General features: G+C 41.0%; 4 protein-coding genes, 1 long non-coding RNA gene and 1 other non-coding gene across 9 annotated transcripts; 5 read left to right on the plus strand and 1 right to left on the minus strand.

Annotated features, from left to right (window-relative positions):
- Window positions 1–34,271: 34,271 nt before the first annotated feature.
- On the minus strand, window positions 34,272–48,387 carry SUB1 (SUB1 regulator of transcription). 3 transcript variants are annotated; one of them, XM_020807112.3, is made up of 7 exons: window positions 48,232–48,347; window positions 47,124–47,162; window positions 45,383–45,455; window positions 44,110–44,130; window positions 42,381–42,500; window positions 37,577–37,685; window positions 34,272–34,610 (listed from the first exon to the last, which is right to left on the minus strand). In XM_020807112.3, exons 3-7 carry the CDS (start codon window positions 45,452–45,454, stop codon window positions 34,531–34,533), a joined length of 402 nt encoding a protein of 133 aa, XP_020662771.1. In that variant the 5' UTR covers window position 45,455; window positions 47,124–47,162; window positions 48,232–48,347; the 3' UTR covers window positions 34,272–34,530. The 3 variants fall into 3 exon arrangements, with proteins under 3 accessions (XP_020662771.1, XP_020662770.1, XP_078241308.1); XM_020807111.3 differs by lacking the exon at window positions 47,124–47,162 and having other exon boundaries at window positions 48,232–48,387; XM_078385182.1 differs by lacking the exons at window positions 47,124–47,162; window positions 48,232–48,347 and adding an exon at window positions 45,806–45,898.
- Window positions 48,388–62,254: 13,867 nt separating this feature from the next.
- Window positions 62,255–130,406, plus strand: ZFR (zinc finger RNA binding protein). 2 transcript variants are annotated; one of them, XM_020807101.3, is made up of 20 exons: window positions 62,255–62,456; window positions 62,653–62,737; window positions 79,348–79,630; window positions 81,190–81,334; window positions 84,095–84,313; window positions 93,886–94,133; window positions 95,134–95,325; window positions 95,739–96,021; window positions 98,909–99,105; window positions 102,635–102,754; window positions 103,582–103,727; window positions 105,147–105,309; window positions 109,773–109,978; window positions 113,874–114,024; window positions 115,572–115,713; window positions 120,437–120,534; window positions 121,367–121,462; window positions 127,670–127,781; window positions 128,036–128,133; window positions 129,008–130,406. In XM_020807101.3, exons 1-20 carry the CDS (start codon window positions 62,420–62,422, stop codon window positions 129,185–129,187), a joined length of 3,201 nt encoding a protein of 1,066 aa, XP_020662760.1. In that variant the 5' UTR covers window positions 62,255–62,419; the 3' UTR covers window positions 129,188–130,406. The 2 variants fall into 2 exon arrangements, 1 of the variants encoding a protein (XP_020662760.1); XR_013541573.1 differs by lacking the exon at window positions 120,437–120,534.
- LOC140705271 (small nucleolar RNA SNORA66) lies at window positions 75,777–75,913 on the plus strand. Its single transcript, XR_012084699.1, has one exon. It is a non-coding gene; the product is annotated as a small nucleolar RNA SNORA66 (small nucleolar RNA).
- Window positions 130,407–143,419: 13,013 nt separating the features above from the next.
- Window positions 143,420–191,491, plus strand: MTMR12 (myotubularin related protein 12). Its single transcript, XM_072992867.2, has 16 exons — window positions 143,420–143,755; window positions 156,034–156,088; window positions 157,610–157,746; window positions 158,676–158,748; window positions 160,655–160,785; window positions 161,739–161,832; window positions 163,439–163,562; window positions 169,274–169,349; window positions 171,592–171,698; window positions 173,388–173,512; window positions 173,920–173,998; window positions 174,146–174,216; window positions 179,900–180,072; window positions 182,168–182,335; window positions 183,585–183,746; window positions 188,260–191,491. Exons 1-16 carry the CDS (start codon window positions 143,492–143,494, stop codon window positions 188,833–188,835), a joined length of 2,415 nt encoding a protein of 804 aa, XP_072848968.2. The 5' UTR covers window positions 143,420–143,491; the 3' UTR covers window positions 188,836–191,491.
- An 18,192-nt stretch (window positions 191,492–209,683) lies between these two features.
- On the plus strand, window positions 209,684–250,153 carry GOLPH3 (golgi phosphoprotein 3). Its single transcript, XM_020807104.3, has 4 exons — window positions 209,684–210,063; window positions 232,566–232,697; window positions 236,286–236,400; window positions 248,118–250,153. Exons 1-4 carry the CDS (start codon window positions 209,824–209,826, stop codon window positions 248,540–248,542), a joined length of 912 nt encoding a protein of 303 aa, XP_020662763.3. The 5' UTR covers window positions 209,684–209,823; the 3' UTR covers window positions 248,543–250,153.
- A 29,756-nt stretch (window positions 250,154–279,909) lies between these two features.
- LOC144586645 (uncharacterized) lies at window positions 279,910–284,073 on the plus strand. Its single transcript, XR_013541574.1, has 2 exons — window positions 279,910–279,993; window positions 282,655–284,073. It is a non-coding gene; the product is annotated as an uncharacterized LOC144586645 (long non-coding RNA).
- Window positions 284,074–288,358: the final 4,285 nt, after the last annotated feature.

Raw genomic sequence — 288,358 nt, forward strand, 5'->3', positions numbered from 1 at the left:
CTAAATATAAATGTTTGTTTCTATATCTCTGTTTTAGAAATATTTTGGAAGAAACACATTTTCAAAAAGATAAGATTACTATACCTAGTTTGAAGTCAAAGAGAAAAAGATCTAATTGAATATGTTGTATGCTTTACCAAAGAGCCCAGAAAATATTTCATAACAAGTATTCAAGATTATTTTAATGGATTGGAGAAGTGGGCCAAACTAAATGAGTTACAGAATGGACAAATGTAGAGTTCTTCACTTAGACAAAATCAGATGCACAAATATAGAATGAGTGACACCTAGCTTAACAATCATACATATAAAAGGAACTAGGGATCTTAGGAGACCACATGCTAAACATAAGTTAACAATGTGAAATCACAGCAAAACAGAAAAAAAGACTGTGTCAACAGAAATAAAGTGTCCAGATCAAGGGAAGTAAGAATGTCACTTCATTTTTCTTTTGGTCAGACCTCCCTGGAATACTATATCCAGTTCTGAAACCACAGTTTATAAACTGTATCAGCAAGCTGGAATGCATCCAGAGAACAATAGTCAAGATGGTAAAGGGCCTGCAAACAAAGACCTACAAGGATGAGTTGAGGATGTTGGCTATATTTAGTCTGGGGAAGAAAAGATGATCTCATAGCCATCTTCAGAAAGTTGTAGGACTCCCAGATGGAATAACTGGTATGTGTGTGTCCATGTGTGTGTGTGTTTGGTGCTCCAGAAGGTAGGACCTGAACCACCAGATTGAAATGACAAAAAATTCCAATTAAACATTAGGAAGAACTTATTGACAGTAAGAGTGTTTGCCTCCTGTTGTCAATTCAGAATGGGCTACCTCAGATGGTTGGTGGACTCTCCTTTATCAGACATTTTAAAACAGGGGTTAGAAGCATTTCACCCATTAGGAATCCTTTGAATGTGGATTTCCTGCATTGGCACAGAGTTAGAATAGATGATCCTGGAAACCCTTCCAGTTCTACAATCATGGATTCTATGGTTAGCAAATTCTGGGAATATAGTTTTCCATACAAAAAAAGCAATGGTGGCCTGTGGTTACAATGAAAAAGAAAAGGACATGGTCACTGTCATGAATCAAATGAAGAACATCTGGAGGGAAGTTGCATTCCTTCCTTCAGCAGCACCGTTGTTGTTGTTGTTTAACACTACACTGGGGGGGGGAGACCATGGGGGGGGGTTAGAATGTTTTATGTTAAATATTTCTGTTCAGAATCTCTGCAATGGAACTGAACAGAAAGGAAATTTAATAAGTAATAAAAAGTATGTATATTGAACCCACAGTGAAATGGATGGAGGAAATACCTGAGTACGTGGCAGAAGAGATAAAATATCAAAGTCTCCAACACCAAAGGACCATGCTTAATAAGAAAGCCGTGTGGCAACCTTATTTGTTCAGTAGAAATAGCTATGGAGAAGCAATAAACAGCTTTACTTCCTTCCTTGTGGCAGTGTCAGAAACGGATTTCAAAGCTTTGTAAGGAAAAAAACACAAAAAAGTCAAAGCACAGGAAGTGAGAGAAAGCAAGTTATAACAAATTGCACCGCAGTCTGGACTCTGGGCTCACTTTAGGTATTCAGAGCCCTGATGCTTCTCCAAAACTGACTTAAAGTAGCCAAGCTTCCTGGATTTATAAAACTGGGCGGAATGTTTTATGGGAGCAGGATTCCACATTTCTAGCATTTCCTTTCCTTATTACCAGACAACCACAAGGCAATCCTGTCTTATTTGCCACCGCATCTGAAACCTGGGCAGAGGAAACATATCATTACAGCAGACACAGGTAGTGTTTGAATCATTGAGGCTTTGATCCAAAGCACATTTGGGTTGGCAGCCATTCTAGTGCCATTAAAATCAATAAGAGATACTTCCAAGTCCATGTGTTTATTATGGAGTTGTATAGTTCCGGTGGGACTATAATATCTCAGTACAGCTGTGTATATCTCCAAAACATTGTAGGGCATTAGTTCAGGTTTATGGATTACTTTATAAAGGATTTATGATTTATAGCATTCAAGTATTACTTTATGTATTATATGTACACCCCACTTTCCTTCTCTGGATCGAAGCATTGCATCCTTAAGGCATTCTAGGCATGATGACACCTACTTATTGAGCAGGTATCTTCAGCTTTAGAAAAAACTAGTAGAAATTGAACAATTGGTGATGTGTGGGGAAACTGCTTATCTCTTGAATATGATAGGTCCTGTCAGTTTGGGGTTGTATGGTGTGTGATATACCGAATCTGAGTAAAACTGACTTAAACCTCAGTAAACAATTAACTTTAAAAATACCTGGTAAGCAATTTTACATCACTGGTGGCAGGCTGAATTCAATGTTTATTCAGTCAATGATTTACAGTTGTTAATCCATAGGGATAGTTTAAATCAGATTTGGAGAGTCTGGTCCTCTAAATGTTTCTGACTTCAGTTCTCAGAAGGTCCAGCCAGAATGGTCAATGGTGAGAGATTTATATATTTATTATATAGTTCAAAATATCTGCAAGGTCAAAGATTCCCCTACCTAAAATCATAAACTGAGAACTAGGCAATTAACTGTAGTGAGAAAGATTAATTCCTTTATCCCCACTTCCCTGGAACTGTCTTAGAAGCAAAGCTTGGAAAACTCACTTTTGGGGACTACAGAGTCCAGAACCCCCCCAGTTAGCATAACAACTGATCATGCTGTTTAACACACACTGGGTTATGGTTCAAAAAGTAATTTTTCTATGCTGGACAGGAGGAATTTGTTGCTGTTGGAGGTTATGAGATTGCTGAATGAAAGCTTATATTATTTTAGAAGTGCCGTATCCCCAAACACTTATTTGATACTTATTTTACTGCCGAGAGAAAATAATTCATCACCCAAATAGAAATGAAAGGAAAACACAGATTTGCATCTGTTAATTTTTAGGCAGATATGTAAATTTTAAAATACTGACTATAAATACAATGTCATAATGGGAAAGCTATGACAAATGTGACCTGTATGCCTGCTCATTCCATAGTCATCTTGGTGCTAACTATTAATGGGTAGCTTCAAAGCTCATGTTCATATTTCTCAAGTTTAAACTGGACTTGGAATAGACACTGGCAGCTCTGTACACCAGGGGTCCCCAACCTTTTTCACCCCGCAGAGCGGATGGGGAAGGCGGGGCACCCCCACACTCCCCACGCTCGTACAAATGTTCAAATGGAAGTGCAGCACTTGTCTGGGCATGCTTGCACTCATGTGCATGTGCAAACGGCAGTGCGGTGCTCGCATGGGCAGCTGGAGCTCACGCGCATGCGCGAATCAGCTGTGCAGGGGTGAGTGTGGGCGGGGCGGGAGGTCTGTCTCCGCAGCCTGGACCGGCTCAGGTCACAGACCAGCACCAGGCCGTGGACCGGGGGTTGGGGACCTCTGCTGTAGGGGACTGTCTTCTACAAATTCAGACACATGAATTTCACAAGGCCTGGGCTGGTAGGTTATGTTGAAAATGTCTTCTCTTTTTTTCCTTTCTTTCCTTTTTTTTTTAACAAGGGGGTGACAAAAAGGAAAAGGGGAATTGAGGTTAATGGGGAAGAGGAGAAACAATAACATACTAACGTCCATTCTATACCTATTGCCATGTCAAGATTCCAAGTTATTCTATTTACTCATTTCTGCCTTCCAGGTTTAAGTTCTCATTTCAATATATGCTGTTCATGCGCTGCCTGTTGATTCAGTCCACTTGTAGAATAAATCCCATCTTTCTGTTGCCTTTTGTAAAGGACAGTCCTTCATCACTTCTGATAAAATGTCCATTTCTGCTGTTTCCCGTATCTTCTCTATGAAATCTTCTTGTTTCGGTACCGTCGGACTTTTCCGATTTTTGGCATAGAGTATTCTGACTGCAGTAACTATGTATATAACTATATATTCCTTTGACTTATCTATGTTATCAGGTATCATACTCAATAAAAACAGTTCTGGGGTTAATGGCACCTTACAGAGCAATATTTGTTGCAGCATAGCATGTACTCTTTTCCAATACTGTTTCGCTACTCTACATGACCACTTTTCTTTCCTTTTTTTAATGGAAAAATAACCTTTTGCGAAGGAAAGCAATGGGTTGGGTGAGGCATCCCCTGTCCTTGCTAGATTATGAGCCACCATGGCTTTCTCTATGTGTTTATTTATTTGTTTGTTTAAAACATTTTTACCCTGTCTTTTTTCCTTAAAAAGGACCCAAGGCAGCTTACATCATTCAAAAGCCAATATTTAAATGCTAAAATCATAAGTATAAAAATATTTTAAAGAACTGAACAAAAGTTAAATTGAAAATGTTAAATAAAATCTATGTAAAAGGTAAACAATGGTAAGTAAAAACATATTTAAAATCAACAAGGCACAACAATCCATTTGAAAGAACCCTCTCAGGCAGCCTGTCACTAAGGGGAAGACTTTCTGAACTTAAAGGTCTTCATTTGCTTGTGGAAGGACAGCAAAAATGGGGCCAGCCTAGCCTCCTTTGGGAGGGAGATCCTGTGTCTGGGAAGAGTGAGAGAGAAGGCCTTCTTTTGTGTCCTCACGAAATGTGGACCAAGAGAAAGGCCTTCCCTGATGACCTTACTACCCAAAGCAGGCTCATAATGCGAGATGCGGTCCTTGAGCTATGCTGGATGTAAGCCATTTAGGGCTTTATAGATTAAAACCAATACTTTGAATCATGCATAAAAATGGATCATCAGCCTGCATACAGCCAGATTCATGATGACAGCCTGCATGGCATAGTGGATAGTGTTTGACTATGATTCAGGAGAAGTTCAAATACTCGCCCAGTCATTGAAACTCATTAGGTGTGTGTGTGTATGTGTGTGTGAGAGAGAGAGAATGCTAAACCACTCCTTAAACATTTTGCATATTTTGAAAATCCTCTTAACGGCATTCTGTGTCTAGTCGCGCTGGCCATGTGACTACGGAACCTGTCTTCGGACAAACGCTGGCACTATAGCTTGGAAACGGGGATGAGCACCGCACCCTAGAGTCAAACAGGACTGGACTAAATGTCAAGGGGAAGCTTTATTTTGAAAATCCATAAATCAGAAGTGACTGGATTACATAGAGCAAAAACAGAAGCTTGATGCTCCAAAGCTTGGTGGCTATTCCAAGCTTCTGGAATACCTGGGTGGAAACAGTTGGTACTGAGGAAAACATAAGACAAAGACAGGGTTTTGGAGCTGATGTGAGAAGTTTGGAAAGGTAAGCAAAAGACATTTAGATTCTTAGGATGACGGGCAGATGCTGCTTTGGAGTCAATACTGCCTGTATATTTGAGTAATTCTGTTATGCCCACTTGCCTTGTATGTTTGTGAATAATTAGTTATTAATAAAATATTTCTGAAGTGTACTCCATCCTAAAAAAAAAACTGGCTATGAAGGGGAGCCCTGATGGCATTGGAAGCAATAATTTTCTGAAAGAAACCCATCATAATTTGAAATCTATTTTGGTACTGCCTGATGAATAAGATATTTTTGATGAGTTAAAACAGCTCACAGAAGGAACCACTGTGGCATAATGAACAACAGCATGTTGCACTTGGACCATAGACATCTACCGTGTTTTCCCGAAAATAGGACCTAACCTGAAAATGAGCCCTAGTATGATTTTTCAGGATGCTTGTAATATAAGCCTTACCCCAAAAATAAGCCCTAGTTAAGTGAAGCCCTGCCCTCCACCCTTGTGCAGCATTGTGCAGCAACCAGAAGATGACATGACTGTATTTGTATAAATGTAGATTGTTGTACATGAAAAAAATAAAATAAAACATCCCGTGCAAATAAGCCCTACTGCATTTTGGAGCAAAAATTAATATAAGACCCTGTCTTATTTTGGGGGAAACATGGTATCTTCAGATCCCCACTTAAGGATGGAGCTTACCGGGTGATCTTGCGTTACCATCTCTTGGAAGAATAAGGTGTTTCACATTTAAGAATAAGTTACCTGTCAAACTCAATCTTGCCATATACTTCTGGAGTTTAGGTTTTGGATTTTAAGTTCTTCATGCTCCTACAAACCTGATGAAGAGGTGTTTTAATCCACAAAAGCTTGTGTATTGTATGGTGGTTTTTTAGTGGTTTATAAAGGTATTGCCTCTTTTTGCACTTGGATTTCATGTTTCACTCTGTTATTATGAGGCAGAAAGGAGGAAAAATCAACATACACTGCTCTGTCACCTCCTTACAAGAAGGATAGGATACAAATAAGATTAATAATAATTGCGTTTCTCACTGTTAGTATGTGCCATCATTAAAAAATATTTCCTTTCTGGCACAGCTACTCATGGTACAAATGCATAGGTATACTTGTGTGTAGGTTTATTGTGCCTGTGGTGAAAGTCCTACATTAATCATGTAGCTGTGAATGCATGTTACTAGCTCTTCTCATCTTCATTAGCTCAGTGACATAGTGCATGCTTTGTATGCAGGAGATTGCACATTGAGTTTCTATGTCCTCCATTGAAAAGGGGCTGGTAGCAGATGACAGAAAGACTAAGACCATTGCCTGAAATCTTGAGCAGTCACTGCTAGTCACCACATCCCATGGTGAGCTAGAGGAACAAACAGTCCTAGTATTAGGAAGCTTTCTTGTTAACCCTGTGCAGAGCAGCTTTTCAACAGTTTTCCCCACAGCCAGTATGGTTACTCTCATCAAGTGACTTCTGTATGGGTTCAAAGAGAAAAAGAGAGAGAAACAGCTTGAACGGAGAGAGGGGCACAAAGGCAAGTTCTGCCAGGCCTAGGACATCATTCCAAGCCAGTCACCCCTGGTTTCAAAGGATAGTCTTTCTTTGTGAAGTGGCAGATATGCAATCAGCTATCTTGTCTAGTTCCATGTTAAATGGTTTTTCTGTAACGAAGTGATTGTCTAGGTTTGCCCTTTGGAAACGCTCAGATCAGCCTAACATGTTTTTCATTGGCTTGTGTTACCCAGAGCCTGCTTCACATCAGTACTGTTTAAAATTGCACTGGCATTTTCATTTCAGCCTCTTAATCACATTGCTGTCAACAAAGCTGAAGGTGCTTAACTACTGTGCCATGAAGCAGCTATTAAACTTGTTGAGAGAGACAACACCAGTCAGCTAAAGAATGAAACTATCAGACAAATAGGATTGCTTTCTTCCTTGATTGCTTCACATAACAACAGAGCCCTCAAGAGAACATCACAACACATGGTGCCTACAAATTCTTTGAAACACAATCAAAGGAATACTGCATTTTTCCTCTCCGCAAGCTCTATCCTCATACACAGAAACACACACACAAATGGAGGAATGATTAATAACAACTACACCATCAGATTAAATTAGAACTTGTATCTAGCCCGATATTACTCCAACAAGGCTACATGGGGCTGGATATCCCTGGGTTTAATTTTTTTTTTACCAATAAAGTACTTTATCAACCAAGTTTTCCATGCTAATTTAGAAATTGCTTCTGATCAACCTACAATCAATTTTTGCTTTTATAAATTTATAATAGACTGCTATGCATTTTATATATAGGTTTTCTGTGATAAGTTGTTGGGAATTATCCAGGCACATGTTGGGGAAAGTACTGGCAAATATAAAAACTCTTCACTGCTTTGTGACATTTAATTCTCATTATTTTGCAGAATAAACTTTATAACAGGATCTGACAGTGTTTCCTCTTTTGCCTTTGCAACAAGCACTGTTCACGTCCTGGCTGAAAGCTTAACATAAACCCATTTTGACAGCTCTTGGGTGCCTCTCTAAAAGGAAACATTTTGTCCAGCACCTGACAGTTGTACAGATTTGAAATAGCTGAATTTTAAAGAGCATTTGAAGGCCTTCAGGGAGAAAAAGATTGCCTAAGGCTTGTTAACTGTTACAATTTATTTTCCTAACACAGCAAAGACAACTAGCTAGTGAGTAATATATAACCTAAACTTGAAGGTTCAAACTAGATGTGGCATGTGTTCTGGCATCACTTGAATGTTGCTTGCTTTAAATAAATAGCTAGCATGATGGATGTAGTCCAGCAAGAACCACAACGTGAGAAGTGGGTATTTTATCAACCCTTTGCCTTTGCCGTGGGCCCAGTCAGAACTGGACTCCCTATACTCCAGATGCATCCAATGAAGCAGGATACGGTCCACAAAAGCCTAGGTGAAATAAAATGTATACCTCATGACACTTTGTACTTCTTGCTTCAAAAGACCACAAACTAAAACCATTACCCCCAATTTTTTTTAGAAATCAGTATGTAGCCAAGAGTGAGCTGGAGAGAGCTACTTTGAACTATACTAAGGGTCACATGCAGCAAGTTGGCCCAGCACGGTAGAGCCACCATTACCTCTTGCTCTCACTCTTTGCATTTTTTTACAACTCCACATTAATCACACCATGATTCCCTTTCTAATCTGAAACCTGTTTCACCACAAACAATTAATGGGGCTAAAGATATTTGTATGTTCCATGCCAGAACTACTGGAAGCAACTAGCTCCTTTAAATATCCTGAGAACTGACTGTTTTCAGCCGAACATACCTCCATCCTGCTGCTGGGCTTTGTGGAAGTGCAAGAGGATAAATATTTGCTTGCTCTCATATCTGTGCATATCTGTCTCTCAGGTCCTCCAAATGCAGATGCTTGGCCTCCTTTTCAAACTATAAGAAAGCTTTGTTCATGGCATTTCAGAGCCCCATGATTTTGGTTGGGTGGCCTGCTCCTTTTCTATATGGCCCTCAGGTGGCGAAAGGAAGCTTATTTCAGTCTTGTATTCTCCCGTCCTATAAGAAGAATTTATGGAAACAGTAACAAATGCATGAATCTCACAGAGAAGCTTCAGAGATTTCATCACTGAGAATTCTGAGGTGAATTCTGAGATGCAAATCTACACCTATTTCACTATGTGGATTAAAAAGTAATATATAGGTATAATGAGGTTTTTTAAAAAAATGATTCTCAGTTTTTCCACAGTTCCCTGTGTTCAAGCTAGTCAGGTGGGAAATAACATTGGTGACAAAATAAATGCTGCCCCATAATCCTGTGGTGCAGCCCCCTTTAGGATATCTGAAGGACAGTTCTCTCTGAGGATTTTCTGAGGGAATTCAAGGAGAGAGACTACTGTCTACTTTTTGCCTTAAGAACTACATGAATTGACCTTCTGGATAATTGATACTAAAGTATGTGCTCTTAAGGTCACCTAATGTGGAATAAAGTAAGTCTTGTACTTTGAACGGCAACTGAGTTGGGTAGTTAAAAAGGATGTTTTCTCCCACTGTTTCCCACATTTTTCTGTAAAGCATAGTCTCCTATGGGCTACATTACATGTAACCGTCACTCACTTTTGGCACTGGGAAACTCCTCTATAGGAAAAAAGGTATTTATCTTTGTTCTCTTCTGGTTTGGTTTGGTTTGGTTTTGAGAAGAGTTTGGTGAAGAGTTTCCAGCTGGTGAAGATCTCCATACACTAGCAATTTTGTTGTTTAGTCGTTAAGTCATGTCCGCCTCTTTGTGACCCCATGGAGCAGAGCACGCCAGGCCCTCCTGTCTTCCACTGCCTCCCTCATGTTGGTAGCTTCAGTGACACTGTCCAACCATCTCATCACTACCAATTAGAAGGAACTATGTAGCTATTCTGTCTTTTTCTTAATGGATTTTCCATGTTAAGAAAAAAAGGGGGAAGGAATAAGCAGTAGAAGACCAAGGAACAATTGGAGAAGCAGGGAACAACAACATTTAAAGCCCTCATAATTTTCAATAAATGAAGAAGGGTGATAGTGTGTCAAAAAGCCTTGTCTGGAACCACCCTCTTTCAGGGGTGAAGAGACAATCGAAATTTTAAGATGAGGAAAGACTCAGAAAGGATGATGAATACAGAAATATCCAGATAAGACATAGAGAAGAGATAAGGGGTTCAGCTTGCCAGAATGACCCTGTTCATTTCTGCACAGAGCTCGGGGGTCAGGGAAGAGCCACAGTGAGTGGCTCATCTTCCCTCCACTTTCCAAGCTGCTCAGCAACCTCCATACAGCAATCATCACAAGCAATCCTCCAGGATATCCTCCAACTGGCCAGCATGAATGCTGAGGAAGGACATTAGTAGCTGACCTGAAGAGACAATTTTTATTCATTTACACCATGTGTGGATTTTAAAAGAGAGGCCAGTCAGGCCTACTGGAATCACTCCGTTGTCTATCTTGCCATCCCTCCCTCCCTGTAACACTGATGGGCTGGGTTTGTCTTCTGGGCGAGAGTTTAAACAGGAAGCTTTGGGGCCCCGGACAGGATCCATTTCTGGGACGGAGTGAGTGAACACAGCTCCCCAGTTTCTCTGGGATTTGGGGGTGAAGGCAAGGCCAGTCCTAGCTCACTCCACGGATGCTTCCCAGCAGGCTGCTAGGTCTGATTGGCCCAACAAGTCAGCACAAGGGTCACCTAGAGTCTTGCTCTCAAGGTACTACTGCATGGCCTGACTTCACCCAACATCTAGTGCATATGTCAGCTCCTCCTCCTTCATGGCTGGCCTTGGGCAGTGCTAGGAGCACAACAGCTCTCACGTAGTGCTCAACTTGCAATGGCTCCATTGCCAGGGATTGAAAGAGACTGAGGAGGACAAAGGGCAAAGTAGATGTAATACCAGTGGCAAGCATAACGAGTTTTGTAACAGGCAGTATGGTGGACAGGGTCTTTGTAGTTCAGATGTTTCCTATCACTGTGTGCCTAGCTTTCTAAATCCACAGTAGTTTTGGACTAGGAAACCTTTAATTAGTGCAGTGCAGAAAAGGTCTTGCCACTTAATCCTGCTATGTAAACTGATGTCTCTTGAAATAACCTGTTAGGACGGGGCTTAAAAATGTATTTTAAAGAAGAGTCCACAATGAACTATGGCTGCTACTGCACGATGTTAAATGCATCATTAGTAGTCATGTACTGTAAGTCTGAGGAGGCCCTGGGTAGCATGCCAGTAACATGGAGGCAATCTGCCCCATGTGCCACCTTGGTTATTCTCAGGAGTTTTACAGCTTTCTCTCCCCATTCCCCAGAGGTCTGTTGTAGCACCTCCTCCCTCATGTGCATGTTCTGATTTCCCTCCTCTTGGCTCTGCTCACTCTGTTCTCCTCCCTTCCCTGTCAGATGGCCACATGGTGGAAAATAGTAGCCCCCTTTTTTCAAACATATGTATGGTCAGATGGTACTCCAGTCATATCAAACTTGTTAATTTCCCCAGAATGCCTCTGAAGTGGCAGGGGCAGCTGAAGCCTCATCAACAGACATTTCACAACAGAACACACCTGTCCCAACTGTTGCAAAAGAAAGGAGGAGAATATCACATAGATTTGCCTGGTTAGCAGCACCCGATTCTCCAAGATTTCAGGGTCAAAACCTCAGGCTGTGACTTCATGGGAATGACCCTTGTACTAACAGAAAGGCAGAGCAAACGAGGACTGGGAGGGAAGAAAGCACAGCATATGTTGTTGTTTGTTGTTTAGTCATTAAGTCATGTCCGAATCTTCATGACCCCATGGACCAGAGCACACCAGGCCCTCCTGTCTTCCACTGCCCCCCAGAGTTGGGTCAAATTCATGTTGGTAGCTTCGCTGACATTGGCCAACCATCGATGACATTGGTCCTCTGTCATCCCCTTCTCCTCTTGCCTTCCCACTTTCCCAACATCAGGGTCTTTTCCAGGGAGTCTTCTCTTCTCATGAGATGGCCAACATATTGGAGCCTCAGCTTCAGGATCTGTCCTTCCAGTGAGCACTCAGGGTTGATTTCCTTCAAAATGGATAGGTTTATTCTCTTTGCAGTCCAGGGGACTCTCAAGAGTCTCCTCCAGCACCACAGCATATGTACAAATGCTTTAACGCTGAGCCAATAACCCTGTGCCAGCTGGGAATGGGTAGAGATTAGTGCCTGGGTGTTAAAGACACCTGACACAGAAAAAAAACCCAACACTGTTGACCCTGATGTACACAACATGCACATGCATGCACACATTGTACCTTCCACTATATTTTTCAAGATTAGAGGAAATTTCCAATGACATGTTTTGCATCATTTCCTGTCCCATCCTAATTAATTCTTCTCTACCCCCTCCTAATAGTAGTTTAGACTGCATTTTTCAAGAATAACTATCCACAGGATAAATTACTAGGTGCAGCAGTGCATAGCTCTGTGGTCTATTTGATTCAGCCAAGTAGCTTGAAATGTCCTTAGGAAAGGGCTATTCTGTTACAATATCATCACCTTGAGATAAGTGACAGAAGTTCAATACGTGTTTGCAGAAGAAGCAATGGAAGGGTAAATCCATGTCATGGAGATATGTATTTTCACCTATCCCTGTATTTTGTTTAAGATATTTACTTCCAAAAGTACATTCTTTCAGTGTTGGGTCCTTGTACAAGAGGTAGACTTTGAAAGACAGAGCTATGTTGAGGTATGGCTCCAAACACATTTTGATTAGACACTAGTTTAGGGCTTTATTTTTTGTGAGTAAATCCTGCTCATAGGGGCAAAATGTCTTCTTTATTTTTTAGATCATATCCCATTTGGACGGGATATATATTATTGTTGCTGTTTCCATTACCTGATTAAAAATTTAAAACTTAAAAATTTTTCAAATCTTTTTGTGTTTTCAATACTTATTTAGAAAGCAGGTCCACAGAAGCAAAAGAATGGTATAAAAGCAGCTGTCATTTCTTTAATGGGTGGCTTCACTCATTGCCTTTTTTAATTATTTAGCCTTATTGAATTGGATTCCCTTCTACATGCATTGATAAGGCCCTGAACGAAGCTCTTTACCATATGATGGATAGAAATAAGCGGAATTGTTGTAATACATTTTGCTTGTGCCTGGGTTCCAGGATTATTCGGAGGTCTTCCCCTTTCCTTATGCAATTTACTACAGTACACCTATTGTTTAATAGAGGGTAAAGTGATCTCTGACCTTGCATCCATTATAACTATAAATCACTTCTACATATCCTACCCAGATTGAATTGTTAGAGACCTCCTGAGAAATCTGAGAACTCAAGCAGAGCAGGAAATGTTTTTTCAGATAAGAGATCAAGAACAGAGGAGGAGGCTAGGACATGATCCATGTGGGGTTTCAATCCCTCTGATAACAAACAGGATAACAAATATATAATCAAAAGAAGAAAGATATGGCTCATTGTTGCCTGATCTCATGCCTTAGTTTATTCTGCACAAAACAATTTTAATTTTGGTGGGATTGTGTACTCGTAATAAATAAATTATATAAAGTTAAACAGCAGACAATTTGGGTTTTTTTATCTCTCCCTTGGACAATCTCCTTCCTCCATCCGAGAATAGGTGTAACCCTTAATATGCCCTGACCGTAAATGATTCTATTTGTGGTAGATCGCATATTTGCTGGTTGCCTTTTGTACAATACAGTGGGAGGGGAGACTATTATTCTTCCAGTGACAAACAACCTATAAACAGCTATCTTTGTCACATTTCTAGCCTCTCTCTCCTTCAAGAAACTGAGGTTAACTTAACAACAAGCTTATGAGGGAAATAAAACTGGAGGATTATACCCTTATTCAGCTGTTCAAAATTAATTCATGCATAGGAAGAGCAACTCAAGACTCACCTCTTCCACCTTCAGTTTCATCACCTTCTTATACATGAGGTGGCAAGAATGAAGAGGGAGAGCTGTGCTATCTGTGGGGTCTCTCCATCTGAGTCTGTACCCTCCCAGGTACTGGAGGCTCTTTATTTTCAGACTTATTGCCCTCTACAGATTGGACGGTGATGGAAAGGATGGGGAGGAGGGTTAAGTTAGAGCACCGCTGATTAGACATGGGTATTTTACCCAGTTTTGGTCCAAGGTTGAACTTTAAAGCTGAGTGGAATTTGAACCAGGATCTCTCTAGTCCCCATCCCTTCCATGAAGAGGATGTCATGTTTATGCCAGTTGCTTTATTTTTACACACTATGGCCCAGTGCCAGCCACTGTATTTGAGGACAGCAGGCTTAGTCAGGAGCGCAATCAAGCCACGTGGTACCCACAGCTCATTCCATCAATCTCCTGCCATTGATCCCTCGAATGGCACGGCTGGCCCTCACAAATCTGATCCACAAACACATGAAACATGATCTTCTACCTAAATTCTAAATAGTTCCAAGATTATCAGATGGTATCTTCACTTTAGCGTCTCTGCAAATTCATTTAATATCACTGTCACCTGTAACGTGACTCTCCACTGACCTGTTTCAAACTTAAGCTAATTTTAAAAAGAGAGAGAGATCTGTCTTAAACATAGGACCAGAGGTGTCTTTAAAATCTGATAAATTTTGTCACCTATTGGATAGTGTGTTCTCAGAGGATGTCACACATTTATATGCTTGTTTATACGAGGTCACTGCAGTTTACCCAGGGAGGTTAAAAAAAAGTGCTTTGTCAATAATGCCTGCGCTGATTTGCCAACTGATTGGAAAAATCCTGCTTGGAATCCTGAGCTTTTCATAGATAATTGACGTGGTGTAAGAGATGCCTCCCATTGCAAGTAGAGCTAAACATTGGTACAGGACAAACTTCTGTAAAGGAACAGCACAAAGACCAGTTCCAAAGCTGACAGCCCTTGTCGAGAGAGAGGAAGTCCAAGAAACCAGACTTCAAATTGAAAGGATATTGCTACAATAAGTAGCACATGAATCATAGCAAAGACCTCAGTCTCTGATTTCTCCGATGAAATAGTCAGTGAACAGAGCAGAGTTCCAAGTTTTCAATTTAGACTCAGTAAGATTTTAGTAAAGCTGCAGTCAGACTTGGAAGGATTTAGAGCATATAAATATGCAGACTCAGTAGCAGGTAACAAATGTAGTCCAGAACATTCAACTTGGGGACTATAAGTCTAGAAGTAAAGATCCACCAGGGAGAAGAGAGTGCTTGAAGTGCAGGTGCTACATATACCAGACTGGAGACACATCATGAGTGATTATTGGGAGGAAAAGTTTTCCGTTCCAGCCACAGCTGCAAATATAGTTCACACTTCTTTGCACGTATAACTAGAAAGGAAGAGCATTTAACATAACTGATGATTTTGAAATTTGTCTCAAGGGAAACCTGACTGTTTTACTCCCTTATACAGTCGTAAAAGAGTTCAGTCCAGTTGTTTGCTGATAATATTATGATAGCTCTGATCAAATTAGTGAGTGCAGAACAGAATACATTGTATGCAATGAAGCAAATAGTAATTAGTAGTGGCTGTCATAGCTCAGCGTTGGAATGTGTCATTTGCTGTCTTTAATCATACAGAATTTAGGAATTTCTGAAATTAATAGTTCAGTCCTATTGGTCAGAAATGGCTGCTGGGAGTTGACAGGAAATATTAAAATTTCACTGTTCGCTTCAGAGATTAGGTTCCTTTTTTTAATAATTGTTTTAAATATTTTTTAAATCTTATATACATGCGTATTAAAAATATCAGGAAAAAATCAAATTCCTATCCTCATTCATAACAAAACTATGGAAATTGATGAAGTAACATTATTTGGTGTCTGTTGATTTCAAAATATCAGAAAAGAGACCTATGCTATTTAGAATTTATTAATCATATTGACTCTTCCGTCCTCTTCCAACTTCAGTTTATGCATCAACATAGTGTACCAACAGCTATTTAACCATAATTCCATAGCAGACACATTATGCATTCCCCAATATTTAGCGATCAAGATTGTTGTAGTAACAATTAAATGAAGTATCACTATTTGGCTGAAATCCATAAACCAAACTGAAACTTCCCATCCATTCCTTGCTGATATACAAAAACATCAAAAGTTGATGTATTTGATGAACAATAGAGTCTAAAGGACTCTATAAGAAACTGTGTGGTTCCAAAGGAATGTCATAAAGCCGTTTCTCTTCTATCGTACTTGTGTTTGCCTCCAAAACTCTTTTCTGATACAGTGGACCCTCGACTTACAGACGTCTTGACTTACAGACTTTTCGAGTTACAGACTTCTCTGGCTGCAAAATTTAGATTCGACCTGCAGCCAGAGAATCGACGTGCAGACCAGAAAAAAACCAAAATGGAATAAAAATAGAATAAAAACCACTGGTTATGGGATTAATCAGTTTTCAGTGCATTGTAGGTCAATGGAGATTCGACTTACAGACTTTTCGACTTGCAGCCACCATTCCAATACGGATTAATTCCTTAAGTAGAGGGTCCACTGTACAGCATTCCCATCATATGTATCTAAAGGTACTACCCTATTTCTACAGCACCATCATATTACATTCGCTCTTGGGAACATTTTGTTCAGTCAGGCTGAAGTATAATACTACTTGTACATTATTTTTAATTTCTTTTGATCTAATGTACAAAGATAGTCTATTAACAGTCTGACCGATCTTATTCCATAATTGTGCGAATGTTATCTGATACCTTACGTTCCTCTCCCAGTTGTCTTTAGAATTCACATCTAAAGTCACCATCAAACAATGTTAAAGTAACCCTTTCCTTTTATTAATTTCCATTTATTAATTTTGTTAACATAGCGAGTTTCTTGAATATGTCTGAACTTTTTTTTCTGACCCTGTAAAAATTCAAATCTGTAAGTACTGGGGAAAAGGTGGAATAGTCTTGTGGACTGTAGTGTGTTATGATCTTATTTCCATCTGAATTTCTTCATATGATTTAACAGTATCATTTTTATAAATTCATCTACCTGGTTATTTTGCATCGTTCCCAATGGCCAGAAGATATTTGATGCCTTACTACATCCAGAATCTGTACCAATTACTGGTGCTTTGAATGCAGTGCTAATTCTATATTTATCTCATATTCTTAAACTGGTACTCCTTATCTCATTTCTTCTCTCTGGATACAGACTTTGCCCCTTTTCTTGCCCCAATATTGCCTTCAATAGTACATCAAATGTTAACTGTCTGGTTTTCCAAATTTGTATATTTCCCAGCCATTTCGCAGCCATTGCTGCGTAGCCTGAAATGTCACTGCATGGTACTCTTTGCCTATACAGAGAACCTCAAACCCACTATCTTTCTCTGAAGCTTGTAGCACTTTTTGAAATTTCTACCTTTTCTCTTTTCGTATTCTCATATGAAACACAAAATGCATTTTCCCCCAAGAAAATAAATTCAGGTGAGATCAAAATCTTCATTGCTGCTCTACAACGTAACCATGACATAAGAACGCTGGTAAGGCCGCACCTGGAGTATTGCGTACAGTTCTGGTCACCAAACCTCAAAAAAGTCATGGTGAAACTTGAAAAGGTGCAGAAGAGAGTGACTAAAATGATAATTGGGCTGGGGCACCTCCCTTATGAGGAAAAGCTACAGCACTTGGGGCTCTTTAGTCTGGAGAAAAGGCACCTGAGGGGGAACATGATTCAGACGTATAAAATTATGCAGCGGGTGAAGTGGATAGAGGGAAGCTCTTTTCCCTCTCACGCAATATGAGAACCAGGGAACATCCACTCACATTGAGTCTTGGGAGAGTGAGAAAATACTTATTTACCCAGCGTGTTGTTAGTCTGTGGAACTCCTTGCCATAGGAAGTGGTGATGGCATCTGGCCTAGATGCCTTTAAAAGGGGATTGGACAGATTCCTGGAGGAAAAGTCCATCACAGGTTGCAAGCCATGATAGGGATGTATAATCTCCAGGCTTAAAAGGAAGGTACCTCCAAATGCCAGATGCAGGGAAAGGACATCAGGAGACAGGTCTCTAGTTGTCTCATGTGCTCCCAGAGGCATCTGGTGGGGCCACTGCGAGATACAGGAAGCTGGACTACATGGGCCCTTGGCCTGATCCAGCAGGGCTCTTCTTATGTTCCTATGTTGACATAGGATTCTGTAGCCACAGATGAACATCTGAACTTGGAAGCCTCCCTCTCCACCTTAGAAATGCCTGCAAACATAGGAAGCACCTCTAGGTTCTGAATGAAAGCGTCTGAGAAGGTGTCCAGGTGGAGCTGCCCCTCTGAACTCAATTGTCCCACAGTCCCATCAGCTCATGCACACAACCCAAACAAGGTACCATCGGAGGGCACGTTGTGAGCTCACGGGATTTGGCTCATGGGGCATGAGACAGGTTTTCTCTCCCATCCTCACTCGGGGTTTACAATTGCACTATAAGACTGAAATTGTTTCCCCAGTTACCAGGAAATAAACCCTTTGACTTCACTTACTTGACTCTACTAACTTTTGCGTGAAGACATATGAGATTGCACTACGTGTGTTTCCAGGTGTCCAGTTTCAGGAATTGCAGCAGAGGTGGATCAGGTGCTACAGATAATAACAAACTGAGATCAATGTAATTGGATGACAGTAGAACTATGCATGTGATGCTAAACGTTCCCTATCCCTGATCTAGGATGCTTCCAGATAAGACTTTGCATTGTTTTCAGGAGATGTGTCATTGTCTTCCATTTGTAATCACCTTTGCTTTCCTGCTTCTTCTTCCACCTTCTTTGTATTTCCAGAGAAAATTTATTAAGGAGAAACACAAAGTGTAATGTCTTCCAGTTGGTCACAGTATGAGATGTCTCTCTGGAGGCGTGCTTAAAGTACTTCCTATGGCAATATATTAATATGAATAACATTCATGGTATTAGTGCCAAAGGGTGTCCATTTTCTGCTTCTTTTCATGCCGAAGATTTCAAGTGGAGAAACACCATTCTGAGATATACTGGGAAGTTACAGTCCAACAGCATGGGATCTTAGTGGTTCATCAAGTTGCTCATTTCATGGATTGTTTCTTCGTTTGTTTGGGCAAGCTTTGCAAAGATGATAAATAGCAGCAAGTTTAATGTGGTGAAATGGAAACAATCTAATCTAATAATCTTAGAACTGCAGAGCTGGAAGGGACCCTATGGATCATCAAGGCCATCTCAAGGAGGCAGAGTGGGGAATCAAACTCCCAACCTCTGGCTCCTTAGCCTGAAACCTAAACCACTGAGTAATCCTGTGATTGGGTTCGGTTCTCTCTTTGGGCAACTCCTCCTCTTGCAGGAAAAATAAAAGTGGAGATGTTTTAATTATGCTCATATCTTGATTTTTATTTGTACCATCATTCTCTTCACTATTAACCATTGGGTCGAAACGTTAAAAGGCCATAACTGGGTGACGTGAACCCTCTCCCAAAGTCCAGCGAACTTATTGGAGTGCTCAGCCAAACCGCTCCTGATCTGTGGGTCTCTGTAGTGAGGCGCTCCGTACTGCACAAATGGTGCCACAGCATGGATATCGTGCCCAGTCGCCTTCCTTTGGTGGAGTGTTATACCTCACTTCGGGCTGGATCACCTGTTTCCTGCATCCCTGGCCCCTGGGAAATACGATCACCATCCACTCTTGGGATTCATGGATGATTTCTCCCTCTGGTTAGGGGTCGGGACCAGCAACAGTCCGCCCTTCTTCAAGTTAGGGAAGTCCTTCAGCAACTCTTGTGAACTCTTAAATTCCCTTTCTTTACACTTCTCCTCTTCCCATTGTTTCATCCTGCTTTCCCACTCTGCCCCGAACCAATGTTCTCCTCGCTTATTTATACTTTCCTCCCACATTGACATTTGTTGCTCCTCCCCTCTCTCCTTCCCACTCTCTTCCACCAAACAAATCTCTATCTTCCCCATTTTCTCCTTTGATTCTGATTCATATCTTCCCGCCTTTTCTACCGCCTCCTCTATTTGCTCACTATTTCCCGCCTCTAATGTCATTTTTCTTGTAACTTCACTTTCAATACTCTTTCCTGTCTCTTCTATTCCTGTTTCAATCACCACAGAGAGCACACTCTCGCTCATCTCTTCTTCACAAATCCACCCTCTGATTTGTGCATATATTTGTTTCTCTCTGATGCAATCTCCACTCAAACAGATTTTTTTTTAAATTACAAAAGCCCAGAGATCCTTTTGACCATGTATGTGGGACTGAAAACAGAAGCATCTAGTGCTTCCTTCTGCTGCTGTTTTGAAAGTTCCTCTTAGAATGTTCCAGCTGATTCCCCTTTGCATCTTCTCTGTGCCTTCTCCTCAGCAGCTCAGGAGAGTTCAATTTTGTACAGCTGATTTTGAAGGGACATCAGGACCACAGTGGAAGTTAATGAAAATTGCCTCTCGCCCCATTCTACTTGCAGAGATGCTTGACTCGATAAGATGCTTTCTACAGCTGGACAAAACTTGTCTATGTGTGGGGAGTAAACCTTAGATCCAGCCCCATATGCTAATGGGTCAAAACATATCAAGTCTTTGGGAAACTGTTATCTGTACGTAATTTTTTACATTTACTGGATTAAATCTATATTAACCAGCACCATCATTACCCAAGCTGGAAGTATAAGGAAGAAGAGTTTTTGCAAGCTCCTGCCACAGTATCTGTTGTTCCCTCTTGTAACCACAGTTGCATCTTGTGGATTTCCTGTACAAGAGAAACATAGAAGCATCGTGCCTTCTGCATGAACTGGAAATGATCATCACAACATGGATTCCCATCCATGTTTCCCTTCTGTTCCTCTTCCTCACAGTCTGGAACAATCTGATATGTGATCATGCTGCTATTACTTTTTGTTGGGTATACAAAAAAATGTGTCGTGTCTGATGTGTGAACCCAGCAAACCTTAGAGCCAAAAAAGAATTCATTCTGCAAATCCTGGTGGAGCATGCCTCCAGCCTCTACCACTAACACTCGCCTTCCCTTCACCCCCACCCCCCATAAATGAATGTGTTCCTTGGCATGGCTGCCTGTTTATTTAGGTGCGTGACAGGGTTCCGTTGTTATTTGGACCAAAAATGCCTCAATCTATCCATTCCAAGGGCTATTTGCATGCTGTTTTGTAGACATCTCCTAGACATCTTGGGCACCAGGGGGATTAATAACATTCATCCAAATGTTTTCTCAGAGGCTGGTGAGAATGAGAGAGAGAGAGAGAAGTATTTGTATTATGTGACTTGAGACAAATATGAGTTGATGAGTTGCACTGGAAATGTGGAAGGAGTTAGGGTTCACTGCAAACAAGAAAGGCTTGCTACACTGGACAAGAGTTTAAATGTATTTCCTTCTCTTTCCTCTCCGGCCCAAACAATTCCTTCTCTTGTTAAAAAAAAAAGGCGGGTCACAAAAGAATACAATGCAATGCTATTAACATATCTGTTTTGGGTCCTGAGGTTCAGAAAAAGGGACATCAGGCTATCTCTGTGCCCTGCAAGTCAAGGTCTTAATTTTACAGTTCACTTTCCTTTCCATGCAGAAACATGCAGATTACTGTACCTAAATCTGCTGACCTATATGTATTAGAAATGTAGGCATTTGCAACTGCACTTTCATAAATGACTGCATAATTCTAGGGGAAATATAGAGACAGGTAATTAGGGTTCCCTAGTATGTTTCCTCTTCTCTGTTCTGTTGCTTCCTCAGACATGACACACCTCTTGCGTCTCTGTGATTTAGCTAGCATTGCTATAACTTGTTATTTTTGCACCCAGGTCAAGTAGCATGCTCTCAGAGTCAATCTGCCCTTAGGCTTCTCTTCCTCTTTCTTATGGGAGAACATGGCTGCCCTACAATATAGCTCCCGCTGCTGCAATCTTCTCCTCTTTCTTGGGCATGTGAGATAGGATAGATGCACCAAAGCTGTTGAGAGTACTTGTGGTCATCTGGTAAAGCAGAGGATGACTGTAGTGCCATGATATACCCTTTCCTTTCTTGAAAGCATTGAACTTTCTCTTTCTTCTGACAGGATGCCCTAGTGGAGCAGTGTTGGAGGCTGACGCTATGCGTCCTACTTCAAGGGATTGAGAGCTTCCCTGAAAGTGAATAGAACTGGGAAGTATTTCTATTTATTCTTCTGACACTCGCCAGTCAACACACCTTTAAATTTGGAGTCCCCTAAATTTTGGCACTTAGGGGGAAAAGCCTTTCTCTGGGTATAGCTCTGATAGTTGCACATCACAGAGACCATCTCCTCTCTACCCAAGAGGTTTTAAATTGCTAGTAATGCATTCTCTTCAGCAAACATGGTGTTTTGCTGATGATTCAAAGACTGTCTCCATTCTGTACGTGCTAACATACATGGCCCTCCTCTACACTCCTCCACCATCTGGCAAAAAAAGAGAAGAGCTGCCTCGCCTGTGGAATTTTCTCACCAGAGAAGCCTGTCTGGCTTTGCCACTTTCCATCTTCTGTTACATGGTACCCCAAAATTGGTTGCTCTAGAAAGATCAAATTGTCTAGTATCTGGGAACTAAAACTATTGTTTACTACTAGAGATGGGTGCTTTGTATTTGTATTCAGGGGATACGAATATGAAATATTCCATAGCTGCCACTGTGGTCCATTCCTGCCCCCCCCCCGAACCAGCCCTGTCCACTTACCAGGTTCCATGTGAGGCACGCATCCATCAACATAGTCGTCACACCAATTGCATTATATTATACGTTATATTATTTTATGTTATTTTAATTACTATTATTCAAAATGTTGTTTTATCCTTATTTTGATTTTATACCAGTATAGGTATTGTTTTGAACTCTGCATGCTTAATATGTAAACCACCAGAGTGGCTTGGTAGCCAGATGGGCGATACAGAAGCCAAATGAATGAATGAACGAATGAACGAACGAACAAACAAACAAACAAACAAACAACAAAATCACAGGTGTTTCCTGGCATCTCCCTGTAGCTGCTCCTGAATAAGAATATGAAACACACATCTCTGTTTACTACACATTAATTTTACTACACATTACTGTATTTTTCCATGTATAAGATGATACGGTACTTTTGTCTAAGATCTTTAGACTAAAAATGGAGAGTCGTCTTATGTGTGTTTGTGTGTGTTTAATCATTTAGTCGTGTCCGACTCTTCGTGACCCCATGGACCAGAGCACGCCAGGCCCTCCTGTCTTCTACTGCCTCCCGGAGTTGTGTCAGGTTCATGTTGGTTGCTTCGCAGACACAGTCCAGCCATCTCATCCTCGGTCGTCCCGTTCTCCTCTTGCCATCACACTTTCCCAACATCAGGGTCTTTTCCAGGGAGTCTTTTCTTCTCATTAGATGGCCAAAGTACTGGAGCCTCAGCTTCAGGATCTGTCCTTCCAGTGAGCACTCAGGGTTGATTTCCTTTAGAACTGATAGGTTTGTTCTCCTTGCAGTCCAGGGGATTCTCAGGAGCCTCCTCCAGCACCACAATTCAAAGGCATCAATTCTTCGGCAGTCTGCTTTCTTTATGGTCCAGCTCTCACTTCCATACATCACGACAGGAAAAACCATAGCTTTGACTATTCGGACTTTTGTTGGCAAGGTGATGTCTCTGCTTTTCAAGATGCTGTCCAGATTTGTCATCGCTTTCCTCCCAAGAAGAAGGCGCCTTTTAATTTCAGGGCTGCTGTCTCCATCTGCAGTGATCATGGAGCCCAGGAAGATATAAGCTGAGGAGAGAACAAAATGGCCCATACCTTGCCTCTGCAAACAGGCTTCCTCCAATCACGAGGCTTAACTTCCTACAGTCAGGAAACTTAGCTTCCTCCAATCACAAGCCTTATGTAACTGACATCAGCTGATACTGAACAAACCAATTGGAACACACGTCATTGGAGGTGGAGCCTGTAGGCAGTGTTCACATGCAACAGGGACTCATAACGTCCAAGCATTCTGAGCCCAGAGGCTGAATAAAGTTAAAGTGTGATGCATAATATGACAGTAATGGTATGTAAATGTTACCTAATTACCAAATAAAAATATGTTCTGTTTTATGTTTAAAATATTGATTTCCTAATTTTGGGTTAGAAAAGTGGGGGGCATCTTATACATGGGGCGTCTTATACACAGAAAAAGATGGTGCTTTACTATTATATTCAGCCTGCTCAACATTTTTTCTTACAATTGCTATTTGTCTCCCAGGAGAGACAATACAAATATCCCATCTCTAGACACTATTCTGACCTCTGCAGTACACATCACTTTCATCCACATGAACCTGTCCTCTAAATGGCTGACAATGCTTGGAGAGCAGGTGCTTGATGTAAGAAGTGTTAAGAAGTGTTAACACTTGAAGTGCTTGAATAAGAATACATTCAGCCATAATAGTCCTTTCTGCTCTGTACGTGTGCTGAATGCTGCACCAGGGTCCCTTCTGGGCTGCCTTTGTCAAGGGAGGCAGCCCTGGAAGAGCACTGGTTACTCCCACTCTTCCAGGGCTGCCTCCCTTGAAAAAAGCAGCCCAGAAAGGATCATGGTGCAATGAAAAGTACTGTACTACAGTCAAGAGAAGTACCTAGTACTTCCAGATAGATGCCTTAAGAATCTACCCTGAGACTAAGAATGCAGTTGAACTTACGACCGAGGAATAGCTGCAGGAGGTAGATTACCTTTCAACTTTCAGTAAACTGTGATTCTGACTGTTAAATAATGTCTGTACTGTACTACTCTAGATTGTTGTTGTTGTTAACCATTGCAAGATGAAAAGAAGAAGATCAGAGAATTACTTTCCTGATAGATCCTTGTATCTAGAATGAGAGCTGACACTAGACTTGCAAAGCTCTAAGTGCAAGGGAGACAGTCACCAACATCTGGACAAAGACTAGGAGTTCTTACAGTTGTGTGTGTCAAATAGAGCAAGGGAGTCAAGCTTTACCCACACAAAGCAACTCCACTGGCAAAAAATATGTTTATGACCTAGTCTGTAAGTCGTTAAATATTGTTGGATTTTAATGTTTGGATAGGATCCCAGAAGAGGATAAGGAGCTGAAAGACTATTGAATGCACTAACAAAAGAACAGACGTTTTACCTGTGGATATTTCTTCAGATATACTGCAAAACAAAGATGTTTTGATGCTATAAAATAACTTCATGGTATGGAAAGAGGTGCTTCACTCCCCATCAGTTTGCATTTATTCCATGTTACAATCATTCACCCAATTAAAAGAATGAATTAACAACTGAAGATGAAAGACAGGCCTGTTCCAGAGTTTACTGCATGATATGGCTGATATAAATTGTGTTAAACAGATAACCATATTTTTTTCCCTCCAAAGGGGCTTTGGGGAAATGATTTTCATTCAGGCTGGTGGAAATGAAAAACCCATCCTCCAGATCCCCCTGCCCCTGATTTAATTGGTTGGAGAGATATTTTGGAGTTAAATGTTGCAAAATCTGACCATGGGTCTTCTGTATCTTGTCAGTTTTCCCAGTGGCTCCATCTTATCTAATGTGTGCTTTGGTCAAATGGCTGAGTGCCTGCTGAAATGTATGTTCAGATCACAAGTTAAATGGTGTAGCATCACAGAGCAATCAGATTTGAAATGACTTGGCATAGCTTGATTGGAGTGGTGAAGGAATCCTAGGGGTCCACACTACAACAGGAAACATAGATGAGCATCGCAAGCCAAGCTGTGCATAAATATGGGAAATCTGCTCTTGAAGCTCTTCATTGAATTAGAAGCTGTGTGTTCGTGCAAAGTCAAACATAGATCTATAAAACAAAAAAAAATTTTTTTGCCATCTTTAAAGCTAACACATTTCTCATGGATACCAGAAAAGTGCATCCAATAATTAAAGTTTTAAAAAGGCCCCACGACTCTTATTTTGCCACAACTGAGTAATGTCCCTGTGGAAACATGGGTCTTGTACATAGCTCAAGATCAACATTTGAGTCATTTGTGGATACGAAAGGGCTTGTAAAAGATACAAATTAATGTGAAAGGTAAAAACACAAGAAGCCACCCAAAGGCAAGGGTACCAAAGTTTGGCATATCCCCCAAGAAGAAGCTTAACTCATGCACACTGGCCCTGAATTTGCTTCTCCACCCTCTGCCACAAGGATTGCTACCAAGTTTAGCTGTTTCTCATCCCAAAGCAAATGTTAGTGGATCCACGTACTGCAAAACAATAGTAAAGCTCTTGAAACTCAGTAGTAAAGGCAAAAAGCATCCTGTCATGAAGTACTATTGTTGAGAAATGTTGTGAGAAGTAACAGTGCCAACATCTACAAACCAAGAGAAGATGATTCCACAAAAGGAGACAGAATAATGACCCACAACAAGTGGACTTGGAACAATTCAAAGTTCCGTCTTTAGCTATCCTTCCAGCGATCCTCTCCGAGGCCACATTGTCTGCAGTAGCCAGAGTTCAGCTTTCCATCTGTTTGGACTCTTTTTAATGCTGTAATAATAAACATGTTACATATCCTTTGCTCTCTGGCAAGTTTTATTTTATTTTAGTTCATTTTAAAAATCCAAACAGACAAAAAAATAAGGCTGGAGGAGAGGGAAAGAGATCAATGGGGCTGAAATCTATAGAAATGGTATTTTGGGCTGTGTGAGCCATTGCCTGCTTGGATTCAAGCAGCAAGCCTTACTGTAGAGCTGCTAGATACACCTGGGAAATTCCCCAAATTATATATCTCTATGAAGAGATGCAGGTAATCACTTAGTACTTAGGAACATCTACAACAGACATAAAGCTAGACATGCAGGTGCAGAATGAGAGTCGACAAGGCAGTCTTTTGAGCCATAACACATAAGGATGGGAGATGAGGAGAGAGAATACCACTGAAAAAGCAAATGCCTCTCCCTTCCACTGTTACTAAATCTACGGTCCAGTCTTCAGTCCCCAGATTCACCTTCCTAATCAATCTTGTCCTCAAGCAAGCATCTGCTTTTCCATTTTTCAGGGATGAAGTATCCCCAGTACATTCACTGGTGCAGTCAAAATAAAATGGCAGGAACAGAAAACAGCCTGGCAAAGAAATAAATCAAAAACTCATACATTGGGGTTTTGGACGTTGGGAGGAAACTTTTTTTTCTTTTCTTTTCTACAATCAAGAGTCACATTCCTTGCTCAGCTGTCTGAATAGTCTAATGCTGGGTGGGAGACGTCTGATTTGAAGGCTAATCTTCCAGCATTCATCCCATTGCGAAAAAGCAAAGTCAACAGAGCCCTTGGCACAGCTGGAACTTCCCTCTGACTTTGGGTAAAAATAGGAATCAAGCCATATGCAAACAGTATTCATCAGGCTTGCAATTTGCTGGGATGCCCAAAGGTACATGATTTACTGGACCCCAAACAAGACCGGAGTCCACTGGGAATTGATACTTAAGTCATCCAAGAGAGAAGTCATCTACTAATGATTGAAAAGATTTTGAAAATGCTTTCTCAGCCCTCAGAAGACCCCCAACACAGTCAGGAATTCTTGGTGGAATTATATATAATTAAATGCTGATGTGATGGAGGAAACAAGTTCATATGATTCATGCTCTTGGGTTTAAAAAAAAAAACCTGGCAACCTGAACTTTTCTGATTTTATTTTAACAATGATAGATAATTACAGCCATTTTCAAGGCATTCAGCACAACACCTGTTGCTGCCAAAAGATGAATAAACAAGGGATTTTGGCCACCATAGTAATAAGTCTAAAAAATGTATCCTTTGAATAATAGGATTGGAAAAGAATCAAGAAACCAAGCAGTAGGATTTCATTTTTAAAATATCAAAACAGCCCCAAGTGCAGGGTTTGTTGATTGTCGTGTTTATAACAGAGTTCATGATATTAACAACAACAGAAGGTCAAGGGCTGGAGGATTCACTCCATGATCATAGGGAATGCAGCTCTGATACCACCAGTTTTCTCAGTGTGAAAACTTTAAAGAAAATAAATGTATTTCTCAACAGAGCAGCCATAGCAGGGGTTAGCATTTGCAGCGGAACATCTCTGGTGATTGCTAGCAAAACAGCTGCCTGGGATTATCCCTATTCCATTTGCAAGAAAACAAGTTCCAACGTTTAGTGTATTACAGTCATTCCCAAACTGTGTGTCAAGACACAGGACAGCAGAGACCACGGCTAGGCTGCACAGCATCTGCTTTGACATGCAGAAGGTCACACATCCAGTCTTGGCATCTCCAACAGAAAAAGGGTCACGTAGTGGAAAACTGCCTGTGTCTGAAGTCCCCAAGTGCTGCTGCCGATCAGAGCAGACAATACTAAGGTAGATTGATAAATAGTTTAACCTGTTATAAGGCAGCTTCCCATGGGAAAAGTCTTGTCTGCTGAGTTAAAAGAATTAATAGAAGAAACTCTAAAGTGACCCATGCTCAGAATTTGCATAGTTTGCCCTTCTCAGCTTCTGCTGTAGTCAGCTAAATCATGCACTCTTTCCCTTCCAATAGAGATTTATCATAGTCACCCACTTCACTGACAAATGTACAAACATAGGAATCAGGTTCCTCTAAGGCAGAGGTCCTCATCCCCTGGTCCGAGGCCTGTTGCTGGTCCATGGCCTGAGCCAGAGTGGGCCGCAGAGAGATCTCCACCCCACACCCACTCCCCCCTGCACAGCCCATTTGCACCTGTGCACAAGCATGCACGTACATACTTGCACATGTGCACACATGAGCACTGCACCACCCTTTGGGCATGTGCATGAGAATGCTCCTTTGCACATGCGCACGAGTGCAAGGGCCGTCCCACCTTCCCCAGCTGGTCCGTGGGGATAAATCGGTTGAGGACCGTTGCTCTAAGGGAAAGTAATGTTTCAATTGTACACATTCTTAAGAAGATTCCTTTTCAGCTGCAAATCTTCAATTTTATTTTTAAAAAGCATACTCTTCGGTCAGAAGTTTTTGGAAACATATAACCTGAGTTTATTATACATCAGATAATCAATTCCTATGTTTATAGTGGAGTGACCTTTTTAGGAAAAGCACACAGTATTCCATCATGCTTACAAGTATGGCTTTGTATGATTCTTTGTTCAGTAATTATGCCTTGTACAAATTATTTTTTTCTTATTCATCTATACAATACAGCAGAAATGTTGAAGAGCAACAAATTAAAGGAATAAAAAAGAAAAACACAGCATGCAGCAAAGACTAGGAAGTCAAAGAAGCAGACTGCAGAAGGTGTGCATGTATGTTACAGTTTTCTTCGAAATTATAATATAAAAAAATCTGAGTGCCATCATTAAATACTAAACAATAAATCAATTAAAATTATTTTAGGGAAGCAACATTATTGTAATGTTCATTATTATTAAATGTACAGTACAACCTTCACATACAGCCAATCCACCTGTGTAGCTTGACATATACAACTAAGGATCAATCAGTAAAGTTGTTTTCAAAGGTTACACACTGTGGCTAAGCCTCACTTTGGAACCTTAAAAACTTCTGAAGAACACTTTAACAAAATCTAGGACATCTAGGACAGGAAAAGTAATTTATCTCAGTTTATTTTTACAAGCACTATCTCCTTAGTAACTGCAGGTGTGAGCATACATAGTGAACTGTGGCCAGTTTCTAACAGATCCAGATTCTTAAGGTATATGAACTACTTAACAGGGATCACTTATGGCACAATTGTTAAAAGAGATTCTGGATAATTATTTTTTCCTTTGCAAACAAATGTTAACAGACATAAGTGCCTGATGAGACTTTGTTTTTCACAAAATGGAGGTTGCACTTTTCTAGCAATAAGGCTATAGCAGATAAGGAGAGCAAAAGAACTAAACCTAGCTCTCTCTAGGAACAGGATTTTTGGGGCCATAGAGGTCTGCCAGGAAAACTGGGGGGAAAACTGACAATAGGTCCACTACAACATGAGATACAAGTAGAAATTACTGTTCCATGTATAGTAATATTCTTGTAGCTCACTATGCAGGAGATGCCGATGGCTGCCCACACCCACCCATTCATCCGACCATCCCATCATGCATCTACCTATGCATTCATTCAACTACATTTATACTCCATCTTTCCTTCAATAAGCTCAAACTGGCATATGCTGCTTTCCTCCTCCCCACTTGCTAGCCTTATAACACACCTGTGAATTAAATCAGGCTGTAAATGTGTGATTGACCCAAAGTCAACCAGTGAGTTTGACGAAGTTGGGATTTGAACCCAGGTATCCTAGAGGATTCCTGCCAACCTAGCAGTTAGAAAACATGCAAATGCAAGTAGACAAATAGGTACCACCACAGTGGGAAGGTAACTGTGTTCCGTGTCTAGTCACATTGGCCACGTGACCACAGAAACTGTCTTTGGACAAACGCTGGCCCTACGGCTTGGTGCTCATACCTATTTTGGTAACAGGGATGAGCACTGCGCCCTAGAGTCGGACACGACTGGACTAAATGTCAAGGGGAACCTTTACCTTATCTATCCTAGAGGATAAAGGTATCAAAGATAAAGGTATCAAAGTCACTGTGGCTACAGGTCATTTCTAGGATCTGAGGCAGTATTCTTTGAAGTATCAATGGTTGGGGAGCAGCAGCAACTAATGGTATTTCACCCATGCCTTCCAAGTGGGCTTCCCACAGGCATCTATGGGAAAAAGACTGCCTGTGCCATTGATCGGATGCAGCAGGACTCTTCTTAAGTTCTTATCCATATACAAACTAGTGTAATTTTAAACAAAAGCAAAACGTCGTGGTATTTACTAGGCAGTCCCTTGGTACTGTAATTTGGATCCTGATAATATTGCATCTGTATTTAATGGGGGGAAAGGTTGTTGTCCTCTTTCATCACTAACAGGCACAATATTTTTTTTTCTGTGCCCTCCAGCAAAGCTGCATACTTTAATATCAGACAAATGCATTCCATATGTTAAACAAGATGACCCCTATAATCTAGAGAATGCAAGAAAGTGAAAGGAAAAAAAGCTTTCTAATTATATATAATTTAAAATCATTCCTTAGCATTTTCAAAACATTGCCACAAAAGCATCATTAAGGGAACAAAAATAATTCTCCATCATGATGGGGAAGAGAAAGGGTCATGGACTTATTGATCTGGCATTGGTTGTGGGGAATAACTGGCTGAACTATTTTTTCTATTTTGGATGCAAATTCTGATTTATTTTTTAAGGAAGCTAAACAACATACCCACCTCCACATTTCTGTACATGTTTGCTTTACAAAACAGCCCAGGCCACTCATACATGTCACTTCTCGTATTACACGTAGCATAAACATATTAAAGCATGTCAGATTTTCTGTAGTAGGCTCGTGAGGGCCTCAGGCAGGATTTTACATTCCCAGGTCAGAAGAGGTCAAGTATTTACACACACACACACACACCGTATAGTGGGTCAATACAGACTCTAATTCTTATCGTACAAAGGACCCATAGAGGTTGAAAACAACAAGGATTCTCCCCCTACATGTCTTGCTTCTTTCAGATTGTTGTCTGAAGGCTCCATCATTCGCAAAATTCTGGAAAATTTACTCCTAATTTACTCCTAATGAAAAAAGGCAAAAGGAGCCCTGAGACATTTTCTTGTCTCTTCCCGCAGACATACTTTTCTTCTTCAACAATCACCATGTTTCCTGGTAGACTAGAAGTCACATTTCTAACAGAACACTATAAATCCTCTATCTTTACAAACCACCAGGTCTTTAAAAGAGAGAGACTAGACTTTTAAAATTGTCAGGAAGAGTTTCAGCTAAGGAACACAAAGCCTAGAAAAACAATTACAATCCACAGTGTTCTATAGCCTTATTGCTAGAAAAGACACTGTTGTTGCAATTAGACCAAAATGGAAAAGTCAAAAAAAAAAAAAAAAAACCCTTGGGAAACCCAAGTGAAGAGCAATGCTACCATCTACTGGTGTACCTTGAATCTCTAAAGCCAATATTCTTGTGATGAGTGAATTTAACAGAGCCTGTACAAAAGAGTATCTACACTGTTTGCTGAGGAATAATGGGAAATAGCAAAAAAGTTCTGAAAAATGCACACATAATGGAAATATAAATCTAGACTATTGATCTTATGTGCTGCCAAGTTGTTTCTTATGGTGACCCTAATAGGGTTTCAAGGTATGTAAGATATCCAAGGGATGTTTTACCGTTGCCAACTCCTGTGAGTTTCCATGACCAAGCAAGGATGTGAACCTAGGTTTAATGAGTCCAACACTTTACATGCATTATGAAACACTGGCTCCCACTGAACAAGTATTCAGTGGAATTTTCACATTTTGTGTACACTACACCCAAACATCAACATTCTGAATTACAAATCTGAACTCTTCAAGTTGTGCAAACCAAGCAAATTAAATATATAGGAAGATTGAACAGAACCTGCACCCCACTCACACGCATACAATTGTGAGTAGTTCTTGGTGAAGGTATTAGGCAATGCAACTGAGAATAGGATTTGTGTCCTACTGTGAACCATTGTTGGTCATGGAAAAATATTATATGCTACATACAAACTGAAACATATAAGATTCTTAATATACTGGATTTTGGGCTTGAGTGGTGACAATTGTAAACACTGACGATTGAAGAGAAGAAAATAGGAGTGTTTCAAACACACTGCTCCTTGTAATCTTGAAGCTCTCTTCCAAATGTCATGCAAGACAGAAACCATCATGTGAGTTATACAACTCCATGAATAGAGGATACAATTTGACCAACACTATAACAATCCACAGTGCAGCACTTCACTTTCCTCTAGGGAAGTGAGTATCAGCCATTTATTTCTACTGGAAAAAATTAAGATGCACATAGAAGACACTGGAGATGCAAAACAAATCCCATACTCCTGCCAGCATCTGCTTTCAAGTTTCAGACCTACAGTAGACATCATAGGCCTGTTGTGGTTGTTTCTTGGTCATTTGCAAGTGTAAGGGAATGCCAGCAGCTGTCTCCTTTGTCTTCAATTTACCTAGTTAGAATACACCTGGGACTCCAACCAACAACATGAAAATCATAGAATGAAGTCCATTAGGTACAGGGGTGCTGCTGAAACCTTCAGTGCCCTGTGAGTGCATGCAGAGTACTACACTTTGGCCTATGTCCAAGGTTTGTACCAGCAAAGAGTATAATTTTCTAGGGTGTAACAGTGACTGTTATCATGCATTTAGGACAGCTAACTTTTAGGCAAAAAGATAACTGCTGCACTTCCAGGGGTATGCTGCTATCCATTGCAAATATCTCCCCTTGCAATAAACCATGGTGAACTGTTTTGTAGAAGGGGAGAACATCCTCAAAAAAATGAAATAGTGAGAACACCAGAGTGATTACCCACCTTTGAATACCCACAATGAAGGTAACACAGCATTTTTATGTGAAGAGTTGTCCAATCACATAGCCCTTTTCTGTAGCCAGGACTGTTAGTATTACAGTGGTGCCTCGCTTGACGACGATAATCCGTTCCAGCAAAATTGCTGTAGAAAAAAATCGTTGTCAAGCGAAAGTAAAAAACCCATTGAAATGCATTGAAAACTGGTTCAATGTGTTCCAATGGGCAAAATACTTCAGCATCCAGTGAATATTCTCCATAGGGCGGCCATTTTCCAGTGCCTGTATAGCGAGCAATCTGTCCTAAAACACAGCAGGGAGCCATTTTGCACAGCGAGCGGCCATTTTGAAAACCCGACAATCAGCTGTTTTGATCGTAGTTAAGCGAAAAATCGGTTCCCGAAGCAGGGAACTGATCGTCGTTAAATGAAAAAAACCCATACATTGTTTTGTGATCGCTATAGTGATTGCAAAATACTCAGCGTTAAGCGATTTCGTCTAACGAGGTAATCATCAAGCGGGGCACCACTTTATATCACTGAAATAGTAGTGCCCCAGTTGATATAACTGTATCAGTTAAAAGAGGTTCACAAATGAGAACCAACAAAAGAAATCTATTTCTGGAAATATAGTCCTTACTTCTAAGATATAGTGTTAGCTGAACCCAATCAATATAAACTCATATATTGCATTTAACTGAATAACACTGTAATTGGTGGGATAAACAGTGCCGGTACTTTTTAAAAATGGGATCCTATTAACATAAAAATTTAAATTGAATGTGCAAGCTGAGAAATCCTATTTATAACCCACTTTCAGCTCAAATGTCCCAAGATAATTCGTAACAGTTTTCTTGGCTTCTTTCAGAATTCTGCCTGGGAGGGTATTTTTGGCAAGTCTGAAAGTTTCACCTAGTTGTGAAACTGGTCACACAACTAGTTAGGAAGAAACAGCCTGCTAGGGCAGAAAAAGTTTACAGGTTTGTCCATGTGCTCTGCATTTAGGCAATATACTGGCAAATTTGTATTTGTCCGCTAAAAACCTACTCTCAAGATTGTCAGAAATGTCATCAGTCATATACTTCTGTGAGCAGCAAGATTAGGGGTGGGCAAAGAACAAATTATAGCCTGCATACCACGGCCAATCCATTTTTACAGCAACATTTTTGCAGAAAACTTTACTTCTGAGGCTGAACACTGATTATTTTCCCATCGATCAAATCAGAATCTTCATGTTATAACACTTTTCACTCAAGAAGACTAGCAACAACTGTATCTTACTCAAGAGTAATAACTGGATGTGTTTTATTTTACACCATGATGTGAGAATATAACAACTGTTTAATAAAAGTATACACATTTGTAACTTCACTCAGAATACACTTTTAATGCACATTAAAAAAAGCGTCCATCTTACAAATTGTTTTGCAATCCAAATATACAATAGCTTGGAAAACAAATAGTTTAGAAAATGAATGCCAATGTAAAAAGACTACTTAAACCTATAACAGTAGATTTTCTGCATGGCTCAACTTTACAGTTTTCTTACTGCTTCATCAATATCAGAAATCTGTTCCTTCAGTTGGCTCCACTGTTCTGGATTTAGAGAGATACCTAGAATAAATCAAAACAAGCCATTAATGAGTACTATAAACTGACACATATACCCAACTTCGCAAGTGTTAGAACTGCTTACTCCCACTTCACCCACCCAACCTTTTTCCCACAACGGGCTTGGAATCAATCTCCACCAGATATGAGTGTCTTAATGTACTCTCTATCTAGAAAACCCTGAAAAGGGTTGCCATAAATCAGAATTGATTTGATGGATGAGTAACTGTAGAATATAAAACAGCACTTCAGCAACAATTCAAGAATTTGCTGACATGTTGTCATTTTGATTAAAAATAAGATTTTTCAGTTCTTTTGGAAATGTCTAGGCCTTATGTTTCATAGGAAGAGCAAATGAATATCTAAACTTTAAACACCTTAAAATAGAAAGGGTTTTGTAACATTGCTGTAACACGTAGGGAAATTATCGTACACCCTTGACCAAAACAACAAGACACTCCTATCTGGGATAGTTTGTCCTCTTTCCATCATGTGTACAGTTTCGGGAGACACAAATGGAGCATTGAGGGAGGAAGGAGACACCCACCTAGCCAGGCAGATCAACTGTGAAGCAGCTAGATTGCCCTCAAATCCCAAGAGTACAGCAATTATCAGCACCCAAAGGCTAACTCTATAATTAGCAGAGTCATTATAGATGGCACAGTCCAGACATACTGTTGCAGTTTCCATAAGCCTTTGTACTGTACCGAAGCACTCCTACTTCTACGGGAACTACCCAAGCACTGAAAGTGATGTGATTATCACCAAAATATATTACTGTCAGTGCAAGTGTTCCAGTCACTTTGTCTGACTGCACTGCATTCTACAGTAATCAACTGAAAACGTTTCTCTGACATACAGTTTAGACAAGTGAATGCAGAACAATGTACTCTTCTGTACCTCATCTGTTTTGGCTCTGTATTGACTGTGATTATTGCCGTCTGGTTTAAAATGAAACTGAATGTACTCTGGAACGCATTCAGAGAATGTGGGACATACTGTATGTAATGCCAAATCCAGTGGGGATAAGAGGAAATGTATGTACAAAGGAAGGAGCACAAGTGAGATATACACAGCTCTGCTTCTCGATTCTTCAACTGAAATCCTATAAGCCTGGATGGGACCCTAGAGCTGCTGGTGCCAAAAAATCAAGAGTCAATGATCTCTAAATAAACCCTAGTCAAAGTTTTCATATCAATTTTCCAAGCACATATTTCAAAAAGAAAGAAACAGGGCTCAGGCTGATCAATTCATATAAAAAGAATAGAATAACCAGATGTGAAGCACTACAGAATTCCTATGCCTACAACAATTGTGTAGAATAAGTAATTTTACTGGATAGGTAGAATACTTACTGTATTTTTCCATGTATAAAATGACACTTTTTCCTAAAATCATTACAGGAAAAACTGAAGGTCATCTTATACATGGAAGGAGGCGGAGGCGAAGGAGCAGCTGCGCTGGGCCGCCCCTCACAGTAGCCCCTTGACTGCTGCCACCACTGCCGAATTGTCTCCTTCAGCACCACTCACAGGCTTGCTTAGGGAAAGGAACAAGGCAGTGATGTGAGCTGGAGGAGAGCCTCAGCAATGGCGGTGAAGGAGGCGATCGGGTGGTGGCGGCATCAGTCAATGGGCCGCCTCTCACGGCGTGGCTGCTCCTTTGTCTCCTGCTGCCGCCCCTGCTCAATCACCTCCTCCAGCCCGACTGCTGGGGCTCACCTCCAGTTCATGCTGCCGCCTTGTCCCCTGCCCGAAGAGAGCCCACAAGTGGTGCTGGAGGTGATTGGGTGGTGGCAGCAGAAGGTGGGGTAGCCGTGCTGGACCACCCCTTGCAGCTGCCCATAGACTGCTGCCGCCACCCGATTGCTTCCTCCAGTGCCACTGCCAGGGCTGACCTCCAGCTCATGCTGCTGCTTTGTCCCCTGCCTGAAGGAGCCCACGAGTGGCGCTGGAGGAGGTGATTGTGTGGTGGTGGTGGCGGCAGCAGACAATGGGCAGCTGCGACGGTTGGCCAAGCACGGTTGCTCCTTCACCTCCAGCAAGAGTTAAAATTGGGGGTTATCTTATACATTGGGAGGGGGTCTTACACACAGAAAAGTACGGTATATTGTGGGATAAGGCACTACTTCACTCTGGATCAAATTTTTGAATGGGACCTTCTGTGAAATGGCCACCACAGGTAAAAAGCTAGCTTTTCAGGTAAAAGATTCACTTTCTTATATTAGTTTCTACTTCCATGGTGTATTGTTATACTACAATACATACCCCCACCCACCCTGGCAAAGTGCAGGTTTCAGAGGCTTCCCCAGTGCATTTCCACTGCCTGTTTACCTGCTGGGCAAGCCTGGGGAAGCTTCTAAGACCAGCGCCGATCAGTTGTGAGGCGGGGAGGGGGAGGGGCTGGAGCGGAGAAGATGGCTCCCGGCTCTTTTCTGGGATGGATTCCTCGCAAGAAGATAGCACACCCTGCCGATCAGCTGTGCGAAAATGGGGTGTTTGCGATTGCTTCCCCCCCTCATTGCAAACGCCCCATTTTCCAACAGCTGATCGGTGGGCCTTTGCGCCCTGCTGATCAGCTGTGCCATAGGGAACATTGCAATGCGATCGCAAAAGTGATCGCAAAATCTTCATCGCTATGCGGATTCGTCGTTAAACGGGGTGCCTGTTAAGCGAGGCACCACTGTAGTATTAATTCTCACCCAGAATCAGAAGTAGTACAATATATTCTACCACTGCAATTCATTCTGCTACTTATGCAGACCAGACTTAGTGCTATGGCTGGAGAAGAAAATACTTGCCATGATGCCCTCTATACAAGAACTAAAAAAAACAAAAAAAAAAAACAGGATTCCTAGCATTTAGTACTCTAGATAGAACACTCTATATTTAGCATATGTGCCTTATACCAAATATTAAGAATTAACAATCAACTAGAACTTCAGTCACCATGCAATAATGTAAAATTACCTTTTCTGCCAGGTTTCATTTCACCTTCTTGATCCATCCAGTATTCTCTAATATCAATTAGGACTTTGCCTTTAAAATCACGAACACTAACATATCTCATTTTACCAATCTGCCAAAAAATTGGAGAATTTGATTGTTAGTTCATTGAGTATATGTAATAATTCTTTTCAACCACTGACATGTTGTTATATTTAATCACTACTGCAGTGGCAAAAGAAAACAGTGCGGAATTGTGGGGTTTTTTTCCTACAGATCACAGAATCAGGTCTTCTCAGTAACATTCCTCACATATAACAACTCAAAGAGACAGGAAATTTCATATTTTAACTGGTTTGAAAGTTATTTTCTTTTGAAACATTTTTAATGTATTGTGATTTTCAGAAACAGTGGATATGTACAAGTTGGTAAAACGTGCTATCAAGTTACAATGAACAGAATACACCTGAACAACTATGCTGGCAGAAAACCACTAATGCAAATTTCAGCAATGCCACTAATCAAGAAGTTGGCACTGGCGTTTCTTGTTGCATGCCAAGTCATGGAACTAGTGCACAAGAGGAAAAACTTTTGTCCTAGCAGGAATTCACTGATGAGACTCTGACACTGATGTAGTTATACTTGCAGGTCTAAGTAATAAAATTATAGCAACTGGAACATAAATAATACAAAGAGAATATGAAGATTTAAATTGACTTGTAAGCAAAGGTTTGTTTACCAATGAAGCCAGTAAGTATGATCATGTGAATAAACACACCCTGGTTTCTGCCCTCAGCCAGGGGATTTAAAGCACCTGAGAGGCTACAGCCTTGCATCAAACAATAATATCAAGATAAAGGGGTGACCAGCCTCTTTCCTCCATTGCTCTTTATTTTGTTTTTGTAATATATGAAGGTAGGAGTGATTGGTCTGAGCAGTAACATGTGCATGCATAGACATACACACACGATACATACATGCACAAATACAGTTCCTCTTCATGTTAACACCTAGCAGGAACATAACATTTGCCAAAACATATCTAGCTATAAGTAGCTATTTTTTTAAAAAAAGCATACAGTACAAATATTCAGGGATACTAATAGTGTAATAATGTATAATGTAATAACAAGTGGCATGTGTATTTAAAAAGTCATGCTAAGTTTAAACTAGAGGCCTAATACATTTATTTAAAAGCACCAAATTAAGATACAAGTAGTTCCGAAGTTAGTGTTCAGAAAGTAGCAACAAGAGAGCAAACATCCTGAAACCATTGCTAGAAGAAACTGCAGCCTTCATGGAACGCTTATGTTAGAAAGAACAGCAGCTGGTAATTTAGTGCTGATCACGAAATGTGATTGGATGTTGGAATGGCTTTCTGGTCTTGAATTTGGAGACTACGTTGGCAATTGAGTTTGTAAGTCTAGCAATCATCTGACAAATTAAATGCATTTGATAAGAGTCTGAGAATACAATTTTTTAAAAAAACAAGAGGACCTTATCTCTTTATCAATGACTGACTCTACAAGTCATAAAAATATGATTAAGTGTAACCATGTAAGAGTTTGGGATGTTAGGTAATGCATTTTTTTGACTAAAACTTTAGAGTATCAGGATTTTTTCTTCTTCCTGGGTTTGGAATCTCAATAAAGATAGCTATACAAACATACAGATTCAATACAGTGGTGCCTCGCTTGACGAGGATAACCTATGCTGCTGAAATCGCTGTCAAGCGGAATTAAAAAGCCCATTAGAATGCATTAGAAACCGGCTAATGCGTTCTAATGGGTGAAATACCTCATTGTAAAGCGAAGATCCTCCATAGGGCAGCCATTTTCTGGTGCCTGTCTTGCGAAAAATGCCTCCAAAAAACAGTGGGAGGCCATTTTGAGAGCCGGCAGCCATTTTGAAAACCGCCTATCAGCTGTTGAAAAAACATTGTTTAGCGAAAAATCAGTTCCCGAAGCAGGGAACCGATCATCGCTAAGCGAAAAAAACCCATTCAAACATCATTTTGTGATGCAAAATCATTGTGAAGCAGATTCATCGTTAAACAGGGTAATCGTCAAGCGGAGCACGACTGTATATCTTATATATCTGAAAGGATCCCCAAGATTTCTACCAATGCAGATGCCTAAAGCAACACAGCCATAGCTATCAGCACTATAACTTTTAATACAGACTTTAGTGCAACTGATGTGTCTTAATTCCTTTGAAACAATAACTCATACATGCACTTTATGTTTTGCCTTGAAAACAAGTTTGCAAATTAGATTTTAGGAAGCTGTACCTTCTCTATTACTCACTCTTTTTTTTAATTCCTAGGTGTAGTGACCTTTCCTTAATCCATCAAAAATATCTTCCAAACATCCTGTGCATGCACATTAGGAAGACTTGTAATATCCAACAATAGTGTCTCTAATTTTGTTCTACCCACCCTCTTCTCATAGCATTTGTACAACCATCTTCACCTTTCTTAACACTTACCACTGAAGTGTTACAGCTGGAAACATTTTGTTAGAAATATTTTGGCCTCTATGTATTAATTCATTTTGACTTTTAGAATGCATATACAGTATGGAAGAAAATCTTATTGCAAGCTGTTGTTATGCAAGGAAAAGAAAGGGACACGAACACAAAGACAGCACCATCATAAAATAATAATAATAAAATTACTACTACTACTACTACTACTACTACTACTACTACTACTACTACTACCAATAATAATAATAACAACAACAACAATAATAACAATAATAACAATGGGGGAGCTCGTAAGGCAACAAGGCGATTGGATACTATTTCATTTTTCTTCAGCACTCTTCTGAAGTGCTACCAGCATTACAGTTTTTGAAATCTTTACAAGAACTGAATACAACAGGCAAGGACTGTACTGCAGATGGAAGTTGAAACTCATAGAAGTTGAAACTCATTAGGTCACCCCATGAGTACCCGAGCTGCAACCTGAAGCATGAACTTCATAACTCATAAACATTATGACATACATCTAGCTAGTGGTTCTAACCAGAGCAGACCCTTAGTAGTTAATTGATTAATTAACTCTTCTACAACTTCCCTGAAGTGAATTAGTCTATTTACTTTTTTTTACTAACACTGGATTTGTGTTTATACAACTTACCAATAAGCTATCTAAAGTAATGCAAGACATGATAATGAAATGGCTAATTCTAAATTCTAATTCTAAGTCTTCATAATCTCATAAGTATACGTTTACCAACCCTAACTCTTCATTCAAAAATCTGACCACACTACAAATAATCAGGCTATCAAACATAGACCCATAATAGAAAGGGCTCAAACAATCTTTATTCAATTGGGCAGCTACTAAGATTCTATCTGAGCATAATTTTTCAGGCACTTGAAGAACATTTAGTAACACTGACTTCTGGGCCATAGTTCATTATAAACCTCCTTTCTGGGAACATCACACAGACCAAGAATTTTTTACTGAAACAGAATTACTTAATGTGCTTCCCATTTATGACTCAATAATAAACTGAGCCAGCTGCATCCAATGCAGTTGCTCATTTTCCTGTTCAATATTTCTCAACATGCAATGCCACCAAACAGCTCAAAAAAAGTACCGTAGTTACCAGAAGAGGGTCAATGTTCTCGTTATCCTACGGGAAAAAAAACTAACATGCAGCCACAAGGGCTTTGCATGATCTGAGACAATACCCCCCCCAAGAAATAACTGAGAAGGAAAGCACTGGATACTATGGCATCTACAGCCCAGAAAAAAAAAACCAAGAAAATCAAAATCCAAAGTAGATTTCAAGTCATACCCTGTTTTATGTTTGGACACCTCTGGGGCTTGTGCAGCCTCAGGTGATGATGGTAAAAATGTTGCCACTATCATCACCAAATTTGACTAGCCTTGTGCTACAATGACTGCCCTGATTAGACATGCTGACAGTATTACTGCTCCCTACTAGTGCATTACAATGTCATGTTGTACAGTGGGGTCTCTACTTAAGAACGTCCCTACTTAAGAACAATTCCACTTAAGAACAGCTCCATTTGCTAAATTTTGCTTCTACTTGAGAACAAAAATCCAAGATAAGAACAGGAAAAAAAAACTTTCCTGCTCTTTTTTTAACCTTAGGTCATCTTAGGTTAAAAAAAAAAGTTCTCCCCCTAGTGGTAAAGTACGTATTAACCAGCTTTGCATTAGTTCCTATGGGAACTGATGCTTCAATGTACGAACGCACCTCTACATAACAAAAAAACAGCCAGAACAGATTAATTGGTTTTCAGTCCATTGCTTCAAAATTAGCTTCGTCAGAAGTGCTTTTAACACTGTTCCCTGACCTAAGGAGAAAAAAAAGAAAAAATATCCCCCTCTAGTGGTAGAAGGCGGAATAGCAGCTTCCCATTAGTTTCTATGGACGGAAAAGAGCAGATACAGATTAAATGGTTTTCAATGCATTCCTATGGGAAATGCAGATTCTACATAAGAACTTTTCCACTTGAGAACCACCTTCCAATACGGATTAAGTACTTAAGTAGAGACCCCACTGTAATCACTTTGTTACTGGTATGCAGTACTGGGGAGTAAGTAAAGGAGCTGTTTGTAAGGTCTAGTGGTATGAGATTTAACAAGTTTTTCTTCCTATTAACAGCCACAGTAAAGTTTAGAGAAGCTACAGCTAAGTTTCAGAACCAATGCTGTAGATACCATCTGACCATCTCCCATTTTTCAAGTTCAGAACAGACAGCTGCATTTATTTCACACTGTACTCCATCTTTACAACACCAAAATGCATTACCCGCAAATTCCAGTTATATAAGAGTCATCAGTTACCTGAAACATGTTTTCATCTCTGTTGCTACTTTGCTTGGAGGAGGCTGCACCTTTGGAACTCTCACCAGTCTTCTGTTTCTTTACTGGCTTTTCCTGTACAGCCTGTTTTTTCCTTTTTTCCTTGACATTTAAAAATCAGGATGCATCAAGAACTTACAGGAAAAGTGGGAATTACTTATTCATACCAATTAGTCTGTTCCCTTCCACTATAGTATTGATGTGTTCCAATGCACTGAGCATTATCTTTCCTGTTCCTATTTAAGGCTGTGCTAATTTATACGACAAAGCTTTTTTATTTGGCAGCAAAAAATCTTTGATAAATGCTGCTTTGAAAAATGAACACAGTAACATACCTCATTCTTCCAAAATCAGAGCACAGGAAGGCCCAGAAAACAACTTTCTAAATAATCAACTACATATACAAAAAAGACCATAGCCGTGGGATTCTTGGAATTCCTGGACTACAGCCCCCTTTAAGAAGCTCCTTGTGCTGAGCCTAATGGATGAACACCATCGCATCCATGATTCCCACAAAACAGTCATCCGAATTCATTTCCCCTACCATTTAAAACAGCCATTCTCAATGGGGCCCATATACTCCCCTGGGGGGCCCTGCCACATTTGAAGGGGGCACAGTCTGGTAACAATTCTTCACACACCTTATAAGGTCTGTTATGCAATTTATACAATCCGGATTTGGCCTATACTTCTTTCATATTGTCTTTATGGCCATGGCAAAAAAAAAGTTGAAAATGGCTAATCTAAAAGCTTAATAAACACTCCGGAGAATGTTCACAATCATAATTCAGGAGATCTAAATGTCTTGTACAAAGCAAAAATCCCGATCAGATGCCAAATACACTTCTCCCTGGAAATACAATAAACATTACTAATCCAAGACTTTTGAGAAATGAAGCACCAACATGTAGGATGGTCATGCTGCCTGCTAATAAAAAATTCTAACATGCCTCAAATGGCTTTTGTTAAAGAGGAACTCTTATCAATGCAATCAATACTTGGGTTCCTACTAACATTTGCATTTAATTTAACGATTACTATAAAATGTATGATCAAGAATTGAATTGTGAAGCTTCTTAAAGCTAAATACAATGCTAAGGGTAATTAAGGTAACATTCCTCTACCCATGTAGAAACATAAAACAATATGCATAGTACTGCAAAGCTTTCCAAAATACCACCTGTTTTATCATTTGATATAGCTACATGTAATACCTTTATTCATTAACCCTTTTTTTGTACTTACTACTCACAAGTACAATACTACATTCCCTAATACACCAGCTGTTTGTAAGTAATTGTTTGGTGAATTTCAATGAGAACTCCTGATTCTTTTCCTCTATCCCTCCCACCCCCAAGAACAAGCTAGAAATCTGCTGAAATGGGAATATGTTCTTGTTTCCTCCTCCTCCCACCTACACAGAAAAAGAGGGCAGGGGTTGCACTCAAGACTATCTGTCCACACTACATGAAATAATGTTTAAATGTTACAAGCAAAGTCTCCCAAAATTTACTAAAATGTGGCTTGTTTTGTGTATTTATTATATGAGAATACCTTTTCCATCTATTTGATGCACATCTTAACAGATAAATATTGGGTTTAAAGAAAACAAATAGCACTACTTTGCAACTATAACATCAGCACTGCCACAGATAAAGTCAGGGCAGCCTCTCTCTGTATTCAAGAACTTGAGCAAAGCTTATTTACTCACCGACAGTTGATGATTCAGATGCTGAAATTTAAGAAAGTATGGAACAATATGTCAGCATTTCAGAAATTGTACTTTAACATGTTTGTAAACATAGGAAAATAATTAGACTGCTAAAAACAACAAAAAATACACTATGGCACCTTAAAGACCAATATGTTTTATTTGTTGCAAGCTTTCATGAAATGAAGCCCACTTCTTCAAACACATGGAAGGCATAATCTTTCAGGTGTCACGAGACTCACCTTTGATTTCGCTGCAACACATATGAAAACAGCTACCTCCTCGGAAATTGCTGCAATAATACATGACCCCTGCACACTGCCTGAAATCAAGTTGTGTGGCTCTATGTGCAGAATGAGAATGATGTAATCATCAACCAATTGCTGCTGATTAAAAGCTTCCTTTGGTGCACATGACTTGTACACTATACAATGAAGAGATTTTTGAACCTCAAAATTGCTAACGGTGATTTTCTCCTACTGATGTTATTCTTGTAATATATGCAAAGTTGCATAACAGGATTATAGCTGCTGAAGGCTTTTTTAAACAGTCAGAGTACTAATTCTTGTATAGTTCATTGGGTATGCTTGTTGTGGGGGGTGGAACAGATCCAATCTTCTGTGACAAGCACCTTTGAATTAAGCTGCAGCTTTGTATGCACTTAACTAGGGCCTAAATGCCTGAAGACACTGGAGGTTGAACCAGGGACTTTCCACGTGCAGAGTAGATGCTCTGTCATTGGACTACAGTTCTTCTCTTACGCAAGCATGTGCCGGACCAAAGAAGCATTTCAATGTACAGTAATACTCTGCTTAACATTGCCCTTACCAGCACTGTTTCATTATAACACACTTTTCATCACCCCCTCTAGAGACTGACAATTATTCTTTGGATGGGGAAAACTGCCCCCCTCTTGCCCCCTGCAACTCCCTTTTACATGCATTCCCTCAGACACAAACACTATCCACACAAACGTACACATGAACAAGCAGGCAAGCAAGCAACCAGTTGGTCGGGAGTTTTCCTGCATCCCCTTCTCATTCACTAGCCCTCTTCATGCAGCAAAAACAACCAAGTGCCTTGGGCTCCTGCACCGGCTCTTCTCTTTTTTCTCTGTGAATTTTAGACACCTATGGTTCATCCATTTTAATATTTCAATAAGTGATTCAAGAAACTCCAAATTATATGCTGGATGGTTCGTGTCTGTTCTTTTACTGTTTATTAATTTCTAGTAGTTATGTAGAAAAGTTGGCCAAAAAATTTAAATACTCACCACTGTATCACTTTCACGGTCTGAATCACTGCCGGATGAGCTTGAAGACACAAGTTCTTTTGATTTAGGCATTCTAGGAAGAAAAAGACACAATTAAAAAAGGAAACACCTGATTCCTGCAATAAAAAACTCTCATAATTTTGCAAACATGTGCCCTTTTCAATCTACTTATTTCATTTTCAATTGGGGTCAATGGAAATTCAAAGTAATTTAAGAATTGTAGAACAAGGTATATTCTTGTACTAGGCCTACAGAAAAATGTGGCAGTAGAAATGTACAGTAAGAAAGAGATGAGGAGAGCACCACAGAATGCTTGGCCTTTACTGGCTCTCTTGTAGAAATTAATCTTTAGGTTCTTAACTGGCATCCTCTTCTTTTAGGAGCTCACTAACAAGACCTACCCAACTACAACTGATATTTTACCTCAATTCTGGAAGGTGTTCCACTCTTTAAGTAGCACAGATGCTCAAGGCTCACTATCATCTTGTATAAGCACAATGAGAGAGCTTCACTTGTTCAGGCTGCTAGAAAAAAAGCAGCAAGAACAGCTTAATCGACCCCGTGTCTTGAATTTGCTATTTTCAGCAGGCTATGTCTCACTCAAAGGGACTAGGTTCACAAGTATGGGAGATAAACCTTTTTTGCAGACAGTTAAGCTGCACCTTCAGTACTAAACTCCTTCTGAAGTGAAGTCAAGCTGCCTCAACCAAGGTGAAGTTTCAACCAAGCAGCTGAAACGGTATAGTTCCAATGGACCTTTTTATTACCAGGCCAGATTTAAAATTGTTCTTTACAGAGTATTTTGGGGCTGGTTTTCTAACAGATGTCAGAATCTTATTACATTTTTATGACAATGTGGCACAACTAACAAAGCTCCACAACAAACTGCCACAAGTGGAGAAGTCAGTGCAGTCTACACATTCCCCCCCCCCCCCAAAAAAAACCAAGCTTGGTACTCAATTTACGAATGTTGGAAGGCAGTGTGAACCTCTAGCTGGCTACCTGGAATTAAACCCAGGGGATCAGCCTGACCTTCCATGGGGGGGGGGGGGGGGTGTTCTACAGCTTGGGAGCAGTGACTCTCTCTTATGTCCTCACTAAAGGCACTTGTGAAAACTGCAGGATGGAGATAAAGATCTCTTCTAATTATTTTAAAACCTAGGCAGGTTCATAAAGATACATGCAATGTTTTAGGTGCTACGTGTTAACGGCTTCCTACCAGTGAACTTCACTATTATGCCAAAAAACCCAAAAACCTAGAGAAATTGTTTCAAGAAATTAAAAGGGAGCAAAGCAGGGGATAGGACTCTGTGCTCCAGGTGTTCGAATCTCAACTCTCATCTCAACCAACAAAGAATAGTGAACAGTTGAATCCAACATCTGGAGGGCTGCATATCTGCTAACCATAAAGTATGGAAGACAAGAGAAGAACTATAGAAAACCTGACATTGAAAAAAAATGAAGATATTGGAAGTCCCAAGAGCTTTAGAAGGGAGGTTTAATCAGAAGATGCACATGCCAAACTGAAGGAACAAACATGCCACCAAGTGGAAAACAGTAAATGTGCAGCTAGAATACGGTACTGAGAAGTAAGAAGACAGTAGAGAGCAGATATCCAGCCCAGTGTAGTGAATAGCGTTGCAGACGAGGGCTGAGGAGATCTGGATTACTATCCCTGCTGTGCCGTAGAAACTCAGGCTGGTGGTGTTGGGAAAATATTTAGTAAAAATATTTTTCTTACCTTTAAAGCCCCACAAGGGTTGCTATAAGTCAGTTCCCACTTGAAGGTACATAACACAGAGAGAAAAGATTAGGCTTAATGGACAGACTCTTACCCAACTGTGGGGCACAGGCAACAACACTGAATGGAAAAGGTAGACAAAACGTAGTTCTGACTCCCATATGACAATAAGTGTGCCATAAATAAGGCCTGTCTCCCATGTGACAACAAAATTGGGAATCCATTATGTAGAATAGGACAAGAACCTTCTTGCCCTTCAGGCCCTATCCTACACCACAATTGGCCAGGTTATAATGCAGCAAAGTTGCCCAGGCATTTAAGAGGAGATCTGGAGAGAAAGCTGAGTCTATCACCCCTAACACCCTGGCTAGAGTACTCAACCGTTGCCCAGGAAACGATTCAAACTGGAGAGACACCAAAGTGGACAAGGATGACCTGAAAGGGGAGGGAGAGAGCAGGTAGGCGGGCACCTCTGCGCCTAGCCATCATCCTAACCAAGGAGCAACCACACCAATGCAGAAAGACTTGAGAAAGCGAGGAAGTGAGAAGATGCTATGAAATATGCACAGCAAACGAAGGAAGGCACTGCATGTATAAAATGGCAGACGGTGGCGAAAAGCAAACAAACTGGATGGCGAAGAAAGATGGGGGAGGCCGGCGAAAGAAAGGCCATGGGAATCCCCCCCCAAGTCCCCGAGGGCGCAGAGGGGGCGGCTGGGCGAGGAGGGGGGCGGTGCCCAGCCGCCATTTTCTCCCTCCCTCGGCCGCATTCTCTGCCCCCTCCATTCCACAACATGGCAGCCTCTCTAGACTGAAACCCCTCCTCCTCTCCCTACTCGACCCCCACCCCTTTGAGAAGAGGGGAGTCGGGAGCCCGGCACCCGCGAAGGGAGAAACTCTTCCCCTCCAAACGGGACCCCCCTCCTCCTCCAGGGCGACAGGCACAGCCCGCCCTCCTCTCGGCCGCTTATTCCTGTGGGGCTTAGGACCGCAACATGGCGGTCCCAACCACCCCGCCGCGCGAGCCAAACGCACCCCCTCCTCTGCCCTCCTCCCTTAAAGAAACAGCCCCGCAGAGAAGGAAGGAGAGAGGAAAAGCCCGACTCACGTTCCACTCTGTGCTCACCGCTCTTCGCTACCTTCCCTTACGGTTGCCTCTTGCTTATTCCCTACGCCACTGGAGGAGCGGAAGTGACGTCCTCAACTGACCCCGCCTATTCGGAGGACCACGTGAGAGCTTCTCTCAGAACTGCGCGAGCGAGCCGGTGCCTGGAGGAGGTTGTTTTTTTATGGGGGTGTTGCTATGTCGTCTCCTCGTTCAAGGAGGCGGAGGTCTTTACCTGTTGCTCTGGAGAGCGACGAGGAGTCCTGAGGCACCTTTCGCGCCAACGAATTCTCTTGGGCGTGCAGCTGCAGGAGACGGTTGCCCAACACAGGAACGGGGAGCGTGTAAAGCAATGCAACAGGCTCAGCAATGGTGACGGTCGGTCAGTTGCCATTCAGGAGAATGGGCAACGCTTGGGAAAGACGAGAGATCACTGCAGGGACAAATAATTGGCTATTACGTGCCGTCAGGTTGCTACCGACGTAGAGTGGTCTTATGAATCAGTGACCTGATTCAAAATGCTCGTGTCATCAACATCTCTGCTGAGCTCTTGCAAACTCCCGGCTGTGCCTACTTTTGTCGAGTCATTTACCTTCCTTGTTTCCTCTTGCCTTCGACTTCTCCCAGCATTATTGTATTTTCCAGTAGGAGTTGCCTTCTTAGGATGCACCCAAAATATGTACTGTAGCAACTTCAGTTTAGTCACTTTTAGTGACAAATTCAGGGATAAACAGCTTAACACATCTAAGGTGGAAAAAGCCTAGAAATCCAGAAGAAGGTACAGTAGCTCCTGTTCTGGGACTGTACTACAGCATCTCTCATTTTGCCCTTTAGCTTGAGAGCAGAACCATTCTTCCAGCTTTGCTACCATTTGGCTAACAGGTTGCCTGCACATTCTGCCTCCTTTTGCTCCATTTTGAGAGCTTTATCTAAATAGAGATAAATTTCTTAATACTATATAATTGTGCATTTTCTTAAATACTATATAACTGAACCCTCCTCCCTCTCTTAGAAAAGTAACAGAGGGTCCTGTGCAAACTAGGCCTAGATCAAAACATTTCACTAGCATAGGCTGAGTAGCAAATGGTATGATTCAGTAGAGAACAATGCCCAAGATCAGTCAAGTTGTTTTTTCTCTTGCTGCAATGAATGTCAAAAGTGCTTTCCCCACAACTAAACATATTATTGTAATTATTATAATTGTTATTTTTATAATAACAACAACAACAACAATAATAAATGTACAATAACCAACAATTTGCTAGCCTTTCATAATAGCACCTAAAATCATCTCCTTAGAATGGTCATACCTAATAGTAGAACTGACCCTAGGTGCAAATTTGAGCTTTAGTATGTCACCTTTTGGAAATGTATTGCTACTAGCAACTCTGGTTAAGGTGTTCTGCTCTCAGCTGCACAGCAAAAGAAATTGCATCTGTTTCACTATAAAGGTGTAAGTTCTGAATAATAAATTCTGAAATTCAACCAATCTGTTAAAAGTTAATTATTTTGAAATCTCACACTGTGATCAATCAGCTTTATAGGCACTATAAGACTTTATTTTTCTTATACATATTGAAACAGACTAAAAATTGCAGTATGATGTCATTGTCATTTAGTCGTGTCTGACTCTTCGTGACCCCATGGACCAGAGCACGCCAGGCCCTCTTGTCTTCCACTGCCTCCCGTAGTTGTGTCAAATTCATGCTGGTTGCTTTGAAGACACTGTCCAACCATCTCATCCTCGGTCGTCCCCTTCTCCTCTTGCCTTCACACTTTCCTAACATCAAGGTCTTTTCCAAGGAGTCTTCTCTTCTCATGAGATGGCCAAAGTACTGGAGCCTCAGCTTCAGGATCTGTCCTTCCAGTGAGCACTCAGGGTTGATTTCCTTCAGAATGGATAGGTTTGTTCTCCTTGCAGTCCAGGGGACTCTCAAGAGCCTCCTCCAGCACCACAGTTCAAAGGCATCAATTCTTCGGTGGTCAGCTTTCTTTATGGTCCAGCTCTCACTTCCATACATCACTACAAGAAAAACCATAGCTTTGACTATTCGGACTTTTGTAGGCAAGGTGATGTCTCTGCTTTTTAAGATGCTGTCAAGGTTTGTCATCGCTTTCCTCCCAAGATGCAGGCGTCTTTTAATTTTGTTGCTGCTGTCTCCATCTGCAGTGATCATGGAGCACAAGAAAGTAAAATCTGTCACTGCCTCCATATCTTCCCCTTCTATTTGCCAGGAGGTGATGGGACCAGTGGCCATGATCTTGGTTTTTTTGATGTTGAGTTTTAGACCTTTTTTTGCACTCTCCTCTTTCACCCTCATTACAAGGTTCTTTAATTCTTCCTCACTTTCTGCTATCAGAGTGGTATCATCTGCATATCGGAGGTTGTTGATATTTCTTCCGGCAATCTTAATTATGGCTTGGGATTCCTCCAGTCCAGCCTTCCGCATGATGTATTCTGCATATAATTTGAATAAGCTGGGGGATAATATACAGCCTTGTCGTACTCCTTTCCCAATTTGAACCAACCAGTTGTTCCATATCCAATTCTAAATGTTGCTTCCTGTCCCACGTATAGGTTTGTCAGTAGATAGATAAGGTGGTCAGGCACTCCCATTTCTTTGAGGACTTGCCATAGTTTGCTGTGGTCCACACAGTCAAAGGCTTTTGTGTAGTCCATGAAGCAGAAGTAGATGTTTTTCTGGAATGCTCTGGCTTTCTCTATAATCCAGCGCATGTTTGCAATTTGGTCTCTAGTTCCTCTGCCCCTTCGAAATCCAGCTTGTACTTCTGGGACTTTTTGGTCCACATACTGCTGAAGCCTACCTTGTATGATTTTGAGCATAACCTTGCTAGCGTGTGAAATGAGTGCAATTGTACGGTAGTTGGAGCATTCTTTGGCACTGCCCTTCTTTGGGATTGGGGCAGTATGATGTAGATATATCTAAATCATTTCATTCTGACTTAAGGCCTAATTATGAAATAGATATTTTGCATTTCTTGATGGATGATTCGTAATGGGAAGGGGGAGTTTGTTGATGCTGATTGTTGTGGATGACTTGGAAATTTCTATTAATACCAGCCATGGTATATTTCTGAAGCAGCTGTCTGAGATAAAACTTGGAAGTGTTCTTTTGCTGTGATTATGATGCTTAGAGGGGTGACTGAACAATGTGGTGCTGAAACACTTACGAGGTTATAGTGTTCCTCAAGGTCCTATCTTGTACCCCATGCTCGGAGAAATCATTCACAATTCTGGGGTTTGCATTTAGGTTAACAACTGGAATTTTAATGTAGTGTTGTTTGCTGGTTCCAAGGCAGGCCATGGAATAGAAATTCAGTCTTATTGGATATGGTAATATTCCCTTTGACTCAAATTTGTTCATTTTTGAACGGTGGTCAGGAGTACATTTGCTAGTGCATCAAGTGCTCTCATTTCTGCAAGTCTCTTAATCTAGCCACAGTGCTGCATGACTCTGCATGTGGTCATGTGGGGGAAATAGATTGCAATTTGGCTTGCTTGTAGATACAATCTCTTTCCTGGTGATCACATGACACATAGGGAGATGCTCTCCAGCCTGACCCTGATCTGTGCGGGGAATGCTTATATTAGAAAGAACAGCAGCTGGTAAATTAGTGCTGATAACAAAATGTGACTGGATGTTGGAATGGCTTTCTTGTCTAGAATTTGGAGACTAAGTTGGCAACTGAGTTTATAAGTCTAGCAATCATCTGACAAATTAAATGCATTTGATAGAAGAGTCTGAGAATACAATTTTTAAAAAACCAAGAGGACCTTATCTCTTATCTCTTATTTTTTAAATACATTTTATTATTTTTTCACTCTATCTACATTTGATTTGTCAAACATCATGTTACGTGATTTGCTTAAAATTATCAATTATTTGTTTTTTACATCTCAGTGTCTTCCCAGTTGCCCCCCGAAATTCCAGACATCTTTCAAAATTCAAACCATTCATGTACGTATTTTAGTATATAATATTGGCTACTGTCATAATATTACTTTCATAGTGTACAATATTCTCAAGATCTTCTAATAACATTCTTAATAAAAGTAGTTCCAGATCCATGCCCCAACCTTATATCTAGTTTAATTTACCTAAAAAGAAAACCCACCATATTACATTTTTACCCTGGTTAGAGCTCCCTTATTTCAATTTAATTCTCCTTTTTAATATAAAGGATATGCTCCTTTACAATTCCCGAAGTTAGATATATACATGCTTTTCAACATTAAGGGCCCCCTTCCTATTTCTCCCTTTTTCATCTTTCTAAGTAATTCCCTCTCTTATTTCTCTTTTTTCACTTTTTGTTTCTGTCTCTCTAAGCATTCTGCCATCTTTCATGCCCTCTGAAACTATTTTGTGCATCTGATTTATCTCCACTAGATCTTTATGCACTTGGTCTATCTTCAATACTGTAGCTCTTCCAGGCTTTTTAAAATTAATTTTGCTGATTTTCTCCCCTCGTCTTCCCTTAATACTCTCCTCAGATCCAAGATTGAAGTTGTTTCTCTTAGGTTTTCCCCATTAATTTCCTCCAGCTCCTCTTTTGATTGGCATACATCATCTGGCACACACTCATTTCCTTCTTCGTTATTCCTTGTCTCTTGTTCCCTGTCTCTTGTCTAATTCTTCAGATGTTCATTGAATAATTTTGCCTCTTGGTAGTGGGATTTCACTATTTCTAGTATTGTGTGAAGGGTAGATTTTGTTTCATCCCAAAATTGTCCTTGTTGTGCCATTCTGTTCCAGGTGTCCAAGATCTTAAGCCAAGATTCGAAACCCCCAAGTCTCACAGTCCAGTTCGATGAGTGTATCTGTGGCCTAATTGAGCCCTGATAAATTGATGCTAGCCAAACAGATATTCCAAGTCTCCAGAGTCAATTCAAAGAATCCGCTTTGGCTAAATAGACCTGAACCAAAATGTAAACCCCCAAAGTACCAAAGTACAATGCAATGGTTGTATCCGTGGCCTGATGGCCTTATTCCCACAGGTTTATGCCAGCTAGTCAAACACAAACACTTCCAGCTCCCGGGGCAGCTTCAGAGGATCTACTTTGGCCAAATAGGCCTGAACTGAGGTTCAAAACCCCAAAGTATCACAGTCCAATTCAGTGTTTGTATCCATGGCCTGGTAGCCTCGTTCCCGCAATTATGCATCAGCCAAAACTGAAATTCCAAGTCCCTGGAGGTGGTTCCAAAAAGTTCACTTTGGCCCAATATCCTGATTCCCAAAGTACAGTTTAAAAAGATCCACTTTAGGGTTAATTTGTCTATGTTCCAGCCAGGCGTGAAAAAATCAAAAGGAAATAAAAAACAGGTTTCCACGCTTTAAACAGCAGTAGAGTGCCCAAGGTCACTGTTCTGGGCATTATGCCAAAAGACTTCAGGTAGCCAAAATATAAGATAACTCCAGACTTAACTAGTAATAGCTTACGAGAAAATTTCTTAAGATTTATAACTCCAAATTATAATATTCTTAAAATATATTTTAAATGTATTTAAATGAATAGTTAATGTCCCATTAATCTTTAAATTATTTTCTTTGCATCAACTATCCCTCTCTCCAGATTTTCTGCCACTCTATGAGTGATGAGATTGATAGAAGATTCTTTTTTCTGTACATATATAGGAATTGTCTTCTCCAGGGGAATCATAAACAATTAGTTGTAAACATATATCTCACCTGATAATAACACTGATGTTGAATAGCTGATTGTTGCTTCTCTTATTGCCAGCTGCCGACGACTTGCAAGCAAGCTTCCTAGCTACTTGTTTCTGCCCGTTCGCTGATTGGGGAGTTTCCTGGATCAAACGGGGATGACCGCCATCCCCCCCGTTATCAACAGACTTTCCCCCCAGTTCACCAACTCTTCTGAGTGGTTTTGATACCCTGGGGTGTCCCAAACAGGTCAGAATTCAGCCCAGGGGACAGAGCTCCGTCCTCCTCCTGCTGTCTTGTCGCAGCATCAAGCCGGTCTCCTCTTATTTATGACTCTGCAAGTCATAAAAATATGATTAAGTGTAACTATGTAAGAGTTTGGAATGATAGGTAATGCATTTATTTGACCAAGACTTTAGAGTATCAGGATTTTTTCTTCCTGGGTTTGGAATCTCAATAAAGATACCTATAAAAGCATATGGAATCAATATCTCTTATATATCCAAAAGGATCCCCAAGATTTCTACCAATGCAAATGTCTAAAACAACACAGCCATAGCTATCAGCACTATAACTTTTAATACAGACTTTAGTTCAACTGATGTGTCATAATTCCTTTGAAACAGTAACTCATACATGCCCTTTATGTTTTGGCTTGAAAACAAGTTTGCAAATTAGATTTTAGGAAGCTGTACCTTCTCTATTACTCACTCTTTGCTTTAATTCCTAGGTGTAGTGACCTTTCCTTAATCCATCAAAAATATCTTCCAAACATCCTCTGCCTACACATTAGGAAGACTTCTTATATCCAGCAATAATGTCTCCAATTTTGTTCTACCCGCCCTCCTCTCGTAGCATCTTTATAACCATCTTTACCTTTCTTAACGCTTACCACTCAAGTGTTACAGCTGGAAACATTTTCTTATACAAGGAAAACAAAGGGGCACGAACACAAAGACAGCACCATCATAAAATAATAAATAATAAAACTACTACTACTACTACTACTACTAATACTAATACTAATACTAATAATAATAATAATAATAATAATAATAATAATAATAATAATAATAATAATAATAATAATAATAATAATAATAATAATAATAATAATAATAATGATACTACTAATACTACTAATACTAATACTAATACTAATACTAATAATACTACTAATAATAATACTACTAATAATAATACTACTAATAATAATACTACTACTACTACTACTACTAATACTAATACTAATACTAATAATAATAATAATAATAATAATAATAATAATAATAATAATAATAATAATAATAATAATAATAATAATAATAATAATAATAATAATAATAATAATAAAGGGTAGCTCACAAGGCAACAAAGTGACTGGATACTTCTTCACATTTCTCCAGCACTCTTCTGAAGTGTTACCAGCATTACATAGTTTCTGAAATCTTTACACAAACTGAATACAACAGGCAAGGACTGTACTGCAGATGGAAGTTGAAACTCATAAGGTCACCCCATAAGTACCCGAGCTGCAAGCTGAAGGGTGAACTTCAGAACTCATAATTTTTAAACACTGCACTGATCTGTGCAGTAGAACCTTTACTTTGGAGGACAGGCCTGTCCCCCGAGATTCACCTGGCACCCTCGCTGTGAGTTTTTAAGAAGAAGCTAAAGACTTGGTTCTTCAGGCAGGCTTCCCCCCCCCCCCCCCGTCCATCACTTAGTTCCCTGTGTTTTCCCATCTTGGACTTTTCTTACTTTTTTTGTTTGTTTGGATATTGTCTGTTCTAATTCTTGTTTTATATTGCTCGGACTGTAAGCCGCCCAAAGTAGATTTGTTTGACTCTAGATGGGTGGGGTAAAAGCCAAATACAGTGGTGCCTCGCTTAACGAGCGCACCGTATAACGATGAAATCGCATAGCGATCCGTTTTTTTGGATCGCTAATGCGATCGCTCAACGTTTTTTTAATGGGGAAAAATTCGCTTTGCGAAGACCGGTAAGCGTTTCGCTTACCGATCTTCGCAAAACGAACCCCGCCGATCAGCTGTTCGGCGGCCAAAATGGCCGCCGGAAGCCGGGAAATGGCCCAAAATGGCCGCGCGCAGCGTTTTCGCGCCCTCGTTAAGCGAGGCGAGGGCGCAAAAATGGCTGCCGGCCATCCTGAAGCTTCGCTGAACGGTGAGTATTTGGCCTATTTGGAACGCATTAAACGATGGAAATCGCTGCCCCGGAACGGATTAACCTCGCTATGCGAGGCACCACTGTAAATAAATAAATAAATAAATAAATAAAACTTGGTGTTCCTATTTATACACATATTTTCCATTTATAAGACACCCCCTTTCTAACCCAAAATTAATAAATCTTAACTTAGCTTTGAGTATTCAGCCTCTGAGCTCAGAATGCTCAGACATTACAAGTCCCTGTTGCATCTGAGCTTACAGGCTCCACCTCCAACGAGATGTGTTCAGTTGGTTTGTTCAGCATCAGCTGACATCAGTTCCATAAGGCTTGTGATTGAAGGAAGCCTGTTTACAGAGGCAAGGCATGAGCAATTTTGTTCTCTCCTCAGCTTACTTCAGTGTATAAGATGTCCCTCCATTTTTAGTGTAATGATCTTATACAGTGATGCCTCGCAAGACAAATGCCTCGCAGGACAAAAAACTCACAAGACAAATGTTTTGACAATGGGGTTGGTGACTTGCAAGACAAATGTTCCTATGGCCGTGCTTCGCAAGACGAATGTTTTCCGTTTTTTTGTTCCTGCCTCATGTTTGCTGATTTTTAAATGTTTTTCTATGGTGTTTAAAAAGTTAAAGATTTTTGATTGAAATTTTTGAAATCATCTGCACAATATGTATGGCTTCAAAGAGCACTTAATAAACCCTTTGTAAACCAAATGTGACTTTGTTCTGACTTTTTTTGCCCATAGGAACGCATTAATTAGATTTCATTCCTATGGGAAAATGCGTTTCGCAAGATGAATTTTTCGCAAGACAACATTAACCACAGAACGAATTAAATTCGTTTTGCAAGGCACCACTGTACATGGAAAAATACAGTACTTGCTGTAAACTACAACAATTTGAATCCCTTCTCATTATACTATGGAGTTTGTGTAATTTTTTTTAATTATAGGCTTATCAGTGGGCTACTTTCCTAGTTGTCCAGAGCTACAGATTTTACACAAGAGGCAAACAGTTTTCCATTTTAAAAAGTGTTCAAGCCTTTCTGTGGCATACAGAAGATTAGAAAGTGGCAAGCAAGGAGAATACATTCTAATCCATGTGGTATAAAGAGCACCTAATCTCTGCTAAGAGTCCCTGGACTGCAAGGAGAACAAACCTATCAATTCTAAAGGAAATCAAACCTGAGTGCCCAATGGAAGGACAGATCCTGAAGCTGAGGCTCCAATACTTTGGCCATCTCATGAGAAGAGGGGACTCCCTGGAAAAGACCTTAATGTTGGGAAAGTGTGAAGGCAAGAGGAGAAGGGGACGACAGAATGAGATGGTTGGACAGTGTCATCGAAGCAACCAATATGAATTTGACACAACTCCGGGAGGCAGTGGAAGATAGGAGGGCCTGGCGTGCTCTGGTCCATGGGGTCATGAAGAGTCGGACACGACTGAACGACGACAAATCTCTGCTATCCCACTAACCCCCTTTCAAAAGTGCCAGCCTGATGTAGCAAAAAGCAGAATTCCCCCAGCATAGCTATTGGCTGCAGGATTCTGGGAACCGTAGCCCAGAACTACCTTTTCTGGCTTCTTCCCAATCTAGCATCAATAGCATACTAGGTGAAATTTACAGAATGATTGGAAGATGGGCTTATCAAGTGATATCTACACAAATGTTATTTCTTATTTCCATTTCAAGAGTACTATAGTAAGGAACTGGAGTACAGGAGCATAAGGTACTCAAATGATCTCAAAGAAGAGGCTGGGATAGCACAGTGACAAAGTTCTAAAATTATGGTGTGCATTATTAATTTACTAAAGGAATTATTTGGTTACAGAATATAACCAATAAAATACAGTTTTACAATCTTCATAAAATGCCAACAGAATTCTCATACTTGAATCCATGGCATCATGGGTATTACACTGCTACTCCTCAAAGCTTATGCTACCCATCTTACCAGCAACAACCAAGAGCTATCTCACATACTGAAACAGGCAGATTAATCCAAGGAACAAGATGCTACAAGATAAGGTACTGTATAGAGTTGCTCTGGTGGCCAGTTAGAAGAGCACATCAAGGACTCTTGATGTACAACTTTCAAGTTGAAGCATCTTACAGTGGGAAATCATGGAGTGTCTGGGAATTCACTGACTCCCCACAATATGTGGATGTATTAGTGTTGACAATGCAGTTCTCCTTGTGCAAGGAGATCACATCCAGCTCCAGCTCCCAGATAATCTTGAATCGAAAGCTGTGGGTGATGACATTTGTACAGAACACTAACTGTCACAATGGACTCATTAATGGGCATGTAGGGAGAAACTGCATGATTGTTTGAAAGCTAAATTTGAATTTATGTACTTTCAGAAGGACATCTGGTCTCTCACAGTAATGTAATAACAATGGCACAATTATTATGTGAAAAGGCATTCCTGGGAAAAGCCCAAAGAACACTCGGATTAGTTTAAATTGCTAGACAATATTATTGTAATGCAATTGTGTAATAGAATTATGTTATCTATCGTATATAACTTATTACTAAGAATTACTTTTCAAAATAAATAGGATGAAATTACAAATGATTCAGACTTAATGATGGATAATTTCTCTCCTTCTATGGTGTAACAATTTTTTTAGTTACATTATCGTGACTGGGTAGCCTAGTTAAACAGTCGTAATACTGACTTATACTGTTGAATGAAAAACTTTCAAAGGTATTTTCTAAAAAACAATCAAAGTAAGTTTTATTTACTTTTGAAAAACAGAAATGCTAAAGATTTACTTTTGAGCAATTAGCATAATTAGCTATGACTGTGACTAATTTTCTCCCTTGGAATGCTACTACAGTAGTTAATTTTTTGGAACTAAGCTTCCAAGATCTGAGTATGGCTAATACAAGATGAAATCCAATATTAGTTCCTACTAAAACAAAAATCGCTGGAACTTTCATTAGTAGTGAATTTCATTTAAATGGGTTTATTAATTTAAATGTTTTATTTAAGTTGAAACAAAATGTTAAAACCCAAGTAGATTCATTGTGCGTCTTTAATACTTATTTTGTATGTACTGTACAATTTTAGCAAATACCATATATACCATTTTAGACCAGTGTTTTTTCGACCATCATTAGAATTCAGTATAAAAATATGATACCTATGAACCCATGGAAATCAATTGGCTTAAGCAGTTATAATTCTGACCCTCTCATAAGGGCTCTCAGGTGAGTTACAGTGTTCACATTGTGAGTACTGTAGCAGAGACAAACAGTTCTCAAGTGTCTCAGCTTTACTTACGTTAGTCAGAAAGCGAGTACAGGTATTGGCATGCAAACACTATAATGTAGTAGTTTTCTATTCCTGAACGATCTTACAAAATACTTAACATTACAAATTTTTACTTTTATATGTACAGTATATATATTCTGCATTTTAAAAATTCAAGCAGAAAGTTCACAGTAAATTTAAAACTGAAACCTTCTGTTTGATTAAAATTGGATACCCGTAATAGAAATCTGAAGCTCTTGATAACAATCACAGAGACAGTCACGTAAATAATTTCAGACATAGCAAGGGCAGAATTAAACAGGTTGTATTACCTCCTGATAATGAGGACAAACAAAATAAAGATCTTGCAGTTCGTTTTCTAGAAAGCTGTACAGCATGTTAGTATTTTATTTCAAAAGCATTTTAAAATAATTCTTGCAGACTTTCAAAATCCTCCCACGGGAGGCCAGGCTGGCCTCTTTTTTGCTGTCCTTCCACAAGCTGGTGAAGCCCTTTCTCTTCAGGCAAGCTTTCCCTTCCTGCCTGAGTGGGCTTTTCAAACAGATTGTTATGCCTTACTGCTTTGAAAGTGTTTTTGGTGCTGCTTTTGTTTACCCTTTTTAGTCTATTTGTTTGATCCTTTTCAGTATTTGTATACTTACTGGTTTTGGCTTTAAATATTTTATTTGGCCCTTTTTAAGGAGAAAGGTGGAGCAAAAATATTTTAAATCAATCAATCAATTTTCATTTTCCACCACTGATTTATCAGGGCCATCTCTATCATTTGACAGAGGGACGGGGCAAGTATATTTGGTGGGGACACAGGAAGGGGCCTTATCTGTCACTGTACACAGACTCTGGAACTCCCTTCCCACAGGAGGCCAGGCTGGCCCCATCTTTGTTTTTCTTCCGCAAACGGATGATGACCTTTCTCTTCAGACAGCCTTTCTCTTAGTGACTGACTGTCTGGTAGTGGATTTTAAATGGAGTGTTGCATCTTCTTCCCTTGAATCTGTTTTCGGTGTTGATTTTGCATTCAATCTATTTTTCATGTTGATTTTTTCCCCCATTTTTAGTATGACATTTGGTTCTTTACCTGTATAACTGCTGTTTTCAGCTTTTAAATATTGTCTTTCAATGATGTAATCTGCCTTGGGTCCTTTTTAAGAAGAAAGGTGGGCTAAAATATTTTAAATACATCATAAATAGAATGTGGTGGGGGCAATAATTTAGTAATTTTAGGACAGAACTGTGCATGCTGTTTGGCCTGTCTTGTCCAGCTGCTGAATGGAAGTATGTGTCCTAACCTGGCAATCAAAGATTTGTTGTCATCCCCAACTTTTAACAGTTATATGAGAGACAAAGCCCTAGAGGTGCACCTTTCCCTTTGCATGAGGAGAAAACAGGATGATAATCTTCCTCAGAACTGCTGGATAGCTCAGTGGTTAGGCATCTTTGGCAGTTCAAATCCCCACTGTGCCTCCTCCACAGGGGCTGGACTTGATGATCCATAGAATCCCTTCAATCTCTGCTGTTCTAACATTATTATAATATTGTCATGTTGCAGAGAAATAAAGTGGGCCTGTTGAATTCCTACCTCTACAGTGGATATAAAGAGTTTACACACCCGTTAAAATGTCAAGTGCCTGTGATGTAAAAAAAGGAGACAATGATAAATCATTTCACCTTTGGTGTACTGTTTATTATAATAGAGATTTTTTGTTGTTTAGTTGTTAAGTTGTGTCTGACTCTTCACGACCCCATGGACCAGAGCACACCAGGCCCTACTTGTCTTCCACTGCCTCCTGGAGTTAGGTCAAATTCATGTTGGTAGCTTCAATGACACTGTCCAACCATCTCACCCTCTGTCGTCCCCTTCTTTTTAAGATGCTGTCTAGGTTTGTCATGGCTTTCCTCCCAAGAAGCAGGCGTCTTTTAATTTCATGGCTGCTGTCACCATCTGCAGTGATTATGGAGCCCCAGAAAGTAAAACCTGTCACTGCCTCCATATCTTCCCCTTCTATTTGCCAGGAGGTGATGGGACCAGTGACCATGATCTTAGTTTTTTTGATGTTGAGCTTCAGACCATTCTTGGCGCTCTCCTCTTTCACCCTCCTTAAGAGGTTCTTGAATTCCTCCTCACTTGCTGCCATCAGAGTGGGATTATCTACATATCAGAGGTTCTTGATATTTCTTCCCGCAATTAATTCCCGTTTGGGATTCCTCCAGTCCAACCTTTCGCATGATGTATTCTGCATCTAAGTTACTGTAAATAAGCAGGGATACAATATACAGCCTTGTCTTACTTCTTTCCCAATTTTGAACCAATCTGTTGTTCCATTTCCAATTCTAGCTGTTGCTTCCTGTCCCACATATAAATTGGTAGCGCTAGAGAAAAGAATTAGGGTGGGTTCTGCTAAGCCCCCCCCCTTTTTTTTTGGCCACTGCAGTGAGTGGAAATGTTTTGACCAGCCATCTATGGTCTTTGCCGTTTACAAGCGACTTTCAGCACAAAATCCTGTTTCGTTTTTCCTTATTTGTCCTTGCTGGATATATTTTATCTGTTAAGTTGTTGGGCAACGCAGTAAGCCCTAAACCCCAATATTTTTCTCAGTTCATCATCCCGGCGACAAAAAAAAAAGAAAAGAATAGGAGAAAACATGGAGGAAAAGCACTGCGCTTGAGGAAAACTACATTTCCCGGCGGCCTCTGCGCAACCGTCGCACGCCGTACTCAGCCGACTCGTGATGACAGCCGTCCCAAGTCGCTCCTGCAGAGGGAAAGCCGCGCTCGCCAAGATCTACATTTCCCAGTGGCCCGTCCCTCTCTTCCTCTCTTCCCCCCCCCCGCCCCAACTCCAAGCAGCGCCTGCGCAAAACCGCGGCCTGACTTCTCATTTCGCCGTTGGAACCTTGTCGGTGGGCGGTGTGGGAGGGAAAAGGGAGAGGCGGCTGATAGCAGGAGCGCGCGTGCAACGGCAGCGGCGGCCGCGAAGGGCAACGAAGGCACGACCCCAAGTGTTTCCACCGTCGCCATTTCTGTCAGCCCGGACCCATGATTCCCATATGCCCGGTAGTGTCTTTCACCTATGGTAAGCAGCAACCATTGCCGAGCTGGTCAAGGAAGCGGGGGGGGGGCGAGGGAGAGAGAGAGGAGGGAAGCTGAGGGGAAAGAGGGGCGACATCTTGCCTCAGGTGTTGGTTCTGACTGGGTCCCCCCCTCTTTTTTTTTTGTTTTTCTTTTCTCTCCTCTCTCGCTTTTCTCGTCACGCCATGGCGCTGCTGCAGTGCCCAGCCGGCTGGGGGAAGATGCCAAAATGGCCACCGGCAACTACTTCGGATTTACCCACACCGGAGCTGCTGCCCAGTATAGGTAAAGAGGGGCTCTTCGGAGGGTGCCACGTTGTGGAAATTTCCACCGGCTTATCCTTCGCTAGCGCGGTTCTGCGGGAGGGTTTGCAGAAAAGCAGCGTCTCTCTCTCCCCCCCCTTTACCCCGCCCTTGCGCACGCATCTGTGTTTATGCGTCCAGACGTCGCTGGCTGGGCGGCCGTGAGAAGGCGGAGCCCCGCGAGCGCCGGGCCTCCTGGAGACCTGAGCAAAGAGCTTGCATCGGGCCCTCCACGCTTCGCCTCCCACCTCCCTCCTTCGGCCGCTCATGCCTTGGAGCCAATCTTAAGGACTCAACCTCTCTCGTGTCAGCCCTGTAGGGTTGAGTGGAGCTTGCTTCCGATTAAAGATGCCTGGTATTGCGGCTTTCAGGGTTCGTTTTAGTGAAATCACATGGATCTTAGTCACAGTTTAAATCACTACTCAGAAAACCTTGGTTTAGTAAGGTGCCCTTTTGCTTTTTGTAACATCTATCTCTATTGTATTCACAGAGGCTTTCACCGTGGGGATCTAATGGTTGTTGTGGGTTTTTCCGGCTCTTTGGCCGTGTTTTGAAGGTTGTTCTTCCTAACGTTTCGCCAGTCTCTGTGGCCGGCATCTTCAGAGGACAGCGCAGAGAACCTCCAATATGCAGATGATACCACAGAATGCTGTCCTCTGAAGATGCTGGCCACAGAGACTGGCGAAACGTTAGGAAGAACAACCTTTAGAACACGGTCAAAGAGCCCGAAAAACCCACAACAACCATCTATCCCTGTTCTTTGTTTTTTCACAATCCCCTTGCTTAGATTGATTCCACCTCTAATAATCCACTCTTTGTTGATACTTCTAATATCTAAAAGTGTGTACTGCTGGGCAAGGTGATTGTGAAAAATATCTGTTGTGAAAGCAGGTGTACACTTTTTGAAAATTCTCAGATCACATCCAGATCCACTCAGTTCCCTGCCCTGAGTGTGCAGTTTCAGAAAAGAGATGTAAGAATGTCATTTGTTTACAAGGATTTGCAGATGGGCAGTTGCAAGGGTTTTGCACTGTAATGGAATCAGAATTGCTCAGGCTTAAAAGCAATCATGGAGATTTTAATTGGGCTTTAAAGTATTTCCATTTATAGCAACTTGGGAGGAAAAAGGCTCTGAAATAGCTTCAGCCAAAGCTGGAAAATGGGTGTGATTACTCTGTTACATTTTGTTTCGATATACTGCTCTTAAGCTGGATATACTGTATGTTTGGAGATGCAAAACCATTTTGAGAATCGCAGATTTTATATAGATATTTACTGGATTGAGTACGGGGTGCCAGTGAAAAGACAGCATAAACAATCTATACTGAAGCCTGTAAAATGGAGGCTCCAATTAAGGAAATAATGCATTCTATTTTTCAAACTTTAAAAAAACAGTAATAGTCTCTCATAGAATTAAGATTTATAATCTTTATTTCATAACAATATTTTAAAGCTATGGCCATGTAGTTATTTTTAACATGAATCATTTTTTGTAATAAGAAAATCATTGATCTCTTCATATTTTTCCCAGATCATGCAAAGCTCATTCCTCTAAAATCTATGCCTTTTCCCTTGTTTTTTAAAATAATTTCTGGAAACTTTTTTACAGATGTTTGCTAAATAGAGTGGAGCTTAGCAGTGTCACACTTCTTATGCTGAGTTCATTTTGGAGTCAGACCCTCCCAGATGGAATCTTTTAATTATTTTGTCTGTTGGCTTTAAAGAGACAAATACTCTGGATCATTTAATCTTTCCTCAAGAAATTATTTTTCAAAAGTTGTTTTTTGAAACCATATGATTTCTGGTGCTCTATAAAAACGAATATCAGCATATCCTGGTTCTCTACAACCAACTGTGCTCACTTACAGCAGTATATGTTGCTGTCTGAACAAGTCCTCAGTTAGAGCATTTTCACCAGTAAGGACTGCAGCCTTCACAACTTAATTTAGCATGATATAAGTATTGGTATATGGTGAATAAGGTCTGGTAGTTTATTGTAAGTCATGGTTTGGAACTAAAATAGGGAGGTGCACAGTGGAAATTTTCATATTTCTTTAGTTTTGGGTTATTTGGGGGGGATGCCTCTTCTGATTTGGTATTTTTTGTGAACTGATTCTTTCATTTTACGTGTAAAGGAAAGGGTTTTTCAGAGTTCCTATTTGTGTTTTCTGACTCTCCAAAATCCATAAAGAACTCTAAAAAACTGCTGCAGATGAACAAAAAGAAGCAAGGCTACAGCAACTCAGTCTGTTCCAAAATCAGCTAGTGCTAAATTTAAAAAAAATCAGATCTATGCAAGCACTAATTTATACTATCACGTTCCGAATAATAAGACATAAGACATAAGAAATTTATTTGTCATTGCGCTCACAAGTGGGTGCAACGAAATGAGGTGCTCTTCCCCAAGGTAAAACTGGACAACACTACAAAAAAAAGTTAAAATATACACAACTTTCATCATCCAAATATAGATACCCCGTTTTCTCTCAGCAATTAAAATCCACCAAAAACCTATGGCCCCACATTTAAACTCAATACTGCACTTGGGTAAAAACTGTTCTTGAATCTGCTTGTCCTTGCTTTCAATACCCTGAATCTCCTTCCTGATGGTAATAGTTTAAAGAGCTGATATCCCGGATGAGAGGAGTCTTTCAGTATGTTAGATATCTTCCTCTTACATCTGTTCTTATACAATTCTTCCAAAGAGGGGAGTGAACAGCCAATGATGTTTTGGGCCGTCTTAATCACCCTTTGAATTGCCTTTTTCTCTGCCACTGTGCAGCTCGTGAACCATACACAGAGACAGTAGGATAATATGCTCTCAATCGAACTCCGATAGAAGGTGATTAACAAACTCTCAGTCAATTGTTGCTTTCTAAGAATCCTTAGAAAATACAACCGTTGTTGTGCCTTCCTGATTAACGCAGCGGTGTTTGCACTCCAAGTCAGGTCATTTGTTATGATAGTCCCAAGAAACTTACATTCAACCACCTGTTCCACACAAACTCCATCTATATACAGTGGCTGAATGTCTGCTCTTTTTTTCCTATAGTCCACTATGAATTCCTTGGTTTTTTGGATGTTAAATAAAAGATTGTTTTTTTTGCACCAGCGGGATAGCTGTAATACCTCGTCCCGATACGCAGACTCATCATCCCCAGAGATAAGTCCTACTAGTGTAGTATCGTCTGCAAATTTGATAATCCTATTACTGGGATGGTTATTGGTGCAATCCGATGAATAAATGGAGAACAGTAGTGGACTAAGGACACAGCCTTGTGGAGTGCCAGTGCTGAGTATCTTGTCAGTAGAGATGTAGTCATTCAGTTTAACCCTTTGTGGACGATTTGTTAAAAAATCCAAAATCCACAGACAGATAGAATCTGGAAAATCAAGATCTTTAAGTTTGTCTATTAATCTGTGGGGTATAATGGTGTTAAAAGCAGAGCTAAAGTCCGCGAACAGCATTCTTACATAATTCCCTTGTGTTTCCAAGTGGGATAAAGCCATATAAAGCACAGTATTGATCGCATCCTCGGTTGATCTATTTTCTTTATAAGCAAACTGAAGCCCATCAAAGGGATGAGGAAGGCAGGAGATAATATATTTCCGAACTAACTGCTCAAAGCACTTCATTAAGATTGAAGTTAGTGCCACCGGCCTGTAGTCATTCGGACTGTTTGTAGGCAACGTTTTAGGCAGTGGAACGATGACGGAAGCCTTGAGACAGACGGGAACTGTGCATAGTGTCAGGGATCTATTAAAAATTACAGTCCATATCCCGGCTACCTGATCAGCACAGTCTTTTACCACCCGACCAGGAATTAAGTCAGGTCCAGCTGCTTTTCTGGAGTTAACCACTTTCATAGTCTGTCTCACATCCTGCTCATTCACAATGAAGGGGGGACTCTGCTGAGTAAATGATGGCAAACGAACAGTTTCAGTTTGATCGATCTCAAATCGAGCAAAAAAGTTGTTCAACTCCTCAGCCACCTCCACACCTCCGCCTGAGGAAACCTTTTTTGCTTTGTAGTTTGTTAGTTGTTGAACCCCCTGCCAAACTTGCCTCATGTTATTGCTGAGAAAGCAGTCTTCAATTCTCCTCTTGTATTCGGCCTTAGCTTGCTTAATGCCTCTCCTCAAATTCGTTCTTGCTGCACTGTAGTCTAGATCATCCCCAGACTTAAAAGCCTTATTTCTAGCATACAACAGGCGTCTAACCTTCCCGGTCATCCAAGGTTTTTGATTGGGATAAACCCGGATACGTTTATCCACTGTGACCGTGTCAATACAGTGTGCCATATACCCTAACACTGCAGCTGTATGTTCTTCCAGATCAGGATGGTCAAAAATTTCCCAATTTGTTTGTTCAAAACAGTCCTTTAACTGCTCCATTGCTCCCTCCGGCCAGCTTTTCACTGTCTTGACTACTGGCCCTGACTGTTTTCTCAGAGGAATATACTCCGGAGCTAAAAACAGGGACATATGGTCAGACTGGCCCAAGTGTGGCAATTGTAATATCCTGTATCCATTTGCAATATTCGTGTAGACCTTATCTAATAATAATATGAGTTTAGTGCCAAAATAAATCTCGACCTAGGCAAAACAATAGAAAAATGGCCAGCAGCACTGGCCACCTGGCACACAGAAGCCTACTTACCAAAGTACTAACAAGAATACAACACCATGAACAAGAAATTAGAGATACCCCAAGTTGTGCTGAACTAACAACAACCACTACCCACACAGCACAATGGCACAGTCACAAAGTCCACCCACCTGCCCCCCAAAGGAAACAAAACAATTCCCAATAAAACAACTGCAATATGGAATAAATACACAGTAAAATAAACACTTTTAAAAATCAGTAAGTTGGGGAAAGGAACTCCCCAGGTGGAAAAAAGAAAATAAAGTAAAAAAGTCACTCACAGAGACTGTTCCCAAAAACCAAGTAAAGGAAATGAGCAAATAAAGGGGAAAAAAGCAATCAGAGCCTCCCCACAAGCCAAAAGAACTAGAATATGTGGAGATTTCTGTCCCCTCTACCATTTTATGCCTTTGCATGTCTTCTTTGAATCTAGGAAATTTTGGGAGGGAATCCAAAATATGATCTCAAGGAAGTATGATGGCATGTGGAACTGCTGGGGAGCAGCAAAAATAATGCAATGAAGGAAGGAAAAGAAGCAGCAATCCCCAAATAGCAAAAGGGAATGACTCTTAAGGTACAACAGGAGAGTGACAGTCCAAGGTGAAGGATGCTAGGGTATAGCACACAGTAATCCAACCTACAAAGAATGACTAGATCAAAGAGCATTCCTTACTGAGTTCCAGGCAGTTTTACAGATTGAAATTTCCTGCATGCCCCACCCCAATTGACTGGCTGTTGATAGCCCCTGTGACACTGTTGAATGAAAAAAATCTGAGATGAGTTAATCGTCATTATAATCTTAGAACTGCAAAGCTGGAAAGGACCCTATAGATCCCTATGGATCATCAGATCCAGCCCCTGTCAGGGAGACATAGTGGGGAATCAAACTCCCAACCTTTGAGCTATCCAGACAAAGAATGAAAGGAGTACTGAAGAGTTCCTAAAAAAAACATAAGTTTTTTGGAAAATAAATCATTCCTGTTCTAGAGACGCTCTCTCAACAATAACTAAAAGAACACTAATTGCATGAAAAAGATATTTTGTGTTTTGGGTCTTTTATTTAAAGAAGGCCTAAAGATAACTGTGGAAAGCTAGCTCAGTAATAATTCTATAAAAGAAAATTGATCTGAAAATACTAGATAAGCTAGTATCTAGCATTGATAAGCCACTATGTATATCATCATACCTGTTTCAGGAACTGGGGGATAACACTTTCAACACTGTGACAGTGGTGGCTTTTATATGAGCTGTTGATGGATGTGCTGTGTTATCATAATAACCAACATGCTCACAGTTTGTAATTCTGGTGAGGGATTTTTGGCCTCTACTCCAGATGTGTTTGCCTTTATATCCCAGAAATCCTAGCTAGTGTAGCTGATAGAAAGGTATTATGGGGCTTAGACCTGACTGTCTGGAGGCCCAATATCTCCTATTCCCATAAATAATTCAGGCTGCTATATAGGGAAGTGTTTGTATTTTTATTTTTGGCAGTGTTGTTCCCTTTTACTGTACTCTAGATGGTGTTTATAGCTCCCTCTGTGTGAATGTTAAATAGAAGTTACTCTTATTCAGTGCACGTATTGAAAATCCTGAATTTTTCAAATGCAGTATTTAGCCTTATTAACTTGCACATGATCACAGGATATGAGTAGATAGATAGCTAAGACTTCATGAAGTGTGCTATTTATCTTTTTTACTGGTGATTGTGAACAGATTTGTCATTTATATTTTGACAGATTTTGATGAGCTAAGGGTGGTCTTTTTGAACAAGCAAAAGAGGAAAATAATTTCTTACTGCCCTTGCTTCAAATCTTGCCTCAAGAAGAAAGGAAGACAGTGCACAATATAGAAGAGATATATCTTGAAATAATATTTAACAACAAAACAACAAATTGTATAGGATGTTTCCATAACATCTTCCATGATTCAGTGAAATAATAATTTTAAATTCAAATAGAATATGTGTCATATTACAAATTGTGTATTGTACATATTGTTAGTAATCAGACCATATTTTATTTGAGAAAACTTACAATTAGATGTTAATTGTGTTAATCATGAACAATCTGATATATATGTTTTGAAAGGGGTAGCTGTGTTTAATCTGTTGTGCAAAATGAAGAAAGAATCCTTTACCTTAAAAACAAACAACAAAAAATCCTTAATGTGCCAAAGAACCTGATATGAATATTAAGTGCTTTGAATTGTTTCATTGCCATAATCCTATTGAGTTTGCACAATGTAAACCTAAATAGCATAACTAATGTGCATAATTTTTCCAGCTCACTGTTGCATGCTTGGACACACTCTGCTCATGCAGTCAGGTCATGCATCCAAGCAGAAAACAGCCCAAAAATTGTGGATAAAATTTTTTATATAATTTCCCTTATACATGTGCCATTTCAAAGTAGGATTCTGGCCATTATATACTGCACCCATTTATTTTGAATTCTAAATATAAATGCAAGAGTAGACACTACCTTTATATACCGCTTTAAAAAAATCATACAATCTATGAGCTTTCATGGATAAGGACAATGTAGCAGTGTGAAGAACTTAAAGTCCAAAAGTTGGCAAGATGGATTTCACTTTAAGTTCTTCATACTGGTACGTTCCTGATGAACCGGATGTCCCTCATCCCCAAAAGTTTATAGATTGTATGATGATCTTTTTAGTGCTCTATAAATGTATTGCTTGCTCTTGTATTTGTAATTTGAATTCAATTTCCCGCAAATGAGTGTTCACTTAAACTAATAGTTCAGTGTTCAATATTAAACAAACTTCCATTTTTTCCCATTACTTTATGAAGAGTCAATGCAAATGAAACTTACGTTGAAAGGCTTTTAATGTTGTAAGAAATTGCTACCTTTGGAAATAAGATTTGAAGAAAGTTATCCGGAACTGTCCACAGGGAAAGAAAGTATCTGTGAATATGTAATCAGGAGCATGGTCATTTCTCTTCTTAAGGAATCAACTGTAGTCAAGTTCTTGTCTGGCAGCAGCCTTAAAAAAACCCAGACCCTCTGCATTTTTATCAAGATCAGAATGTCATTATCTTAGCAATGACAAATAGAGTGACAAGTTCACAAATTAGTGTTACTTTAATTACAAATTGCACTGGATTAAAATCTTGACCATGGAGAGGGGTTGGACTTGATAGTCTCCAACTTCACTATTTTATAATTCATTGAAAACTGGTATTTCACAGAGATGAACCTTTATCTTGAAAATTGCTGTACATTAAAAAATCCAGCATTTTTCTTAGTTCAAATTAACATTTTAAGTACAATGCTCTTACTGTTTTTGCTTCACAGATGGTAAGTCACATGGAAATTGAAATGGTTGCGTGTGTAGGGTTTTAAGAATTGAAACAGCATTTTATTTAGAAAGCAGTTGCTTGTTCATATTAAATATTTGCATATTTCTTGGTATATTTAAATAAGTGTAGGCAAGGAGCAGATAAGTGCACATGCAGAGTGTTTCCGCTGAAACGGGTAGTTTGCATGTAATAATAATTGGTGACAGATTGGTAATTCTATTAGTTGTTTATAATGAGGAAGCATGCCAGTGTATGTTGCCTGAATGTTCTTGCCTGGCTTTTCACTTGAGTGACAATAGCTAAATTAACCTGAGTGTCATTAGCAAACAAAAGATTAGTGCTGGGATGAGGAACTTTATGGCCTGAGGGCTGAATTCTGATTATGGAAAGGTTGGAGCATACATTCCAGCAGTAGATAGTGGTAAAATCAGGATAGCTGAGGCTAAATATGATTGTTACTAAGTAAAGTATAACTCAGTTCTATGCATATATACTGAGATTTTGGACTACCCACTTCTTTAAAAAGCTAAAATGCTGCATTTAGTAAATTTAGAACGGCAGCTACATTTGCAGCTGCTCAAAATTTTTAATATCCCAGTCTCATCTAGACAACAGCTATCATCTTTGAACAATGGAAGAAATTTTGTGAATATGAAAAATATTTTATGAGTATAGAATATGTAATATTCTGTATATATTCTGTATCTCTGAAGTCTTTGATTTTGTTATCTGTTATCAAACATTCTGTCAAACATTCCATTCCTAACCTTCACCAAGTCTTCAATTCACTAATTATGATGAGAGCAGAAAATAGCCTCAAGTGAGATTGCCATATGACCACAGCATGTTTGGAAACCAATTGTAAAATGTCTGCAACCAAAAAGAAAAACGAAAATTGATGAACTCTTATGCATTGAAAAGGGACGTGGTGGCGCTGCAAGTTAAACGGCAGAAGCCTCTGTGCTGTAAGGTCTGTAGATATTCAGCTGTAAGATCAAATCCACATGACGGAGTGGGCACCCTCCCTTGTCCCAGCTCCCACCAACCTAGTGGTTCGAAAGCATGCAAATGCGAGTAGATAAATAGGGACCACCTTGGTGGGAAGATAACAGTGTTCCGTGTCTAAGTTGCACTGGCCATGTGACCATGGAAGATTGTCTTCGGACAAAACGCTGGCTCTATGGCTTGGAAACGGGGGTGAGCACCGCCCCCTAGAGTCGAACACGACTGGACAAAAATAGTCAAGGTTAACCGTTACCTTTACCTATGCATTGAAAACTATGTCAAAGGTGTTTTTCCCCTTCCAAATAGTTTAGCTGTGTGTTTGGAAATATGATTGAATGCTAACACCTTACTAGTACTAGTTTTGCAGTTTGCATGAGTACATTTACCTTGTACAAATAATTAAATGCTGTGAAATAATAAATTACTTTCTTAATACACTGCTCTAAGTTGATGGTATGAACCATGGAACATGCACTTCTCTTCAAAATCATAAATTTGCAGCTTTCTGTGAGGAATGTTGTGAAGTTTTCATGAATAATGCCATTCTTAGGATATTAATCAGAGAAGGATTTTTGAAAATTAATGTCATCTGTCTCCTTTTAATCAGTGTAGCCATGGCTAGCCCTCATGCAAAACTAGGACCGAACAGGGGAACTTCTCTTCTATCTATTCTCAGCAGTAAAGAAGTGACATTTGGGGCAACTGTAGCCTGTACTTGTGGAAGGAGTTTCAGTCTACCACAATCCAGTTACTAGCTCCAATGAATACATGACAGGTTAAGACTGTATCAGTGCTGTCCAGAGAAAATTGAAAATATATTGCTGTGCAACAGCCACCATAATTGCAGAAGGTGTTATAATGTTGAATTTTGATTATGGCTGGCCAGCTGTACTTCTTTATACAGTCAGAAGTTCTTCTCATTCAGGTTTTGCCCAGCTGCTGTCTTATACACGGCTGTATATACTGAAGTTGCTGAATGCTCTGAACACTTTGTTGTAATAATCTTCTTATCTAGGTAGGAGCAGACCTTATATAGTGTTATAGTATAATTATTTATTTGACTTGTGTCTTTGGACATTGTAGGTTGAGACCATCCAGGATAGTGCAATGCATAAATTGTGTCACCCAGGCAACAATATGTGTGTCATTCTTGCTATAGGTGTCAGAGATGGTTTGTACCTTTTCTCTCATTGATTTGTCATCAACAAGTGATATTAGCTTGTGTGCTAATTCATAGGCAGTTAACAATACTTTCTCGTTATTTTTAACTATGTAAATAATGCAGTAAAAGAGCCATTTAGCATTATCAATCATTATGTTTCTTCATTTACTTTGTCATAGATGAGAGGGAAACAATCTTCTTGCCTTTTTTCTACAGTTGATACAGGTTTCTCTGATTCAGGGGCAGATCTATTATGGAACTAATGAAGCTTATGCTTCAGGGCCCCTTATCCTGGAGGGGCCCCAGAAGCAACTTTCATCTACATTTTTTTTAAACTGAAGAATATAACAGTGGTTACCACGACCTCATTGCTGGTTGTGAAGGGCCCCCTATAATAGTTCAGGCTTCAGGGCACCAAAAATACAGTTCTGCCACCAGTCTGATTTATCATTTCATTATAGAAATGTCCTCCCAGGTGGGTGTAGATAACACAGTCATGATTATACAGTAGTGAAATTGAATTGACACTACTATCATTTTCCATAGTCATCAGCTGTTTCAACGTCTTCAACATGGTGGCTGTTGCTTAGGTTTTCTAGATTTTCTAAAGCCAGTATCCTATTGATGTCATTTATGCCATGTAAACTGGATGACGTCATCATCCATGACCAGGATATGTAATTTAAATTAATTGAAAGCTTCCATTGCCTTCTTCAAGGTTCCAAGGCTCCCTAGGGCTCTTGTTTGCTCTGAGGAAGCTTTTGGGAACCTAGGAACAGGAGAGGGAGGCCTTTAATAGCAAAGTATTGTCATTGGCATGACTGGCACTAGCAACTTGGTAGCAATTTTTTTCGCTATTAAAGGCCGCCGTCCACTGTCACTAGCTTCCCAAAGGCTTTGCAGGATAAAAAGGAGCTTGAGGGAGCCTTGGGACCTGAAAGGGGGGAAGCTTTTTATTTTATTTTATCTACAGTTAGTAACCTGGTCTACAGGTGATGATGATATCCTACCTGTACGGTCTTAGTTGCACAAGAGGATTTCAGCCATTTTGTTCTTTCAGTGTATAGTACTTTAAATATTACTCGGGATTGTTAGTGAGTGTTCTTTAGGACATCAAGTTGCAAATGTAGACCACTTTCACCTCATTGAAAATTTCTTTAGGCTCCACTGCATTTTGGGTTATATTATATATATGTGGTTATATTGTGTAATGGCAGGAGAGGAAGCTGAACACATTCCATATGTGTTGTCTCTGATGCATTTTTTGGTATCACCTGGCAGGACAAAGTTCCAAATAAAGTAGTCTTAGAATTAGCTGGAATTGTTAGCATGTATACATTACTGAAACAGTGATGTCTAAGTTGGCTTGAGCATGTCGTAAGAATAGCTGATGATATCTGCAAGCAGGATCTGAAGGCCTTAGGAATGGACCTCAACAAATGGGAAACCTTGACATCTGAGTGTTCAGCCTGGAGGCAGGTGTTGCATCACAACCTCTCCCAATTTGAAGAGACCCTTCTCCAGCAGGCCGAGGCAAAGAGGCAGTCACGAAACCAGCAAAATCAGGGAGCTGGACAGGACAGATTGTCTTCAATATGGAAGGGATTGTCACTGTCGAATTGGCCTTCTGAGCCACACTAGACGCTATTCCAATTCCTACATTCAGAGCATGTTACCATAGTCTCTCGAGACTGAGGGATGCCTAGTCTATACTGCGTTATATATTTGGAGATTTGTGTTCTATCTCCACAGCTGTAAGAAGTGCCTTCTTACAGCTGCAGAGAATATATCAACTTCACCCTTACCTGGATGAGCGGAGCCTGGCAACAGTCACACATATATTGGTAACAACCAGACTGCACTACTGCAATGTGCTATATTTGGGGCAGCCTTTGAAGATGGTCCATTGACCTCAACTGGCACAGAACTGGGCTGCGTGGCTGGTAAGTGGTGCCGCTATGCGGACTCATATCACGCCGGTTCTGAAAAATTTACACTGGCCTCCCTATAGAGCTCTGCCTGGCACCAACACTTGACTTTTTGACACCAGGCAAAGACCTTTCTGCTTAGCCAGCATTTTAATTAAATAGTATTCTTTAGTTGGCCACATGAGCAGTAAGATTTATTAATGTTTTAATGACTGTTTTTAATATAGGCTATTATAATATTGCCTGTTTTTAATGGTTTTAATGTTTTTAAAGTTTTAATATTATTGTATGCCGCTCAGAGACCATTGGTAATGGTGCAGCTAAAAAAATCTAATAAATAAATAAATAACCCTTAGTTGTTCTTTAGGGTGCATGAAGAAAATTCCCAGGGAGGTGCAGTTGGCCCCTTCCCTCCCTTTCTTTTGCTGGTAGCTGAAAACTAACTTCTTCGGAAGGGCTTTTGGGGAATCAGCAGATTTAAAATCTGAGTTTTTAAATAATGTTCTTAAAATTCATATACAGTGGTGCCCCGTTTAACAATTACCCAGTTTAATGATGAAATCGCTTCACTATGTGATATAGCGATCGCAAAACGATGATTGAATGGGTTTTTTTCGTTTCATGATGATCAGTTCCCTGCTTCGGGAACCGATTTTTCGCTTGGCGATGATCAGAAAACAGCTGATTGTTGGGTTTCAAAATGACCGCCCGCTGTTCAAAATGGCTCCCCGCTGTGCTTAGGACGGACTCCTCACATTACAGGCACCAGAAAATGGCCGCCCTATGGAGGATCTTCGCTGGACGCTGAGGTATTTCGCCCATTGGAACGCATTGAACCGGTTTTCAATGCATTTCAATGGGTTTTTTACTTTCGCTTGACGACAATTTCGTTCTACAGCAAAGTGATATGGTTCCTTCAGTCCCAGGTACAAATGTTCAAGGCCCACAATATGTGAAATTTTGCAAACTCGATCACTAGCTCTGCATGATGTGGCAGAAGCAAGGGGAACAGGTTTGCTAGAGTGAATATGGTAACAGAAACATAGTGACCTTAGAAATAATTGTACTAAAGGTTTTCATTCTGTGCCATAACAAAAGACATTTTTCTGAAATGAACACTTCATTTGGTCGTAAAGTGATGCTCCATTGATTTGTTTAATGTACTAATATTGTCTCATTTTCTTGAGCAAAATACAAACATGGTTGTTGTGGGTTTTTCGGGCTCTTTGGTCGTGTTCTGAAGGTTATTCTTCGTAACGTTTCACCAATTTCTGTGGCCGGCATCCTCAGAGGACAGCACTCTGTGCTCTGGTGCAGTTGGCTTGGGAGTGGAGTATTTATGGCTGTGAGGTGGGCTTTTGTCTTTTTCTGTAGATGGGTGATTAGTGTGTCTTGTTGTGGGTGTGTTGTGATAAGGAGAGATTATCTGTCACTGTGGTTGATGGGTGTCATTAGCTGGTCTTTTATGTGTAGTGATCCCCGGTCCTTGTGGCTGGGTAGAGTTCGTTGACCTTTTGCACACTGTATTTTTGAGAACTGGGAGCCAAGTTTTGTTGAGTTTCAAACTTTCCTCTTTTTTGTTGAAGTTCTGCTGGTGCTTGTGGATTTCAGTGGCTTCCCTGTGCAGTCTGATGTAATGATTGCTGGTGTTGTCCAGTATTTTCCCCATGTGGTCCGTGACCCCTTTGATGTATGGCAGAAATACTTTATTTGTGGGTGGCTATTTTCTTCTTCAGTTTGGTGTTTTCTTGGTTTAATGGCTCTTGTGATTTCATTTTTGGAGTAGCCATTTTGCCTGTAGGGCCCAATTCAGATGATTGAGTTCAGTGCTGAGAAACTGAACTTCACAGTTCCGATTTGCACAGTCTACCAGTGTTTTGATTATGCCTCTTTTTTGCTGTGGGTGGTGGTTAGAGTTTTTGTGTAGGTACCGGTCTGTGCTCCTCCCTCTTTTTTTAAAATCTTAAATGCAACATAGGCAGCATTTCAAAAGAACTCCCATACAGTAGTGCCTCACATTACAACATTAATTCATTCCAGTGAAATCGCTGTAGAATGAAAACGTCGTAATGCGATTTTTAAAAGCCCATAGAAACGCATTAGAACCAGATTAATGCGTTCCTAGGGGCTTGAAACTCACCGTCCAGCGAAGATCCTCCATAGCGCGGCCATTTTTGCTGCCTGTGCAGCGAGGAATCCGTGTGAAAACACAGTGGGCAGCCATTTTGTTTACCCGGCGGCCATTTTGAAACCGCCAATCAGCTGTTTAAAAATCATCGCTTTGCAATGATCGGTTCCCGAAGCAGGGAACCGATCATCGCAAAGTGAAATTCCCCCATAGGGAACATCGTTTTGCGATCGCAAAAACATCAACGTCAAGCAATTTCATCGTCAAACGGAGCGCCCGTCTTGCAGGGCACCACTGTATAGGGTTACAGTTATTCCATGGTATTTAGTTGCCATCAAAAGTTGCTAGAATTGTTTGGTGGGAATAAAAGAGAGAGAAAAAGTGCCTCTCCGTTTTTTTTTCAGTGAAGTTTAGCCACTCTGTTTTTCTTAATTGTATTGGTAATAATGCAGTATTGTCTTGTATCAGTAATAATAAATAATAATAAAACTAAAGTAGGCTCTTATCTCCAGATTTCCATTCTATAGCCTAATAATTACATTAACCAATTTGGAGCAATCTGGTACCAGACTTTTCTCTACAGGTTTGGTGATAGATGAAAACAGATTCCAGTGCACTTCTTGTAGAAAGTTCCAACTGCATCTTCAGATTCTTTTTCTTAAATGACCTTTAGTCTCCTAGGAGCATTCTAGTACAGTGGTGCCTCGCACAACGAGTGCCTCACACAACGATGAATTCACACAACGATGGCTTTTTCTGAAAAATTTGCCGCCTCACACAACGATGTTTCCTATGGGGAATTTTCGCACAACGATGTCCCTTTTTGCTCCTGTAAAAGTGCCTTAAACTGTTTGAAACCTGTTTTAAATGCTTGGCATCGATAGTCCAGCTTGTGAAACGTATGCAAACTTAATTTGGTGTTGTTCTGAGTCTTTGTTAATTTTTGGTGATTTTTTGTTTTCCAGTTCAATGAGAAAAAAAACAAAAAATCACCAAATATTAAGGACGCCTCAGAACAACACCAAATTAAGTTTGCATAGGTTTCAGGAGGTGGGCTAACGATAGCAAGCATTTAAAACACTTTTCAAACAGTTTAAGGCGCTTTTACAGGAGCGAAAAGGGACATCGGAAAGGGCTCTTTGATCTCTGTTTCCCTGCTTTTGAAGCTCTTTCCAATGTCCCTTTTCGCTCCTGTAAAAGTGCCTTAAACTGTTTGAAACCTGTTTTAAATGCTTGGCATCGATAGTCCAGCTTGTGAAATGTATGCAAACTTAATTTGGTATTGTTCTGAGGCGTCCTTAATTTTTGGTGATTTTTTGTTTTCTCCATTGAAAGCCATTGGACGGTCCGTCCAATGGCTTTCAATGGAGAAAACAAAAAATCACCAAAAATTAACGAAGACTCAGAACAACACCAAATTAAGTTTACATAGGTTTCAGGAGGTGGGCTAACGATAGCAAGCATTTAAAACACTTTTCAAACAGTTTAAGGCACTTTTACAGGAGCGAAAAGGGACTTCGCAAACCCATTCAAATGCATTGAGTCGGCTTCAATGTATTTCAATTGGGGAACCGTGTTTCCCTCAACGATGTTTCCTATGGGGATTTTCGCTTAAGGACGGCAATCCGTTCCAATTGGAACGGATTAACCGGTTTTCAATGCATTCCTATGGGAAATGGTGTTTCACAGAACGATGTTTCACAGAACGGGTTTTTTTTTTTTTGAACCAATTAACATCGTTGTGCGAGGCACCACTGTATTCCTCTTTTGGTCTGTCTTTGCTTCTTTCGTACTACAGAAAGCATTCACTTTGCAATATGTGAATGATGACATATAATATAGTAATCCCACAAGGCTACCATTCTTTATACTTCTCCAGAAGTATATGTCTTTTTGAGTTCAGTGGGATTTATGTCCAAGTAGGATTGTGCTGTCAGTGATTCTGCATATGAATGAAATTAGTTAATTGAATCCATGTCCAGATCTGGATGTACATAATCTCTATGAATAATTGGGCTTTTTTAGACCTATAGAACTAGACTTTATTCAAAGATGTTACTAAAATGTTACTTCTAAGGGATAAGTACAATATCTGTTGACACAACAGAACTTTCCTACCTTTTTGTTCTTTATGTCTTCTCCCCACCAATGTTCTCTGGAGGATCCCTAATCCTCTGCAACAGAATTTGGTGATTTGGAGAGCTGGGTTTGTTGATGGATGCCATTGTTAGCAAATGCTATGCAATACTTCCCTTATCATTTACTGTATGTAATAGATCAGTTGGATTGCATTTCTGATGCAGTTTAATCTTTGTCAGGTACATCTAAACATGGAAATTTTTGAAAGAGCCGATCATATGCCATTAACTCACATTATTGCTTCTTGTCTTCTTCCTGTTACAGCCAGCAGCCAGCTTCAGGTGTAGCTTATTCCCATCCAACTACAGTTGCAAGCTACACTGTCCATCAGGCTCCTGTAGCTGCACACACAGTTACTGCTGCCTATGCCCCAGCTGCAGCAACAGTTGCAGTAGCTAGGCCTGCTCCAGTGGCTGTTGCAGCTGCTGCAACAGCTGCAGCCTATGGAGGGTACCCTACAGCACATACAGCAACAGACTATGGTTACACCCAGAGACAGCAAGAAGCTCCTCCACCACCACCTCCAGTCACTACACAAAATTATCAGGTAAGTGTATTTAATAGAGAAAATACATTTCACTATCTACCTTTGGTGTTACACAATTCTTTTTTTCTTTTGAAAAGCTCTAGATCATTTTTGAGTTTCAGAGAGTACTTTTTCCAAAGTGAGTGAGTGAGGAGGGTTTAAGCCCCCAAATTCTTTTGAATTAATAAACAGGACCCTCAAAATTTATATACAGTGGTGCCTCGCTTAACGAGCGCACCATATAACGATGAAATCGCATAGCGATGCGGTTTCCGCGATCGCTGATGCAATCGCTTACCGATGGCCCCAATGGGCGAAACTCGCATAGCGAAGGTCGGTAAGCGTTTCGCTTACTGACCTTTGCTTTGCGACTCGCGGATCAGCTGTTTGGCGGGTCCAAAATGGCCGCCGGAACAGCCGAAATGGCCGCGCGCAGCGTTTTCGCGCCCTCTCCTCGCTTAGCGAGGGCGCGAAAATGGCTGCCAGCTATGGGAAGACTTCGCTAAACGGTGAGTTTTCAGCTGATTTGGAACGCATTAAACATCGATGTTTAATGCGTTCCAGTGGCTTTTTACTTTCCGTTTAACGAAGTTTTCACATAGCGAAGGTTAATCCGGAACGGATTAACCTCGCTATGCGAGGCACCACTGTACAATAATTGCTGCATTGAATACAGAGTCTTCAGTGCTGAAATGACAATGTGTAGAGATTTTTTAAAAAGTTCTATAGCAAAAAGGCAAAATTCTGTAATTAGTATAAATTGCACAATTTAAACAGTTTATTTCTTTATGTTCGTTGGGGCTAGAAACTACCTTTGAAAGAAAAAAATTACAATTCCTTGAATGCCGAATTCTTCAAAAAAATTGTAAAATATCTAGGAAGTAGACTTAATCTCTACCCCCAGATTAAAAAATCCTCCAGTTTCTCTCTAAAGTCTAGATCTTTTACTGGCTGAACAACTGTCATTGGCATACATGTTTAGTCTTGTGATTCACGGTCTGTGGTGGAAAAAATGTTGTATGGCATATTGTTGAAGGAGAAAATGCTTCTCTAAGGTACACTAACATATTTTTATTTGATGCAATGCTAGGTAGTGCAGCATTTTGTCCAGGATCTGTTTATTCATTTATTAATTGTAGAAATTTTTATTCTGTGGTTTTCAAAAGGTGGCTCATTAAGTGTTAAATCTTTCCCCTTTTTAAAGACTTGCATGTGTGGATCAATCAAAATAATTTATTACTAATTAGTAGCTGGAAACCTGAACTAACTTGAGGACATTTTTGCCAAAACATTTCATCCTGTCTTCAGCATTCCTGGGTTTTCGCATGGGAATGAAAAGCAGCCCAAATACAAGCTTGCATCATAAATTAAGAGAAGGAAATATCCCTGTTTCTACGCTATCCAGCATTGTCTAAGCCTTCCAATCTTCCAGAGATTAATTTCTCTGGGAATTCAGGTGTCTGAAATGGATGAGATACTTTCCTCCAGTTAACTTGCTTAGTTAATGTATGTTGGTTTCTAAATGTATATGTTCAAGTGGGAAAATAACATCCACAATTTCTTCTTTTGCACTTCTTCAGGATTCCTACTCTTATGTTAGGTCCACTGCCCCAGCTGTGGCTTACGACAGCAAGCAGTATTATCAGCAGCCGACAGCAACAGCAGCAGCAGTGGCAGCAGCTGCCCAGCCACAACCTTCCGTAGCTGAATCATACTACCAAACAGGTAAGTTTCACAAAGCTTTTATTTTAGATAATTTCAGCTTTCTTTTTGTAAAATTCAGAAATACGTTGCTGTTGATTTCCAAACTTTAGCAGAATTTAATAAATGGTGTATAGCAGTGGTCCTCAACCTTTTCCCAACTGCGGACCAGTTGGGGGTCATGGCAGAATTGTGGGGGGCGTGGCATGCTCATGGGGTGTGGCACGCCCGCAGGGAGGGTGCTTGCACGCATGCACACTCGCGGGAGGCAGAGTGCTGCCTGGGAGGGTCGCATTGGGGGGCAGGAGATCTGTGTGTGCAGCTTGGTCCTGCATAGGCTGTGGACCACTGCCGGGTTGCAGACTGGGGGTTGGGGACCCCTGGTGTATAGGAGCTACTATTTGAGTGATGAACCTAATGTGCAATATATAAGGCTCTTCAATATCACTGCTAAGATGGTTACACATAACTAAACACAGCAAAAGACAGAAAACATACTGTAAAAATTAACTCCTAGCAGGTGCCAATGTTACTGTTAAGTTTCCTCTCACCTTTTAAACCTAGGTTTCATGAGTTACGTTTCATAACCTAATTCATGCCCAGATGTAATGCTTTGCTCTTAGTCTACAAAGTCAAGTTGTATGAGAAAGCGGAAAGGGGAGCATTATGCTGTTACATTTTAAAGCAGTAGTAGGAAAAAGGCTGCTGCTCTGTTTTCATAAATGAAGGCTATGTGCCTTTATACATACAGCTCTACTGCTAAATCAAAGGATCCCAACTTCAATTTGACATATTAAGTAGATTTAGACATCTCAGTTGTGATTGGGAAACAGCCGTCTAGAGTGGTCGAAATGACTAGATAGGCAGGGTATAAATACAATAAATAAATAAAATAAGTTAACAATGACTGGGGGCTTTTGGAAGGAGGACACGCACACAGATGAAGAGAGCTCAAATTTGAGGAAGCTGGGCTTGTGCATATTTGCTGTTTAATTATGCATGCTATTTAAGCAGCCATCTTTATCGTTTCCAAGTGGATTACAATAATTACATCCAGTGTGGTTTAGTGCAGCATTCCCCAACCTTTTCCGGTCTGTGGACTGGCTGGGGAAGGCAGGGCACCCCCACGCGTGTGTGAACAAGCATGTGTGCGCTTTTGCCCTCACAGGTGCCACGCTGCCATTTGTGCATGCACGCGAGCACCAGTTTCAGCTGGTGTTCATAGGTGATAGCCATGTGATTTTCTGATGCCTAAAGAGTCCTCAATCATTGAGTCCTGTAATACAATACAGTGGTGCCTCGCTTAACGATTTTAATTGGTTCCAAAAAGTCATCGCTATGGGAAAACATCGCTAAGCGAAACGCGGTTTCCCATTGAAATGCATTGAAAACTGAATAATCCGTTCCAATGGGAACGGATTGCCGTCCTTAAGCGAAAATCGCCATAGGAAACATCGCTAAGCGAAACACGGTTCCCCAATTGAAATGCATTGAAACCTATTCAATGCATCTCAATGGGGGAAAAATGCAACAAATTTAAAAAGAGTCGGAACAAAGTCAGATTAGTTTAACAAAGGGTTTATTAAGTGCACTTATGATTTCAAGCATTCTAAACATTTTTAAACATTTTTAAACATATAAAAAACAGCCAACATGAGGCTGTCAAAACCATCGTTAAGCGAAACAGGGGGACCCAAACTGTCATCACTATGCGAAACATCGCTATGCGAAAATCACCCATAGGGAACATCGTTAAACGGAGCGCAAGATCGCTCAGAAAAAGTCATCGCTAAGCAAATTTGTCATTAAACGAAGCGCTCGTTAAGCGAGGCACCACTGTATATCAGTCACTAATTTCCTCAGAGGGAGGTTGATTGAAGAATTCCATATGGATATTCCTCTATGCAGTTACAGCAATTTAAGCATAAAACAGTGGTTTTAAATGATTATAAAAGCAGAAAATATTGCTTGATCAACAATTATGTAGAGATATCTTTTAAATAAATATCAGATACCTTCCCAGTATATGTAGAGATATCTTTTAAATAAACATCAGATACTTCCCTGGTATCTCTATCCTATAGAGGCCTTCCCAGACTCTATTCTACCTTGATCCAACTTACAGTTCAACCCACCATCTTTCCCTTTTTATGTTAATATTTATCAATATTAGTTTTAATTGTTTAAATTCTATTGATTAATTTATACATTATTTTGTTATTGTACTGTCTGTTTTACTGTGCCGTGTGAACCGTCCAGAGTGGCCTGGGTTGCCAGATGGGTAGTATAGAAATCAATCAATCAATCAATCAATCAATCAAGATACCCACTGAAAAGCCAAAAAAAAGTAGCTGTGAAATTGTACTTCTGATTTTCAGTGTGATCACAATCCCAACTTAAGTGAACATTTTCATATTTTAAATGTTTTTGGAATGCTGCAGAAATGACTTTGGGCCATATTATGCTCATTTGGACATTAGTCTGCTGAGATGTTGAGCAAAGCAGTTGGTTAGGCAGACCAGGTATGTACGCAGACCTGAGACTATGCTATAGGCAGATAGTTTAAGTTGTAACTTAGTTGTATTATTTCCTTTTTATATGTTTCTGATTACTTCAGTATAGTATTTGTAATAATTAAGATAAAAGGTGGCTTTAATGGCCTTATTTTCTGTTTTATGAAGTGAGAGTCTCAAGTAAAAAACTAAATAAAATAGATTTTATGTTGCAGTTGTTTGTGGATTTTTTAATATTTAATGTATAATTTGATTCTTTTCATTTAATTAGCTCCAAAAGCTGGTTATAGCCAAGGAGCAACTCAGTACACTCAAGCTCAACAAACTCGACAGGTGACAGCCATAAAACCAGCCACTCCAAGTCCAGCAACCACTACATTCTCCATATATCCTGTATCCTCCACGGTGCAACCAGTTGCAGCAGCAGCTACTGTTGTTCCTTCATATACCCAGAGTGCTACATACAGTACAACAGCAGTTACTTATTCTGGTGAGTAATATTTAAAAAGAATATTGCAGTCCTGAAACTGAAATGGTGGTTCAAAAGTCTGTGATGCTGAAGTGAGAGCTGCAAAATGGTGCTATTTTTGAAATGTTCCAAACATTTCTGCAATATTTGGGAAAGACAATTTTTGCTTTGACTTATAACTAGTTTATTTCTATGCATGCTAATTCAGGAGAAAATCCCACTTTGTACAGTAGTTCTTACTCTCCGCTAAGAACAAGATTGTACCTTTTAGTCCCTTCAGCCTAAATCCAGTAGTTATCCCAACTAGAGTAGACCCATCAAACAAACCCATTTCAAGCCTATTTACAGTTGTGTTCAAAATTATTCAGCCCCCACTGAAATTGAATGTTTTGGCCATTTTGACATTGATTTTGATCATTCAGTCATCTTGCTTACATTTACATGAAAGAGGCACTTGTAGGTCAGAGAAATATAACCTTAAGTTTATAATGAAATAACCACAAATGTCTTTTCTGTGCTCACATCATTATTAGTTTTGATTCAACCCCCAAGTGACATTCAATCTTAGTACTTAGTACAACATCCTTTTACAGTTATAACAGCTTTTAAACGTGAAGCATAGCTTGACACAAGTGTCTTGCAGCGATCTACGGGTATCTTCGCCCATTCTTCATGGGCAAAAGCCTCCAGTTCAGTCAAATTCTTAGGCTTGCGCACTGCAACTGCTTTCTTTAAGTCCCACCAGAGGTTCTCAATCGGATTTAAGTCTGGTGACTGCGATGGCCACTCCAAAATGTTCCAGCCTTTCCTCTGCAACCATGGTCTAGTGGACTTGGAGGTATGCTTGGGATCATTGTCCTGTTGAAAGGTCCAACGTCTCCCAAGCCTCAGGTGTGTGACGGACTGCATCACATTTTCATCCAATATCTCCTGGTACTGAAGAGAATTCATGGTACCTTGTACACGCTGAAGCTTCCCTGTACCTGCAGAAGCAAAACAGCCCCAAAGCATTATTGACCCTCCGCCATGCTTCACAGTAGGCAAGGTGTTCTTTTCGTCATATGCCTTGTTCTTCCTCCTCCAAACATAGCGTTGATCCATGGGCCCAAACAGTTCTAATTTTGTTTCATCAGTCCACAGAACACTATCCCACAACTTTTGTGGTTTGCCCACATGACTTTTGGCATACTGCAGTCGACTCTTCTTATTCTTGGGAGACAGCAAGGGGGGGCGCCTGGGGGTTCTGGCATGGAGACTGTGAGGCTCCCAAGGTGGAAGCCATGGTTGGAGTGCCGCTGCTCTCGAAGAATAGCAGCCAGACCCAGACTTCCCCCCCACCATCCCCACGGCGACGGGAGGAGAAAGGAGTGGAAACCCCTGATTGGGGGGCAGAGTGCGGCGGAACCCTCACCCTAAGCAAGGGGGTAGACACCCGGGACTTAGAAGAGGACCTGAAGGGGTTAAAAATCACCCGCGAAACGGGACGGTTTCAGGCGGGAAAGAGGGGGGAGGAGATAGAGGCTGGGATGGGAGATATAAGGGGAAGACCACAGGATATTCCAGGCGGTTGGGAGTGGGTGTGGATGGAGGACCCTTGGACCCACAAGTGGGAACAAGTCCGAGTACCCCATGAAGAGGCAGAGAGACGCCGTCAACTGGGGCTGAAGCCTCGTCCGTCTTACTGGGGCGAGACGGAGGCGAAAGAGTGGCGTAGGAAACTGCGGGAAGAGAGAGAGGCGGTAGCCAGAGAGCTGGAAAGGAAGCGTCAATGGCACATCGCCGAACTGAGGAAGCTGGGGGGTTACCCGGCCCCTGGGGCTTCACAGTAGAGGACGGATCCTCTTGGGACGGCTGGAGTGGAGACGAGGAGACCCTTCCCTTGATATCCTTGGACGAAGAAGTGAACCCTGGACCAGGGCCTGTGCCGCCTTCAACAGGTCCCTGGAACCCAGAGAACTCTAACCCTTTTGTACATAGTTTATGGACTCCTCCCAAGCCCAACTTTGGACTTCAAACGTCCCTGAACCCTTTCATGGGTATAGTTACTGATGATGTTAAAGTAGAAATAAATACGTTGCCGTTTGACTTTCCTCAAGAGTCTCGTCCGTTTATTGAAGAAAGGACAGCCCCCACACACGAACCCTCACATATTGGCGCCCAACGAGGGGGGCTGTCAGCCCCTCAAGAAATGGAGGGATGGATACGACAAATAACAGAAGGTCAAGAGGCACTGATGAAACAACTGGCGGATCAGCAGAAACTCATCATAGATCAACTAAGCAGAACACAAATAGGGTTAGCTGCCAAGACACCAGCAACAGAAGGAAGAGGGACAATCGCACACCGGCCACCGATCGAACTCCAAAAGATGGGTCCCCAAGATGACCCGGCGGCGTTCCTGAACATATTCGAACGGGTGGCGGTGTCGGCGCAATGGCCCAAGGACCAGTGGGCCCTGATCGTGACACCTTACCTGACGGGCTTACCTCAAGAAATAGTAGACACGTTAGACCCAGAAGACGCGGGGGATTATGAAAAGGTCAAGACAGCGATACTCAACACACTGAATCTGAATGAAGAAGCCTATCGCAGACGATTTAGGGAATTACGACTAAAGCCGGGCACACACCCACGAACGGTGGCGCAAAAGATGAGAGTGAACGCCACGAGATGGGTACAACCGAAGGGAAAAACGGCGGAACAGGTGCTGGAGTTAATGATACTGGAACAATTAGTATCAACGCTGAGCTCCGGTCCCAGGAACTGGGTAGTGAAGCACAAACCCACGTCAGTAGAGGGCGCTGTTACGCTACTGGAAGACTATCTAGGAGCAGAAGATCCATGGTTAAATCGCCCTGCGGCAGGGGGAGAGAAACCCCGGAGCAAGGACAAGATGGCGGAGGCGGCAATCCCAGGAGCTCCACGAGGAACCCCGATGGCGACTCCAAAAAAACAAGGCCCCGACCGTATCGAGTACGTGAATTCAACGGGGTCGCGAATCCCTCGCCCGACAATCACAACGGACCTGGCAAAAAGCAAGCTAGCACCCACCTGGAACCAGGGGAAGGAAAAGATGACCGCCTGCTTCGGCTGCGGCCAGTTCGGCCACATCCGGAAGTTCTGCCCGGCGGAAGAGTATGCGTGGGCCAACATTTATGCGAACGCCGCTAAGGTGGGTGAGAAGTTCCATCCCGGGTGGGTGGTGACTGCCGAGGTTAACGGCCAGAGAAAAAGGGCCCTAATAGACACTGGGTGCACCCGATCGCTGGTACGAGAACTAGAGGGACCGAGACTAGGGGAAACGGTGGTAGTAAGGTGCATCCATGGGGACGCCAAGGAGTATGATACGGCCAGGGCAAACGTGACTATCGGAACCCAGGAGGCAACCTTGGAGGTGGGAGTTGTTCCCGGCTTAACCCGCGAGATGCTGTTGGGCAGGGACTGGCCAGGCCTAGAGGATTTGGCGCGACGAGCAGAAGACGGACTGGTTGGTGAAAGAGGCGAGGGAGAAGGGGAAGGAGAAATAATGCAGTTGTCCAGAGATCAAGTAAGGGGCCTGCAACAAGACGATCCTTCCCTAAAGCCCTGTTTCCAAAAAGCCAACCCAGAGGGAGAGACCCCGGTGAATGGGGAAGGGTTTGAGGTACGACGAGGACTGCTGTATCAAATACGCCGAGGGGAACAGGGGGAGGAGTCAACCCTGGTAGTCCCCGACCACTTGAGGAGCTGGGTGATGCATTGGGCCCACGATTTGCCCGTGGCTGGTCATTTGGCCACACAGAAAACATTGGCCCGCATCCGCCAAAGGTTTTTCTGGCCAGACATGGTGAAGCACGTCGAAGAATATTGCAAATCATGCCCAGAATGCCAGCTAACACAACCTAAAACCGGCCCGGGGGCGGGCCTGGTACCTATGCCGTTGGTGGATAGGCCCTTTGATCGAATTGCCATGGACATTGTGGGGCCCTTGACCAAATCTGAAGGGGGGCATCAGTACGTGTTGGTGATAATTGACTATGCTACAAGATACCCGGAGGCCCTACCTTTGAGGTCAACCACGGCGAAAGTATTGGCCGAAGAGCTATTGGGGGTATTTTCGAGGGTGGGGTTTCCGAAGGAGGTACTAACGGATCAGGGGACCAATTTCATGAGTTTAACGTTTAAGCAAATGTGGGAACTGTTAGGGGTCAAGCCCCTCCGGACTTCCATTTACCATCCCCAGGCCAATGGCTTGGTGGAAAGGTTCAATCGGACTCTGAAGGGGATGTTGAGAAAAGTGGCGATGGAACACCCCAAGAAATGGCATATGTTTGTTAATCCTCTAATGTTTGCAGTGCGAGAAGCCCCTCAGTCCTCGACGGGTTTCTCGCCATTTGAATTGTTGTACGGGAGGAAACCTAGGGGGGTGCTAGACCTAATCCGTGAAAAATGGGAGGAGGGAGAAGATGCTTCACGGAATGCCCTGCAGCAAATAGTAGAGATGAGAAATAACTTGAAATTAGCCTGGGAGGTGGCTCAAGAAAATTTGACCCAAACGCAGGGGAAACAGAAAGAGCGCTATGATAGAAAGGTGAAGCCTAGGGAATTTGAGAAGGGGCAAAGAGTATTAGTGTTGTTGCCCACCGAGACTTCTAAATTTCTGGCAAAATGGCATGGGCCTTATGAAGTGGTAAGGCGGCTCAGCGAGGTGGATTATGAAGTAGAAACCCCGGATAGAAAGAGGAAAAGACAGATTTTTCATGTGAACCTACTAAAAGCATGGGTAGACCGTGAATGCTTCTTCGATGGGGAAACGGATGAGGAATTGGGACCAGAGGTCGGCCAAATGCAGGAGGAAGAAGACATCACTGTGGGCGAACTCCTGAACCCCGCCCAAAGGGGGCAAGCCCTCTCCCTGAAAGCTGAATTTCCCCAAGTGTTTTCTAAGGTCCCGGGTCAAACGAATCTGGTAGAACACAACATTGAAACCGACCCCGGGGTGGTGGTGAGAGAGAATGGTAGAACGTGGCCCCATCACGTAAAGGCTCTAATAGAAAAGGAAGTAGAAGACATGTTGAACATTGGGGTGATAGAACCCGCCAAGGGCCCGTGGCGCAGCTTCCCTGTCATTGTACCCAAACCGGACGGGTCCCTGAGGTTCTGTGTGGATTTTAGAAAAGTCAATGCGGTCTCCAAGTTTGTCGCGTATCCCATGCCCAAGGTGGGGGACCTGTTGGATAAATTGGGGAACGCCCGGTACCTGAGTTCGATCGATTTAACTAAAGGATATTGGCAAATTCCGGTGAGGGCCCAAGATAGGGAGAAAACAGCCTTCTGCACCCCCAAGGGGCTCTTCCAATTTGTTAAGATGCCATTCGGGCTACACGGGGCAGCCGCGACCTTCCAGAGGCTTATGGACCAGCTGTTGGAGTCTCAAAGGGAGTGGGCTGCGGCATATATAGATGACATCATTGTTTTCAGTGCCAGTTGGGAAGAGCACATGACCCACTTACGGAGAGTCCTCAAGGAGTTGAGGAAGGCCGGCCTAACCGTCAATCCCAAGAAATGCAAAATTGGTGTAGATAAAGTAGAGTACCTAGGCTTCAAAGTAGGGCAGGGTGAGGTACAACCGCAGGAGGAGAAGGTGACAAAGATTTCACGGTGGTATAAGCCTCGTACCAAAAAGGAGGTGCAGCAGTTCTTGGGCCTGATCGGCTATTACATACAGTTTATACCCCAGTTCGCTTCCATAGCTGCCCCCCTCACCGACCTCACCAGGAAAGGGGCTTCGGTTAAGGTAAAGTGGGGCCCCGCCCAGGAAAGGGCCTTCGAGACCTTGAAGGGGATAATATGCGAACTACCCATCAGGTTCTCCCCCGATTTCAACTACCCCTTTGTCCTATTCACCGATGCCTCGGATAGGGGTCTGGGGGCGGTATTGTCACAGGTGAGGGAGGGTAATGAATATCCTATTCTCTATTTGAGTCGAAAGTTGAAACCCCGAGAAGAAAGATATGCAGTTATAGAAAAAGAGGCGTTAGCCATAAGGTGGGCCACCCACGCCTTGAAGTATTACCTCCAGGGAGCCCCATTCACATTGGTGACAGACCATGCCCCTCTCCAATGGTTGAATCGCATGAAGGAGACTAACCCGAGGCTTACCCGCTGGTATCTAGCTTTGCAACCCTATTCATTCAAGGTCCAATACCGCAAGGGTAAAGAACACTCTAACGTAGATTATTTTTCCCGGCAGGGTCCGTGGGCGCGGAGCGAGGAAGAGCGAGCGGCACTCTCGGATGGGGGGGTATGTGAGGCTCCCAAGGTGGAAGCCATGGTTGGAGTGCCGCTGCTCTCGAAGAATAGCAGCCAGACCCAGACTTCCCCCCCACCATCCCCACCGCGACGGGAGGAGAAAGGAGTGGAAACCCCTGATTGGGGGGCAGAGTGCGGCGGAACCCTCACCCTAAGCAAGGGGGTAGACACCCGGGACTTAGAAGAGGACCTGAAGGGGTTAAAAATCGCCCGCGAAACGGGACGGTTTCAGGCGGGAAAGAGGGGGGAGGAGATAGAGGCTGGGATGGGAGATATAAGGGGAAGACCACAGGATATTCCAGGCGGTTGGGAGTGGGTGTGGATGGAGGACCCTTGGACCCACAAGTGGGAACAAGTCCGAGTACCCCATGAAGAGGCAGAGAGATGCCGTCAACTGGGGCTGAAGCCTCGTCCGTCTTACTGGGGCGAGACGGAGGCGAAAGAGTGGCGTAGGAAACTGCGGGAAGAGAGAGAGGCGGTAGCCAGAGAGCTGGAAAGGAAGCGTCAATGGCACATCGCCGAACTGAGGAAGCTGGGGGGTTACCCGGCCCCTGGGGCTTCACAGTAGAGGACGGATCCTCTTGGGACGGCTGGAGTGGAGACGAGGAGACCCTTCCCTTGATATCCTTGGACGAAGAAGTGAACCCTGGACCAGGGCCTGTGCCGCCTTCAACAGGTCCCTGGAACCCAGAGAACTCTAACCCTTTTGTACATAGTTTATGGACTCCTCCCAAGCTCAACCTTGGACTTCAAACGTCCCTGAACCCTTTCATGGGTATAGTTACTGATGATGTTAAAGTAGAAATAAATACGTTGCCGTTTGACTTTCCTCAAGAGTCTCGTCCGTTTATTGAAGAAAGGACAGCCCACACACACGAACCCTCACAGACCTTCATTACGCAGTGTGCGCCTTATTGTCTGAGCTGAAACTTCTATACCCACATCTGACAAATCTTTTTTCAGTTCCTCAGCAGTCACACGGGGACTTTTCACCACTCTACGCTTTAGGTAGCGCACAGCAGTCGAAGTCAGCATCTTCTTTCTTCCACGACCAGGTAGCATTTCAACAGTGCCCTTTGCCTTGAATTTGCGAATGATGCTTCCTATGGTGTCTCTTGGTATGTTTAACTTCTTTGCAATCTTCTTATAGCCATTGCCCTTCCTGTGAAGACAAATCACCTCTTCTCTTGTCTTCCTGGACCATTCTCTTGACTTCACCATGTTTGTAACCACACCAGTAAATGTCTAGAAGGAGCTGAGTATCACAGTCATTTTAAAGCTGCCTAATTGGTGCTTATTATGCTTGATTGGTGCTCGGTGACATCCACAGGTGTTTTCAATACCTGTTGGAGAACACCTGAATGAACCTCTCTTCTTCAGAGTGGTAGTCTTTAAGGGGTTGAATAATTGTGGCAATGAAGAAACCACAAAAGAAACATTTACTACTGTATTACATAAACAATTGATGTTATTTTAGTTGCATTTGGTTCTTTAAAACGTCCTTGTAGGATTTCATTCTGATTACAATTCCAAATGTACACTATAGTCCCTAAACCCCTTTACAGCATTGGGGGCTGAATAATTTTGAACACAACTGTACATAAGTATTGATTTGCTGTTCACCAGCTGAAGCAGAGGGTTCATTCTGCTTGGAGTGAATCAGATTTAGACTTATGGTATTAACAAAAATATTAGAAAAAAGATGGCCGCAAGTTGTAGGATGTGTTGGAGCAAGCTACATCTTGCACTCATTATGTCCTGTTCAGGTTTCTTATGTTTTAATCCTTTAATCACATGGTATATTTACACAAAAAGCATTCTAGTCATAATGGCTAGAACTGTTCTGTACAGCAGCTGGAGGCTATTTACACATTTGAGGTAGTTTTAAATACTTCTGACTCCATATGTGTATCAATACTAGATTGGAAATTTGCTGTATAGAACATGTTTATGCACTATTCCATAGTTGTAAAAGTAGCGTATATTATCAAAGTGATCCCATGCTGACTAGCCAGAGAAACAAGTTGTGTCTTTTGGCTAATGTCAACTTCACTTGCTTTGGGAGGTGGTCCCTGTCTTCCTTGCCAGTTTCAATGGGGCATAAAAACCCTCAAGAGTATTTATTTATTTATTTATTTATTTAATTTATACCCCGCCTGTCTGGCCCACCGGACCACTCTAGGCGGCTTCCAAATATAAAATCAAATAATAAAACATAGACAAATACATAATAATCAAACAAGAACAGCAATAAAGATAAAAAGGAAAAGTAAGAAAAAAAATCAAGAGTTGGCTGGAGGGAAGGCCTGAATAAACAGCCATGTTTTAAATTGGGTTTTAAAGATGCCCAGCGTGGGGGCCGCGTGAATCGCCGGAGGGAGATTGTTCCAGAGGCGAGGAGCCACCGCCGAGAAGGCCCGGTTTCGTGTCTTCTCCTTCCGGGCCTCTCTCGGCGTCAGGCTCCTCAGCCTCACCTCCTGACTCGCGTGGGTGATCCGGGTAGACCTTGGTGGGAGGAGGCGTTCCACCAAATATCGAGGTCCTAAACCGTTTAGGGCCTTATAAGTAAGCATTAAAACTTTGAAGTTGACGCGGAAACAGATGGGCAGCCAATGCAATGCAGCCAGCGTTGGAGAGATGTGTTGATATTTTCTCATTCCTGTAAGGAGCCTGGCCGCTGCATTCTGCACCACCTGAAGTTTCCGTGTCAGCCTCAAAGGCAGCCCCACGTAGAGCGCGTTACAGTGATCTAATCTTGAGATTACGAGCGCATGCACCAAGGTAGTGAGTGCCCCCATGTCGAGATAGGGTCGCAGTACTCATGTCTTGGTAGTCCCTCTGCCATATGAGCAAGGAATAGATAATCTGCAACACAGTATACTTCAAAGGTCCATGTCCAGCTGGACTTAGGGGTTTGCATGCATGTGAAGGCATCAACATGTTTTCTCCCCTGTATTGTACCATGCTGCATCTATGTCAGCCATTGAAATCACCTTTTGATCCAACATGTGATGATTATATATCTCTACTGTAGTTTTGTGAATGAGAGTGTTACTCCAATATAAAAAATATAATTTTTGTGGTCTGCAAGTAATGACTGTTTATTGGCATTGCTTGGCTGTATTGATTAAGATAAGTCTTTTTTTATATTTAGCACAAATTTTGTCTATGTTACAATAATTATGAAAGTCTCATGTGAAAGATAGGTTCTAAGAAATATCTGTCATAAGAATTGTGCACTTAATTAGAATATTTAAATCGTTTAGTTTTACACAGTTCAGCTCTTTTTCTATTATTCAAAGGTACATCTTATTCTGGCTATGAGGCTGCAGTATATTCAGCTGCATCATCTTATTATCAACAGCAGCAGCAGCAGCAAAAACAAGCGGCAGCTGCTGCTGCTGCCGCCGCTGCAACAGCCGCCTGGACAGGGACCACCTTTACTAAAAAGGCACCATTCCAAAATAAACAGTTGAAACCAAAACAACCTCCCAAACCACCCCAGATCCACTATTGTGATGTTTGTAAGATCAGCTGTGCTGGACCACAGGTACCATTGGTTTTTTTTCTGTGTGAGCCTGTTTTCTAAAATAGAACAGTTTGTGTACTGCAAGTATTCAAGAAACGTTCAATCTAGGCTACAGTTAGTGGCTAAAGTCCTATTGCTTTGTGTAGTAAATTGCGCTAGAGTATGAGAAGACCACTTGAATCAATGAAACTTACAGAGTAATTGACTCACAAAATCCTTGCTGATTCAGTGGCCTAAACTAGGTCAATTTACTGTGCCTAAGCTGCAGGATTTCAGCCTGTATTAAATCTGTAATGTATGAACAGTGCTTACAATTCAAGACATTGGTTGTGATCTGAAGGGGCGTGTTGGCTTTCCCAGAGACTTCTGTTTTGACTCTTGAAGAAGGAGAAAATACTGCAGAATACCTTCTCTTGACTCCAGATGTATTTTGGAGGGCAGGTAATTCAAGCAACACAATTTGAGAGCACATTGCGATTCATGGGACTAGTTATGTCAGTCTTTTAAGGCTGGTCACCCCCCCCCCGAAATGTTAATTGTTGTAGATGTTTTGTTTTTAAAATGAAATTAAATTGATTGTAATGCTCACTGTGTCTCCTTGGAAACTATTTGTGATCATTGTTTTTGTCTAGCTTGGAAAACGACGAATGTAATAGAAGTATTCTTAGAAAAGATATCTGTACTGTTAACAGAATTACATTTAAATTGAATAATTTTTTATTTTACTTAACCACCTGTGTATGACTTACATAATACCATACAAGTTACTATCTAGGTTACTAAGCCAGATTCTACCAATTGCAGCTCTGTGGATGATTAGGAAATACAGTTTTTATGGGACATTTTAGCAGACTTTTATTGCTGAAAAATTATAAGGGATGTAACAGTTTCTTTGATATAGCAAAATCAAGTTTTTTACTTTTTTACTTTTTTATTTATATGCTTTGTTTCTTTGGAATTATAAATAGTGTTGAAAGGTTCGAATGTATATTTTGTATACTTTTTGTAACAATTCAAACAGACTTACAAAGAACATTTGGAGGGACAGAAACATAAAAAGAAAGAAGCAGCATTGAAAGTAGCACAAAACACCACCAGCAACAGTTCATCTGCTCGGGGAACTCAGAACCAGCTGCGCTGTGAACTCTGTGATGTATCCTGTACAGGAGCTGATGCCTATGCTGCCCATATTCGTGGAGCCAAGCATCAAAAAGTAGGTTATCCCATCCTTTAGTTCTTTTTCCTAAACTTTGCCGATTTGGTGTGCTGTGAGGTTTTTGACTAGATTTGTAGAGCCAATAAATGAAAAGTAGTGTTAGAGTACTAACATAAAAAAGCAGTAATAGTACTGTTTCTGATTTAGTGTGGGATGCATTTTCAAAAAAATTAAGATGCAAGTTAGCTTCAGTGTTGTGGAAGAAAAGAAAAACCACTTCAGGACAACTTCCTACAGGACAACTTCCTACAGGACCCTAATGTTTACATCTCTTTTTAAATTAACGCTCACTACTAATGCTTCTCCTTAAGATTATATTTTTAGTTGAAGTTTCTAAACCAGATTTTGTACACATGTATTGAGCATTTTTGTCTGAGCTTTCTTTTAACTGTTTTAATTCGTGGTTCTAGGTGGTCAAGCTACATACTAAACTTGGGAAGCCAATCCCTTCAACTGAACCAAACGTTGTCACTCAGGCTACATCTGCAGCATCAGGTTCCAAACCAACAGCTGTCTCTTCAAATATTGTAACAAACAGTAACACTGTGAATTCTTCTGTTTCATCTCTGGCGGTGAAAATTCTTACTCCCTCTGCCAATGTACTCCTTAGCTCAGCATCAAACAACAAAACAACAATAGTTCCAACTAACATTGCAGTAAAGAAGATATCTACACCCAAAATTAATTTTATTGGCAAGTATTGACATATTTCTGATGAACATTAGCAAACAATAGTAGCAAACCATATGCTGTATAAAATTAAAATTGTACTCTGCTACATAGTCACTATGATTTTGAATGCCAGTTGACTGCACAATTTTAAGTCCTTTAAATTGAGGAGATGGGGTTCTAGCCGTGGGTGAGATGCACATTTGGTCTTATACGCAAATGATATGCTCATTACAAAGAATAGAACATTTATAAGAAATATTAGAGGAATATAGTCAATATACAGGTTTAAAAATTAATATCCAAAAATCTAAATTATTATGTTTAAATATCCCTATTAGAGAACAAAATGAAATTAGAAAAGCATCTCATTTAGAGTTATGTTATTCAAGTTTTAAATACTTAGGAATATGGGTAACAAAAAAATCTTAATTAATCTACAGAAATTATAAATCTATTTAAATTTGCAAAAGAAAAATGACAGAGTGGGTCAATTTGAACCTATCAGTGCTGGGGAGAGTCGCTTTGATTAAGTCTTATATATAACCAAAATTTCAATTTCTATTCCAAAATATTCCATTACAGCCAGATATAAAAAAAGTAAAACTATGGCAAGGAAAGCTAGAAAATTTTATTGCAGGAAAGGGAAAGAAGATAAGATTCATAAATAGTGTCAAATATAGACAGGGTCAAAAGGGGGGATTAGGAATACCACAGCTTCAAAAATATTATGAAGCTTTAGAAATAAACCAAATTATTAAACTTATTCAAATTGACGAGACTTGTAAAAATTCTGATTGGGTCAAAATGGAAAATGAAATGAAAACGGACATAGTAAACAGGTATATTTACACTACTAAAAAAACTGGAAAAGGAGAACAAATACAGAACCCATTCATTTCTGAAACATTAAGGATATGGAGAAAACATAGTAAAACATTGCCCTCCCCCAGTATCCCATTTATGTCCCCTCATGGGATCACCCAGATTTAAAGTCTAAAAAGAAATATGCACAATTTAAGGAATGGAAGCAAATTGGAATATATAGAATTAATGACTTACTCGATTCAGGGGAACCAATTACTATCAAGCAAATAGAAGAGAAAACAAAGCAAATAAAAACCAATTGGCTACAAATAAAACAAATAAGTTTTGCTACTCACAACAAAAAACTGGCTTTCTAAGAACATTAACTGAACAATATTATATACAAAAAGATAAAAATAAAAAGGACTAATCTTACTAATATATAAAAGCATTACTGAGAAAGAATATGGAAAAGGTGGAGGATCTAAAACAGTGTGGGAAACAAATTTAAATATTAATATACCTGAGGAAATTTGGACAGGAATCTGGAAAAAATACCCATATAAATCTATATCAGCAAGTGCAAAAGAAACGGTTCTAAAGGTAGTGCATCGGTGGCATCTATACCCTACAAAACTACATAGCATTAATAAAGATATATCTGATAAATGTTGGAGGAACTGTGGACAGAAAGGAACTCTGGAACATATGTGGATCTCTTGCCCCAAAATAGAAAATTTTTGGCAGGAGGTAGTTAGATGGATAGAAACACTGACTAATCAAAAAATAGATAATAACGAAACATTAATGTTATTTTCATTATTCACGGGGGGAAATGAGAAACTACAATATAAAAAATTAGTTGCAAATCTTATAGGCACCGCAAGATCTGAAATAGCTAAAAATTGGAAAAAAGCCCAAGATCTCTCATTGCAAGCATTCACAAGTAAAATATGGCACACATTGCTGATGGAAAAAATGACCAATGAAGTTAGATTACATAGATTACATAGAGGAGAAATAAGCCATAGTAAATTCACGGAAAATTGGAAGCCATTATTAAAATATGCCGACAAATAGACTTTGAGACATGCGGTTTGAAAAGAAATTTAGATTGTTGGTCAATATTTCTTTAAATGGTGACGGGGAATGGTATATATGTGAGTTGGAGAAATATGGGGAATAGCTTTGTATTTACTATTTGCAATATGGTCGATTGTCTCTTCATTCTTTAGAAATAAACCTAAATAAATTTTAAAAATATTTTTTTAAAAAGATGCACATTTGGTCTTACCTGGAGAAAACCCACAGAAATGAATGGAGCTTGTTAGTTACAACTAATGTAAATCCCATTGATTTCAGGGTGCTTGCTCTAGATAGTACTAATGTAGGATCTAGCCCACTATCAAATACCCCTCACCAAGTCTTTACAAGTTACAGCTTCCAGCATTTCTTAGACTAGAAGAATTGGAAAGTGCCCCTCAAATGTTGAAACATAAACAACTGCTGCATTCAAATAGAGGTATTAGAAGGAATGATAGTGCTGAGCTCAAGCTTTCTGTATAACTTGTCCCCTAAAAGTTTTTTCAACATTTTGAGTGCAACATTTGGCACAAACAGATTGTTGATTGGACCTTGTGTGGCCCCTGCTTAATATGCAAGTATCTTTTCTCAGTTATTTAGCCCTCTTGAATACTCTTTATAAAATAACCCAGCACCATGTATGCAGCTTGCAATCCAGAGAAGTTTTTACTATTGTGCTGCTTCTTGTCAAGCTGAAAACATAGTTTTAAGTTTTGTTTTATTTTAGCTATTGAAGATTTTTGACCAATGTAGTACTGATTTGTGTCTCAAAAAAATAGCAATGTGCTGTGTTTTACTTTATGTTTTATAATGGCTTTACAGAGCAGTCTTTTTTAACCTTCCACTTTTTAAAACTATTTAAAAAAATTTCTAGCTATACGCTGGTCATGGTTGCTTTTTAGCAGTAGGCAAGGCCATATCCCTCCTCTGTTCCCAAACATGTTAAGAAATGTTTATGAAGAATATCTTTAACTTGACAACCTAAAAAAATTAATATAAGCTTTATAATGTCGTATATTAGGTGGAAATAAGCTACAGACAACTGGAAGCAAAGTAGATGAATTAAAAGCGGTAGAAAATATCAAGACTCCTCCTTCAGTTGCTGCAGTGCAAACGCAGGAAGTTAAACCAGATACGTCTACTGAACCAGTAGCTCCTACAGCTCTTGCAGCTTTACAGAGTGATGTCCAGCCAGTGGGTCATGACTACGTGGAAGAGGTATTAGCCTGAAAATTTGTATTTATAAAATCCAGTTATGCAGAACAGCATGAATTAGGATTGTGACAGATTGTTCTTGTGGTCAGGAAATATAAAATCATTTAAAGAGAAGGTTTAAAGCAGGTTGAATATACCAGTGCCACTGGTCTTACCTCAGTTGATTTTCAGTTTATTTGCCCTTTTCCAATGTATTACCAGATTTAAAGCAAAAAGCGTGCTGCTTATATACCACCCCATAGCGCTTCAAGCACTCTCTGGGCGGTTTACAATTTAATTATGCAGGCTACACATTGCCCCCCCCCAAGCGAGCTGGGTACTCATTTTACCGACCTCGGAAGGATAGAACGCTGAGTCAACCTTGAGCTGACTACCTGGGATTTGAACCCCAGGTCGTGAGCACAGTTTTAGCTGCAGTATAGCGGTTTTAACCACTGCGTCACGAGGCTCATTGATTCATGATGTCCACAGTGTCACCATGGAACAAGGGGAAAAGAAAGCATCATGCAAATATGGCAGTGAAACCTCTGCTGAATCTCCAGATAACCAGTCACATCAGTTGCACGTAGATATTAAACAGGGATCTTGAGCATGGGGAAGGACTAGAATGGTGTCTTTGAGTCACAGTAAATAACTTTATAACTTAGCTTTAAATATTGTCTTTTAATTATGTAAACCACTACTGTATAATTGTTTTCAGCTTTAAATACCGTATTGTCTTTCAGTGCTGCCTTGGGTCCTTTTTAAGGAGAAAGGTGCAGTAAAAATATTTTAAGTAAATAATAAAACAGATAAATGCAACCCGTGAGTCCTCAAACACAAGTGGCAGAGGGTCCGTAATATTCTGCTTTCTGGAATAAACCTTCCAAGTGGCAGAACCACTGCAAACTGTGCCTCTAATAGAGAGAACATCTGGGTACCATGCTTAGTTATATTGTGATTTGCTACCTGTTGCATAATATCAGCAGGGTCCTACTCCCTCCACCCAGCTAAGATATTCAAGGTCTGTTTGCTGTTTATCAAAGGTTATTAAAGGCAACCAGGTACTTTGCCCTTGTGTTCTGGAAAGAAAAGCCTGAAGCTCCTAGAAATGCAGTTTCATGAAAAAGTGGCTGGGGTTCATCAGCTGCTGCTTTCCTAAGCCCATTGTCCGTTTATTTTAATGCTATATTGCATAGGAACATAGTTTGGAGTCCTTTATAGAGGTAGGTATTAAAGCATTGGGTAGAATATATGGGCAGTCTTGGAGGTGTGCGGGGCAGGGGTTGCAAATCTCTACAGATCACACTTGCCCATCCTTAGACCTTGGAGTTCTTTATATTCCACAACTTCCACTCCCCAGATCTTTTTCATACAAAAATCAGCTGAAAATTTCCTTGTGCCCTCTAGTGGTCATGAGATGTATTCTTTGAACTTCAAGATCTGTTAGGGGTTGCCAGTGCCCACTGTTAGATGAAGTGTGCACCAGCTAATAATCATATATTTAGTGGTGTTGCTTGCTTATTTATTAAAATATTTATTTATTACTTTTTATCTTATGAGGATAAGGGACGTGGTGGCGCTGTGGGCTAAACCGCAGAAGCCTGTGCTGCAGGGTCAGAAGACCAAGCAGTCGTAAGATCGAATCCACGCGACGGAGTGAGCGCCCGTCGCCTGTCCCAGCTCCCGCCAACCTAGCTGTTCGAAAGCATGCAAATGCGAGTAGATAAATAGGTACCATCTCGGTGGGAAGGTAAACAGCATTCCGTGTCTAAATCACACTGGCCATGTGGCCACGGAAAGATTGTCTTCGGACAAAACACTGGCTCTATGGCTTGAAGAGCGGGATGAGCGCCGCCCCCTAGAGTCGGACACGACTGGACAAAAATTGTCAAGGGGAACCTTTACCTTTACCTTTTTATCTTATGAGGATGCCCAAGCCACTTTAAAGATGGCCACATTGAAATGTGACAAAATAATCTTGTCTGATAGTTTTGAGAACATACAGTGGTGCCTCGCATAGCGATGTTAATTGGTTCCAAAAAAAACATCGCTATGTGAAACCATCGCTATGCGAAACACCATTTCCCATAGGAATGCATTGGAAACCGGTTAATCCGTTCCAATTGGAATGGATTGCCGTCGTTAAGCGAAAAAACCCATAGGAAACATCGCTAAGCGAAACAATGTATCCTCCATTGGAATGTATTGAAGCTGACTCAATACATTTTAATGGCTTTGCGAAGTCAATTTTTGCAATTTTAAATGTGTCATAAAAGGGTCAAAAATGGTTTTAAATGCTTGGATTAGCTTCTGCACCCTCTAAAACGGATGCTAAAGTTAATTTGGCTTTGATCTGACTTTTCGTTAATTTATGGTGAATTTTTCCCCCCAACTTTTGACAGCTGTCAAAATCTGACAGCTCCATTATTTCCTATGGGGGAAGAAAAAATTCACAAAAAATTAATGAAGACTCAGCAACTGTTCTAAATTCTTGGGTTCGTTAGAGGACCCCCTAAGTTGTGTGCAAACCTGATTTGGCTTTGATCCGAACTTTCGTTAATTTTTTGTAAATTGTTTTCTCCCCCATAGGAAAGCATGGAGCTGTCAGATTTTGACAGGTCCATTGGTTCCTATGGGCCAAAAAAAAAATTCACAAAAAATTAACGAAAAGTCAGATCAAAGCCAAATCAGGTTTGCACATGACTTAAGGGGTCCTCTAACGAATCCAAGCATTTAGAACCGTTTTTGACCCTTCTAAGACACTTTTTTAATTGGAAAAAAAAACATTGTTAAGTGAAGCAGGGGACCTAAAATCGCATTCGTTATGCGAAGCATGGTCCCAAACTTCGCTAAGCGAAAATCGCCCATAGGAAACATCGTTATGCGATGCATATTATTTTCTTAAAAAACACATCGTTATGCGAATTCATCGCTAAACGAGGCAATCGTTAAGCGAGGCACCACTGTACTATTACCATGCTGAGGAAGCATTCCAGCTGTGAAAGATTAATTACAGCATTCCCATAAGCAAGAAGAAAACTTTTGATGGCGTCCTCCCTTAAAAGGGCTGGTCAGTAAAAGATCGAATCAGAAGGGTGTGTTTCAGATCAGAAGTAAAGAATAAGTGTACCAGCTTTGTCATCCTGAAGAAAAAAGTATCCAAATAAAGTGCAATGGCAAACTTAATCTACTAAAAATCCTTATATGCATTTTAAAGAAGCAAGATTTTTCATATAGGCCTGAATCCAACTGATACTTCTAAATGGGGTAAAACTGGTTGAAACTGGGATTTGCATAAGAGCTGATTCAGTAACTAATTCAATGAGTCTTGTTTGGTTGAGGCAAGCAGTTAAATTAATGCCATAAAGTGGTATGGCTGTTCATTATGTTTTCTATTGCCAGTACTGCTGACCTATTATCCCAGCATAAATGTTTGTGTGGAATTAAAAGACAAATGAGTTTTGATTACAGTGATAATAAGAAGTGCATTGTATATTGTGACAAGGTAATATTGTAACATTAAACATTTACATTATATTCCCTTTTAAAGGTACGGAATGATGAAGGGAAGGTAATTCGCTTCCATTGCAAACTTTGTGAGTGCAGCTTTAATGATCCGAATGCCAAGGAAATGCATCTAAAAGGAAGACGGCATAGATTACAATATAAGGTGAGCAGTTGTAGGAACATAAGTAATATGGTTTAAATGCCTGTACTGGCAAATATTATAAAAATTGAGTGTTTTATATTGCTTTATCTCTTCTGGATTCAAACTAACATTTTCTGCTGATACCTATCTGCTTTTGTCACAAAGCTTTGCACACAATGGTTCTGTACTTGGTCTCTTCTATGCTGTAATGCATATTTCAGTAAGTTAAAAAATTGTTGAGAGATGAATTAAACAATTCCATGTACGTGATACCAGAGTATTACATATCCAACAAGAGGATTTTGTCTCATTCTTGAAAGTGGCAGATTCCTAGCTGTTGTGTAGGTAGGAGTAGCAGAAAGCAGTAGCAGATAATGGCAAATCTGGATAGAGTTGCTGTTTAGAAATAGAGACTTGCAATGCAATCTTATATGTAATTATTTAGACATAAATCTTGCTGTTTACTAGGGCTTATTCCAAGTAAAAATGCTTAGTGGGAATGTGCATTTTGGATTTTTTTAGAATACAGATCTCATAATTCTCCATTTTGGAATTCCCCCCTGCTAGACCCAGACCGTACAGATGCCTACATTCTGCTTACCTGAAGAGAAGGTCCTGCTAGCAGGCTTCATTGCTTGTATAGTCAACACCTCCTGTTTGTAAAGGAAGCTGTCACAGTGGTTGCAAGGGAGCCCTGGTGGTTGCTGGGAAACTTCCATTTTAAACAAGAAATCAGGAATATCCAAGCCGTGCAGCCTGCTAGCTGGACCTTCTCTCCAGGATAGCACCATGTAAGTATTTGGAAATAAGAGAACAAATAAATTTAAAATCCTTTGTCCTTGAAACAGAAAAAAGTGAACCCAGACTTGCAAGTAGAAGTGAAGCCTAGCATCCGAGCAAGAAAAATACAAGAAGAAAAGATGAGAAAGCAGATGCAGAAAGAAGAATACTGGAGAAGGCGTGAAGAGGAAGAGAGGTGGAGAATGGAAATGAGGTAATATGTTCAATTAACTTCAGAACTAGTTAGGTTTGCTGGGGACACAAGCAGGAGTTTGAAATGCTTATAGAACTTTCTTAGAAAAACAGAACCACTTCATAATGAATGCACTCTCAACAATAATGGGTTAAGTCAAATTATATTTTATCAGTGCCAGCTAATGAGATCATCAGCTTCTGCTGGCATAAATGATCCTTCCCTGTCCGGTATTGTTTTGTATTAATTATAGATTGGTGAATTGCCATATCAATTCCATTGTTATATGGGGTTGTGTGGGGTTCTGAGTTTTAATTTGTAAACTGCCCAGAGTAGTGTTACCACTAAAGTGATGGTATACATATCAAATAAATAAATAAATTTATTTTGGTGTTTCGTCCCCTCTTCTTTTTATTTGTTTAAAATATTCCATGTAATGTTTTAAACTTTACTGTCCTTGCAAGGGTCCAAAATACCTATACACCCAGCCCGATATGTTCTAAAATGTATAAAGATCCATACATTCTAGAACATACTAGTACTAGGGTTCATTGTGCCCTAACACAATGGCATTAATTCTGATTGAAATTATTTTATCTCAGTGTAGGTCAGTGATCTCATAATTCATATTTACCACAAATGGTCTAATGAAAGCAAATATGCTATTGGATATAGTGACCAAAGTCCTGTCACTGAAAATGTATGCAGCAGAAGCTGTTGATGTCATCAATTGGCACTGGAAAATTTAATTTATATTAATTAAAAGCCTCCTATCCCCCCATTTTAGGTTTTAAGCTTCTCTGAACTCCCTTTGCCCCAGAGAGGAACAGGGCCTTGGGAGAAGAGAGTCTTTAATCACCTGAAATTGCCACCATATCATTGCTGGCAGTACCAATGCTTTTTGCCAATTAAAGTCTTCCCCTTTGTCCCAAGGCTCCAAGGGTTTCCCCAGGGCAAAAGAGAGCCCTGAGAAGCCTTGGAACCTAAAACACATGGATAGGAAGCTTTTGATAAATTTAAATTAAATTTGGCTAGTGCCAGCTGATATGGCATCAGCTTCTGCCATGTAACTTTATGCCAATAGTATTTTACACATTAAATTCTTCAGTTATGTTTAAACTATATACATTCTTGTTATTTTAAACTTCTTTGACTAAAAGGCTTTTGGGTAAATAATAGAAATTGGCATTACTTAAAAATTTTTAAGGGATTATTCTTTTCCATGGTTTTAACCCTATTTCTACTGAAACCAGTACCAAAGCTTTCATTGTAATGAAGAGATATTGATTTGAAAATATAAAATTATGTTTGTTTTTACTAGTCTGTAGTTTCTAAAATCACAGTTGGCAACCATTGAGATACTGAATTTACAAAAAAAAAAGAGAGAGAAACATTTCTTAACTTAAAGTTTAAGAATATCACGTTGGTTTATATATTTAGACGTTACGAGGAAGACATGTACTGGAGGAGGATGGAAGAGGAACAGCATCATTGGGATGACCGCCGTCGAATACCTGATGGAGGATATCCTCATGGACCTCCAGGCCCTCTTGGATTACTTGGCGTCAGACCAGGAATGCCACCACAGCCCCAGGGACCAGCTGTAAGTAACCTGAACAAAAATGAAAGCCTCACCCATGCTTGCCGAAAAGTGTGTGGAGTCCACATAAAATGTGGGGAAGACACTAGCCCCATCTCTCCGTTCTTGCTTTAATTACAGAAATGGAGCAGTTGAAAGACGAGGAAGTTGCTCAGTCTGGGTAGCCTCTCCATGTGAGTCAGAATATATGTTAGCTTATGTGTGGAGGCTACCTGGAGAGAACAGCCTCACCCTTTTTAGTCTGCTGCTTTTCTCTGATTAAGACAACAATGGAGGAAGGAGGACTAACATGCGTCCATCATCATAGTGTATGTGGGATTCACTTAACATTAAGTACACCTGATGGTTCTAGTCCATGAACAAAACAGACGCCAAAAACAATCTCCAGTGTTTAGTTGCAGTGGAATGTTTTCCTACAGGGAGGACATACCTCCTTACAGTGGGTTGTCCCACTCACTCACATTGATAGACAGGACCTTAAAACCATTTTTAAAAGCTCCTAGCTCCCTCTGATGGTGATGACAACCTGGGTATTCAGTCTTTGTTCTGTCTACACCTTGATAGCATCTTGTTTCTTCATCTTCTTCACTCACTTCTCTCACCACCACCACCACTTTGTACTGCCTAGCAACTGACTCTGTTCCACTCTGTGGGTATATGGGTAACTGCATTGGAATGGGAGCGCTTCTGAAGCCTGCTGTCCTGCCAGCAGAACACTGCCATTAGCGGTTGTTTGAAGCATCTAATACTGATTTGTTGTAAAGTTACCCTAGAACAGTTTGGGAATTATTCTCTACTTGAAAGCCTTACACCTGCAAACTGTGTTGATGGGCTAATTTTGTGGAGATGGCTGGTCATAAGAGCCTTATGAAGAGGCCCATTATGTCATGGATAAACTGCGGTACTGCAGTCAAAAACTCTGCTCACAACCTGCATTTGATCCCAACAGATTAGGTATTTGGCTTAAGGTTGACTCAGCCTGCCGAGGTCAGTGAATTGAGGAGCCAGCTCATTTGGGGGGGCGGCAATGTGTAGCCTGCATAATTAAATTGTGCTCTGGTCTCATAGTGCTTTAAGTGCTTTAAGCACTATGCTTTAAGCACTGTGAGACCAGAGCACACCAGACAGTGCTTTAAGCACTATAAGTTGGTATATACTGTATTTTTTCTGTGTATACAACCCCCCAATGTATAAAACAACCCCCTAATTTTGACCCTTGCCAGAGGCAGAGGAGCAGTTAATGGACAACTGCTCCTCCGTCTGCTGCTGCTGCCTCCACTGCCCACCCGATCACCTCCTCCAGTGTGACTGCCGGGGCTCACCTCCAGCTCAAGTCGCTGCCTTGTCCCCTGCCCTAAGGAGATGATCACTGGAGGAGATGATCCAGTAGGGGCAGCAGGAAGAGGCGCCCGAGCACGCGTGAGTGCTTGTTTGCCTCCGCTGCTGCCTCTGCCACCAGAGAGGACAAGGCGGCGACGTGAGCTGAGCCCACTAGTCCCACTGGAAATGGTGATCGGGCAGGCAGGGAAGGCAGCAGCAAGAGGCACCCGAGCACGTGTGAATGCTCCTTCGCCTCCATCTCCGCCTCCTTCTGCTGCTGCCTCAGCCACTGGAGAGGACAAGCCATGAGCTCTGGAAGAGGCAATTGGGCGGCGGCAAGAGGCGTCCAAGTGCGTGTGTGACTGCTTCCTTCAATGTACAAAAATGACACTCAATTTTCCTCTAATTATTTTAGGAAAAAGTGTCATTTATACACAGAAAAATACAGTAAGCAGCACACTATGCTCTCCTTTTTTCATAAGGGCCTATCAGTGTAGGATGTTGTAGGAGTCTAGTAGAATGGTTCAGTAATAAGGTGATACGTGTGTCTTTCTTGACCAACCTGAATATGTAGTATGTTCTCTCAAGAAACAGCTCAAGCTTTGTAAAAAATCCTTCCACATAATTTTCTGGCAATTCTTGGGAAGAGCCACCTATTCCCATCGAAGACCATAAAACACCACCTCGTGTCCAGGATGGAAATGATGCAATCCAATGTTCTAGAAGTGTGCTGCAAAGCTGTACCTAAGACTTCATGATACTAGTCCAACTCCTGGGTGTGATAGACTGTATACCCTGTGTGAGGTTTCATTCCAGATCTCTTCAGTGGTTGTTACTTACCTCATTAGAAGAACATAGCAAAACAGAAACATATGCCTCTCTTTATTCTGAGCCAAGTACAAGTCTCTTGAGTCCTTGCAGTAGTGCCTGAACAAGGGTAAATCCTCCTTGACTTCCACCAGGACTCAAATCATGATTGATGCAAGCCTTTTGGGGGGGTGGGTTGCACTCCTAGCTCATGGGAAGTGGTCAGCAGAGGAGGCCTCCCATAACATAGAGTTCTGGAATTCCTCCAGGACCACATTCAGGGACAGGTGGTACTGGGAGGATCAGCCAGTGTGACTGCAAAGGTCCACATCACTCATGGGTGAGTGTGACGTTTCAACAAGCTCCTAATGAGGGAAACGGATCAATTAATGTCTTGGGCTCATATCCCTAAGAGGCAGAGCATGTCCAGGGAATAGGGAACATACAAGTAGACTGGCTGAGCTGCATAGACTTGGATGGGTGGAGCCTCTCCAGTAGAGTGTTCCAGTCGATCTTAGTAAGATTTGTAGTGCCAGTTGTGGAACTTTTTGATTCACCCAAGAACATCAAGGTGAGTTGTTACTTCACCGGGTTTCAGACATTCGAGGCAGAAGGCATTGATTATTCATAAAGACACAATTATCCTGCATCTCAGGCCTTCATTTGTCCCAAAGATAAACTCTAGCTTTCATAGGTCGCAGGAGATGATACTACAGTGGTACCTCGCTTGATGACGTTAATTCGTTCCAGCGAAATCACTGTTAAGTGAAATCGTCGTCAAGCAAATTTTAAAAACCCATTGAAACGCATTGAAAACACTTCAATGCGTTCCAGTGGGCTAAATACCTCATCATAAAGCGAAGATCCTCCATAGGGCGGCCATTTTCCGTTGCCTGTATAGTGAGGAATCCATCCTAAAGCACAGCAGGGAGCCATTTTGCACAGCGGGCAGCCATTTTAGAGCCGCCGATCAGCTGTTTGAAAATCGTCGTCTGGCGAAAAATCTGTTCCCAAAGCAGGGAATTGATCATCGTGAAGCAAATTTTTCCTATTAGAACATCGTTTTGCAATTGCAAAAACCTCATTGTCAAGCAGTTTCGTCATTTAACAAGGTAATAGTTAAGTGAGGCACCACTGTACCTTCCTTTTGCCCACATTCTTTTAGGCCTCTCAAAAAGATTTGTCACAAGTCTGATGTAAGGTGGGCACTAAAAATATATCTCAAATGGCCTAGATACTTGAGGCAGACAGATGCCATGTTTGTGTCTTTCCAACCTTCCACCATGGGGAAAAATGGTTTCTCAGTCAACTATAGGTGCCTAAAAAGTTGTGACTGTTTGTGCTATCAGAGTTCTGGTTCAAGGCTGCTTGGGGCTATTGCTGCTCACGCCAGTATGAATGCAACTGCATCAGCCACAGATAGTACCAGGGTTCCTCTGAATGAAACTTCCATGGCAACCACTTGGAAGGTGCAGTTTTCCTTTATCAGACATTTACTGCGTGAACTGCTTTGCCTCAGCTAAGGTGGGGTTTGGTAGAATAGTTCTTAAAAAGGTAGTGGACCTTTCCTGATCGTAACTCAGAGCCTAGAGGACTTAAGTGAAACACTCCTTGGTCCCACCCTAAGATGTCAGGCTTTGGTAGATTCCATCTCTTGAAAATGTCCTCTTCTACTACAGGAAAGAGGAACACTAGTACTCGCGGTGTAACAGGCCACAAAGACAAAAATCATACTGTTTACTTTTAGCTAAGGATCTTCAAGTGATTCTTTGCAAAGCTACACAACTCATCCCCATTTGCTCTATGGTTGCACGTTTTAAACTCCTATATTCAGATACTATTAGGTTCTCATAGTAGTATCCCATGTTGAAGGAACTGAGAAAGAGGCAGAAACATAACCTCTGGGTGTGCAGTTTGGAAGAGAATAGACCTCTTAAATGTTTCAAAACAAGGCTCAGATGTTTGCAGAACTCATGTACAAATGCACAGGTAACCAGTTACAGGTAAGCACTCTGTACCCACTTGAAAACCAACTACAGGTGAGCAGCCTGATCTTTTTGAATTTGAATTGAACCATGACAGCTTCCCCAGGCCTAATCCTGATCACATTATTCACTTATTAGGGGAAGGAGTGTTTGTTCCACTTGATGAGCAGTTTTGTGGAAGACGGATGCCAACTGTTTCTTTGTTTTTAAGAAATCTGATATGGTATATGAGTTCTCTTAAGTTTTTGTCTTCATTAAAGTGTGGTAATTTAAATAAAATAGTGAAGAACAGAAATTACTGAAACAACTTATCTGGGAACATAAATGAATTGAAATATTTTTCTGTGTCTTTAGCCCCTGCGTCGGCCAGATTCATCAGATGACCGTTACGTAATGACCAAACATGCAGCTATCTATCCAACTGAAGAGGAGCTTCAGGCAGTCCAAAAGATAGTTTCTATCACTGAACGTGCACTGAAACTTGTGTCTGACAATATGACTGACAGTGAAAAAACTAAAAGCAAGGAAGGGGATGACAAAAAAGAGGGCAGTAAAGACAGGTATGTTTTGTTGTCAATGTGTTATACGTCATTTGGTTTGTGACAAAGATAGTTATCATCTATCGATGTGTTTAAAAACAAAATAATATCTCTTCAATGTTTGCTTCTTAAAGTTGGTTTAGTCTGAGGGCTCTCAGTTTCCACAGTCTTCAAAATCTGCCCAGAAATCCTTATTTTGTGACCAGAATGATTTCGCTGTGTTTGTCTGTATAATACTCTCCTGTTGCACAAGTTTTCACTTGAAACAGCCATAAACTACATTATGGCAACAGCAATTGCCCTTTTGGTGCAATGAAAAAATGGTAGCATACAGAATTCTTAAAGCACTCCACGGTTCCTCTCTTTGGCTAGGTTTGTCATGTTGTTGATAGTGGAGACGAATGTAGTCCAGGGACATCACCTGATGCCAGAATTAGCTATTCATTCAACAAGCTATTAGTTCACTACAATTTTTATTTGCTCCCTGTCCCTGTGATTATGATCTGAATTAACTCAGAATGTGGCAGGAGATTAAAGACAAGTAAAAGAAAGTACTTCTTCACACAATAGATAACTGGACTGTGAATATGCTGCCACAAGATGAACCCCAACTTGAATAGCTTTAAATTTACCAGGGAAAAGGCTATTAATGGCTGGTGTTCCTTACTGGCTTTTACTTGCTACCTGATATGTGTGCAATATCAGAGGAATTTTGCCTAAATACCTGCTATTTTTCCTTGTCTCTGCATCATTTAATGGGTGTGCACCTCTGCAGTACTACAGTTTGGAAGCTTCTACATAAAATTTATCTATCACATATTTATGAGCAGGCTTCCTCAAGTTCTGTTTTGTCACCCACAGCAGCAGCACGTAGTAGAAAATCTGTCTCTCTCTTTCTCCTTTGAATGTCAATTTTTTCAGTGTATCTCTAACAAGAACAAACAAAATTGGAGCACTCATCTAAAATCTTTTCTTCCTGAGAAAGCTATCTCTGCTGTAGATAGCACACCAGAAATGCAGAGGGATCCATAGGATCCTCCTCCTGCTGATGTCAGCTTTGCAGTGTACCTCATCCTCATCTACCTCAGCATTGGTAGTGGTAGCAATCTCAACAGTGATCCTTTAGGCCAGCATGAACAAATCAAGGTAGGAAAAAAGATATCAAAGCCCTCATGCAGCGGCGCCTTGACATACAAACTTAATCCATTCCAGAAGATGGTCATAACTCAAAATGGTCATAAATCGAAGCACCATTTCCCACAGGAATGCATTGAAATGCGATTAATCTGTTCTGGCCGAAGAAAAAAATCACCAAAAAACAAAACTAAACACTGCAAGACCCGTCGGAAATGTGATTAATCCGTTCCGGCTGAAAGGGGGGGGAGAAAAGCAAGCAAACCATGCAAGACCCTTCAGAAATGCAAAAAAAGAAAAAAGAAAAAAGCAAAGCAGAAAGCAAGCAAAACCATGCATGACCCATCAGTAATGCAAAAAAAGCAAAGCAGAAAGCTAACAAACCGTGCAAGACCCATCAGTAATGCAAAAAAGCAAAGCAGAAAGCAAACAAACCGTGCAAGACCCGTCGGAAATGCAAAAAAAAAAAAAAGCAAAGCAGAAAGCAAGCAAATGCTGCAAGACCCATTGGAAATGGGGGGGACTCCAAAAAGTAAACAAACCCTCCAAGACTCACCGGAAATGGGGGGAAAAAAAAACCAAACCCAAGACCAATCACAGCATAGAAACATAATCCACCATCCAGCACAAAACCACGCTGCAAAACCCATCCAGAAAAGTTTTTAGAAAGCAGAAAGCAGCACCTTACCTTACCAGGCAGTCCGAAGCCGCCTCCGATTGCACTCTAACCGTTGGGGCGAAAGAGCTACAAAGAAGCAGCCTCTTCGCCTGCCAACGGTTAGCAATTTGAATTCCCTGCCTTTTTCCCCTGCCTTTTTTTGGTTGTAACTTGAAGCTCCGGCTGCAGGTCGAAGCAAAATTCTGCAGCCAGAGGTGGCTGTAACTCGAGATGGTTGTATGTCGGGACATTCGTAAGTCAAGGCACCACTGTATCTTTCTAAGAAACAGAAAAAGATGCATAAAGACATCAAAGTGTTTGCAGTTGATATCACTGAGGTGGAAGTGATTTCTGAGTATCCACCACCAAAGATCCTTAAGGCTTAAACTGCCTCTCTGGCCTTAGTCCAACATCAGTTGTTTTCTGAGACACACATCCTTGACGATGTCTGAAGAGAAACACAAGAGGAGTCAGTCTTATCTTAATCCCTCAAGCACATTGTTACCAAGTGAACTTGGTCACTTTGAATGTTACCCTAAATTGGGCATGTCAGCTCTCACTTTCAATATTCTCTGGCATCTTCATCACTCTTTTAGGGCTTTGGAGGGTAGAAGGTACTATGGCGGTTCTCAATATTGTACATTTCAGTTTTGATTGGTAGTGTCTGATCCACAGTACCGATTTGTATAATCTTCGTTACCCCCTCTTGCCACTCACAGTTTCATAACCAAAATGGCTGCAGCAACTCCCATAGCAGTCATGCTTCCACTGCCATCAGTTGACTTCATCTGTACTCTACACTGAGAGGATATTCATGAAACTATTATTTCACACCCATCTCTTGATTCTGATACTGATTTAATAAGCTTTGCCCAACCACTTTGACAATGACCAAACACTTCTCTTGATGTTGAAAGACTACATTTCCAATGCTGAATTGTTAGTAAAGATAGTAACACATTTGCAAATTCCTTAAAAGTATAAGACCAACACCATTTCCCATGAAAATTCTGGTCATCTTGGTGATCCAGACTTTGGGTAATACCACTGTGGCACTTCCCATTTTATTTTCATTGATGAATGCTATCAAGAACACATTGTATCTCATTAGATTTAAGGTTTTTGTTGAGTTCTGCATTATATCTTTGAGTTGCAATCCAGACAACTGTTTTTCAACTCTTTTACTACTGTATTGTTAGCTGGCAAAAAAAAATTGTCCTCTGTACCTCCTGATAAAGAATGTTTGTTGGATCTCATTGGTAGAAAGATGTAGTCAGGTTCTCCAGCTCCATAAATTGTCAGTCAATATGCTTATTTTTGGGAGATATCCTGCAGTCAAACAAGGATTGGTCATGGCTACCTTGAAGCTGCATTTCTCCTTTTCGTGTAAGATAAACACCTCTAGATGTTAGCAGCTATCATTTGCTCATGAGGATTGAAACTATACAGGGAAAAAACTGCTCTGCAATGTGCAAAGGGAAAACTGCTCCTCTCTTCAATATCTATGGTTTATTGCTACTCCGTCTTTACATCATCCAAATTTTGCATAGAGATTCACACACATGCTGCAGATGCATGCAATTTAGGTAATGCTCAGCTTCTATCTAGAAGGTTCTAAACTGTGGCTTGCACAGACCCATATATGTGAATGCATAAATAAAGAGTCACTCAGAACACAGACATTATGGGTTAACCACATGTTTTTTATATCAAGCATTAATTGCACATTGCTGTTGTTTTTTATGTTTTCTCTATGGGCTTATTTATTTATTTATTTATTTATTTATTTATTTATTTATCAAGCTTCTAGACTATCCGACTTAGTGAGAGACTACTTGGGCCAGTTTACATTAAAAAAAAAACAGAATGCTTTCACTAGCTCTTTCCTTGGCCACAGTGATATCAGAATGTCCCATGAGATGGATTTGTGATCTAATCTAGTTGTGTTCTTACATACTGAAACTGTACTGTGGTATATGTGCAAATTCACATATTGCCCTACTCTGATAAAAGATTAGCTCTAGGATATTACATGTGGAGAATTTTTGTGGAATCTTGTTTTCTTAGAGTGATGATTAAGGTTTGAAATACCTGCTTCTTAGGAAGTCTTTTCCCCCCACACAGAGCTTTGAAAGGAGTCTTACGAGTGGGAGTATTAGCTAAGGGATTGCTTCTCCGTGGGGATCGAAATGTCAACCTTGTCTTACTTTGTGCTGAGAAACCCACTAAGACATTGCTTAATCGCATTGCTGAAAGTCTGCCCAAGCAACTTTCTGTACGTATGCCCTTGAATGTTGATCTGTATTTTTTGTAAAGCCCTAAACTAGGATTGTGTTAGATATCTTCAGTGTACTATTTTACTTCAAAGCTGTTGAATTAGGTATGAATTATTTTTATAATGACAAGTGCAGATTTACTTGAAACAACATATTTTAGCATGTCTTGTCTTCAAACAGGACAACCATCTAGGGCTTTAGCCAGGAGAATTGTACTTTGTGTGTGTTTGTCTTGAGAAAGAGAGCATATTTTCTTCCACTGTGGCATATAATGCTAAAAGATCCAGTTTTCTATCCCAGTGTGGAGGCAAGCAGGCCAGGGTTGTGGAAATTTGGGACAAATATCCCACTTCTTCAGTATCTGGTATCTTAAGAAAAAGAGGGTTTTAACTCCAGAAGGATCATATTGTGTACATGAGCTTGAAACTAATATATGAAAAAATGAACCAGTGTTTGGAAATTAGAGTAGACTGTTATAGCCCGTAATTTTGGTCAACAGTAAACTAAAATAAGAAACCTTTACATTAATCATATGCAGGAGTTAGAAATATTCTTCTGCTATACAGTGGGGTCTCGACTTATGAACTTAATCCGTATTGGAAGGCAGTTCTCAGGTCGAAAAGTTCTTAAGTCGAATCTGCATTTCCCATAGGAATGCATTGAAAACCATTTGATCCGTATCTGCTCTTTTCCGTCCATACAAACTAATGGGAAGCTGCTATTCCGCCTTCTGCCACTAGAGGGGGATATTTTTTCTTATTTTCCTTTTAACCTAAGATGACTTAGCTTTAAAAAAAAAGGGAAAAAAAGAGTTCGTAACTCGAATCTAAGTTCGTAAGTCGAGTCCATATATTCCTATGAGAGCGGTTCGTAAGTCGAAACGTTCATATGTCGAGCCGTTCGTAAGTCGAGATCCCACTGTATATCTGTGAAGAGTCTCAGTCACTTAGGTGTGGTTATCTGGAAGCTGAGTCATGGCAACTGGACTTTTTTCTTGTTAGGTTGAAACGTTTTGCTACTCATCCAAGTAGCTTCTTCAGTCTACTTGGACTGAAGAAGCTATTTAGATGAGTAGCAGAATGTTTCAACCTAACAAAAAAGAAGTCCAGTCACCATGACTCAACGTCCAAATTCTTCTGCTATAAAACTAGAAAAATAAGAACATTAAAGGTCAATGATACGGATATGTCATTCATGTTTTTGTTTGGTGGAAGGGACTCCAAATCCCATAATTCTCCTTTCTGGAACTTCTGCCTGTCAGATCCACACTTAAATTGTGTGTTCCTAGAGGAGGACTGGGCTGGATGGCATCATTGGCTTGGATAAGTGGAATTCATTAAAAAAATTATCCCACCTTTTGTTTTGGTCCTCTCCATTGCTGGAATATGGTCCCAAGAATTTCTCTGGATTTGACTATGAAAGCGGTTCCCTATCTTTAGTACAAGATATAAGTGAATTCCCACTATATTAAGTCTCCAGATATTAACAGCCATTCTCTTTATGTGTATGAAAGTTTAGTGGATACTTTATATTTTTTCCTGTCTAGGTAATAAGTCCTGAGAAATATGAAATAAAGTGTGCTGTACAAGAAGCAGCAATCGTCTTGAATTCCTGTGTGGAACCAAAAATGCAAGTGACTATCACGTTGACATCACCAGTGATTCGGGAAGAGAACATGAGGGATGGAGGTTCGAAATCAGTTAAAAGATGTTTTATTTTAGTTGACTTAAGCATTCTTACTGTTCTAAGACAGTATAAAGTGCTGGAAGGCAACATGCTGGCATGTGATATGCATTTAATGTTAATTCATTCATCAGTCCTGCTAGAGTATAATTTCAAAAACACTTAATTCTTATTTCAGATTTGATTACTGTAACCAATAACCTCAGATTTCTGGAAAAGATAGTAATCTTTAATTATGCAAAACACCATTTGTTTGTCAAAATAAGTGCTATTGTGGCAAGTGTTTACAAGCTGATCATACCAAAAGAGTACCTTCCTATAGAAGAAATTGCATGAAAACGATCATACTGTATATGTGAAACTAGATCAGTATAATCTGGCTATCTGTAATATAATGTATTTAACTGTACAGTTGACTTTCAAGTTCAAAGTGATTCTGTCTGCTTGGAAAAAGAGGGAGTTTTTTTCCAGTTTTATGAGGTTTGTATTTGATCTGGAGCACAATGCATGGAACTCCTGGTATTGAAAATAGTGTTTTAATTGAAAAATATAAGTGCAATGTATGTTATAGTAAAGTGGGATAACTAAGGTCTGTTAACATAGATCCTGGACTTCTAAAACCAATATTTATTTATGTGCTGTACAATCCTACTTGTGCCAGCAGTGTTGCTGTATGATTTCTTCTTTAACTCTTAGAAAGCTACACATTATTAAGCTAGCAAGCATGATAATTTAATGTTGCCAATATGTTGGCTCTACTTATGGGTTAGATAAAATGAACTTTGTTTTCTTTCATATTTTGTTTGCAAAAAGTTTATTTTGATAGCTACTGTAGCATTGTTTGCTAGCAATCTATAGTTAAAAATCTAAAATATGTTAAAATTGTTGATAGTAGGTAGAGATGTCAGGGAAAGGAGTGTGTATGTGAGTGTGTGAGAGTGGATATACACATAGATGCAAATAGGTAGTGAATTCTCATAATTATTATTTTGGTATTTGAGTAATGGCTTAAATTGTGTGTGTGTGTGTGTTTTAAAGTATAATCACTCTAGAGGCACATTTTGTTCAAAGCTTTTTATTTAAAGTGAACCAAGGTTTAGGATAAATATCCATAAGCTTTATTTCAGGTTATTTAATTCTCTGTATGTGCTATATACCATTGGACTTTGCATTGTGGTACAATGCAATTCCTTTGCTTAATTATCATGGCTTCAATTTATTTATAAAGAACAAGCTGGCATTTTGTGATATACTACTTGGAAAGATTTGGCCAGGAAAAAACGGGAAAACATTACTGATAGGAAATCACACCAGCTATTATAAACATGAGTTTGGCACCTTTCCACAGTGGTAAAATAAATTGATTTTGTCATTGCTGGAGTGTTTGAACTCTGAAGAAGTAAGTTCTCTGCCATTGAAAGAAAACAAAGCTCTACTTTTGTCTGACCCAAAACTTGATTAGAGTTGCCTTTCTAAGTTGGATTCACTTGCTAAGTATTACTTTGAGAATAAGCAGAGCTTTTATTTTGAGTAATTTCTTCAAGACACTGAGCAGCTTTAAAAAATATGCAAAAAACCACAAAATGCTTAACCTCCGAAATGTGTACAAGGTGATCTTTAACTGCCAATTTGCAGTGAACAAGGCTTTATAATGTTGCTTATTTGCTGCAAAAATAGAAAGATGGTTATTAAAATGTTAAAAAGTCTTTTATTGCAGGTGGTATTGCTCGGTGTCTTAACATGGTTGATGGAATCTTAGCTCGCTTTTGGGGGTTGAATTCAGATGGCAAGGAAGGCTTTGCTGGAAGAAGCTAATTTTAAGTAAAAATGTATGATCATTGGTAGAGTTTAATCTTAATGTAGTTTTATTCAGTTACACTCTTGTGTAACAGTATTTACAAACTGAAGTGGGGAGGAGAAGGTAAACACAAAACTGTTTATTATGTAGGAATTTCATTTTGCAGTTTTGTGCGTTTAACAGCAAATTTAGTGAATTTACTCTGGCTATAATAGTAGAGATGTTCTAACTAGTGCTGTGGAATATGTTTCTTCAGCAATTGTATCTCTATATGTTTTTTATCCTTACCTTATGAACCCCGGTCCAAAGCCTTCTAACAGAGACAATTGAATCCTATCAGAGATTGCTGCCAAGACATCGGAAGGATTTTTGACCAAGGTTTTCTAAAGCTCAATGTCACACCTGCCATATTTGAACCAAGGGGGTTTGGTTGCATAGTCCTAGCATTTACTGTTTTTTGTGTTTTGTCTTCTTCTTTTTTCCACTTCTTGTCTTTGTCTCTTTCTAGAATTAAGCAGTGTTCACACTAAGCTTTGAAACTGTTGACAGGGAAATACTGAATTTGAACCTGGAATTTAAAGACTATAGTATACCTGTTGACTATCTAGTTATGAAATAGTGTGGACACAGCATGTCTCATTTAAGATTAACCCCTTATTTCTAGAATACAACAAAATGTTCAAAAAATGGTTGGAGCTAACAGGGTATTGGGGATTTGATTTATTTATTTAGGAATAATTTTTAAGGGGTTAATCCACTTGGGAGTCTTAAAAACAGATGCAAAAATCCACATGTAGGAAAGCTGCTTTAATGGATATCCAGCCCAGATGTCTTCCCTTTTTTCCTAGCTGCTTTGGCACCTTCTGATGGCTTCAGGTTTCAAGGTTGATTCATAATGAGTACAACAGCTCTACTGAGGTCAATGGCAAAACTACCATTAATTTTAATGGAGCTAGATCACATAATTAGTCTTGCTAATTATATGTGGATCACTCTTCATCATTGCTTCTATTTATTTTTTAAAATAGTTCTTTGAAATGCAGTTATTTAATACAAGTTTTTTTTAAAATGAAACCAGTGATGATGAATCTGGAGCCATTAAAAGTATTTATATAAAGTCACAATTGACTTGATGACACAGCTGTTATATATAAGAAAAAATGCTGGAATTCATCAAAGAGGTTGTTCCCACAAGCTGTATTAAGTGTAATAAGCCCTATTTTACTTTAACTGTGATAGTCAAATGCATCAGTTTACCAAATCATACTGCAGACCTTGGCCTCAGTTAACTCTTAAATGTTACTGTACTTTTCCTTTATATATCTATAATCCAAACATCTTCTTTCATTTGCTTTTAAATCTCTCACTGTGATTCATTTTTAATTTTGCTTATTGGTTATAGTCCATGTAAAAAATTTATAAATCCCAAGTACAAATTTTGTAAATCCCACTGGTAAAATATTCATATAATCAAATACAAAGAATTTCCTATGATAGTTGAACAGTTCAGACACAGCATTGTAGATACATTTGAAACACTCTGTACACATAGCAAGTGTGGCATAAATTCAGGTTGATACGCCCTCTTGGGCCATTTCTCATCATGTATATTTGATACCTGACCTTCAGGCCTGATCAGCTAATCCCTGGGTTATGTCCTTTTTCTAGTTGATGTGTCTCATAAGTCTTTGATTTGCTATTACAGTACTAGTATGTTTGATTACATTAGACTGCATTTCAGTGTTCAGTTCTGTCTGCTGAGTATCCAAGACAAAATCTGATTGGCATTATTCCTCATGGCACATTCAGTGTTAATTGTAACAGCAAATTTATTTTAGCAGAACATTTTAAAAATAGCTAGAAATACCCTTTATTGATGATAGACAGTTATGAAATCAGAGGTAGTTTAAACAATTCACTGCAGAAGTTATACCTGCCCTATAGTTTGACACAGTGACTATAACTAACAAAATCCTTATTGAGAAAATATAAATTTACCAGATTCAGTGAGGTTTTCTTTCTTCAATATTACTATTTCTTCTGCCTGTGGTTTTGGGTTTTCCTTTATTTCTTCACTCACTGAGACCTTTTTCTAGTTCTCTTTTTGTATTCTTCTGGATGAAATTGGGATGGATATACATGACATGCACCTTGATACAGTAGGAGCCCAGAAAGTAAGAAATATGAAAATTTACAGATATGTCACTTGTAAATTTACATGGATTTTCATATTCCTTCAGAATTTATAAAACCAAATAATCTGGACTGTTTATATCAACATATTTTACCTCACTTATTGTGAGGTATTCTAGTGCATTATGAGTTTTGAGTAAATGACAAGAATTTTAATCCGTTAACTAGGACCACGTCTAAGGTAGCATGTGGCCGTTTTAACATGTCAAAGCAAACAAAGGGCACAATCCACTGGGAAGTTCTCCTGCACAATTTTCATTAAAATGAATGAGAGCTAAATGTAGGAGCTCATTCATTTCATTGGGGCTTGCACAGGAAAACTTCACAATAGATTTTGCTCATGGTTTGTTGTAACTTTTGCTTCATTCAAGTGGATTTTTGTGTTCCTTCTGTCTTGTGTTTCCTGTGCTGGTGCACTGTGTCCAACCATTCTTCCTTCGACATTTTAACTTCAGGGGAAGTTCATTTTTCCAGAGGAGTGTTTTCCCCCCAAATACAGTAGATGGGCAAAAAATGAGACCAAGAGCTAACCTTATACAGTATAGTGCTCTTGATGTCTTCCATATTGGGCTCACAGAGTTCATACATTAAGGAATATTGCTGAATACTAATACATTGAAGACAGGGAATACAATATAAATGGCATGTGTGACATGGAAGCTCTTTTAAGAAAGTGTCTTGCTCACCTGGTCAAACACCCATTCCTCACTGCATTTTGCCAATTCAATCCATTTTAGATGTAACCTCGGGTATGGTGAAAGACCCACCGGACGTCTTGGACAGGCAAAAATGCCTTGACGCTCTGGCTGCTCTACGCCACGCTAAGTGGTTCCAGGTTCGGAACATCATTTTACTTTCTTCTTGTAGCCTTATGAGAGAGAGGGAGTGGCTCAGTTGTTCAGTTGGATGTTAAACTATGCGGGGGGGGGACAAAATCTAAGGTTGCCAATAGTAAATATATATGTACATATATATATATAAATTTAAAAGACTAGGGGGAAAATTAATTTGTCTTGGAAGACCTGTATAAAGAGCTGTTTTATGCAGTTCCTGCCAATTTGACATAAGCATTTTTTCTGGCCATTGAGATAGTAGCGAAGTTGAAAGTTGACTCGCTTTGGGGGAATCGTATGTTTTTGTATTTGTAATGTATTCCATAAGGCTGCAGAGTAACTTTGCTTTAAATAACAGAATGTGTGTTTAAAGCTTTGTGTTCTAGGTGAAAGACTTCTACTCTTTATTTCTATAAGCTTATTAAGTGTAGGGAATGAAAGGTGGGAAACTATTTGGTTCAGTGACTTTGCAGTAAAGCAAAGGCACAACGAAGAAACCAAACTGATTCCCATAGCCTTTCAGTCTCTCTACTTGCTAGCTCTTTACTTTTGTATTTGTATTATAGGAAGATAATTGTACTTGCTGCATCATAGGTCAAAGTGTGCAGGAACTCAAGAGATATTAGTCTTGTATAAACTGTGCACCTTGACTTGTTAAGTTACTAACCTTGACATAAAATGCTTCTGTAAATGGCAGCTCCTGGAATGTTTACAAATGGCTTGTTTCTTCTCTGTATCTGAGCTTCCATTGAACAGTGGTGTTTTAGTTTTTCTAAGAGGCCTCTTCTCCAGTCAGACCAGGATTGATTAACTTGATTTTGTGTTGCTCTCAAGGCTAGAGCTAATGGTCTGCAGTCCTGTGTCATTATCATACGAATTCTACGTGATCTCTGTCAGCGAGTTCCCACTTGGTCTGATTTTCCAAGCTGGGTAAGTAGCACTTTGAAGCCACTTATTGTTACTAGTGAAGTATCAGATTTCCACTGCTGTTTTTGCTTCTTCAAATGCCCTTGATGCTAACATCAGTATACAACATTAACTTAATTTACTTTCTTTCTCTGAAGTGGCTAATTTGTTTTCAGAAGTGAAAGGATCAATCAGATGAGGACAAAGCAAAATATTTCCATGTGGGTTTTTGTTGGTGGTGGTGGTTGGGTTTTTAAAAAAATATTGCATGGGTTTTTATTTTTGGTAAAGACATGTCTTTGTGAGAGAAAGAAAGAGAAGAATTATTTTCTCAGAATTGTGTACTACATTCCCTACCATGTATTTGAACTTTAGGGAGTGTGTGCAGAAGGAGCTCACAGGCTGCTGTTACATAGCAGCTTACAGCAATCTCAGACAAAAGTTGGAGGAAGTCTCTAATTTATACCGGTCCCCTAAATTGCATATCCATATAGTTCCAGATGGTCCCCTGATTTTTAAACAATTATTTTGGAAATCAGTGATTTTTAAATCAATTGATAAAACATATTGATTAAAAAAATCAATAAGTTTGATCAAAACCTATTGATTTTTAAAATTTAAATAATCAAAAGTCATTTTTTAAATTTTACACTGATTTTAATTATGATTTAAGTCAGGTTGATTTAATTTATTTATTTACAATATTTTTAGCCCACCTTTCTCTTTAAAAATAACCCAAGGCGGATTACGTAACTGTAAGACAACATTATGGCTAAAAACAATGTACTGTATAGAGATATTAAAAAGAAACAAATATCATTCTGAGAAATGGAAAACACAAGCAATACTAAAAACACATTCAAAGCAGTAATGCCAAACAATCCATTTAAAAATCCCATGCCCCTTATTGAGGGAAAAGTTGCTTGAACAGAGAGGTCTTGGCATGCTTGGTCAGCAAAGATGGAGCCAGTCTGGCCTTCTGTAGCAGTTCCAAAATCTGGGAGCAGTAGCAGAGAAGACCCTCTCCTGTATCACCTTCAAACCAGCAGTGAAGGTGCTGGGACCCTGAGTTGTAGTATGGAGGGGCTGAAATCTTTATTGTTCATGTTGAATTCCACTTTGATCAAAACCTATGATTGTAAAATGAGGAATAGAGATCCACAGAACACACCAACTTGTTCATTGTATAACTTTATTTCATTAGTAGTTGTGCTTCTAGCTTTCAAAGCACTTGAGCAAATTAAGTGTGGGGGTTTTTTTTTTCGTACTACAGACAAGAGCTGAAGAAAATGACTGCTTTGCCAGAGCTTAAACCAGGTTTAGCATAATTTGTAAAGTTGCTTCCAGCAAGATCCTACTATATACAGGACATTTTCTCTTATTCTTCAGTCCCCTACACCTCAGCATTTCTGTAATAATAGATCCTTTCTTGCACACTTCCTCAAAAAAAGTACTGTTGTTTGATCCATGGATTTTGGCAAACCATAAAGCCAATGACTTTAAAAATACCTCCAAGCAGTGGAGGCTATTGACTGATTTTGCAGGGGCAGTTCCTCTGATCTGGATTTTATTCCAAACTTTAAAGGGGAGAAGGGGTGTGAGAGAGAGATGCGCATTTCAATCAGCCTTTAGTCCTGCTTATGTGACAGAGACAACTTTAATCATCACCTATGCTGGGAACTGATGGGAGGAGAGTGTGTCTGTTGGGTCTGCTGGACTTTTTAGCAGCTTTCAGAAGTATCATCAACTGTGGTGTCTCTCTAGGATGGGACTTGAAGGTACTTGGAGTGGATCCAGTCCTTCCTGTTGAGGCTGTCTTAGAATGTGGTCCTGTTCAACACTTTGGCCTTTAACCTGTGATGTTCCTCAGGGTTCTGTTTTGTCCCCCATTGTAGGTGATCACGGAGCAAAAGGAAAACTAATGATGTGGGTGATCACAGACAATAGGAAGGCAATTACCCTTTAGAAAAATTGCAAAGAATTTGACAAGCAGATATCTGAACCAGCAGAGCCTAAAGGCAACACCTTGAGAACACTTTAATTAACTTATCAAGCGTTACATTGTATGTTCTGAGAATTTAAATAGGATACAGTACTGGTTACCTAATTGCCACTAGGATTGGCTGGAGAAAGTCTTTGAACTTATGCTCTAACTTTAAGAAGAAAGGCAGAATGAGAGGTCACCCGCCTGCTGGGCTGCTGCTGCTTCTCTGCCAGGAGAGTTTGCTCTCACTGTAGCAGATAATAACTAATGGCCTTGGGCAGGGTTTTCCCACACCCCATGCTATTCAACACATACGTGAAACCACTAGGAAACATTGGAAGTGTTGGAATTTGGTATCACCTGCATGCAAACGATGCCCAACTCTCTCTCCTTCCTGACTGATTCTAAGAAAGATATGTCTGTTCTAAACCAGTTTTTGGTAAAGGACTTTGTTGTTGTTGTTTAGTCATTAAGTCGTGTCTGACTCTTTGTGACCCCATGGACCAGAGTGCGCTAGGCCCTCCTGTCTTCCACTGCCTCCCGGAATTGGGTCAAATTCATGTTGGTAGCTTCAGTGACACTGTCCAACCATCTTGTCCTTTGTCCCCTTCTCCTCTTGCCTTCACACTTTCGAAACATCAGGGTCTTTTCCAGGGAGAGTTCTCTTCTCATCAGATGGCCAAAGTATTGGAGCCTCAGCTTCAGGATCTGTCCTTCCAGTGAGCACTCAGGGTGTGATTTCCTTCCAAATGGATAGGTTTGATCTCCTTGCAGTCCAGGGGACTCTCAAGAGTCTCCTCCGGCACCACATTTCAAAAGCATCAATTCATTGGCAGTCAGCCTTCTTTATGGTCCAGTTCTCGCTTCCATACATCACTACTGGAAAAAACATAGCTTTGACTATGCGGACCTTTGTCGGCAAAGTTCTATCTTTGCTTTTTAAGATGCTGTCTAAGTTTGTCATTGCTTTCCTCCCAAGAAGCAGGTGACTTTTAATTTTGTGGCTGCTGTCACTATCTGCAGTGATCATGGAGCCCAAGAAAGTAAAATCTGTCACTGCCTCCATATCTTTCCCTTCTATTTGCCAGGAGGTGATGGGGCCAGTGGCCATGATCTTAGGGTTTTTTTTATGTTGAGCTTCAGACCTTTTTTCCACTCTCCTCTTTCACTCTCATTAAGAGGTTCTTTAATTCCTCCTCACTTTCTGCCATCAGAGTGGTATCATCTGCATATCTGAGGTTGTTGAGATTTCTTCCAGCAATCTTAATTCCGGCTTGGGACTCATCCAGTCCTGTCTTTTGCATGATGTATTCTGCATATAAATTAAATAAGCAGGGAGACAATATACAGCCTTGTCGTACTCTTTTCCCAATTCTGAACCAATCACTTGTTCCATATCCAGTTCTAACTGTTGCTTCCTGTCCCACATATAAATTTCTCATGAGATAGATAAGGTGGTCAGGCACTCCCATTTCTTTAAAAACTTGCCGTGGTTTGTTGTGGTCAGCTAGATGATGATAAACAGACTGAAACTTAATCCAGATAGGATAGAGGTGCTACCGGTCAGTTGTAAGGCAGATCAGGGAATATTTCTTACCGTATTTGCCGGCGTACAAGATGACTTTTTGGCCCTGAAAAACATGCCTCCAAGTGGGGGGGTCGTCTTGTATGCCGGGTGCATGTCCAGCAAACCCTCCTCTCCCAGCGAAGTCACTTACCTGGTAATAAGACCAAGGACAGCAGCTCCTAGCCTGGGAACAGCCTGACTCTAGCGCAGAACAGCTGACTGTGGGGAACAGCAGAGAGGCGGCAGCCATTTTGAGATGTGACCACATGGCTGCTGCCTCTGCAAAATAGCTGCCGTCTCTCTGCTGTTCCTTCTTCCAGCAAACCCTGGCTCTCTCCAAAAAGGAACCAAAAGGGGCAAAAGGAACTCTCCCTATGATGCAGCCAAAGCAGAATCACGCATGCGGAAGAGGGGGTAGTCTTATACAGCAAGTATATAACAAACTCTACATTCTGAGTGGGAATGTTGGGGATGGTCTTATACACCCAGTCGTCTTATACACCGGCAAATACGGTATTTGTTTCTTTTATATGCTGCCTTTCTCCTAATAAAGGGGACTTATAGTAATACACAATATTAAAAGGAGCAGAATTAAGAACATAAGTTAAAGATTAAAAAGCAATTAAACTACATGTTAATTAAAATACAGTTGAATAATTAAAAATAATATTAAAAAAATAAATTCATGGATCCAAACAGAAGAGATGGGTTGTCAGTAGAGATGGGAGTATTCGTATGCAAACATGAATATCCCCGCACAGGTAGAAATAATGACGGTTATTTCCACTCACAATTTCGCCGCTGGCGCAAGCTTGCCATACCTTCCTATTGCACCGTTGTCCACAGTCGATTACCCAGTCCTGGCAGAAGGCAGGATGACAAGCCTCTCTGCTAGGTCGGAGAATGGCTTATCCATTGCAGAGAACAGCATGATAGGAAGCCTCCGAGGAGCCAGTGGCAGTGGCAAAATCATAAGTGGACCCTTGTTATTTCCACCTATGTGGGGATATTCGAATACCCCCATCTCTAGTTGTCAGTTGTCGGTGAAAGGTTAAAAGGGCCAGAGCCAGAAACTGAACTTGTGCTGAATGGGGTTATTCTGTTCAAGAACAGTCGGGCTCACACCTTGGGTGTTAGTTACTGGATTCATCTCTGAGTCTGGATGCTCAGTTTTAGCCATGGCCATTAGTGCATTTGCACAATCAAAACTGATGCCCCAGCTGTGCCTATTTCTGTGGATGTCTGATTTGGCTGCAGTAACACATGTCTTATTTACATCCTGCTGAGATTACTGTGATGTACTCTGGGGCTGCCTTTGAACATGGTTCACAAACTTAAAGAGGATTCAGAATGCTGCAGCCAGGCTGCTAACTAGGGCCAGTTACAGGCACTATATCATTCCTCTAACATACAGTAATGGTTTCACCAGCTGCCTCTGTTTCCAGGCCAGGTTCGGAGTGTTCATTGAGACAAAACAGTTTTGCTACATGAAGTATTGTATGTCCCCTGATGAACCTTCTTAGTTCCTAAGATCTTCAGGGAAGGCCCTTCTCTTGGTGCCACTGCTTTCACAGGAATGTCTGGTGGGAATGTGAGAGGGGGCCTTCTCTGTGTCTACTCCAAGGCTGTAGAATGCCCTTCCTTGGGAGGCTAGGTTGGTGCCCACCCTCTTGTCCTTTCAGTGACAGATGAGGACCATCTTTTTTTAGATAGGCTTTTAACAACTACCGTATTTTTCGCTCCATAAGACACACCTTTCCATAAGATGCACCAATTTTTTAGGAGAAGAAAACAGGAAAATATAATCTATTTTCTTCGCTCCATAAGACGCACAGACTTTCCACCCCTGTTTTGTGGGCGGAAAGTGCGTCTTATGGTGCGAAAAATACGATAATTGGTTAGTTTTTGATCTTGAGTGCTGGACAATATTGTTACTTTACATCTATTTTTAAAGTGTTTTTAAAGTCTCCAGTAGGGGAAAAAAGTGGCTATTTGGCAATTTTGTATCTGGATTTTGTAGTGCTGAACATTTTGATATTTTATAGTGTGTCTCATGAGTGGAATTCTGTTCATAAGATGCTTGTAGAAGAACAATGTCAGTTTGCCCCATTCCCCTTGTACCCCCCTTCCTCTCACAAAAATCTCATCTGGATAGTTTTGGGGCTGTTCTCTGGGACATGGTGGGAGATGGCACTCACAAATAGAGTGGAATAGGAGAATAAGTGAAAGCTGCCAGTGCTCAAAGCATTTGCAGGAACAGTTGGTGGATCTGAATACCTTCCTTGAAGGGAAGAAGCCTTGCAGTTCATGGAATAATAATATAGTATCCAAGCCTTTAATTTAGGTTCTGTATGGTACAATGTTCCTTACTATTTCATGGAATGCTCTGGAATGGAAAAAACAAACTTCAGTCTGTTTTGTCCCCTTTCAGTAAACATGGCAGTATGAATAAATACAGTGATGTGAACATTGATAAGATGTCTACATATGTTAGTAGTCATTAGCTTAAATGCAATTATTTTTGTTTTTTCTTGAACTATTATGTTTCTTAGACAATCAAAAACTGAAGTTATTTTACTTACCCCTGCTTTGTGGAATGTACATATCATGTCTTAAATGAGAACATGAACTGTGTAGATATGAGCAGTGGTATATCTTTATTATTCATTGTTTTATCTAGGCAATGGAGTTATTGGTAGAGAAGGCAATTAGCAGTGCTACTGGGCCACAGAGCCCTGGGGATGCCTTAAGAAGAGTCTTCGAATGTATATCTTCAGGAATTATCCTTAAAGGCAAGTTATTGTTTAATTAATCTAATCTGGTGCAAAACATAATATTGAGGTTAGTGCTTTATGCAGAAGTTTTGAATTTTCCTCTTGATAATAGGCCTAGTGTTGGAACCATTGAAACTTGTTCTGTCTCCTGAAAATACTAACTTCTAAGAACCTAGTGCCTTTGGATATGCATACACTGTTTGGTTACATTAAAAAAGTATATAATATTAGGTATATTAAATTAGTAAAAACTTTTGCTGTTTTTGTTACAGGAGGTCCTGGGCTTTTGGATCCTTGTGAAAAAGATCCTTTTGATACACTTGCTTTAATGACGGATCAGCAACGAGAGGATATTACTTCAAGTGCACAGGTAAATATAATAGTTAAATGTTGTGAATCTGTTAGAAAAATAAAAATTATATTTGTACTGAAATCCTGTTAGTGTATTGTACCTATGAAAGGATGAAGATGTCATCAGGAGGGGGAAATGTTTGGATAATAAAAGACCTACTACTTCACTCCCACAGGTTTTTTGATTTATGAATAATCAAAAAAGTCACAATGCAGGACAGGAGGAGGTATTTTATTACAAAAAGTCTTTCCCTGCTGGCAATGTAATCTGGCAGCAGCAATTTTCAGTAGTAGACTTTCTCTTCCTGTTCCACAGCCCACATGCATTGAAGGGAATTATTCATGAGTCAGAAAAATGGTAAGAGAAGGAGAAGTTTTTAATTACCCAAAACTTTCCCTCATGGTGACATCATTACCCTTCCACAGACGTAGCTATGCCAACAGGATATCAGCCATAGACTTTTGCAGCAAAACCTGGGGAGTGAGTAAGTTGCCTGTAATTGTGGTATTTTATTTTCCTTTTGGAGAAGGGAGAAATTAACTGACTTTCTGTAAACTTTCTATATTTCTTTTTTCATAAATTAGTTAAAATTTAAGGAATAGCCTGAAAGGAAATGCTATATGAAACACAAAGAAAATAATAAATATGCTATTACAGGCATAATCTTGCAGCAAATATTACATGTGGATAGAATTACCTTTATTGTGCAACTGATTTACTTCAAAGAACATTCCAAAGCCTAACTATGGTGAGATAGTAAAGAATATATAAAAGTGGGTTTTATATATAGTCTTGAATTTTGGGAAGTATCTTACTAAAATAAATAGGCTTTTTTTTTGGCAGAGTCAAAGTTCAGTAATTCTGACAATTTCCCTTCCCTTCTTGTTAACAGTTTGCACTGAGACTCCTTGCATTCCGTCAAATACATAAGGTTCTAGGAATGGATCCTTTGCCTCAGATGAACCAGCGCTTCAGTATTCACAACAATCGTAAAAGGAGAAGGGACAGTGATGGAGTTGATGGATTTGAGGCTGAGGGGAAAAAAGACAAAAAGGACTATGATAACTTTTAAAAGAAGTATGTTTGATTTTAACACAGAAAGAAGATAATGGAGGCCATTTGTCAGATTTTTTTCTTAAAGTCTGTTTAAATACATCCCCCAAAGTTAGAAAAATTATTTTTGTGTGGCATTCACACTGTTTTTTTAAGGATGTGCAGACTGATTATGGTGGAAAGATATCACAAATGGAAACCGTATTCTGATTTTTTTAAAGCTACACCACATTGTTCGAGTTCTAACATACAGCTCTTGTTTTCTATTCTTTATGTTAACTGGTACACTGTGTACTTAAATTGTACTGTATTTAATACAGAGTTATGTGTTTCAGTTGCTTTGTGTATTTTGCTCTTTAGATTTTTTTTAGTTATCTTTGACACTAGCTGTAAGTTGCTTTGTATTAGAAATGGTCAATACAGTTCCTTCCTTGCTTAATATTTTATAGCAGAACACTTTTTTTGTAAAGTGGAACTGCAGAATTATTTCGCCTAAATGTGAAGTGTTAACACACACTTATCCTGCTGTTCAAGTGCTTTCAATTAAATGTTTCTGCCAATTCCATGGCATTTGTTTCTCTAGTGATATAATGGTGTAATTAAGACAGATTTGTGTTCCTCTAATCAGGTTTGTTGTTAGTTCTGCATTAGCAATATAAAAGCTAAACATATAAAATATGGACTTGCAGCAATTTTAACAATTGCATAGTTGATCAAAAGTTGCATGACTTTGTTTTTAATAGAAGGGCTTTTAAAAAGTATTGTTTTAGGTTTCATACCTAGGTCTTTGATTGACTTTGACATAGCAAGGCCAAAAAATAACTTTCTGAAATTTTGTTAAATGTAAAAAAAGAGGGCATTTCCCCCATTTGGACAGAAGTAACTAATTGCTTTCAGAGAGCTTTTTCATTATAGTAGCAATGCCATTAGCTCTTGATTAAAAGAATTGTTTGCCATATCAGTGCCTGTAAGATTGCTTCTTTTGCTCTTCCTGTACCAAATTTATCAGTGACTTTTAAGTCTGAAACCTGAAAATAGATAATATTTCTGATAAACTGAAGCTGTAAAAGAAAATCGCAGAAAATTATTTGTGGCCACAGTGTATGCTTATGTCTCCTTCAAACAGCTAAATATTATAGCAGTGGTGTAATTCAGGTCTACATCGGGCTGTTGATGTATGCTCTGGTACACAGGTGTGATCTGTTACAGCACTACAGTTGAATAAAGACTAAAATCTATTATTTGATTAAAGTGTTCATTGTTTACTATAAATATATATATCATAATGAGGTGGGATTAATTTTCAAGTGTACAGGTTTTTTTCTGTTTTAATTTTTTAAAAATCTGCTTGAGAACTTGTGATGTCCCATGTCTTACTGATAGAAGTGAGTTTGCAGAAGCTAACTTGCCTACTCTTTGACTAGTGGTTGTTATAGTCACTTCCTATACATTGAGTGACCAGATGAAAGAGAATCTTTCTCTTTGTACCACAGCACCCCACATTCAGTTGCTCTTCAGTGTTTTTGTAGCATGGGAGTTAGGTAACCAGAAGGAAGAAGACATTCTGTACCTTTAATAGTTGCTTAAAAGAGGAATTCATCAGGTGCAGGTTTTTATATAGGTTACACCTGCTGAAATTTCCTCTTCCAAACAGCTATTAAAGATCCAGGAACCCAGTATTCTCCCCTTCTGCCTCTCACAAATCACTCAGACTGAACTGCCATGCACAGACCTTCTGTGTGGTTCAGTTTTCAGGTCTTCCTTCAGCCCACCCATACCATATAGAAAGATTTCTAATTCTGTAGCATTTTGGGAGGGCGTGTGTGCTGCAAGGGATAAAAGGGACTGGAAGATTTTCATTAGAAGCCTCCAAAGCTTCATACTATGTTTGCAAGTATTACCTGCTTTTCTCTGACAAGGGGAGGAGAAAGAAAGGAAGCTAAGATAGCAATCTGCAGATAAATCTAGTAAAGGGGGGGGACACATTTGAAGTATCTATCTGCCTGTCAACCCACCCCAATTCAGATCATCTGCTACATGCATTGGTTCTATAATGCCAGCAATCTAATTTATTTTAATTATGGATTATAGAAAAAAAAACAGTATGCTGATTTCACCTTGAGGAACCAAGCAACAATTACGCTTTAGGAACACTATTCCCAAATTTCAGCAGAGATAGAATTTGATTTTTAAATGCCATTGTAACATTTATCTTGCTTAGAAAATTAATCTGTTAACATCTTCAGCTGCTTAGGTAATTCAGCTATCAACATCTACTCCACTTGCTTGCTTGAACTATTTAATTCACAGGCCACTTTCAGACATAACAGCTGTTTTCCAAGAGCACTAGTAATACTCCAGGAACAATATTATGCAGTGGGTGCTAAATAAGAGGTGCTAGAACTCAAGACTTTCAGGCAGTCATTTTCTGTGATTGAAAACTGGTCTCTTGGGAAAGAAAACTATTCTGTTTACAGCTAGTAGCTTCAAGTACTGTAGGTCGGCTTTATTAATATATGTCTGATTATGATACTGTATATAATTGTGATGAGTGTTGCTATGTCTACTTGGGGAAGGTCCCGTGGGGGAATCTAGGACTATTCTCTCAACAAATCCATGTTGCCTTCATCATTATTATTGATACTAAAAATTATTATGCAACTATGACAAATCATCAACTATATAGTCTGAGCAGTAACAAAAATTTTAAGGCAAAGCTGAAATTTGTTAAACAGGTAGTTAATGGTGATCAGATAAAAAAGAAGATAGAGCTTCTGTACCTTTAAATTACTCTTGAGAAAATGATGTTTTGCAGACACAGCTTTATATGCAACCTACCAGCTGAAATCTCTTCACACAAATTTTAAAGCTACAGGAATCTTGTCCTCTTTTTCATCTGGTCTTCCTACAAGTACTCCAAGTAGGGTGGCCACATGAAAAAGTAGGCAAAGCTGTTCCACATTTTATAGCTGTGCAAAAAGAAGGAATTTCAGTTGGTGGAGCTAGTGGGAAAGCTATATCTGCCCATACTCTCTTTTTGGTGTCGTTTTCAGGGGAATAGGAACTGTATCTGCTTTAAGTCCAAGACTTTCAGACAAGTAGAAAATGAGATACTTACATGTGGGGGCACAGTGTACTGCAAAATAATTTAAGATACTTCTACCCTAGTCAGAAAGTTGACATTAGATACATGTAGCATGAAGTTCATTCTGATCATAAGAAACAAAGTTGGGAAAAGACAAGGAAAGACAGACCACAGATTTTGAATGAAACAAGTACAGTATTTCAGCACAAAGCAACCAAAACTGCATATAGGACAAAAATTTTGTCTGCTATGCATATCAATAATTGGGGTCACTTTTCTAGCTAGTAAACTTCTATCTCAGCTGAATTTGACATAATAATTGTGTGCTGTCAAGTCAAATTTGATTTATGGCAACCCTTTCCAGGGTTTTCTAGGTGTGAGGAGGAACCACTTCCCAACAGAAAAGAAGAGTGTGAGCAGTCCCCTCCAGCACTCACAACAGAGGGATATGAGACAGTGCATACCAGCAGTGGCCCAACTGAGAGTAGAGGAGAAAAAGAGCGGGAACGAAGAGGAAGGGGAAGAGCCAATAGTGGAGGGATATCTGGTGATGGGCTGAGGAGAAGAGAGTAGAACAGAGCTAGACTGGGAGACTGAGGTGGCAAAGGAGGAGGGGAAAAAAGGAAAAGAGGTGAAGAAGTAGTGGTGCCCAAACCAGATAGGATAACCCAATTGTGTGAATTCACAGAGTACCACTAGAAGAACCAACGTTGCAGGTAAGTAACCTAACTTTTCTAAGGCTAAAATCCAGCAGTTTCTCTCCTATGTCATAACAGCTTCGGAAAAAAACATATTTTAAGACGTAAGACGTAAGACGTAAGACGTAAGACGTAAGAAATTTATTTGTCAGTGCGCTCACAAGTGGGTGCAACGAAATGAGGTGCTCTTCCCCAAGGTAAAACTGGACAACACTACAAAAAAAAGTTAAAATATACACAACTTTCACCATCCAAATATAGATACCCCGTTTTCTCTCAGCAATTAAAATCCACCAAAAACCTATGGCCCCACATTTAAACTCAATACTGCACTTGGGTAAAAACTGTTCTTGAATCTGCTTGTCCTTGCTTTCAATACCCTGAATCTCCTTCCTGATGGTAATAGTTTAAAGAGCTGATATCCCGGATGAGAGGAGTCTTTCAGTATGTTAGATATCTTCCTCTTACATCTGTTCTTATACAATTCTTCCAAAGAGGGGAGTGAACAGCCAACGATGTTTTGGGCCGTCTTAATCACCCTTTGAATTGCCTTTTTCTCTGCCACTGTGCAGCTCGTGAACCATACACAGAGACAGTAGGATAATATGCTCTCAATCGAACTCCGATAGAAGGTGATTAACAAACTCTCAGTCAATTGTTGCTTTCTAAGAATCCTTAGAAAATACAACCGTTGTTGTGCCTTCCTGATTAACGCAGCGGTGTTTGCACTCCAAGTCAGGTCATTTGTTATGATAGTCCCAAGAAACTTACATTCAACCACCTGTTCCACACAAACTCCATCTATATACAGTGGCTGAATGTCTGCTCTTTTTTTCCTATAGTCCACTATGAATTCCTTGGTTTTTTGGATGTTAAATAAAAGATTGTTTTTTTTGCACCAGCGGGATAGCTGTAATACCTCGTCCCGATACGCAGACTCATCATCCCCAGAGATAAGTCCTACTAGTGTAGTATCGTCTGCAAATTTGATAATCCTATTACTGGGATGGTTATTGGTGCAATCTGATGAATAAATGGAGAACAGTAGTGGACTAAGGACACAGCCTTGTGGAGTGCCAGTGCTGAGTATCTTGTCAGTAGAGATGTAGTCATTCAGTTTAACCCTTTGTGGACGATTTGTTAAAAAATCCAAAATCCACAGACAGATAGAATCTGGAAAATCAAGATCTTTAAGTTTGTCTATTAATCTGTGGGGTATAATGGTGTTAAAAGCAGAGCTAAAGTCCGCGAACAGCATTCTTACATAATTCCCTTGTGTTTCCAAGTGGGATAAAGCCATATAAAGCACAGTATTGATCGCATCCTCGGTTGATCTATTTTCTTTATAAGCAAACTGAAGCCCATCAAAGGGATGAGGAAGGCAGGAGATAATATATTTCCGAACTAACTGCTCAAAGCACTTCATTAAGATTGAAGTTAGTGCCACCGGCCTGTAGTCATTCGGACTGTTTGTAGGCAACTTTTTAGGCAGTGGAACGATGATGGAAGCCTTGAGACAGACGGGAACTGCGCATAGTGTCAGGGATCTATTAAAAATTACAGTCCATATCCCGGCTAGCTGATCAGCACAGTCTTTTACCACCCGACCAGGAATTAAGTCGGGTCCAGCTGCTTTTCTGGAGTTAACCACTTTCATAGTCTGTCTCACATCCTGCTCATTCACAATGAAGGGGGGACTCTGCTGAGTAAATGATGGCAAACGAACAGTTTCAGTTTGATCGATCTCGAATCGAGCAAAAAATTTGTTCAACTCCTCAGCCACCTCCACACCTCCGCCTGAGGAAACCTTTTTTGCTTTGTAGTTTGTTAGTTGTTGAACCCCCTGCCAAACTTGCCTCATGTTATTGCTGAGAAAGCAGTCTTCAATTCTCCTCTTGTATTCGGCCTTAGCTTGCTTAATGCCTCTCCTCAAATTCGTTCTTGCTGCACTGTAGTCTAGATCATCCCCAAAAAAAACATATTTTGAACCAAGTCAGATTGCAAACATGGATGAGGTGCCTCTCAATTTTGATGTGCCTTCCAATTGAACAGTTGATGTGAAAGGAATCCAAACAGTAGCAATCAAAACAAGTGGCCATGAAAAGACACACTATACTGCTGTGCTTTCATGCTGTGCAGATGATGGTACTAAACTGCTTCCTATGCTTATTTTTAAGAGGCAAAGTTATCCTAAAGAGATCATACAACATGGCATTATTGTGCACGTTCATGAGAAGGGATGGATGAATGAAGACATCATGGCCATTTGGTTTGAAAATATTTGGTCCAGAAGGCCTGGAGGGCTCTTAAAGAAGCCAGCTCTACTTGTCTTTCATCAGTTCTGAGCACATTTAACAGAAAAGACAAAAAAGTTTGCATTGGATTTGTGAACACATCTAGCAGTTATTCCTGTGGACTTACAGGTCAGCCACAGCCACTAGATGATTCAATCAACAAGCCATTTAAAGTCCTGATGAGAGAAGAATGGAATAGATTGATTCAAAAAGTAGGTGGTAACTTGACACCGACAGGAAGAGTGAAAAAAAAAACATTACTGAGGTTAGCAATTGGGTTCTAAATTCATGCTGTGGCATCAAAAACGAAGTGATTGTGAAGTCCTTCAAGAAATGTGGAATCAGCAATGCCGTGGATGGAACTGAGGATGATCTCATATACAGTACAGTATATATCGGGTCTCAAACATGCGGCCCGGGGGCCATTTGCGGCCCCCCAGATGATAGTTTGTGGCCCTCGCCTTGCCTCCCCCCACAAAGCGCCCACACATCCTCTGCTGTCAAGAGAAAAAAAAAGCCTTGCCTCGCTCGCCGGCTCTCTCCCAAGACAGCACCTCTTGCACCCTCCATCCAGAACTGCAGCCTGCCAGTCAGCCCACCTGTCTGTCTGCTAAGGAAACTCCTGGGCGGCTTCCTCAGGCTCTTGCTCCGCTTGGCGGAAAATCTGATGCAGCCCAGCCTCACCCAGACTCTGTCTCTAGCGGCCCCCAGGTAAATTGAGTTTCAAACCCCTGGTATATATAGACAGTGATTCAGAAGACAGCAGTGGTGCAATAGAAGCTGAAGAAACTGATATGCTTGAAACTACTAATAGTGATGTAGAAGAAAGCAGTGGTGCAAATACTGTAGAAGCTGAATGAAGTGATTTGCTCAGCTAAGGGTGATGCATATTATAGTACTGACTGGTGAATGTTCCCTAATTACTAAATAAAAATGTGTTCCTTTCTAATGTTTAAAATGTTGATTTCTGGATTTTGGGGTTAGAAAATTGGGGGCATCTTATACATGGGGGTGTCTTATACACAGAAAAATATGGTATTAAAAGAGTTGAGGAAGGCTAAATTAAGAGTAAACCCAGTGAAGTGCAAGGTAGCTCAAGAAGATGTTCGGTTCTTAGGGTTTAGAGTAGGACAAGGCAAAATAAGGCCCCTAGAAGATAAAGTAGACAAGTTGTCTTGATGGCCCAGACCAAGAAATAAGAAAGAGCAACAATTTTTAGGGCTTGCCAGTTACTATAGACAGTTCATTCTCTTGTTTGCAGATAGCCCCTCTTACTGACCTAACAAAAAAGAAGGCTTCTAAGTTAGTCAAATGGGGTGATAAAGAACCGAAAGCTTTTCCAACATGCACCCGATTTTAACTTCCCTTTCATTCTCCAAACTGACACATTACATAGAGGTATTGGAGCTATATTAGCTCAGGTCAAAGCAGGAGAAGAGCATCTAATAAGAAACTATCACTGCAGGAGCAAACATATGCAACCATAGAAAAGGAAACATGGGCTGTTAAGTGGGCCATGCAGTCTCTGAAATACTACTTGTTAGGAAAACCGTTCACACTTGTAACCAATCATGAACCTTTGCAGTAGCTCAATAGGATGAAAGAAACCAAACAAAGATTAATGCAGTGGTACCTTAGTCTACGACCCTTTGCATTCACAGTACGATATTGAAAGGGAAGTGCCCATGTATTTATTTATTTGTTTGTTTATTTATTTATTAAATGTATACCCCACCCCTCTAGACCATGTCTACTCGGTGAGGCTTACAACATAAAATATATCAATATAAAATATATATAATCATAAAAAATACAATTACTATATTAGTTAAAAACAATTTAAGAAAGGATTACCAAGATGGGGTAGGATAAGGAAAGAAGAAATTAAAAAAGACTTAGCTGACTGGAGGGAAGGCCTGCCTAAATAGCCAAGTTTTTAACTAACTTAATAGCACCCAGCGAGGGTGCCAGCCGAATTTCTGTTGGGAGGGTGTTCCACAGCCAAGGGGCCACCACCGAGAAGGCCTGGTTTCTAGTTTTTTCCTTCCGAGCCTCTCTCGGCGTCAGACCCCTCAGCCGTCCCTGCTGGCTATGACGGGTGATCCGGGTAGATCTGGGTGGGAGAAGACGATCTGCCAAATATTGAGGTCCCAAACCGTTTAGGGCTTTATAAGTGATCATTAGCACTTTGAAGTCGACGCAGAAACGGATGGGCAACCAGTGCAAAGCAGCCAGAGTGGGGGAGATGTGTTGGTGTTTTCTCACCCCACTAAGTAGTCTGGCTGCCGCATTCTGGACCATCTGAAATTTCCGCATCAGCCTCAAAGGCAGCCCCACGTAGAGTGCGTTACAATGGTCTAATCTCGAGATTATGAGCACATGTACTAGAGTAGTGAGGGCCCCCCGATCAAGATATGGACGCAGCTTGGCAATCCGTCATAGATGAAAATAGGCGGAGCGGACCACGGACGCCACCTGGGTTTCCATTGTAAGCGCCAGGTCCAGATGCACCCCCAAGCTGCGAACCTCATTCTTTGCGGCAAGGGTCGTCCCCCCGAAAGAAAGGGAGTTACCTATACCGCTGACGGAAGGACCACCCACCCTCAAGACCTCCGTCTTGTCCGGGTTCAGCCTCAATCCATTCGACTGCATCCATTCCAGTACAGTCTCCAGGCAGCGCTGGAGGAACAGAACGGCATCCACTGAGGTAGATGAAAAGGAGATGTAGAGCTGCGTGTCATCAGCATACTGGTGACACAAGGCTCCACACCCCCTGATGACCCCCCCCCAGCGGCCTCATGTAGATGTTAAACAGCATTGGAAAGATGATCAACCCCTGTGGGACCCCGCAATTGAGGCTCCACGGGGTCAAAACCCTCTCTCCAAGCTGTACTCTCTGGGGCCGGTCCTCCAAGAAGGAACGGAGCCAAGCAAACGCTAGGCCATCTATTCCTAACTCAGAGAGCCTCCCCAGGAGGATACCACGGTCAATGGTATCAAAGGCCGCTGAGATGTCAAGGAGGACCAACAAGGAGATATTGCCCCCATCGGCCTCCCTCAACAGGTCATCCATCAGTGCGACCAGTGTCGTTTCCGTACCATAGCGCAGCCTGAAGCCCGATGTGAGGTCCCCAAGGTGGAGGCCTATGTAGGAGTGCCGTCGCTCCCATCGTGGGCCCAACACATCCAGACATCTCCCCCTCCTTCACCACCATGGTGAGAAGATAAAGAGGTGGAGACCCCTGATTGGGGGAAGATCAACCAGGAGCCGAATAGAGTAAACAAAGGGGTGGATACCAGCGACCTGGAGCAGGTGCTGAAAGAGTTAACCCTTACCCAGAGACCTGGGAGAGTTTTGGCGGGAAAGGAGAGGGAGGAGATAGAGGCTGGGGTTGGAGATATAAGGGAGAAGAAGGAGGAAATCTGGGGCGGCTGGGAATGGATCTGGGTGGAGCATCCGTGGACCAGCAAGTGGGAGCAGGTGCGAGTGCCCCATGAGGAAGCTGAAAGAAGGAGACGCCAAGGGCTAAAACCCCGACCCTCGTATTGGGGGGAAACCGAGGCTAAAGAGTGGCGCCGTAAGTTAAGGGAAGAAAGGGAAGCGGTGGTCAAAGAATTAGAACGCAAGAAGGCATGGCATCTTGCGGAGTTGCAAAAGATGGGGGCTTACCCGGGCCTTGGTTGGCAGACACCGCAGATGGGTCACCCTTATGGGGGTGGAGCGATGACGAGGAAACCCTGCCCTTGATTCCTGTCGAAGAGGAAGTGGGAGATGTGCCGGTGCCTGTGAAGGATCCAACAGGGCTGTGGACTATGGAAAACAGTAACCCTTTTGTGGGCAACTTATGGACACCCTTGAGGCCACGGTTTGAACCACAAGAGACATTAAACCCCGTTGGGATGGATGTTCCTGTTAATGTTGGTGTTACAATAAATACAGAAGATGTTGATTTTCCACATCTGTCTCGTCCTTTATTGGGTGTGACAGAAGCCCGTAATACCGAACCCTTACACCCGACTGGAATGGGTCCAGAGCATTGGTTTCATCCAGAAGCGCCTGGAGCTGATCTGCCACCACTCTCTCAACCACCTTGGTAAGGAAAGAAATGGGCCTATAGTTTCCAATTTCGTCCGTCCCAAGCTTGGTTTCTTCCTAATGGGCCTAATGAGTGTCTCCTTGAGGGCAAGGGGAACCTTGCCCTCCTGGAGAGACCCATTAATTATTTCAGTGGCCCATTCTGTTGTTACAGGCCTGGCTGCTTTGATTAGCCAGGCCGGGCAAGGGTCGAAAGAAGAGGTGGAGGCCCGACAGCGATCAAGCACCTTGTCCACCAAATCTGGCATCACAGGCTGAAAGGAATCGAGAATTACCAGGCAAGGCGGGGCGCTGGACATCTCAGCTCGATCCATTGTATTTAAAAAAAGGAGAAAGATCACAGTGGATGGCCTCCACTTTAGATTTTAAAAAAGCTGCAAATTGGTCAGGTGAGATGCTAACGGGAGGCCCATCACCCAGATGAATTCCAGATAGATTGCGAACTATACGGAAGAGTTCCGCCTGCTGATTAGAAGCATCGCTTATCCGGTCAGCGATGTAAGATCTTCTAGCAGCCTTTACCTTAGCCAGGTAACGGCTAGTTGCGATCCTGACAGCAATTTTGTTGTAATCTGTCGGTTTCCTTCTCCATACGCACGCTAGCCGTCTCCTTATTCGCTAACATAGATTATTTTTCTCAACAGGGACCAAGGGCTAGGAACAAGAAGAAGTGGATGGCTCACTCGGCAGGGGAGCCACGTGAGGAGGAACCACTTCCCAACAGAAAATAGGAGTGTGAGCCTTCAGCACCCACAGAGGGATACGAGACAGCGTGTATGCTGCTATCAGCAGTGGCCCAACTGAAAGTAGATGAGAAAAGGAGAGGGAAAGAAGAGTGAGATGAAGATGAGAAAGGAGAGAAGCCAATAGTGGAGGGATATCTGGTGACGGGCTGAGGAGAAGGGAGAAGGAGAAAGAGAACTAGACTGGGAGACTGAGGTGGCAAAGGAGGAGGAGGAAAAGAAAGGAAAAGGGGTGAATGAAGACATTCCTCTAGGATGGGGTTAGTTAGAAATGGAAGACCTCTGGACAGGAGAGCATGTTAAATGAAACTGTCCATAGAGGAAATAGAAAGGAGACAGCAGTATCGTAACTCTAGACCTGTAGGGAGTGAGATAGGGAAAGAGGGAGAAGAGAAGAAAAGGCAAAGAATGGAAGGATTTGAGGTACAGCTGGGGGAAGCAGAACCCATGGAATGGACGGTGTCTATCTATCCCAGGAAGGAAGATTGGTGGAAGAAGGGGGCCAACCCCGTGGTGATGTCGCATCCAGAAACACCCACGGAGGGAGAGTGGGTCGGCACCCCTGTTGCAGCACCCTATGCCCCAGTCTGAGGAGGCCCATGAGAAAACCCACAGATCGCTAACAGTTTGGGGTGAACTCCCGATGGTGAACTCTCTTGTGATGCCCGAGTTAAAGGACTGTTATGCTGAATGCAGGGAAACTGAGGGACCCATTGGTCCAATTGAAGTCGTCGTTCCTTCAGCATTTGAAAATAAAAGAAACATTTATGATGAAGGCCTGTTTCTACTTTTGGGAGAACAAAAAAGGGAATGGGGTTTTCCCAAAGTTGAACCCACTCACACTAGGTAAAGAATACTCAGAAGTGGTTTAAAGTTCCCTTCTTCTGGGAGCACCCTGGGATTTTGCAGCTTGCCCAGGGCCACACAGGCTGGCTCTTTTCCCTGAAGGCACAGTGGGAACTCCAACTCCCAAATTCTGGCACCAGACACCTGAATTACTGAGCTGTCCGGCCAGTTTGCTAGGCAGTCTGAAATACTGTTAAGTACTACAAGAGTGCTTAAAAGTTACACACTTCTGAATCTCTTGTCCAAAACGTATGATGTGAAGTCTGTTGGTGTCACGGTACTTTGTACCCTACTTGAGAGCTAGTTCTGTAGCTTAAGTAAACAAACAATCCATACAACTGGAGAAAGCTACTTCATAGCTGAAGCTCCACATCTGCATTCCCTGCATCTGAGAAGGTGGCCTGTGTGTCACCCAAAGCTCATGTTATAATTAATGTGTTAGTTGGTGTCACAAAACTTGAGTACAACAAATTTACATAGCAAGCTATTTGAAAATTAATTTTACTATCTTGACTGCCAGGAAATGGGAAACACAGGCACCATTTTCCGTTTTTAAAACAACTTGATTGCCACATGCACTCTCATCAAGTGTAAGAATGTATCACTGGAGACAAAGATCAAGATCACCCACACTGCTGCAGTTCCAATCTGTCTGCTTGTGAAAGCTGGGCAGGGGGAAAAGCTGACAGGAAAAACATTATTTGCTTAAAATGTGGTGCAGGAGGAGAGCTTTGTGGATACCTTGGACTGTCAGAACGACAAGTTGGTCTTAGACCAAATCGAGCCAGAACTATCTCTGGAGGCAAAAATGATGAAACTGAGACTGTCCGACTTTGGGCACATCATGAGAAGGCAGGATTCTCTGGAAAAGACAATAATGCTGGGAAAAGTGGAAGGCAGCAGGAAAAGAGGAAGAACAAATAAAAGATGAACTGACTGCCTAAAGGAAGCCACAGACTTCAGTTTACAAAAGCTGAGCAGGGCGGTTGAGGACAGGACATTTTGGAGATCACTCATTCTTAGGATCACTATAGGTTTGGGGCAACTTCACAGCATGTAAACAACAAATACTGTACCATGAACTTTAGGAAGGCACCAATTGCTGTTCGACCTCAGACAGCAACATGTCTTGAGCGTTTCAAGGGCACCTATGTTTGGGATTTCAGACTTTCACACTATCCCTTACCTTTTTCAATATTTGCATAGAAACTCCTATCTATCCTTATCTAATAGATCTCCTTGAGGCGAAGAATAGGATGGAAATAAGATGACCAGATAAAAATTAGAGGATAGGGCTGGTGTACATTTAATAGTTGCTTAGAAAATGAAATTTCAGCAGGTGCAGCTTTTAATGCAAGATGAAATCTATAATTAAAAATCTGAGGAAACCTGTATTTTCCCCCATGGGGTCACTCTAGAATGGAATGATGGAACGGATTTTATCTCAGCATTTACTTCTGTCATACTATCGTAGCACCATTGAGAGTGTCCTAACCTATGGCATTCTGGCATGGTTTGGGAGTAGCTCTGTAGCGGACAAAAAAGCTCTACAGAGAACCATTAAAATTGCCCAGAATATCATCGGGCTCCAGCTACCAACCCTGGATGACATCTTCACATCCCGCTGTCTGAGGAAGTCACACAGCATCCTGAGAGACTCTTCCCATCCTGCTTATAACTTTTTTGAACTCTTGCCATCTGGCAGAAGATATAGAACAATTAAGACTCGGACCACACGTTTTCTAAATAGTTTTTATCCCAGAGCTATAATTGCAATTAATAATGAGCTTAAAGACCACCAGTTGTGAATAATTAGTTGGACTGTGTTACTCGGCCTGTGGTGTAGATGTTTGTATTTTTAGTGGGGGACTTTTAGTGGGTGGGGAGTGTTTGGGGAATTTTATGTGTGTGCATGTGTCTGGTCTCTGGGTGTCTGTGAATTTCGTTGTATGGGTATACTGTGGTATATACTTACAATGACAATAAATTATTATTATTATTATTATTATTATTATTATTATTATTATTATTATTATTATTATTATTATTATTATTATTATTATTATTATTATTATTATTATGTGGGGCATCCCAAATAACAAACATGCAAACAAGCATATATTTGTCTCAAATTTCTTTTTTTTCTTTTTAGCTAAAATTGACAGAAAACTTTTTGCACTATAAACAAGATTTTTTTTTTAGTGTTCTACATTTCGACTTCTGAAAGAGCAATAATTGGGAGCTGCGCAAATCAAACGAAATACATCTCCCACCGCTAAAGTTTCCTAAGAAAGCTGCGATTGGTCCTTCTAGAGGCCCCCTCCCACCTACCCCTCTTTTTTTTTATTTTTTGGTCTGAAACTGACAGAAAGGGAACGAAGAAAGACCAACCCCTGGAAACAAACCGGGCGGAACTCTGCTTTGATTGACCACATTTTGGTCCAATGAAGGGGTCGGTTCCGAGAAGGCGCCTGTGTAGAAATAGAACGGGGGGTGGGTGGGAAAGAGAGAGGAAGAGCCGTGTGTCAGAGCGAAGGCGAGAAGTAGGTCGGTCGCTTGCGATGGGAGGGATTAACTACGTGAATCGGAGCAGGGCGGCGTTAGAAGAGGAGGCGGTCGCCGTGGAGTCCTCCTGGGAGGAGCTGCCGACGCCGCCGTCGTCCCCGCTGCCGCCGACGTCCCCGCGGCTGCCTCAGCCCCCCGGCACCAGCGGGAGGCCGGGCGGCACCGGCGGGGCTTGGTGTGAAGGAGACATGCTGGGCGCCGGGGGCGGCGCGGGGGCCAAGCCGGCCAAGCCCTCTTTCGTCTCTTACATCAGCCCTGAGGTGAGAGACTGAGGCGGCGGCGGCGGCCGTTAGCGTGAGGAGGAAGGAAAGTGGGCGCGAGGGCGCGGCGCGCGCGGCAGGAAGGAGGAGGAGGAGGGGGGGAGTAGGAGTTCTCGAGGGCGGGCAGCGAAGCAAGCCCCGGGGAGGGCGCGGGGGTGGCGGGCGGGGAAGGGGGCTCGCGTCCCACCCCGCCCCGTCCCACCGACGGACTTCCCTCCACCACGCTTTGGTGCCTATGGATGCCTGGGCGACACCTTGAAAGGGTCGTGCCTGTGTGCCGTGCCTAGTGAACCGATTCGCCTTCAAGGGACTTGTTTTATCTCTTCTGTTTTGTTTGAGCAGAATGGCGTGGATCTCCTATCCCCTTCGGAGTCACATTTGGGGAGCTTCTTGCCATAAGCGCTGCTTATGATACTTGTTAGGATACTTGTAAACGTCCCTGCAGAAACCTGTAATTTCTTGGTCTTCTTTCAACTTTTACCACCTGTTCTTGTGTTCACTTATTGCACCGACGTTGGTGAGGTTTTGTCCTATATGGTGGGGGTACAGATTTAATTAATTATAACTTTAAAAATTTGTTCTAGCTGAAGTTAGTTGCTGTTGGGTGAACAGTCGTGTGTCCAAGCAAGATTCAGTATCCATAGGCTTCAATATCTCTGTTCATTAGGCTCTTTGTAGAGGGTGCCTCTCAAAAAAATGCCTAGTTTCCTAATACTTTGCAGTCTCCCCCACTCCTTCTCTGTGCTTCATGGTCATCACTGTAGAGAAAACCTTGGCAAGGAACAGGTGTGTATCCTGAAACTCCTCTGAGAATTTTGATTTCATGAGTAATGCTACCAGAAGTCTAGCTGGAGGAGTTTCTGCAGAGTTCTGGTAGCTGTTTTTTTTTAAAAAAACCTTCCATACCTAGTGGTGACCCTATGAATTAGTGACCAAAAATTCCATGCCTAGTGGTGAACCTGTGAATTAACCCAACCCTCTAATTATTTTGGAGGATAGATGGAAATAAGGTACATATTCTCAGGCTGTCATTGAGAACCTTGAGTATCCCAGTATCCATGGTCTTCAGTTACTGTATTTTTCTGTGTATAAAACAACACTTTTCCCTTAAATTATTTGAGAAAAAGACTGAGGATCATTTTATACGCGGAAGGCAGCTCTTTACCACTGCCATTTGTGAAGGCACAGGGCTTAGCAAAAAGGAAGGGGAGGTGTTGCTCTGTTCCTTTTTGCTAAGCTCCGGCCCTTCTCAAAAGGCAAGAGCAGAAGGCAAAGGGTGCAGGGCTTTAGCAAAAAGGAAGGGGAGGCGTTGCTCCCTTGTTTTTTGCTAAGCTCCGCGCCTTCTCAAAAGGCAAGGAAAAGCGGCAGTCACTTTGACAGCCGCTTTCCTTGCCTTTTTGCCAAGGCACTAGGCTTAGCAAAAAGGGAGCCCTTTGATCCCTGCTTTTTCTAACTTGGGGTTAGAAATGAGGGGGGTGTTGTCTTATACTTTGGGTCATCTTATAAACAGAAAAATATGGTATATACTATATATGCCAGGAAAAAAATTGAGTGTATCTTTTATAAAAAATAGTATTTGCTCTGTGAACTACAAGCTTTCTTCCTGGTAGACATGCATGAGGAACATATAATGGAAGGTGTGGTGAGGGTGTTTACAGTTGATTAAGGACATATGTCATTAGTCAGTTGGTGAGGATTTGTGTTATGGAAATGTTTATGACAGAAAAGGCAACTGCTGCATATTCCCAATATTTCCTGTTCACTTAAATAATGAAGTTGCAGTCCTTAAATCCAAGCCATGGGGTGCAGGAAGTCCTCCTCAATTCGGGTTATTTTATTTAGCACCTGCTGATGCAATGTGTTGTAGAATGATCCATTTGTTGTACTTGCTGATGTATGTAGGTGACATCCTGGCTGGATTATTGTAATGTGCTCTACCACATGGAGCTGCTTTTGTAAACTGTTCAGAAACTTCAGTGGGTCCAAAACACTGTAGACAGATTGTTAACTAGGGCTGATTAAAGAGATCAAACACACACACACCTGGTACAGCAGCTCCACTGGCTGCCCATCCATTTCTGGGCACAATTCAATGTCCTAGTTTTAATTTATAAAGCCCTAAATTGCTTGGGTCCAAAATATTTCAAGGATCTTGTCTTCCTTTGTGACTCTCCCTGAGTGTTAAGATAATTACAGGAGGCTTTTCTCTTGGTCTCGCCACCTTCAGAGGTGCATTTGGTGGGGATACCACCTTCTTTGTCATTCCCTCCAGACTCTGGATGGGAGGCCCATCTTGCCCCATTTTTGGTGTCCTACTGCAGAGAAATGAAAACCTTTCTCTTCAGGCTAGCTTTCTCTTAATATCTGATTGTCTGAGATGGGTTTCAAAATTAATTCTTGTGCCTTTATTTATATTATTTATATGCTGCCTTTCTCCCATGGAGGACCTAAAGCTATTCACAACAGATTTAAAAACACCATATAAATACAGTATTTGGGGGGGAAATTAAGATTTTAAAGATCAAGTTTAAAAACAATTGAAAACATTTAAAAATCTGAACGTTAAAAACTGGCATTCCTGAGACAACGTTACTGCTTAAAAGCCTGCCTGAAGAGGAAGGTCTTTGTCTGGTGAAAGAAGATGAAGGAGGGAGAGAGTCAACCTGGATTCTCAGAGCTGTACATTCCAAAACCTCGGAGCAGCCCCTGAGAAGACCTTCTCTTGTGTCCTCACCAGAGGAGCTCGGGGAAGGTGTTGGAACTCCGAGAACTCCTGAGCAGATACTGTATTTAAAAAGCCAAGAGGGCTCATATGGGAAGAAAACATACTTCAGGTAGCCTGGGCACAAGTTATAGGGCTTTATAGGTAATACGTGGCACTTTGAATTGGGTCTGGAAACAGACTGGCAGCTGGTGAAGCTGTTGTAATAAGGGAGTTACATGCTCCCTATAATTAGCACCAGGTAGCATTTTGGCTACAGCATTTTGATTTGGTTGAAAATAAAGCATGTTGGGGTTTAGTGGGAACCAAAGTAGACTTCTGCATCTACAGTTCTTGTTTACCCATTATGAGAGAGGATCTACAACTGTGTTCAGAGTGTGTTGTTTCTAGTAACAGAAATATTGGATCCCAGATGTGACAAGTGCAACAATTTTGTAGTTTGCTTTTTTTCTGTGTGGTGCTGATATGTAACATATACAGAGTTGAAAAGCATTCTACAAAACTTATTTGATTTTTTTTCTGAGTATGCGCAACCTAATCCTACATTATCCACAAAAGATCCCTCTGTTGATGGTGGTGTTATTTAATTATTTATGGGTGCTTATAAACTATCGAGATGAAAATTTGGAGTGGTTTATAACAGCAGTAAAACATACACAGTACACAAACGGAGAATACAATAAATATAGTACACAAATGTTTAATGCACATACTAAGATATAATGTTCAAAATCCTACTGCTTTGTTGCAAACTGTAATATACATTTGCTTCTACATTGCTGCTGGGATTCTTGATGGGGTGCATCCACTGCATTAGGATATGCTCAAGAATCCTAGGAGAGACTAGCTAATTGCAGGCTGAAAGCAACAGATTTTTATGCTGTTTGCCTTCTACATGCATAACAAAGTAACAGGACTGAGTCTAGCTTTGCTGAAATTTTTATAAGAATCTTTGTTTAGGGGCAAGTACTGTTGTTTTACTTGATGTGGAAGAAATAACGGCAGACACTTGAACATGCCCTTCAGGCTAGTTCTGTACTGGTGGTACTTTTTGGGCAAGAGGTTCTGTTTTGGCGTTAATGAAAGAATGTATTTAAAGATGACTTCATCATTCTAAATTATAGTCTGATATAAATATATCTTGTTTTAATGTACACAACTGATATACTTCAGAGTGGTTTCCATGGTTTAAAACCTCATTAATTATAGTGAGTTAAGAGCCTGGCAAAACAAATTTAGGTGAAGCAACCTGGTATCTTATGTAATGTCTTTATTTGTCACAGGGAGTTTTTACAAGTCATATTCTAAAGTTAATTGAGACAAAGTTTACCCTGTGGTATTCAGCTTTGCATATGCTACAAGGTAAATTGCAGGATGATATCCTGTTAATTGTAAGAGTAATAAGAATACATTAGAGTACCTGGGATTCCCAGTTTGGTGGAGTGGATAGATGTGGTTCCCAGTCTTTTTTGAATGGTGACCCCCTTTTATGATAGACAACTTGTGACCCCACCACCACATTTGCATAAATAGGCTGTAATTGTTGTTTCCCTGATGTGGCAGCACCATCACTGCTGCTACTTGCCCTCCTTCTGCTCCTGCCACTGACTCTGTTGCCACCACTTCAAAACTGGAACAGGTCGAGGGAAGTTAAAGGTAGGGAGAAGAGAAGGCAGAGGGCTTCAAATATGGGCCAGTGGGTAGAAGGACATTGCTGTACCCAGGGAGAGGGCAGAACATTCATGCAGAAAGGATCCCCTTCAGAAACCAGCACAAAGCTTTTCTTTGCACATACTTCAGAAGTGGTGGGCCTTTTGTTTTTGTATCCCCCTCCCGTGCGCTTGTTGTGTGGATCCCCCCCCCCCAATTCCTTTTCCTTTCCTCTTCCTCCTCTTCCTTAGGCTCTCTGGAAGTGATGTGCCATAGTTGCAATCTCTTTCTTGTGGAACTGGCAGCAATTGTATCTTTACACTGGAATATTTATTTATTTATTTACTTTGTGAAAAATGGTCCCGATCTTCCGTTCTCAGAAAGTAGAGACTTTTTTCTCCCCCAAAGGCCCTGTTTTTCATACATGCACGTACACACTATCTTTAATATCTCATTCCAAAAGGTCAAGGAAGACATTATTTGACAAGGGCTACAACACATATAACACAATCCATGACCCTCCAGGAAACACTTTGTGACCCCCTTGGGGGCCACAACCCCCAGGGTGAGAAACACTGGCATTCAGTGATGTAGTAGGACTCTGAAGAGCAGGCTTTGAATCTCCGTTCAGCTATGGAAACTGACTGGGGGAGTGGAACTGGTAAAACCACTCCTTAAATATTAAAGTTGCTATAAGTTGGTTCCAACTTGATGGCACAAAACATACAATAGGGTACATAGGGAGGATACCAGGAGTCAAAATCTTGTCAAACAGCTCTTGTTTAGACTCCTTTACAGTAATGTGGAATGGTGGAGCCTATCAAGTACACAAGATTCTGTAAACTGGATCATTTCTAGGATTTTTTGTTTCCATTCTTCCTAGAAATTCAAGGTGACACAGATGTCTTCTACCCTGTTTACTTCCACAGTACATGGGAAGATAAGGTGGTTGAGAGAAAGATAGACCTAAGGCCATCCAGTGAATTTAATAACTGAATAGAAATATGAACCAACTCTCAGGAGTCAAAATCTAGCACGCTGAATCTTGTACCATCAAGTCCTTATGCAACTTTTCAAAGCAAGCTTGCTTTGCTACACTTTTTTTGGAAGTATTCTCTGCATAATTTAATGTTCAGTTTTGAATGCTTGAAACTATATTTAAATATGCATACTTTGTTTCCTAGGCGGGGAGAACTACTTGAGCTTATGTTAGTATCATCTTGTCCTATGACACAATTACTTACATTTCATGGTTAATAGATCAAGAAGAGACTGGGATTGCAAGCTCATACTTTTTGTGTACAGATCCCTTTATGTCATTTCCCATTGGGTCTCGGCTCCATGACATCACCATAATTACTGTTAACCAGCATTACATAATTTTGAAAGCAGCCTTGAAAGATTATTTCAAATCCTATTTGAGGTGGAACTCTGGTCATTATTTACTATTGTTAATCAGTGGTAGATGTCAGAAGATGAGAGTTTTGCATTTCATGTTCTTCAGTTTCTGATTACCAGAAAAGGGGACAATTATCATGGTAAGCTTTGTATTTTGAAACCTGGTTGTAGTATCCTGTCATTGATGGGAAAATTTTTTTTAGTGATTTATGAAATGTGTGACTCTCCTGATCTTGAACTGCAGCTCCCACCAGCCCTGTGTAGAGAATAGCCAGTGGTGAGAGTTGTGGTCTAGCAACGTTTAAAAGGCCACACATTCTTCACCCTTAGGGCATTGCATTTCCTTTGGACCAATTTCTTTGTCAATTACTTTCCCACGGTACATAGTTGTCTCCTATGCAGAGTTTAGTGTTTAATGCATCTATATTTGGCTGACTTCCTGTTGATTCACATCTTTCCAGTTCTCAAAGGACTTTTTGGTACAAAGTACAAAAGTGATGTTTTAAAGCCAATTAATGGGGTGGGCTTTTTTGAATTTTCTGATCTACAGATACCATAAATTCTCTATTCTGAAAGTTCCATCTACCTTATAGGCATCTGAATGTGATGTACCTGGGAAAAAGGTCTAAATTGGAAGCATTGAGGTTTAGTTAGACCTGGTTCTGCCCAGGCTACCTGTTCTTGCCATAGTGCTAGCTGGGACTTTTCTTTAAGACTAGCAAGCCTGAGCAGCCTTAGGCCTAGCTAAGCCTCAAAGTCTACCAGTGTAAGCTTTTCTCCCAGATGCATCACATCCGGGTGTCTGTAAGAGAGGTAAAACCAAAGAATGAAGAATTATATTTGTAAGGGAAAACTGGTTACACTGGCTGATACTGCATATGTTGACTTTACTTATATACGGTAGAAGTAATACTTAAGCATGTAGAGTTTGTATGTGAATATTTGATACTTATATGGATGTTGTGTCTGATAATTTGAATGCATAGCCATCACGGCTAGCAATTAAAAAGCTTTTTTCTCTGTTAATTTGTCCCTTTAAACTCATTCAGGTTGATGACTCACTACAACCTGCAGTGGTAAAATTCATGTGTTAAAAGTAAACTTCATGAATAACATTCTCTAACTATCCCAAATCCTCCACCATTCAGCTCCACATGGTGATCACTGATCAGGGTGGTAATATTTTGAGATGGATAAAAGTTTATCCTTTTATGCTTTCTTCATATCATGCATAATCTTTAGAAACTAACTTTTGTGGAAAAAGAGGCGCCAGTCCCATAATTTGGCAGGAACTCCTCAGGCTAAATTATGTGACTGGGAACTCTCAAATGGCAGGAGGCAGAGCAACCTTTTTACCTCCATGATGTTTGCATGGCATTTCTTCACACCTCTGAAGGGCACCTCGCTGCACGTTTGAGTTGTGTGGATTCTCAGAGACTCAACAAGGGTGCATGGACAAATGAGTCTGTACAGAGACTGCCTTCATAGAGACTTCCCTCAGGTTTTAATTCCAGTGGATGTAGAGGAAGGATTATTCTCAGTGGGCTGCTGCTGGTTCTAGGGGACTCATCGACCAAGATTTCATTATAATGAGCACATATGCAGCTTCTGTTCAACAAGCAGATAGTTGTGCATGGGATACTCAGTTTTATACACAGGATAGCTCCAACACCACTGCCATCTTTTGGTCTGCTGATTTTGAACTATTGGCTCTATCTTGTCAATAGAAAAGAAGAGTGATTGCTCTTCTCATTCTACTGCTGAGCATGTGTGGGTGCTTAACTTGTGTGTTTCCTTAACTGCTTCTTACCTGAACACATTGAGACTGGGGCTTCTCCATGCACTCAGAGCTGGACTTTTTCAGAAGCTTGTCCTAGATTCCAGTAGCCTTGGCTAGCTTTCCCAGCTGCTACTGCTTTCGATTACATTAGGAAGTCTCGTGTTTGTTTTAAAATCTGTATATGGCTCAATTACAGGGCTGCAGTTCTTGCTGGAAAATGAAAATCAATGTTCGTTATGCCATTTGGGGATCTTGATTTTTATAAAAGAAGTAAATAATGGCTAAGAGGTTATTGGGAGGACTTTGTTAGAGCCCCTCGGTAGTACATGACATCGAGTCACTATGGTTTTGGTTCTATGTGCACTGTTGACATATATACAGTGGTGCCTCGCAAGACAAATGCCTCGCAGGACAAAGAACTCGCAAGACTAATGGTTTTGGCAATGGGGTTGATGACTTGCAAGATGAATGTTCCTGTGGCGATGCTTCACAAGATGAATGTTTTCTGTTTTTTCTTGCCTCATGTTTGCTGATTTTTAAATGTTTTTCTATGATGTTTAAAAAGTTAAAGTTTTTTTATTGAAAATTTTGAAATCATCTGCACAATATGTATGGCTTTAAAGAGCACTTAATAAACCCTTTGTAAACCAAATTTGACTTTGTTCTGACTTTTTTTGCCCATAGGAACGTATTAATTAGATTTCAATGAATTCCTATGGGAAAACATGTTTCGTAAGACGAATTTTTTGCAAGACAACATTAACCGCGGAATGAATGTAATTCGTCTTGCGAGGCACCATGGTAATGTCATTTTAAAAACTGAGTTTTGAACAGCGCAAAAAGTTGAACTATTTGACAGTCTGTACTGAAACCTCACTTTGAGCTGTGCTTAAATGATTTAAAACTGAGCCAACAATAAGGCAAGCTGCCTCTTTTTGTTCATAGGAGACTTTTCTGCTAGCCATGTCTTCATTGTGACCCTTATTAATATGGAGCTATAGGGTTTTTAGCCCCTTATCTGCTGCGTGATTAGACTGGGTATCTGAGCCCTTTTTGCACTCATGTGGCCTTCAAAACTAGTGCAGAGCTGCGAGAACTGTCAGTTTCTCTTGGATGTTCTCCTCTGCATTTCTGCTGAACTTTGTACAGTATTTCTAAAATGTTGCTCTTCTGTGATTTAGCTAGTTTGTTGCACTTTTGTTTGATTTTTGGCTGCTTGATGAATTAAAAGTGACTTAAATATTAGTTTGACTTCTTTACCTATACTGTATGTATGCTTTAGTACTTCATTTTACTTTGATACTTTGTTTCTGCTGCTGAGACAATCACAGGGGTTCATTCCCACTATAACAGATTGCTTTGCACACATTTACGTACAATATAAATTCTACATATTTCAGTACAATATAGTATTCTCTTTCTTCCAGCTTTTCTAACACTGAGTCATGGTTACTGCATCCTGCATCCTGTTTTTCTTTGGGGCCTTTATTTCCAACACAGCTTGCAAATCAGAATTTAAAGCCACATAAAAAAATTAATAGTACCTCCAGATGAAGTACTGTTTGTTGGTTTTGTTCTATTTTTATGCTAATGTCTATCCTTAAAAGAGTATAACATCACTGGCATTTCTTTTTCCATATAGAGTTTTCATTTTTTATCTTGCTCATACTAATACAGGTTGACTTTTACTAATCCAACATCTGTAGAAGCAGGGAAAGGACCTACAGTAAGGTTTGCCCCATACAATTTCAGTCTGGCATACAAGACGAGTATTTCTTATCCAAAAATACATGCACAGAATTATTTTTAAAGTTTGCATAAATTACCTGACTGTACAAATTACCATGTGTACAATGTATTACTTTAATAATTTTTTCCATTTACTAGAGTTGATGGGTTTTTTAATAAAAGTGTTTGTATCATTGAAAGCTCTGTTATTGTGTATTTATTTTAAGAGAAAATGTGTTGATTAGTTCAGACAATTGTATGAGTTGTCTTTTCTAAACAAAAACCTCAGTATTCAGATTTAATTATAGTGTTGGCAGATAAGCTACCAATATACTACCTTGTTATCTGATTCTGTTTAGTCTCATCCTAACTGGACATAAAAGCTGTTCTTACTTTTTTTTACTACTTGATGTCCCATAAAGAGATTCTTCATCTTTATTCTAGTTTAATTTATATTTCACATGTCTAAAATGATAGCTTACATAACAAATACAAACATAAATTGTGATATTCCTAACTGAAACAGACTGTGGAAGAGAATCTGAAGATGTGTGACATGTTAAAATGGAAGAAGGAAGAGAATGGCCAGTTGCAAAGAATGTTTTCATCTTTCCTGAGAAGGAGATAAATCATACTCTGGGAACAAATGGTTAAATGATTGTATCATTGAATTTACAAAGCCTCTGTTGCTTTGAAGTAGAAGGCAACGTAATGAGTAACAGTTTGAGATGTGGTAAACATAGTCCTTTTGCAGACAATATGCTTAGGAGGTGAGAAATTCCCGTTCATTAATGCTGTTTCGGCTTGGTTGACTTTGTGTTTCGAACAACAGCATTAAATTTGGTCTGTGAATTTGAATTCTACAAACTCAATAGATCCAAACTGTTCCATAGGGGTTGGACATGGAGGCTGGAACTCTTGGTATTGAAAGCTCATTAGAACAAGAATATTACATATTCTGAAAAATCCACTATTAAAACATTTTTTTTTGTAACTCAGGAGTGTCAGACACAAAGTGGAAAGGTTTTGTTTTATGTTTTAGAAAGCTGGCTGTTGTGGCAATTCAGACCAATAGTTTGCCTTGGCCAGTACAGTTACTCCTGACTGAGGGGCTCTTTGTGGTTTTGAACAGATTCCTTTCCTGTTGCTGCTGTTTGTCCAAACCAGGGATTTAATGAGAGTTCTTGTGTATCATAGACATTGCTCTGCTAATAGTTTTGTTGATTGGATGATGGCAAGGGGCATTTTTAGGAATTAATGTCCACTTTTGCCATTTGCTTTCACCATTGAAAGCAGTGTTTTATTAGTGATATTTTATGAATCTGATTATGGCTCTTGTTTTAAACTGGTTAATTCTGTGCCAGAAAAATCGAGTATATCTCTGGCATCAGACTGATGAGTACTTCATAATGTTGGTGTAACAGGGGAACACTGAATGTCTTTTTAAAGTTAGATCTGTCCTTATTATTCCTCACACACCAACTGCTGAAGGTGGTAGCTGACAGATTTACTAGGCTCTTTTTTAAATTTGAAAGGTTTGTTTCTTATAGCTCAAAGCATAAGCTGACTGTAACAGCAACTTAGAATCACAGAACCATAAAGTTGGGAGGGCCCTGTAAGGCCATCAAGTCCAACCCCCTGCTCAATGCAGGAATACAGATATCTGCTAGGTGGTTGTCCAAATTCCTTTTGAATGCATCCAGTGTTGGAACACTCACCACCTCTCGAGGTACTGTCATATTGCTGTAACAATTAGGAAATTGTTCTTGATATTCAACTGAAATCTGGCTTCCTGTAACTGTGAAAGGCGAGAGGACAGCATAGAAGCTCTTGTTGGAGTGCCGTCCACCCGTAGGGTCTCTAAAGAGGTGCAGACCACCCCTCCGCCAACCCCTTGTGAGAGTATATGTCAGGGAATGGACATCTGGGAACTGGAGGAAAATCTTTGAGGCTTAACAGTGGCCACACAGACCGAAGGGGAATTGGTGGGAACGGAAGAAAGGGGGAGGTCCGTAATAGAGGCGGGAATGGGAGAGATAAAAAGGCAGACATCATACCGGGGGGTTGGGAACTTATGTGGGTCGAGGACCCTTGGACAGGGAAATGGGAAAAGATAAAGGTGCCCCGGGAAGAAGCTGACTATTGCCGGAGAAAGGGACTACTCCAGTGACCGTCCTACTGGGGGGAGTCTGAGGCACGAGAGTGGAGAAGGAGGCTAAGGGAGGAAAAGAAGGTAGTGGCCTGGGAAGCCGATAAACAATGGGCATGGTGTGCGGAGGAGGCGCGGAGAATGGCGTACCTCCAGGACCCCGGGGTTCCCTCGAACGAGAAGGGAAATTGTTTTAGAGAGAGGATGGAGAGGAGGAGACCCTACCATTATTGAGAAGCGATGGAGAGGAACACTTTAAACCAAGTTATGACCCCTTCCTACCTGGACCATGGGAGGTTAAATCCTTGAACGCTTTTGAACCTAATGTCTGGTTGCCCTTACGATGCCCATTGGCACCGCAAGAGAAGTTAGAGAACCGTTGAAAGAAGTTTTACCCTTGAATGAAACAATAAACCCTAGTTTGGATTTCTATTTTATTTGAGGAAGGAGTGGAGGCTAGATTCGAACCCTCACAGTAACTTGAGCCTACTGTTGTATGTTCTTCACCCCAAGAGGATTGAGAACAGATCCTGCCCCTCCTCTGTATGACAGCTTTTCAAGTATCTGAAAAGTGCTATCAGTTCTCACCTCGGCCTTGTTTTCTCAAGACTGGACATGCCCAGTTCTTTCAAGTTTTTTTTTCTCAGAGTCTTTTGTTATTTCTTCTGCATGTGTATATATGAATTACTTGCAAATAAATATAGAGGATGTTTCTGTACTACCTACTTACCTGGCTGTAATCTCAAATTATGTCTCTTGTTGCCAAGTAATATTAAGTATGTTCTTCTTACTACTATGAACACAGTTTTTACATTGCATATGAACTAATATAGTTATCTTATTTCTTCCAGGAAGTATATATAAGGGACAATGCAGCCAAGGAAGTACAACCTCACTTGTTGCCAGGTAATGTTAAACAAAGAATGCTGTAAAATCATTTCATATTTACTGTATTTTTCGCACCATAAGATGCACTTTTCCCCCACAAAACAGGGGGGTGGAAAGTCTGTGCGTCTTATGGAGCGAAGAAAACAGATTATATTTTCCTGTTTTCTTCTCCCAAAAAGTTGGTGCGTCTTATGGAAAGGTGCGTCTTATGGAGAGAAAAATATGGGTATTTTGGAGTTGCTGTGTTTTAGAGTTCAGGTGACCTGAGCTTTAAAATAAAGGATACGTGTCATAGTTTGTCCAACTGCATTTTATTCTCTTTAGGATGTTACTTCAGATTTTGTAGGGAAGCCCTCTCAGATTTTAGAGGCTTGCAATGTAAGAGACAAGTGTTTTCTTTTGAAAACTCCATCCTCTATGAAGGGCAGACTCTGAGCTTGATATGGATGACATATATTGGAGTGGGACCTTAGGATTGCTGGAATGCTCAGCACATGACAAAAATGCACTCATATCCTCTAAAGCGGTGGTCCCCAACCTCGGGCCTCCAGATGTTCTTGGACTTCAACTCCCAGAAATCCTGGCCAGCAGAGGTGGTGGTGAAGGCTTCTGGGAGTTGTAGTGCAAGAACATCTGGAGGCCCAAGGTTGGGGACCACTGCTCTAAAGAGCCAAAACTGAAACATTTGAATATGGGAGGTCCTAGGTGCTTACATTTGGGTCCCTGCATGCAAAATTGTGTGTGTACATTGGTGTAGGTGAATGTTAAAGATTCGTGGGCAGGACATTACTGTTTGCCTAGAACAACCTAGATGTTGGGAAATGCATGCCACTGTAGAGTATTGCCCACATGTTTGCAGTGATTCTTTTAAAAATTGATTGTGGAATCTGGTCACCACTATTATTGTAAATGAAATTCAAGAAGGGTGGATGGGGGACAAGGCATTCCTTTATCTCTGTCATACTAAAGGAAGGCTCCCATCTAGTACAACTACTGTAGTCTCCCTCACTCATTGTATTCAAGGTACAGGAATTTTTAACCTCTTTAAATATGGTCACAATTGTGAGAAGTTTTCAACCTGATAGGAAGTTATGTTGGGTTCCTGGTATGAAAAATATGATGGTAGGATGGGGAAATCTTTGTGCATATAGAGAATACTAGGTTTTAGACTGTTGTTAATAGTAGGTGGTAGTTGGGCTCTGCATTGCTTCTTCTATAAGGTAAATAGTTTAATACTGTTCAATCCCACTTATTCTAGATTTATGTTACAGTTCTGATTGAGATGAATAACACAGAGCCTCCTTATAATGCTTTGTTTCAAGCCAACAATGATAGTTGTGCTATAGCTTTAATCTTTAAAAGTATGTTAGGAATTCTAGGATATAGAACAATAATACTTGCAGTGGGTGGCAAATATGAATACTTTGTATATTTAGTCCTTCATATCATTCCATCTGTAACTGTAATCCAGGAAGCTTTGAATTTAAGAACCAGAATACAGTACTACACTGTACTAAGCAGTGCATTCATTTTCATCAGGTGAATTGGTGCTTTGTGAAGCAAACATGGTTTTGAAACATATACAAGATGATGGATCAAATCGTGGCACATTTGGGAAACTTATTTGCACAAACTTCAAGATTTCATTCCTTGGTGAAGAATCTTCTTTGGATGATGTAAGAAATAAAAGCTATCTTTTGTTAAAATTGAGAGTAAATCTCTTTATTATATGTTGAAGAGGCAGCCCAATGTTTACTCATCTACTCATTGTAGATGAGCACTGTACATACCTTCAGACAATACATTTTGTAGAGTGGAACCAGGACTTCAGTCGACAACTGCTGTTCTCCTACTATGTGAGATAAAACTAATGAAGATGTGTAAAAACAACATATTTGAATTCACATCACTGTGGCTTCAAGTAGATAAAATTTGATTTGCCTCAAATAACATCTGAGCTCTATTCCCATGAAAGCCATGCTTCCAGAACATTCTGTCAGGTATATGAAAAGGCCCTATATCTGATGGAAGTCACTGTAATTTCCAAATAAGATGGTGCCCAGAGCAGGACTTTCTACACAGTTAGCAGGTAGTGGCCCAAAATGCAGAGGTCTCTAAAGTTAGAGGTAGCGCTTTGAATTGGTCCTGGAATTAAATTTGTGGCCAGTGCATATACTTCATATTACGGTAAGTACCCTGGGAGAATGGTTGTCCAGCTCTATTAATAGGCAGGCTACTGTATTTTCTGCTCGTTGAACTTTCTCAACAGTTCTTAGATGTAGCTCGCAGTACAGTAGTTCAAATCTTAGGTGTAGGATTGCAGCAGCAAGGGTTAACAATATTTGCTGGACATATATTTTATAATACAAATAGTAAATCAGAAAGCTGATTTTATTAGGTAGTTACATGTGTACAAGAAGAATCATAGACACTACTGTCAGTAATTAAAAAGTTGCTGTTAATTGACAAAGCTCTGGGTTTGCAATCAGACAAATGTCCACACATGCAACTATCACCTCATCAATTAGCCATGGCAGCTTCCACATGAGATTCTGGGTATCAAGTGTTCTGTTACAGGAATTTGAAGACATTTTTCCTCTTTCAGGGACTACAATTTAAGAATAACATCATTGGGGAAAATGACATCACTCTTCAGTGTGTAGACCAGCTTCATGGAGGTAGGGTGGTAAACCTTTTAAGATTAATTTAAAATAATTTAAATATTTAGGTTCTATAAAGTTAGCTAATGAAGTGCTATATCAGTATTTTCTATCTTCAAGTGAAATCCCTCTTAGTTTTCAGTATTGTTCACAATGGTCACCTCCTGGAAAGGCCCACTTAGTTAGTTTTAAGAGACTATGCATTACCACAGTTTCATTCCAATTTTCATGTATGTCGTTAGTGTGGCATTGTAACTCTTCTACTTGGGTCCATAGCACTTATGCCAAGGAGTCTGATACGAATCTAGCCTGTGCAGTATGATAAAATATCTATAGGTTTGTAAGCTTTGGGTGTGATTGCTATGCAGATTATCCCCAGGTAGGCTTTTCTATATGAATTACAACAGATTTTCCAGGTGCTGGACTGGTAGACAATAAACTGGTTAAATTATAGCAGAGAGTCTCCTTGGGTAGTCAGTTCCTCAGCTCAGCTTATTAAGTAGGCAGCTTGTTCTGGAAGGGGACAGCACTCCCATAGTGCCAGTGGTCCCCAACCTTTTTGACATTGCTGACCAATTGGAAGAGGGAATGGGGTGGGTGGGGGGCACCCCTATGCTCACACGCATGTGCAAAGGGGTGGCGTTCACTCATGTGGGCACGAAAGGGCAGGGGGTGCTTGCAGAACACATACGCACACTCGTGCGCATGCGTGAAGGGGCTGTGCGGGTGGGCGGGCAGGGGGAGTGCGTGCAGGGGTGTGTGAAAGATCTGTCTCCGCGGCCCGGTCCGGCCAAGTCTAACCCTAACCCCTGCCGTAGTGGAACAGATATGACTGTTTGGGACTTTTCCATGATGTAAGCTCACTGAAGACCCAGGTGACCTCAGTGGTGAAGAATGAGTTCACCAGCTACATTTCTTCTGGACTGGAATAAACGTAGAGAAGAAGACAAGTCCTTCCCATTGAACTACTGCAATATACCTTATGTGGGCTTCCCTTGAGGACTTACCCAAAACTGAAACTGGTGCCAAATTTTTCTGCCTGTGTATTCGTAGGGAAAGTAAAAGAGAGAGTACACAACACACATTTTGAAATCCTAGCATAGGTTGCCAGTGGGTTGCTACACCGAATTCAAGTTGTTAGTGCTAGCGTACAAAGCCCTGAATGGCACAAAATCCCCATTCTTGAAGGGCCCCTGCTGCAGTATTGACCATCTCATGACTTAAGATTGACTATGAAGTAGTGCACTGGAACAAACATGCACATGGTGGAGCTTTCTCCATGGTGATTCACTGATATTACAGGGACACAATTAATATGCAACCATACAGACTTAATCCAAGGACTGATGGTTTAGATGCTTTTGGGGCCATCCACAGCTGACAGTTTCATGCTGCTATGTCTGACTTCCCTTGACTATTTGTGTTAATCTTTTTTTTCTAACAGTGTACACAAATAGAAAACAGCTGGGGAAAATGCAGATATTTTAGTAGAAATCATACGAAATACCTTCTTTTCAGCAGAGGTGATCTTAAAGAAGGATGAAAACTGTCCCCAAGAATGCAATAGGGATTGATTCAGTAGTGCAAGAGAATGGTTCCTACTACCAGCCCTATTCACATAATTGACAGTCCAACCAAGAACCTATGTATCTTTCCACAGAGATCTGTAACTATTTTCAACTTTTCATTTGCTGTGAGATATACTTGACAACTTGAACTTTGTAATAGCACCTAGTTTCCCATGGCTATGCAACTCAGTTTTTTATTACCCGTATCAAGGTAACCTGTTGTTATTTAGAGTATAGGTCGTTCATTCGTTTCAGAGGCTTTTCTGATAGTACATAGATTACTTGGACGACTGGGTTAAGAATGTCAGCTTGCTTTTAAAAGAAATTTTGAAAATTAACTACAGTTTTTCTTATAGTTTATGATGAGAGAAAGAAACCTATATGTGGTCAACTAAGAAAATACCCAGAGACAATAATAATCTACTGCAAAGATCTTAGAGTGTTTCACTTCTGTTTGAGATATACCAAGGAGGAAGAAGTTAAAAGGGTAATTGCAGCCTTATTTAATTCTCTCTCTTCTCAAGCAAAAACCTTTCCCTGTGGGTGTGGTAGCTTTCATGAGTAGTCTGATTAATGTTTTCCCCTTCCAATAGGAAGAAGAAAAGGGCAGAGAATGCTTGCATGGGGCAATTGACAGGAATTGGCAGAATAGTTAAGGCAGCTGCCTCAAAGCCAATTTTAATTGTTTGGGATTACTGCTTCCATCAGTCATGGCTGTTGATAGTGCAGATTTGTTCTGGACTGTGTTCCTTTTAGAAAAAGTGATGTTGGTGAACTTGAAAAAATGGGGAAAATAATTTGCGCATGATTTTTTTGTTACTTTGGAGTTTCCATAGTCCCAGCAGGGAAGTGTTGCTTATGCTAGTTCCCACAGTCAGCAGCAAGTACAGTTGAAAATAATCAGAGATGCTCATCAGACTTGTCATCTTTTCACAGGTATGGTGAGCCATAGTTTTCAGGATAGCTTTATATTCTTCCAAAATAAATTGTGCTCACAAACACTAATGGAGGCTTTTCTGAGTGGACACATGAATAGCACATTTCTTTTACTTTTTCTTAATAAATGAACATTGGTTTTGCCACTTGTCTGTCCTGATTGGGACAGCGTATTTTTGTGAAGGGGCAATCCCAGTCCTGTTGTCTGTACTGACAGCTGATTGAAAAATTTCATTATTTCTTAGCCATTGGTACAGTCTTGGTCAGTATTGTTGCATATATTTCTGTATGTAGTGCATCATTCAGAGGTTCTGTCCATACCGATGGAGGAAGTATATAAAACATTGCAATGGAAGTAATATTTAAAGTATATTCATTTTAAGAAATGAAAACTAAGTTTTTTAGCAGAATGTGAGGCAGACGTGTGAGATCTTAAATGTTCAACTTTTCTATTTGATACGGCTTCTGGTTTATCAATGTATTGATTTTGTTGATCTTCCTTAGATCGTCAGTGGCATAGTTCATCAAACACAGACTCCTAAGCTGTTTAAACGCTTGTTTTTGTTCTCTTATGCAGCAGCTGCACCAGATGATAAAGGTAAGCATAATTTGTTTCTTTATTGAGTAGCTGTTGTCTATTTCACAGGGTGTAAAGCAGCTTCGAACAAAAAAGCTCTGAGATGATATAGCACATCAAAATGGCACAGGGTCAGTGCTCGTCTTCAGCATGCATATCACCCTGCTGAGGAGAATTTTACTATACAGTTATGTAGCAAAATGCCTACCTACATAGGATTGAGCAGATGAGCTTCAGTAGACATCTGTATAAGTCTCCAACACTGTGCTGGAAGAAAGATTTTGGTTAAAAGATGAATTAGTAATGTACAGTGGTGCCTCGCTTAATGGGCACCCCGTTTAACGACGAATCCGCATAGCGATGAAGATTTTGCAATCGCTTTTGCGATCGCATTGTGATGTTCCCTATGGGGAAAACTCGCTTTGCGATTTTTCCCCATACGCCCCATTTTCGGCCAGCTGATCGGCGGGGCTTCGGGATGATCGCGGGGAAGCACTTCCCCCCGATCATCCCGAAGCTCCTCCGATCAGCTGGCCGAAAATGCGGGCTTCAGGATGATGGGTAGAAAACGCTTCCCACCATCCTCCCGAAGCCCCACCGATCAGCTGGGTGAAAATGGGGCGTTTGCGACGATCGCGTGGAAGTGATAATCGCAAACGCCCTGTTTTCACACAGCTGATCGGCGGTTCCAAAATGGCCACCGGGTAAATAAAATGGCCACCTGCAGTGTTTTTGCGCTCTTTCCTCGCTTACTGGGCAGCGAAAATGGCAGCCAGATGGAGGATTTCCGCATAAAGGTGAGTTTTTTCCCCATAGGAAAGCATTAAACATGTTTTAATGCATTCCTGAGGGCTTTTTTGCCCCGCATAGCGACGAATCCATATAGCAATGATTTTTTCGGATCGGATTATCGTCGCTATGCGGGGCACCACTGTATATAGTAATACTGCACACGTACAAAGATGAAAACTTTTAGGGATAGAATGTTGGCATCAATCAAGGGGTTTTTTTGGCAGGTAAAGTGTCTATTTCAGACAACATCAGTGAATATATGGAAGATACGTATTACCGTTATGTGGGTGTGAATTCAGACTGTTGCAATTGCATGTCCAATATTTTTATAAAATCAAATACTCACTTTTAAACTTTTGTTTTTCCAATGCCAGAAAATATGAATGGGTTATAAGCAAGAATAGTGGTGCTTTTACAGATTGTGGCACAAAAGAATATGTGGGAACCTGGGTTTTTGACTGTTTCCTTCAGAATGTGATCCTGCCATGTAGCCTCTCAAAATTCCTTCAAACTGCCTTCACATTCAAAGCTAAGGAATATTAGAACATTCCAAGGAACAACCTGTAGCTGTTAAACTTTGCCAAAAAAATGAGTATCCCCTTGAGTTGTGGCTGTAATATGACACAATGACTTTCTGTAAAGATCTTAGAATGCTAATTTCTAGTTTTTAATAGCAAAGCTTAATTAAACCAACTGTTTAAACAGGTTTTCTAATTGGTTTTTCTGACTATAAAAATATCATATATTATGATGCTTGATATGTTTCTAGTCAAGATGCAAAAACCTATTTAAGAAATTCAGAATATTTTAATGTAACAACTTCATATTTCAACAGAACTAGAGGATCAAATGGTGATGTTTGATTCTATTAAAGACTGGCGTGAAGAGTTGGCGCGAACCAAAGGAAACCTGAAATTCAAAGCAGTGAGTGCCAATGAAGGCTACAAAATCTCTAAAAAGTATGAATGCATTCTATCCATTTATGTAACCGATATATTTACTAGCATACTAATCTCAAAATCATATATCAAACTGGTTTGTGTTCCTTTGTCATTTATAACTATAAATAGATTTGTTTGACTAGCAATGTTTGGGAACTGACTACCTTAAGATGGTTTCAATTGATGACAGGAAATAATTATTTGGCTGTTTGAGCAGCAGTCTTCAAAAGTATAGTGGTGCCAAAAGGGTTGAATTCCAGGAAGAATGGGTGCGAGATCCAGTCTCTTTACAATTCCTCCAGCATTTCAGATGTAGGTTTTTTTTAATATAATGTAGTTTCAATGGACTGCAATACCATTGATTTATTAATTTGAAACTGTACTCTCAGGTGTTGGCAGAGATTGATCTGAAAGGTGCCTTTTTCCAGATAGTGTTCTAGGAATCATCAGAGATACACTGACTGAAGTCTGATTCCCATGCTGGTTTGGGGCCAGTCAAGTTTCCATATTAGCAGTTGATTAATATTTTATCAATGTTGGAGGCTAACATCCTCCATGGAACTTAAACTTGAAACAGTTCTTCAATGGTTGTGGTTTTAAAAGAGGTAGCCATGTTAGTCTGTGCTAGCATAACAGGCAAAACCAAAAGAAATACAAAAAATAAAGACAAAAACATTGTGGTACCTTTAAAACTGCCATATTTTTAACGTGAGTTTTCATGGACAAAGAATGAGGAAGTAGACTTGTCAATGAAAGTTCACATTAAAATACAGTGGTATCTTGATAGACGATGACCCTTCTGTACAACAAATCCGCAGGATGGTGACTTTTTTGCGATCACTATAGCGATCGCAAAACAATGTTTCCAATGGGAGATTTTCGCTGGACGTCGATTAGGTCCATGCTTCGCGAACCATTTGTTCACAAGACGACAATGTTTTCCGGCTCCGTAAAATGGCTGCCCTGTGTTTTCCGGACCCATGCTTCGCAGGGTAGCCATTTTAACAGCTGATCAGCGCTCAGAAAATGGCTTCCCCATGGGCAATCTTCGCTGGACGATGAGGTAATTTCTCCATCTGGATGATGTTTTTGTTTAACAGCTATTTCAGAGGAACGGATTATTGTCGTGGTGCGGGTCACCACTGTATAGCAGATAGTCTTTAAGGTGCCACTACGTTTTTGTCTCCATTTTTTCTAATTCTTCAGTGAATAAGTAGTCTTTTTTTACATAGGGAATGGAGGCAAAATGACCTGGAACAGCTGAAATGAAGACATTCCTCCCTCTTTAGAATGTTCTTTAAGCTGTAAATCTATTTTTGATTTCTGATGCTGTACATATCATGTAGGTAGTACAGGCTGCAGCTTTGTCTAAATCTAAATTACCACCATTTGTTGTCATGGAAGAAATATGGGTTACATTAAAAAGGGACAGTGGAGGAATAGCCAGTACATTTTTTTGCCAGTGATACCAGACCTTAACAGTTTGTTTAAAGAAGGGATAACCCATGTTATTCATCAGTTTCTTTGTGTAAGGAATTAATGGGAAATCTCGTAATCTTGTCCAGATTACTATTGTACATTTCTAATGGTAACCATATACAGACCTCTAAGAGGTTGATGATTCTGAAGACTTGATTAATTTGGAAGACAGCGTAGTAACAGTTTAGATTAGGGATACTGTGATCTCATTCTGATTAAATTTGGATGCTGTAGCTGATGAGTAGTATGATTTCCTACCATTATGAACAAAATCTAAAATAAGCTCTTGCTCCTTTAATAAACATTCACTTACCTCCCAGTGAAATTATGTGAAAGAAATAATACAACCTTGGAAAGATAGCTATTTGCACAGTTGGTATTTTACCAAAACTAGGTATTTAAGTTTATTCTTTATGCTAGCTGTTACTTGTTTTTTGGAAAAGGGATTTATATTTTCATTGTTTCGTTCTGTCTAAGTGTGCTAGGATTTTCACTCCTAGATAGCAAAAGTGAAATCTTAAGCAAGAAAAATCAGTAGGTATTTGAAGGGCTTTTGTATATTATGAATATTGTCACAAAGTTCAGTGATTTTCTTTAAATTGGACTCAGGCCCAACCAAGGCACACATAAAAAGGGTAAATATTCATCACTTTATATTCATCAGGGCCTCCAGAATTGACAAATACAAAGTGATTAATTGTGAGTGGGTTGGTCAACGGAAATAAATAGAAGTGATTCTGGTAATCTGGATACTAATTCCACAATTATCAATTTGGGTTGTGTGGGGGGCATTGTGTTTTTTACCTTTATTTGCTTCCATGCTTTTTTGGGGTGGGGGTGTTTTATTTTGCCTCCCCCTCCCCCTCCCCCTGTGTATATGGGAATATTTTTGATGTTCGATTTTTTTATGTTGTCACGATCCCCACATGGCCCCTGCTTGTTTCACCAAACTAGGAGCTCACGCTATGTGCCCCTCAGCTGCCACCAGTTGATTTCATCAACAATACCTCTTATTAATACTAGAGGTCCAGGCCATGTGTCATTTTAAAAGAACCAAATAGAAATTGTTTATTGTTACAGATGTAGATACTTCAAGCAGTGTTGTTAACTCTTAACAAACATCCTCCTTCATCCACTCTCAACCATCACTTTCCTGCCCAAACTCCAAAACTTTCTCTCAACTCTCTCTCAAAACTCCCTATCTCTCTATCTCCTCACTCTAATTCCCCCTCCTCCTGCTGAGTCTCTTAAATCTCATGACTCCACCAATCCAGAACTCCCATTGTTCTATGCATATGGCATATGAATATTCATGACCAGGCGGACACCACAGTTGTTTTTTCTTTATTTACTAATTGCCTCCCCTGCCCCTGCTTTTTGAAATACAGTGGTGCCTCGCTTGACGAGGATAATTCATTCAGTTCAAATCACTGTTAAGGGAAATCCTCGCCAGGCATAATGAAAAAGCCCATTGAAATGCATTGAAAACCAGTTCAATGCGTTACAATGGGCGAAATAGGTCAGCGTCCAACGAAGATCCTCCATAGGGTGGCCATTTTCCGGTGCCTGTAATGTGAGGAATCTGTCCTAAAGCACAGTGGGGAGCCATTTTGCACAGTGGGCAGCCATTTTGAAACCCAATGATCAGCTGTTTTTGATCGTCGTTAAGTGAAAAATTGGTTCCCGAAACAGGGAACCGATCAACGTTGAGCCAAAAAAGCCAATTCAGTCATCATTTAGCGATTGCAATAGCGATTGCAAAAAACTAATCGTCAAGCGATTTCCTCGTCTAATGAGGTAATCATCAAGCGAGGCACCACTGTAGAATTTAAAGTTTCTTTTGAACTGATACTCCTTATTAAATAAGAATTTAATTGTAATAATGGTTATGGCAGCAAGGTTAATATTTTCAAGATATTGGAAATATCATAACCAAATTAATTTAGAGGAATGGTATGGACATCTATGGGATGTGGCAATTAATGATAAATTGACATGTGATATGACAATAAGAAGAGGTCTATCAAAAAATAATGAATTTAAGAAAATATGCAGTGTTTTCCTGGAATATTTATTTCGGAGAGCGAAGGGATATATGCCGAGGGAAGAAACAATGAATTTTTGAGAGAAAATGGATTGAATGAATTTTTAAAATATTATTAATGCTAGCCCTGAGGGTGACGGAGGCACTAGTGTATTATGTAATTGTATTTTATTGTGGGGTTAGGTTTATGTTTAGGTTGGATGCATTCAGAAATCACTACTTTGAATCATTTGTCTGCCTGGGATGAAATCATCTTGGTCTTTACTTATTTATTGAATTGTAAATTTATTTAGCCTAGTAACCATAATAGAAATCAATAATGTGGTACAGTGGTGCCTTGCTTAACGGGCGCCCCATTTAACGAGGAATCCGCATAGCGATATGGATTTTGTGATCGCTGTCGCGATCGCATTGCGATCTTCCCTATGGGGAAAATCGCTTTGCGATTTTTCCCCATACGCCCCATTTTCAAGCAGCTGATTGGTGGGGCTTCGGGATGATGGGGGGAGCACTTCCCCCCATCATCCCGAATCCCCGCCGATCAGCTGGGCGAAAATGCCGGCAGGGGCTTTGGTCCTCCCAAAGGCCCCATTTTCCCCAGCTGATCGGCGGCGGCTTTGGAAGGACCGCGGGGGAGCCCTCCCCCACAGTCCTCCCAAAGCCCCAGCCGGTATTTTCGCCCAGCTGATCGGCGGGGCTTCGGGATGATGGGGGAAAGCGCTTCCCCCATCATCCCGAAGCCCCGACAATCAGCTGAGCGAAAATGCCGGCTTCAGGATGATGGGGGGAAGGGCTTTCCCCCATCCTCCTGAATCCCTGCCGATCAGCTGTGCGAAAATGCCGGCAGGGGCTTTGAGAGGACCGTGGGGGAGCCCTCCGCTGCGGTCCTCCCAAAGGCCCCATTTTACCCCAGCTGATCGGCGGGGGCTTTGGAAGGACCGCGGGGGAGCCCTCCCCCACGGTCCTCCCAAAGCCCTCGCCAGCATTTTCGCCCCACCGATCAGCTGGGCGAAAATGCTGGCGGGGTCTTTGGGAGGACGGGGGGAGCGCTCCCCCACGGTCCTCCCAAAGGCACCATTTTCGCACAGCTGATCAGCGGTTCCAAAATGGCTGCCTGCTGTGTTGCCTCACTTTAGAGGCACCGAAAATGGCCGCCCCTATGGAGGATTTTTGCATAAGGTGAGTTTTTAAGCCCATAATGCATTCCTATGGGATTTTTTATTTCGCATAGCGACGAATCCGGATAGCGACGATTTTTCCGGAACGGATTATCGTCGCTATGCGGGGCACCACTGTATCTTGATTTATGAGAAAAGTGCAATCTCATTGGCTCCACTTTATTTAGTTTCAACTGCAAAATAAATTGTGATTTATTCTATATTTCTGATATTTATGCTTTTTGCTAAATCTAATTAAAGGATATAGTCACATGTGACACCCAGTGTTTCTTCAGATTTTTTTTAAAATTACCCATGGAAAACCATCAAAGTTTGAGGTTTTTTTTTTCAAATTGTGCTAAGAATGTATTCCTGTGTTATAGTCACATTTAAGATGTCACTGAGATCATTTAGCTGTTAGTGGAATTTTCTCCAAATAGTCTTTGATACCATTTGAAGATGGATTTTCTCTTTTATATAAATCTCTTAAATTGGATGCTAGTGCCTTTGAGGTCCCATGTTGGTGTGTTCTGCTCAGTGGAAATAATCGAAACAACATTTTTGGAGTTTTTACAGATTTCTAGGTCTCTTTAATTTGTTTACTGTGTTTGACTGTTTCACTATGGAAATTTTGCTGAAAATGAAGTAGTATATAATAGTATATATAAACATATAATTACTGATCACTGGTTTTTGGATTTTTTAAAATTTATTTTGTTTTTCTGGCTAAAATGTACAGGTATAGAAGCCAGCCTCTCCCAAGAAGTCAGATGAGTAGTGAAGGGAGCATGGTGGCTTGGGTACTGTGCACCTTTAACTCTAAATGGCCTCATACATTGTTATCCAGCCTTTCTCTTGGAATACAGATACTAGCTTGAGCTAATTTTTCAATGTTTCAGATTGTTTAGAAAGCAGTCCATGTGACGAGAGTGACAGAAAGGCACAAGGATGGGGAAAAGCCTAAAGCATTTCCCCTTCCTCACATTTTTGTTTTACCTATATTCCAGTACACCTGAACAGGACATAATTTACTAAATTACATTTTTCAGGTTACCTGCATACTTTGTTGTTCCCATGGCTGTGTTTGAAGAGAACATCTCACAGTATGAAGGAAGAGGAATTCCAGTAAGTGTGTTTGTATGCAAAACTGAATAGATTTATCACCATATATTGAATTGTAAAGAGAATGTGTTAGGGGCTTGCTCTGAATTCTTCAATTGGAAATGTATCATTTGGTTGCAATTTGAGGAGAGAGGTTGGGGCAAGGTGTGAGATAGAACTGAATGTTGGGACACATCTCAGACTTTTTCCTTTGCTTCTGAAACCACAAAGTTGGTATCGGAACCTGGAAAGTATGATGTCTCTGTATTCAGTGACTGCATTCAAAAATTCTTCCATTCACTGGAGAACTAGAAGTGAGTCTAAGAGTTGTTTAGTTCTGTCTTGTTTTATGATTTGTGCATCTCCCAGGTTTTCTGAAACTAACATTGGAAAACTGCTTCTGACATAACCTAATTCATCTTTGATTAAGAGGGAACCTGTAGCTCTATTTAGGTGTTCTGTAGAATCAATGAGATTCTGCTCATCTCTGCTCTTAGCCTTGTATGATTGTTAAGTAGAGTACCTGAATTGGGACTATGCCTTGTACAGATAAGGAAGTGACATGGGTCTGCATGAGTTAACTACTGTTATATAATTATAGCCATTTTGAAACCTGACGATCAGCTGTTTGCTAATCGTCATAAAGCGAAAAATCGGTTCCCGAAGCAGGGAACCGATCAACGTTAAGCAAAATTCCCCCATCTAAACATCGTTTTGCAATCACAAAACTTCAACGTTAAGCGGATTCATCATCAAGCAGGGTGATCATCCAGCGGGGCACCACTGTACATTGCTTCTATATTCCATGTGAAGCGATGATGAAATCCAAAATATTGAAAACATGTAACCTTTTGAGAAATTACCAACACATTTCAGTTACACAGAAAATCAGTCTCATAGCTATGGAAAAACTATAGGCACAAATGGTTGTTCTGGGTTTTTTGGGCTCTTTGGCCGTGTTCTGAAGGTTGCTGTCCTCTGAAGATGCCAGCCACAGAGACTGACAAAACGTCAGGAAGAACAACCTTCAGGACATGGCCAAAGAGCCCGAAAAACCCAGAACAACCATTAGATCCCAGCCGTGAAAGCCTTCGCGAATATATTATAGGCACAAATGTTTAAAAATACATGAAAACAGAGTTTAAGTTGCAGTCAAATACTTAACCAAATTTCAATCTAAGAATACCAGGAGCACATATCCTCAAAAAGCAGAAAGTATGTCTCTTAAAATATCAAATTCTTAAAAGTAAGAATATATAAAGTAAAATACATTTCTTAGCTTTTAAGCATATTGTAAGGGCACACAGAAAAGTATTAAATAATGTTCTCACCCAGCCAAGCCAGCTGTGTGCTGGTTTGTATCCAAGAAGGAAGATCCATTAGGTCTTTGTTTGTTCCAAGGTGCTGCTATTGTGCTGCTACATGTTGCTGCTCTTTGATGTCTGGTGCTTAGTGTCAGTGTTTTTGGTAACTAGCGTGTCTGCTGTGGCATGTTGCATATTTGTATTTCTGTCTGGCTTCCTGTTATTTATATTTCTCTCAGTTGTTTACATTTCCCTTCAACTGTAAACAACTACATCTTGCCAGTGTAGTCAGGTGCATGTTCATGTAAATGTACATGTAAATGTTCAGAATAGTTTCAATAGAAATCTGTATTGCTTTCACTAGGGTAGCAAATACCACTCTTGTAAAATAAGAGATTAGCAAGTTGTAATTATGACAGATAATAGCCTTTATTTTTATTAACTGTGTCCCTTTCCTGTTTGGGAATATTAAGTTATCTGGATGTCATTTTACTGATGAGGCAAAATGCCATGAGTGTAAAATGCTGATGAACTAAGGTGGTCAGGTACCCACATTTTAGGACTCTAGGAGGTTTTTCCCCCCCTCAGTTGTTATGTATTTTCTTCCCAATGCTATTTGTTTACATTCAAGTGTTAAGTCATAATGAAAAAGATTCTTTGTGAGGCAGTGTTATTTTACATTTGCCTTGCTTGAAAACTTGGCTGGTTGTTTTACAGCGACTGTTAGTAAACTGCTCTTCAAATCTCGTTTTGAAGCAGAATGTAGATTTTCAGGATTGCTTTCTTACAGTTCCCTTAATTGTTTTAACAGTCTATACATTCAAAATTTGACATGTGTTGAGAAACAGCAGGAATTATGTATTCATTACTCGAAAGTTTGTCTGAACTTTGTGTGGGTTCTATAATGACAATGCTCTACATAACAAGTGTAACTAAAGATTACCTATAAATGCGTTTTGCAGATTTGGTGTTGGTCTTGCCAAAGTGGTGCTGCTGTGCTCAAGATGTCAGCTCTTCCCAAAGAACAAGATGACAACATCGCACAAATGCACAAAAGCTTCTTGGAAGGGTTAGTGCTAGCACTTGAAGTATCTGGTTGGGGTCTTACCAATCTCTGGCTTAAATCTTGTTGTGCAGCTCTGTATGCATGGCAAGAATGACATTATCAGTTGTAGCAAACAGCTGCTGATTAAAGGCTCTCTTTGGTCACCTTGGGGTGCATGTGACTTATTTGCATTGTGTACAAATAATATAGCTCAAGACGGCCAGGTGCCTCCAGGGACAGATTCTGTTCATAAAATACCATCTCTCAACCTTGACGAAAGACTTTCAACTTTAATCCCCAAAATCAATGTCTTGTTCAATACTGAAGAAAAGTCAACAAACCCGGAGACCTCTACATCAGCAAAGTTAAACTGAGTTTAATTCCCCAAGGGCTGGACTCAAGAACCCATAGTCTGCAGTTCTAAGATGATGGTGATAATAAACAGAACTAAGAAATCTAAAGCAGGGCCACCAATTTCCTTTCCCTCCTATCATCTGTGTTCACTGAAGGATAAAGAGCAGGAGGATTTACTGTATCTTGGTTCTGCCTCTGAGTGCTCTATATGTCTGAAGAAGTGGACTGTAAGCCAGAAAAGCTCATCTGAAATAAATCAATGAGTCTTTAAAGTGCTGCATAGGATATGCTTTTTTGAATTCAAGGACTTCATGTCCCAGAAGTTGCCGAGAATTTCCAGGGCAGATTTCTGGAACTGGGAAATGAGCACCATGCAGAGGAGGGTAGTTCAGTGAGAGGCTGCCATACTCTTGGCATGGTGCACCAGGGCAATTCCCAGCAAGCAGTGGGATTGAGGGGCACTTCTTCTTACTTTCTGGCTAACTCACATAGCATGAAGCACACAATGGCAGTAGAAAGACATCTCTTTTCCCTTTTTTCTCATATCCCAATTCAGAAGTCTGCCTGAGGGGTTCTAGGTGATTTCTAGGGTTGGAAATCCTCGAATTCCCAAAATCCTATACCTGGTGCTACATTCTTTGGTTTATAATCAGGTTCAGAACCCAGTTTAAGCTTTGCTTATTTCAACAAATGGTAGTTGAAAGTTTTTGGTTTAAGATGAAGTGGTAAACAATTATATTAAAAGGGTCTGTTTTCATACTCTTCCTGGCATGTTCCAGAGGAAGGGACAGTGAGTATCTGAGAAGTATGAGAATCTGAGAGTTACTGATGTTTCTTTAAACATTGGTTTAGCCTTGAGTCCAATGCAGACCTATATGTTGACATGTAAAGCAGGGGGCCCCAACCCCCAGTCCGCGGCCCTGTGCCGGTCTGTGGGCTTCGCAGGAGACAGATCTCCCACCCACCCACCCGCACGCATGCATGGTGGGTGTGGTGTGCTTGTGCGGGTGAGAGGCACGTTTGTGGATGGGTGTGGCACATTTGCGGGCACACGCCCCCCACTCACCCACCAGCGCGCCATGCCCATCCACGCAAGCATGTCATGCCCGTTTGAGAGTGTGCCATGCCCATCTGGGAGTGCAGGGAGGAACTCCCCCATGCACAGACCCTGCCCCCCCAACCGTTCCGCTGTTCTGAAAAAGTTGGGGACCACTGATGTAAAGGACATGACTGCAGTCTTACCATATCTTGCGGAGTGCAGGCGGCATACAAGTCGAATGGATGAAACAAATATTTAATTTTTTAAAAGTTCCTAGTAAACACTTCCAGATAAAGTAATAATGTTTACCTTTTGTTTAGAATGTATAAAACAATAGATAAACCTCCTTATGAAGCCATGAAAATTGAAGACCTTTCGAGCAGTCTTCCATCTCTACAAGAAATCCAAGTTTCATATACTAGATTTAAGCAACTATTTTTCATAGGTGAGTAAAAGTGAGAAGATTGTGTGCTTTATACAGATACCCAGAGACTGGAAAGAATACTTTTTTTCTTGCAACTCCTAAAATAGCCAATGATTGTATCATTATCTCTGCGGATACCTGCATGACTGAAAATGTGCTCATAGAGATTTCAAATTTGTTAGTTGATCTTTATACATCTATTTTATTTATATATTTATTTGAAATTTATAGCCCAGCCTTTACAATTTTTTCTTATTTGTTTTTTGTGTTCAACATTTATTTTCCAGTTTCTGTCTTATGGTGTACATCTATCATCATACATCACTGCTTATGTAGATGACTTGCTGCTCTACACTACTGTTTGACCGTGCCTCTAGATTTTTTCCATATACAGAGCACCAGTTTCTTAGCATATATTTTTTTTCCAGATAACAGTGCAGACTTCTGGGATACTGATGTAAAGTGGTTTTCATTAGTGGAAAGTACAAACTGGCTGGAAATCATAAGGTCAGAAATGTTCCAACTTCATAAACTTGTAGGTACATCTGTGAAAGTTTGTGCTGCATTTAGGGTCTTTTGATAATATAAGGGCTCTTTTGACTATACAACAAAGATAAGTCCTGGTACTAAAACCTTTATTTTTCCATGCTCCAGAAAATGCCTGCGAAAAGCAGTAGATGTTGTTGAGTCATTAGAAGCACAGAATACAAATGTTCTCCTTATAGGTAAGTCAAAGGGTATGCCTTTCTCTTTATGCCCTTCTCCCAGCCTATTTCCAACTCTTCATTTTTAAAAAAAAGTTGATTCGTGAATTGCATTCTGTGTTCAGAATTTTCCTGAAACTATTTTTCTTTAAAGTTCTACAATTTCAAGGCAGCTTTCCTACTGTTACATTTGCTTTCGTATTTGATATTCGACGTGTGTAGGCTTGACCCTAGGGGGGGGAGTATTCAGTAAAGGAGAGAAAAATAGTTCAAGATATACAGATTAATCAAACTGACATTGTATTGAAGATCATAAAACTAAAGTTTTAGAATTTTACTCTTTAATATAATTGGGTCATGGTCCAATGAAAGTACAGTGCTTAAGTTCCTTTAATTATAATGCTAACTTCTTTTTTGTGGAAGTGAATTTTTTTAAAATGGTCTTTGGATAATTTCCTCATTTGCAGTTCTTCGCATGAAATTGTATAATATGAAGTTGTGATGTAGGTGCTTGATCATTAATTTTCAATAAATAGTTTAAATCATTCATCCCATAGAAAGCAGCACATATAATCCTTTTAAGAGGGAGATGAAAAATTGATTTGCCAGATTGTTCCCTTGAATTCACAGCTCCTTGTTTATGTACTTACCCAATTTGCATTTCATTTTTATTTTTTCTGAATTGTGCAGCTGTTGCTGCTATTGGAGGGCTATGTATAATTCCTTTAATTATCCCAGAATAGGTGGATTCTAAGGTTTTTCTTAAGCAGAATTCACAAAGATATGCAAGTGATTTCTGCAAGAGAGTACATCATGTACCTCCAATGATGCATTTAGGATCAGGTTTTACAACATGGAGAATAACCAAATCATGTCTATATTTGGCAGTCTTTCTGGACGATGGTTCAGGTATAAGTTGGATGTTAAATTTTCCTGATTATGTAGACATATTCCCCATGGTGTGTTTACCTGGATGTTGTAATCAATAAAAAAATCACCAGGACTTTGCTTTAACAGTTGGATATTTCCTCACTTGCTGAACCTTTTTTTCTCTCATTTTAGAAAGATAGTTTATAAATCATTAGGCTTCTCTAACAACTATACAAAGATGGAGAGAACAAGCCTTACCTGGAAGCTTCTTATGTAATAGATGTTATATTGCCAGGCAGGGAAAAGAGGGGGGGAAAGTAAATTCGGACCCCAAATAATTCATTGCATAAGAACTTTCTGGCTAGATGTAATAGTCACTGAAATATGTAGTTCTGTGAGAGGAACAGCACAGTTCAAGTCAGCCCAGCCCAAGACAACATAGTAAGTGGGGTTTTATTTTACCTCCTCTCCCATCTTTTCAGTCAGGTAGTTGGTACTGAGGAAAGACTGAAGAAGAAAAAATGAAGAATGTTAAATTTTAAGTTTAATACAGCATATGAAAGGTATTAGCCAGTATTCTACTACTTGCGAATGCTGGGATAAGTGCAGTGGGACAAGTCACAGTAGCTAATTAAATTCATTACTTTAAAAAAAATCCTTGCCATTATTTCTTTTCTAGCAAATGTAGAATTTTAGATGTAAACTATAACCAGAATCCTACTACTTAGGCATGTTAGCAGAAATGAAGCAGTGTAAGTCATAAAGACAAATGGCCACTAATTATGGAGACACCACTTCATAGCAAGCCATGTCCTGCTAATGGGATGTGATGAGAAATACTCGTGGCAACTCTTTTTGACTAGAGGCAGTTTTTTCTTTTTCTCTGTGAGAGCTCCTACTAAAGGAAACTCATTTTTCTTCTAATAAAATATTTTCTTATGAATCAGAGAGAATCTGTTTTTCAGGAGTATAGAACAAGTGGTATTATTTAGCACTTGGAATAAATAGTCTTAATGAAGTATATTCGAATCTCATGTTTGAATTTTATTTAAAAGGGTATTCACATTGATATTATTGCCTATTATGAACATATATCTTGGATGCAGTTTAGGCAACAGAGAAGAATTCATTGTAGGAACTTATATATTGCTAATATTGAAGTTACTTGACTGTTAAGTTGTTGTATGAGATAGCTGTATTAGTCAGTTGTAGCAAAAACAGCCACATGAAGGTGTATTTTGAGCTAGTGAAAGTCATTTTATTTTTACCAACACGAGGCATGTCATTTTCTGTTACCTACTTACTGCATTTCCTTGTGGCCCTTTTAAAAAGTGCTTCTGAAAATGCTGGGATCGTCAGAATTGTAAAGAACATAGCACAGAGGCTGCGTTAGACAGTATGTTGGTGAAAATGTAGTGCTGCATTTTATTTGAGAATCATTCCAATTAATGTAAAGCTACAATGGATGTAGCATGCAATAGTCCTCTTCACTTACAAGTGTGTAACAGATCTTCTCAGGCACTCCAACGAGCCTGTTACCTATGAAGTAGTTATTAAAAAGTTCAAAACAAATTCTGACTCACAGAATTCTTAACAATTGTATATCAAACGTATATATTACTAATATTGAAGTTAGGTAAAGATAAAGGTTGCCCTTGATGTTTTTAGTCCAGTCGTGTCCGACTCTAGAGGGTTGGTGCTCATCCTGTTTTCAAGCCGTGGAGCCAGCACTTGTCTGAAGACAGTTTCCATTGTCACGTGGCCAGTATGACTAGGGAATGCCGTTTTACCTTCCCACCGAGGTGGTACCTATTTATCTACTCGCATTCACATACTTTCAAACTGCGCGGTTGGCGAGGAGCTGGGACAAAGCAACCAGAGCTTACTCTGTTGCGTGTATTCGATCTTATGACTGCTAGTCTTCTGACCCTGCAGCACAAAGGCTTTTGCGGTTTAGCCCGCAGCGCCACTGTTAAGTTGTTCTATGAGATAGCTGTATTAGTCTGTTGCAGCAAACCAACATTGAAACTAACTAGTTTGGTTTAAAATAGGCCTTCATGGCAGCAGCCCACTTCTGTTGCAGCTTTTCTGAGCTGCTGTCCATGAAAGCTTTTGACAAATAACAGTTGTTAGCTTTAAAGATGCCACAAGATTTTATTGTGGATTCTTGAATATATTCCTGGGCCTAAATCAGATTGAACCGCTTCAAAGGTTGATAGGTTACAAATTTTACTTTTGTATTTACAATATTTTATGATACATTATAAATTCTGTGTTCATCTTACAGTAAAAGTGAAAAGAATTTAAATACAGAACTAGACAGAATGCTGTAAAAAGAAAGTATTACCGGTACATAAATGTTATATAAGGGGCTAAACTACACAAATTATTTAAAAGGTCTAAATGAACAAAAATATATTTATCAGGTGCGAAAAAGACCACAAAGATGGTGCCAGGTGAACTTGTTCAGTAAAATGGATGCCACTACTGAAAAGACAGTGTGTATTCACCTTGCTGGAAACTTAGACTAAGAGTTACATAGAAGGTGAAAAAAAAGCCATGTGGTCCTTATGCATCCTCCAAATGTAAGGATAGATGATACCTGTATCAGATCATGAAAAACTCTCAAACAATGATAGCTTTTGGCCTATATGAACCTTCCTCAGCACATCTGATGAAGAGCCCACATAGGCCGAAAGCTAGCATTTATTCGTGATTTTAGTGGTCCAATAGGGTATCACCTATTCTTCAGTTTATAGGCTAGACGTTAGTGTCACACAAAGACTACAGCTGTAATATGGCCTGATAGCTCAGGACCCATTAATAATCTTGCACTCCTTTTCATTTTATAGATCAGTGGCAGTTTGCAAACTATTTATAAAGGCAGCTTCAGCTATAATGCATTACCACATTATACTGTAGTCGTTTCTTCAGTATTAGACTACCAATTAGGTTATGGCCTTGTGGTCTCTGCGCAGGTAATAATACTGCTTCTGTTGTATGAGCCAAATGCAACAAAAGGTCCTCTGACTGCAACCATGGTTTTTAAGTGGGAGATTGGCACAATCTACCACTTAAACTATGGAACGCCCTCCCGACTAAAATTCGTCTGGCGCCGACACTGATGATATTTCGGTGCCAGGTCAAAACCTTCCTGTTCCAGAAGGCTTTTAATTGAAATAACATTAACTGTGGGTCTTGATGGTGGCAATTTTAATTGTATTTTAATTGTATTTTAATTGTATTTTAATCATTTTATATTTTATTGTATTGAATTTTAATTGTTGTAAGCCACCCAGAGACCTTTGGGTAGAGTGGGCGGCATATAAATTTAAATAAATAAATAAATAAATAAATAAATAAATAAATCCCAGAATAGCCTCAACACTCTTCACCTGACACCATTCATCAACTGCAGGGCCGCCTGTCTCTTTTGATAAGTTTCAATTTGTTCACTTCATTACTGTGCCATGTGATATTTGATGACAGTCATAAATTTGCCTATATCTAATGACAAAGAGAAGATTTACATCTTAGACTAAATTTCTGAATAAGCTCTCACAAAATGTTCATATAGTTGTTAAATAACATAAGGCAAATAGGTGAACTTCCAAGGGTTGCATGATTTATCTCTACAGGTATCATAGTTTGAAAGACATCTTTCCAGCTTTACTCTTCTCATTTGCTGTCAGTCTTTATTTCTCCTGAGGATTTTGTACCTGGAATTTGAGTGTGGGACTGTATATGTCATGTTCGTTACTCCTTTATTAGATAATCATTATGGTGGAGTGGATAGAGTGATGGTTTAGGACTCAGGATGCCTGGGTTCAAATCCCCCACTCAGCCATGGAAGCTTACTGGTAAAGCCACTCCTTAAATATCTCACTTGCTTTGAAAGCCCTATTTAGGTTGCTATAAGTCCATTACAACTTGACAGCACATAATAATAAATGGTTTGATCAAACTTTTGTGGCTAAGGTGCAGCATGTTGTAGTATGTTACTTTGACTGACTTTGGCTGGACACTTGCTTCTTCCCTCTATCTCATCTCCTTGTTTTCCTTTCAGTTAAGACCCTGTCCTTCTGCTGTCCCATTTTTCTCCACCTGTGAGTAGTATTATTGGCTAGCCTACAGATGGACTGATCAGAGGTGTTGACATTTAGTGTGACTCTTGGACTTTTATGATTTTTAGCAGGCTCAGAACTGGCTCAAAAGACGTGCTGGCTTTGATGCAATAAAAAGCATTAGCTTTTGGATAAAACACTAGGCAATTCTGTCTAAAGTCTCCATATTTGTTTCTTGCATAGTGCTGTATTCTTACTGGATGATGTCCTAATATTTTGTATAGTTCATTTGACTTTTTGCTTATGCTATCTGTGATGCTCACAGTCCTCTTGTCTGCCTTGATCATTGTGTAACAAGACTTCTCTGCATGCTGCTTTTGGAATATAATCCCTTGGTTTACATACATACTGACAAAAAACACTGGATTTTTAAAGAAGAGAAATAGCCCAAATGCACATAAATAGCCAAAGTTCCATATGCTTCTGGGACAGTAATGTTCTGTTTACTATTACAATACTTCATGTCAGTTCTTAATACTGCACTTGTTTAACATTTTTCCGTTTGTAAGAACGTTAATTTGTAGAAAAATATGAAATTAAGGGTGCTTAGTAAATTCTCCAAGAGTGTTGAAATGGCCAGTATTTTGTTGCAGGCATCCAAGATCCATGCAGGAAAGGAACTGTTAATATGTGATGATGTGTTTTCTAATTGTAGTCAATTTAAGCATGCATTATACTATTCATGTCTAAGATGCATTTTTTTTTTCTAGAGGAAAATGCATCTGACCTGTGTTGTGTGATCTCATGTTTGGTTCAAGTCATGATGGATTCATACTGCAGAACAAAGCTAGGATTTCAGAGCCTTATTCAAAAAGAATGGATTATGGGAGGACATGCTTTCTTGGATCGTTGCAACCATCTGCGGCAAAGTGATAAAGAAGAGGTATAACTTTACTGACAAACAGAAGTCCTCAGGTATTCTGAGCACATGAAGGAGGTGAATACTAAAGTAGAGAGAAACTGAGAATCCAAACTAGAAATCTTGCATAACTGTTGAGATTTTAACCAAATATTGGTTTGTTCTTGTCAAATTCTTTCTCCACCCTTCTTCTGAATCCTGAAGCAGCAAAACTAAAACATTTTCCAGTAAACAAGATTCAATATAAACTATGCTCATTTGAAATGATATTCTTCTGCATGTCTTCATTGCATTCAGGCCTTGCCCATCATAAGATGATGCATTTTATTCCGTCATTATCAAAATAGGATAGGCCAGGGTAAGGATAATATGGAGACACTTGCCATAGAAGGTGAAGAGGGAATCAAGTAAGATCCTTGAGTGTGAACAGTTCTGGGAATCCTTTGAGGTTGAAGAGTATGATAGTAATGGATGCAGTAAATTTTCAAAGAGCAGAGTCTCTTGTTCATAGCTGTACCTAAAGCTTTTGCTTTTGACTGCAGTGGTAAGTAGAAAAAAAGCTTACTTGTATTGATTGACTGGCTTTCACATAAATAAAACAAAAAACAAACACCAGGAGATAAATTCCAACAGAAAACAATCCAGTCAGGACACAAAATTGCAGTGCACTGCATTAGTCAAAGTAAGAATAGGTAGGAAAATATAATAATTTAACAATCTTAACTAACGTTCTCAGTTTAATTAAATAAAATATCTTATATTTCTTTTCACTGTTTTCAGTACTGTAGTGCAAACAATAAAAAGTTATAATTATTAGACAACAGGGCACAGTGTAATTTCATAACTTGTAGAGCTCATGAAAAGAGAATTGCAGTGAATCAAATACAGTGGTGCCTCGCATAGCGATCGCTCCGTTGAGTGACGAAATTGCTTAGCGACTAACTTTTTGCGATCGCAAAAGTGATTGCTTTGCGATGGTCCCTATGGGGTTTTTTTTGCTTTGCGATGATCACGGGGAAGCGATCATGGCAAAGCGACCCTTTTTTAACAGCTGATCGGCAGTTTCAAAATGGCCACCGGGAAAACAAAATGGCTGCCCACTGTTTTTCCTCGCTTTAGAGGCACCCAAACTGGCCACCCCTATGGAGGATTTTCGCTTAAAGATGAGTTTTTAAGCCCATAGGAACACATTAATCACGTTTTAATGCATTTCTATGGGCTTTTTAATATTGCTTAGCAATGAAATCGCTTAGCAACGGTTTTTCCAGAATGGATTAACGTCGCTAAGCGAGCCACCACTGTAGCTGCTATGAAGACTGAAAGACAATGCTCACCCTCAAGCATACACTTAGGGTAAAGCATTCAAACCTCCAATTAAATAATACAAATCTTCACCAGATAAATGCCTTATAAACTTCCAATTGAAATCTTTAGTAAATGTTTAAAACAAAACATAGAGATAATGGATCAATTGCTGTGGTGTATAGCCATAAACATGTATTAGCTGAGTGTAAAAGAACTAATAAGTTTAAGTTTTTATACACCGGTATATGCTTAAAGGAGCAAAATCAGATTGTCACAGGTGACCTTTCTGTATAATTTTCCCTAATCCTAAGCCTTAATTCCCTAACCCTAATCCTTAACTATATAAAACAGATAAGAAAAAGATAAAAGGGAAGAATATCCAGTTACATTGCTGACCAGTTGAAATTCATCTGGTCTTTTAGTCTCAGAGACAGAGAGAGAGAGAGAGAGAGAGAGAGGGAGGGAGAGTAACGGAACAGGAAATAGAGGTAATGTAATGATGTCTTCATGTAACTAAATCATGGGCTTTAAATCAAAAGCCTGCCTGAATCAAATGATCTCAGAGCTTCATTTAAAAATGATTAGAAGACACAGGATGAATTTCCTTGGGTAGATGTTCTACAGTTTGGTATCACAGCTGAAGAGTGTCATTATACCAGATCATACTACTGTTGACTGATCATTGCAGAAGAGCCTTACAAATAAATACAGATCAGGGTGGGTTCAGTGTTTATAAATAGACCACATTAGCTACTTTACTGTACTCTATCTAAGTGCTTCTAAGTATGCTTATTTTAATTTTGTTTTATTTTAGGCACCAGTCTTCTTATTGTTATTGGATTGTGTATGGCAGTTGGTTGAACAGTATCCACCAGCATTTGAGTTTTCAGAGACTTATCTTACTGTTCTGTCAGATTGTTTGTATATTCCTGTATTCAGCACTTTCTTCTTCAATTCACAACATCAGAGAGACACCACTATGGTAAGACAATAGTTAGGAGTGTGGTGCATCACAGAAGTGTGTTTGGATGCTGTTGGGCTTTCTGTGATTTTTATAATTGTGGTATACTTTGAGTCCCAACAGTCTTGTAAAGGTAAAGGTCCCCTTGACATTTTTAGTCCAGTCATGTCCGACTCTAGGGGGCGGTGCTCATCCTGTTTTTCAAGCTGTAGAGCCAGCGCTTGTCCGAAGACAGTTTCCGTTGTCACGTGGCCAGCGTGACTAGGGAGCGCCATTTTACCTTCCCACCAAGGTGGTACCTATTTATCTACTCGCATTCACATACTTTCAAACTGCTAGGTTGGCGAGGGGCTGGGACAAAGCGACAGGAGCTCACTCCATTGGGTGGATTTGATCTTACGACTGCTGGTCTTGTGACTTTGCAGCACAGAGGCTTCTGCGGTTTAGCCCACAGCGCCACCACGTCCCAATAGTTTTGACACTGCTCTAAATAGAGGAATCTTACAGCTTGTTTATGTCTGTATTAGAGATGGGGGTATTCGTATACGAATATCCCTGCACAGTTGGACTTAATGAGGATCCAGACCATCCACTCATGCATCTGGCAGTGGCAGCCTTGCTCATCCTTCCAATCGTGTCCAGAGCGCCTCTCTCTTTCCGCTGAGCTGGCCACTCAGCAGCCGTGCAGGGAGACTCGTTCTCCCTCCCCCTGCTGGAGTGGCTAGCCGAGTGGGAAGAGAGCGCCTCTCTGGGAGTGATTGGAATGCTGAGTGAGGCTGCCACCACCACCGGGCACATGAATGGACGGTCCAGCCCCAGGGGCCAGACCCTAATTAAGTCCAGCTGCGGGGGAATATGTATACCCCCATCTCTAGTCCGTATATAATATTGTTCCGAATATATGGCATGATGTTACACTGTATACTAAATACCTACCTCTTTCCATTGTAAACCTTCTCAACCCTGTTCTTGTTTCTGATACTTTATCACACATTGTTTATATCCTTTCAAGCCTTTTTGCATCTATAATATTTTCAGAAATGGCTATGAAACTCTGCAGTGTAACTAACATCATAAGTTCTGCATTGAGAAGTACAGGGTCAACATAAAATAATCTTACATTCTGTCCTGCTTGATTGTGTTCTCCTCTAAGGCTATGCAAAATTTATTAAGCAAAATGAAGTATCAAAAGCGAAGCAGTTGCTCTAAAGAGCTACACTGGAGAAATAATATTTGTAAACTCTAATTTCAGCCTCTTTTATCCCAATAGTATGGAGGAAGCCTTGACACACAAGGAAGCAAACTAAGTTATTGTTCAGTTTGGAATTGGTCAGTGCAGTTTGAACCCGAGGCCCAAGCTTTTCTTAATAATCCTTTGTACGCAGAGAAGCCGAAGCTAGACAGAAGTCAGAGGAAAACTACACGGTTCAAGGTAAGATCACCCACTGTTCAGACAGTCTTGAATACATGAATTTAAGCAGTTTGTTTATGCAAGTGTCAGAAACACAATGAAGGTTTTAAAAAGCCTTTTATTTCTGCATGAAGAATCACCCAGGAGGTGTGAGTCTTCATTTGGTATTTCACCAATACACTTCTTATTTATACCCCAATTAGGCTTTTTCCAAAACTTAGAATGATTTTCTGGCTAGGTCCAGAGGGAAGAGTGTGGTTTTTAGAGGTCTGGGAGTAAAGAACTGGGGCAGACTTCCAAATCACTCAAATATTTTGTATATAATTAACTCACGGCAAGATAAAAAAAAATTAGTAGGCCATTCTTAAAGTTAGAAACTGTATTTCCTAGTCTCCTGGGTTACTTTTAAATGTAAATCATTATTTAACTAAAAATATGCCATCTTACAGAGAGAGAATTCTCAAATGATATTTTAGCAGGCAAGAACCAATCCCTAAAGTAGTGGTTCTTTTTTGTAGCCTCTGTGAATGCACACAAATGGGTTGTTCTGTGCCTGTGCATGACGTTTCAGACGTTTCTAGAACTTAAAAACATGTGACAATGAGATGTTCCCCCATGGAGCGCATGCTCTGTCCTCCCAAAGTAAGAATCTACCACAGCCATCATTCAACGTGCACGGCTCAAAATGAGATCACTACAAGCATGGTTCCTGTCACTATTCAACCCCATGACAGATCAACAGTCCAAACGTCTCACAGTAACACCAGAACTTGCCAGGCAATTTACCTGGTGGACGTTCCTCCCTCATTTGATAGTGGGCAGACCTTTCCAACCTCTACAGCTATCCATACAAGTCACTACCGATGCAAGCGCATCAAGATGACGAGTCCACTGTCGACATCACAGACTACACAGCCTGTGGAAGAAGCAAGAACAATCATTACATATCAACCATCTGGAACTTTTGGCAAAGGCTTTCACGCGTTCCTACCACTCATTGCAGGAAAAGCAATACAGATAGCTACAGACAACACCACAGTGCTGTACTATGTCAACAAACAAGGAGGTTCCCACTCCCTCTCACTTCTATATCTTGCATTAGAACTGTAGGAATGGTGCTACCTCCACCACATTTTCCCAGTGCCTGTCCATGTCTCAACAAATGACAACTGTCTTGCAGATCGCCTGAGTTGTCTTACCACAGGGACACACGAGTGGGCACTGAATGACAAAGTGTTCAGTCTTCTTTGCCATCAATGGAGACTCCCGTCCATCAATCTCTTTGCCTCAGAGTCCAACACCAAATGCCAACGCTATTGCTCTCGAGCTGGCATCGACCCAAAATCACTTGGTGATGCGCTTATGATGGACTGGACTGGAGAACTACTCTACCTGTTCCCGCCAATCCCTCTCATTGAAAGATCAGTTACTCGACTACGACAGTCCCAAGCCGATGCCATCCTCATGGCCACGTAACCCATGGTTCACCCATCTAAGATCGATGTCAATTCTCCACCCTGATATCCACTCTCTGAACCTGACAGCTTGGAGAATACTCCCACCATTTGAAGTGTCCTAGATCGGGCTTGAAAGCCCATCTATCCAAAAGCTGTATCAAAATAAATGGAAATCCTTCATCTCCTTCACTCATGGTTAGAGAAAATTGCAGTTCCATTTTCTCTAAGAACGCTACTTACCTTTATCCATAATCTCTTCGATCTTGGACTATCTTATTCTACCTTGAAAGTTTATATCTCGGCTATTGTAGCCCATCAGCCCTCTTATTCCCAGTCAGCGAGACTTTTCTCACATCCAACTTTAAAAAGATTCCTCAAGGGACTCCAAAATATTCAACCTCCAAGACAGCAACCTCTGGTTCAGTGGTCTCTACAATTGGTCCTCAATTACCTCACCAGACCACCTTGCAAACCAATGGCCATCTGTAATCTCAAGCTATTGTCTCTAAAGACAACGTTCCTTGTGACAATATCAGCCAAACGGGCCGGTGAATTAATGGCCCTCAGATCAGACCCACCTTATCTCCAGTTCCATCCAGACAAAGTCACCCTATATTTCGATGTATCATTTCTACCCAAAATTGTCTCTGATTTTCACTTAAATCAACCATTGGTTTTACCAAATCTGTTTCCTTCTCCTTCTACACCCATCGAGCGCATGCTCCACATGTTGGATGTCAGATGGTCTTTGGCTTTCTACATTAATAGAACAAAGATATTCAGAAAGTCCCCAAAACTCTTTATATGCTTCCAAGGCCTTCCAACGGCTTGTGCCCTGGATACCTGAAGGACCGCCTCCTTCCATATGAGCCTACCCGGCAGTTAAGATCTAGCCAGGGGGCCCTTTTGAAAGAGCCGTCCCTCAAGGAGGTAAGAGGGACGGCTTGTAGACAAAGGGCCTTTTCGGCAGCTGCCCCCAGACTATGGAATGCCCTCCCTACTGAGATTCGTCTGGCGCCAACACTGATGACATTTCGGCGCCAGGTCAAAACCTTCCTGTTCCAGAAGGCTTTTAACTGAAATAATATTAGCTGTGGGTCCGATGGCAATTTTATATATATTTTAATTGTATTTTAAATGCTACATAACTTTATTGTATTTTAAATGCTGTAAGCCGCCCAGAGACCTTTGGGTAGTGTGGGCGGCATATTAATTAATTAATTAATTAATTAATTAATTAATTAAATAATTAAATAAATAAATAAATAAATAAATAAATAAATAAATAAATAATTAAATAAATAAATAAATAAATAAATAAATAAATAAATAAATAAATAAGGGTGCTCCAGCATCATCCCAAACAATCTCCCGCTGGATTGTTCAAATGATTTCATTAGCTTACGAGCTTTCAGGCAAGACACCTACTGAACACTTAAAAGCTCATTCCACCAAAGCATTATCACCTGGTCTATTCCTTCGACCTTTGTAAGGCACTATCACCTTGATGTCCGGGCAAAGAATGATGCTGCATTTGGCAAGGCGGTCCTGACATCTCTTCTACTGTGACATCCCACCATCCGGTAAGTGAGCTTGTCAGTCACCCATTTGTGTGCATTCACAGAGACCACGAAGAAGAAAGAGAGGTTACCTACCTGTAACCATGTTTCTTCTAGTGGTCCTCTGTGAATTCACACATCCCTCCCTTCCTCCCCTCTGTCTGTCATGTTGTCTTTAATACACTACCTTGAAAGCAGCGGATCATTGAAGGAACTTAGGGGACTTTGGGAGGGCGGAGCATGTGCTCCACGGGGGAACTTCTCATTATCACATGTTTTAAGCTCTAGAAACTTCCTGTGCAGGTGCAGAACAACTCCTTTGTGTGAATTCACAAAGGACCACTAGAAGAACCATGGTTACAGGTAGGTAACCTCTCTTTCCAAAATCTTGGATCCCCAGATGTTCTTGGACTACTACTCCCAGAAATCCTACAACACCAGGACAGCTTCTGGGAATTTTAGTCCATGAACATCTGGGGACCCAAGGTTGGGAACCATTGCCCTAAAGAGTTTGCAGTCATGGGCATGCTAGATGAATGCTCAAAGGTATGACTGTAGCAAAACACTGATAATCATGGAATATGTTTCTTGATTTGAGTGGTGTGCATCCTTTTTGAAGCATAATAGCTTATGTTCTCTTTTATGAAGACATTGTAGTCCGCCAGAACCATTTACAGTTTCATAGACAAAACCAGCTGGGACAAAGAGTGTCCCAAGCAATTTATTGTTTTTTGTCATTGGAGTACTTCTTTGTCTTGGCTGATGTAACCTAGTAGGAGAAAAATTCTATGTTTTGGCAAACCTTGATGACAGAGAAGCAGAAGTGGTTTTTAGTAGGTTGGTCCTATTCTGAGCTTGGATGCACACTGGAAGTCTTGGCGCTGGAGGTACAAGAATCATATGTTAGACCCACAAACCTAGGCTTATCGGTAACTTTCAATACAGCGGGATGCCAGTGGGGTCAGAAAATACCCAGAAATTAAAGGAAAAGTTTTTATTTTAGAAGCACAAGTTGATATTAATAAAATATTTTCAGCCTTATCTGAGTAGTATTCACTTTAAATCAGCAATTACTTAATTGAGCAGATTTAACTAGATGGTTTTACTAATATACTAAACAGTAAAATACAAAGATGTGGCCATTCTATCTGTGGACATGGATGGATTACAGGGACAGTATTACTAAAGCTAATTCAAATGTAGATTGACTTTCTGACATGAAACAGTAGAGGTGGCTAATATAGTCGAGTATTAAAGTTTTTGGTGTGTAAAGATTGTTCAAAAGATTCCTTTTATATATAAATTGTGATTCTATCAATGTTACTAAGGTCAATAAAACTTTGTTCTCTGTTAACAGCAGCCCAATGCCTTGATAAAATCTTTTGGCAGTGGTACCACAATTTGAAATTATCACTACAGATACAACTATATAGCCCAGAAACTAAGCTGGAATGGTGTTCAGACTATTTTACTTTGTCTTTTACTGTTCTAAAACGGTTTCTCTTGTTTTCTTTAAAGCATCAGCGACAGCTTTCTTTGCCTCTGACACCAACGAAGCCTCCTCCAAAAAGAGGCTTTTTTAAGGAAGAAACAGACCAGTTAATTAAAAATCTTCTGGGCAAAAGAATCAGCAAGTTAATAACTTCTTCTGATGAACTTCAGACTAACTCCAGAGAGTTTTATGACAGTTGGCACTGTAAACCTGTTGACCTCCATGGACTACTGCTGCCACGTCTAGAAGGACCAGAAATAAAAGTGTGGGCACAGAGATATTTACGATGGATCCCTGAAGCTCAGGCGCCTGGTGGTGGAACAGTGGCCACTGCGACTAAAATCTTGGATGTGATGGAGGATGTGCAGGGCTTGCAGAAGAAAGTGGATGAAAAACACAGTGAAATGGTTGCTGAAGAAGAAAATGCAGAAGTTTCTCCATTCTTGAGAAATACTGCTCGCTTGTCATCCTTATTTCCATTTGCCTTGCTTCAGAGACATTCCCTCAAACCAGTTTTACCTACCAGCACTTGGAAAGACTTAGAAGATGAAGAGGATTTAGCCAGAAGAGATGATGAGTATGTTGAGTTAGGTGATGTTTGACATGACACTGTAGAAATCCAAGTGCTGGCAGATTTCATTCAAAATATCATATTTCATTCTAAATATCTACTGTATATCAGTTACTGGTGGCTTCTCCTTTTGGCTATATTCTGACTAAAACTAACAAAGCTTTTATTGCAGGAAGGTCTCTTCATTTGACAACACTAATATATGTTCTAGATGAGTTTTGATCAGTTTTAATCTATAGCTGTGTTCTGCGGGGCTCAGTTGAAAAATAAATTGAAACAATGGATTGGATCCAAACTCCCTGTGGAGGAAGATTGTGGCGATTCCTACATGCAGTACCTAGACGTTGTTCTTGAAAGGTCAGTTCCCTGGGGAACAGCATTGGAGCTGATGCTGGAATCTGAAAGGGGACTTTGTAGAATTGACTCTAATGGAACCCATTTACTGGATCTTGGTCTCTTAGGTAAATGCAAAGAGGTTTTCATCTGTTCCCAAAAAAAGGTTCAGTATTAGTGTAGATTTAATTTTGACTATATATGGGGTAAAGACAGCATGTGTGCCCTAGCATGAAAGGGTGTCCTAAAAATATCCACTATAACTTGAAAATGGCCTGGAGTAAGATATGAAACATCTTAGTGGTTACATCTTAAAATATATAGTTTCATTGTTCAGTAAAAGAGAACTTTCTTAAGAGAACCAGATCAGTTTTTTTTAAATAGACTTGAATTTTAAGGTTGTGGCCTTTTTAATCTTAAACTAGAGATTATCTTTATCATGCATTCTGCTTGTTCTACTTATCGATTCTGTTACAGATTTATAGATCATGGGAATATTTTAATGAAGCTGTCTTGAGCTCTGTTAGTATGAATATCTTGAAGTCACCAGCCCTCTCTTCCCTATCTCTTATTTTCCACCATTTGTGTTCTGTTTTGGGGTGTGAAGTTCTAGTCACTTATTGCCAAGAACAAGAAAGGGTTGAATGTAAAGATACCAGTAAGCCAGAATGTTTCCTCTAATTGTGTAGGTCGCTCTTTCTCAATGCTTGTAGCATGCACTGATTCTCATGTCTTTCTTTTATGAAGGGCAACTAAAGAGGTATATTTAGCTATGAAACTGGATTTTTCATCCAGTACTACTGCTTTCTATAAAAATAGCATTAAAACTAATTATGAATGTAGGAAGTCTTTGCATTGGCATTGTGTTTGTGAATATTGTCATAACAGTACCTCCACTATAAAAGCCATATGGAAACCTGACTGTCTATTCCAAATAGATCATTATGCTCTGAAAAGAGACTTGGGGAAGTTGAGAAGATGAAGATGCATTTGCAGAAATCCTGTTGCTTAGTGTAGTAAGTTGGAGGTAGAGTACAGCCCACTGAACGAGTGGGATTTACAGAGGAACTTGATCCCCATTGATTCACTTGAATAACTCTAGGTGTGACTTACTATGCTAAGCAACAGAATTTCAGCCATAAAGTCAGAAGTTGTCCATATGATTAAAACTGTCTAACAAGCCTTTTGGAGAGGGTTGCAGTTTAATTGATACTATAGTTGTAGGTGATTATTGAATTGCCTCATAATTCTATGTGCCACTCTTAAGTGTTGCCTTGAAATGTATCTCTGGGTACTGCAATTTTGGTACCCTCATTTAAGCTGTATTGGGGGCTAAGACTAGCCTTCCAAAAGTATTTCTAAACGAATGGGTAATATGTTGGTGCAGACAAATGCAAAATGGAACCTCGGAAGTCCATGATGCCTTATGAATCTTCCTACTGCAAGCTTCCTGAGCTTTCAGTTTCTCTGAAACACAGTAGATTTATTTGTATTATGAGCCTTCTGAAAGCAGGTGTTGCACATTTTTTCTTTCAAATGTCTTTTACCATTTATGCAATAACAGCTCCTCTGCACTAATTCTGGACTGTTTTATAGCTGCTTGGATTATTATTTGAATTCACTTAAACACTAATATTAGAAATGCTTCATTAAAAAATTGTTTCTTTGACAGCTAGACAGTTGTAAATATATCAATTGTGGAACTGTATTTATATTTAAGCTGTCAACTGTGTATCTATAGAAAATTCAGATGGATATATGGAGGGATTTTTATAATAGCTTTTAGAACTGCTCTGTTCTAACAAGAATAGGAATAGTAATGAGATTGTCAGAATGCAACACTGTTCAAATTTAATATAATTTAATTTAATTTACTGACTTTTTCTAGGTGTTTGGTTTATACCTCCCAGTTTTTACACTGAATACAAGGTTAGCTTTAGCAATATACAGTATAAGGAACAATGCCTCCCTGTTAACTCTTTGTAGACTATTTGAACAAATTTATTTGCTAATAAAATTTACTTTTATTGTTTCTAACTTGAAAAAATTGCTGTCTTCTTGGTGGTTCATGTGGTTATTATAGAAGCAGTTATGTTCTAGCTGGGTTTGGTGTCCTCCTTTGTACAGGTAAGGAAACATGAGCACAGATAAGTGGGAAACAGCTGCCTTCTGTAGACCTAACCCATGCCATCCTCTTTGACTGATGGCTTTGTAGGGTCTCATCAGACTTTCTTACTAGAGAGAAAAGGGTCTTAAGCAAAGTGTGGGCTCTAACTTTATGTATGGCTTTTTGTATTTATTTTCATATTTCTTTAAGAATAATAAAATTGGCAGTATCTTATCAAATGCAATAATTCTTCTCAAAGTTTTCTAGGTATAAAGTGCTCAAAAGTGATTTACCAGTTTTGCCTGGTGGTATTATGGGTTCATGTAGCTTGCCCAAGGCTGCACAGATTGCAGGGCACATAACTCCATCAGCCACACACACTTTGAACAATCTAGCCTGCTCTTTCCTCTGGAAGCACACTGGGGATTCAAATTCCTCGTCCTTGGTTTCACAGCCAGATTCTCTAACATACTGAGTTATCTTACACTTAGAGAAATGTAGGATTATATAAATCTTCCGAAGGTTGGCACAATTATCTGTTTCTCGCTAATTTTCTTGTAACTTGCTGAGAAATGCTATCATTTGGCTAAGAATCAAGACACAACTTTTCTTAGCTAAGTACTCAAAGTAGTATTTAATCTAGATTCTTGTACTGACTGAAGTTGGATCTGATCATTTTGTGCTGCAACACACTGGCCAAAAATCTTGTTGCCTAGCTATGCCTGTGTAACTTGAAGTTGCATAAGGCATTGCAAAATTTCTACCAAAGTAAATGTCCCATCCACGAGGTAGGCAGTTCTGCAGCAGCAGTTCTGCAACTAGCTGTGCAATCAGACATATAGACGGTCTTGATGTAACTCCTTGTGAACTTTTACAGGTGTAATCTCAGATTTAATAGGATTTCAGCCACTACTTCCCATGCATAGTTCACTCATTTCTCATACTAGCCCTACTAAAATTATTATATATACTAACTAGAGGATCAGTACTGCTTCTGTTTTATATACATATATAATTTTTATATATTTATATAAAAGTCATTTTCTACTGCAGCTGAACTTGTAGCATAGCTTTCAACGTACTGTATTCCAAAACTCAATGGGGAAAATCAGATCTTACATTTGGTTATTGCTGCAAGTATACATGCAGAATTGCTTTTATGTGTTTTTTATTTTATTTAATTTTTTATTTTTTAGCTATTGCCAGGAAAATTACCTAATTACATAATTTGGATGCCCATTATTATGTTAACAAAGTGCATAGAGATACTTCTAAGATTGATTGGTTGATTTGATTTTTACACTGCCCATTTTGCTGCCAAGGCCACTCTGAGGGGTTTACAACATTATAACGTAATAACCATTTAAAAACTGTAAACATAGTAGCTATAAAAAATAAACACATACACCAAAAAACACAAAATAATTTGAGGTAGTTTAAAGTCAAGGTGGCAGAACTGACAATATAAATGTTAAAACAACCACTGTGTTACGATGTTATAAGGTCTGGAAAGGCCTGTCTAAAAAGCCATGTTTTCAATTATCTAGTTCTGCTTGTTCAGAAGGGTGTGCATTTTTCTCAGAACTTAACTGTTCTTAGATGTAAAGCATATAGATAGGTCATCTTGGTCATATGCTACAGCAGTGGTTCCCAACCTTGGGTAACCCAGGTGTTCTTGAACTGCAACTCTTAGAAACCCCAGGCAGTTCAGCTGGTGGTGAAGGCTTCTGGAAATTGCAGTCAAAGAACACCTGGGTTACCCAAGGTTGGGAACCACTATGCTACAATATCTTCCATGAAGTAAGATTTCTTTATTAAAATTCTTTAAAACTGTATTCCTCTGCCATGATAATTTATTGTGATGTGAAAAACCTTAGCCTGCCACTGTACTCTTCATAGGCTTGAAAATGAATTCAGAAGTGTTCACTTTTTTTGTTAATTATAACTTACTATGCTATCCAAACATAACAGATTTGTTAACCATATTTTTCTCCAAATAATCTTTAAATCATGACAAATGCGGGAGCAGGTGATATCTTTAATTGACCATTAAGAATATAAAACAAAAAACAAACAAACAAACAGTGAGCTTTTGATGACAAATCATCATCTTCAAGGCTGTGTATCAAGTTCTCATTGGCAGTTCCAAACTTACGTGCTCTTATTAATGTCCCAGATTCACATGGCTGATGGTGCAGACACCAAGTTAGCTTGTTAGATGGAAATAGCTGCAGCATCGATGTTGATTTCAAGCTCCTCCTCAGCTAGCAGTTTGGAATTTATGACCCATCTCTTAAAACAGGACAGTCACAGGCAATCTAACCCCCCCCCCCTTCTCTCTTTGTGCCTTTTTGAAACTTGAAGAGTTTACCACCAGGTAAAACTGTTTATTTGGCTTCAATTTGTTTTAACTTGGTTCCTGGTGGTTTAACTAAATTCCTATCCCAGCTCTGTTAGAGGCAAGCCATGCCACTGGGCAGTCTTCCCTCCTAGCTAAAAAGAAACTCTTCGAGTTTTCCTGATTTTTCTTCAAATCATGGTTTATAAAGCCGGCTTGTTCAAGGCAGCCATAATTTATCTCAAGCACAATTCTGAAATTGTACAAGAAGCAAGCTACGATCAAGCAAAAGCAGTTTGTAAGTCAGTCCATACAAATTATGCCCTATAGTTAACAACAAACCCAGTTAAAACCAAAATTGTGTCAAGAGAGTGAGAACATTCTCCAGCCTAAGTAATGGCACTTAATGGTTAAATACAGAGTACGATCTGTCTTTCCTCTTATGTGGACTGCTGTACATTCATACAAGTGCAAAGGGGGATACACCTATGTCCAGGAGATGTAAATCTATATACAATGTGATCACAACTTCAGATTACTTTCAATAGCAAGCTCATCTGTGCAGCTTTTAGTGACTTCATAACATGGCTGCTTTTTAAGTTACTCATCGCTGTGCATCGCCCTGAGAAAGATTGTGAAATGTAAAGGATTATAGGAGAAAAGCTAATACAGCTGTCTAATTAATAGATTCCCAGGAAAGGTGTCCTGTTGGATTACTATGGAATTGAGGCACTTTATCCTTCTCATCTGTGGCTTGAGGATTTCAGGCTGAATTAATAAATTCTGTGGCATGTGCTCCAGCAAACAGTGCCATGGCTATGTTTAATTCTGTCAATGCTGAATCAGAGCTCACAACAAGGAGGCTTTCAGACTGGAAAAATCTCTACAATACTGGACATAATAAGTAGAAGCAATAGTGCCAGAAAGGTAAGATTTTTTTCAGTATTCTAGAATAAGCTTCAAAATGCATTCTTACTTCTATTTGAACGTATTCACTGCAAATCTTATTCTGTTTTTTTTTTTTTTTTTTGTAGTAATTAGTGCTGACATTTCATTGCTCTCAGTTCTTCTGTATAGCAGTGAGTTGATCCAGCTCTACAGTGTTGAAGACATTTGGGAGCAATCAAACACAGCGTCTGGGTTATCTCAAGTAGAGGTAAGGGTTTGAACTGGAGCCAGTCCTGCCACATGCATTGGACCATTCATTGTAAGAGAATGATTCTTTCTGGCAAGGATGAAAACAAACTCTGTCACTGCTCCTTTCCTGGCCAGTGAGTTGGGGCAGAGAAGGTTTCCCCCTTGCAGTGGGCATTCTTCCTGCATAGAAGGAGCTGTAGCTTCCTGGTTATAGTCCTGTAAAACTTTGCTATGCAGTTAACCATCAAGATGGGCATAATGTTTTTCTCTCTCCATCATTTCTTTGTTTCCATTTTGGAATATAGAGAACCTCCCTATTAATATCTCTATTCATAGACACGCACATAATACGGTAGGATAAATTCAACAAATTGTATTGCACTCTTAGGTTTCTTTAGGGAGATTATTGTAGTGTTGAGTTAATAATTTCAACAGATTGTATTGTACTCTTAGATTTCTCTAGGGAGATTATTGTAGCATTGAGTTATTCATTAAGAATGATCAGACGTGATTAAAGCGTCATACTGTTTGAACTGCCATCTTGAACAGTCTTGGGAAAGCAATAACCTACTTAAGAATCACAAGTTTATTATGCTGATTGCAGGCTGGTATGTTCAGATTGCAGCTTCTGTGAAGTGTGTTTAATACCCTGGGAGCTAAAAGAATCTAAAATTCAAAAGATGAACAGAATTCAGGATGAAGAAATTCAGTCCAGTTCAGCTATGGTTCAGTCTTCCAGATGTTCTTTATTCTATGTTTTGTAAATATACCTTATGGGGAGAATACAACTGCTTCTTGAAGAGGCAATTACAGTTCGTGACTTGACTTGGCGATTTTTAATGATAGGGCAGGGTCAGCTGAAGACATTTTGTTGTCTGAAACCCAGAGCAAAGGATGTTGTTGCTTACTCACCCAAGTCAGAGTGACTAGTGCCAAAATCCAATCAAGTTAATTTGGCATGTGGGCAAAAAAAAAGTGCCACAAGTGTCTCTCCCCATTATTAGCAGAAAAATAAAGTACCATAATGACAAATTAAATAGCTAAAAACAATTCATGGTGTTCCAAATGAATTGCACAAGCCAGCTATCTGGTGTGAGAGATCAGGAGGAGAACTACTGTACTGTGCAGGAAAAAAAATGAAAAATCAGAGCCATGAGCAGTTAGTTAGATTCCCTGGTAAGAGTGGTGGAAAACACACAAGCCTGATGGATCTCTCCATACCTGTGATTCTAACAGGATAAATACCATCTGAATCCACTTTTTCTGATTAGTAATCGAAGGGGCTGTTCAAAGCATTGAGTTTTGGGACAATGCCTTCAATTGCTTTGGTCCACATTACAACAATGTGGATTTGGAACTGAAGAACAGTTTATTTACAGCTCACATCTGTTGTAGGATAACAAGATGTGGATCACAATTCTGCAATCACGTACATTTGTTAGAAATGTGTTGCTGTCTCTTACAGTAGGTAGAATTTAATATGGGGGTCTTTTAGCTGATCTGAAATGCCTGATGGTACAGTACTGATGAAGCAGAGCAAGTGTGGACCTAAGCAAAAAAGGCAGTGGAACTGTCATGTAAAGATCTAAGTAATTTAAAATAAGTTGTTAAAAAGGTGCATGAAGAAATCGACATTAAGGATCCCTCTTTGCTTCATATTTCAAATTAACAGCTAATTTTTAAAAACATGTATCTACTTAGTTAAAGAAAGTAACTTCTACCTGTACTAAGTGACATGATGGAATATTAAATATTAAATCTGCACCAACAGCACCACCAAAAAGTTAAAATGCAATCTTAATTCCGGTTTAGGATTCATCCAGTCCTGCCTTTCGCATGATGTATTCTGCATATAAGTTAAATAAGCAGGGAGACAATATGCAGCCTTGTCGTACTCCTTTCCCAATTTTGAACCAATCAGTTGTTCCATATCCAGTTCTCAGGAGATAGATAAGGTGGTCAGGCACTCCCATTTCTTTAAGAACTTGCCATAGTTTGTTGTGGTCCACACAGTCAAAGGCTTTTGCGTAGTCAATGAAGCAGAAGTAGATGTTTTTCTGGAACTCTCTGGCTTTCTCCATAATACAGTGCATGTTAGCAATTTTTATTCAAATAGTCATGACATCTTCTGGTGGCTGCACAGTGGTGGAAGGTGGGGTTTCACTTAATTGGGGCTTATTTTTGGGGTAGAGCTTATATTACGAGCATCCAGAAAAATCGTACTAGGGCTTATTTTCACGTTGGGTCTTATTTTCAGGGAAACAGGGTATTCATCTCCCCACAACATGCACAAACGATGCTCCCCTGTCAATGTGATGAGGGATTGAAGGGAGCGGAAAGTACAGGCCAGCTTCCTGTTCTTGTTCCCTTAGGATTTTTGTGGGGGAGGAGAGGTAGGTGTGTTTTGAGTTTTATACACTTTTAACAACAGTAGTTTTTCAGAGCTCATTTTAAGGACAGCAAGCTCTTTCTTTGCTGGGTGCTGTGGATGTACAGTCAGCATTTGCCAAGATTCTTACACCCACTCCTTTTCTGGCTAGTAGCCATATCCTGTTGGGCTTCTTATTCCAGGTGCACTGGAAGGCAAAGTGCCAGAGTCTCTCACGCATGCTAGGAGCTATATTCCAAAAATATTTTCCCCCAAAGCTCCCTTTTTTCAGCAAACGACTGATACATGGAACCTAGAAAAATTGCTGGCAAGATGTGCCCTGCTACTAAGATTAGATGGTCCCTCAGAGGACAGAAAGATGTGGTGCTCTGCATCTTGAAAGGTATTTTGGCACCTTGGAGACAACACATTTTGGCACCTTGGAGACAACACAGTGGCCCCATCAAATGCCTCTGGGAGCACACAAGACAACTAGAGACCTGTCTCCTGATGTCCCTCCACTGTATCTGGCATTTAGAGGTACCTTCCTTTGAAGCCTGGAGATTGTACATCCCCATCGTCACTTGTAACCTGCGATGGACTTCTCCTCCAGGAATCTGTCCAATCCCTTTTTAAAGGCATCTAGGCCAGATGCCATCACCACATCCTGTGGCAAGGAGTTCTCCAAACTAACAACACACTGGATAAAGAATTTTTTTTGTCTGTTCTCAGTCTCCCAACACTCAATTTCAATGGATGTCCCCTGGTTCTGGTATTGCGTGAAAGAGAAAAGAGTTCCCTCTATCCTATCCATCCCCTGCATAATTTTATATGTGTCAGTCATGGCCTCCATCAGGCACCTTTTCTCTAGACTAAAAAGCCCCAAACGTCACCTTTCCTCATAAAGAACATGCCCCAGCCCAGTCATAATTTTAGTCGCTCTTTTCTGCACCTTTTCCAGTTCCACGATGTCTTTTTTGAGGTGCGGCGGCCAGAACTGTACGCAATACTCCAGGTGCAGTCTTACCAGCGTTTTGTTCAATGCCATTATAATGTTGGCTGTTTTATTTTCAATCCCCTTTTAAATGATAGCTAGCATGGAATTGGCCTTCTTCACTGCCACAGCACACTGGGTTGACACTTTCATCGAGCTGTCCACCAGCACACCAAGATTTCTTTCCTGATCTGCCATGGGCCACTCATAATCCATCAGCTGATAAAGTTTTGATTTTTTTGCCCCAATGTGCATTACTTTACATTACTTCACACAAACTTTTGTGGATGGCAGCTCACTTCATCACATGCATACTCATTGTTTTTATTGCCAGATACTAACATGGTTACTCCTCTTGAAATCTGGGAAATCAATATGGCCATTTTTGCTGTGCAGTCTTCTTTCTCGTGGAGAGTGTTAATTATTGTGTACTTTATTTCACGGTACTTTGTTCTGAGTAATCTTGCAAAGAATCATGTGTCTGTATAAGAGATCTTTTTAGATAGAAAGGTTTTAGCATGATCTCTAAAATCGGTAAAATAGTGTTGCAGTGGTGGAATGAGGAGATCAGGGTTCATGCAGTATAGAACCCAGTTAGCTTCTCATGGTTGTATCTCCATTGTAAATGCATATTTTAGTTCACTGTATGACTTCAAAGAATAAACTGTTTGATGTTCAGTTACTTTGATCTATGTAGAATATAGATAAGTAGATTTTTAAAAGCAGGTGCAGATTCTGTTTGTTGAGGAACTGTTGGTAATTATGTTAATCTCAATTAAACATTCTTTTAGTCAATTTTATTCAGATTTTCTTGTCAAATGGAATGCTGGGTAAATTTAGTGGCATGCCTTACCCAGTGGATTGGTGTAATTAAATGGAAACCTATTTAAATGTTAATCCTTTTTTCTCAGTAAAATTGTAGATGCAGTATTGTACTATGGGTGGTGACTTTGGTAATTTGGAATGTTTTTATTAAAATGCTGCTTCACTTGTATGACCCACATGTAATTGTCTTTAAAGTTTCAACCTGGAATTAGCTAGGGTTTTTTATGTACATGCCAGTACTGTATACACAGAGTGAGATGATTTTTGGTCTGCCTCAATATGCTGGGCAGATTACACAGTAATTATTTCCATAGTTACTTGCAAGTAACTACCACTGAGAATTAAGTTCCTGTAAAGTGTGTTTAGAATTGCACCCACAAAGTAAAATGTTAGTATGGCAGACACATGTGTTCTGAGATGGCTAGACACTTTGTCTAGGCAAGCCAGATATAATGAAATGTTAATAGCAATTTCACTGGAAAAAACTAACAGGTAGAGGACACCTCAGTTTTCGTCAAGATCATGCCACACAAAGGGAAGTAACAACTCTTCCCTGCCACTCCTAACCCTAACCCCATCTAGGAGGGGGGGGGGGAAACTCCCATTAGTACTATGGGAATTTGTGTTTCTGAGGTGATCTGCAGGCAGAACAGAAGCGATATTCACTGACACAAGGACCAGGAAGGAAAAAATTTAAAAGTCACCCTGCTATGCTGAGGTGTTAGTGGAAGATGCTGGGGTCGCTGCTTAAAAACAGAACAAGCATAGAAGTTTGAAGGTCAGATAATACCTTTGGATCTACCAGGGGATCTGTAGTAGATAAGAACAATCTCTTGGCTCCTTATATTTTAAAAACAGAAAAAGGAAAAAGAATAAGAAATCTACAGTAGTACCATGTTTGGTCTGTTTTCTCATAATTTATCTCTCAGCCTTACTGTTCCTCTGACGAACTGCTGGGTTTTTTTTGTCTTCAACTAGCCAAATGTTCAACAATGCTCACTACTTACAATTTTGATTTAGAATCCTAATGTTGAGTGTCATGATGATGGGAAATGTAGTCAGAGAAATGCAAGATAGAGTCAGACAGGTTCTGTTTGAAGATGATTTGAGAGACATTGGAATGTGTTTTTCTAGTGCTTTGAGAATGTTTTCCTGAAGACCGTCACTGCATGATTTGAGATGGAGCTGAAGGTCAAATCAAGGGGCCCCGTGGAAGACTCACTATTTTGAGCTAATTGAAGAAGAGATAAAACACCTGGACTTTCATGGGAATTAAGGGAGGAGGAAGGTGTTACAGCCCCTTGAGGCTAATTGGTTAACAGCCAGAATTGTCAAGAAGAAGGGAGGAGTTACAGAATGTAGAAAATGGACAATGGGTTATGTGAGAGAAAAGGAGATCCAATTTTGTTCTGGGATTCAATTCCATAATGATGGGAGAGAAAGGAACTTGACTGAGAGAGGATGTAAGTAAAGAGAAAGAAGGAGGTGGGGATAGACCACTGTAGCCCATCTTATCCCAGTTTAATAGTGTTTATTATTTTAATGGGAAATAGTTATTTTACTTAACTGTAATGATCTTTTAATATGTTCTTTATGCTAAAGCTTGTGCAATATAAACTGATTCTATGAAACTCTATTTTTCTAATAAAAATTAATTATAAAAATTCTTACAAAAGGACTGGTCTCTTGAACAGCATGGTCTGGCTAAATCCAGAAAGTGGAGAGGGCCACAAACTAGCTATCTTTAAGACTCCTGCCTAACTGAGCTGTTGTGAGTTCAAAGGAATCACAAAGCCCATGTGTCTGCACTTGCAAAGTACTGGTTAAAAGTAAAGTGTTCTTTTAAGGTCAGACTTTTTCAAAGGGCTTATGCTGTGCACTGCTGAGGTCTTGGGACTTGCCCCAGCACAAAGGTGGTAGGTAAGTGGCCTTCTGCACTCTGACTGCTAGGTGTTCCTTAGCCCCCCCCCTCCCCCGCGTGCCACATTGAGTATCTAAAAATGTGATTGACAGTGCTGCCTAGGCTCCAGGTATTGGGGGCAGGAGGACTAGAAAATAAACTGCCCCTGTCGCCAACAGTTTTGCATTTGTCTCAAGACAAAAATAGGAACTGCAAGGTAACCAATGATACCTTCTCAGACCACAGAACAGGCAATTTTTGTCATTGTACTCTATCAAGTGTAACCTACAGAATAGTGACTCTAACCGCATTTTCAAAGGAAGTAAGATATTTAAGGAGTGGTTTTTACTTACAGGGCAGATTTCCTGAGTCTCACTCTGTCCATGATGTATAGTAACACTGGAATGAGCAATAGACATATAAAGCTTTATACATTACAGTACAGAGATGGGAAAAGTCACTGTGGGGTTCGCCCAGGTCATGAATATTCATATGCTATTTGCATGGTCCAATGGGAGTGCTGGAGGGCATAGTCACAAGGTGTAAGAAACTCAGGAGGAGTTTAGACAGGGTTTTGAGATAGAGTGTGTTAGGGAGTTGAAGAGATTGAGAGAGAGGTTTGGAGTTTGGGTGGGAGAGTGATGGTTGAGAGCGATAAAGGAGAATGTTTTAACAACATTGCTTGTTCTGTCAACACCTGTATCAAAAATATTTCTATTTGGTTCTTTTAAAATGACATATTATTATTAATATCACCTCTTAGTGAGATATTGTTGATGAAATCAACTGGTGGCAGCTGAGGAGCACGTAGCGTGAGCTCCTAGTTTGGTGAAACAATCAGGGGCCACGTGGGGATTGTGCCAGTCACTTTTTGGAGGAGGCTGCATATCCCAGGGTAGCTCAGCAAGCAGGGCCATTATTGGCCTGGCAGTTGAATTGTACTTCAGCACCAGCAGCGGGACAGTATCTGGAATACACATGAAGACAACAGTGAATTTCAGGGGAAATAAGACTACATGGCACATAGGTCAGTCCTTCAAAGTCCTTGTTACTGGTCTTTCCCTCTCTGCCTTGTATCACAGTTATACTAAAAACAGAATAGCAGTGCTGCTGCTGGAAGGCCTTGCCAGTCCATCTCTTCTTGTTCGCTCAGCCATTTCCCAGTATGGCACTACAAGAAGGTGACTGAGTGAGGGCCAGTAATAACATGGAAGCATCAGTACTGCCATGAGCAGCTCAGGAGGTGAGAACGGGTTAGAGTCATTTGAGGGAAGCTGGTTTGAAAGGAAGCCCTCCCATCCACCACAACCTGAAAAGGCTACCTTTCTGTTCCTTGTGCTATATCAGACCCATTATTTTAACTGTTGACATGGTCGGTATTTACTCTGGTTGTTGTCTGGGATGCTTTCCAGCATGAATAGAGAAAAAAAATGCTTTGGTCTTTCTGGAAGCCAGTAGCTGACATAAAGCTCTAACAGGGTGTAGTGGTTAAATTGTTAGATTAGAACTTGAGATATCCAGGTTTTAGACCACACCAAGCCATGACACTCACTGGGTGTTCTTCAGCTAGTCATTATGCTGGCTCAAACTCACTGGAGGAAAGGTGGACTATAAATGTAGCTAATAAATCATGCATTTTCAAGGGACTACCTCCCATTCTGTCTTATCCAACACATGGTGACATATTCAATAGTCAGTACCTTTCTGCTAACAGGGACAATATGAAACACTGTAATCCAAAAGGGAACAGAAATGAGAAGCCTATCATAGCACACAGCAAGAAACATTCTGCTCTGCCTCATTTAACCTGCTGCTAAGGAGGTGTGCACAGAACCACAGCTGTAGGTCAACTTGCCTAGCACCCACAAGCACAGTAAGCGACCATTGGCAAGCCAACATTAGCCATCCTTCTGCAATATAGGGATGACTGGTCTACCTATAGGTGTTGTAGCGATCACCCTACTTTGGCTCAGGTAGAAGATTATTGGCATGTACCAATGAGAGCTGTTGGGAGGCGGAGCCAGAGAAACTAGAAGGGAAGGGTGAGTTGGAGTGTAGTCAGTTCATTTGAGACAGAGTTTTGAAGAAAAGAGTTTGGGGTTTGAGGCAGAGAGTTTTAAGTAGTGATTAGTAAGAGTGTGACCTGTATTAATTAAGACAGAAGAGGTTAAAGTAAAATACTGAAGCTTTGTGTAACTTTTAAGAATGTGCTTAAGAACTAGTCCTTAAACAACTTGTAATCTGTTTAAAAGTTCAGTGCTGAATGGACCTCAGTCTTTTATAGGAAATATAGGTTGATAAAGAGATCAGCTGGTAGCCGTGAGTTAAAGGGCATGTTGAGATACCTTCGTGAGCTCTGCATTTGGTGAAACAAGCAGGAGTCACTGGGTAAATGTCACAAGTGTGTTCTAAGAAAGATTGAAGTAAGGCCTGGAAAGTGTTAAAGTACTTTGCCGTTGTCTGAAAAGGGTGTGAAATCTCCTATACATGTACCATACATAGAATCATAGAGTTGGGAGGGGCCTATAAGGTCTTTGTGTCTACTCACCTGCTCAATGCAGGAATCCAAATCAAAGCAGATCTGACTGATACATCATTATAATCTCCTGTTCCTGTGAGTGCAATTGTAAACTTTTGCTTGAAATTATGCTAATACATGTATTATGTTTCCTTTGATTGTTACAATATCTATGCAAACTGAATGAATGTGTGACATGAAGCTGTATTCATCCTGAATAAATCTGCCTCAGTAACATGGCAACTTTCAGTTCAGGTAAACAACAACAAAAGATATAGCTTTACAGAAATGTTTTAATTGTACCTGTCACACACACCCAGTTCCCCTATTTGTTCTTCCACACAACCCGGGTTCACTTTCGGGTATGACATTTATTTCTCAACCCTTTTCCGCTGCCACCAGAGGATTTATTCCTCACTCTATTAAATATGACTCTTAAATCACAGTTCTTCAATATAACAATGTTTATTTATGTGTTTATCAGTAAATCATGTAAAGTGAATCATGGATGGTCTTATTTTATTCATTCAACAACTTGTACTTTGGTAACATTTATACCTGTATTTGCTTAGGTAGAATCATTTTTAATCAAGGTATTTATTCATTTCTTATCTCGTTCTCCATCTATTCTTCTCTAACACAAGACTGGTCTTAACTGCCTAAACTGCTTCTAATATCCTTAACTAAAGTCCCTAAATCTAATTCATAACCCTAACTCATCCCTAACTGATCTTTAACTGTCTTCCATTCCTCTTACATTTCCTTAGTTCCGCCTCTTCTGTTAAACCATTCGTTGTTAAATCAGGGTTCTATTGTGATGGACAGGAGTGGTTACTGACCTGTCCGTTACAGTACTATCAAAATCAGGAATTTTTAATGACTGCCTGATGTGTTGTTATGGTACACATAATAGTCTAATAGTAATGATACCTTTCTTATGCCTTTTAAAAAATAACATGCATAAGCTAGCTTTTGATGCTGTACAGGCATTCCTCAGGCTGGACATCACAGAGCTGTGGATATTATAGGAAAAACAAACGTGCAAAAAATAATGGCCAGGTTACTTCATTAAAAGTTAATTTCAAAATAGTTTCCAAAAGTGAGAGATGCAGGTTTCAGATTCCATCTCTGGTGTTCTTGATTGGATTGTCTGTCTCCCAATCTTGTTAGACAAAGGGTTGCCAGTCGTTTAGCATTCCTCCCACACCAACCTAAATCATCCTATATTGAAACAAGTTTCTTTTTGGGCTGCACTCATTTTTCATATAGGTTCTTATTGTCAGTATTTACGAATTATTTCAACTATGCAAAGCAAAGCTCAGTTTGCTGTTATGGATATTTATTATTTCATTATTTTTAATCAAGAGGGAATTTTGACCAAGCACATCTTCATGATACATGCACCTGCATGTTTAGGCACAGTACTTACATGTAGCAAAGTTAAGTGACAGCGATTTCTGTCTAATAGCAATTTTTGTGAAAGCCATTGTGACAAACGGCTATATTATGCTACCTATTTATCCCTGAAGAAAGTACTGAGGGGAAAAAAATGGACTTTAGCTCCCAGACGTTTCAGCCATCATGGCCAAATAATAAGAGGGTTATTTTCTAAAACAGATGGAGAGCCAAAGGTTTCTCTCCCTACAGTAAAGCAATCTGTCAGGCCTGACGATTTGAATCTTCTCTCATGAATAAGTAGGGTATATTTTTATACCACCTGCAGCACAGAGTATGTGAGTGCATGTTGAGTTCTGTTTCCTCATCAGCTTTAGCCTCTGGGTGTCTGCAATTAGATGGGAAGGAGGAGCACTGTGTTTCTGTTAAATGATCCCTGCCATCACTTCCTACAACTTGAACACCATGTGCTTATAGGCGTATTCATCAAATACAATGATGTCAACGTATGTCGAATGCCTCCTATTCTTTGTCATTGTGAAACAAAGCAGAAAGGATGGGGGGGAAAGTCCGTTGCATAACTGCATCCTTAGCATATAAAAAGTGATGCTTTTAGCTAGAAAGTTTGCCAAAGGTGACTGCTCTACTCTCTCCCTGCCCAAGGAGCACTTAACACTGCATAAATATGAGGGGGGGGGAATCCTACTTACCTAGCGGATCACTAGGAAAGCCATTTTCTTGAGATCTTGTTAAAAAGTTGTTTTTCTCCCTGTTCATATAGCACCAGTATTTTGACTGTAATGCTACGATTGTGATTTCTTTCCAAATATTGCCATTGGTTATTATTTTCTGTAATACAATGTGCAGCCCCTTGTGTCTGTAGTAAGGTAAAGATAAACGTTCCCCTTGACATTTAGTCCAGTCATGTCTGACTCTAGGGGGTGGTGCTCATCCCCATTTCCAAGCCGTAGAGCCAGAGTTTGTCCTTAGATAGTTTCCGTGGTCATGTGGCCAGCACAACTAGACATGGAATGCCATTACCTTCCCACTGAGGTGGTACCTATTTATCTACTCACATTTTTACATGCTTTCGGACTGCTAGGTTGGCAGGAGCTGGGACAAGCGATGGGAGCTCACTCCGTCGCATGGATCTGATCTTACGACTGCTGGTCTTCTGACCTTACAGCATAGAGGCTTCTGTGGTTTAACCCACAGTGCCACCACGTCCATGTTTGTGATTTCCTTTCAAATATTGCCTTTGGTTATTGCACATTTTCTGTAATACAATGTGCAGCCCCTTGTGTCTGTAGTACAATAGTGTATTCACTGTTCCCTACTGTTGAGACTGACCACTTGCATATTTTGCTCAGTGTTCTATACTGTGTTATAAAATTAGTCATTGAGTACATCTTGGAAGATAAAAGCCTTCATCAAGCTACTGAAATCCAAAAACACATGCCTAACATCAAGAAATCTCACTATTTAACTCACTGATTGGAAGCCAAGGCCAACATTCATAAATGACTGTATATAAAGTTAAAAATCAAATACCTAATACAGGTATTTTGTTACTTAACCTTGTAGAACTGTATTGCTAGAATCCAAGTGATACTCCTAATTAGAGTACACCCATTGAATCAATGGGATTTACACAAGTTTTGATTGTGAAGCATTCAAAGGGTATAGCGCTGGGATTACTAACAGAATTCTAGTCATAAAAAACTAGATACACACACAAATCAAAGGTGTTCACACATGTAAGTGGGGTTTCTTAAAATTACTAAGTACCTGTCATATGAAAATTGAATTTTTCTAAATGTTCTATGTAATAATATGTGGATGCTGACATATACTATTCCAATATGGTGTACTAGCTCATAGAAAAAACAACAGCTCTGGTGCACCACAGTTCTGTGATCTTAACAAGTTGGTAGCCACAACACAAGAGAGGTTGTTAGCAAAGCCAGATTTTATGAAAGTTTGCTACCATACCGTTAAACTGCTCACATGACACAAGTTGTGAAAATTAGGCAAGATATTTGTAGGTAGGATTTCCTATAGGACTCCAGAATGTGCGCAAGACAAACTATTTTACAAATCTTTGTGGTTTATATGGGTCTGTTCCCAACAGAACAGAAATTGTATCTTTTCTCACTCACAGCCTCATAGCTACTTCAGGGCTCAGCTTGAAGAATATTTAGCAGTGAGGAGAGCAAAATAAGTACTGTTGCCATGAATAGTTGTGAACAGGTGTCTGTTCTTGGGACTCTGGACAGAGCCTTAAAATCTGTTCTGTACCAATATTTAAAATCTGTTACCTGCCAATATTAATTACAATTATATATACAATTAATAACGCAGACCTCTGATGCAGATCTTTGTGCTCAGTTTAGCTTTCTAATGTTTAGGATTGCAGCCATACACCCCAATCTTTGTAACTGTTCTTGGAAGCAAGTAATTGTGCTCCATGGAACAATGGAGCACAACTAGTTACTTCCAGTTGTAATAATGAATTAATAAGTTTAGACTGTTCCTCTAAAGCAGTGGTTCTTAACCTTTGTTACTCAGGTGTTTTTGAACTGCAGCTCCCAGAAACCTCAGCCAGCAGAGCAGATGGTGAAGGCTTCTGGGAGTTGCAGTCCAAAAACATCTGAGTAACAAAGGTTAAGAACCAGTGCATGCTGCTAATTTAATTGGGAGAAACTACCACTGAAGACAATGAAAGTTACTTCTGAGTAGATGTAAATAAGCATAAACATTCCTCTTGATAGCCAACTACATCTGTGGTTGCCTGCATCCTTTTGAATATACATCTAGACTCTATATATATGTGTGGGGTGAATGAGTACAACCTATTAAAGAGCTGAACACTCTGTATATGAGTAAGTATGTATGACTAAAAGCAGTAATTTTAGCACTACAAGCCACAAAAGGCCTGCAGAGTGTCTGACAAAGACCAGAAGACAAGTTTCTGTTCTAAAAAATACAATATAAAAGGACAAAAAGGGAGAAGAGGTGGAAAATAAGAACTCATTCTGTAGTTCTTAATGACATAGCTCTTGCTCCTCAGTGTAAATAACTACTGTATAATCTCACTAGGCACACCATCCCTTTATAGAGCATCACAAGTAGTAGAAAAGAGTTAAAAAGAAACAGGTTTTGATGGTGCCAATACCACAAAGTGTACATTTGCAGCGACAGTCCTATCTAGTTACATGAGACTTACTAATCTAATATAACTGATCTGAATTGGGGGTGGGATGTCTTGTTTAATGGGCTTAATTATAAAAAAACAGGAGTTTTTCCTCTATTGAAAATGAAACTCATAACTACTTGGGAAAGAGTTCAGTTTACAAAAAGGGTCCATCACTGTGCTATGTTTCGAGTGAAGGAGGTGATCTGTTGTTTGACTAGACTTTTGATATATTGTTTAACCATAAGTTTTGTTTTAAATTGAAGCTATTTTCTTTTTTGGATATTTTGCTGCTTTTTGAAATGCAACAGCAGACATCTGCACTAGAAAAGAAAGTCATATCTTTACGGTACAAGATAATTTTTTTAAGCTACAGATGGCAAACGGTCAACATATCATATACAAAGCCCACCAATTTTCCCCCACCAGTTCTAGCTAGATCTCCAAAACGTAGGAGTTGCAACTTGCTATTTAAGCTCAATTCTTAAAGAGACAGATCCTAATACAGCAATGAATTATTCATCACTTTGCCTTGTATAAAGTGTTTGTGCACTATTCAAACATTTTTGCCTCCAGGATCAGACACATTTCACCAAAACCTATTTCAGCTCCAAAGTTGGGCATGCTTTATATATTTTAACCTCATAATTGCCACTTGAACCTTCAGTCCTTCAGACAGCTGTTGAACTGTGAGGTGAAAATACTGTATCAGTTAATAACTGTTCAAAAAGATTGTCCAAAAGAATATTCTCTACCACTTGTTCTTACAACTTCTCCACCTTTACACAGTAACTACAACTACCATCGAATAGAGACAAATCAGCTGGCACAAAAACAGGATATGAAAAGAAATGAAAAAGTGAAATCTGATTCTAGATCTGAGTTACAAAATAATTATAGCCAGATGGAACCCAAAACAGTTCAAAGAAGGAAACTGAATAGATGAAGGCGCCCCAGCTGAGCTGATGGAGCTGTTTCTCCCTTGCTTCCGTTGCAGCTTGAAGGAATGGGGCGGAGGATGGGGAGACAGCTGTCTGGAGGGACGCCTCGACTCCCTTTCTCTTTAATACTGCCTGACAGTCATGTCGTTTGAACTTCTCATTCATTTAATGTGTTTTACAAGTTGGTTTATTCCTAAAGGTTGGGGAGGAGAGGGGGAATCCGACCAAGCAACAGGTTGTAATCAGGCCAGGCCGTACAGAGAGGAGATCTCACCGAAATCCTAGATTGTGACTGAGATTAAATTCGCTTTATTGTCAACCAGTTTGTTGACCAAGCGGATGGTGTGGGTCCAACCCCGCGTCCGAAATTATCTCATCACCGGCCATGATAACTTGTAATCTTAAATTTGTTGACACCCCTTATTCTTCTTTCTTGAGGGGACCCTCCAGCCTCACTCTCGCCCCTCAGTCGTGCCTCCTTCCGAGCTATTGACGGACTTGAGTAACTTTTCCGCCCCTCCCTTTTCCTCCCAGAGCTTTCAAAGTCTTCTTCTTCCTCCTCCTCCTCCTCCTCCTCCTCCTCTTCTTCCTCCTCCTCCCGCCAGCCTGCCACATCCTCCGCCGCCGTCGCTGCTGGCGTCAGCCGAGCGAGCCTGGGCCGCCATATTGAAAAAGAAGAGGCAGACACTACCGCCGGTGCCGCCAGAGGAACCGGCGGGGCCCCTCTCTTTCCCCCTCCCTTCCCTTCCCTTCCCCTCCCTGACGGTTCGTCGCCCGTCGCTTGGCAGGCCGGTGGGCCCGCCGTCCGTCCGTCCTCCCTCAGCCCCGGCGCGGAGAGTCGCACGGGGGGGACGGGGGAAGAGAGTGAGAGAAAGGCCGCGGCCACTCGGGGGGTGGTGGGGGCTCTGCCAGGCCTCCCAGCACGGCCCGGCCGGGTCTTCCCAGCGCTTCGCCTGCCTCCTCCGCCGCCATGACTTCCTTGACCCAGCGAAACTCGGGCCTGGTGCAGCGCCGCACCGAGGCCTCCCGCCACGCCGCCGCGGCCGACAAAGAGCGGGTGGGCGGAGGTGGCGGCGGCGGCAGCGGCGGCGGCGGCTCGGAGGAAGAAGGCCGGCGGGACCAGCAGGGCGACGACGAGAAGGGCGACTCCAAGGAAACCCGCCTCACGCTGATGGAGGAAGTGTTGCTGCTGGGCCTCAAGGACCGAGAGGTGCGGAGCCGTCCCGAGAAAGGACGGGGGGGGGGCGGCGGCGGCGGCGATGATTTGGTGGTGGAGTGTCTGTGAGGGGGAAGCGGGGCACAAAAATGGGTGCTCCCCCTTTCGAAGTTCCTTATCTGTGAGGGGCTGCGGGAGACAGGAATGCTGGTGGGGAGGGAAGGCCGCCTTCAGGTTGTGAGGTAAAAAGTGAGGTGGGGGAGGGGAAAAATTGAGAGGCCTGCATGTGTGAATGTTTGTGAAAAGTGGGGGCGAGAGAGCCTTGTTAGGAGGCTGAAGGCTTATATTTGAGGGTGGGGAGGTAATATTCCGACTATGTGAGGAAGAAATGCGCGGGGGGTGGGGAGGGCGTTTGTCAGTCCCTAAGAGGTAAAGTTTCAGTTCACAGTAGGAATCATTGTTACAAGACCTTTAAATACCAAGTACTCTAGCTCAGCATTTATAATAGTGATTGTGCTGTTGTTTTGTCGGCCCTTGGACCACAACTTTCTCTCCCCCCCCTCCTTCTGCAGCTTACAATTCATTCATAAAACCATAATCTTCAGGAATCAATCAGATAATAGAAAACAGTTGAGGGGAAAATCACATGCTAACCTGAGCTTTTTGGATGAAGAGAAAGATCGATAGTGGTAGATTTCCAAGGTAACCATTACCTTTTAACCTGAGGTATAAATTTACTCTTATCTACTAACACAGGGGTGGACAATTAATTTCTATAGAGGGGCCACATGAAAAATCTGAACTGTGTTCGGGATCGAACCAACTTTACTTAAAATAAAATGAAGCAGTGATGTTATGATTTTATTTTAAACTTGATAATCTTCACAAATACTAAAGAGGTTTTCTGCGATATGTTAAAGATAAGCAACTGATCAACTTTAGACAAAAAGCTATAAATGGTTTTGATGTTTAACTTGTTCAGTGAGAGAAATCCAATCTGTCGTGGGCTTGGACAAGTGCTTGAACACTGGACTGGAGCGACGACCGACTGGCAGGCTGGACAGGAGTCGCTCGCGGGCCATATGTGGCCCTTGGGCCACATTTTGCCCAGCTCTGTGCTAACATAAGAAAAAATTCTCTAGTTTGCTTGTGGCTGAAATTGTGACAGTTCAAGAAGATGTGTGAAAATAATTTAGAAAAGGTGACTTTTATTTGTTGCAAGTTGGCACAGTGGCTTCAAGCTTGCCCTTTAGGAAAATTAGGACAGGAGGAAGAGTGATGTTAAATTAATCTCTCCTTAGGGATTGGTTTCCAGGTGCTTGTGTTTTCTTAGACTGCTGTGCTATTTATTTATTGCCTGTATGGCAGTTTATGTTCTTTTTACAGTATGTGAGCATAGTTGATAGGCTATGTTACAGATTTTAAGTAAATAAATGTCGTATTTTAGCCTTATTTGCTGGGACTCCAGAGTCCCAGAATTTCAACTGTAACAGTGAGTTATTTCAGATAGCAAGTTATGTTAATTTCCCCCTCACCCCCATCTCATGTTTATATGAGTCCTTTAGTTATGGGGTAACTTGGTAGGTCTAGTTGTGCTACAGCAATGTTATTGGAATGCCTTAGCAGAAGCATTAAACTGTGAAAAAGCATCTTGCTGAAACTTTCATCTGAGATACTGTACATGTTACTACAGTATTTAGAAATATAGAAAACACCATCAGTGCAGTTCAAATATGGGGGATTTGTTCCCAGAGAAAGAGAAAGCTCCTGAAATGTTTACATACTTTTTAAAAAATGATAAGTCTGTGAGTAAGTAAATCTGGAAAAGGGAAAATAGTTGGTTTGAGACACCTTAAATCAGCTAAGCATGTCAGTAGATGTAGTATTGCCTTCAGCAAGATACTGGCTTTAGTGTATATTGATGGGGGAATTGTGAATTGTGTGCAGGTCATAAAGTAATTTTGGAAGATGTAACCATGTTAATCTGTGCTAGTATAACAGGCAAAAACAAAGAAAAAAGACATTATTTTTTATTTTGTTTATTTTTATTGAGAGATTATTTAAAATTATACGCATTAACAAAATAGGCTTGTGCTCCCTTCCTTTTCCGTAGTTTGTCATAGCCTAAGTTTTCTATGTTTAAGGTTATCAAACAATGATGGCTGATTGTTTGTCTTCAAATCAAGTTTTAGTACAATACCACCATTTTAAATATGTTCCAGTCACTAGTTTAATGGCCATATTTGTTCATATTGGAGTGTTGACAAACTATGTCTATGTCAAACTGTCAGGGAAGAGAAGAGAGCAAACATCCAAGAAGGTGTTTCCAGTTGCCACATCATGGGTTGGTGGTTGTCTCTGTGACTGCTGGATTGAATAGTTGTGAGTTTGTCTGGCAAGAAGTGCGGAGTTCATATATTATGAGTTTACAGAGAAACAATAGTTACTGAATTCAAGCCACCAAGAGGACAGTTTGTTCCAATGTGTAACTGATAATAGGCCTGCGTGGAATCTTCCATAAACCTGAGCTAGTTTGTCTGTCTTCTTTTCTACAAGAATACAATTTTTCTGGCAAATAACCATTACTTATTTGGGTAAATATACTATACAGTGCAATACAGCACAGCCTGCTTAAGGCACAGAATTCAAGAGGATTGGCTGTGTTAGTTTGCAGCAGCAAAACAATAGAGAATTTTTTGGTACCTTAAAGACAGGCATTTTATTTATTTATTTGATTTGTACCCCGTCCATCTGGTTTTAGTTGGCCTGCTGTGTAAATGTCTAAACAAACAAGGAAGGAATGAACCTGTACAGTGTTCAAATTCTGTAATTGAAGCTGAAGTGAACAGTGTGTATTTACCTGCGCATAGCAGCCAGAAACCTGTGAAGGATTTGCACTGGCAAAGGACTAACTGTATAAATCTCAGTGATAAATTGCGGCTAAATAGCAGTTATTCTCATTATTGATCATGCTATGAGGAATGTAAGTAGTATCTTGTTAATTAATGTTCTGCCATTATTTTTCCAGTCTCCATTATGCTGGCGTAAATTCCTGGTAGAATTCTGACCAGCTTGTTCACAGTGTGGCTTGTAAAGCTAGAAGTTTTGATGTAAAGCAAAACACAGATGTAGTTATTGAATCCCCACTAGCACTCAGTATTGTCTGATTCAACCAGGACCTAATGTGTGAGTCCAGATTTCAGTGTGAAACATTCAGCCTTTGGCAAACTATTCAGTCCACAGTTCTGATAAATGTCATCTGTTCTTCCCCTGGCAGCCTTCTTGGTAGGGAGAAATGGAGTAAGAGTAAGAATAAAAAAAAAAAGGAAAGAGTGTGGCAGATTCTGATCCAGAGTTCAATAAGTTGAACATCCAAAACAACATCCAAGAGTTTGTTTAAAAGTGTTGTAACTGATGAGTACTCAAGTGTTACCTAAACATTTAAAAGCAGTGAGCTTTACTGGGCTCCTTGAGGGTGGGACCAAGTTAGACAGGAGAGGGGCACCACAGAAAAGATTAGGGTTTGGGGGGGGTGAGGGGAGGAAATCCCCACTATGGATAATAGTGTGGTGACTATATATTCATTGGTGGAGGTGTTTCCCAGATTGAAGGCAACATCTTCAATTTAGTGTGGGAAATAAATTAAGAACTATTGAAGGTCATAAAATGGTAGTGTTCCAGGCCAGTGGTTCCCAATCTTGGGTAATCCAGGTGTTCTTGGACTACAACTCCCAGAAACCTTCACCACTAGCTATGTTGGCCAGGGTTTCTGGGAGTTGCAGCCCAAGTTCACCAAGGCTGGGAGTCACTGTTCTAGGCAGTCCATGGTGGATTTCACATAAATGTTGAGTTGCCAAATTCAACCAGTTTCTAAAGTTTTGAAACTGTCTTCAGAGACAGTCCTATGTATAGTATATTCCAGAAAGCCAAAATAATGTTCCAGTTAAAGCTAGATGTTACCATTGAATCAGTACCCCTGAAACTCACAAATAATTTATTTTAATAACTGGGCAACAGTTGAGTCAGCATATTAGAAGGTGAACAGCTAATTGAATTCCAAAGGACTAAAATTCATGTAGTATAGTTTAATAGAAGGAGGCTGTTAGCACCTTTGTGATGCACTCTGGCCAGAGCCCCATTCAGTATTTATGGTAATCAATTAGGCTTTGCACGAGGGTGTGTAGAAACTTACGTTTGAGGAAGAGGACCTTGTGGCAATTAATGGCATGCAGTAGGTTTTTTTAATTTTAATTTTTTTACAGTCAATGACCAGTAAGACCAGAACAATATAAAATAAATACAGTGGTGCCTCACTTAGCAACATTAATCCGTTCCAGGAAAAACGTTGCTAAGCGATTTAATCGCTAAGCGATTTTTAAAAGCCCATAGAAATGCATTAAAATGTGTTTAATGCATTCCTATGGCTTCAAAACTAACCTTATGCAAAGATCCTCCATAGGGGCGGCCATTTTCGGTGCCTCTAAAGCGAGGACACACAGCGGGTGGCCATTTTGTTTTTCCGGTGGCCATTTTGAAACCGCCAATCAGCTGTTTAAAAAGGGTCACTTTGCCATGATCGCTTCCCCGTGATCATCACAAAGCGATTTTTCCCCATAGGGACCATCGCTAAGCGATCGCTCTTGCGATGGCCAAAACTCCATCGTTAAGCGATTTCGTCGCACCACTGTACATACAATTGTAGTTTCGTAAAATTAAGCAGAATTATAAATTTTCCATTAAAAACATGATAAAACAACTCCTTCTTTCCGGTTAATAACATCGTATATCTTTAAAATAAGTAAAGCCTCAGCCAGTTTTATATTAAATGCATTATATTATCCATCTAAAATCACAACCCAAACATCTGGTCACGAATACATGCAGTAAGTTTGTGTCTGTCTCTCTCTCTCTCTGTGTGAGTGAGAGAGAGATCTGAACCCAGGTCTCTTGAGATCTACTATGCTACACTACACTGGGTCATTCTTATTAGCTATAAATTAGGGGATTTAGTGTGACATTTTCATAGAATCATAGAAAAGTGAAGTTGGAAGGGGCCTACAAAGCCATCAAGTCCAACCCCCTGCAGGAATACAATCAAAGCATATCTGCCAGGTGATTTTTTAATTTTTTCTAAGATTTTCTCCATTATTGATACCTGAAACTTTGTTGGTTGTAGTATTCTGATCAACAGATGGAAGTTTGAGCTGTGCTATTGTATGTATACCTTGAATTAAGCTTGCAATCTCAGGAAGGGCTTTCATATAATATTTGTCAAAATTATCTGAATATTCCTGACAAAGGCCATTTGGAAATCAGATGGATCTAGCAGCCTTTGGAGTTGGACCATTTTGATTGTCTTTTCACCTCTGAATGGGTAGAGGAATCTGTAAATCTAACCATAATCAGGTACCAGTTGATATATAACAAAAAGAAAGACAAAGATTCCTATCCAAAGGTCAGCCCCATGTCATCACATGAAAAAAAAAGAAAAGAAAAGAAAATGAGCCATATATAGTAAGGAGTGTTGGATCTGTTTCCATTTTAATCAGATCCATGATTGTAATGGAAACTGTGAAATCCTGGCCCACAGCTACCCCCAGAGTTATAGTCTTGATAACACACAACATGTTCCAAACCACACCAGTCAGAGAAGGCTACTAAGTAGCAAAGTTCAGTTTGCTAACGAAATCCATGCATTGTTCTTAATTAGTGCTAGGTACCAGAGGAGAGTGCAAAAAATGGTCTGAAGCTCAACATCAAAAAAACTAAGATCATGGCCACTGGTCTCATGACCTCCTGGCAAATAGAAGGGGAAGATATGGAAGCAGTGACAGATTTTACTTTCTTGGGCTCCATGATCACTGCAGATGGTGACAGCAGCCACGAAATTAAAAGACACCTGCTTCTTGGGAGGAAAGCAATGACAAACCCCAACAGCATCTTAAAAAGCAGAGACATCACCTTGCAAACAAAAGTCCGCATAGTCCAAAGCTATGTTTTTTCCAGTAGTGATATACGGAAGTGAGAGCTGGACCATAAAGAAAACAGACCGCCGAAGAATTGATGCTTTTGAATTGTGGTGCTGGAGGAGGCTCTTGAGAGTCCCCTGGACTGCAAGGAGAATAAACCTATCAATTCTAAAGGAAATCAAGCCTGAGTGCTCACTGGAAGGACAGATCCCGAAGCTGAGGCTCCAATCCTTTGGCCATCTCATGAGAAGAGAAGACTCCCTGGAAAAGATTGTGATGTTGGGAAAGTGGAAAGGCAAGAGGAGAAGCAGAGGACGAGGTGTTTGGACAGTGTCATCAAAGCTACCAACATGAATTTGACCTATGATATGGAGGCAGTGGAAGACAGGAGGGCCTGGCATGCTCTGGTCCATGGGGTCACGAAGAGTCGGACATGACTAAACAACTAAATAGCAACAACCAGTGTTACAATAAACAATGATTTGGACTGAGTATCTTGTTTAAAAAGAGGTGTTCTTTCTGTAAAGTACATCCCTGCACATTTAATATATAGGTCAGATTTTTCCCTATCTGGTTGTATCTTGGATACCTTTTTTATTTTCTATTAGCCTAGAACAGGGGTCTCCAAACTTTTCAGTATGAGGGCCACATCATATGTTTATACATTTTCAAGGGCCGAAGGGGGGGGGAAACTAGTTTATAACGAATGAACGACTGATGGGATGGGGGAATCGCTTCTATCAGGCTTTGCTCCTCTTTCTGTCCCTGCTCAGGCATAGGAAGAAGAAGGAAGGGGAACTCGAGCATTCCCACCACTCCCGCTGTCCTTGCAAAGACAGTGGGGGTGGGAGATCACTTGGGTGCCACTTCCCTTGTCTTTCTATGCCTGCTGGGGCACAGAAAGATGGGGGAAGCCTGAGTGAAGTGATCCCCCACCTCTGCTGTCTGTGCAAAGACATTGGAGGGAATTTATGGAAAAGTCTATGGATAGTCAGCTGAGTTCCTCAGGGGTGCAGAGGTGAACAGAAAACTAGAAAAACAAAAAGCTCGATCTCTTCATTTTCATTTCCACCACCATTAGGTTAGGAAACGTTAGGAAGAAAAACCTCCAGAACACTGCCAAACAGCCCGAAAATGTACAACAACTAACAGTTTCAAATTATTTTTGATAATAATATATTGATCTTTAGGACAAGCTTAAAACATTGTACCTAAAAAACACTCAAATTACTACATTTTATGTTATTTCTGTATAATCTTTATGAGTGCTCAAAGCACTTTGCAGAGGCATCTTCCATCATTCTAACAAATTGCTCTAAAGCCAGTCAGTATTGTTGAGCTTCTTGTACAAATGTACCTATTCTGTCAGAATTAAAAAGTTACAATTGGGGATGGTAACTGAGCGAACAGGTTAGTGGCTTGCCTAAAGTATACAATATTTTTGTGCCTTTGGACTTTGAATGTTTAGGTTCTGGCTCACAGACGGGTTCCTGTCTCCATTTTCCATGGTTATTGAAATGTCTGTGAGCTGTTAGAAGTAGTAGGAGCATACTTCAAGGATACTCAAGGATAGATGTACTAGGTATCACAAATTCTTTTCCCCCCCTTTACCTCAACTCAGTTTGCTATGTGTGTGGGAATAGGGCTTGTGGTTGCCCTCAGGTCACCTCCAACTCATGGCAACACTATGAATAAGCAACATAGAGAATTTCCTGTCATTAGCAGCACTGTGCATATTCACAGCAATAACTTCTTTTATTCAGTTGATCTGTCTCATGTTTGGTATTCCTCTCTTCTGCCTTTAACTTTTGCTAGTATTTATTTATTTATTTATTTATTTATTTATTTATTTATTTATTTATTTATTTAGCCCCGAGGAAATCTTCTCATGATGCATCACAATTACAGCAGCCCTGGTTACATAATTTTTTGCTTCTAGAGAGATTTCAGTTGATGAAGGATCCATTTGTATGGTAGCCTGTGATAAATACAAAGTTCTCTTGTACTACCACATTTTGAATAAAACTGTTTTGTTCTTGTTAGCTTTCTTCACTGTCCAGCTTTCACACCTTGGTCTTGACCTTGGAATCCAGTAGCACATTCTTACACTCTATGATCTTTTCTATTTCCTTCATTGCTGCCTTTCAAAGTCTTCTAATTTCTTGGGTGCAATCTCTGTTTGAAATGATAATTGAAATAAGGTATGAAAAGTATCTTAAAAATTCAGTTTTGTCATTGCCAACATTAAAATTATGTAGTTCTGTAGTAATTATTTGTCTTGTTAATGTTCATCTGCTATTCTCTTTTTGCACTGTCTTGCTTTACCTTTTATCAGGATCCATTCCAAGGCATTGCAGTAATGTAGAGTTACCTACATGATTTATATTTCTTCCACTAATTTTCACAACTCCATCATCTCTATCTGATGCAGTTTTATATTACATATTTTACATAGACATTAAACAGGGAGATAAAATATACCTTTGTTCAGTACCTTTGCCTGTAGGAAACATCTGTTTCTCCATAGTCTGCCCTAATAGCAGCTTCTTGTCCACAATATATGTTCTGCATCAGGACAATAAAGTGGTGAGGCACACCCATTTCTTTTAGATGAATCGATCGTTTTTAATTATCCGCACATTTGCTGTATGCTGTAAAGTATAGATTGATCTTTTTAATTTTTTGATATGCACCAGTAGCTGACATTTATTTGTGATATGATCTCTAGTTCCTCTTCCTTTTTGGAATTCAGCTTGAACATAAGGCATCTGTTGCTCTGTATAGGGTAAAAGTCTTTGTTGCAACATTTTGAGTACAGTGGTGCCTCGCTTAGCGATCGCTCCATTGAGCAATGAAATCGCTTTGCAATGGACTTTTGGCCATCGCTGGAGCGATCGCTTAGCGATGTCCCCTATGGCTAAAATTCGCTTTGCGATGATCGCGGGGAAGCGATTATGGCAAAGCGAACTTTTTTAAACAGCTGATTGGCGGCTCCAAAATGGCCACCGCAAAAACAAAATGGCCACCGCTGTTTTGCCTCGCTTTAGAGGCACCCAAAATGGCCACCGCTATGGAAGAATTTAGCTTTAAGGTAAGTTTTTAGCCGATAGGAACATATTAAACGCGTTTTAATACGTTCCTATGGGGTTTTTAATATCGCTTAGCGATTAAATCACTTAGCGATGTTTTTTCCGGAACAGATTAACATCGCTAAGTGAGGCACCACGTAATTATATTGCATGAGAAATGAATATAGTTGTTCCATTCTATTGTATTCTTTTGCTTTATATTGTATTGTTCTATTGTATTGTGTAAACCGCCCAGAGTGGCCTGGGTTGCCAGATGGGATTGAGTGATGGTCCTAGAATTACTGCAGTCCTTAGCATCTCCCTTTTTCGGGTTTGGAATATATATTGAACATTCTTGGGGAGTGAAATATATATTGGATGTTTCCAGTCTGTGGGCCATTGTTTCCTTTTTATGGCACATTCTTGCTAGAATTTTGAAGTTTCAGTCTTTGTTGCCTGGAATAGTTCAGTCAGTACTGTATCTCATTTACTCCTAGTAATATTTCAAGTGCTTTCTGAGCAGCTTTCACTTTACTTTCTAAAATTGTTGCTTTATTATTACAGGATTCTTCTTCAAAGGAACCTGTCATTCTTTTATTGCTTCTGTATAGTTCTTAAGCAGGATGGATTTGATTAAAATCAAATGAATTTAAATATTGATTTTTTAAAAAATCCTCAATTCTTGTCCACTCTGTTTTTCGGTATATTGTTTCCATCTTCTTTTTGTTTTATTCTGGTTGAACAGTATGTTCATCATCCCTAGTCCAGGTTTCAGTATTCCTTAGATTTCTTGGATCTTCTGGAAGAAATGTTCCATGTAGAAGTTTGCTATAACCAGGCTGAGGGGGCTTCCTGTGGCCTCTCCCATCTGTCTGTTCATAGAACTCATTATCCCACTGAAAATAGCTGGTCCTTAGGCGCTGTTGGAAAAGGGCCTTGATGTCTTCTGGAAAGATCTGCTGGATGAGTGTCCTTTATCGGTACCTTGGTGAATACGTAAACTTCTACACGGAACATTTTGAAAAGCAGGCCCTGGCTTTGGCACCCTTCACACCCACAGTCTGGTTCCGATATGTGGATGACACTTTTGTAATTTGGAACCACAGTGAAGAAAAACTGGAAGAATCAACAGCATCCACCCAAATATAGAATTCATAATAGAAAAAGAAATTGAGGGCCAACTCCCTTTCCTAGATGTCAAGGTCATACACAAAGCTGACCTCCTGTTGGGACACAAGGTCTGCAGAAGACCCACCCACACAGACCAGTACTTACACAAAAACTAACCCCCACCCACAGAAAAAAGAGGCATAATCAAAACACCAGTAGACCGTGCAAATTGGAACTGTGAAGCTCAATTTATCAGCACCAAACTCAGCCATCTGAATTGGGCCCTACAGGCAAATGGCTACTTCAAAAATGAAATTCCAAGAGCCATCAAACCAAGAAAACAACACAAAACTGAAGAGGAAAAACAACCACCCACAAATAAAGTATTTCTGCCGTACATCAACGGGATCACGGACCGCATGGGGACACTTTTGAAAAAACACAACCTATAAACAATATTCAGACCCACCACAAAAATACAACAAATGTTACTGTCAGCAAAGGACAAAAGGGACCCCCTCACCACGGCAGGAGTACACCGGATACCTTGCAGTTGTAGCCAGGTATAAATTGCAACCAGAAAATGCAGCATCTGCACCAGAATCAAAGAACATGAGAGACACAACTAAAACGGAAAAATTGACAGTAGCTGAACATGCCCTGAAACAAGCTGGACATGAAACTCTATTTCAAAATACTGAAATACTGGACAATACCAGCAATCATTAGGTTAGACTGCACAGGAAAGCCATTGAAATCCACAAACACCAGCACAGCTTCAACAAAAAAGAAGAAAGTTTAAAATTCAACAAGGCCTGGCTCCCAGCACCGAAAAATACTGCCTGTAAAAGGTCAACGAACTCTACCCAGCTACAAGGATTGGTGATCACTGCACACAAAAGACCAGCTAACAACACCCATCAATCACAGTGACAGATAATCTCTCCCTCTTATCACAATACGCTGATCACCACAATCACCCATCTCCTGAAAAGGACAAAAGCTGATCCCCCAGCTATAAATACTCAACTATCCAAACAAACTGCACCAGAGCACAGACAGAGTTCTGACTCCTGTCCTTTGAAGAAGCCGGCCACAGAGACTGGCAAAACGTTAGGAAGAACAACCTTCAGAACACAGCCAAAGAGCCCGAAAAACCCACAACCACCATCAGATCCTAGCCGTGAAAGCCTTCGAAAAGGACAGATTGGGTAGCTTACTCCTTAATGTTGGAGCCTTTCTCTTTACCATTTTGTTTGCTTTTATGCAGAGTTATTTTCAAGTTCAGAGCTTGCAATAATTTCATTTAAAGTGAGACATTGTAGACATTCTTACTGATCAAAACATTTTACTGTACCAATGTATTTAGAATGGCAGAATGTTGTGCTCATTGTTAACATTAGAAATTATGCTGTGCCAGCAGTCTGGGAATGTTACTAATTCAGGCAAGTTCTATTATGCCACTTCTGTTGTGAATTAAATATCTTTGTGAATGAGTTGGTAAGTTATTTACAAAAAAGATATCTTTAATTGGAATAGATTGTAGAGACTGGTAATCCAGCTGCTGTGTTTGTCTATTAAAGCCCCCATTTCCAACACTCCTAAAAAATCTTCCCCAGGATAAAATGGAACCCTAGGGAGCCTTGAAACTTCAAGCGGGGGGGGGGGGATAAGAGGCTTTCAATTAATTTAAATTAAATATCCTTCTCACTGGATGATGACATCATCCAGATTGTGTGACAAATTACATCAAGAGGATTCCAATGATAAATAATTTGATGGTTGATAATGTATTTAATCACAGTTGATTTTATGACAGCACATTATTGTATGCCACTGGTTTTATTTTAATATCACTGGGAGGTGGGGGGAAGCTGAGACAAAGTGTTTTGCCTATGTCTTAGTCTCGGCTCTAATGCTGTGCTCTGAGTTGTACCCAAGATTCACATGAGGAATTTCCTACCTCACACTTGGTTGTTGGGCTGCATCAAAGTGATATGTAGGCTTACCTTGTTTGTTCCTGGGCATGCATATTTATTTTCAAAGAGGGAGCGGTACAGTAGATTACTGTATTTTTTGCACCATAAGACTCACTTTTTTCCCACAAAACAGGGGGGTGGAAAGTCTGTGCATCTTATGGAGCGAAGAAAACAGATTATATTTTCCTGTTTTCTTCTCCTAAAAAATCGGTGCGTCTTATGGAAAGGTGCGTCTTATGGAGCGAAAAATACGGTAATTGCTGATGTGCTGAAATAGCATGTTTGCTCTCTGCAGCATAGTAAATAAATAATTTGCTTTCAACAGCATAGTAAGACTTAAGTACTTCTGTATACTCAGTTGTGATTCCTATTTATTCTAAAGGGATTCTGAATTTTCCTTTTTCCAGTGATAGCTATGTTAATCTGTTACAGCAGAACAACAAAGGTCAGTCACAATGCACCTTTGAGACTAATAGATATGTTATGACATGGAGATTACACACAGTTCATTTCCTCAGACATTTCGAGCCCTTTTTTTGTGGCAGACCATCTCAGAATACTTTTAGTTTACGGCACTGTTGATAGTGTGTCTCTTACTTTACAAACTCTTAACAGACTTTGCTGGTATCATATAGTTAGTAGATGTGCAAGTGTAAGCCTGCATCCTTTTGTGCATTAACAGTGGAGCAATAACCTTATATGCAGTTCTATGTATCCTGAATGTAAGTAATGCTGAAGAGAACACTCAGGATTCAATAATGTACTTCTGTTGGATTCTGCTACTTCTAACAGCACTGATGTTCCCTACTACCTGCAGACCTATGTGCATCCTAAAAATCTTAAGAAGTAGATTTTTAAACCACCAAGAAGTGTAATGGGATGAAAAAGAGAAAGTTCCAGTTTTGCGGGATACAGAAGTATCTTTCCAGTGTCCAGTTTCACTGCCTACTGTTATGATGCAGCAGGTCTCAGCAGAAGAGCAAGTTCTCCCAATATGAACTGTTTTACACTTAAAGTTAGTTTTTACGTAAAACATTATTTAAGAGGGCAGTCCTTTGAAGATCTATGTAACCTACATTGAACTCAAGTGCACAGTTAATATTTTCCCCAGAATATAACTGCATAGGGAATTGTTGGCGTACTGCATTTTTGCCTTAGCATTTAAACAAGTTCATAAAGCTTTATTTAACTTCATGAACAAATAAAAATTATAATTATAAAATTACAATAATAATTATAGTCTCTTTATTATGTATTTATGTATAAAATACTTAAGTATTTTTCCTTATCTCACTGCTTACAGCTATTAGGTTTTAGAAAGTAGGATGAAGTATTCCTAAAAACACTTTTAAGGAATGTGCTACAATATTTTATTGCTGATAAATTCTTTGTTTTATTGCTGACTGTGTTTCATTTATCTTTTAGGTTTTTTTATATCAGTGAAGCATTGGGATTTTCAAATGTCCTCGGCAGTTAAGCAACTTTTATTCATTAATATTTTTTTCCAGTTAATGAATTAAACTTAAATACAGTACATTGGCAAATTTCTGCAGATTAATAGTTTATATAGTCATTTGCTTATGTACACTGCATTGTACAAGTGGCATTACACTGGAAGGCATGACTAATAGGATTTTAGTCATTAAGATACTAACAAAAGGGTATCATGTGGTGATATTCCAGGACTGTAAGAATTTACACATTTTTAAAAGTTGCAACACACTTTAGAAATAAAAGACATATTTAATATTTTTTCATTTCTCCATTACAGTAATTGCCCCAGTTTAAAATAACTTTAAAAACTAAGCAGACTGCCCTTTATTTTCATCCTTACTAGGTAAAAGTGCCACTCACTATCAACTAATCAACTGAAGCTTTTAGTTTATTAATATCCTACCATGTTAGCAGTAGGCCTTCAATTTGATCTGTGTGTAGGCATCCTTCAGTCTCGAGAGACTATGGTATCGTGCTCTGTGTGGAGGTCTTGGAACAGTGTCTTGTGTGGCTGAGAAGGCCAATTCGAGAGTGACAATCCCTTCCACACTGGAGACAAATCCAATCTGTCCCCTGTCCAGCTCCCTGGTTTTGCTTGTTTCGGGACTGCCTCTTTGCCTCGGTCTGCTGTACAAGTGTCTCTTCAAATTGGGAGAGGCCATGATGCACCGCCTGCCTCCAGGCTGAACGCTCAGACGTCAAGGTTTCCCATCCGTTGAGGTCCATTCCTAAGGCCTTCAGATCCCGCTTGCAGATGTCCTTGTAACGCAGCTGTGGTCTCCCTCGGGGGCGGCTTCCCTTCACTAATTCTCCATACAGGAGATCTTTTGGAATCCGGCCATCAGCCATTCTCACGACGTGCCCAAGCCAACGTAGACGGCGCTGTTTCAATATTGTATACATGCTGAAAATTCCAGCTCGTTCTAGGACTACTCTATTTGGAACTTTGTCCTGCCAGGTGATACCAAAAATGCGCCGGAGACAACGCATATGGAAGGTGTTCAGCTTTCTCTCCTGCCGTGCACAAAGGGTCCAGGACTCGCTGCAGTATAGGAGTGTGCTCAGGACACAGGCTCTATAGACCTGTATTTTGGTGTATGCCGTCAACTTCTTATTAAGCCATACTCTCTTTGTGAGTCTAGAGAACATGGTAGCTGCTTTCCCAATGCGTTTATCCAGCTCGACATCTAGGGAGAGAGTGTCAGAAATTGTTGAGCCAAGGTACACAAATTCATGAACAACCTCCAGTTCTTGCATGGAGATAGTAATAGAGGGAGGTGAGTCCACGCCCTGGCACATGACTTGTGTTTTCTTCAGGCTGATAGTTAGTCCAAAGTCTTGGCAGGCCTTGCTAAAATGATTTATGAGTTGTTGGAGGTCTTCAGCAGAGTGGGCAACAATGGCTGCATCATCAGCAAAGAGGAAGTCCCGCATGCATTTCAGTTGGACTTTGGTCTTCGCTCTCAATCTAGTGAGATTAAAGAGCTTTCCATCTGATCTAGTCCGGAGATAGACACCTTCTGTTGCAGTTCCAAAGGCCTGCTTCAGCATGACAGCAAAGAAGATCCCAAACAGGGTCGGCGCAAGGACACAGCCTTGTTTTACTCCGCTTCGGATGTCAAAGGGATCTGATGTTGAGCCATCAAAAACTACAGTGCCCTTCATTTCCTCATGAAAGGACCTGATGATATTAAGGAGTTGAGGTGGACATCCAATCTTGGGAAGTATTTTAAAAAGTCCATCCCTGCTAACCAAGTCAAAGGCCTTTGTGAGATCTATGAAGGCCACAAAGAGTGGCTGTTGTTCCCTGCATTTCTCCTGCAACTGTCTGAGGGAAAATATCATGTCGGTGGTGGATCTATTAGCTCGAAAACCACACTGTGATTCTGGATACACTCTGTCTGCAAGCACCTGAAGTCTCTTCAGCACAACACGGGCCAGCAGCTTCCCTACCACGCTGAGAAGAGAGATACCACGGTAGTTATTGCAGTCACCCCTGTCGCCTTTGTTCTTATACAATGTGACGATGTTTGCGTCCTTCATGTCCTGTGGTACTCCACCTTCTCTCCAGCAAAGACAAAAGAGTTCATACAGCTCAGTGGTGATGATCTCTTTACAGCACTTCAAAACTTCAACGGGGATGTTGTCCTTTCCAGGTGCCTTGCCAGAGGCAAGGGAATCCAAGGCCGCTTTTATTTCTGCTAAAGTTGGTTCACTGTCCAGCTCTTCCAAGAGAGGCAGGCACTCAATGTTATTTAGTGCCTCTTCTGTTACTACATTCTCTTTAGAATATAGCTCAGAGTAGTGCTGCACCCAGCGGTCCATCTGCTGTGCTCGGTCCTGGATGATCACGCCTGTAGTAGACTTCAAGGGAGCAGATTTCTTCTGTATTGGACCTAAAGCCTGCTTGATACCGTCATACATTCCCTTGATGTTACCTGTGTCCGCTGCTATCTGTATCTGAGAGCAGAGCTGAAGCCAATAATCATTTGAACATCTCCTGGCAGTCTGTTGGACTTGGCTACGAGCAGCTCGAAGAGCCTGCAAGTTGTACTCACTAGGACAGGCTTTGTATGCTGCTAGAGCTCTCCTCTTATCCTCGATGGCTGGAATCAGCTCCTCCGAATGGGCTTCGAACCAGTCAGCCGTCTTTTTGGTCTTCTTGCCAAATGTGGACAGGGCAGTGTTATAAACAGCGTTCTTGAAGTGTTCCCATCGTTCAGGTGCATTCGCATCAGCCGGGCCTGGAAGGGTTTCCTGAAGCGCTTGGGCAAATTCCTCCACTTTTCTTTGATTGTGAATCTTGTTGATATCTATACGTGGCCTGCCTTCCTTTTTCGTGTGATATACTCTCTTTGTTCGTAGTTTTACTCTACTACACACCAGGGAGTGATCAGTATCGCAATCAGCACTCTGGTAGCTGCGTGTGATCGTAATACTAGATAGGCTAGAACGTCTAGTGAGGATCAAATCAAGCTGATGCCAATGCTTCGATCTTGGATGTCTCCAGGAAACTTTGTGTTGAGGCTTTGTATTAAAGAACGTGTTGGTGACACAAAGACCATAATAACAGCAAAACTCCAGCAAGCGTTGGCCATTTTCATTCATCTTCCCAATGCCAAAACGGCCTAGGCAGGTGGGCCAAGAGTTGTGATCAGCACCAACTCTAGCGTTAAAGTCTCCGAGAATGAACAGCGGCTCTCTCTCAGGGACTTTTTTGATAGCAGCTGCCAAATCATCATAGAATTTCTCTTTGACTTCTGTTGTGGATGACAGTGTTGGTGCATATGCACTGATGAGGGTGACCAGTCCCGCTGATGACTGGAGCTGCAGAGACAGGATTCTTTCACTCCCCACAGTAGGTGGAACAATGGATCTCAGCAGAGTATTTCTGACCGCAAAGCCAACACCATATTCCCTGGTCTCGTTCAATGGTTTTCCCTGCCAGAAGAATGAGAAGTTTTTTTCCTTGACAGATCCCATGTCTGGCAATCTCGTCTCTTGCAGGGCAACAATGTCCATCCGCAGTCTACTCAGTTCAATGTCGATAACAGCTGTCTTGCGCACGTCGTCTATTTCCTGCAGGTTGTCAGAAAAGCCAGGGGTCATTGTCCGAACATTCCAGGTTCCCAGCTTTAGGGCAGATGTTTTCTTCTGATTGTTGCATGGTGCAGGGTTATTGATCTGTTTTTCGGCTCTCCCACCATCAGAAGTAGCCCCTGGCATCATGCTCTATGCCAATCGAGCAGAACGTATAACCAGTAACAGCTAGTTCCTGTGTTATTTCGACACTGTATGCAAAGCTGGAGTGTCCTCTCCAGAGCACGAAGCCTGGGTAGAATAATATGGAGGATAGGCTGTTACCCAAGCAGCAAATCCCCCCTCTCCACGTCACTGAAATAGTCCAATGGAGAGGCAAGAGCCAATACAACTGGTTCCAGCGACGTCGCAGGAGTTGGCAGAACAACACGAACTGTCTACGGGACTGTTAATTAAAAGCAAGGTGATGACTTCCATAGTTTAAATATCCTGTTGATATAATGGCTTGGATCCAGAGTACTGCTTCTGTGGGTGGAAGGGCTATTTGGAAAGGACTGAGATCCAGTAGAGCAGTGGTTCCCAACCTTTTCCAAACCGCAGACTGGTTTAGCGGGCAGGGGGTCGGTGCAGGCATGGGTGGGGCATGTGTGTGTACGGGCATAGGTCGGCAGGGAATGCGTGTGTGAGCAGACGGGGGCACCTGTGCGTGCATGCGTGGGTGTGCGTCCGGGCATGTATGTGGGAGGCGTGTGTGCAGGGGGGGCAAACACGGATCTTTCTCCGCAGCCCGGTCCTGCCAGGGCCACAGAGGGCGTTGGGGACTCTTGTAGTAGAGATCCCACTCTCCTGTTCCATCAGAGGAAGCAGCTGTAGCAAAGTTGTGCTCACAGAGCTCTGGATCCAAGCCAAAATGTTATGATTAACTTAAACAGTTCATGAAGCTTTATTTAAACTCATGAACAAACAAATAAAAATAAACATTCTTTGTAGAGATTTCACAAAATGCTCCCTTAGTCCCAATTCCCCTGAGAAAGCAAAAGGCTTTTTCAACAATGCTCCTATGGGGGAACATTAAACAGAATGGAACAAGTAGCAAACAGGATAACCAAGAGATAAGTAAGATTTGTAAAGAATATTTCACATCAGTAGTGTGTTGGTATAATGCCCTTTTAGTTTTTATTCTGTTTTGTAGATGTGCATGTAATGTTAGAATGTTCACTTGAAAATTGAAAAGGGGTTGTTGAAAATCCATTCATCTGAATTTTGATGACAGTCCAAGAGGAAGTTTATGAGAATTTACTTTTATTTCAAGCCTCATTTAACTAGAATCCTTTTAGTATGCAACTTTATGACTTTGAATATGCAGAACCTTAGACTTTGCAGCTCCTAATGGAGCAGGAAATATATTTGTTTCAAAGTGGCTGTTTGATTTTGTTTTCTTAACTTTACTAGACTGGTGTTTCTTATGATACTTTATCAGAACCATGGACACTGAAATGAAAACTTTGAAATAAGTATTTTTAGGGATTTCTCATCATTAAGACACAGTTCTGACCTGATGGCACAGAACAAGAAGACACTAGTATCAATGACATATATCAGTGATTTCCCAAATCTTAGGAATCAGACCATTTAATTTGAATCAGATTATCTGCATTTGATGATAAGCTTGGAATACATAATGAGATCATGTTATTTATACATGCAAAATATTCCATGAAGGTTTATTAGAAAGCTGATCACATTATAGAACCCATAAAAGAATTTTTTTTAAAAAGGAATAAATTAGATAATCCTCTTGAGTACTTAGTGTTTAGTGTACTCTTTTTATATCATAACTGTTTAGGGTCATATAGGGTAGATTCTTTTATTCAAAAGTGTTCTTATAGTTGGTATAGTCATTATGTCCAGTGTTTTTTCAAAGTGTAGTCTGTTGTTTTATTGTGCTGTGAACTGCCCAGAGTGGCCTTGGTAGACAGATGGGTGGTATAGAAGTTGAATGAATGAATGAATGAATGAATGAATGAATGAATGAATGAATAGTATTATCTAAAAAGGATCTATGTGCCATGATGGCAGTATTATGGTCCAATTATCAGAGGTGACATGCCTCTCCATTCCTGTTGATGCATTATAGTGCTCCGCATCTATTCCACATTATACATTCACATTGCTCCACATCTAGGCAGTGTACTATGTACCGGGACGACTGCATTGGCCATTTGTCCTAAGTTTAAATTAAAACCCAGCAGCTGTGCAGTGTAAAGCTTACTGTAGGGAACCCCTTTGTGGAATTGTCTCTCTTTAGTGGGGAATTGTTTTTTTTAGTTTAGTAAAGTGTGGTTTAAATATGCTCCAATTGAGTTGCTATTCTTTTTTTCCACTTCCTGCCCAGTGTAATTCCTCAGTTCAAGGGCAAAGGGGAGCACTTGTGGAGTGTCAGTTTCCCTTAACAGAGTGCCTGCTATCTGCAAACAAGTTTTTTTAAAAGTTTCAAGACAGCATTGGACTACTATATCACTAGGTCACTTCAGGAAAGTCAATTAAAAACTGGTGGAAATGGCTAATTAGCACCTTGTTAGAGACAGCTTTTGCTGTGCTATGATGGCTCTGCTCCTGCTGATTCCTGTAAAATATCAAATGTCTGGATGGCTGAAGTGATGTTCATGGAAGCCCCATTTGAAAAAAATGCAGATCACATCAGATCCAAGTGTATTTTCCCCAGGTGTGTAGTTGCATCAGATGCATTATAGTTACATTTCCCCCTACCATTATGTTTCATCTTTGGTACCATTTATATAGCAAGTACGTATTGGAGAAGGCCAGTTTAGTGCATGCATCATAGCACTGAACTTGAAATAGGAAAATTTAATTTCATGTCTCCAGTTGCTCATAAAGTTTAGGGGATTTCCTTGAGCCAGTTGCACTGTTGTTTTGAAGAAAAATAAGGGAGAGGGGAAGCATATAAAATTGCCGTATGTACTGCTAGTGCATAAAACTAAATAAAGACATTGGGAAGGAAGGAAGGAAGTCCTACAATAGGATCTGTGAGAATGCCATAAGAATCCATCATAAGTGATACAGTATAATCTAGTTTGCAGGAAAAATGTAAGGGAAGTGAGATTAAATTGCAGGATTATGAGGAAGAATATAAAATGTTATTTCCTTTAGAAATTAAAAGTTTTCATATTATTAGAAAATATTCCAGGCTAACTTCCTTATCATTGCAATATGCTAATCAGCTCTTATGTGCTAGATGTTTGTGCTATCACCAAATCAATCATTAATCACATTTAATGTAATGATTACTGTTTGTACTTTATGCATTTCCATGCCATGTCTGCAGTTTCCTAATCACACATATATATAATAATTAAGGTAATACGCTGAACATTTAATAAGAGTGGGCTGTAATCCCAGAAAAGTTTATGACAAATAAAACTTGTCAGTCTTCAAAGTGCCACAATATTGTCTGCTGTGTTTGTTGCAACAGACTAATACAGCTGTTGCTCCAAAAACTTTCAAAGGTAGTGGTTTTTGTAAGAAGTATTTATATTTCAAAGTCAGGGTCAATCAGGTGTGGCAGGAATATACCCCTTTAAAAACACACTTCCACTGTTTGCTTCCATTTCTTAATGTATATCCTTTCACCATCCCTAAACCTAATAGCTATTGTTTTGTTTCTCTGTTATGGACTACACTGTAGTGTATAATGAGATGCTCAGGAGTGACTTTTTCAGGCTTTTAGCATGGCATTAGAGGACTCTGTAAATTGCAGTTCAAGAAAGTAAGTTTGCCAGTCTCTGCTTCCTAGTGAATAAAGGTATTTCATTTTTCTATGCACATTTACTCAAGTTTAAATCCCTTTTAATTTGATAAGATGTGTATCTGACTAAGGACCATATTGAACCCTTAGGAGAAATAAAAGTAAAATTAGTACTTAACAGTGTTATTGTTTTCTTGTCATTACTGTATCTGAAACATCTTTCCAGAAAGCTAAGGTTTTGCAACAATGCACATACTTAGTAAGTTTCTGTCTTCTCTTCTTGCCTTTCTCAACACCTCCTTTTCTCAGGCTAGTGCTCAGCTAAGATCCCATATGGTTGTGGAAGATAAAATAGAATTTGATATTTTTTTCCTGGAAGCCCAGTGGGATTCATAAAATCAGAGCTTGGAAAATGTTCTTTTTGGTCTGCAACTTCTGTAATCCTCCTGTAAGCATGATAGACAAAGAAAGTAACTTTCTTTAGGTTCTGAATAATATTGCCATGCCAAATTGATTACAGCAGAAATGGCGGAGTACCTTAAATACTAAAAAAAACTTAAGATGCTACAAGTTTTGATCCAACTTTGCAAAGTAGTTTTGTTTTGTTGCATGCCCCTTCATTTATTCCTAGAGCTTCATTGCTTTCTGTATTTGCAGGCACCTCTGTGAAACGAAATTTGTCTGCAATCAAAGTAGAATGAGTCTTCCTGTATTGCAGCATTTATCCCTTAATTGTGAGAAGATGATTTTTCAGTATTGCATGCAGAAATGCTCCTTAATTGGAGAACATTTGGGCCAATCATTGACTAGATATTTTGCCTTCTATCTCAGTTCTAGAAGGGAATGATGCGTGTTTTCTGGAAAAACTGTTCTAAATAATGTTATCTGACTTAAATGTTTGGTTTAAATGTTATATTCAAACACATGGAAAGCTTTATATGGAAATTATTTTATTGGAATATGTGTAGTAATCTAAAAAGAACAGCATACGTACACTTCCTTATTTTTAACAGAAAGCTTTTTAGGACACTTATATAAAGAAAACTCTACCTGATCTTATATCAACACATTAATTTTCATTTGTTGAGGTATAGTACTCTCAGCTTCACTCACTCAGCTCACTCTGCAGTATTTCACAATTCCATTTCAAGTTGAGAAAAATCTGATTCCATACAGCTAGTTGAACATTATGTTTTACTTAAAGATGAATGCAACTGTATGCGCAGGCAACTTACCACATTTTATCTTGACTGCATATGACTGATTGAAAAGCAAGAGTTTTTGTGATACTGAAACAAGCTTAGTAGTGCATTTATTTGTCAATTGATTCCTCTTTTTTGCCCTTGTTGAGCCAAAAGCCTTCCATTTCTTTTCACAAGAAGCTGCTGTTGTTGGAATGTTTAGATTCCTTATGGCAGTTTCCATGAAAAATGTAGCATTGAAAATTCTTTTCTACATCTCTGCTATAATGGCTAGAGAGGATTTTTTTTTAAATAATTAAAATAAAGATGCCAGGCCAAGAGATGGTCCATATAGCATAGCTAAGATTTGGGCAAAATCTTACCCAAAATCCACCCAACTGGGTAATATGACAACCCTTACTGAAGGATATATTATATATTTTTTCCAGGGTTATACATCATTTTGGAATGACTGCATTTCTTCTGGGCTTCGTGGATGCATGTTGATTGAATTGGCACTGAGAGGACGTCTTCAGCTGGAGGCATGTGGAATGAGACGCAAAAGTCTGCTAACTAGAAAGGTAAGAGGTAGAGAGTAAAATATTCTTTTTTAGCTCTATGCCCCACCCTACTTCTACAGCAGGGTTTTAACACACTTCTACAGCAGGGTTTTCACACACTTTACCCTTTTGCAGGACCACATACATAGCATTTATAAAGAGTCTGAGAGCATTTTGGTATAAATAATTTTTAAGCCATTTATTTAATATTACTTATGTGGCCACTATTTAAAGGCAAGTGTTTGGGCAAGTTGTTGAATCCAAGGCCTTGTTAGGCGATGAATCTGTCTGTGTTGCTGTTTGTGGATGATTTTGTTGGCATTCTGTGAAAACAGTTTTTTTTCTGCAGAGAACTTGTGGAAAAATGCTTCATTTTCTGCCACAAAAATGTCTGCTTGGGCAGTCTTCCCTTGTAAATATTACCTTTTGCTTACCTATTTAAGATACAAGTTTGAAAAGTTTCCATACTGCCTTCCTATTCAGAATTGAGTCTTTGTATAAAGGCAGTTATTGCTCATGTACAGCTGCATTTATTTATGATTTGTATGAAATGCATCTCCTCTTCATTAAACTTCCAGAATCCTTTAGTTTGCTGCAAATTCAGGGATGTTTCTTGAAATAGCAATGTTGTAGTAGCTTGCATTAGAGTATTTCAGTTAGATACTTTAAATAAAAGTCTAAGAGATGTAATGTTGGGTATCTGAAGCAAACAACTTACTTTACAGTAAATAAATGTTCAAATGATGCTCAGACTAGATAGGCCTTGTTCATGCTAGGCATGCAGTATTTCTGTCTGCAGGCCCATTGCAGGTCTGTATATGGGATATAATTTTTACATTCATTCCTCCCTATACTGGTTCAGTGATAATGTTTTTACAATTATGGGATCTAGTTAATAAAATGAGCAGAAGGGATATTGTGGCACTTTGAAGACTGACAAGTTTTCTTTAAGCAGTGCTGTGTAGTTTGGAACTGAAGTAGTAATGCTTATGAACCCCACTCTTTTTCTTTTCTTTTTCACCCCCCCCCCTTTCCCTCTACTCTTTTTCTGAAGAAGGAACTGATGTCCACTAGCCAGTCAGAGACAGAGTGGAAGCTTTGAGGACCTAATCTGGAGGTGTCAAAGAGTGGAGCCAGTAGTATATGTTTCATATACTGTATATTAATACATCCATGTACTGTACTTCAGTTCCTTCTTCACTAACTATGTGCACCTTTCAGAAATTTGCTCTGGAGGGTAACTTTGCAAAAATAATCTCTTCTACTGCTGGATTTGATGTTAGGATCCAATCCATTGATTTTCACTTGGTGATAATTAATAGAGTTGCTTGTACACATCAACAAAGCACATTTTATCAGATCCTGCTGATTAAGCTTGCATTACTGAAGTATGAAAAACAAGATGTTCCATATGACTTGTACAACAAGCTAGTAATACTTATTTGAGTTATAACAATAGATACAGCAAGATAATATGTTTTATATAAAGCATTTCATAATAGAGAAGTATTTATGAAATACAACCCAGCTTTTATCCCATGTATTCCTGTTTTGCCACAGTCACCTTGTGATTGAGGTTAAAGAACATTTAAAGTAATATTTCCTGGACATTGTGAAGATCTTGTTAACATTTCTCAGCAAGTCCTTGCAGCCAGACTTTGAGTTAGCAGAAAGATTAGGGCCAGGCAGTAGAATCACAGGTCTTATGAGAGAATTAGCACTTCTCCTTTGCTCTAGGCTCTGTTACAATTAGAGATATTTGTTAAATTTTGGTTGTTTACAAGGTTATCTGTCACATGTCTTAACATCTGAGCTCATCAATAGCACTTGAGATTCTGTGGAATGTAACAGATACACAGGAGATGTGTGACCAGAGCTTATCACCAGTTGTGAAATCCTTGATACTTTAAGGCTACTCCAGCCTATTTTCTACAGCTATGAACATGCGTGTGCATGTTTGCTGGGCTCCCAGTGCTCTGTTCTTTGTGATTCTCGGTAGTCATCTCACCAGTCCCTCTCTGTTTTATGTAATCATGCATTGCCTTCTTAATGTTCTACAAATTCCATGTATTGGGGAGGCCAGATACCCTTTCCCCATGACCTACAACAGGCTGCTCTTAGATTCTTCTAACATCACCAAAGATGCTTTTAATTTTCCTTGTTTCTCAGGCCAGGAACAGTGGGATTTGACATTGAAAGTGAGGGTAATCCTCACCTTTTTTCTTTTTCCTTTTATTTATTTATTTTTTTGCCAAATGTTACCTTCTTTATACATTCTCTCATATAACTATGCATCACTCTTTTTTACCTGTTACTAGTAACCTCCTCTGTGATATGAGTCTTTCTAAAGAGTTGTGGCTGCCTTTTCCCCTCCTTTCTTCCCTTTATTGATCTGTTAGAAAATTCAGATTCAGAATACATCTGAAATAAACATGTGTGCTTTTCTGTTTTCCTCTTCTGTGATTGTTGCTCCCCCCCCTGCCCCAATTCAGAGTTCTGATGTTTATACTGTAGGAATCTTGAATGAATGGGACTTGTTGATTTCATAGGTCATCCTCTATGGCAGTGGTCCGCAACCTTGGGCCTCCAGATGTTCTTGGACTTCAACTGCCAGAAATCCTGGCCAGCAGAGATGGTGGTGAAGGCTTCTGGGAGTTGTAGTCCAACAACATCTGGAGGCCCAAGGTTGGGGATCACTGCTCTATGGCACTGGTTCTTAACCTTGGATTACTCAGGAGTTTTGGACTGCAACTCTCAGAAGCCTTCACCACCAGCTGTGCTGACTGGGGTTTCTGGGAGTTGCAGTTCAAAAGCATCTGAGTAACAAAGGTTAAGAACCACTGCTCTATGGCAACCTTTCCCAAATGGGTGCCGCTAGATATTTTGGACTACAGCTCCTATCATCCCTGATGATCAGCCACATTTGCTGGGAGAAATAGCTAGTTGTAGTGCAGAACAACTTATAGTCCAGGTTGGAAAAGCTGGCTCTATGATAGAATTTGGTTTCATGGCAACAAGAGATAGGTTATTAATTAAAACAATTGTTTTCCATTACGAAACCTATTGACTATTTTAGTAAATACATAACATACTAATGTAAATACAGGTACATACATTTTCTTCTTTGTTTGAAGGAATAGTTTTGATGTACTTACTCATTATTTCTCCATAGTTTCATTCTTTTTAATTCATACAGTTTTAGATTTACTAATTTTGGTGTAATTATTCTGCACTGAAGTTCTTAATATAATCTACAGGATGAAATTTGTACCATGTTTAGTGTTTGGTCAAAGACCTGTTATAAACTTTCACTATAAACTAAATATGTATGTTTATGAATGGAAGGGTTTGTTGGCTTAATGGATACATAATCAAAATGTACTTGAGCTAGATGGCCTGACAATATAGGTCTTCAGATATGTTGAAGATAGTTATGATTGTGAAAAGGTTTGACAGCAGCCCAAGAAGAGGTAGAATTCCAGTACTGAACCTTAAGATGCAGTATGTAGTACTATTCTATTGCATGCACACAATTATGATCCTTGGTGTTTTAAAAAGCCACAAGCGAAAGTTGGGGATGCCGAAGTGAACTCTTCTGTTTCCCATCAGGTAATCTGTAAATCAGATGCTCCTACAGGGGATGTTCTACTTGATGAAGCTCTGAAGCACATTAAGGAAACACAACCTCCAGAAACAGTGCAGAACTGGATAGAACTGCTTAGTGGTAAGAAACATCTATAGTAAATATACATTTTTGAATGTTTAAGAAGCTATTTTGAGCTGCCACACTTCACTAGCTTTTAGGCAATGATTTTTCAGATTTAGAGCTTAGTATATTTCCTTTAATGTGATTTCATCTGTCCAAATAACATTGAGCAACTTTGAATGCTATTAAGGTTAGTTCTAAATATTGATCTTCAGTAGTGGAAATCTTAAGGGTGGTAGTGACCATATGTAGTTAATGCACCTTCCAAATGATAGGCTTATTGGGTTATGAACAATACAGTTGATCTGGTTTGTGGGGGAGCGGGGTTGGTCATACTTGTGGGAATTTGCAGTGGCTTACTCCTCATGTTTGATTACTTGCTACTCAGGAGGGCTGTCCTGTTCTCTCATGATCAAAATTACTTCTCTTTTGGCTTCTCACATTGCTTCTGTTTCTAAGTTCATGTGCTCCAGTGGTGATTTATTTATTTTTATTTATTTATTTATTTATTTTATTTCTATTCCGCCTATCTGATCATATTAGACCACTCTAGGCGGCTGATTCATCTATACTTCTGGTCTTTCATCATATTTACAGTATAATATGCAAGTCTACCCTTTAAATTTATCTGCTCTTTCGTGCGTTCTTAGTAGCTGTTGATGCCTTACAGAGCTGGTGTTTCTTTGTTTGAGAGAAGCAAGCAGGACTGAAGGAACCAGGAAAATGTTGAAAGGGCTGGTGGTAGAACACCCGTTTAGACTGCAGAATGTCATTATGGAATTCAACTGATATATATTCATATAGATCCCTTAACAAATATTTGAGTGTTGACAGTATTCATTGTACAATCATTTTCTGGAAGACAAAGTAAAAATAAGCAATGTTTTGAACCATTTTCATATAATTCCTAAAAGTCTTGAGTTGCATTGCTAACTTGTGGCTTTGTTTTGCCGTATTTTGGACTTCCATTTGAAATGCACCAGGAGCTGTTGGATAGTATTGAAAATCAAGTACTGCTTGTGCCATAGGTGAATCATTATAACTGAAGAGCAAGTGGCTGGGAGCTCTTTGGTGCTAACATGTTTCTAAAGTGTGCCGTGTTCCTGACTTTTCTCAATTATAGTTGTTCAACTTGATTTCCATGTCTCCTGAAAAACAAGCCTGTGTTGTGTTGGTGTTAAATGTTTTTAGATCTTGATTCTGTTTTGGTTGAAGCAGTAAAATAGTGTTATTTCTGGACTAGAAGGAAAATGTTGAGTACCAAGTACAGAAATGAAGAAGAATTCTGATTGGTTGCAATTTCAGTGTAAATTCAGAATGCATAGACACAGTTTCATGAGCTGTCCATGGGAAATTATTCTGTATTTCTGTTCCATAATACTGTACATGTGTGTTCTCAATTCATAAGACAGTGTTCTTGGAGTTAATTTTTCAAAATACAGTAATCATTTTTAGCATGACAGTGGCATTGCATAGCAATTTAGAGAGTGAGCTAAGTATCTATACTTAATGTATCTATTCCTTGGCTGAAATCTCAGTTCAGCCATGAATATACCACATGCCTTTCAGAGAGGATAAAAATCAGTTAGTTTATTTTAGAAAACTAAAAACAGGTATTTAAAATTTAGTTCTATTTGCTTCATTTAAATTGAATTTATTTTTATTTGTGTTGTTAAAATGCATTTTCTTGAGGGGAAAACCCGTATGTGATGAGTTGTCATGTAAATTGTTTTATAGATCAAATGCCTAATTATGAAATAGGGATTATAAATTCTAATTCTGTATTATGAAACAATTAATTTGTATATTTTTAAAAGGTTTATAAATGGGGCTTATTTTGAAAGGATTTAATCTAAATTGTATAGGTTAACCTTTCTGTCTCCCATAGAACTTAATCTAATGGAGATCACCAGAAGGCTTTCAAACTGCTTGTCTCTAGTTTGACTATCTCCAGAGATACGTACAGTGTTGCATTCCTATGGGCGAAAAAAGTCACTTACCAGGTAGCTCCCGAGACCAAGGAGCGTCTGTAACAACGACCCAGAATGCTGCCTGCCCACGCCGTATTCATCCGCCTCTTTGGCACGCCCAGGGCTTCTCCCCCGGATGTTTGAGTTTGGCTGTTCTATTCGATCTTGGTGCTATTTCCTCCTAAGGGGTGTGTGTGAGCACAATGCCGAATAGCTGAGAGGTGGCAACCCTCTCAGGGTTTATTATTAATAAAATGCCCCCCTCCGCCTGCCTCTCAGCTGGTTGCCGCCTCTCAGCTGTTCGGCGCTCTGCTTACACACACCCCTTAAGAGGAAACGGTGCCAGGATCCAATAGAACAGCCCCTCTGCCTGCCTCTGAGCTGTTCTATTGGATCCTGGTGCTCCTAAGGGGTGTGTGAGAGTGTCAGGGTCCAATAGAACAGCTGAGAGGAGGGCAGAGGGTGCTGTTCTATTGGATCCTGGAGTTATTTCCTCCTAAGGGGTGTGTGTGAGCAGAGCGCCGAACAGCTGAGGCAGCAACCAGCGGTGACGACCATGGCATGGCTGCCGCCTCTCAGCTGGTTGACGCCTCTCAGCTGTTCAGTGCTCTGCTCACACACACCACTTAGGATGGGGTGGGCAATTAATTTCTGTAGGGGGCCATATGAAAAATCTGAACTGTGTTCGGGGGCTGAACCAACTTTACTTAAAAATGAAATGAAACTGTGATGCTTGTTTTTATTTTAAACTTGTTAATCTTCACAAATACTACGGGATTTTAAAATCAATGTCCAAATAGCAACAGTGCTTTGGGACAAGGTGGAAGCAAATTGTACCAGGCTCATTTCTCAGTTCGTCCCTAACCAAGTTTGCTGAGGCGCTCAGTGCATTTTCAAGCAGCCTCTGCACAGCTGTTTGGTCATGTGAACGCGGCCGGACCTGACACAAAAGCTGTCTCCTGGTTCAACCTGAGCATGACCTGGGGAGGGAAGCCAAAAGGAAGCCCTGAGCGTCTTCTGCACAAAGTCATGCCATCTCCTAAAATTCAGAGAGGCTGCCTCTTAAATTGCCTTTGCCTGGGCTCAAGCAGAAATCTCTCCTCCACTTTCTCCACGACACCACATCAGGTGGGGAGGGCTGCGGCCAGGTATTCCTTGGTGGGGAACTGGCTCTCTGCACATGCTCAGAGGTACCCTTGTCCTGCCCAAGCCGCCCGTCTTGTGCGGTCTGTCTCGGTACATTCGCGCAATGGAAGGGAAAGAAGGGGGGGAAAGAGACAGAGAGACAGAGAGGGAAAAAGGCAGAAGATGAGACTAAGGCGAACAAATGTCTTTCGCAGCACAACAAACCCGTTCGCCTGTTCAGGGCCTGTGAGGCTGCTAGCCTCGAAACACAGACACAGACACAGACACAGACACAGACACAGACACACACACACACACACACACACACACACACACACACACACACACACACACACACAAATGAGGGGCCTTGGAGAGGAGCAGAGGCAAAGGCATCACCTTCTGCCCCTTCTTCCTCGCAATGGCTGCCCCACTTCCCTCGCCCGGCTGCCACTCACGGGCACCACGGTCGCCGGAGGCCATGACAGCACCACTCTCCCGCCACCGCCGCCAACCCCGCCATGGCTGCCCCAACGAGCTGAGAGGCAGGGCCGTGGTGGCGATGACGGTGCTTGGGCCTGTCAGGCCGGCCCAGGCATGGGCAGGCAGAGGAAGAGACTGAGGCGGGCTTCGGAAGCCCATCCATGAGGGACGAAGGCAGTTCCCTCCACTTTCCCTCAGCCGCCCGCCCGGCAGAGAGGCAGCCCTTTGGGCTTTCACTCAGCAGCGACCCGCGGGCTGGATAAGAATGGCCCGCGGGCTGGACTTTGCCTAGGTCTGCCTTAGGAGGAAACAGCGCCAGGATCCAATAGAACTGGACGCAAACATCTGGGGGAGAAGCCCCCCATGTGCCAAAGAGGTGGAGGCGGATGAATGCAGCAGGCGGAGGGGGCGGTATTCCGGGCCCTTGTTACAGATGCTCCTTGATCTCCAGGGCTACCTGGTAAGTGACTTTTTTCACCTATAGGAATGCATTAATTAAATTTCAGTGCATTCCTATGGGAAACTATGCCTCGCAAGATGAACATTTCACAAGACGACACGACCCGCAGAATGAATTGTTTTTGTCTTGCGAGGCATCACTGTAACTACTTAACAGCTATGGGGGGATTTTGTAGGTGTTTATGTAAGGTTTGAGTAACTGCTGTTACTGATTATTAAAGTGTCAGAGCATATCTAGGTTGCCATGTTGGGTGTATGACTAGGTACATGACTGAGATGTGTTTCCACCCTTTGGCAGTTAGTTGCAATTAGCTATGGCAAGTTATGCAAACCTTGTATGAACAATAGTAGGACTTTGGCCAGTATATGAAGAGGAGAAATATCACTTGATCAACCTTATATTTCAACTCTTAATTTATTCTTGAATTTTCCCCACCATTACACACAGTGGTGCCTCGACTTACGAATGCCCCTACTTACGACCATTTCGAGTTACGACCAGCTCTGGCCACAAAATTTTGTTTCTATTTGCGACTGGAGCTTCCACATACAAACAGAAAAAGGCAGGGAGAAAAGGCAGGAAATTCAAATTTCTAACTAGGTGGCGATGAAGCTGCTTCTTTGTAGCTCTTTCGCCCCAGCAATTAGAGAGTGTGCGTCATTGTCGGAGGCTTGGGACTGCCTCCTTCTGCTTCTGAGAGTGTGTGTGTGTGTGTGTGTGTTTGCAGGGAGGCTTTGGGCTGCCTTGTAAGGTAAGGTGCTGTTTTCTGCTTTTTAAAAACTGTTCTGAGTGTTTTTGCAGTGTGGTTTTGAGCTGGGGGGTTATGTTTCTGTGCTGTGATGGGTCTTGGGGGTTTTGTGTTTTGGTCCCCCCCCAATTTCTGATTGTCTTTGAGGGTTTGGTTGCTTTTTGGATTTCCCCCCCATTTCCTAGGAGTCTTGGGGGGGTTCCTTGCTTTTTTGATTTTTCCCCCATTTCCGATGGGTCTTCGGGAGTTTGTTTGCTTTTCAGTTTTTCCCCCTAATCTTCCACGATCTGTTTGATTGCTTTTTGCTTTGTCTTGTTTGCATTTGCAGTGGGTCTTGCGTGGTTGATTGGTTTGTGGTTTGTTTTCTTTGCATTAGATCTTCCATGCTTGATTGCTTTTTGCTTTGTCTTGCTTGCATTTGCAGTGGGTCTTGCACGGTTTATTGGGTTTTGGTTTGTTTTCTTTGCATTTGCAATGGGTCTTGCACGGTTGTTTGGGTTTTGGTTCATTTTCTTTGCATTAGGTCTTCCACGCTTGATTGCTTTTTGCCTTCTCTTGTTTTCATTTGCAATGAGTCCTGCGTGGTTGATTGCTCCCTCCCCTTTTTGGCTGGAAGGAATTAATTGTGTTTCCGACCGGTCTTGCTGTGATTTTTTTTGGGGGGGGGTGATTATTTTATTCGGCCAGAACGGATTAATGAGATTTCAATGCATTCCAATGGGAAATGGTGCTTTGACTTATGGCCATTTAGACTTACTCCCATCTTCCTGAACCAATTAAGTTCATAAGTTGAGGCACCACTGTAATGATATAATGTTGGAAATTCTTCAGAACCATGTTAAAATCACCAGGATTGCTTTTGAGAGTTTTCTTGAGCACTATAGCCCTAACTACTGTTCCCCAGCAACTCTGTGTAGACAAAGTGAAGTCTTTATTTCTCTCTCTGAAGGTCCTTGGCAAATAATAAAGTGGATTTGTATTTAATCACATGACTCCCCCAGTGCACTCCTGCTTGCTATAACCTTAATACGTATTTTTCACAGTGTCCTTTACCAGATTGACTGCTTTGCCAATAATTCTCTATTCATTGACACTTCTAGTGTCTGAAAGTGCTCATTTTCAGACACTGGAAATGTCAATGAATAAAGAATTATGGGAGGTGTAGTCGATCTGGGCAAGGTGGTTGTGAAGGATATATATTAAAGATATAGCAAAAAAGGCTGCACTTTCTGAGTGTCAAATCATATAATTGTATTTAGTATTTGACTTCCAATTTGCCCTGATGCCTTATAAAATAAATACAGTGGTGCCCCGCATAGCGACGATAATCCGTTCCAGAAAAATAGTCGCTATACAGATTCGTCGCTATGCGGGGCAAAAAACCCCATAGGAACGCATTAAACCCCATTTAATGCATTCCTATGGGGGAAAAAACCCACAGTTCAGCGAAGATCCTCCATAGTGTGGCCATTTTGGCTGCCTGTTAAGCGAGGAATCCGTCCCAGAAAACAGCGGGCGGCCATATTAAAACCGCCGATCAGCTGTTAAAAATGCATTGCTTTGCGATGATCGGTTCCCCAAGCAGGGAACCGATCATGGCAAAGCACCGCCAGCCAGCCAGCCAGCCCCGGACGCCCGGTTTCCATGGCTGGGCGAGAGCGAGGGGGAGGGAGCGCGGCCATCTCCAGCCAGCGAGGGCTCGGAGGCAGGCAGCCGGGAAGGGGCGTGCCACTGACGTCCAGCCAGCCCTGGACGCCCGGTCTCCATGGCCTGGTCTCCATGGCCGGGCGAGAGCGAGGAGGAGGGAGTGCGGCCATCTCCAGCCAGCGAGGCCTCGGAGGCAGGCAGCCGGGAAGGGGCGCGTCACTCACCGCAACCCAGCCAGGCAACCCCGGATGCCCGGGGTCTTTGGCGGGTCACAGACGGGGCGAGGAGGGGGTCTCTGGCGCGCCGCCCCCCGTCCAACCGCTGCCAGCCTGATCCCAGTCCCAGGCGGGCGCCTCCTTTGCAGTGCTCTGGCTCGGTGCCCACCCTACGGGTGCAGGCAGGGATCGGGTCCAGGCCCTTCCCTCACTCCTCCCGAGGCGCCAATCTGGAGCACCCCCGCTCCCCCCCAAAGGCCTGCCCGTCAGCTGTTCCAAAAGGCGAGCCTTTGGGCTGCACGCAGGGAAGCGCTTCCCCACGAGCAGCCCAAAGGCTCGCTTTTTGGAACAGCTGACGGGCGAGCCTTTGGGCTGCTCCCGGAGAAGCGCTTCACTGCGAGCAGCCCAAAGCCACAACTGACAGGCGGGCCTTCTGGCTGCTCGCGGCGAAGCGCTTCTCTGGGAGCAGCCCAAAGCCACAGCTGACGGGCGGGCCTTTGGGCTGCTCCTGGGGGAGCGCTTCCCCGTGAGCAGCGCAAAGCCTGTTTTTTGGAACAGCTGATCATCGCAAAGCGAATTTTCCCCATAGGGGCCATCACAAAGCGATCGCTCTTGTGATGGCAAAAAGTCCATCGCAAAGCGATTTCATCGCTAAACGGAGCGATCGCTATGCGAGGCACCACTGTAATGTTACTAGCAAAATAGACTGGTTCAAAGGAATGCATGTAGTCCTTAAAGTATTTAATGAGTGGAATGAAGTGCTGGTACTGTATGTATGTAATTTGTTTAATTATAGGTCTAGAGTTGGGGTGTTTGGTTGTATGAGTGAAGGGGAAGCAGAAAGGAAGATTGTTATTAATATTTCTATGGAAATTGATGTGCAGGGAAACAGATTGAGAACATATATTTTTGTAGGAAAAGCAGGGAGTGGTACTAAGTGATTAACCACAACCCTAACTATTGGTAACCATTCATGCTTAGTAGTTTCTGAGTTGTATAACACTATGTATTTTCAAACTGTACAGTATTTTCTTTTTAATTTTAAAAGCTTTAGTCATACATTTACAGAATTCTGCATCATACTTAGTACAAGTGCTAGATGCATGAAATACTTCCTTTCCTGCATGACTGGTATGACAGGCACCAAAATCATATTGTTCGTTCGTTCGTTCGTTCGTTCGTTCGTTCTTCTTTCTTTCTTTCTTTCTTTCTTTCTTTCTTTCTTTCTTTCTTTCTTTCTTTCTTTCTTTCTTTCTTTCTTTCTTTCTTTTTCTTTTCTTTTCTTTTCTTTTCTCTCTCTCTTTATTCATTTATTTAATAAATACTCTAAAAATTGCCATCAGGACCCACAGTTGATGTTATTTCAATTAAAAGCCTTCTGGAACAGGAAGGTTTTGACCTGGCACCGAAATGTCATCAGCATCGACGCCAGATGAATCTCAATTGGGATGGGGTTCCATAGTCTGTGGGCAGCTACTGAAAAGGCCTTTTATCTACAAGTCATCCCTCTTACCTCCTTGAGGAATGGCTCTTTCAAAAGGGCCCCCTGGCTAGATGTTAACTGCCAGGTAGGTTCCTATGCAAGGAGGCGGTCCATCAGGTATCCAGGGCCCACACTGTTTAGGGCTTTATAGGTCAAAACAAGCACTTTGAATTGGGCCCGGGCAGCAACAGGTAGCCAATGTAATTTAAAAAGAATCAGCTTGATGTGTCCCCTAGTGGTCCCACCATTCACCAGCCGTGCAGCTCGATTCTGGACCAGTTGCAGTCGTCGGACCATCTTCAAAGGCATCCCCACGTAAAGCGCATTGCAGTAATCTATGTGAGATATTACCAGTGCTTGTTTAACTGTCATGAGGCTCCGCTCGTCCAGGTAGGGGCGTAGCTGGTATAATTTCCACAGCTGAAGAAAGGCGCCCCTGGCCACCAAGTCCACCTGGGCTTCCAGAGTTAGACTGGGGTCCAGGAGCACCCCCAGGCTGTGGACCCTGTCCCTTAGGGGGAAGATAACCCCATTTAGGGCAGGGAAATGGCCCTCCAGCCTGTCCGGTGAAGCACTAAGAGCACTTCTATCTTGTCTGGATTGAGTTTCAGTTTATTAACCCTCATCCAGTCCATTATCAGGTCCAGACACGAGTTCAGTAGAGAAACCGCCTCACCTGAATTGGTGGAAAACGAGAGGTAGAGCTGAGTGTCAGCAGCATATTGCTGACTCCTCAGCCCAAACCTCCTGATGACCTCTCCCAGCGGTTTCATGTAGATGTTAAAGAGCATGGGGGACAGTATTGAGCGCTGAGGAACCCTGTAACATAAACGCCATGGGACAGAGCAACTGTCCCCCAGCACCACCCTCTGGACACGGTCAGCTAGGAAGGAGCAGAACCACCGTAAAGCGGTGCTCCCAACCCAGCCAGCCTATCCAAATTACACCATAGTTGATGGTGTCGAAAGCCGCTGAGAGGTCCAGGAGTATCAACAGGGTCACACTCCCCCACCTCTCTCCTGGCAAATGTCATTGTACAGGGCAACCAAGGCAGTCTCCGTACCAAAACCCGGCCTGAAACCCGATTGAAATGGATCCAGAAAATCCGTTTCATCTAGCAGCGCCTGGAGTTACCCGGCCACAACCTGCTCCAACACTTTGCCAAATAACGGAGGTTCGGTAGTTAACCACCAGCCTTGGGTCCAGGTTAGGCTTTTTTAGGAGTGGCTGAATTACCACCTCTTTCAAGGTGATAGGAACCACTCCCTCTCTCAAGGAGGCATTCATGGCCTCCTGGACCTAGGTGCGAACTCCTCTGGCAGATCTTCCAATTAGCCAAGATGGGCAAGGGTTGAACGGAGTTGTGGTAGAACAGACAGATCCAAGCACCCTGTCCACATCCTCAGGTCTCAACAATTGAAACTCATCCATTAATACTTGACCTAAGCACGGCACACTGGACACATTCTCTGATTCTGCAGTAACAATGGAGTCCAACCCACTGCGAATCTGAGCGATTTCCCCCTCAAAATGAATGGCAAACTGATCACAGCGAGCTGATGAGCAGTCCGGGACCTCCACCGGATTTCCCGGTTGAAGAAGATCCCAGACCACTCAAAACAGCTCTGCTGGATGACATTCTGAGGAAGCAATACGGCTTGAGAAATATTGCCGTTTCACCAGCCATATTGCCACAAAACAGGCCCGATAATGGGCTCTAAGTTGTGTTCGATCGGACTCCCAGTGGGAGTTCCTCCACCTGCACTCCAGCCGTCTCCCCTCTCGCTTCATCGCCCGCTGTTCAGAAGTATGCCAAGGAGCTGTCTGGGCTCTGTGTGCAGGGAGAGGGCGCTTAGGCACAATCATGTCAACCATTGGGGTCATCTCCGTATTCCATAGGGTGACCTGAACTTCGACAGGAGCGCCGACCATATCAGACAGATAATCCCCCAGAGCATTCAGGAAACCATCTGGATCCATTAGTCTCCAAGGGGGGATCATCTTAATAGATCCCCCACCCTTGCAGAGGGGAGAAGAAGCTAATAGAGTAAACTTGACCAGGAAGTGGTCTGACCATGATAATGGTGTCACAACTAGTCCCTCCACATCCAAACCACCATCTTCCAGTCCTGTTGAGAAAACCAGGTCCAAGGCATGGCCCTTTTTATGTGTTGGGCTGATGACACATTGAGACAGCCCCATGGTGGCCATGAGGTCCTGAGCCGTTCCAGTCAAGGCAGCCTCGGCATGGATGTTGAGGTCCCCCAGCACCAACAGCCTGGGAGTCCTCAACACCAGGTCCGAGACTACCTCTGTCAGCTCAGGCGGAGAGACTGTTGGTACACAGCAGGGTGGGCGGTACACCAACAGAATCCCCAATCTGTCTCATAAGCCCAACACACAATACAGGCCCTCGAGACGACCTCTTAAAGGGATAGGAAGCCTGATCAAAGAGATAGAACTCCTATAGACTATAGCAACTCCCCCGACCCTCTGAGCGACATTGGTGCTGGACCAAGTACCCAGGCGGACACAACTGGGAGAGGGGGACACCACCCTCCTCTCCCACCCAGGTGAGCACCCTTATCCAAAATTACATCATCGATGAGGGCAGTTTTGTTTTATACTGACCTGGCATTCATCAACAGCACCCTGTGGCTCGAGGGTTTGCTGATATGGCCACCTGATACCGTCTGGTTTGGGGTAGGACTAGAAGAGGAGATAGATGTAAGATATCTAACCTCTCTTCTCCTATGTGGGCATGTTCTACCCCCACCACTAAAATATGTATTTCTGCTGATTTATTCAAATGGAGCACTTGTTTTAGGTTTTCTTGTAGTTAAGAGATTTTGTCACAAGGTGTCACCATGCAACTGAAAAAGTCAAAACTGATGAAAATATTTCAGACATGTTTTAGCTAAATTTTTGATGAGCAAGGATTTTTCTTTTTGTTTATCTTAAGAGTTGTTGCAATGGGAATGAAATAAACAATGTATATAGTTTCATTGGTGAGTAGATGGTTCCAAATAAGAGGGAGAAGCCAAAAGTGCATTGAATGAGAAGAGTGCCATTTTGGCATTTAATTTTTTATGGTGGTCTTTGTTAAACTGCTTCTCACAACCTTCTCTGTTGCAAGGCTTATCAAACCGTTTCATGGATGTAATAATTAGCAGCTTTTGCTTCTTTCCTTTTAGGCGTTTACCACATGTTGTCTGCACATAAGCATGTATGTCGTAAAACAGTATGAAACAACTTAGTTGGCATTGGAAGATGTGGTGGACATCTCAAATTACGTTAAAATCGCATTTCACCTAATCTATCAGGATATTTTAGAGGCTCGCTTAGGAACGGCTTAGGGGGCTACACAATGGCACATTGAGTCTTTCATCATGGAACTCTTCTAAGCTGCCCTGCTTAGAACATTGCTGCATAGTTTGTCCATTTGCATCATCTGTTTTCTATACAAAAATGAGAGAAGATAATACTTAATGTTTTTCCTGATGTTCTTGTATTAATGCCTGCTATGCTGTCTCATTTTCCTATCTGAATAATTGTTGTTAGTATCAGCTGAATATTCAGGGGGCTTTTTTGCCTTTTTTTTCAGGTGAGACGTGGAATCCATTAAAATTGCACTACCAGTTAAGAAACGTACGTGAACGATTAGCCAAAAACCTAGTGGAAAAGGGGGTTTTGACTACGGAGAAACAGAACTTTCTCCTCTTTGACATGACCACACACCCTCTCACCAACAACAACATTAAGCAGCGCCTCATCAAGAAAGTTCAAGAAGCTGTTCTTGACAGATGGGTGAACGACCCCCACCGCATGGACAAACGCTTGCTGGCTCTCATTTACTTAGCCCATGCATCTGATGTCCTTGAGAACGCTTTTGCCCCCCTTTTGGATGAGCAGTATGACCTAGCTACAAAGAGGGTACGGCAGCTCCTGGATTTAGACCCTGAAGTTGAATGTATGAAGGCCAACACAAATGAGGTTCTGTGGGCTGTTGTAGCAGCCTTCACAAAATAACTGCAGTTAGATTGCTCAAGTGTTCTTCTTTCCATTTCATGTAAATCAGTTTTACCTTCTATTGATGATCCATGTTCTCTGACATCTGTATCTCTGTCACTCATATGATGAAAATCTGCTCTCATTCATTCGAATGGTAGGTGGTGTGTTCTGTTTTGTGTGTATGTGTGTGCGCGTATGTCTACTACAGGATTCTGCTGGTACACGAGAGCTTCCTAAACATACTCAGCAATCACATGGCGTTCTGTTTCTTAGCAGATTTAAGTTACTTTATTGGAATATGAATTGTGCTCTATCTTCCACTGGAGTGTTTTCATGCTGAAAGCCCTTCCTAAGAGAGATTCAATCACCTGGCCTTCAGTTGATTCAGCTGTGTGATCTGCTGCAGCACTGAACCCTGAATCACAAAGGCATCTTTAAGTCACCAAAGTTAATTATTGGAGCATGGTTTAACAGGCTTTGTTAAATTGTTGTGGCTTCATATGAAATCTTACACGTAAGCCAACTGCAGCGGACTGAAGAATATTACAACAGCAGAACTTAAAAGATTATGCTTCTTACTAGATATTGGTTTAGAAGTGCTCAAGTAATTTTTAAAATGGGAGTATCTCCAGATTGGCTTATTAAATAGTTCAGCCATCTCATATTTTGCTACTTGGGCAAATCTGTGTTGACTTCTCATTTTAAAATAAAAATACAGAATCCTAAGGCTAGTATAGAAAGGTCCAGTTGTTTCATGAAGCCGTTTTGGTATAGAATACATTCCAGTGTAGTCTGTATATAGTAATAATTGTATAATTAACATATAAGCACATCTTATTAATTTCAGTAAATTTCCAAAGTGAATTAATTTTACACCTAGCAATCTATTTTTTGTTTTCATCCATTGCCTCTTGGTGAAAAGATGGGTCTCCTGTAAGGTATAAATGTATGTGTGAGAGACACGCGCGTCTGTAACACCTTTTTAAAATGTTTTTGGAGTTTGTGCCATCCAGGTACAATCTGCCTATGCATTGCCTTTATAGCATTTGTTGTATGATGAGACCACTCTATCGTGTGTTATATATTTTTTGGAAGAGGCTTGTGACCAGTACAGTTCTTGGATGCAGTTTTCAGTTTTTGTTTGTACACGTTAATATTGTGTCTCATGTCATTAATCTACTTAACACATAAAAAATCAGCTGTCAATCTTAGCAAGTGTTGCATGTAAATTGTTAGCAGATGATTATTACAGTTCAGACAATTAAGACTTCTGTAGTAGGAAGCTCTACTATGTTTTAATTTTTATATACAATTATGCTGATTAGCACATTATTGTAAAATATATAAGCAGGCTTTTTAACGTTTATTACCTCTTTACCATTGCTCATTCTGGCTCCATTCACAATGTAAATATTATGCATTGGACAAATTAAAGACAGACCTTTTTTTCTTTTTGTTTCAGATAACAGAACACACTAATAGCAGGGCAGGTGTCTACAAAATTTTGGTTAACACTGAAAGCAGAAAATACTAAATATATAACTGTAGTTGAAAGTTAAAGGGATACCCAATCTGTATACTAGCTTTTTACCTACAGTAAATAAACTATGATCTTGAAAGTGCCTGAAACAGAGCAAGCATGTAATTTTGTATTTTGTCTTCCTGATTGTAAAAAAAAAAAACATGCTAATGTCATAAAAGCAAATTCTGATCAGTACCCTGATCTTCTCATTACTGGGAAAGCTTGAAAGTAGTGTGATTCCCATATTTGCAGCCCCTTAGCTGATCAGATTGTTAGATGAAGACACAAGTTAGTTCTTTGAACTGACATTTTCAGTCCTCTCTGACTTTGCAACATGAAGAAGAAATCTTGGTTATCTTGAAGTTTCAGAAGATGGATTCTCTTCCTTTCTATAGATACTGGGATGTGAAAAATTAAAAATTACAGAATCATTTTTCTAGGTGATGGATTGGTATACAGTATTTAGGATTTTTTTCAGATTTTTAAACACAAAGTCTGTGAGATTTGAGGGCTGCTGTTCATGTTACTGGTTAAGGATACTCTAGCACACAAATGCAAAATGTGTTACTTAACTATAGCTCTCTTGTGCACTCAGTATAAGCTCTGCTAACTAAGAGTAATATTATTGCAGGCCAACAGCATGAATTTGCAAGCATATTTGACACCAAGTCTGTTCTGTCCAGAACTGGACACACAGTCTGTTGAGCTCTCATTTTTATACAAATTCAGGAAGACTATTGAGACAAAGTATTGATTTCTTGAAATAATAAAACAGGGAAATCAGCAATGTGAACAAATCAAAATCTTTAGATGTATAGGTGTAACATAGTTTCTGTAATTTTGTTTTCACATTGCATCTGGAAAACTACTTGGAAAGCTGTATGCTTGAGGAATGTTGAGATGGAAGGGAAAAGTTGCACTCTGGCTTCTGGGAACCCTTTTTTGACTTCTGGTCTTGAAACAGTTATTGATATTATCTTTACATCCATGTGGAGGCAGAAGCCTGCTGCATTCTTAGTACTGTAAGTAGTTGAGACAAACTGAATTCAGGGAGTCATGATGTGATGACAGTTAAGCAATAATTGGTTGTCTGTGATTGCTGATAAAATTTCAGCAAATATTCAGAGAAATTTTGTTTATATAGGAATAAAAGCTAAGACAATGTTAATGGAGTTCGCTTCTACACATTTTTTCCAGACTGGTCAGCACCATGGGGCGAAAGTTTGAAAGTGTGGGACAAGTGCCTGGCATTACAGCGATTGGCAGATTTATTCTGCGTGGCATTCGTTATTGCACTGTCGTAGTTCAGGAACATGGTAAAGCTCTTCAAAACATCTTGACCTCTCTCTCGGCAAAGCTTTGTGAAACAGCTGCTTGAAGATCTCTAAAGATGTGCCAAGGTGTGATGGCAGTCTTGACAGAATGCGTTGACAGTATTATCATTCTCAAGGCTGTCATGGTGTGGTTTCCCACATAATCTTGCAAAATGTCAGGCATCAGAAGGCCTTGGTCTTTATCACATCTGCTAGATATCTGCTTCTTGCATTCATCACATGCCTAATGGTGAACTGGGTGCAAATACAACTAGGGAGTTTACATTTGTTGGTTGTAGAAAACTGTTTCATTGTGAATAGACCCAACTGGAAGAGTAACTAACACCTTGTTACAGTTTCCACCTATGTACTTGTATGCATGTGTTTTTTAAATTACAGCGGTGCCTCGACTTACGAACTTAATCTGTTCCGGAAGATGGTTGTAACTCGAAATGGTCGTAAGTCGAAGCACCATTTCCCATAGTAATGCACTGAAATGCAATTAATCTGTTCCGGCCGACGAAAAACACACACACACACACACACACACACACACACACACACACACACACACACACACACACACACACACACACACACACACACACACACACACACACACACACACACACACACACACACACACACACACCCCAAGACCCATCAGAAATGGAGGGGACTCCAAAAAGCAAATAACCCCCCCAAGACTCATTGGAAATGGGGGGGAAACAAACCAACCCCCCAAGACCCATCACAGCACAGAACAGAAACATAACCCCTGAGTCCAAAACCACGCTGCAAATCCTACCCAGAACAGGTTTTAAAAAGTAGAAAACAGCACCTTACATTACCAGGGAGTCCAAAGCCTCCTCCAATCGCACACTCTCTAACTGCTGGGGCGAAAGAGCTACAAAGAAGCAGCCTTCTCACCACCAACAGTTAGCAATTTGAATGTCCTGCCTTTTCCCCCTGCCTTTTTGTGTTTGTAACTGGAAGCTCTGGCCGCAAGTCGAAGCAAAATTTTGCAGCTGGAGCTGGTTGTAACTCGAAATGGTTGCAAGTCGGGATGTTCGTAAGCTGAGGTACCACTATACTCTGCTGCTTGATAAAATCACAGTGAAGGAGATTTGAAATAGAAATTAAGCTTATGCTATCAGTCTGACCCCCCTGCCTCTAAATAAAATGTTCAGCATACAGTGGGGTCTTGACTTGAGAACTTAATCCGTATTGGAAGGCGGTTCTCAAGTCAAAAAGTTCTCAGGTCAAATCTGCATTTCCCATAGAAATGCATTGAAAACCATTTGATCCGTATCTGCTCTTTTCCGTCCATAGAAACTAATGGGAAACTGCCATTCTGCCTTCAACCACTAGAGGGGGATATTTTATTTCTTTTTTTCCTTAGGTCAAGAAAGGTTCAGGGAAGGCAGGGAAAATACAGTCCAGGCAGTACAGTACCAGGCAGTCTGAAGACTGTCTCCCAATCCACTCTCTAAACGCTGGGAGGAGTGAGGAAGCAGACAGGCACTCTTTTCACTGGCCAACAGTTAACTGAAAGTTCAAATTTTGCACTTTCCCTGCCTCCCACGTGGTTTTTTTTTCAGTTCTTAACTCAAATCTAAGTATGTAAGTCAAGTCAATATTTTCCTATAAGAGTGGTTCTTAAGTCAAAATGTTCTTAACTCAAGCCGTTCTTAAGTCAAGACCCCACTGTACTAATTACCCTTTTGTTTGCCACATATGAATATATGTAATATGTACTACAAGCAAACAACAGGTATATCACAAAAGGTGAGTTGCAGGGGCAGTTGTTCTGCCATGCTATTGCTGCAGGGCACCAATTCAGCAATTTTAAGCCTGACAGAGGCCAGATCCAACTGACTATTTACACTAGCCTAAGTCCAACAATGTCAGTTTCAGCGACACTGGTGTGTTACCTAGGACTACTGATGTGTCATAATTTTATTTTGAAGAATAAAATGCTCCCATGAGCCCAACGTTTCCACCGTAGAGTAACCTTCTTGTTATGTCTTTGTGTAGTTTGCTGCTTCTTTTCAATCTGCTGCTCCTGATTGCCAACACATTTGTTCATCTGCATGAGATTATTTTGGATTTTACCCATACAGTGTGATTTTTTTTTAAAATCAAAATATTGATCATCTGCTAACAAGCGACAGGGTGATTTGAACCTGAATGGTTCTTGGTCTTAATTCATTTAAAGCAAAGTAAATAATGTGACTCCAATTTTAAGGAAAAGTATGCCCATTCTGTCAGAAGTTTGGGTAATGTCACACCAGGCAAAAAAGAAAAGAAAAGAGTGTCTTAATTAGATTCTCATATAGCATTACCATGCAGATCTTGGCTATACATTAAGACCAGGTATAGAAATATTTCTGAGTGCCACAGAAGTGTGGCTCAGACATTTATTTATTGAAAAGTATGTATACCCTTGGAAATTGGTGGACACAACACAGAAGATACATAGATTAAAGTTTGATAGTTAAAATAGGTATACCCAGTGTGTTGTAGTTGATAGAGCGATGGACTATGACTCAGGAGGCCTGGGTCTGAATTCCCATTCAGCCATGGAAGCTTACTGGAGATGTGGAACTGGTAAAATCACTCCCGAAATACCTCACTTATCTTGGAAACCTATTTGGGTCACTTTAGCATTGGAAGTATAAGCAAAGCACAGGAATCCAGGTTAGAGGTAATGCATATCAAGGATAGTCAAGAAAGATAGTCAAGAAAGCCGCCTAGAGTGGTCTTATAGACCAGATGGGTGGGGTACAAATCCAATAAATAAATAAATAAATAAATAAATGAAAATGGGTATTTTAAAAGGCCTATTTGAAAGCATGGAAAGAGTCAAGTGTAATTTACTTGGAGCAGAGTTCCACAGTCCTAGATCCACCACAGAGAAATTGTGTCATCTGTGTCTTCAATTTTTCTATTGGGCACATGCACTGGACCTCCAAATGGATCTCATTTATAGACACGCTCATATGGGTTAACATGTTTTTTCAGATTACCTCTAAAAATTAATACTAATGCTTCAGATTGAAACTAGAAACATACTAGTAACTAGGGTAGATTTTATTTAAATTATGATTTAAATTTTAATTTATTTAATTTTATTGTTTAAATCAATTTGGTTTTTTAAAAAAAGACTGGCATTTCACCTTGCTAGAAACCCATGCCACCGGAACAAAGTCAGGTTATTCCATTTATCAGTTGATGGAGAATACTCTGTTGCACTCACTTCCTGTGGGGCAAGTGGCTGGTCACTTTGAAAACAGAATGCTGAAGTAGATGAACCTTTGTTCTTCTTCGTGGTCTCTGTGAATGCATACTAATGGGTTAATCTGTGCTTGCACAGTTCAGCCTTGGAACTTTCTAGCTCAAGCACATGGTGCCGGGAACTCCCACACGCTGGCTACAACTCCTCCCCCCCGGCACTGAGTGCCTCAGTTTGTTTCTTGCCGCTGCTGCAGCAGCTTCGATGAACTTTAGCATTTGTTAAAAATCAGTTTGGGCAAAACCATCATCTGCCCACCAAATTCAAAGGAGAGTTGAAAATCTTTATAAAACCTGTGGAGAAAACACATTTTTCTTCTAAAGCACCCTCTTCCAAATTCAATCATGGTGGATGCGACTCAGAATCGAGCGAGAAATCGCTCAGCTACCCCCCCCCCCAATAATAAAGAAGGGAGGAAGCTGGACGTTATTGGTTGCCACATGTATTCTCCTGCCTCTTTTGTGTTACGGGTACCAAACTACTCAGCAGCAATGGGTGCTTACCACAGGCACCTTGGGAATTTGGCTTTACCCATCCTGCAACAAGCCTCAGAGGACGTTCAGACTCAAGGGTTGGTGTACCATCAGGAGACTTTGGGCTCAGCCCATCAGGAACGGATTGCGGCAGACACATTTTGGATGCATCCTCTAAACAACTAGTCACCACTGTGACTTGCACTGCCATGCCTGGCTAGGCTCTGCAGGTATCTCAGACAACACTCGGGCTAGGGTTGGGGACCTTCCCTTCGATGGAGTGGGATTATTTGATGAAAAGACAGACGAGATCTTGGATAATCTTCTGAAGATGAGAAAAACTGCAAGAACATATTCCTCTCAACAATATCAACCTTGCGGGTCCTGGCGCCGTCAATACACCTCAAGGTCTTTCCCTGACTGCCTTAGGTCTGCAGTTTCTACTCCATCCCCATTCTCTTTTTGGCAGCCCAACAGACAGCGTCCCTGTCAACAGGCCCACCACCTGGACCGTAAATCAAGGCAGAATGTTTGACAGCCTCCAGCTACCAGTGACCCTAGACACTTCTGTTCGTCTTTCACCTTTCCTGCATGTCTGGCGCACCATCATCTCAGACTCAAGGGTCCTCTCCATCATAGCCTTCGGCTATGCCATCGAGTTCGACTCCCTGTTACTGGGTCCTTCAAATCCACCCTCCCCTCTCCTCCTTTGGAAGAAAAGATGTGATCTTTGCTCGAGAAGGATGTGATTGTCCATCTCGTTCATCCAGACATGACACACGGGTTTTACTCCCGCTATTTCACTATTCCAAAGAAGGATGGGGGTCTTTGCCCCATCTTGGGCCTTCATCACTTGAACTCATACATCACCCCCCCCCCAGCGTTTTCGTATGATCTCATTGGACTCAACTATTCAAATGCTTCAGCAAGATGACTCTATTACAGTCATCGACCTAAAAGATGCCTGTTTTCCGACCATCACCAGTTCCTGAGGTTCTCTGTGAGTGGGGTGACCTATGAGTTCAAGGCTCTTCCATTTGGGTGGTCCACAGCTCCCTTGGTGTTCTCTACTGAAGACTCTCACCTTTGCGTCAATTGGAAAAAGTCTACTTTGACTCCTACCCAATGTGTCTCCTGCATAGGAGGAGCACTGGACACTCGAATTGGTCAGGCTTAGCTGCCTCAAGACAGGATCCTAAAAATTTGTGATATGCTCACCCCTTTCAGCCATGGGGCTCTAGTGTCAGTTCTTCATGTCCAGCACCTGTTAGGTTTGATGACCTCCACAACAGCGGTAGTACAGCACTCTCATTTGAAAATGAGATCTCTCCAGGCCTGGTTCCTCTCCCTTTTTGACATGATGGTCAATCCTCCAACCACTGTCCTCCGGGTGACAAAGGAACTGGCGGCTCAGCTTCTCTGGTGGAGTTCCCCAGAGAATCTTCTAGTAGGCAGGTTGTTTAGTCCCCTCTCTTCTACCATCCAAGTAACCATGGATGCCAGTCCAGTTAGTTGGGGAGCACACCTTGATTCACTCACCATCAATGGCCTCTTGTCCACGACAGAGTTGTCTCTCCACATCAATCTCTTGGAGCTATAACCAATGCCTTTCGGGCATTCAAGAAACTTCTCAGGGGGCAAGTTGTTCAGGTCGCCCCTGACAACACTATAGTAGTGTTTAACAAACAAGGAGGGACCCACTCGCTCTCCCTGCTCTACCTCACCATTGACCTTTGGGAATGGTGCTACACCTGCCACATCTTCACTATAGCTGTCTATGTGGCTTCTGAGGGGAATGTACTCACTGATTTCCTGAGCAGACTTCAAGCTTCATCCCACGAGTGGGCTCTGGATGAGATAGTCTTCCACTGTCTGTGCCTTCAGTGGGGTGCCCCATGCATGGACATTTTTGCTTCAGAAACCAACACCAAGTGCACCGTGTATGGCTCCCGAGCGGGAATCAGATGCTGCTCACATGGAGATGCATTCATGACCACTTGGTCAAGAAACCTCCTGTACATGTTTCCTCCTGTTCCTCTAATTCAAAAGACAGTAATAAAGATCCGCCAGGACAATGCTGACATGATCCTTGTTGCTCCCTGGTGGCCACACCAGCCATGATTCTCATCGCTCTAAGAAAGAGCATCAGACTTCTTCCGTCTCCCATCTGTTATCTCAACAACAAGGCAAAGTCTTTCATCCAGACCTGCAGTCCCTGCACCTGACAGTGTGGAGGATTCCCCCTCAATAACTGAGGTCCTCAAGCATGCCCAGAAGCCCTTCACTTCTCGGACTTATTTTTACAAGTGGTCTGCTTTCTGTAAATTTTCCACTTCCTCTCATTTACCTCCCCCCCCCACTTCTTTACAGACAGTTCTCCGCTTCTTGCTTCATCTTTTTCATCGAGGCCTGTCACACTCCACATTGAAAGTCTACAAGGCTGCCATAATAGCACACCAGCCGCCAACTTCGGAGGCAGCCTCGCTTTTCTGCGACCCAAAGTTAAAACAGTTTTTGCGTGGTCTTCGTAACATGCGCCCGGCCTATAAGTCTCCTACTCCTCAGTGGTCCCTCCAGCTAGTCCTCAATTGCCTGAAGCCGCCCTTCAAATCTTTGGCTTCAGCATCAGAACAGCTTCTGGCCTTTAAGACTACCTTCCTTGTTGCTGTCACTTTGGCTCGCCGGGCAGGGGAGTTGGCAGCCCTGAGGATGGATCCCCCGTTCCTACAGTTCCATCCAGACAAAGTTACTCTCTTCCCAGACCTATCATTTCTTCCCAAGGTCTCAACACCCTTTCACCTAAACCAACCCATTGTGTTGCCCACCTTTTCCCCTTCACCTACAGAAGTAGGTGGAAACGGGCTTACACTCCCTGGACATCAAACGTGCTCTGTCCTATTATGTATCCTGCACTGCACCCTTCTGTGCCTCAAAAAGGCTCTTTGTTGCATTCCAAAGGAGTTCTAAAGGCTCACCTGTGAGTGCCCAGACAATCTTCAGATGGATTGTTTCCGTGATCCATCTTGCAAACGAGCTGGCTCAGGTTCCACTGCCTTCAGTGGGGAAAGCCCACTCCACTAGAGCCGTAGCCTCTTCAACAGTGTTCCTTAGAGGTGTCGACCTTGTGGATATCTGCAAGGCCGCTACCTGGTCCACTCCATCAACCTTCGCTTCCCATTACCGACTGGATATCCGGGCCAAAGCAGAGGCTACAGTGGGCCAGGGCCGTCCTGGCATTTGTTCTCTTGTGATGTCCCTCGTAAGTCAGCTTGCTAAACACACCCATTAGTGTGCACTCACAGAGACCACAAAGAAGAAAAAGAGGTTATTTACCTGTAACTCTGGTTCTTTGAGTGGTCATCTGTGAATTCACACTCCCCACTCTTCCTCCCTGCTGTACATCACGTGTGCTATTGCAAGCTGTGCAGTGGCAGAGAGTTCCTAGGAACTTAGGCACTTGGTGCTGGGGGCGGAGTTACAGCCAGCGTGTGGGAGGTCCCTGCACCATGTGCTTGAGCTAGAAAGTTCCAAGGCTGCTCTGGGCAGGCACAGATTAACCCATTGGTGTGAATTCACAGACAATCACTCAAAGAACCAGAGTTACAGGTAAATAACCTATTTTTTGATCCAGCATGGTTCTTTTTGGTTTCTTAGTAGCCAGACTACTGACAATTTACTGAGGTTCGAATGCCTGTTTGGGCATGAGCTTGTTGCTCAGAAGGCCTCCACCAGTGCTATTCTCCTAGTTGATAATATTGAATAATGACCTAATGCATAGGGAGTTCATGATAATAGGAAACTGTTGACCCTTGTGTTAAGATTAAATTGTTAAGCCCCAAGCATACTCTGCCAAAACTGGAATTTGGATACAGTATCATTTAGCATGCTTTACAAGTGTGCTGTGATAGAGGTCTAGTGCCTGGTTAACATTCAGCACCTCTTCCCCCTGCCATGGTCCTATAGAAACACCTGCTCACTGAATAGATTAAAGCTTGGAAATCCACTATAATATAGGTCACTGAGTAACAGAATTATGCATCTTCCTTCTGAGGTTAGAACTAACCAAGAGATTGCTAGATGCAGTGGTGTTTATATTCCGCCGGATGCAAATGCAGATTTGGCTCTGGGTCATCTGGGCGATGAAATTGGCAACTTGCAAAGCAAATTTCCGGATGCTGTATACATTATTGCAGGAGACTTCAATCATATAGACCTACGTGCGGTCCCCCCTAAATTCCATCAACATGTAAGGTGTGCTACTAGGGGGTTGAACACCTTAGATAAGGTCTACACGAATATTGCAAATGGATACAGGACAATACAACTGCCACATCTGGGCCAGTCTGACCATATGTCCCTGTTTCTAGCTCCGGAGTATATTCCTCTGAGAAAACAGTCAGGGCCAGTAGTCAAGACAGTGAAAAGCTGGCCGGAGGGAGCAATGGAGCAGTTAAAGGACTGTTTTGAAGAGATGAATTGGGAAGTTTTTGACCATCCTGATTTGGAAGAACATACAGCTGCAGTGTTAGGGTATATGGCACACTGTATTGACACTGTCACAGTGGATAAACATATCCGGGTTTATCCCAATCAGAAACCTTGGATGACTGGGAAGGTTAGACGTCTGTTGTATGCTAGAAATAAGGCTTTTAAGTCTGGGGGTGATCTAGACTACAGTGTAGCAAGAACGAACTTGAGGAGAGGCATTAAGCAAGCTAAGGCCGAATACAAGAGGAGAATTGAGGACTGCTTTCTCAGCAATAACATGAGGCAAGTTTGGCAGGGGGTTCAACAACTAACAAACTACAAAGCAAAAAAGGTTTCCTCGGGGGGAGGCGTGGAGGTGGCTGAGGAGTTGAACAACTTTTTTGCTCGATTCGAGATCGATCAAACTGAAACTGTTCATTTGCCATCATTTACTCAGCAGAGTCCCCCCTTCATTGTGACTGAGCAGGATGTGAGACAGACTATGAAGGTGGTTAATTCCAGAAAAGCAGCTGGACCCGACTCAGTTCCTGGTCGGGTGGTAAAAGGCTGTGCTGATCAGCTAGCCGGGATATGGACTGTAATTTTTAATCGATCCCTGACACTATGTGCAGTTCCTGTCTGTCTCAAGGCTTCCATCATCGCTCCACTGCCTAAAAAGTTGCCTACAAACAGTCCGAATGACTATAGGTCGGTGGCACTAACTTCAATCTTAATGAAGTGCTTTGAGCAGTTAGTTTGGAAATATATTATCTCCTGCCTTCCTGATTCCTTTGATGGGCTTCAGTTTGCTTATAAAGAAAATAGATCAAGATGCGATTAATACTGTGCTTCATATGGCTTTATCCCACTTGGAAACACAAGGGAATTATGTAAGAATGCTGTTTGCAGACTTTAGTTCTGCTTTTAATACCATTATACCCCACAGATTAATAGTCAAACTTAAAGATCTAGATTTTCCAGATTCTATCTGTGGATTTTGGATTTTTTAACAAATCGTCCACAAAGGGTTAAACTGAATGACTACATCTCTACTGACAAGATACTCAGCACTGGCACTCCACAAGGTTGTGTCCTCAGTCCACTACTGTTCTCCATTTATTTATCGGATTGCACCAATAACCATCCCAGTAATAGGAGTATCAAATTCGCAGACAACACTACACTAGTAGGACTTATTTCCAGGGATGATGAGTCTGTGTATCGGGATGAGGTATTACAGCTATCCCGCTGGTGCAAAAAAAACCAATCTTCTATTTAACATCCAAAAAACCAAGGAATTTATAGTGGACTATAGGGAAAAAAGAGCAGACATTCAGCCACTGTATATAGATGGAGTTTGTGTGGAACAGGTGGTTGAATGTAAGTTTCTTGGGACCATCATAACAAATGACCTGACTTGGAGTGCAAACACCGCTGCATTAATTAGGAAGGCGCAACAATGGTTGTATTTTCTAAGGACTCTTAGAAAACAACAATTGACTGAGAGTTTGTTGATCACCTTCTATCGGAGTTCGATTGAGAGCATATTATCCTACTGTCTCTGTGTATGGTTTACGAGCTGCACAGTGGCAGAGAAAAAGGCAATTCAAGGGGTGATCAAGATGGCCCAAAACATCATTGGCTGTTCACTCCCCTCTTTGGAAGAATTGTATAAGAACAGATGTAAGAGGAAGATATCTAATATACTGAAGGACTCCTCTCATCCGGGACATCAGCTCTTTGAACTATTGCCATCGAGAAGGAGATTCAGGGTATTGAAAGCAAGGACAAGCAGATTCAAGAACAGCTTTTACCCAAGTGCAGTATTGAGTTTAAATGCGGGGTCATAAGTTTTTGGTGGAATTTTAATTGCTGGGAGAAATGGGGTATCTATATTGGTATGGTGAGTGTTTTGTATATTTTAACTTTTTTTTTTTGTAGTGGTGTTGTCCAGTTTTACCTTGGGGAAGAGCACCTCATTTCGTTGCACCCACTTGTGAGTGCAATGACAATAAATTTCTTATGTCTTATGTCTTATGTTTCCTGTAGGAGGAAACATATATGGCTTCTTGCACCTTGTTGTGTGAATGTGCAATAGTTATGAAAGGACATGTCACCAGCATCAGAAATCTGATAGAATATATATTCGGTACATTCACTGTATAAAGCCGGACCTTTTGTCTGTTTAGCTCAGTTCAGTACAGAAATTGAATTTACATAGACTTTCTGTTACTACCTCTTGAGTTGTAAGCAGAGTTGAGATTGAATCAGATTTTCTGCATCAGTCATTTGAGATTCTTGTTACCTTGATTTCTGTTTAGCAGTTAATATGTTAAACTGATAAAATTGTACCAATGAAATTGAAGAAGCCATTTAAAAATGAAATAAAGAAAATAAATAAATATGGTATTAAAAGTTTAGAATAAGCCTTGTAAGTCATTTTGCATCTAATAAAAGAAAACACTGTATTATGTGTTGGTTGAAAGGCATTAATGGATATTCTAGGCAGATCTTTCATAGAACTGAACATCACTGTATATGAGTACCACTATGGAAAAGGCACTGCTCCATTTCTTTACCATTCTCACCTAGTAAAGGATAGGTCTTGAGGGTATCTGCTGTGGATTTAAATGCATAAAGATTACATCTTGTGAGGAGCTGCTCTATATGGTATGCACAGCACCCTACGGAGTGGCGTTCGTCTATGGGTTAGTTTTTTAAAAATCAACAATAAGAGAACTGATGCAGCAATTAGCTCTGTCTATTCACAGGGACGTGGTGGCGCTGCGAGCTAAACCGCAGAAGCCTGTGCTGCAGGGTCAGAAGACCAAGCAGTTGTAAGATCGAATCCACGCGACGGAGTGAGCTCCCGTCGCTTGTCCCAGCTCCCGCCAACCTAGCGGTTCAAAAGCATGCAAATGCAAGTAGATAAATAGGGACCACCTCGGTGGGAAGGTAACAGCGTTCCGTGTCTAAGTCGCACTGGCCATGTGACCACGGAAGATTGTCTTCGGAGAAAACGCTGGCTCTATGGCTTGGAAACGGGGATGAGCACTGCCCCCTAGAGTCGAACACGACTGGACAAAAATTGTCAAGGCGAACCTTTACCTTTACCTTTTTATTCACAGTCCATGTTGATATATACTATCTCAGATATCTGCATCCTAAAAGGCTAAACGTCATCTGAAGAAAACGGGAAAACAAGTTTCAGGTCCTTATGGGAATGGAAAAAACTGACAACAGTTGGCAATTCTTCTTGGTGCCTGAGAAGACCAAAAAAGACTCTTCTTAGGATTAGGAGAAGCAAAATGATATACTTACTTTGAGGGTTTTAAAACATTATAATATAAAAGGAATGTTAAAAGTAGGTCACAATCTGTGGCATGGTTAAGAGAAATAACATGAGAGCAAATCACCGAGGGAGATGGCTAACCTTTGTTTTTGATTTTTGTTTTTTGAAAAGTTAAATCTTTTAATGTGCCTTGAATCAGATGAATTGGACTAGCATAAAAAATTCAGAAGACTAAGCACTGAGTAGGAGGATGGCTTTATATTCAGAGCTGGCTTGTTTCAGTATAAAATAGTTAACAAGTTCATCACCTCTTCATGAGGTATACTGGAGACACCAGAAGTAGTCAACTCCACTTAGTCACTGTGAATATGAAAATAATAATTAGATAGAGTGATGGACTAGGACTCAGGAGCCTGAGTTTGAATCCTTGCTTATCCATAGAAACTCACTGGTAGTACAGAACTGGTAAAGCTACTCCTTAAATATCTCACCTACCTTTAGAGCCCCATTAGGGTCACTATATGTTGGTTCTGACTTAGCAGAAAACAATAACTTCCCTGATAAATAGAAGGAATGCTGTAGGTGACACAAAATTGGGAGTGCAAAGTTCTATAGCCAGGAAAAAGAAACGAAATACATGGTTACAAGATGAGGGATACCTGGCTCAGTAATACTACATATGAGAAGCATCTTGGAACTGTTGTACATCACAAGCTGAATATGAGCCAACAGTGCAATGTGGCTGCAAAACAGGCCAATGCTATTTCAGGCTACATTAACAGAAGCGTAGTCTCCTAATCATGTGGCGCACTAGTTCCCCTCTGTTCAGCAGTAGTTAGGCCTCCTCTTGAGTACTGTGTTCCGTTCTGGACACTGCAGATTCAGAAGGATTCCAACAAACTGAAACATTTTCAGAGGAGGGCAACAAAGAAGATCCGTTTTAGGAGAGGTAGCTGTGTTAGTCTGTACTAGCATATGAGGCCAAAGACAAAATTAAAATTAAGAAGACAAAAATATTGTGGCATCTTAAAAGATTGACTGTTCTTACGTCTGAGAAAGTGGATTTGTCCATGAAATCTCACATTAAAATATAGCAGTTAGTCTTTAAGGTGCCACAAGGATAATTAGGGGACTGGAAAACAAGCTGTGTGAGGAAAGAACTGGGCATGTTGAGCCTTAAAAAGAAAAGACTGAAGGAAGATATTATAACATTCTTCAAATAATTGAAAAGGTGTCATAAAGAGGAAAAGCAGGATCTGTCCTCATTCATTCCAGACTGCAGTATGTGTAATCATGGAATCAAGTTACAGGAAGCCATAGTTCAGCTGAATGTGAGGAAAAACTTCTGAACTGTTAGAGCAATATGACAATGGAACCAATTATTTCAGGAGGTGGCGAGTGCTCCAACACTGGAGAAAGTTAGATGTACTTTGATTTGGATTCCTGCATTGAGTAGGAGGTTCAGTGGCTTTATAAGCCCCTTCTAACTCCATGATTCTATTACTCTTTACTTTGATGGGATAATAAGAACTAAGGAGAACTTGCCGGACACAAGTTCATCTTTGAGGATTAGGATTTGCCCTCCCCCCCCCCCCCCCGCTATCAACCTTTGTTAAACAAAAGCTGAAATTCTTATATTCTGACCCCTACAACTAGCCACTTGGAAACCACTCTTACCAATCACTAAAATATGATTTGTCTATTATATTTTCAGTGTGTAATATTGGTCATTTTGATTTTTTCTCCTGATAGTAAAAAAAAAAAACCCACAACATTTTGATCTTATTTGAAAAACTGAGTACTCTTAACAAAGAAAGACATTCTCAAGTGAAGTGGAATTCCCCATATCACTTGTTTAGATAAGGGTGGGGACCCCAGAAAATATTTAGAGATGTGATTGGCAGACAGTAGCTAAGAAGGCAAATATAAGATTTAAGAACAATGCTACTGGTTACATTTTGTAGGTCAGTTTTTTCTAGGGCTACAGATGATCGATATGATCTGTCAGTTCTTTGAATTTTTCATGCTTCCTGTGATATACCTGAACCCCCTCTGAGGCACGAATAACATCTTTTAGAAAACTTTGCATTTTTAGTTTTCAATTACAACACCCCAGCATTGTTTGCTAATACTTGATTTACATGACATACATTAGTTAGGTGCTTTTAGGATGAATCCTTTGTTTTTACTGCTTCATTTTTGAAATTGCTACTGTGAAAAGATATTTGTATGTTATACAACATGCTTTGATGTCTGTTAAAAGGTGCCACATATAAAATTGATTCTGTCTCTCTTTTTAGGTTTTGCGTAGCGCAAGATTGTCAGTCTGCATAAAATATGTGTAACAGAAAAAGAAGTACAAAGAGAAGGGGGAAAGTCTGAAGGCATAAGAATTGTTTCTTTGGGGAAATTACCACATTTATGAAAAGATAAACATGGACCATCCCTAGGGTACATAAACATAGCCTTTAATTGGAAAATATTCAATATGTTTCTGATTGTTTCTACTGAAGCATACTTTTATGGGCTTTGGGGATAGTTTCCTTCTTCTCTTCAAACCAGAGCTTGTTCAACATGAACATGTGAGACACAAACCAGAGAACAGTATTTGCTTCTAAATCCAGTTAAAATCAGTGAAATTTCAGATAGTCATCTCTTAGCCCCATTCCACACAGTGGGGTTTTATTGTTCCATCTTCATTAACTTTTGCAGGATTGTTCTTAGAGTTGGGAACATTTTGCTACCTGAGTTGATGAGGATTTTCTGACTCTTCCCCAAATTCATGGACTATTCCACAATCAGAAGCTGATAGGTTTGTCATTCTGCCTTAAGTCCCTGTGACCCAAGATCAAAAGTCTGATTTAGAAGGTTAAGGCAGATCAAATTGACTCATGCAGCACTGCACGATTTTTCTTCTTGGCAATCTTTTTCCTTCAGCATCTACCAGTTGTGAGTCAGCCTCTTAGCCTTGCCCAGTAGTAAAGCTAGCTAATAATCCTCAGCTATTTGGTGCTTTAAATAATAACATTGTACTATTGTATTAATTGAAGATAGTGAAGAAAGTAGAGTTCCTCAAGTCTTTATTACATTTTAAGTAAATGTATGTCTCTATGTGTGTATTCACCTAATTTACCCTGGCAGAGCATGCAATATTGATGAAGCATCCTGACAATCTAGCTGGTCAGCTGAGGTTGTATTACAGTGGTGCCTAGCTAGACGATTGCCCCACGGGATGAAAAACCTGCAAGACGATTGGTTTTTGCAATCACTATGGTGCCTCGCAAGACATTTTTTTCTATGACCGTACTTCGCAAGACTTTTTCTTTTTAGACCGATGCTTCGCAAGACTTTTTTTTAAAAGACCAATGCTTCACAAGACTTTTTTTTTTAGACTGATGCATAGGGAACCTCGTAAGACGATTTTTTCACAAGATGACAATTTTCACGGAATGAATTAAAATCGTCTTGCGAGGCACCACTGTATATTAGATCAACACGTAAACTTGGAAAAGAGATTACTTAAAACTCATTCTGCATCTTTAAAAGTACATCATATTTATTGCAAAGAAAACAGTAACTGCCATACCCATCTGTTGTGCCACTTCGGGTTTCATGCTGGGGAGTTGCCATGCAGTTTGGGGAGGGTTGTTCCATGATGCAGATATTCCACAGGAATTCCGTAGCAGATCTTCCTGAGTTCCTTGGCAACCGAGGCAAAATGGAAAGCAGTCTTGCAAAGCTTAAAGTATGTGATCCTTAAATTTATCATTCTGAGATGCTGGTCTTGCCACTGCATACTATGCAGGTCCCATGATGGGCAACCAATCCAGACCTGTTTATGAAGATAAGAATCATCATGCAGGAAGAAATAATGTAATAATGTGTTGAACTAGCTTTCATATATGAACTTCTGTGCAAGGAATCATGCCCACAGACAGGATTTGAACATTTCATTGTGGCACAAATTTAGTCACAGGGCAAATGGAACATATCTTATTTTTCATCTATCCTGTGGATGGAGATGTGACTTTTAAAATAAAGTCTAAATAAATGTAATAAATTCTCAGTGTCTAACCATCTGTCTGTATCAAGATTTCTATATGTTGTAAATTTGTAGTTAATGTGTCATGGTTTGTTTAGTTTTGGTTTTAATGTGGAGAGTTAATTAAGGAATTCCTTATCTGAAGAAGTATCCAAGAATGATAAACAACAGCCTTGACTATGTCATTCTCCAGAGAGAAATTGATGCAAAGTGAAGAGAAATTACAAAACCTGCTTTTCCTGACACACCAGTTCCACAGCTGTCTAAGGATGTTTTCACATTGCTCATTTTACGAGTGTCAAAACGCAACAAGCAAATCAAGTTTTGTTATCAAATTGCTACTTTTGCAAGCCACAATCCCTTGAAGCCCAGGCCGTCAGCATATGCCTGGCTGGCAAAGCCACAAACAACAAGCATCCAGCCCCAGAATGATTGTTCAAACCTTTATGCCTTCAGCTGCCCTAGTTCCTTCTTGCAAGGATGGTCATTAAACAAGGAAGTATTTGTATCCCCCCCCAAATATTTTCAAGATGTAGTTGTAAAGTTTAAACTTAATTGGTGTGGTTGGATTGATATAGGTGTGTTATTCATTCTACATGTGTGGAATTTAGCTTCTGTTTTGTAGTAGCACATAACCTGTTAAACTACATGAGAAAGGAGCAACGTCTGACTCTCTTTCAATAGTTAAAAAAAAGGGTCCTGATGGTGAAAAAAGGAGTGAAGGACATATGTAGTCCCAGATCGAAGAAAGACTTTAGCCTTAGTTGTCCCCGGGGCTAATTTAAATATTTAGTAGAAGAATGGTAAGGAATCTGTGGCTTTCCAAATTTTGTTGAACTGGACACTGCATCATCCCTCACTCCTACCAATGACAGCTAGGACTGGCAAGAGTGCAGCTCGGCAACATCTGGAGAGTCACATGTTTCTCAGAATCAAGGGATAAGGCTTTCTCGGTGGACTATCTCACTTCAGGGAAATTGTTTTAACTGTTCTCCCACTAAAAACCCACCCTTCCTGTAGCAAATTTCCTCCTGAGGAGTAGGCTGTTGCCAATTAAGCTATACTGGTATCCTGCTTGCAGGAACTTTTTAAAGCTAGGAGTGAATGCTCTATTATCCAGTGACCAGCTGCAGTTTGAAAAGGTGCTGTCTAGGTGGGCAAAGTGTAGCTCTCCAAATGTTGCTGAACTATAACTCTCAGCATTTCTTGCCACTCACTATACTAATTAGGGCTAATGAGTTGGAGGACAGGGAGAAAACAAGGTTCGAATCCCCACTCAGCCATGGAAACTCACTGAGGTGTAGAACTGATAAAAACACTCCTTAAATATCTCACTTACCTTGAAAGTCCTATTAGGGTTGCTAAACATTTGTTCTGACTTGATGACACATAACAACAGCAGCCATGATGGGTACAATGCAGTCCAACATCTGGAGGGCTGCATTGTACCCATCGTGGCTGCTGCTGCTGCTATGTGCCATCAAGTCAGAACAAATTAGATATTTAAGGAGTGTTCTTATCAGTTCTACACCCCAGTGAGTTTCTATGGCTGAGCGGGGATTCAAACCCTGTTCTCCACTATCCCCTACACCACACGGGGTATCCTTAAGAGCCTGGATATCACGGCTCTAGGGCACATTTTACCATTTGGTTTCTCCAAAATATAGCAGTGGAGCACTGTATCAACAGGCCACCATCAGGTTTACAGAAATCTTTCCTAAATGGTGGATTTATTTAAAGTGTTGCTGGGAATAAACACAATGTCTCTCTGGGTTAAATTCCTTATAAAGCATCAATCAAGTGTTGCACCACTCCTGGGTACCAGCAGTCATCTGCAGCCAGAAGTACATTCCCGGGCATGCAAGTCCCTGGGGGCTTGGGCTTAGGAATAAAGATGTGTACACACCTGAGCTATCAGAGTACCCTGGTGACAGCTGAAACAAATAGTTCAAACAATCCATCATCTCTTGTAAAGCTGGCAACACAGGCCTGCATGTCCAGCATTGCTTTAATGTTTGTTTTATTTGTGAGGAAATTTACAACATCAGTATGTACTTGTGAGTGATTATGAGTTATTAAGGGACGTTATATAAGGGATGGCTGGACGGTGTCTGCGAAGCAACCAACATGAATTTGACACAACTATGGGAGGCAGTGGAGGATAGGAGGGCCTGGTGTGCTCTGGTCCATGGGGTCGCAAAGGGTCGGACACGAGTAAACGATGACGATATAAGGGACGTGGTGGCGCTGCACGTTAAACCGCAGAAACCTCTGTGCTGCAAGGTCAGAAGACCAGCAGTCGTAAGATCGAATCCACATGACGGAGTGAGCTCCCATCGTTTGTCCCAGCTCCTGCCAACCTAGCACTTTGAAAGCATGTAAATGCGAGTAGATAAATAGGTACCACCATGCTGGGAAGGTAACGGCATTCTGTGTCTAGTCACACTGGCCACATGACCATGGAAACTGTCTACCGACAAACACTGGCTCTACGTCTTGGAAACAGGGATGGGCACTGTACCCTGGAGTCGGACACGACTGAACTAAATGTCAAATGAGTTGTTATGATCAGTTCCATCCATGCACACTTATCTTTTATAGTCAGGATAAATGCATGCATGTTGTATATCACTTGTGAAAAGGGCTACTCATACAATAGAAAAATGGCATTCAAAGATAAACAATTAAAAGGAGGATCACCAAAGAAAGATGTTTCTTGCTTGGAACATTACTTGATCAAGAGCCAACAATTCTACAGGACTGTTTTGTTACAGAGGGAAATCTCCCAGCAACCTTTTCCAACCTGCACATTCTCTGTGCAGTTTCAAGCTTCAGCCTTTATCTTGCACTTCAGTGTAGTTTCAGTGGCTTGTCTATTGACTTTTCTGTAAAACCCAAGACTGGCTTATGGGCCTTTTTTTTTAAAATTACCTGTTTGTTATAGTAGCTACACAAGAACCTGTAATGGGAAGCACTTATCTTTGCCTAGCATAAGTAAATAACTACTGTATACTGTAGTGAGGTCATGATTCTGTGACTTCTGTACGACTCAGACCTACTACTCATATAGAGTGTGTCAGATTCAATGTTCTCTTTGTGACAACGATTTGCCGAACACTGTTAGATGAAAAGTACTGAATTTTAAACAGCTATAAAGAAGATAAAGCCAGTGCATTTCCCCACTATAATGGAGAACCAGATCCTCTCCTGTTGATGCTAATGGCAAAACTTTCATCATGAAACAATTATAATTTGTAGCCAAGACTTTATTAGAAATTCACTGGAAGCCTATATTATCATCATCTTCAATGCTAGCAAAGGATCCAAGGATGACTGCTGTCACAAGAAGCAACGCTAAAAGAGCAACTCTTACTCTTTAGTGATGAACTTCTACTTCTTCAAAAAAACTCAGTTGTCAGTGGTCTTTTATGGTACCACTAACTCACTCACTCACTCACTTACTCTCACATACACGCAACACCAAACCCAGTAATAGGATGATTACTGCAGAAAGACTAGGGTCATATTCTCAAAGCTTTGGTATGTTTATTAATACATGTTTCAACTCTTCTGAATTCTGCATCACAAGATGGGGTCATTGCTATTAGCTTAGGTGAATTTTTTAAAGGATGAGACATATTTACCTGCAATTGATTTAAAGTGAAACAAAATTATGAAGTTATAACAATCACCTTGTTGCAGTGGAATCCATATAGACAATAAGAGCCTCATGGTACGGTGGTTAAACTGCTGTACTGCAGCTAAAACTGTGCTCACGACCCATGATTCAATCCCAGGTAGCTGGCTCAAGGTTGACTTAGCCTTCTATCTTTCTGAGGTCAGTAAAATGAGTACCCAGCTTGCTGGGGGGGGGGCAATGTGTAGCCTGCATAATTAACCTGTAAACTACCCAGAAAGTGCTTTAAGCATTGTGGGGTGGTATATAAGCAGCACACTTTTCTTTCTTTAACTTTTTAAGACACTGCAAAATGGATCTCCAGGCTAGACTGCTGCATGATTGTGCTGAGAGAGTCATACATGCTCTTCCTAGCATACACTTAGTGCACATGAGGTGTGGATTCATTGCTAATCATGGGAAACAATTTATTCTATGATGCAGTAACCTTTGGACTCAACCCTAAATTGTTATTTTGTGTGTATAAAATGCAGTTGATGTGGTTCAATTAACTTCAGCACTTTTAGGAGACTGCTTGTTGATGGGTGAATACATGAGCATCTGCTAAAGGGAATGCAATGGTGAGTCCCTATATAGATAGTGCTGCACAGCAAGAAGTGAAAACACTGCAAACAAGATTGTTTTTAGGTGAGTAATAAAAGTTTTGCAAGTCTGTTGTAGGTGAGGCTGTAATCATGGGTGGTGGTGGAGGAGGCAGAATGCCTAGGGATAATTCAAAGCCGTAAAATCTTCCTTTAAAATGTTAACATTCAGGGAACAAAAGGAAGAGGATGAAATGCTGACACAAGTCATCTTGCTGCCTGAAGCAGAACCAACCCGTACCCATAAAAGCTGCCATGTTAAAATGTCTTGCTGTCCTATTCAGATACTAATTCCAGCCTTCAATTATCTGCTGTGCCTCCGGTGCCATTCTGAAGTCAGTTGCCTCATTATGACATGGTCAGCTCTTTTGGCAGAGGAGAAGAAAATATCTAGTCCTTTAACTTGTGGAGAAAAACCAGAGCTGTAAAATTCTGTAGAATTACTCATTGCTCAGAGGCACACAACATTATAAGCCAGGGAGTTGGTGGAAACTCTGGTTTATCACTTGTCGGCAGTGTGTGGGCTAGTGCCTGTTGGCCAGCCACTTCTGCTTGCAAAGTGACCGACTGTCCAAGCTATGGAGCTCTGCAGGTTATTTCTTGGGGTTCCCAGTGTGGTGTAGTGGATAGAGTGATGGACTAGGACTCTGGACAGCAGGGTTCAAATCCCCACTTGGCCCCATGGAAACTCACTGGGAAAATGGAACTAGTAAAACAAATCCTTAAATATCTCACTTATCTTGAAAGTCCTATTAGAGTCCAAGTCGGCTTTGATTTGACAGCATAGAACAGTTTATTTCTTATGTTGTCTGAAGGTGGGACACTTGATCTTTAAATAATTTATGTCCTGACAGAACAGAAAAAGAATCCATGTTTTTTTTTGCGTTAGCTAGGAATGAAAGAAATCAGAGGAAAGAAATTGTGTACGTTTGAACAACAAGACATACAGATTATGAAGCGCATCTGCAAGTGCACATTATCAGGCAGCATGCACCATTATGCAACTCACAACGATTAACTCAAGGCTCTCTTGAGTCTTTGAGTTACAATGCCATGAAGTCATGGCTAATAGAAAGTAAATATGTTTTCTGCTTTCAATGTCCTACTCAGTGCATGAAGTCGGTTCAACACTGGGTAGTTAATTTTCTGTAAAATTAAAGATTTTATTACTAATGTTCAATACAAATAACATTAAAATATATTAAGTTATCAGCATTTAGGTTTGGGTGCCTTTTCCTCTATTCACGTCTCCATATATAACTTATACTTTCTCAGATCCCTTCCCCACATTTCTGCCTGGTTTGAGGCACTTTATAAATTTATTGGGGCACTTGAATGTTGTCACCGTTTTGGAGGGTCTTAACAAGATTCATCTCAGTCTTAGGGTTATTATGATTTTCATACCTGACGGGAAAAGCCAAAGGGATTGATGGCTGGATCTACTCTGAAAATGTTCAAGAAGTGCCATTGCCACCCGCCAATGAGTTTCCATGGTGGAGTGAGAATTTGAACCCAGGTCTGCTGAGGTCTAACTTATCCATCTGACTTTCTGTGTATCTGGCTACTCATGTTCTCGATAGGGTGGCCTCCAAAAGGATAGGGGCAGATTTCAAAATCGATTTCCCTAATCAAGCAAGGGTGGCGGTGAGAAAGTTTGAAGCTCTGCCTTGCAGTCTCAGCCCACACGCACGCACAGCATTCTTGGCGGCGCTGAAGTCCAAAAGGAGGACCGGGTGCCGCCCGCGGCTCGCAACCGCCTACAATTCCTGCGGGAACGCACTGCGGATTTCATAATACCTAAGTGACAGTGTCATCTTCTAAATAAGGTGAGTGCCATTTATTCCTCGCTGACGACTCCACGGTGATATTAAAGCTTTCAGCTGTTCGTTGCTTGCTCCCGCTGTGCTTCTACGTGGCAGGATGATTATAACAGAACCCCGAAGTCAGCCTCTCTTCACAGGTTCTCCTTGAGGGGCAAAACACTCGCCAAGTCGGATAAAGCTTCCCCTCTCTGCGCCGCAATTCTCCATCACCAAAGGAATGGGAGGGAAGGAAAGAAGGAGGAGCGTGTTTCTCTTGCTCGCTGGTATTCTTTTTTTTTTTATTCCACCGTCTCCAATCACAGAGAAGAGTTTCAAAAAGATTATAAAAATAGTTCAGCCACTCATTCATTCATTCATTCATTCATTCATTCATTCGGCCATTCTCTTGTAGCGGGCGGTGGGGGAATCCCCTCCCTGGCGTGTCACTCAAAGAGGATTTCCCCGCCCGCCAATAGGAACGCCTCTGCCACTCCAGCTTCGAAAAGCTCCCGGCCCCGCCCCTCTGGCAGAAAGGGGCGGGGCGCCGCCGTCTTGAATGAACACTGGATGCGAAAGGGGAGCAGGGAAGCCCTGGATTTGCTCCTCTCCTGGTCGAAAAGCCCCTCGAGGTGAGTGGATGGGAGGGTGGGCACTTGGCGCTTCCTATCCGAGCTTTCCTTCCAGCCCTCCCCACCTATCGCAAGGGAAGAGAGGCGGGCGGTTTCCACGGCGCCCTCCCAGTGGGCTCCGGCGATGGAGCTAAATTGAGAACAACTAGCGGGAGGACTCGTGTATCTTTCACCGCCGCCACCGCCCCCCCCACCCGCCGCGCATCATGGGTTTGTCTTGCAAGGATACCTGGACCAGCAGCAGCAGCAGGTGAGAGTCTGAAGGGCGGGAAGGCGCGGCGCTGAAGCCCGGGGGGGTGTTAGGTGTGTATCTCTCGGGAAGGCGGGACTGGTGGTGTTGAGAGGCAAGGGCGATCGGCTGAAGCTTTTCTCGCCCGGGAATCATTCCGGAGGGTGCAAACAAGGGGAGCTCTTGGCGGGGTTCCCGAGAGTGAAACAAGTCCTGCCTCCCTCCCGATTTGGAGTTTGGCTCTTTCCCTTTCTGCAGAAAGGGGTGGCTTCGCCTCGGCGGGCAGGCCGACGTCCAGGAAAGTTGAGCTGAAGTCTTCTCGAGGGAGCCGAGGCTCCTGGGCTAACGATCGCCCCCCCAATCGCTCCCCTCCCTCCCTTTTTCTCAGGAGAGGTGGAGAGTTGATACCAGTTAAGCTCCCTGCTGAAATGCGGCGGAGAGCCACGTGCTGTCACTCCCCCTCCCGGGCGCCCCAAGATCTTAACGGGGGGTTCAGGAGATGCCCCTTTAATGGACCGACGGGGCGTCGCGGCCAGGCCTTTCCTTGGTGGGCGGAGGCAGCCGCTGGGCCCCCTCCCTTGTTGAATCGGGGAGCGGGGCTTGCAAGTCAAAAGAGGGCGAAGGGACCGCTGGTTCCTGCCTCGTCTTGCGATTAAAGCGTGAGGGGGGCTTGTGGCCTTCGGGGAACAAACACACAAAGCGCACCGTGCCGTATTGGGCCATGAGAAAAATAACACACCCTCCAAAGACCCTCCGACGGGCGTTGTGTTTGCCGGGGCTGGTCAAGAGATCGCCCAGCCACGATTGCGAAGGGGATCTAAGGAGATCCTCGTTCCTAGGATGGCTTCTCCAGATCTGGTGTCCGGCCTCTCGGCCCCCACCGGCCCATCCCAAGCCACGAAGCTGCTCATCAGGGAAAACTTCAGCTGCTGAAACTTGTCAGGCGACTGGAAGGGGTGGGAGGGAGGAGGCAACGGACAGGCTCGATCGACGAGGAAGCGGACGGCCGCCTGCCTGCCTGTCCTTTTGGCGGCGCTTCCCCGCTCCCCGCCCCCGGGCTCGGACCAGCCTGAAAAAGTTGGGGCCCGCGGCCGAGCGGGGTGTCTTGCGTGTTGTGTGTTCTCCCTTTGCGGGGCAAGGGCTCCGCGGCTGGGATGGACCGCTGGGGAGAGCGCCCACTAGAGGAGGCGGCGAGCAACGGCCGCTTGGGTCGCGTGGAGCGGGGGAGGCAGAGCCATCATCATCCGTCATGGCTTCTTCCTTCCAGACAGATCGTTTTAGCTCATCTTGGCTCGTTCGCGTTAATTATTTTGTTTCTAAAATAGCTCAGTGGTGAGAAAACAGCATGTGCAGGTTATCAAAAAAGTTTGATGATTAATCTCTGGTCCAGCAGTTCTTGTAGAAAGCTTTCTACAAAATGATGCAAAATCCTGCTCCCCCATCTTATAGATGGTTTGGCCTTTTTCCTTCTTCAGCTGTTAATGCAACAAAGGTAGACAAACACCTGTTGCCTCTCCTTTGAGACTTGCCAGGGGAAGAAGCCACAGGTGTCTTTTGTGCCTTGGGTAGTAGCTGAATTACAAACTTCGATATCGCTGAAGAATGAATTTTTTTAATGATGAAAATGGCTGTTGGCCATAGCAGGAGCCTTTCATGCCTCTCTCAGCTTGCAAATTAGTGTGCCCTGTTTTGTGATTGGTCATTTGAAGGCAACCACAGGCTTCATTTGCTAGCTGGATTACTCAGCCACACAGATTTGCTTGAATCCCCCTCTTTCTGGAACACAGTCAGATTTCAGATTCTGATGGGGAACTACCTCTCCTGCATTGGGGAGGGGGGATCACCATGGTTATTTTTAGTTGCAAGTGTTTTTATATTTATTATATAGAATACGGTATATACAGTGCTATTTCATTTTAACCCTCTTGACCCACAGAGGCAACCTGTACCCCATCAGGCAGATTGTCCTTTTATTTAATTTATTTATTTATTTATTTATTTATTTATTTATTTATTTATTTATTTATTTATTTATTTGATTTATACCCCGCCCATCTGGTCTAAAAGACCACTCTAGGCGGCTTCCAATATAGTAAAAACAGTGAAATAATACAAAAAAAAAACAATTACATAAATCATATTGTAATAAACAGATTACAACAATAGAATAGAAAATACATAAGGAGAGAATAAACAGAAAAGTCAGATATTAACTGGAGGGAAGGCCTGAATGTATAGCCATGTTTTTAATTGACTTTTAAAAGTGTCCAAAGTGGGGGCCGCGCGAATCTCCGGAGGTAGGTTATTCCAGAGGCGAGGAGCCACCTCCGAGAAGGCTCGGTTTCTAGTTCTTTCCTTCCGAGCCTCCCTCGGCATCAGGCTCCTCAGCCTCACCTCCTGGCTCACGCGGGTGACACGGGTAGAACTAGTTGGGAGTAAGCGTTCCGCCAAGTATCGAGGTCCTAAACCGTTTAGGGCTTTATATGTAAGCATTAACACTTTGAAGTCAATGCGGAAACGGATGGGCAGCCAGTGCAGCATGGCCAGAGTAGGAGAGATATGTTGGTATTTTCTCACTCCAGTGAGGAGTCTGGCCACCGCATTGTGCACCACTTGAAGTTTCCGCATCAGCTTCAAAGGCAGCCCCACGTAGAGTGCGTTACAGTAGTCTAATCTAGAGATTACGAGCGCATGTACTAAGGTAGTGAGCGCCCCTGTGTCTAGATAAGGTCGCAGCCAGGCAATCCGCCAAAGGTGGAAAAAGATGGAGCGGACTACCGACGTCACCTGCGTTTCCATGGTGAGCATGGGGTCCAGGTGTACTCCCAGGCTGCGGACCCCACTCTTCGCGGCCAAGGCCACCCCCTCAAACATGAGGGAGTTTCCCAAGCCACCATCCATGGGGCCACCCACCCTCAGAACTTCCGTCTTGTCCGGGTTCAGCCTTATGCAAGCATCTCATTCCAACTCCCTCCTTCTCTCTGCTCCTCCACCTTCGGAGGACTGACATTATCCCTTCAAACCCAAGCTTTAGCCCCACTCAAAGAGGCCTGAATGAGGCAAGTGTGTGGTGCACGCTAGGAACACCGATGCCCAAATGATGGCAGGATGGAACGTCATTACTCCAATATAGGCACCTTTCGCTCTCCATGAGTCTCCCATATTTTTGGCTGTGGCAGTGGCAGCACAGGGAAGGGCAAGGGGAGCCTGGATGGAGAGGTGCCTCCGGGCCACACCTGAGTCATGGAGGAGGAAGACAAGAGGGGCAAAAATGTGAGGGAGGGGATGGGTTCTGGGGTGGAGTCCATGGGGGAGATGTTTATTTCGGTTTGAGGCGGGATATTTTTTTGGGGGGAGAGATGCGAAGGGAGGGCCATTTCTACCCCCAGAAGAGTAAATTCAATGTGTATTGACATTATTTTCCTTCTCAGATTTTATCCAGCAGAAGTAGATTTACAGCCCCCCTCAATTATGTATTGTTACATTAATATATTAGGTCAAAATTGCATTCCGATAAATCTATTTTTAATGTGTTTTCTTTGCTCCATTAAACATGCCCTTTTATGCAAATGTAGCAGGGGCGGTCACAAGTTACTTGGCTTTTATAAAAGGGAGTCATGACTTGGAAAGGTTGAGAAACACTGCTCTAATGTACAGTTTAGCCCCCCAACAGAATGGATTGGGGTCTGTGAGCGTGATACTACTTTGATGCAGATGGCAATGGAAGAGGACAAGGAGTTAGTAAGAAAAGGAGAAAGAAGTGAAACTTCTCCATATTCAGCAATAGGAAAGATGGCCTGTTAAAAGGCTTTGCAACTCAGTTTTAAATATAAAGAAGGTGGGTCTGACTTTCCAATATTTTGTGCTGAAGATTAACATCAGGGGCAGACGGACATGTGAGTGACATAATGTGCATCTGGTGAAGAAAACTGCACCAACTCATAAAGTATATGCAAATGGTTTATTCTTCATGTGGTTATGAAACTATTTATTGCAAGTACCTCTGAAATATGAAGCTCTTTATTGCATGTACCTCTGAAATAGGGTGCTGGTTTTGCAGCATTTAGGGGGCAGACTGCATACAATGTGAAACAACCACCTTAGGACTGCTAAAGATATGCTTTGCTGCATTGAGAATTACTAGATGGGATATATGCCCTTTGTGGAAATATAAGAAGATCAGACAAAAAACCTGTTTAATTCAGCATTCTTTCCCCCAGTGGCTTTTTCCCAGTGGCTTTCCCCCAGTGGCTAGGCAGAGATGCCTTTGGGGAGCACATAAGTAGGACACGACGGCAATTGCACCCTTTCAGTCATGTTCTCCAGCAGTTGGTATTCAGAGACATGCTGCTGCTTATACTAGCTAATATAATTATAATTCTAGCTAGCATCATGATTAATAGCTGTGATTAGTATGATGCTCCAGCACCTTAATTTGGCAGATTTTCATCTAATATATTCTATAATGCACAGGGCATGTCAGCTCCACAACCTGCAGCATATCGTGGTTAGAGCATAAAACTGGCATTTGGGAGATCCAGGTTGAAGTCCCGCTGAGCCATAAAAATCATGAGATGTCTTTGTGTCAGTACCTCTCTCTCAGGCTAACCTACTTTACAAGGTTGTTGTGAGAATAAAGTAGGGGGATGGAGAGCTATGTACTTGAGCTAATATAAAGAAAGGTGTTGTTGTCAATGCCATTAGAGTTTATTATCAATATTTATAGATTGAACTTGAAAACTCTCAATATGCCATCATGTTGTTCTTGTTTAAATGGGGATATTTATTTAGGTCTTGGGTGATCCTCCATGATCCTCACAACTTCTTAGAGGCAGGAGATGAAAGTGAGATGTTGCTCCATGAAACTGATGGATCAAGAGTTGCGTTCTCAGTTATCAGAAAGATGGTACAATGAACTTTTTCAAAGGTTCACAGCTCTATTGTGGCATAAGCTGATGTAAAGTCTGCTTTATTAGATACATAAACTTTTATCTTCCACTGGTAGACAGAATACATACAAGGTCTTCTCCCTGTGCAGAAAATAAATAAAGAAATAAATGGTAGCTGAAATCGTGTTTATGTATATTATGCCACATATGAACTAATTTTTTTTAGAAATTAATTATTTCCTACTTCTTTCCCATGCAGTCCCTTTCATCTTCATGAACCCATGGGGGCCCTGAGATAGACACAAGGAAGTCTTTAATTATCAGAAATCATTACTACTGGTAAAGTCATCTTGATGGGAGAAGTTTTTGGTAATTAAAGAAGTCCTGCTCATCCCAGGGCCCCTAAGGGTTCCCACTGATGAAAGGGATTACATGGTTGCCACCGGTGACTTGGGACAGAAGTAGATGTTAATGTTCAGAAAATTGTCCTAGTTGATGGTGTCATCAGCATTGCACAAAAGAGCTTAGATGAACAGGGTTTCTGTAAGTATGCATAGCTCTGCAGTTTATATATCTGGCCCCAGAGCCAGAGATTGGGAGTTTGATTCTCCACAGTGCATCCTGAAAGTAGAGCACGCCTCTGTGGCCTTGGGCAAGCTGCACAGTCCCAGGGCGCCCCCAAAAGAAGGGATTGATAAGCCACTTCTGCGTATCCTCTACCTGGAAAACCTTGAAAAGGGTTGCCTTAAGTCAGAAGTGAGTGGGACATGGTGGCGCTGCGGGTTAAACCGCCGAAGCCTCTGTGCTGCAAGGTCAGAAGACCTGCAGTCATAAGATCAAATCCACGTGCCATAGTGAGCCCCCGTCACTTGTTCCAGCTTCCTCCAACCTAGTGGTTTGAAAGCATGCAAAAATGCGAGTAGATAAATAGGTACCACCTCGGTGGGAAGGTAAACAGCGTTCCATGTCTAGTCACATTGGCCATGTGACCACGAAGGATAGTCTGCGGACAAACACTAGCTCTATGGGTTGGAAAGGGAGATGAGCACCACCGCCTAGAGTCAGATACGACTGGACAAATTGTCAAGGGGAACCTTTACCTTTAAGTCAGAAGTGACTTGGTGGCATCTGGTTACTATTTTATTATGTTGCAGGTACAGAGGAAAAAATGTGAACAGTGAAGTCAAGGGCCGTTAAATTCAAGAAGCTCTATACTTTTACATGAAATACTCTCAAAGGTATGCAAGATAAGAACAGTGGATCTTGGTAACAACAGCAAGTATCAATAAGACACTTCCTTATTGATTTGACATTGTAGGTGGTAAAGGAGATAAAATCTAGGTATACAGAGGCAAGCTTTCCGATAGATAATTCTAATTCAGGAATTTTACTCGGGGTTCCCCACTTGAAACTTGGAGAATGAATCAGGTCAGCAGCTAAGGGTCCTGAGTGGTGCAAAATGTTTTCCCACTGCACTCTGAACGTCAATAGCTTTGATGTCTGATACGTGTCCATTTCTTTATTGCACAGAGACCGTGGCTGTTTCTTTCTCTCCTGTTTTGCCCTCTAGAGAGAGGTGGTTTTGATTTGGGAGAAAAATGAATCCCTTCCCTGGGTGAAAACAGGAGAAAAATTATTCACTCCTGGGCTGTGATCTCAAAAGCTAGCAGAAAATGCGCAGCGCTGATTATGTAGTCGGACTGACTACATGTAATCTTCTTTTAAAACATAATTGATGTTAATCTCCTGTGAATGCCTGAGCATCAACAATCCTGCTTTAGTGGCAAACTCTGGCCTCAGAGATTTACAGAAATTATAGAGCTCTTTGCCGTCATATTTCTGCTCACAAAGGTTGGATGAGAATCAGTTGCTTCCATTTTTTTAATGGTTTGTGCATTGCATTGTGTTGTAGTGCAGTTTTTATAGCCACCCTACAGTAACAATAACAAAAAATCATATTGAAATGATATAGTACAATTGGAATATATTAAAACTGTTAAAGCATTTCAAAATATTTTAAAATACTGTATATAAAATAATTAAGGTTAATAAAAAGAATAAACTGAAGGATTGAGGACCAAGCCATGATCTCTCTAGTTACCAAATCCCTTACAGAACAGCCAGGTTTTATTTAAAGTGGCACTGAAGTTTGGTATCGGCAACAGCCAGGCCTTTAAGGGGAGAGTATTCCATAACTGCTGTGCTATATACTGTCCCCTTTAGTTAACAATCTACCCCATTAAAATTTAATAACATATACCATATATATATTTGGTAATCCTTATAACGATATCCTGTGTGTCAGGTGAGTGTGATCTCCGTGTTGCAGGATGGGTATAGATAAGTCTTGGGTAAGGTAACTCACAGTGCAGTACTATGTATGCCTATTGAAGGCCATGCCTGCATTGTTTTTGGTGGGGTTTAATCCCATAAAATGATACATAAGATTGCTGCTTTAGGGATGGAGGTGAGACCTTGGCACAGGGCTTCCAGTTCACAGCACAGCTTCAAAAATAGGATGCTGCTGTAGCTCTCCCTTGGTATACCCAAATCTTATTTTTAGGAGCTTGTAAGTAGGCGTAAATGGGCCAATTGACTTCTACACAATTTCCCGAAGCCTCCAATTTCTCGAAATGGGAAGAAAGTAAAGACAGTCAAAACTGCAGAGCTTTTTCCACTTTATATAAAGTATCCAGTATTGGTTACTGGAAAGATAGCATTTGTGGGACATTAATTAGTACGTCCCATTAAGGTGATGCTCTAAGTAAAGAATTCTGCATTTTGGTTGCTTGCTAAATTATTCTGTGAGTCATTCTTTCTCCTTTCACTCACTGTATCAATATTTATGCAAATACCGTAATTAGTTTTACAAACCAATTTATGTTATTTTAGAAGAAAAACAAAAGAAACTTGAAACTTGGAGAAAAGGACAGGGGCATGCTACCAGGTCTAGTCAGAACCGTCCCTCAGGGAGGCGAGAGGGATGGCCTGTAAGCGGAGGGTCTTTTCGGCAGTTGTCCCCAGTCTTTGGAATGCCCTCCCAAATGACATCCGATGGGCGCCGATGTTACTGACATTTCGGCGCCAACTTAAAAATCTTCCTGTTCTGGAAGTTTTTTAACTGAAGGTTTTTAATTTTAACTGATAGGAGTCATGGATCTAGATTGTTTTTGTAAATTGTTTTTGTGGAGTGGATGTGGCCATATTGGTTTTTAGTGTCTGTTTTTAACTAACCTGTTTTAATGGATGTTGGAAGCTGCCCGGAGACTCTTGCAGAGTGTGGGTGGCATACAAGTCAAATAGATAGATAGATAGATAGATAGATAGATAGATAGATAGATAGATAGATAGATAGATAGATAGATAGATAGATAGATAGATAGATAGATAGATAGATAGATAGATAGATAGATAGATAGTGTCTTGTCTGCTCAGAAGTAATCTATACAGTGTGTAATGGAGCTTACCTCCAAGAAAGTGTGTGCACATAGGATTCCAGCCTGAAGTTGATTTATGTATACTGTATAAGAAAAATAGGGTAGAATTCTTATTGAGGTTCACATAAGGTTTACATCGCTGCCACAGGTGGCTACAGCAAATTCATGATGTGCCGTGGTGCATTTTACTTGCATAATCATGTCTGTGCCCAGACATGCAACTGAAACATGTCATGGCAGCTGATTAGCAGGTGCAAGATATACAAACAGTAGAATTTGGGCCAACAGCAGAGTTTTGGCCAAATATTTTAAATTTTCACCTCCAGAAAACCAGATTTGCAGTTCAAAAATGCAAATATAAGCTTGATGATGATGATGTCATGTCAAGTCCAATTTATGGTGACCCTTTCCTGCATTTTCTTGATATAGAATACTCAAAAGTGGTTTCCTGTTCCCTTCTAGGGGTGCCCTGGGACTTTGCAGCTTTTCCAAGGCGAGACAAGTTGCCTCTTCTGTTGGAGGCACAATGGGGAACCAAAGCCCCAGCATCTGGTTTTGCAGTCAGACACCTGAGTGAGCTATTCAGCCAGCTAAATATATGCTTACTTCCTTAAATTAAAAAGAAATCTCAACGCATGTGCTTTTTTATGAAACCATCATCAGAGATTCTTTCCTTCTCTGCCCCAAGAAACATGGAAAGTGCGATGGGTACAGAATTGGAAGCAGGATGTAACTGAGAATTAAGATAACAGAACCATAATCCATGGTACAAAATCTCTGCTCCTCTAAATTTTGAAGTAATTTATACTCATTCCTGTAAGCGCTGTGGTCAAGAACTCCATTAACTATGAATCCACTGATATATCTCCTCCAAATCGAGTGAAGATATTTACCATTGTTTGGAGCCTCATGATGCAGCGGTTAAGGTGCAGTAGCCTTATTGCACAGTGACTAAACTGCAGTACTGTGATCGAGACTCTGCTCACAACCTGAGTTCAATCCCCCTGGGCTCCTGTAGCCAGCTCAAAATTTGCTCAGCCTTCCATCTTTCTGAGGTTGGTGATTTGAGTACTCGGCTTGCTGGGTGAGGTGGAGCAATGTATAAGTTACATAATTAAATTGTAAACTGGCCAGACAGCACTTTAAGCACTATGGGATGGTATATAAGCAGCACACTTTTCTTTTCTTTGGAGGAAGTTTGACAGTACCTGTGTGTATGTGTGTACGTGCGAGAGAGAACCCACAAATTGTTTCCATATACCTTTCATGTGGTGGCACAGAACATGGGTTTGTGACTCAAAATAGTGTAATTAACAAATACGTTTGAGGTACGTTTGAAGGGGTTGCAGTTAATATAGCTGAAGCTAAGCCATATGAAAGTTGTGACCCACAGGACTTCTCAGATAATGTGAGAATCCACATGGTGTTTTGGTACTCCAGTGGATGAGAAATACCAGCACAAAAACAGTGGATGCATGCTTCTTGATATGATCCAAAGGTGGAGAACCAGTGACCCATCAGCCCCAAAACAATATAGCCGACGGTCAGGGATAATGTGATTTGTAATCCAACAGCATCTGGAAGCTCCAGATTTCCCCTGTTTTAGTTCCTGGTTATCCCTACATTCAGTGGATGGATGCTGTTGCTGTGCTAGTTATTAGCGAGCACAGATTTCTGATCTGTAAAGCTTTCTTTTAATTCCTCTTGGCTTTCGATTCAGAATTAATTTTTAAAATTACCATGTTGGTCCAGTCAGCTCTGCTGGTAACAGGGTGGGGGTGGGGAAGCCAGGATAGATAAATGGGTGCTTTCCTTTTCCTTTTAAAGAATGACTTGTACTCTTCTTTATGTGGCGACCTAATAAAATCAGACAGCATGAAACATCTGGTAGCTTTTTTTTTCCATGGGTAAAATATAGTTCAGTGTGTCATTAAACACATCTGCTCTACAGGGTTTGATATAAAGTGCTGTAAGCCTAAGAGGAACTGGAAAAGAGCGAGTAATCATCAAACCAATACCAGGCACAGTAGCATCTAAAACGAAAATAAAGGAGCCTGACCTTGAATCCTAGAAATACAGTTAAGTGCACTGCATAATATGGGTCGGTGCTGGACAGACCATGTTATGTCCAGATCTCAAAAAGCCTGGTATTTGTCTGAAGAAACCAGATGTTGCCATGTTCCTGGCAGAGGAGTGTGGGAAACTGTAGTCCACAAAAGCAACTTTTCCAAGCTTGAGGCAGTATTTATGGATTCTACTAAATTATTGGCAATGGTGGCTCATCCATTAGAACAAGTGGGCCACTACCCCCACCACAGACTGTTCTCATCCACCCCATCCTGCTTCACCAGAGGCAAAGATCCTGGTTGTGTGGCTGCAGATCTATTTGTAAATACCCATTTTTACCCCTGGCTCTGCCCATTTTGCCTGCTGTCTCTGCCATTCTACCAACCACAGTGGGAAGTAACTGTCACTGGCCAATGGAGAGCCCTTATAGCCTGAATCCTCCACAGTTTACAGGAATTCACTTGTAATGTCCATTGACTCAGCCAAAAAGCACAGTTGACTGATTTGGAGTGGGTCAACAATGAATATGTTGCTAATATTTCAATTTCAGTTCAAATGAAGGGGTGGGTGATTTTATTCTTTGGACCCGAGCGTTTTCGGTGGCCTGAAGTTTGTGGGGACCCCTTTGCAACATGTTGTTTGATGTCCACCATCATCAGCCCTCCCTTCCTGGCAGGCTTATTGGTAGCAATGGACGTGCAAGGTGACTCCATCTACATACATCAGGCAGCTACAAACATTCCCTGAAGTAGTCTGGTTATTCCTGGCTATAATGGAAACTTTGAAAGGGCAGGTGGCTCACTGCCAGCATGAAACTGAGTTGAGGTAATGGGCAGCTCAACTGGTCCAATCTAGAACGCTTGGTGTCTGCCTATGGATGACGAACATTGATGCTGGGCCAGGCTGATCTCCATCATGGCTCTTTTCCAAGAACTGCTCTTATTAGGTACATCAACGAGAGTCTCTCGTTAGCTTTGTGATTCAGGTCAAGAACTCTTTTGCCTCTTCCATTCAGTATGCATAATAGTAGAGGCTTTGGGAGGTCTCTCTCCCATGTGATACCTCCGTTGCTCATTTCTGCGTGCTTCTGTTCTGGTAGGACCAAGTCAATGGGGATGGCGCCAGGGTTGGCCTTATGGTTACACAGTCTGAAATGACTGTCAGACAGTTGCAAGAGCAGACAGAGCTAAGTAAATAACTTTTTTGGACCATCTCCCAGAATCCTCTCAGCCACTAGCCATGCTGGTCGAGGAATTCTGGAATGGTACTCCAAAAAAGAATTTTGGAGGCTAGGGTAAAAAAGAATTTGAAGAAACCGTGTTATTTATATGGATATTCCATTTGTGTATTCCTAAGCACTTTTTGTCCTTTTAAGAATAATCAGCAAAATTGTCACTTTTAAAGGCTTTCCTCCTCACAAGCCATAGATTGCATTCCAAATTAGTTAGAGTGCAGTCACTGAAATAGTTACGACAGATTGAAGCTTCATTGATTTCAGTGGATCACTTCAAAGTGTGACTAATTTCTGATGTAAACCTATGGTTACTTCTACCCACACCCACCCCGGGCTTGCTTGCAAAAGCAAGCGGGGGTCTTACATGAATGTTGGCTTGCTGACATTTGCATGACCTTCGTCTGCCAGAAAGCTAAAGCTCCCGAGGTTTTCTGTCAGTAGTGACCAGGAAGAAGAGTGTTGCTCATGTCTGATTTCAAAACCTCTAAGGGGGAAATTGGTGAAAATCTCACAGATTTGAGGGCTGGCAGAGAATGTGGTTTCTTGGTTCTTCGTATCTCAGTGCTGGTTGGCTCGCTAACAGAACCTAATTCTGCAGACCAGACCCAGGAAGTAGAGACTGATTCCCAGTCCTGAGGGAGGTGTTTTTTTTCCTTCTGTGGCAGCATCTTTGATGGTGAGCACAGAAGGGAACCCCTTCACGGATTGCTGCCTTGTCGTGGCGAAGGGGCTTGAGTAATTCAGAGAAGCTATGGGCTGGGCCATGCAGGGACACCCAAGACAGACAGATCATAGTGGAGAGTTCTGACTAAATGTGATCCACCTGGAGCAGGAACTGGCAAGCCACTCCAGTATCTTTGCCAAGAAAACTCCATGGACAGAAACAAAAGGCTAAAAGATATGATGCTGGAAGATGAGCCACCTCATGTTGGAAGGTGTCCAATGAGCGGAGGACAAGTACAAGTAGCTCAATATGCCAGCAAGTTTGGAAAACTCAGCAGTGGCCAGAGGATTGGAAAAAATCAGTCTACATCCCAATCCCAAAGAAAGGAAGTGCCAAAGAATGCTCCAACTACCGTACACTTACACTCATTTCACATGCTTGTAAGGTTATGCTCAAAATCCTCCAAGGTAGGCTTCAGGAGTATGTGGACCAAGAACACCCAGAAGTACAAGCTGGATTTCGAAGGGGCAAAGGAACTCGAGACCAAATTGCTAACATGCGCTGGATTATAGAGAAAGCCTGAGAGTTCCAGTAAAACATTTACTTCTGCTTCATTGACTACGCAAAAGCCTGGTGGGGCAGAGAAGCCTAGACTGCTGTCTCTGAGTGGGTGCCTGTTGGAGGAATTGGTGAGGGAAGCAGTGCATCTAAAGAATGAACCATTAAGAACTGCTGAAACGGTGGTTCATGCCCATTCTTAATAGAGTATCTACAATATCTTACAATGTGGGATACTGGTGTTTATGGCATCAGCCTGGTGTTCCTCTTTTCAAGGATGCTCCATTTTATCTGATTTCCTTTCTCTAGCCTGCCAGCCATTAATTGCTCTGAGGCCATGTAACATGTCCAGTCTTTGTAGGGCTGTTCATGAGCTCCCCATTCACTTTGGCATCCTCTTTTGACGGAAAAGCAGGGGTGAGAAAAGTTCATTTCTCCAGATAGTTATACTGTCGTAGAACTGCACAGCTAGAAGGGGTCCTGTGGGATTGTTGAGTCCAGCCCTTACCAAGGAGGCACAGATCTCCACAGCCAGAGATCTAGATCAGTGGTTCTTAACCTTGGGTAACCCAGGTGTTCTTGGACTGCAATTCCCAGAAGCCTTCTCCATGAGCTATGCTGGTTGGGGCTTCTGGGATTTGCAGTCCAAGAACACCTAGGTTAACCAAGGTTAAGAACCACTGATCTAGACCACTGAGCTATCTAGCTGGACCATAGTTCATGTCAGTCATAGCTACCATAGTTAATGGTGATCCAATGCACCAGCCTCTGCAGAGTTTCACTTTACCCACTTTTGTTCTAATGTGTGTTATAATTCCACAGATCCTGGGGTTCTATCTGGCAATTTCTGTTGACCAGCAGTGGGAAAATTTACTTTGTCAGGTGACAACTCTGAACTCAGGAGGATCCTGGTGATTGTCATTTAAAAACAAACACCCCCCCCCCCATCTCTGCCCCTGGGCACAGTTGGATTAATACCTGAAGTTTGTCATTAGCATGTAGGATAATGTGGCTTAAACATCCTTTGAGTCTGGGCAAGAGAAACAGACAATTTCCTCTTGTGAAAGATGCAGGCTTTGCAGTTTGTTACGTGAATGAAGGAAAAGGATCGGTTTGCCCAGACTGAAGGCAGGACCTTGCCAGGACTTTGGCAATTTTTAGTAGAGGCGTTCAGTGTATTCGCAAAGGCTTTCACGGCCGGGATCTAATGGTTGTTGTGGGTTTTTCGGGCTTCTTGGCCGTGTTCTAACGTTAGGAAAAACCACCTTCAGAACACGGTCAAGAAGCCCGAAAAACCCACAAATTTTTAGTAGGTTCCAGAACAGCTTCACAAAGAAAACTTTGAAGCCTTTTAAACTTGATATGCTGCTTAAGAGTACAAAATATTTCTACCCATGTGGGAAGCACAAGGTCCCCAGTTCAAGTCAGTGAACTAGTTTCTGCCATGCATTATTCAGTGGTGTCTGTTCAATGAGACTCGAGAGATGGTTTCCTCTCTTCAAAGCACAGTTTCCTCCCTCCCACCTCCATCCTGAGTCCTCTTCCTTTTTGCAGTCCCTTCACAGAGAAATGTCAGCCCTTGCTGGCTAGATGGTGACACAGACTCTGGAAATAGCATTTCCCTTGTTGAATTCTCTTTAGCT

Source organism: Pogona vitticeps, chromosome 2, assembly GCF_051106095.1.
Source record: "Pogona vitticeps strain Pit_001003342236 chromosome 2, PviZW2.1, whole genome shotgun sequence".
In the NCBI taxonomy this organism is placed as follows: domain Eukaryota; kingdom Metazoa; phylum Chordata; class Lepidosauria; order Squamata; family Agamidae; genus Pogona; species Pogona vitticeps.

Coding starts and splice junctions, on each gene's coding strand:
- ZFR (XM_020807101.3), top strand. CDS start 62,420: ATGATTCCCATATGCCCGGTAGTGTCTTTCACCTATG. Junction 95,326..95,738: donor GTGGAGCCAAGCATCAAAAA/GTAGGTTATCCC, acceptor TCGTGGTTCTAG/GTGGTCAAGCTACATACTAA. Junction 109,979..113,873: donor AAAGAGGGCAGTAAAGACAG/GTATGTTTTGTT, acceptor CCCCCCACACAG/AGCTTTGAAAGGAGTCTTAC.
- GOLPH3 (XM_020807104.3), top strand. CDS start 209,824: ATGACTTCCTTGACCCAGCGAAACTCGGGCCTGGTGCAGCGCCGCACC. Junction 232,698..236,285: donor AAAGTCTGCTAACTAGAAAG/GTAAGAGGTAGA, acceptor GTTTCCCATCAG/GTAATCTGTAAATCAGATGC. Junction 236,401..248,117: donor CTGGATAGAACTGCTTAGTG/GTAAGAAACATC, acceptor CTTTTTTTTCAG/GTGAGACGTGGAATCCATTA.
- SUB1 (XM_020807111.3), bottom strand. CDS start 45,454: ATGCCTAAATCAAAAGAACTTGTGTCTTCAAGCTCATCCGGCAGTGAT. Junction 44,131..45,382: donor ACCGTGAAAGTGATACAGTG/GTGAGTATTTAA, acceptor CTTAAATTTCAG/CATCTGAATCATCAACTGTC. Junction 42,501..44,109: donor ATCTGAATCATCAACTGTCG/GTGAGTAAATAA, acceptor TTAAATGTCAAG/GAAAAAAGGAAAAAACAGGC.
- MTMR12 (XM_072992867.2), top strand. CDS start 143,492: ATGGGAGGGATTAACTACGTGAATCGGAGCAGGGCGGCGTTAGAAGAG. Junction 160,786..161,738: donor AGGAGGAAGAAGTTAAAAGG/GTAATTGCAGCC, acceptor GATCTTCCTTAG/ATCGTCAGTGGCATAGTTCA. Junction 183,747..188,259: donor GGAAAACTACACGGTTCAAG/GTAAGATCACCC, acceptor TTTTCTTTAAAG/CATCAGCGACAGCTTTCTTT.